The sequence below is a fragment of the Vulpes vulpes genome, chromosome 3 (genome assembly GCF_048418805.1).
Source record: "Vulpes vulpes isolate BD-2025 chromosome 3, VulVul3, whole genome shotgun sequence".
Taxonomy (NCBI): Eukaryota; Metazoa; Chordata; class Mammalia; order Carnivora; family Canidae; genus Vulpes; species Vulpes vulpes.
Window position 1 is genome coordinate 61,704,063 of NC_132782.1, and position 261,265 is coordinate 61,965,327.

General features: G+C 47.5%; 5 protein-coding genes and 1 pseudogene across 12 annotated transcripts; 4 read left to right on the forward strand and 2 right to left on the reverse strand.

The window, feature by feature from the left end:
• Positions 1-319: 319 nt before the first annotated feature.
• Positions 320-60,092, reverse strand: LOC140598057 (cytochrome c oxidase subunit 1-like; annotated as a pseudogene).
• Positions 60,093-96,555: 36,463 nt separating this feature from the next.
• PLEKHG4B (pleckstrin homology and RhoGEF domain containing G4B) lies at positions 96,556-177,265 on the forward strand. The gene is made up of 20 exons (XM_026019149.2): positions 96,556-96,672; positions 117,447-117,644; positions 134,587-135,760; positions 139,734-139,925; positions 140,485-140,608; positions 144,527-144,620; positions 149,757-149,843; positions 159,256-159,372; positions 159,639-159,737; positions 160,333-160,475; positions 160,965-161,103; positions 164,075-164,844; positions 166,957-167,209; positions 168,272-168,361; positions 168,436-168,666; positions 170,186-170,356; positions 170,933-171,113; positions 171,405-171,509; positions 171,740-172,000; positions 175,217-177,265. Exons 1-20 carry the CDS (start codon positions 96,631-96,633, stop codon positions 175,348-175,350), a joined length of 4,605 nt encoding a protein of 1,534 aa, XP_025874934.2. The 5' UTR covers positions 96,556-96,630; the 3' UTR covers positions 175,351-177,265.
• Positions 175,268-184,658, forward strand: LRRC14B (leucine rich repeat containing 14B). 2 transcript variants are annotated; one of them, XR_012000457.1, is made up of 4 exons: positions 175,268-175,352; positions 177,295-178,603; positions 180,009-180,809; positions 184,283-184,658. XR_012000457.1 is itself a non-coding variant. In XM_026019150.2 (2 exons), the coding sequence occupies exons 1-2, from the start codon at positions 177,717-177,719 to the stop codon at positions 180,652-180,654; spliced, it is 1,533 nt and encodes a 510-aa protein (XP_025874935.1). In that variant the 5' UTR covers positions 177,252-177,716; the 3' UTR covers positions 180,655-184,658. The 2 variants fall into 2 exon arrangements, 1 of the variants encoding a protein (XP_025874935.1); XM_026019150.2 differs by lacking the exon at positions 175,268-175,352 and having other exon boundaries at positions 177,252-178,603; positions 180,009-184,658.
• Positions 184,659-186,784: 2,126 nt separating this feature from the next.
• CCDC127 (coiled-coil domain containing 127) lies at positions 186,785-199,145 on the reverse strand. Of its 5 annotated transcripts, none has more exons than XR_012000458.1 (4): positions 197,756-197,875; positions 196,121-196,251; positions 187,111-187,995; positions 186,785-186,991 (listed from the first exon to the last, which is right to left on the reverse strand). XR_012000458.1 is itself a non-coding variant. In XM_072752649.1 (4 exons), exons 2-4 carry the CDS (start codon positions 197,148-197,150, stop codon positions 187,334-187,336), a joined length of 879 nt encoding a protein of 292 aa, XP_072608750.1. In that variant the 5' UTR covers positions 197,151-197,170; positions 197,756-197,866; the 3' UTR covers positions 186,785-187,333. The 5 variants fall into 5 exon arrangements, 4 of the variants coding, with proteins under 4 accessions (XP_072608750.1, XP_025874963.1, XP_072608751.1 ...); XM_072752649.1 differs by adding an exon at positions 197,065-197,170 and having other exon boundaries at positions 186,785-187,995; positions 197,756-197,866; XM_026019178.2 differs by adding an exon at positions 197,058-197,170 and having other exon boundaries at positions 186,785-187,995; positions 197,756-197,837.
• SDHA (succinate dehydrogenase complex flavoprotein subunit A) lies at positions 197,834-227,451 on the forward strand. Of its 2 annotated transcripts, none has more exons than XM_026019176.2 (15): positions 197,834-198,015; positions 204,602-204,691; positions 205,643-205,804; positions 207,931-208,074; positions 208,355-208,519; positions 209,358-209,506; positions 210,135-210,259; positions 211,969-212,137; positions 212,927-213,122; positions 213,890-214,061; positions 217,051-217,169; positions 222,698-222,809; positions 222,977-223,107; positions 225,704-225,817; positions 227,112-227,451. In XM_026019176.2, exons 1-15 carry the CDS (start codon positions 197,953-197,955, stop codon positions 227,196-227,198), a joined length of 1,998 nt encoding a protein of 665 aa, XP_025874961.1. In that variant the 5' UTR covers positions 197,834-197,952; the 3' UTR covers positions 227,199-227,451. The 2 variants fall into 2 exon arrangements, with proteins under 2 accessions (XP_025874961.1, XP_025874962.1); XM_026019177.2 differs by having other exon boundaries at positions 204,605-204,691.
• A 5,487-nt stretch (positions 227,452-232,938) lies between these two features.
• Positions 232,939-252,652, forward strand: PDCD6 (programmed cell death 6). Of its 2 annotated transcripts, none has more exons than XM_026019151.2 (6): positions 232,939-233,132; positions 234,244-234,305; positions 242,754-242,798; positions 243,955-244,113; positions 249,028-249,137; positions 252,096-252,652. In XM_026019151.2, the coding sequence occupies exons 1-6, from the start codon at positions 233,038-233,040 to the stop codon at positions 252,192-252,194; spliced, it is 570 nt and encodes a 189-aa protein (XP_025874936.1). In that variant the 5' UTR covers positions 232,939-233,037; the 3' UTR covers positions 252,195-252,652. The 2 variants fall into 2 exon arrangements, with proteins under 2 accessions (XP_025874936.1, XP_025874937.1); XM_026019152.2 differs by having other exon boundaries at positions 232,943-233,132; positions 243,955-244,107.
• Positions 252,653-261,265: the final 8,613 nt, after the last annotated feature.

Genomic DNA, 261,265 nt, shown 5'->3' on the forward strand with positions numbered 1-261,265 from the left:
TATTATATAGAGAATTTGTAGAAAGGGTAGTGCGATTAAGATTAAGATAATGGCTGGTAGAATGGTTCACACTGTTTCCACTTCTTGTGCGTCTATTGTGCTTGTGGGAGTTAATTTAGTAGTGAAATGATGTAGAGTACTAAAGAGCTGATTAGAAATACAATTACTAATGTGTGGTCATGGAAATGAAATAACTCCTCCATAACAGAGGAGGTTGCGTCCTGAAATCTGAGTTGAAAAGGGTACGCTATAGAGATATATAGGGGTTTCTCCTACAATTTGACTTTGACAAAGTCATGTAATGTTTTACTAACATCTCCTAATTGAGAAAGACATAATGGTTATGACAGTGGCTTGAAACCAGTTTTAGGGGGTTCGATTCCTTCCTTTCTTATTTTTGGATAACATATGTAGGTTCTTCAAATGTATGATATGGAGGGGGACATCCATGTAATCACTCGATATTAGTTGTGGTGAGTCCTACTATTGCCACTTCTTGTTTAGATGCAAAGGCCTCTCAAATCCTAAAGATTATAAGTATCACTGCTGTGAGTGAGATGAATGAGCCTATAGAGGAGACAGTATTTCAAATAGTATAAGCATCTGGATAATCGGAGTAATGATGAGGTATTCCAGATAGACCGAGGAAGTGTTGAGGAAAAAAGGTTATATAACTCCTACAAATATAATTGTAAAGTGGATTTTTGCTCAAGTGTCATTAAGAGTGTACCCTGAAAATAAGGGGAATCAGTGAGCAAATCCATCCATAATAGCAAATAGTGCTCCTATTGAGAGTACGTAGTGGAAGTGGGCTACAACATGATATGTGTCTGAAGAACAATGTCTAGGGATGAGTTAGCTAAAACAGTGACTGTTAACCCACCTACTGTGAACAGGAAAATAAATCCTAGAGCTCATAGTATGGCGGGAGATCATTTGATATTTCCTCCATGAAGTGTTGCTAATCAGCTAAATACTTTGACCCCTGTTGGGATGGCAGTAATTATAGTAGCAGATGTAAAGTATGCTCGTGTGTCTACGTCTATTCCCACAGTAAATATATGATGTGCTCATACAATAAAGCCTAGGAACCCAATGGATATCATTGCGCAAACCATACCCATGTAACCGAAGGGCTCTTCTTTTCCCTGAATAATATGTAACGATATGAGAAATTATTCCAAACCCAGGTAAAATTAGAATATAAACTTCAAGGTGTCCGAAAAATCAAAATAAGTGGTAAGTTGGTATAGAATGGGGTCTCCCCAGAACATAAAGACACCTAACTCTGGGAAATGAACTAGGGGTGGTGAAAGGGGAGGAGGGCGGGGGGCTGGGGGTGAATGGGTGATGGGCACTGAGGGGGACACTTGACGGGATGAGCACTGGGTGTTATTCTGTATGTTGGTAAATTGAACACCAATAAAAAATTGATTTATTAAAAAAAAAGAATGGGGTCTCCCCCTCCAGCAGGGTCAAAAAATGTTGTGTTTAGATTTCAGTCTGTCAGAAGTATTGTAATTCTGGCAGCTAATACAGGTAATGATAATAGCAATAGGACTGCTGTAATTAGTACGGATCATACAAACAAGGGAGTTTGATATTGGGACATGGCTAGGGGTTTTATATTAATAATAGTAGTGATAAAATTAATTGCCCCTAGAATGGAGGAGACCCCAGCTAAATGCAAGGAAAAAATTGTTAGGTCTACTGATGCCCCTGCGTGGGCTAGGTTGCCGGCTAGTGGGCGATATACAGTTCACCCAGTTCCTGCACCTGCTTCTACCATAGAAGATGCTAATAGGAGAAGAAAACATGGGGGGAGCAATCAGAAACTTATGCTCGAGGGAATGCCATGTCTGGGGTGCCAATTATTAGCGAAACTAGTCAGTTTCCAAAGCCCCCAATTATAATAGGTATAACTATAAAGAAAATTATTATGAATGCATGGGCAGTTACAGTTACATTGTAGATCTGGTCATCTCCTAATAGGGTACCGGGTTGACCTAGTTCGGCTCGAATTAGAAGGCTTAAAGCAGTGCCTACTCTACCGGCTCATGCTCCAAACAGTAAATATAAAGTACCAATGTCTTTGTGGTTAGTGGAAAATAATCATCGGTTAATGAACACAGGTAAAATGGCTGATAAAAGCACCAGACTGTAAATCTAAAGATAGGGGTTTAAGTCCTCTTTTTGCCAAGTCCTGTGGTGAATTACTCATTTTTTATAATAAATTTATTTTTTATTGGTGTTCAATTTACCGACATACAGTATAACACCCAGTGCTCATCCCGTCAAGTGCCCCTGAATTGCAAATTCAAAGAAGCAGTTTAGCCGCTGCCAGGGCTTCTCCGCCTTTTTTTTCTATGCAGCAGGAGAAGATAGATTGAAGCCAGTTGTTAGGGTATTTAGCTGTTAACTAAAATTTCGTGGGGTGGAAGCCCACCAAGTAAGGTGGTAAGTAAGTAAGTAAGTAAGGGCTTAGTTTAATTAAAGTGTTTGATTTGCATTCAATTGACGTAGGATAGATTTGCAGTCCTTAGTGTTGTTTATCAGGGGTTAAGTAGATAATACTTGCTTAGAGCTTTGAAGGCTCTTGGTCTGATTTAACCTAAACCCCTAGTGCAAGATAGATAGCATGGGTGTTAGTGGGAGTAGTATAGTGGAGATAATAATTAGTGGAGGTTAGAAGATTATCTTTTTTGTACTTTCAAATTGTCATTTTATTTTTATGTTGTTTGTGGATGGGAATGTGGTAAGTGCTGTGCTGTATGTGAGTCGTATGTAGAATTATAGGTTGAGAAGGCAGTGATAGCTATTAGTGTTGGGAGAATGATTATATTATTTTTGTTAGTTCTTGAATGATTATCCATTTAGGAATAAAGCCAGATAGTGGAGGAAGTCTTCCCAAAGATAGCATTAGAATTAGGATTATAGAGGTGATTAGGGGGAATTTGTTTCATGTGTGAGATAGAGATAGTGTTGTGGTGGGTGAGTTTAGTGTGAATAGTATGAATGTTGAGAGAGTTATTAGGATATATAGGGCTAGATTTAGAACTATTATTGTAGGGTTTTAAATGATATTTGCGGCTATCCACCCTATGTGGGCGATGGAGGAGTATGCCATAATTTTTCGCAGTTAAGTTTGGTTTAGTCCACCTCATGCTCCTACTAAAACGAATGTAAGGGCTATTAGTATTAAGAGGTCAGTGTTAATGGATGGTGAAATTTGATAGAGAACGTACAGGGGTGCAAATTTTTGTGTCTCCAAGCTGTTGGTGGAAATAAATTCCTTTTATTTAATATTATTATTATTTTTAATAATGAATTTATTTTTTATTGGTGTTCAATTTGCCAACATACAGAATAACACCCAGTGCTCATCCCCTCAAGTGCCCCCCTCAGTGCCCGTCACCCAGTCACTCCCATCCCCCGCTCTCCTCCCCTTCCACCACCCCTAGTTCGTTTCCCAGAGTTAGGAGTCTTTATGTTCTGTCTCCCTTTCTGATATTTCCTACCTATTTCTTCTCCCTTCCCTTCTATTCCCTTTCACTATTATTTATATTCCCCAAATGAATGAGACCATATAATGTCTGTCCTTCTCGGATTGACTTACTTCACTCAGCATAATACCCTCCAGTTCCATCCACGTCAAAGCAAATGGTGGGTATTTGTTGTTTCTAATGGCTGAGTAATATTCTATTGCATACATAAACCACATCTTCTTTATCCATTCATCTTTCGATGGACACCGAGGCTCCTTCCATAGTTTGGCTATTGTGGACATTGCTGCTGGAAACATTGGGGTGCAGGTGTCCCGGCGTTTCATTGCATCTGAATCTTTGGGTAAATCCAAAGTGCAATTGCTGGGTCGTAGGGCAGGTCTATTTTTAACTCTTTGAGGAACCTCCAAACAGTTTTCCAGAGTGGCTACACCAGTTCACATTCCCACCAACAGTGCAAGAGGGTTCCCTTTTCTCCGCATCCTCTCCAACATTTGTGGTTTCCTGCCTTGTTAATGTTCCCCATTCTCACTGATGTGAGGTGGTATCTCTTTGTGGTTCTGATTTGTATTTCCCTGATGGCAAGTGATGCAGAGTATTTTCTCATGTGCTTGTTGGCCATGTCTATGTCTTCCTCTGTGAGATTTCTCTTCATGTCTTTTGCCCATTTCATGATTGGATTGTTTGTTTCTTTGGTGTTGAGTTTAATAAGTTCTTTATAGATCTTGCATACTAGCCCTTTATGTGATACGTCATTTGCAATTATCTTCTCCCATTCTGTAGATTGTCTTTCAGTTTTGTTGACTGTATCCTTTGCTGTGCAAAAGCTTCTTATCTTGATGAAGTCCCAATAGTTAATTTTTGCTTTTGTTTCTTTTGCCTTTGTGGATGTATCTTGCAAGAAGATACTGTGGCCGAGTTCAAAAAGGGTGTTGCCTGTGTTCTTCTCTAGGATTTTGATGGAAACTTGTCTCACATTTAGATTTTTCATCCAATTTGAGTTTATCTCTGTGTATGGTGAAAGAGAGTGGTCTAGTTTCAGTCTTCTGCATGTGGGTGTCCAATTTTCCCAGCACCATTTATTGAAGAGACTGTATTTTTCCAGCGGATAGTCTTTCCTCCTTTGTCGAATATTAGTTCACCATAAAGTTGAGGCCTAGGACTGCTTGCTGCATCACAGAGGTTTGGACACATATGTTTTCATTTTCATTTATTTCCATATATTTTTTAAAATTTCTTCTTTAATTTCCTGGCTGCCTCATTCATTCTCTAGTAGGATATTCTTTAATCTCCCCATATTTGAGGTCTTTCCAAACTTTTTTCTTGTGGTTGACTTCAACTTTCATAGTGTGGTGATCTGAAAATGTTATTGGTATGATCTCAATCTTCCTGTACCTGTTGAGGCTGATTTGTGGCCCATGATGTAATCTGTTCTGGAGAATGTCCCATGTGCACTTGAAAGGAATGTGTATTCTGCTGGTGTAGGATGAAATATTCTGAATATATCTGTTGAGTCCACCTGGTCCAGTGTGTCAAAATCATTGTTCCCCTGTTGACTTTCTGCTTAGAATACCTGTCCATTGACATAAGTGGGTGTTAAAATCCCCTGTCAATTAAGAAGCTTTTGCACAGCAAAGGATACAGTCAACAAAACTAAAGGACAACCTACAGAATGGGAGAAGATATTTGCAAATGACCTAGCAGATAAAGGGCTAGTTTCCAAGATCTATAAAGAACTTATTAAACTCAACACCAAAGAAACAAACAATCCAATCATGAAATGGGCAAAAGACATGAAGAGAAATCTCACAGAGGAAGACATAGACATGGCCAACATGTACATGAGAAAATGCTCTGCATCACTTGCCATCAGGGAAATACAAATCAAAACCACAATGAGATCCCACCTCACACCAGTGAGAATGGGGAAAATTAACAAGGCAGGAAACAACAAATGTTGGAGAGGATGCGGAGAAAAGGGAACCCTCTTACACTGTTGGTGAGAATGTGAACTGGTGCAGCCACTCTAGAAAACTGTGTGGAGGTTCCTCAAAGAGTTAAAAATAGACCTGCCCTACGTCTCAGCAATTGCACTGTTGGGGATTTACCCCAAAGATTCAGATGCAATGAAACGCCGGGACACCTGCACCCCGATGTTTCTAGCAGCAATGTCCACAATAGCCAAGCTGTGGAAGGAGCCTCGGTGTCCATCGAAAGATGAATGGATAAAGAAGATGTGGTCTATGTATACAATGGAATATTCCTCAGCCATTAGAAACGACAAATACCCACCATTTGCTTCAACGTGGATGGAACTGGAAGGTATTATGCTGAGTGAAGTAAATCAATCGGAGAAGGACAAACATTGTATGTTCTCACTCATTTGAGGAATATAAATAATAGCGAAAGGGAATAGAAGGGAAGGGAGAAGAAATGTGTGGGAAAATCAGAAACGGAGACAGAACATAAAGACTCCTAACTCTGGGAAACGAACTAGGGGTGATGGAAGGGGAGAAGGGCGGGGGGTGGGGGTGAATGGGTGACGGGCACTGAGGGTGGCACTTGACGGGATGAGCACTGGGTGTTTTTCTGTATGTTGGTAAATTGAACACCAATAAAAAATAAATTTATTATTTAAAAAAATCCCCTGTCATTGCATTATTATTAGTGACTTTCTGTATGTTTGTTGTTCATGGGTTTATATGTTTAGGTTCTCCCATGTTGGAGGCATAAGCATTTACAGTTGTTGAATCTTCTTGATGGATAGTGTACTTAATTATGAATTAATGCTCTTCTGCTCTCTTGGTCCAGTATTTGTTTTCATTTTTTTTAAAGATTTTATTTCTTTTTTCATGAGAGACACACAGAGAGAGGCAGAGGCATACACGTAGGCAGATGGAGAAGCAGGCTCCCCAAGGGGATCCCAATGTAGGACTCAATCCTGGAACCCTGGGATCACACCCTGAGCCAATACTAGATGGTCAACCACTGAGCCACCAGGTACCCAACGTTTGGTTTAAAATCTAGTTTGATATAAATATGTGTCCTCCAGCTTTCTTTTGAAGTCCATTAGCATGATATATGATTTCCCATCCCCTGACTTTCAATCTGTTGGTGTCTGTAGGTCTAAAGTGAGCATGTAGAAGGCAGAATATAGATAGGTCTTGTCTTTGCATCACTCTGATACCCTCTATCTTTTGATTGTGGCCTTTAGTCCATGTAAATTCAGAGAGATAATTGAAAGATAAGAATTGAGTGCCTTGGTGTTACCAGTAGAGTCGGTGTTTCTGGTGATGTTCTCTGGTCCCTTTTAGTCTTTGTTGCTTTTGGTGTCTTTTTTTTCCCCCACTAGAAGAGTCCCCCTTAAAAATTGCTTGCCGGACTGGTTTAGTGGTCATGAACTCCTTTCTTTGTTGTCTCTCTGGGAAACTCTTCATGTCTCCTTCTATTCTGAATGACAGCCTTGTTGTATAAAGAATTCTCGGTTGCATACTTTTCCCGTTTAACATATTGAATATTTCCTTCCTCTGTTTCTGGCCTTTCATGTTTGTGTGGACAGATCTGCTGTGAACTGAATTAGTGTTCCCATGTAGGTTAAGGACTCTCACCGACCAACCGCTTTTAGGATACTAACCGTGATTGTGTATGTTGTGAATATGACTCCGATGTTCTTGGCGATTGTCAGCTTTTGTTGTATTTAGTGGGAGTTCTCTGTGCTCTTGGTTTCTGTGTGGGGGTCCTTCCATACATTAGAGACGTTTATATAATTTGTTCAAATAAAACTTGTGCCCCTTTATCTCTCTCTTCATGTTCTGAGTCTCCTATGATGTGGATGTTATTGTTTTAATAAGAGTCTGAGTTCCCTAAGTCTGTCTCTGTGGTCCATTTCGTTTCTTGGTTTTAGGCCTTCCGCCTTGGACTGCATCTCAGTTATAGCATTTTTAATGTCGGCCTGACTAGATGTTAGTTCTTTTATCTCTACAGTAAAGGATTGTGTATTGTCTTCTAAGCTCATTTTCCAACCCAGCTACTATCTTTATATTAGTTGTTTTAAATTCTAGTTCAGACATCTTACTCTGCATTGATTAAATCCCGGGCTGTGAGTACTACCTTGTGCTCTTTTTGAAGGTAATTTCTCCACCCCATTATTTTCCCCAGAAAAGAAGGAAGAGAGAAAAAGAAAAAACAGGGAAAACAACAATAACAACAAAAACGCCCCTAAACAAGATCCTGGGTGTGTTTTAGCCTGGTTGTTAATTATTAATTAATTATTAGAAGAATCTAGACCCAAATAAGAAAGTTAAAGTACAATGAAAGTAATCAAAAATAAGAAATATATAAGTATATACATAACAATTAAAATTAAGAAATTAATAAAAATAATTGATGATAATAAATGAAAAATTATAAATAATGAAAAGTACAAAGGAAGCCAGATCCTACTTTCTCCTTAGAGGTGAAGCTTTGCAGGCCTCTGTGATCAGTACTCTTGGTGGGAGCCAGTGGTCTGTGCGGGTCTTCTGGGGGAGGGGCCGTCCCACTATTGTCAGGTGCCCACTTGCCTCAGGGGAGATGCACCTGCAGGCCTGAGGCAGGGCTCGGTGTAAGCGTCTCTGGCCTCCACCAGGCGGCGCTGTGCTGCTCCCTGAGGACTCCGTGCTGTTGGGCAGGATGAGTGTGGAGGCCCTGGGTTCTCTAGACCTGGAGCTGAACATCCCGCCCCCAGTCTGCAGTGAGCCTTAACAGAAGAGCCATCAAGCCCTCTTGTCTCTGCAGTTTTTGTCAGAAAACTGTGTCTGAGCTTTTTTATTTATTTAAATTTCAGATGAGTGACTAAGTTTCAAAAATCCAAAATTTAGGGCCTCCCCTGGCGGAGAACTCTGCTCTCACTGCCCTGGAGGGACACCTGCTTCTTCAGTCCGAGTAAAGCAGTCCCATGACTGCACAGGGGTTTGCAGTTCTTTACCACACAATATAGAAAGCTGGCCACTAGACCCACTGCTCTCAGCCGGTTTCCACATTCCTGCTCCTGGGAACAGTTGGTGCCACTGTCCTTATGACCCCAGGGACACTAAACATACCCAATAGGTCTTGGGGCTGCCCCTCACTTCGCCACCTGAGCACCGTTAATGCTGGTGTGTCCCCTACACTAGCCGACTACTGAAAGTTCTGAATTTGTGCTCTGCTGCTTATGATCCTGTGTATAGACCTGTAAACTACCTCCCTGCCCCTGTAGGATCTGGAGCTGTGTCTCCCTAGATCAACTGATTGATTGATTTTTTTAAAGAGTTTCTTTTTCTGTAATCTCTACACTTAACATGGGGCTTGAAATCACTAACAGGAGATCAAGAATCACTGCTTCTTACCAAACACACTGAGCCAGCCAGGCCCCCTGTGATGGATTGATACCTATTAATTGAACCAGACATACAGCCTGTGTCAGGGCAGAAATTGAGCCCACACTCTCAGGTTTGGTGGAGTCCTTTGGATCTTGATAAATGTTAAAGAAAGCATAGCTTCCCTGGGATCCAGGGAGCAGGGCCAGCATCTTCAAAGTTGACAATTTCCTCACCAGTGGTCATTTTACTGAAGATTGATTTAAAATGCTATTCAAAGGCAAACATCATACTAGGATTTGGATAAAGCATGTGGTTCTGGGATTTGGAGGAAGCTAAAGCTCCCCCATTATGGACTCAATGTTCCAGTTGGATGCAGAGATAGGCAATCAAGCAAAGAATTATAAAACATGGCACGGGGTGCCTGGAAGCCTTGGTCAGTGGATCCTCATGTCAGGGTTCTGAGTGTGAATTCCATGTTGGATGTAGAGGTTACATAAAAATAAAATATTTTAAAAATAATAAATTGATGAAGATATAAAACATGATATCGAAGGCAAGTGCTTGCTTCAGGAAAATACTCGAACCAGACTATGACTAACCTACAACCTATTCTTACACATTCCCGCTTTCACTACTTTGCCCAGATGACGTTCCCCACAAGTGACAGTCCCACCCGAGTAGGAGTGGGCTTCTTTCATTGTAAGACCTGTGTTTCCTCTCCTTCTGCAAGGAGAGAAGAGCTGTGAAGGCACGAGTTAGGTGGATCAGCACAAACCTGGGCAATAATCATTTCTGAACCTGGTAGGGAAAGATGTGCCTCCTTGTGGGACCCAATGTCCTAAAAAAGACTGTATGGTCATTGGCTTGGACTGAAGGTCATTGGAGGCTGAAATAGAATTATGAAGAACCAAATAGTGGGAAAACCAAAAATAGAAAGAGAGAAGGACAGATTTCACCGTGTATCGTCTTCGAAGGGATCTGGTGTCCTTTGCTAAGAGGGAGCCCACCCTCTGTAAGATGTTTCCTACTGTTCCTTGCTCACTGTCAGAACCCAGCAGACATATCTCCATGCCTCCTACACCTCTGTGCAGTCATGATTTGTAGGATCTTCAATCTATTCTCCCGAGTGACCTGAGCATCGAGTATGTAACCATTCTGCTGCCCTTTGACAACATCAAGGGGGAATCCGATTTTTGTTCATTTTGGAGTGTGTGTGTGTATCTCTCACTGTGCAGCTATGTGACCTTGGGCTGTGTCTTCCTAACACCTAACTGGCTTGAATCCACAATCTTTATCACTGTAGGTGCTGGCATCAGGTGGATAGTTGGTATCTCCTGGTCAACCCTGGTCTTGTTCATGCAGTGAATTTTTGTTGGAGGGTCAGCTCAGTTTGAGGTCCCACTGGGCCACATTCATGTGTCTGACAGTGGGTCCCAGATGAGTGCCAGCTGCCTCTCCTTCCTCGATGCCTCTCAAGCAGGGAGCCACATGTAGGGGCGGCCCTGTCGGGGAGCTCCTGAGGAGGAAGCTGCCCAATGGAGGGAGCCCTGGGGATGCCTGTTTGTGGTGGTCAGCATGGGGAGGAGTCTGGGGTCCCCAGCACCAGGGGGCCGGGAGTATAGGCCACGGGGAGACTGATGGGTGGGCATGGCTATCTCTGGGGCTTTGGAGTCAAGATGGGGTCTCCCGGGAGCGGGGAGATGCTGCACCTGAGTTTGGTCGGCTGTGGGCTGGAGGGGGGCCTGGGGGCAAGAAGGCAACCAAAGACAGGGCTGAGGGAGCAGCGGGAGTGCAAGACTAGTCTGCAAGTGGTGGTGCAGGTGGCCGTTGCTCCAGGAAACCAAGGGCGACCTGGGGAAGCGGTGCCTTTGCCAGTGGGGAGGCAGGCTGAGTGGGGGTCCCCTCCTGCCCCATGGCTGGAGTGGCCCTGCAAGGAGGCTCTTCTGAGCTGTAGTCTGGACCAGCAGCCCATCCAGCCCCTAACTTCATGGCGTGCCTCCCATACATCATCAGCTGGGCCAGCGCCCAGAAGACATCCTCCTCAGTCAGGAATATCAGCAGGATGGCAATGATCTGGTTCATGCCCTGGCAGTAGCCCACTTCCTGCAAGAGCCATTGCCCGTTGGAGGGCGTCTAATCCTGAGGCCTCTTTGAGTCCTCCCCGCTTGGGCGTCAGGCTCCCACGGCTCCCTCACTGCCCAGGCTCCCATAGGATGCTCCCAGACGGCAAGGACAGCAGGGTGCAAGGCTACACAGATGAGCTATAGATAAATTCGACCCCAGATCTGGGGTTTGCTGTGACACACTTGCTGCTGGGGACCGGTGTGGTCAGTGCAGGACCCTGGCTGGAAAAGGGATGAAATTTGGGGGCTCATCATACTAGATATGTTTATAAGCAGTGCAAATTGTCTAAAATTCAATGCACAACATTCAGAAATACATAAAAACACTGAGGGCAGCTGTCACTTTCACCTGTCCGACCCTCATTGGGTCCATGTGTGTCCTGGTCCAGTTGTGGTGGTGCTGTCCGGCCCCCAGGTCCCCTTCCTGCCCCCTACTTGGCCCCTGCCCCGTGCCCTGCTCTTAACGGGGCATCTCCAGACCTGCTTGGGGTTTAGCTCACACAGTGACACCTGGAGGCCCCATGCTAGTGGCCTCCCTATCCCAGAGACCCAGGGGGGGACCACGTGGGTCATCCCGAGCACTTTACCACACGGCAGTGTTTTGTTTGCCAGCGCAGATCCCCCTGGCCACAGACACCTCGTGTTCCTTACCCAGAAGCCTTTGGGCCTCCCCTGGGGCCCCCAGAAGCCCGCCTGCCCAGCAGCCTCACCCGACCCCAAAGCGGTCCCAGAACATGACCGTGATGTGGTTTGGGAAGCTTCTGCTGATATCTAGATCTATCTGTTTGATGTCCTGGGAGGAGACCTGGGCCGCCTCCATCATTCCTGTGGCGAGAACCGGGGAGGAGGAGCCAGCATCAGGAACACAGAACACTAACTGTCACCAACTGCCATCTTAAGCAGGAGCACTGCTGGTCACCATGTGAGTGTGTCCTGCAGAAACCTCCTTCCTTCCCTGTGAGGCCAGGGACTGCACAGGTGCCCACCGTGCCTGTGGGGCCTACATGAGGGCTTGTGCTCAGCTGTTGTGGATGCAGACGGGACTGAGGGTCAGCCCTATGCCGGGAGGGACATGGCGGGTATCCCTGGGTGGGGAGGGGACACTGGGGGTGAACCCCATGCAGACAGAGGACATGGGGGTTCAGCCCTGGTGGTGAGAGGACTTTGGGGGTCAGCTGGGGCTGGGGTCCCTCGGTTCCCTGTGCTCCAGACACCCAGGCTGAGCCCCAATCTCCCTCATCCCCTACTCACTAGGGCGTGGAGGATCCTGCCACATGCTGGTGCAGGAGATGCGGTAGCACAAGGTGTGCAAGCTGAGCCCGTCTGGTGAGGGGGCCTGGGAGCATGAGCTGCAAGTGCCTGCTGTCCTGACGTCACTACCAGGGCCACGTTGCCCGCCCCGATGACTCTCTATGTCCCAGCATCAGAGGTTCAGGGCAAAGAAGGTTGGAAGCGCCCCCAGAGGCCAGCCAGTCCAGGCTCCCTGGACAGAGGCAGCGCAGATCTCCCAGGGCACTTTGCACAGACCGTCGTGAACTGAGGCCACCGGCCCCCGGCTGTCACTCTCTCTCAGCCCTGTCCTGACCTGTGGGGCACAGGCTGAGTCGCAGTAAGTCTGTGAATGTCCTGCCCCTGGCATCTGGCTGACCTTGGAAGACACGAGGGCAGATCAGCTTTGTGTTCCTGCCGGCCCCTGTGCAAGAGCTATTAGGGGCCTGGGCAGGGGCCCCTCCTCCTTTCTGGGGTTCTGTCCCCTCCTCTTGTACAGAGCTCTGGCAGATGCAGAAAGGAGCTGCCCGTGCATTTTAACACAACCACACTTTATTGAACTTTCGACAGCAAACGGGCTCCAGGCCGAGGGTGCGCACCTTCTCCTCGGGAGGGGGACCTTCCTTTCTTTTAGGAGAAAGACAAAGTCACATGGGGGTGTTGGTGCCAGAGTCCCCCAGCTTGAAAGCTGTGCCGACCCCGAATGGGGGCACGTGTCCTGAGGTTGGGGCCAGAGGCAGTTCTGAGGACAGCAGACCAGACCTGGACCTGCAACTTCAGGGTTCCTGTGCTGGGTCCCAGCAGGTCAGCTGGACCTTCAGTCTCTGGCTCACGTGCCAGGGGACTGACTGCTGGAGACCCAGCATGTGGAGGAGCCTGCCTCCTACTGTGGATGAGGGTATGGCCCAGCAGCCTGCCCCTCCTGCCCCTGCCCTGGGTGCCCTGTTATTCCCAGCGCCGTCCTAGGTCAGCGACCTGGATTTGTGGGGCACGACCAGGTCCCAGGAGGCCACATCCTGCTCTGAGAGGGTCACTGAGCCTTGCGGGAGAATCCAGAACTGGTCAGGGCCACAGGGGACTCAATCTCATCAGTGTTCATTCTGTCCCTTTTGGGGCTCATGCCAACTCTGTCTCCCAGAGCCTAGGGAGAGGCCAGCTCAGGTCTCTCTAGGTCGGGGACTCTTTTCCTGTTGAGGGGGCATCCTCCAGGAAGGACAATGAGATGAGGCAGGGCATGGTGTCAGCTGGCCATAGCCTCAGTGCCCCCACCCTCACCATTTCGCTATTCTCCAGAGGCCCAGGAGCATGGAGGCAGAGGTCAGATGGCCCCAGGACTCTGTGGGGCCTTGGGGTTGTGGGTTCAGCGCTGCCATGGCACGGGCTGGCCCTGCCTATCACTGCCCAGTGAGGGACTTGAGCTGCTGTGGCCACAGGACAGGAAGGGTATCTGGATCCCTATAGTGTCATCTTAGTGGGCTGGGTGGACCCCGTGACAGGCGTCCAAGGGTGATACTATTGTCTGGTTTGCTGTGTGGCCTGCGGTGTGGCCCAGGCAGGTGCCAAAGCAAATGGGAACCAGTGTTCTGGCGTCAGGTCCTTGTTTGGGTGCCACCTGCCTGCACTGTACTGGTTCTCTGGGAGCATGAGGAGGGGGTAATATCGCTATGGGGCCTCTGGGCCAGCAAGGTGTCCTGGGCTGGGGGCAGCTGAGACAGAAGCAGAGCACCTAGTGTTCCCAGACACAGGTGTCCTGCTGTGGGCTCTGGGGGGCTTCCCTCCTGCAGCAGCTCCTTGGCCGTGAGGATGGCCCTGCCAGGAGGGGGTCCAGACTGCTCAGGTTGTGTGGCTGGACCTGCGGAGGCCTGCTCGTCCACTCTGGGCAGCGTCTCGATAATAGAAGGGAGGAGAGGCTCAATTGCCGGGACACTCACTCCAGGCCCAGGGGCCTCCTGGGGTAACTCTCCAGGTCCCGTTGGAAAGAGGCAGGCTGGTTTTGCATCTCCAGCAGGCTGTATGTCCCCAGCTGGAGGGCCCCAGGGGTCCTCTCGGCTCCCGGGTGGTCCCCCTGGCCTGACGCTGTCCGCAGCCCTCCACACTGCTGGTACCCAGCCCCTGCAGTGAGTGCCTGCACACTCAGTCCTGGCCTGGTTTCCCTGAGGCTGGAGCAGAAGAGGAGAGGGCCAGAGATGAGGAGGAAAACCCGGGGGCTCTATCCACGTGAGCAGCCCCCGCAAGCGGAATCAGGAGGGGATGGGGCCCTAGGTACACCTGAGCGGGACAGGTCACACTTCATCTTTCGGAGCTGGGTCATGTAGGCCCAAAGTTGTCTGAGCACCACCTCATCCCCCAAGCCCAGGGCCAGACCAGCACGTCCTGCAGAAACTCCCAAGGACCTTCCAGGGGCAGCTTCAGGAGGCTCTCTGGGCAGTGGGTGTGAGTGAGACCCAGAAGCTCCCTGCTCTGTGGACTCTGGGTACCTCCCAGGGGCAGCAGCTGAAGGTCCAGCTGTGCAGGGTCACCGTGGGCAGTGCTATGGCCGAGGGAGGGCCCTGCCTGCTGCTCACTCAGGGAGTCCTGATCAACTTGACTGCTCAGCCGTCCCCCCGTCCCTAGGCCTGGGTGCTGCTCAGAGCAGGGGGTCAACACCCTGTCCCCTCACCCCCAGCCTCGGGCACACCTGGGCTCCCAGTGGCCCACTTACTCCTGTGTACTTTGAGGATCATGTAAGCCATGGCTATGAGCACACGCTCCATGTCCAGGATTTACGCGTCCCAGTGCTTCTGGGTAGGGATAAGGGGTTTTGTGGGAGCAGGGGTTGGGAGGAGCGGCCTGAGCAGAGCCCCTGAGCACAGACTCTGCCCCCATTTCTGCCAACATGCCACAAGGGGACCCCAGGCTGGCTGCAGAATGGGCCAAGGGCTCATCCACACCCCAGGCTGACCAGGCCTCCCTGGGGGAGCTGAGGCAGAGACACCCTGTTCCCTCGAAACTCCTCTAGGGACACGCTGGGCTGCTCTAGGTGGCTCTGGGCTTCGAGCCTCAGCCTTCGGGCCCAAGGTCTGGCCTGGCTCGTCTGTAGGGTGGGGTTGAACTCGGCCCTCCCTGGGGTCAGGGGACAGGATGAGGCAGCAGGGTTTCTCGGGTTCCCTTACCTAACTGATGAAACACTGAAGGAACCACTTGGGATGTAAATGCCAGTGCACGTCAGTTCCTGCCCTGGCAGAAGGGCAGGAGGTGCTCAGACCCCATGCTGTGGCCCCATGGAACCAGGTGGACCTACTTCCAGTGGCCCCGCAGAGCCATGAGGGTGCCCCAGGCTTCCCAGGAGGAGGAAACTGGGGCAGCTCAGAAGGGCTGTGCTGGCACCCCCTGCCCTGGGGCCAAGGGACGGAGCCACTGGGGAGCATCTACTCGCCATGTGCTTCTTCAGCTTGGGGTGAGCTCTGTCTAGAACGTGCTCGCCTAGGACCTCAGCAATTTGGTGAACCCTGGAATGACGAAGCCTGAGAAGGCCCCAGATCCCCAAAGAACAGGATCTCCTCCTGCGACAGGCAGGCAGGGGGGCCATCCTGGCAAGGGCCTCCTCCCCCATGCCCTGACCACCGACCCCTATGCAGGAGTCAGACACCTTGTGCTCCACAAAGCAGGCATGGAGGCCACTCCTCGGTGTGCTCAGGGGCCGTCCCCCAGGCCCAGATCCCTTCCTACCCACTTCCAGGGTTTTCCTCTTGGGTCTCTCAGTTCTAGCCCAGGGCAGACATGGCCCTCAGAGGGCCGAAGAGGAAGAGGTACTGATCTGGGGGGATGTGCCAGCCTCAAGAGAGGCGTTTTGCAATGCCTCCTGAGATGGATGAAGGGGTGTTCAGGGAACTCAATGCAGAAAACTCTGATTGTCCGTGACCTTCCACAGTGACTGGTCAGCATCATCCCAAGGGTCCTATGGAGACCATACCTGGCGTGCCTGAAACAGAGGGGATCGACCAGTGCCAGGGACATGGGGAGAGGAGGGAGCAGAATGGCTCCTCTCCCCTGAATCCTGAGGGAGATCAGGACCCTCTGAGATTGGCCGGGAATGAGGGGAAAGGCCTTTCTGCCCAATGGGAGCAGCCTGACAGCCTTACCTGCTTCTACCAGGGATGATCCCCACCTGGGCCTGACCTGACCTGGTGACTCGGGTCCCCACCTGAGCCTCACCTGGGCCTGGTGACTGTGGTCCCCATCTGGGCTCATTGACAACTGATGACTATGAGCCAAGATTGACTCTCACTTCTACTGTTGCCCGGGGTCCGTCCCCAGGATCTCATTTGTTCTTGGTGACTGTGGTCCTTTTCTGGGCTGAACTGACTCATGCTTGGCTCATGCTTGGCTCTGATCCCCTCCTGGGCCTCACCTGCTCTTGCAGATGTGGTCCCCACATCTAGTGGGTGCTCCAGTGTCTATGGTATTTGTCTGGGCTTCAGCTGCTGGTATTGGGCTATGATATCAGCCCTTTCCAAGGCCAGCAGGGTCCAGGGCCTCTTGCCTGGTGCTACAAACCACGCAAATCCAAGGATGACACCACATGAAAACCTTCAGAGGACACATGTGTCTGTGTGCTCCCTGTGGGCAGGTCCCCATCTGTCTGACTGGAGGGTGGAGACAACCCCATAGCTCTGAGGGGGACGTGCTGGACTGGAGGATCACTCAGGGGCACTCACTGTCTGTAGCTGGCCCACCTACAGCCCACCTTCCCAGCCACTGTCCCAGGACATGCCGTCATGCTGAGAGGACAGAGCTCTCCCACCCCCTTATCAGTAGCACAAGGGGGCCCAGGAGGTTGCGGGGAACTGCTGACCTGATGCTTGGGGTGACGTTTCCCAGCCCAGGGCTGGCCCCGAGATGGTGGTGGATGTGCCTGCCAGAGAGTGTTCCTGCGGGCTTGGGGCAGACCGAAGGTTTCTCTTAGATTCCATAAGTAGAAAGACCAAAGGGAAAAAGCAATGAACTGGACTTCATCAAAATTAAAAACTTATGCCAGCAAATGTGTGACCAAACTACCCACCTTGAATGCAATGATTTGTGAATAGCCTGAGGAGGTTTATGCGGGAGCACGAGGGACTCCATGTTCCAGTTTGTGAAGATCAAGCCTGCTCATGAGCCAGAAGGACCGAGGGAGCCCTGACCATCCACCCCGGACCACAGCGTGGGGGGATTGGTCATCACATGTTGGGGTCCATGCACCTAAGACGGACTGGAAAGGTCATGGCTTGACCTGTTGCCTCCTGCACAGAACAGGGCTTGAGGGGTGCAGGGGTCCAGGATGAGCCGCCCGAGACCTGAACACAGGCTCCTTCCCTGGCCTGGGGCAGCAGGGAGACAGCCCTCACCGTGTGGAGCTGTGGAAGGGCTCCAGGAGCTGCCTCATGGGCATCACATGGGGGTCGGTGTGTTCTCACCCCAGCCCAGGAGGCCAACACCTGCAGCAAGACCCACAGGACCTACAGTGGCCCGAGGGGGGCTGGGAGCAGCTCCCACTCACCTGTGAACTGTCACCTTGTGAGTGGCTACACTCTATACACTGGGGTACTGGGGAGAGTGGGATAGTTCAGGCACTGAGCCAGATCTGGAGCACGAGTGCCTCCAACAGCCGGCAGACACAGAGTAGCGCCAGGCAGCAGTGGAACCCTGGGGCACCACAGTTCCTCCCACAATGGAGCCCTGTGTCATCACTGTAGGTCTGGGGTCCAGTCAGCACTTAGCGTGGCACCCTGAAGGCCAAGGGTGTGAGGGGAGGTCCTGTCTCCACGCGAGGTGGGAAGGGGATGCAGGCACCCTCCCACATCCTTAGTTCCCACCTTCAGGCCCTCTAGGCCTCCCACCCTTCTAGGTAGACTGGGTGTCCCAGCTCTCCTCCCACCCCCAAGGGTTCACAGCATGGATTTTGCACTTAAGAACATTTGAGGGGCTCCTGGGTAGTTCAGTCAGATCGAGCCACCATAGGGCTCCCTGCTCTGGGGGAGCCTGTTTCTCTTTCCCTCTGCCTACCTCTACCCCTACTTGCTTGCTCACTCTCTGTCAAATAAGTAAAATTGAAAAAATAAGTCAATCGGAGGACAAACATTATATGGTCTCATTCATTTGGGGAATATAAAAAATAGTGAAAGGGAATAAAGGGGAAAGGAGAAAAAATGAGTGGGAAATATCAGAAAGGGAGACAGAACATGAAAGACTCCTAAATCTGGGAAACGAACTAGGGGTGGTGGAAGGGGAGGTGGTGGGGGCTGGGGGTGACTGGCTGATGGGCAGTGAGGGGGGCACTTGACGGGATGAGCACTGGGTGTTATTCTGTATTTTGGCAAATTGAACACCAGTAAAAAATAAATGTATAATAAAAAAGAAAAGATATAAAAGAATAAAAATAAAAAATATATATAGCATTTCTAAAAGGTGTGTAGCTCCATCTCACTGTTGTTCACATTGGGAACTTCCTAATGCTAGAGGATGTAGAGCGCACTTTTGTAGGTTTATTATCTGCGTATCATCTTTGTCCAGGTGTCTACTCAGATATTCACCCATTGTTAATTAAATTATCTGTGTTCTTACTGTTATGAAGTTCGTTTTGTGTAGATTGAATAAAAAGTAAAGAATTTGAATATGAGATGTGTGTTTTGAACAAATATTTTCAAATATTTGAACAAATATTCAGTTTGTGAGTGGTCCCTAGGTTCCCTGGGCAATGCCTTTCACAGAGTAGCAGTTTTAAATTTGTAAAGTTCACATTATGTTTTTTTCTTTTCTGGATCGTGTTTGGTGTTGTGTGTTAAAACGCACCACCACACTCAAGCTCATGTAGATTTTCTTTTATGCTGTCTTTTTGATGTTTTGATAGCTGTGTGTTTTAAGTTTACATACAATGTTGAGTGACTTTTGGTGGAAGTTGTAAAAGTTTTGCCCACATTTCACTTCATATCCTCTGGGTTCTAATTCGTTGTTCCTTAAGTATTTCTGGAGGAGCCGGGATATTGTAGCGCATGTCAGTGAGCCATTGCAAAGCTTCTAGGACTCAGCTGGAGCCAGGAAGGAGGCAGCTGGGGCCCTGGCAGTGAGGACCCTGCGTCCTGCAGGGCTCCTGCAGTGCCTGAACACCCTGCAGGGGGCGCCCGAGCGCAGGCGCTGCCCCAGGGGGCTGGCAGGTGCAGGGGCCCTTGTCCACCTGCAGGAACAGGAGCCCCCGCGCTGGGGAGGCTTGGGGAGCACGTGGGGCCGCGGCCACTCTGACAGCAGCCCTGGCATCCTCAGGACCCATGGTAGTGAGCTTGGGGCTGACGTAGTGCCCGACATGCCTACAGAAATTGGCCTTTCAGAACCCGCTTGGAGGCTTCTGGAGGCATTGGCCGTGTCCACGCAGACATCAGCAGGGACTCTTCAAAACCACAAGGTAAGGGATAAGTTAGAGTTAATGCTAGCGTTAGGGGTTAGGGGTAGGGTTAGGGGTTAGGATAAGGTTAGGGTAACGGTAGGGTTAAGGTGAGGGTTAGGGTTAGGGTTAGTGTTTAGGGTTAGGGGTTAGGGTTAGTATTACATTTGGGTTAGGGGTTAGGGTTACAGGTTTGGGTTAGGGGAGGGTTTGGTTTTAGGGATGGGGGTTATTGGTTAATCGTATGGTTAAGGGTTTTTGGTTAGGATTGTGGTCTGGGGTTAGTGTTAGGGACTATGGCTAGGGTTTGGGTTAGGCTCCAGATCTGGGGTGGGATTACAATAAAGGTCGGTTTAGGGTTAAACGGTTAGGGTTATCTTTCAGTGTTTAGGATTAGGGGTTAGGCGTTACGGTTGGGGTTAGGTTTATGGTTGGAGTCACGGTTAGGTGTATAGATTAGGGGCTAGTGATTCATATTTGGTTTTCAGCTAGTGATAGGTCCAGTGTGAGGCTAGATGAAAGTTAGGATTAAGATTAGGGTTAGGGTTATTGTCTGTGCACAGGTAGAGATTGGATCTGGGAATGTCTGGCATTGGGACTCCTAGTATCTTCAATGGGTTAGTTTTAACTGTTGTGTTTAGGTTTGGGGTTAGTGTTTGTGCTTGGCATCCAACCATTCAGAGGCCTCCCCAGAGAATCAAACTCCAGGCTTCTTCTGGGGTAGAATAGACATGGCAGGCATCTCCTGAGCTGAGCTAAGAAGGGGATATATGGCTCTAAATAAACTTTATTTGGATTTTCAATTTCCTTACTCATTTTATCTCTTGTGTGCCCCAGTGTCATCAATACTAACAATTGTTATTTTAAAGTTTTACTCGAATTCCTGTTTGTTAACACAGTATAATATTAGCTTCAGGTGTACAAGATAGTGATTCAACCCTTGGATTGAGGGCACCTGTGCCCTCCGTCGACCCAATCCCCCATTTACCCATCCCCTCATCACCTTCCTCTGGTATTTATTAGTATCTTCTCTATGGTTAACAATGTGTTTCTTGGTTTGCTTCTCTCATTCCCCACCCCCTTTGCCAGTTTGTTTTGTTTCTTATTTTTTTATAATAAAGTTATTTTTATTGGTGTTCCATTTGCCAACATACAGAATAACACCCAGTGCTCATCCCGTCAAGTGCCCCCCTCAGTGCCCATCACCCATTCACCCCACCCCCCCTCCTCCCCTTCCACCACCCCTAGTTCGTTTCCACATATGAATGCAGTCGTATGGTATTTGTCTTTCTCTGACTTCTTTCAGGTAGCATAATTTTAGTTGCTTTTTCTACATCATTGTAAATAGCTTCATTTCATCCTTTCTGATGACTGAGTGATACCGCAGTGTGTATATTTACCACATCTTTTCTGCCCTTTCATCTGTCGATGGACACCTGGGGTGTGTTCATAATTTAGCTATCTATTGTTGATAATGCTGCTGTAAACGTTGGGCTGCATGTCCCCCTCAAATCTGTACTTTTGATCTTCTAGTTGTGCAATTTCTGAATCGTAGGATAGTTCTATTTTGAACTTCTAGAGGAATCTCCATACTGTTTTCCACAGTATGCAACAGGCTGCACCTGTTTGATACCCACCATCAGTGTAAGAGGGTCCCCCTTTCTCCCCATCCTCAACAAAACCTGTTGTCTCCTGTGTTGTTAATTTTAGCCATTATGATGAGTGTCAGGTGATATCTTATTGTGGCTTTGATTTGCATTTCCCTGATGATCGGTGATGTTGTGTGTCTTTTCATGTGTGTGGTGGCCATCTGGATGTCTTGTTAGAGAAAATGTCCATTCGTGTCTTCTGCCCATATTCAATTAAATCATTTGTGTTTATGATGCTGAGATGTATATTTGCTTTATATATTTTGGATAGTAAGTCGTTACTGGATATGTGGTTTACAATTATCTTCTCTCATTTTGTTTGTTGCCTTTTAGCATTGGTTGTTTCCTTTAGTGTGCAGAACCTTTTCAACCTGATGAAGTCCCAATAGTTTATTTTTGCTTTTGTTTCCCTTGCCTCAGAGGCATATCTAGAAAGATCCAATGGCCAATGTTAAACACATTACTGCCTATCGTTTCTTGTCTTTAATGGTTTCAGGTCTCACATTTAGGTCTTTAATCCATTTGAATTTATTTTTGACATATGGTGTAAGAAAGTGATCCAATTTCATTCTTCTGCATGTGGCAGTCTAATCTTCCCAACACCGTTTGTTGAAGACACTTTTTGCCTTTGCTTATTCTTTCCTGCTTTGTTGAAGATTAATTAAGCATAAAGTTACTGGTTTGTATGGTGTTTCGGTTTTCCATTCTGTTCTATTGATCTGCGTGTCTTCTTCTTGTGCCTGCACCATACTTTTTTGATCACTAGAGCTCTGTAATATAACTTGAAGTCTGAAATTGTGATGGCCCACCTTTGGTTTTCTTTTCCAACATGCTTTGGCTATTTTAAACCTTTTGTGGGGATCCCTGGGTGGCTCAGCGGTTGAGTGTCTGCCTTTGGCCCAGGGTGTGATCCTGAAGTCCTGGGATCGAGTCCCGCATTGGGCTCCCTGCATGGAGCCTGCTTCTCCCTCTGCCTATGTCTCTGCCTCTCTCTCTGTGTGTGTCTCATGAATAAACAAAATCTTTTAAAAAAATAAAATAAAATAAAATAAACCTTTTGTGTTTCCGAACAAATTTTAGGATTATTTGTTCCAGCTTTGTGAAAAAAAAATGCTATTGCTACGTTGATAGGGATTGCATTAAAGATTTTATTTATTTATTCATGAGAGACACAGAGAGGGAGGCAGAGGTACAGGCAGAAGCAGGCTCCCTGCAGGGAGACTGATGTGGGATTTATCCAGCATCCTGAGATCATGACCTGAGCCAAAGGCAGATGCTCAACCACTAAGGCAACCAGGTGCCTTGTTGATTCAATGTCTTTGCCAGTTATGGATCTGTTCACATTTTCTATTTCTTCCTTCTTAAAAAAAAGAAGATTTTATATATTATTTACTCATGTGACAGAGAGAGAGAGAGAAACAGAGAGACAGAGGTATAGACACAGGCAGAAGGAGAAGGAGGCCCCATTCAGGGAACCCAACTTGGGACTCCATCCCGGGTCTCCAGGATCACTCTCTGGGCCAAAGATGGCACTAAACCGCTGAGCCGCTTGGCTGCCCTTCTATTTTCCTGTTGCAGTTTTGGTAGTTTGTACATTTCTAGGGATTTACACTTTTTTTTTCATGTCTCCCAACTTGTTGGCATATAGTTTTTCATAGTATTCTCTTATAATGGTTTTGTTTGTGGTGGAAATGTCTCCTCTCTAATTTGTGATTTTATTATTTAGGTCCTTACTCTTTTCTTGTTGATGAGTATGGCTAGGGTTTGATCCATTTTATTAATTAGTTTGAAGTGCCAGGTCTTAAATTCGTTATTCCATTCTACTGTTTCGTTGTTGTTTCTATTTTGCTTATTTGTGCTCTCATGTTTGTTATTTCCCTTCTTCTGCGGGCTTTACACTTTGTTTGCTTTTGCTTTTCTGACTCCTTTAGGTATAGGATTAGGTTGTGTATTTGAGACTTTTCTTGTGTCTTGGGGTAGGCCTGTATTGGTATGTACTACCCTCTTAGGACTGCTTGTACTGCATCCCAGAATTTTGGACAAATATGCTTTCATTTTCATTTGTTTCCATATGTTTTTAAAATTTCTTCTTTAATTTCCTGGTTGCCTCCTTCATTCACTAGTAGGATGTTCTTTAATCTCCACAGATTTGAGGGCTTTCCAAATTTTGTCTTGTGGTTGACTTCAAGTTTCATAGTGTTTTGGTCTGAAAATGTTATTGGTATGATCTCAATCTTCTTGTCCTGTTGAGGCTGATTTGTGGCCCATGATGTGATCTGTTCTGGAGAATGTCGCAAGTGCACTTGAAATGAATGTGTATTCTGCTGGTGTAGGATGAAATATTCTGAATATATCTGTTTAGTCCACCTGGTCCAGTGTGTCAAAACCATTGTTCCCCTGTTGATTTTCTGCTTAGATGATCTGTCCAATGCCATAAGTGGGTGTTAAAATCCCCTGTCATTGCATTATTATCAGTGAGTTTCTGTATGTTTGTTGTTCATTGGTTTATATATTTAGGTACTCCCATGTTGGAGGCATAAGCATTTACATTTGTTGGATATTCTTGATGGATAGTCTACTTAATTATGAATTAATGCCCTTCTGCTCTCTTGGTTCAGGATTTGTTTCTTCTTTCTGTTTTTTGTTAAAGATTTAATTATTTACCCATGAGAAACACACAGAGACAAGCAGAGGCAGAAACATTGGCAGAGGGACCAACAGGCTCCCCAAGGGGAACCCAGTGTGGGACTCGATCCTGGGACTCCGGGATCGCACCCTGAGCCACTACCAGATAGTCAACCACTGAGCCACCAGTGTTTCGTTTCAAATCTAGTTTGTCTTTTTTTTTAATTTTTATTTATTTATGATAGTCACAGAGAGAGAAAGAGAGAGAGGCAGAGACATAGGCAGAGGGAGAAGCAGGCTCCATGCACCAGGAGCCCGATGTGGGATTCGATCCCAGGTCTCCAGGATCACGCCCTGGGCCAAAAGCAGGCGCCAAACCGCTGCGCCACCCAGGGATCCCCTAGTTTGTCTGATATAAGTATGTGTCCTCCATCTTTCTCTTGATATCCATTAAGCAGATACATGATTTTCCATCCCCTGACTTTCAATCTGTTCCCATCTATAGGTCTTAATTGAGCATGTGGTAAGGAGCATATAGGTGGATCTTGTCTTTTCATCCATTCTGATACCCTATATCTTTTAGTTAGGGCCTTTAGTGCATGTACATTTTGAGTGATAATGAAAGATATGAACTGAGTGCCTCGGTGTTGCCAGTAGAGTTGGTGTTTCTGGTGATGTTCTTTGGTCCTTTCTATACTTTGTTGCTTTTGGTCCTTTTCCCCCCACTAGAAGTGTGCCCCTTAGAAATATCTTGCTGAAATGGTTTAGTGGCCAAGAACTCTTTTATTTTTTATCTATCTGGGAAACTCTTAATCTCTCCTTCTATCGTGAATGATAGCCTTGTTGTATAAAGAATTCTCAGCTGCATACTTTTCCCATTCAACATAGTGAATATTTCCTTCCACTGCTTTCTGGCCTTTCATGTTTGTGTGGACAGATCTGCTGCGAACTGGATTCATCTTCCTATGTAGGTTAAGGATTCTCGCCACCCCACCACTTCAGGATTTTTTCCTTGTGTGTGTAATTGGTGAATTTGACTCTGATGTGCCTTGGCAATGGTCGGCTTTTGTTGAAAGTGGGAGTTCTCAGTGCTCTTGGTTTCACTGTATGGGTCCTTCCTCTCATTAGAGAAGTTTACAGAATTTGTTCAAATATAACTATGGGCAGCCCGGGTGGCTCAGCAGCTTAGCACCGCCTTCAGCCCAGGGCGTGATCCTGGAGCCCCGGGATCCAGTCCCTAGTCGGGTTCCCTGCATGGAGCCTGCTTCTCCCTCTGCCTGTGTCTCTGCCTCGCTCTCTCTCTGTGTCTCTAATGAATAAATAAATAAAATCTTAAAAGTAAAATTAAATTAAATTTAAAAAAACAAATAAAACTTGTGCCTCTTTTTCTCTCTCTTCATCTTCTGAGTCTCCTATAATGTGAATGTTATTGTTTAATAAGAGGCCGAGTTCTCTAAGTCTGCCTCTGTGGTCCATTCTCTTTCTTGTTTTTAGGGCTTCCTCTTGGGACTGCATCTCAGTTATATCATTTTTAATGTTGGCCTGACTAGATGTTAGTTCTTTTATCTCTAGAGTAAGGGTTTGTGTAGTGTCTTCTAAGCACTTTTTCCAACCAAGGTACTATTTTTATAATCACTGTTTTAAATTCTAGTTCAGACATTTATTGTGCATTGATTAAATCCCTGTCTGTGAGTACTACCTCCTGTTCTTTTTGGAGGTGAATTTCTCCACCTCATTATTTTTTTCCGGGAAAGAAGGAAGAAAGAAAAAACAGGAAAAAACAACAATAACAGCAAAATCCCCCAAAACAGTAATTCCTGGGTGTGTTTCAGCCTGCTTGTTAATTATTGATTAACTGTTAGAAGACTCTAGACCCAAAATAAGGCAGCCCCGGTGGCGCAGTGGTTTGGTGCCACATGCAGCCTGGGGTGTGATCCTGGAGACCTGGGATCGAGTCCCACATCGGGCTCCCTGGATGGAGCCTGCTTCTCCCTCTGCCTGTGTCTCTGCCTCTCTCTCTCTATCTATGAATAAATAAATTTTAAAAATCTTTTTAAAAAGACCCAAAATAAGAAAGAAATTTAAAGTACATTGAAAGTAATCAAAATAAGAAATATATAAGTATGTACATAACAACTGAGTATAAGCACTTAATATAAAAGAAATGAGGAAAACAAATGAAAAATATTTAAAAAGAACAAAGTACAAAGGAAGCTAGATCGTACTTTCTCCATAGAGCTGAAGCCTTGCAGGCCTCTGTGATCAGTACTCCTGGTGGCAGCCAGTGCTCTGCGGGGGGTCTCCTGGGGAGAGGTCGGTTATTGATTGTCAGGTGCACATTTGCCTTAGTGGAGACGCACCTGCAGGGCTCAGAGGCAAGACTCCGTGTAAGCTCCCCTGGCTTCCACAAGGGGGCGCTGTGCTGCTCCCTGAGGACTCAAAGTGCTGATGGATGGGATGAGGGTGGGGGGGCCCTGGGTTCTCTGGCCCTGGAGCTGAACATCCCGCCCCAAGTCTGCAGTGAGCCTTCACAGAAGAGCCATCGAGGCCTCTTGTCTCTACAGTTTATGTCGGAACCCTGAGTTCACCCTGCCTGTGACTGAGTTGTTTTTTTTTTTTTTTTATCTCAAAGAAGCGACTGAGTTTCAAAACTCCAAATTTTAGGGCCTCCCGTGGTGGACACCTGTACTCTTCCTGGACCGGAGGTCAACTCCCACTTATGACCAAGTAAAGCGGACCCATGACTGCACAGTGGTTTGCAGCTTATGGCCACACAGGGAGGAATGCTGGACCCTAGTCCCAATGCTCTCAGGATTTCCCCACTCCTGTGCCTGGGAACAGTTGGCACCACCGTCCTTGCGACCCCGGGGACTCTAAGCACACACTTGGCTCCTGGGACTGCACCTCACCTCACCACCTGAGCATTGTTAATGATGGTGTGTCCCCCACGCTAGCCGACTTCTGAAAGTTCTGCATTTGTGCTCTGCTGCTTATGATCCTGTACGTAGACCTGTCAGCTGCCTGCCTGCCCCTGCGGGATCTGGAGCCATGTCTCCCCAATCAACTGATTGATTGGTTTTTTAAAGATTTTAATTTTCTGTAATCTACACCTAAATTGGGGCTTCAACTCACTATCCCAAGATCAAGAGTCACCTGTTCTTACCAACCACACTGAGCCTGCCAGGCTCCCTTTGATGAACTGATTCCTATTAATTGAACCAGACATACAGCATGTGTCAGGGCAGAAATTGAGCCCACACTCTAGGTTTGGAGGAGTCATTTGGACCCTGATAAATGTTAAGGAAAGCATAACTTCCCTAGGAGCCCAGGGCGGGGTGCACACACGTTAAACGTTGACAATTTCCTTTACCAGTAGTCATTTTACTGATGATTGATTTAAAGTGACATTCAATGGCAAATGTCGTTCTCAGATTGGGATATGCAGGCAATTCTGGGATTTAGAGGAGGCTAAAGCTCCCCAGTCACGGACTCAATGTTCCAGTTGGATGCAGAGATAGGCAAGCAAGCAAAGAGATATAAAACATGGCACGGGGTGCCTCACTGCCTTGGTTGAGGTATCTTCATGTCAGGATTGTGAGTGTGAACTCCATGTTGGATGTAGAGATTACATAAAATTAAAATATTTAAAAACTAAGAATGGATGACGATATAATACATGACATCGTAGGTATGTGCTTGGTTTAAGAAAATACTCGAACCAGACTATGTCTAACCTACAACATATTCGCTTATTCGCTCCTGTGGTCACTGCTTTGTCCAGATTCATTCCCCACAAGAGGGCATCCTGCACGAGTGGGAGTGGGCTTTCATTGTCAGGCCTGTGTTTCACCTTGTTCTGCAAGGCACAAAGAGCTGTGAAGGCATGAGTTAGGTGGATCAGCACAAACCTAGGTGCTAATCATTTCTGAACCTGGTAGGCAAAGCTCTGCCTCCTTGTAGGACCCAATATCATAAAAGCCTGTATGGTCATTGGCTTGGATGAAGGGTGGAGGCTGAAATAGAATTATGAAGAACAAAATGGGGGGGGGGGACCAGAAATAGACAGAAGGACAGATTTCACCATGTGTCGTCTTCTAAGGGATCTGGTGTCCTTTCCTAAGAGGGAGCCCACCCTCTGTAAGATGTTTACTACAGCTCCTTGCTCTTTGTCAGAACCCAGCAGGCACATCTCCATGCCTCAACACCTCTGTGCAGTTGTTGTTTTTAGGATCTTCATCTATTCTCCCATGTGACTAGAGATTTGTGTATATAACCATTCTGCTGCTATTTGACTACATCTAGGAGGATTTTGACTTTTCTTTATTTTGGGGGGTGTGTGTTTGCTGGGCATCTATGTGAACCTTGGGCTGTGTCATCCTAACACCTAACTGGCTGGAAACCACAATCTTTATCACTGCAGGTGCTGGCATTGGGTGGCTAGTTGGGTTCTACTGCTCATCCTGGGCTTTTTCGTGCAGTGACGTTCCCCTGGAGGCTCAGCTGAGTGTGAAGATCCAACTTGGCCACATTCACGGGTTAGGCAGTGGGTCCCAGCTGAACACCGGCTGCTGCATCTCCTCTGCTCAATGCCTTAAACACTGGAAGCCACTCGTCGTCGGGGCCACCCTGTCAGGGAACTCCTGAGGAGGAAGCTGCCTGATGGAGGGAGCCCTGGGGCTGCCTGTGTGTGGGAGTCGGGGTTGGGAGGGGCTAGGGTCTCTTGGTCCCCTGGGTTCCAGGCCCCAGGCTGAGCCCCATTCTCCCCAGCCCCTACTGGCTAGGGCGTGGGGGATCCTTCCACACGCTGCTGCAGGTGATATGGCAGCACAAGGTGTGCAAGCTGAGCCCTCCCAGTGAGGGGGCCTGGGAGTGGGAGCTGCAAGTGCCTGCTGTCCTGACGTCCCTTCCGGGGTCACGCTGCCCATCCCGCTGGCCCTCTGTCCTCCAGGAGAACAGGCTCTGGGCGAGGAAGGACAGAAGCATCCCCGGAGCCCAGCCAGTCCAGGCCCCCTGGACAGAGGGAGTACAGAACTCCCAGGGCGCTTTGCACAGACCTTCATGAATTGAGGCCACGGGCCCCCCCACTGTCACTCACTCCCAGCCCTGTCCTGGCCCGCGGGGCACAGACTGAGTTGCCATAAGTCTGTGATGGTCTTGCCCCTGGCAGCTGGCCGACCTTGGAAGGTTTATGGGAAGGTCAGCTTTGTGTTCCTGGCGGCACCTGTGCGGGAGCTGGTAGGGGCCTGGGCAGTGCCCCCTCCTCATTTCTGGGGGTCTGTGCCCACTACTTGCACAGAGCTCTGAGAGATGCAGTAGCGGGCTGGCCGTGCATTTTAACACAAGAACACTATTGAACTTTCAACAGAAAGCAGGGGCTTAGAGCCGAGGATGGGCACCTTCCCCTGGGGAAGAAGACCTTCCTGTCCTTTAGGAGAAAGCCAAAGTCACCTGGGGGTGCAGTTGCTAGAGTACCCCAGCTGGGAGCCTGTGCGGACTTCGAGTGAGGGTGCATGTCCTGAGGTTGGGGCCTGAGAGGCAGTTCTGAGGACAGCAGACCTGACCTAGACCTGCAGTTTATGTGTTTCTGTGCTGGGTCCCAGCACATCAGCTGAACTCTGGCCCCCTGGCGCCAGGTGACTGACTGCTGGAAACCCAGCATGTGGAGATCCTAGTGTGGATGGGGGTGTGGCCCAGTGGCCTGCCCCTGCTGCCCCTGCCCTGGGGTGTCCTGTTATTCCCAGCGCCTTCCTAGTTGAGTGACCTGGATCTGTGGGGCACGCCCACGTCCCAGATGGCCACATCTTGCTCTGAGAGGGTTGCTTAGCCTTGGGGCAGAATCCAGAACTGTTCAGGGCCATGGGGGACTCGATCACATCAGTCTTCAGCTGGCCTTGGGGGCTCATGTCGACCCTGCCTCCCCAGAGCTCAAGGAGAGGCCAGCCCAGGTCCCTCTGGGTCAGGTACTGTTTTGCTTTTAGGGGGGCAGCATCCAGGAAGGACAGTGAGACGAGGCAGGGCATGGTGTCAGCTGCCCAGAGCCTCAGGGCTCCCACCCTCACCATCACGCTCTGCTCCAGAGCCCCACAAGCATCAAGCTTTCCTGTGGACGCAGAGGTCAGAGGTTTTCTTGGATTTTAAGAAGCGGGACTCCATCCTGTAACTCCAGGATCCATGCTCTGAGCCAAAGGCAGAGACTCATCCGTTGAGCCACCTCAGCGGAGGTGGCTCTTCACTCTGGAGTCCCTCTTCACTAAATTTAAAAAGTAATTTCAACTAATACATTTAAGAAAATATCACTTCTCTGTTTATAGAATTGTTTGGTTTATCAGCATTCATAATGATAAACACCTTTAAGAATTATATTTAAATTTAATTATTTATTGAGTCTTTGCAGAAGAAATCCTATTTGCAACCTCTTTACATACCGCGAAGACTAATTAGAAGTAGAATGCCAACTTTACAAATATCATAACAAGAAAAATTCCAATATCTCTACTAGTAACTCAGTAATAAATCATCCCCCAATCCAGGTATGATAAAGACTATTTCAGTCTTTGAACAAAAGGAAGGAAAATTTAGAGACTAACGTAGGGTATCCAAACCACAGTTTGTTCTCACCAGTCAGACTTCCAAAATCACAGACTACACACACTGGATCAAGCTCACAGCCCTTTTAGTGTTGAGTCTATTTATGAGAGCTAAAAGCTGTTCTCCAAGGGATTGCTTTACATCATCACTCAATTCAATGCTTCGGTGTAAAACTTTTAAGACGTGTGCAAACTATGATTCCTATGAACAATATTTCTCTGGAAAACATGCCCCTAAAAATAATTTTCCTGAATTATATTCTGGCGGCCATACATATAAGAATACCTGATGATTTTGAATGTGCCACTCGTATATCATGTGCATCAGATATCTACCTGAACAGGCAGAAACAGTGTCTTCTAAAACTTAAAAGATGGTGGATTAATTAAAATCTTTGGGATACAGCAAAAGCGGTCCTAAGAGGGAAATACATTACACTACAAGCCTCCCTCAAAAAATTAGAAAAAACTTAAAAACACAAGCTACGCTTGCACCTAAGGGATTTGGAGAAAGAACAGCAAGTAAAGCCTAGAAATCTACACCAAGCAGAAGAAGAGACATAATTAAAGATTGGAGTAGAACTCAATGAAATAGAGACCAGAACTGTAGAATAGATCAACAAAACCAGGAGTTTGTTCATTGAAAGAATTAATAAGATAAACAGACCCCCAGTCAGCCTTATTAAAAAAAAAAGTGAAAAGACTCAAATTAAAAATCATGAATGAAATGGGAGAGATCAAAACCAATACAAACGATTTTAACAAATACAAATGATTTTTAAAACGTATTATGATCAGCTATATGCCAACAAATTAGGCAATCTAGAAGAAATGGATGCATTTCTGGAAAACCACCAATTACCAAAACTGGAACAGGAAGAAATAGAAAACCTGAACAGGACGATAACCTGAGAGAAAACTGAAGCAGTCACCAAATATCTCCCAAGATATTGGGAGAATTCAGGGCCAAATGGCTTCCCAGAGGAATCCTATCAAACGTTTAAAGAAGAAATAATACCTATTGTACCTAGGAATAAACCTAACCAAAGAGGTAAAGGATATATACCCTAAAAACTATAGAACACTTCTGAAAGAAATTGAGGAAGACACAAAGAGATGGAAAAATAGTCCATGCTCATGGATTGGCAGAATTAATATTGTCAAAATGTCAATGTTACCCAGGGCAATTTACACGTTTAATGCAGTCCCTATTAAAATACCATGGACTTTCTTCAGAGAGAACAAATTATTTTAAGATCTGTGGAATCAGAAAAGACCCCGAATAGCCAGGGGAATTTTAAAAAAGAAAACCATAGCTGGGGGCATCACAATGCCAGATTTCAGGTTGTACTACAAAGCTGTGGTCATCAAGACAGTGTGGTACTGGCACAAAAACAGACACATAGATCAATGGAACAGAATAGAGAATCCAGAAGTGGACCCTGAACTTTATGGTCAACTAATATTCGATAAAGGAGGAAAGACTATCCATTGGAAGAAAGACAGTCTCTTCAATAAATGGTGCTGGGAAAATTGGACATCCACATGCAGAAGAATGAAACTGGACCACTCTCTTTCACCATACACAAAGATAAACTCAAAATGGATGAGAGATCTAAATGTGAGACAAGATTCCATCAAAATCCTAGAGGAGAACACAGGCAACACCCTCTTTGAACTTGGCCACAGTAACTTCTTGCAAGATACATCCACAAAGGCAAAAGAAACAAAAGCAAAAATGAACTATTGGGACTTCATCAAGATAAGAAGCTTTTGCACAGCAAAGGATACAGTCAACAAAACTAAAATATAACCGACAGAATGGGAGAAGATATTTGCAAATGACATATCAGATAAAGGGCTAGTTTCCAAAATCTATAAAGAACTTATTAAACTCAACAGCAAAGAAACAAACAATCCAATCATGAAATGGGCAAAAGACATGAAGAGAAATCTCACAGAGGAAGACATGGACATGGCCAACAGGCACATGAGAAAATGCTCTGCATCACTTGCCATCAGGGAAATACAAATCAAAACCACAATGAGATACCACCTCACACCAGTGAGAATGGGGAAAATTAACAAGGCAGGAAACAACAAATGTTGGAGAGGATGCAGAGAAAAGGGAACCCTCTTACACTGTTGGTGGGAATGTGAACTGGTGCAGACACTCTGGAAAACTGTGTGGAGGTTCCTCAAAGAGTTAAAAATAGACCTGCCCTACGACCCAGCAATTGCAATGTTGGGGATTTACCCCAAAGATTCAGATGCAATGAAACGCCGGGACACCTGCACCCCGATGTTTCTAGCAGCAATGTCCACAATAGCCAAACTGTGGAAGGAGCCTCGGTGTCCATCGAAAGATGAATGGATAAAGAAGATGTGGTCTATGTATGCAATGGAATATTACTCAGCCATTAGAAACGACAAATACCCACCATTTGCTTTGATGTGGATGGAACTGGAGGGTATTATGCTGAGTGAAATAAGTCAATCGGAGAAGGACAAACAGTGTATGTTCTCATTCATTTGGGGAATATAAAAAATAGTGAAAGGGAATATAAGGGAAGGGAGAAGAAATGTGTGGGAAATATCAGGAAGGGAGACAGAACATAAAGACTCCTAACTCTGGGAAACGAACTAGGGGTGGTGGAAGGGGAGGAGGGCGGGGGGTGGGGGGGAATGGGTGGCGGGCACTGAAGGGGACACTTGATGGGATGAGCACTGGGTGTTTTTCTGTATGTTGGTAAATTGAACACCAATAAAAATTAATTTATTTAAAAAAATACCTATTGTACTGAAGCTGCTCCAAAGGATAGAAAGGGATGGAATACTTCCAAACTTGTTTTCTGAGGCCAGCATTACTTTGATTCCAAAACCAAAGACCCCACCAAACAGGAGAATTATAGACCCATATCCCTGATGCACTCAGATGCAAAAATTCTCAGCAAGGCGCTAGGAACAGGATCACACAGACATTAAGAAGATTATTCACGAGAGGCGGGGCAAGGTGGCGGGAGAGTAGGGTCCCAAGTCACCTGTCCCCATCAAATTACCTAGGTAACCTTTGAATCATCCTGAAAACCTTCGAATTAAGCCAGAGATTTAAGGAGAGACCAGCTGGAATGCTACAGTGAGAAGAGTTCGCGCTTCTATCAGGTAGGAAGACGGGGAAAAAGAAATAAAGAAACAAAAGGCCTCCAAGGGGGAGGGGCCCCGCGAGGAGCCGGGCTGAGGCCCGGGCGAGTGTCCCCAGGACAGGAGAGCCCCGTCCCAGAGAAGCAGGAGCTGCACCAACCTTCCCGGGCGGAAAGGGGCCCGCAGGGAGTTAGAGCAGGACCCAGAAGGGCGGGGATGCCCTCGGGCTCCCTGGGACACTAACAGGCACCTGCGCCCCGGGAGAGTGCGCCGAGCTCCTTAAGGGCTGCAGCGTGCACGGCGGGACCCGGAGCAGCTCGGAGGGGCTCGGGCGGCGGCTCCGCGGAGGGGGCTGCGGGGTGGGAGCGCGAATCCAACAGCGCAGGCCCCGGAGCACAGGGCGCTGGGACACAGCCCAGGATCCGGCCTCCCCCGGGACAGGCAGAGGCCGGAGGGCCCAGGACAGCAAGGACACTCCTGCCCCGAGCTGAGCAGATCAGTGGCCCCGCCCCCGAGCCTCCAGGCCCTGCAGACGGAGAGCCCCGGAGTTACTGCGGGGGCTGACTCCAGGGCTGCAGAGCTGGCCACTGCCACCATGGTCGTGCCTCCTGGGGCCTCACGGGGTAGACAACCCCCACTGAGCCCTGCGCCAGGCAGGGGGCAGAGCAGCTCCCCCAAGTGCTAACACCTGAAAATCAGCACAGCAGGCCCCTCCCCCAAAGACCACCTAGAGGGACAGGGGAAAAACAAATTATTGACCAAGCAGCACTGGAAAGTTCCAGGGAAAGTCGAGGGATTTACAGTATAAAGAATCAGAGGATACTCCCCCTTGTTTTTTGTTTTGTTTGCTTCCCCCCCCCCTTTTTTTCTTCTCTCTTTTTTTTTCTGTTTTCTTTTTCTTTTCTTCTTTCTCTTCTCTCTTTTTCTCCTTTTCCCAGTACAACTTGTTTTGGGCCACTCTGCACTGAGCAAAATGACTAGAAGGAAAACCTTACCTCAAAAAAAAGAATCAGAAACAGCCCTCTCTCCCACAGAGTTACAAAATCTGGATTACAATTCAATGTCAGAAGCCCAATTCAGAAGCACTATTATACAGCTACTGGTGGCTCTAGAAAAAACCATAAAGGACTCAAGAGACTTCATGACTGCAGAATTTAGATCTAATCAGGCAGAAATTAAAAACCAATTTAATGAGATGCAATCCAAACTAGAGGTCCTAAGGACCAGGGTTAAGGAGGTAGAAGAACGAGTGGGTGACATAGAAGACAAGTTGATGGCAAAGAGGGAAACTGAGGGAAAAAGACAAACAATTAAAAGATTATGAGGATAGATTAAGAGAATTAAATCACAACCTCAGAAGGAAAAATCTACGTTTAATTGGGGTTCCCGAGGGCACCGAAAGGGACAGAGGTCCAGAATAAGGTTCCTATCCTTTCTTTTATTAATGTAGTATATCATGTTGATTGATTTGTGAATATTGAACCACCCTTGCAACCAGGAATAAATCCCACTAGATTATAGTGAATATTTCTTTTAATATACTGCTGAATTTGATTTGCTAGTATTTTACTGAGAATTTTTGCTTTCATGTTTCATTAGGAGTATTGGTCTGTAAATCTCCTTTTCAGTGGTCTTTTTCTGGTTTTGGGATCAAGGTAATGCTGGCCCCATAGAACGAGTTTGGAAGTTTTCCTTCCATTTCTATGTTTTGGAAACCTTTGAGAAGAATAGGTATTAACTCTTCTTTAAATTTCCAGTAGAATTGCTCTGGGAAATCATCCAGTCCTGAACCTCTATTTGTTGGGAGAGGTGTTTCTTTTTTTTTTTTTTTAAGATTTTATTTACATATTCATGAGAGACACCAAGAGAGAGGCAGAGGCTGAGGGAGAGGCACACTCCATGTGGGAAGGTGGATCTGGGACTCAATCCTAGGACCCCTGGATCGAGACCTGAGCTGAATGCAGATGCTCAACTGCCTAGCCACCCAGGTGCCCTGTTGGAAGGTGGGTGATTGCTGATTGAACTTATTGGCTAGTTGTGGGTCTGTTCACATTTTCTATGTCTTCCTGTTTTAGTTTTGTAGTTTGTATGTTTCTTGAGATCTGTCCATTTCTTTCAGGTCTCCCAGGTTGTTGGCGTATGATTTTTCATAGTTCTCTTGTACTTGTTTTATTTTCGTAGCATTGTATATGATCTCTCCCCTTTCGATTGTGATTTTATTTATTTGGGTCCTTTGTCTTCTGTTAAGTCTGGGTAGAGGTTGATGAGTTTTATTAATTATATTTTAGAGGCAGCTCTGAGTTTCATTATTCGATTCTACTGTTTTCTTGTTGTTGTTGTTTCTGTATCATTTATCTCTGCTCTAATCTTTATTATTTCCCTTCTTCTGCAGACTTGACGCTTTGTTTGCTGTTCCTTTTGTAGCTCCTTTAAGTGTAAGCTTAGGCTGTGTATTTGAGGCTTCTCTTGTGTCTTGAGGTAGGCCTGTATTTCTATGTACTTCCCTCCTAGGGCTGCCTTTGTTACATGCCAGAGGTTTGGACAAACATGTTTTCATTTTAGTTTGCTTCTATATATTTTTATAATTTCTTTAATTTCCTGGTTGCATCCTTCATTCTCTAGTAGGGTGTTCTTTAATCTCCATGAATTTGTGGTGTTTTTTCTTGTGGTCGACTTCAAGTTTCATAGTGTCAGATGAGCACTGGGTGTTATTCTGTATGTTGGTCAATTGAACACCAATAAAAAATTAATTTATTAAAAAAAAAGTTTCATAGTGTCATTGTTTCAAAATCTACCTGGTAGGATCTCAGTGTTCTTATACCTGTTGAGGGCTGATTTGTGGCCTATTATGTGATCTGTTCTGGAGAATGTCCCATGTGCATGTGAAAGGAATGTGTATTCTGCCTGTGTAGGATGAAATATTCTAAATATGTCTGTTGAGTCCTTCCGGTCCAGAGTGTCCATCAAAGCCATTGTTGCCTGTTGATTTTCTGCTTAGACCATCTGTCCTTTTGTTGTCAGTGGGCATGAAAATCCCCTGTCATTGTATTAGTATCAGTGAGTTTCTGTATGTTTGTTGTTCATTGGTTTCTATATTTAGTTACTCCCACATTGGGTGCATAAATATTTACCATTGTTTGATCTTGATGGATAATCTCTAATTATGAAACAATGATTACTTCTTCGGTTTCTAATCTAGTTTGTCTAAGTATGGTTCTTCCAGTTATCTATTGATGTCCATTAACATGATAGATGATTGTCAATCCCCTGACTCTCGATCTACAGGTGTCTCTAGGTATAAAGTTAGGGTATGTAGGCATCATATCGATGGATTGGTGTTTTTTTAAAGGTTTATTTATTCATGAGAGAGAGAGAGACAGAGAGAAAGAGGCAGAGACATAGGCAGATGGAGAACCAGGCTCCACACAAGGAGCCCGATGTGGGACTCTGTCCCTGACATTGGCATCATGCCCTGAGCTGAAGGCAGACACTCAATCTCTGAACCACCCAGATCTTGTTTTTTAATCCAGTCTGATACCATATATCTTTAGATTGGGGCTTTTAGTCCATCTACATTCAGAGTGATTTTTGAAAGTTATGGATTGAGTGCCTTGGTGTTACCAGTAGAGTCGGTGTTTCTGTTGATGTTCTCTGGTCCTTTCTAGTCTTTCTTGCTTTTGGTGTCTTTTTTTTTTCCTCACTAGAGGATTCCCCCCTAAAACTTTCTTGCCAGACTGGTTTAGTGGTCATGAACTCCTTTATTTGTTGTCTGCCTGGGAAACTCTTAATCCCTCTTTGTATCCTGAATGACAGCCTTGTTGCATAAAGAATTCGTGGCTGCATACTTTTCCCATTCAGTATATTGAATATTTCCTTCCACTATTTTCTGGCCTGTGAAGTGTGTGTGGACAGATCTGTTTTCTGGATTTGTCTTCCCTTGTAGGTTAAGGACTGTCACCACCCCACCGATTTCAGGATTCTAATCTTGCATGTGTATTTTGTGAATTGGACTCTGATGTGCCTTGGCGATGGTCGGCTTTTGTTGAAATTAGTGGGAGTTCTCTGTGCTCCTGGTTTCAGTGTCTGGGTCCTTCCTCACATTAGAAAAGTTTATATAATTTGTTCAACAAAACTTGTGCCCCTTTTTCTCTCTTTTCATCTTCTGAGTCTCCTGGGATATGAGTGTTATGTTGTGCCCAAGACTGCGAACCCAAGAAACCACCAAGGAGCCGACACCGATGCAAACACACGAGGGTTATTTACAAGCTCGATCTTGGGTCCAAGTATACTTGACACAGAGCAGGGTCTTGGACCCCGAGGTGGGTTTCAGCTTAGTTTTAAGGACTGGTCTAGGGGACCTCCAGAAGGAGTGGAGCAATTCCTCAAGTTCTGTTTACATTTTGATATGGGGCCTTCAAGGGCATTGAGCTCTGTTCTTATTCTAATAGGGGCTTCCTGCCACTGGCTTGGGCTCTGTTTTTATTCTAATATGGGGCTTTCTAGGACCTTTAAGCTGTATGCTGTTTCTTCCTGCAACTGAAGTAAGGTAAAGTTCAGCTCTTATTCACAGGGGCCTGGGATGGCTGTACTTGTGCTAACGCTGAACTTAAAGTGGAATGGCCTTAATTTTCTCGTCCTCCACAGTTATTGTTTCAATAAGTGCCTGTGTTTCCTCAGTCTTCCTCTGTGGTCCATTACCTTTCTTGTTTTTAGGGTTTCTGCTTGGGAATCCATCTTAGTTACAGCATTTTGAATGTTGACCTGACTAGATGTTAGTTGTTTTATCTCTACAGTAAGGGATTGTGTAGTGTCTTCTATGCTCTTTTTCCAACCCAGCTACTATCTTTATAATCATTATTTTAAATTCTAGTTCAGACATCTTACTTATATCTGCACTGATTAAGTCCCTGGCTGTGAGTACCACCTCTGTTCTTTTTGGAGGCGAATTTTGTCATATCAGTATGTTTCCCAGAATAAACAGAAAAAAGAAAAAGAAAAACAGGAAAAAGAACAATAACCACAACCCCCCAAAAAAATCCTAGATCCTGGGTGTGTTTGGCCTGCTTCCTAATTATTAATTAATTATTAATAATATCTAGATCCCAAAATAATAAAGAAAATTTAAGTACAAAGAAAGTAATAAAAATAATGAATATATGTTTTTAATAAATAAAATTAACACTTAATAAAAAAGAATTGACCAAAATAAATGAAAAATAATAAAAAAAGAACAAAGTACAAAGGAAGCTGGATCCTACTTTCCCTATAGAGCTGAAGCCTTGCGGGCCTCTGTGATCGGTACTTTTGGTGGAAGCCAGTGGTCTGTGCGAGTCTTCTGGGGGAGGGCCCATGCTCTAATTGTCAGGTGCACACTTGCCTTAGTGGAGATACACCTGTGGTGGTCAGAGGCAGGGCTCGGTGTAAGCACCTCTGGTCTCCACCAGGAGGCAATGTGAGCAGCCGTAGGCCCTGGGTTCCCTGGTCCTGGATCTGAACATCCCACCCCCCAGTCTGCCGTGAGCCTTCACAGAAGAGCCATCAAGACTTCTTGTCTCCACAGTTTGTGTCAGGACCCTGGGTTCACCCTGCCTGTGTCTGAGCTTGCGTGGTGTGCCTCCCATAGCTCATCAGTTGGGCCAGCGCCCAGAAGACATCCTCCCCAGTCAGGAACATCAGCAGGATGGCCACGATCTGGCTCATGCCCTGGCAGTGGCCCACCTCCTGCAAGAGACAGAGCCTGACAGAGGCTGTCCATGGTCCAGGCCCCCCTGAGCCCTCCCTGATAGGACATCAGCCTCCCACAGCACCCTTACAGCCCAGGCTCCCAGAGGGTGCTCCCAGAGGGTGAGGAGAGCAGGGTTCTGGGCCACCCGGATGAGCTATAGATAAATTCGACCCCAGGTCTGAGGTTTGCTGTGACACACTTGCTACTGAGCCCGTGTGGTCAGGACAGGACCCTGGCTGGACAGGAGATGGCATCTGGGGGCTTTTCATCCAAGGTATGTTAATAAATAGTGCAAATTGTCTAAAATTAAATGCACAACATTCAGAAATACATAAAAACACTGAGGGTGGGTGTCACTTTGACCCATCTGACCCTCATTGGGGCCATGTATGTCCTGGTTTAGACCTGTGCTCCCCGGTCTCCAGATCCCCTTACTGCCCCCCATAGCCCCCACCCCTGCACCCTGCCCATCACTGGGTGGCTCCACACTCCTTGGGGTTCAGCTCACACAGTGACACCTGGAGGCCCCATCCTGGTGTCCTCCCCATCCCAGGGACCCCGGTGGCATCATGTGGGTCAACCCAAGCACTTTACCACACGAAAGTGTTTTGTTTGTTGCCACAGTTCCACCTGGCCTCAGACACCCGTGTTCCTTACAAGAAGCCCTCGTGCCTCCCTTGGTGCCCCCAGTCTCCGCTTGCCCAGCAGCCTCACTCAACCCCAAAGCAGTCCCAGAACATGACCATGATATGGCTGGGGAAGCTTCTGTTGATATCTCGATCTGTTTGATGTCCCAGGAGTAGATCTGGGCCTCCTCCTTCATTTCCTGTGGGGAGAACCGGGAAGGAGAAGCCAGCATCAGGGACACAGAACACTAACTGTCACCAACAACCATCCTAAGCAGGGAGCACTGCTGGTCACCCTGTGAGTGTGTCCTGCAGAAACCTCCTTCCTTCCCCTGTGAGCCCAGGGACGGCAGAGGTACCCACCGTGCCTGTGGGGCCTGCGTGATGGCTGGTGCTCAGCTGTCTTGGATAGGGAGAGGACTGAGGGTCAGTCCTAGGTCAGGAGGGACATGGCGGGTATCCCTGGGTGGGGAGGGTACGCAGGGGGTCAAACCTGTGCAGACAGAAGACATTGGCGTTCAGCTGTGGTGGTGAGAGGAACTTGGGGGTCAGCTGGGGCTGGGGTCCCTTGGTCCCCTGCGCTCCAGGCCCCCAGGCTGCGCCCCACTCTCCCCCAGCCCCTACCCACTAGCACATGGAGGATCCCTCCACATGCTGATGTGGGAGATGCGGCAGCGCAAGCTGAGCCCGCCCGGTAAGGGGGCCCGGGTGCATGAGCTGCAAGTGCCTGCTGTCCTGACGTCCCTTCCAGGGCCATGCTGACTGCCCCGCTGTCCCTCTGTGCCCCAGGAGTACAGCCAGGGGGCAAAGAAGGATGGAAGCGCCCCCGGAGCCCAGCCAGTCCAGGCTCCCTGGACAGAGGCAGCCGGAGATCTCCCAGGGCACTTGCACAGTCCATTGTGAACTGAGGCCACCAGCCCCCAGCTGTCACTGTCTCTCAGCCCTGTCCTGGCCCGCTGGGCATGGGCTGAGTCCCAATAAGTCTGTGATTGACCTTCCGCTGGCATTGCCCGACCTTGGAAGGCACAGGGGCAGGTCAGCTTTGTGTGTCTGGTGGCAACTGTGCAGAGGCTGATAGTGGCCTGTGTAAGGATCCCTCCTCCTTTCTGGGGTTCTGTCCCTGCTGCTTGCACAGAGCTCTGGGAGACAGAAATGGGCTGGCCATGAATTTTAACTCTCAACACTTTATTGAACTTTCATAACACCCAGGGGCTCTGACCTCAGGCTGTGCACTTCTCTGAGGTAGGGGGACCATACTGTCCTTTAGGGAAAACCCAAACTCACATGGGGGTGCAGGTGCTAGAGTCCCCCAGCTTGGAGCCTGGGCAGATTCCGAGTGTGGGCACATTTCCTGAAGTTGGGGCCTGAGAGGCAGTTCTGAGGACAGTAGACCTGACCTGGACCTGCAGCTTACGGGTTCGTGCGGTGGGTCCCTGCAGCTTAGGAGTCCCTGTGCTGGGTCCCTGCAGGTCAGCTGGATCCCAGCCTCTGGCCCACTGGTGCCAGGTGAATGACTGCTGGAGACCCAGCATGTGGAGGAGCCTGCCCCTGCTGCCCCTGCCCTGGGGTGTCCTATTATACCCCACGACTGTCCTAGGTCAGTGACTTGGATCTGTGGGGCACACCCAGGACCCAGGAGGCCACATCCTGCTCTGAGAGGGTCGCTCATCCTTAGGGAAGAATCCAGAACTGGTCAGGGCCACCGGGGGCTCAACCCATCAGCCTATATTCTGAGCCTGGGTGGGCTCATATCCACCCTGCCTCCCCAGAGCCCAGGGAGAGGCCAGCCTAGGTCCCTCGGGGTCAGGGACTCTTCCTGTTGGGGGGGCACCTTGTATGAAGGTATGTGAGACGAGGCAGGGCATGGTGTCTGCTGGCCAGAGCCTCAGGGCCCACATCCTCACCATCACACTCTGATCCAGAGGCCTAGGAGCAGGAGGCTTCCCTGTGGAGGCAGAGGTCAGATGGCCCCAGGACTCTGTGGGGCCTTGCGGTAGCGGGTTCAGTGCTGCCCTGCTCTTCCCGGGCCCTGCCTATCAAACCCCAGCGAGCGGCTTGAGCTGCTGTGGCCCCAGGGCATGAAGGGTATCTGGATCCCTACAGTGTCATCTTAGTGGGCTGTGTGGACCCTGTGACGGGCGTCCCAGGGGGATTCTATTGTCTGGTTGCTGTGTGGCCTGTAGTGTGGCCCAGGCTGGTGACAAAGGGAAGGGGACCCAGTGTTCTGACTTCAGATCCATGTTCGGGTGCCACCTGTCTGCATTCTCCTGGTTCCCTGGGAGCAGGAGGAGGGAGTTCCCAGTGGGGCTCCAGGCCAGCGAGGGGTTCTGAGATGTAGGCAGCTAGACAGAAGCAGAGCCCACAGTGTTCCAGGACACAGGTGTGAATCCGTCGGCTCTACGGAGCTTCCCTCTTGCAGCAGCTGACCAGGCCTCCCTGGGGGAGCTGAGGCAGAGACAACCTGTCCCTTCGAACCTCCTCCAGGGACCCTCTGGGCTTCTCCAGATGGGTCTGGGTTGTGAGCCTCAGCCTTAGGTCACCAGGGTTGGGCCTGGCTTGTCTGGAGGGTGGGGCTGAGCTCGGCTCCCACGGGATCAGGGGACAGGATGAGGGAGCAGGGGGTCCTGGGGTGGCCTTACCTGACTGATGAAAAACTGAAGGAACCGCTTTGGGGTGTAAATGCCAGGGAAAATCTGTTCCTCATCCTGGCAGAAGGGCAGGAGGTGCTCAGGCCCCAGGCTGCGTCCCCGTGGAGCCAGGTGGACACACTCCCCATGGCCCCGCCCAGCCTCCAGGGTGCCTCAGGCTCCCCAGGAGGAGGAACTTGACACCAAACTTGGGGCAGCTCAGAAGGGCTGTGCTGGCACCCCTTGCCCCGGGGCCAAGGAGATGGATCCTCTGGGGAGTATCTAATCACCATGAGCTTTTTCTGCTTGGGGTGAGCTCTGTCTAGAATGTGCTCGTGATGGGCCTAGAACCTCAGCGGTTTGCGGAACCCAGGAATGAAGAAGCCTGAGAAGGCCCCAGACCCCCAAAGATCAGGGTCTCTTCATGCACCAGGCGAATGAGGGGGGGCATCCTGGCAGGAGCCTCCTCCCCACGCCCTGACCCCTGTGTGCCCACAACCTTCCAAGCCCTGAATGGACCCGGTCTTTCCAGACAGCAGGACTGCCGTTCTGGCTAGGTATGGCAGGGTCCAGGGACCCTCGTTCTTAGAGACCCCGCAGGGTGGGAGCCCTGGGCTGAGGACCAGGCCCACCTGACTCAGCACCCTCTTTTCTGCAATGGCCACCGAGGGGGAAGGCGGGTCCTCAGCACCTAGGTACAGCAAGTGTTGGCCACGAGGAGGGTGATGGGTGTCCACAGCTGTTGCTGGGGTTTTGGAGTCAGGATGCGGGCACCCGGGAACGGGGAGATGCTGCACAGAGACTATTCAGCAGAGGCTCCCAGCCTGCGGACACAGAGTAGCTCCAGGCAACGGTGGAACCCTGGGGCGCCACAGTTCCACCCACAATGGGGTCCCGTGTCATCACTGTGGTCAACGGGGTCCAGTCAGCACTTAGCCCTGCACCCTGAAGGCCAAGGGTGTGAGGGGAGGTCCTGTCACCACGCCAGGTAGGGAGGTATGCAGGCACCCTCCCATGTCCTTAGTTCCCACCCTCAGGCCCTCCAGGCTCCCACGCTTCTCAATAGACTGGTGTCCCAGCTGTCCTTCCATCTCCAAGGGTTCACAGCATGGATTTTGCACTTAAGAACATTCAAGGAGCTCCTGGGTGGTTCAGTTGGTTAAATGTTGACTCGATTTTGGCTCAGGTCAGGATCTTGAGGTTGTGGTGTGGAGCCTCACGTGGGGTCCGGGCCCAGCTGGGTGGGGGGTGGTTGAGAATCTCCCTTTCCCTCTGCCATTCCCAAAGCAAGCTCTGTCAAATCTTTTAGTAATCAATACTGAAGATATTTGAGAAATCTTTATCATCTCTGCAGAGGTGCCTTCATATGTGTAACGGCTGTGCAAATGCCTTTCAGGGATCCACCGTGATTTCTAGCAGAAACCCCTATTAATATTTATTGAAGTATAGTCAACATGTAATGTTACACTAGTTTCAGGGCTACAACTTAGTGGCTCCATTCCGTACTTTACTCAGCTCTCCCCACGAGAAGTGTAGTCTCCATCTGTCCCTGTACAAAGTTACTACAATAGTACTGACTCCATTGCCTAGGCTGTACTTTCTAAATTTCTGTGGCTTATATATTTTAGAACCAGGTGTTTAAAGTTCTTAATATTCATCTCTTTTGCCCATCTTCAATTTACTTCCTTTCTGGCAAGTAGTCAATGTGATCCACCACATTAACGAGAGAAAGGACAAAAACCCTACGGTCATCTCAATAGTTGCAGAAAAAGCATTTGACAAAGTACAACCTAATCATAGTGGGTTAACGAACAAGGGGTGGTGGAATGGGAGGTGGGCAGGGGGTGGGGATGATTGGGTGACGGGTACTGAGGGGGGCACTTGATGGGATGAGCAATGGGTGTTATGCTATATGTTGGCAAATTGAACTCCAATTTTAAAAAAATGTAAAAAAAAAAAAGGGGAGGTGGGTGGGGGGATAGGGTAACTGGGTGATGGGCAGTGAGTGGTCACTTGATGGGATGAGCATTGGGGGTTATACTATGTGTTGGCAAATCGAACTTAAATAAAAACAAATGTAAAAAAAATCATAGTGGATTTTGAGGATATTTCCATCAACAGAATAAAGGCCGTGCAGGTAGGCCCGTAGCTGACATCATACTCTATGATGAAGAGCTGAAATCGTCTCCCCTAAGAGCAGGAACAAAACAAGGAAGTCCCCTCTTAGCCCTAGCAGTCCTACCATAGGAAACAGACAAGGGAAAGAAAAGGCATCCACACCTGTAAGGGGGAAGTCAAACTGTCCCTATTGGCAGAAGACACGGTACTAGAAACAGGAAACCCTAGAGGCTCCACCAAAACGGTTAGACCTAATGAGCGATTTCACTTGGGGGACACAAAATGAACATAGAAAAGTTGGTAGCCTTTCTGTACCAACAATGAACACTCAGAAAGGAAATTAAGAAAATAACTCCATTCTCAGTAGCAACAAAAAGAACAAAATATTAGAAGATAGTCACCAGGAACATGTGAGACCCTGGGGACAGACCCGGGTATCAGGAGTAAATGAAGTTCCATCCTGGATCCTAGACATTGGTTACTGATGAGCCCAGGTGGGGATCATAGTCACCAGGTCCCGATGAGGCCCAGGTGGTGAGAATACCCAGGTATGTAGGAGTGGGTATGGCCCAAGTCATATCATAAGCAGCCAGACCAATTATGTACTGTGTGAGGATCATACCAGGGTCCAGCCAGTGAGACCCAAGTGGGTGTTGTTGCCATTACGAGCAGGTATGGCCTGATGGCACGGATAGGTCCCCACTGCAGGGCCCCTCTGTTTCAGGCAGACCAAGTAGGGTCTCTGTGGTACCCTTGGGATGATGCTGACCTGTCACTGTGGAATGTCACGAACTGTCAGAGCTTTCTACAGTGAGTTCCACGGCACCCCAGCAACCATCTGAGGACGGAGTTGTATTTCCAGCAACGTCTATCTGGAGGCTGGCCCTTCCCCCCGGGTCAGGAGCAAGTGAAGGTCTATCCTGGATCCTAGTCATCAGTAGCCGATGAACCCACATGGGGATCATAGGCACCAGGTCCTGATGAGGCCCAGGTGGTGAGCATACTCAGGTATGTAGGAGCGGGTATGGCCCAAGTGGTATCATAAGCAGCACAGCAATTATGTCCCAGGTGAGGATCATAGCAGAGTCCAGCCATGAGACCCAAGTGGGTGTTGTTGCCAGTATGAGCAGGTAAGGCCAATGGGGATCATAGTCCTCAGGTGCACCAGATGTCCAGATGGTGTGTCAGCCAGCAGGTAGTGGTGAGACCCAATCAGGGATCCAAATCTAAGCTGAGCAGGGAGGGCCCAGAGAGATGAAAATCAGAGAAGAGCATGAGGAAAAGGCTGGAGTCATCAGAGCCAAGGATGAGCCAGGTTAGTGCAGTCAAGGACGATAGTCAGCAGGAACAAGTGAGACCCTGGGGACAGTCCCGGGCATCAGTAGAAGTGAGGTTCCATCTTGGCACCTAGTGATCAGTAGCCAATGAGCGCAGGTGGGGACCAAGGTCACCAGGTCCAGGTGAGGCTCAGGTGGGGACCAAAGTCACTAGGTCAGGCCAGGCCCAGCTTGGGATCATCACTGATAGAAGCAGGTAAGACTGTCAGGCTGCTCCCATTGGGCAGAGGGGCCCTTCCTCTCATGCCTGGGCCATCTCAGAGGGTCCTGATCTCCCTCAGGATTCAGGGGAATGGAGCCATTCTGCTCCCTCCTTTCCCCATGTCCCTGGTGTTGATCAGTCCCCACCACTGGCCCCTCTGTTTCAGGCATGCCAAGTATGGTCTCCACAGGACCTTGGGATGATCTGACCCACACTGTGGAACGTCACGGACAATCAGAGCTTTCTGCAGTGAGTTCCCCGGACACTGCTTCATCAATCTCAGGAGGTGGTTTGCATTTGTAGGAATTTGTCTCTGGAGGCTGGCCCATCCCCCTGGGTCAGTATCTCGTCCCCTGGTGCCCTTTGAGGGCCATGTCTGCCCTGGGCTAGAGCTGAGAGCCTCAGGAGGCAAACCCGGGAAGTGGGTAGGAAGGGAGCTGGACCTAGGGGCCGGCCCATGGCGCTCAGAGGAGTGGCCTCCACTCCTGCTTTGGGAAGGGCATTGTCTGCCTCCAGCATCGGGGTGGGGGATGTCCTGTCCTTCAGCAAGGGCTCCAGAGGTGAGGGGCTCTGGGAAAATGGCCTGCTTTCTATAGGAGGATGGTCTGGACTGGAGCAAATCAGAAAGGGGGGTGCTCCTCACTCACAACCCCAGGCCAGGGCCTCCACAGTCCTGAAGGCTTCTGCAGGGCTACAGATAGATGCTGGGGACAAAGGAAGGTCAGGGAGGGAGGGTGAGCAGCAGAGGAAGGGGCTGACCAGCATTGGTAGGAAGAGGGAAGAGGAGGATGAGGAGGCCACCCTGAGACAGGAACGAGGGAAGGGGGACAGTCCAGTGGCCTTGGTCGGAGGGGAGGAGGCTGCTGGGTCGTGGGCCCCACAGGAACCTGGGGGCCTCAGGGGAGCCCCAAGGGCTTCTGGGTAAGGAACACGGGGTGTCTGAGGCCAGGTGGAACTGCAGCAGCAAACAAAACACTGCCGTGTGATAAAGTGCTCAGGATGACCCACGTGCCCCACCCCCCCCCCGGGGTCCCTGGGATGGGGAGGCCACCAAGACGGGGCCTCAAGGTGTCACTGTGTGAGCTGAACCCCAAGAAGATGTGGAGCTGCCCCGTGAAGAGCAGGGTGCAAGGGTGGGGACCGTGGGGGGCAGTAAAAGGACCTGGGGGACATGCAGCACAGCCGACGCTAGACCAGGACACACATGGACCCAATGAGGGTCGGACAGATCAAAGTGACACCCACCCTCAGTGTTTTTCTGAATGTTGTGCACTTAATTTTCGAGTATATGCACTGCTTGTAAACATACATAGTATGATGAGCCCCCAGATGCCATCCCCTGTCCAGCCAGGGTCCTGTGCTGACAACAAGGGCACAGCAGCAAGTATGTCACAGCAAACCCCAGACCTAGGGTCGAATTTATCTATAGCTCTTCTGAGTAGCCCTCCACCCTGGCCTCCACACCCTCTGGGAGCACCCTCTGGGAGCCTGGGCTGTGAGGAAGCCATTGGAGCCTGACACCTAATCTGGGCGAGCTCAAAGGGGCATCAGGGGTGGACACCCTCCATCGGGCTCTGGCTTGGCAGGAGGTGGGCCACCTCCAGGGCACAAGCCAGATCGTGGCCATTTTGCTGATATTCCTGACTGAGGAGAATGCCTTCTGTGTGCTGGCCCATCTGGTGACCAAGGGGAGGCATGCCATGCACATTAGGGGCTGGATGGGCCGCTGGATAGGCCTGGAGCTCAGAAGAGTCTCCCTGCAGGGCCACTCCAGCTCTGGGGCAGGCGGGGACCCTCACCCAGCCTGCCTCCCCACTGACAAGGGCACTGCCTCCCCAGGTGGCCCTTGGGCTCCTGGAGCAACGGCCACCTGAACCACCATTTGCAAACTAGTCTTGTACTCCTGCTGCTCCTTCAGCCCTGTCTTTGGTTGCCTTCTTGCCCCTCAGGCCCCCCTCCAGCCCACAGCAGAAGCAGCCCTGGGGCAGCATCTCCCTGCTCCCGGGTGCCCCTATCCCCACTCCAAAGCCCCAGAGATGGCCAGGCACACCCATCGGTATCTGTGTGGCCTACACTCAAGGCCCCCTGGTGCTGGGGAGCCCAGGCCCCTCCCCACACCAACTACCACACACAGGCAGCCCCAGGGCTCCCTCCAATGGGCAGCTTCCTCCTCAGGAGCTTCCCAACCAGGCCGCCCCTACATGTGGCTCCCAGCTTGAGAGGCATCGAGGAAGGAGAATCAGCTGGTGCTCAGCTGGGACCCACTGCCAGACATGTGAATGTGGCCCAATTGGACCTTGAAATTCAGCTGAACTTCCAACTGTAAGTCACTGCACAAAAAGACCAGGGTTGACCAGGAGAACCCAACTATCCACCCAACGCCAGCACCTACAGTGATAAAGATTGTGGTTTCAAGCCAGGTAGGTGTTAGGATGACACAGCCCAGGTCACATACTTACACAGCGAGAGAGACCCACACACCCCAAAACAAACAAATGTCGGAATCCCCCTCAATGTTGTCAAAGGGCAGATTTATAAATCTCCAAAATATATATATATATACACATAATATAAGGACGTGGTTTTTTTTTAAAAAAGCGTGTATTTTGAGGTCCCCTTAGGTTTTGAACCCTTGGCCTGCCAATCTGGATCGGTCAGCCTCTCAGTCTGGTCTGGAGGCAGCCTCTGAATCTGGGGAAGCAGTTTCCAATGACACCTGGGCGGCTCCCGGGTAGCTCCTGTGAAGCCCCACTTGCCAGCCAGGCAGGAACTGGAAAGCAGACCCCTTAGATAGGAGGCCTGTGAAGGACATTGGGCGCCAGCTGTCGCCTTCCGTGTGGGGATGGGTGGAACCACGATGGATTGCCTGTGGGCATGAGGGAGCAACAGCCTTGAAGAAAAGAACGCAGAGCACCCGGATCATGGACAATTCGGGGCACGTGCGCGTCTTACCACGTCCTGGGGCCACGGAGGCAATGCCCTCCGCAGGCTCATAGGGATTCAGGCCTCCCCAGGAGAGAAGAGTGTGGGCTGCGTCAGAGCCCATCATGTTGTGGTCAGACAGGCTCCAGCTGCTCCTCCTCACTCTTGACCTCTGCTGGGCATGTCCGCAGGGACATAAGGTGTCCAAGGAGATCACGGCTTAAGGACCTGGGAGACCTGGGAAGACACGTCCAATCACCTGCAAAGCATATGAAGAAAATCAGATTCCTCTTCAAATCTGTACTTTTGTATCCTTCTGATAAATACCTAGTTGTGAATTTCTGTTCATAGGGTAGTTCTATTTTTAACCTGAGGAACCTCCATACTGCTTTCCACAGTGGCTGCACCTGTTTGCTTCCCCACCAGCAGTATAAGAGTCTTCCCCTTTCTCCCCATCCTCACCAATACCTGTTGTCTCCTGTGTTCTTAATTTTAGGCATTATGACAAGTGTCAGGTGATTTCTCATTGTGGTTTTGATTTGCATTTCCCTGATGATGGGTGATGTTGAGTGTCTTTCCTTGTGTCTGGCGGCCATCTGGATGTCTTGTTAGAGAAAATGTCCATTTGTGTCTTCTGCCCATTTTCAATTGGATGATTCATGTTTTGAATGTTGAGATTTATATTTTGGATATTATGTCTTTACTGGATCTGTCGCTTAGAAATATCTCCTCTCATTTTCTAAGTTGCCTTTTAGCTTTGGTTGTTTCCTTCACTGTGCAGAGCTTTTTATCTTGATGAAGTCCCAATAGTTTATTTTTGGTTTTGTTTCCCTTGTCTCAGAGGCATATGTAGAAAGAAGATCCTGTGGCCCAGTCAAAAAGGTTACTGCCTATCTTTTCTTCTTTTTATGGTTTCAGGTCTCACATTTAGGTCTTCAATCCCTTTTGAATTTTTATACATGGTGTAGGAAAGTGTTCCAATTCCATTCTTCTGCATGTGGCTGTCTAGTTTTCGCAACGTTATTTGCTGAAGAGAGTGTCTTTTATTTCTTTATTTTAAAGATTCTCTTTATTTATCATGAGAGACACAGAGAGAGAGAGAGAGAGAGAGAGAGAGAGAGAGAGGCAGAGACACAGGCAGAGGGAGAAGCAGGCTCCTTGAGGGGAGCCTGATGCGGGACTCCATCCCAGGTCTCCAGGATCACACCCCAGGCTGCAGAGGGTGCTAAACCGCTACGCCACCAGGGCTGCCTGAGAGTGTCTTTTAACCATTGGGTATTCTTTCCTGCTTTGTCGAGGATTAATTCAGCCTAGAGTTTCGGGTTTGTGTCTGGTTTCGGTATTCCATTCTGTTCTATTGATCTATGTGTCTTTTTGATGGGCCTGCACTATCCTCGTTGGATCACTAGAAATCTGTAATATAACTTGGAGTCTGAAATTGTGGTGCCCCCAGCTTGATTTTGTTTTTAATACAGCTTTGTCTATTTTCAATCTTTTGTGGTTCCATACAAATTTTAGGGTTATTTGTTCCAGCTCTGTGAAAAATGTTAGTGCTATGTTGATAGGGATTGCATTGAATGTACAGATAGCTTTGAGTAGTATAATCTTATTTGCAATATTTGTTCTTCCAGTCCTTGGGCATGAAATATTTTTGTATTTTGTATCATCTTCAATTTCTTTCATCAATATTTTATAGTATTTCCAGTACAGGGCATTCACCTCTTTGGTTAGCCTGAATCCTACATATCTTATCGGTTTTGTTGCAACTTATAAATGGGATTGAGTCCTCAATGTCTCTTTCTGCTGCCTTATTATTGTTGCATAGAAATACAACACATTTCCACATATTTATTTTATATCCTGCAACTATTTCCAATTCATGGTCGATTTGTAGCAATTTTTTATTTGTGACGACTTTTGGCTTTTCTACATAGAGCATCATGTTTCTGCAAATAATGAAAGGTGGACTTCATCCTTCACAATTTGGAACCATTTTATATTTTGTTGTTGTTGTTGTCTGATTACTGAGGCCCAGACATCCAGTACTATGTAAATAGGAATGATGAGGTTGGACATCCTTGTCTCATTTCTGAGTGTAGGGGAAAGACTCTCAGTTTTTCTCCCCTGAGCATGATATTAGCTGTGGTTCTTTGGTATATGGCCTTTATGATGCTGAGGTATGTCCCTTCTATCCCTACCTTCCTGAGAGTTTTTTTTTTTTTTTAAGAAAAAATGCTGTATTTTGTCGAGTGTTTTATCCACATTTATTGACAGATCAATAGGATAAGGTTCTTATCCTTTCTTTTATTAATGTAGTGTATCATGTTGATAAATTTATGAATATTGTACCACCCTTGCAACCCGGGAATAAATCCCACTAGACTGTGGTGAATAATTCTTTTAATATACTTCTGAATATGATTTGCTAGTATTTTACTGAGAATTTTTGCTTCCATGTTTCTTTAGGCGTATTGGTCGCTAAATCTCCTTTTTCAGTGGGTCTTTTTCTGGTTTTGGTATCAAGGTAATGCTGGCCTCATAGAAAGAGTTTGGAAGTTTTCCTTCTATTTCTATGTGTTGGAAACGTTTGAGAAGAATAGGTATTAACTCTTTTTTAAATGTCCAGTAGAGGAGGATCCCTGGGTGGCTCAGCAGTTTAGCGCCTGCCTTTGGCCCAGGGTGTAATCCTGGAGTCCTGGGATCAAGTCCCATGTCGGGCTCCCGGCATGGAGCCTGTTTCTCCCTCTTCCTGTGTCTCTGCCTCTCTCTCTCTCTCTCTCTCTGTCTGTGTGTCTATAATAAATAAATAAATAAATAAATAAATAAATAAATAAATAAATAAATAAAAAAATAATCTTAAAAAAAAATAAATATCTAGTAGAATTGCTCTGGGCAAACATCCAGTCCTGAACCTCCATTTAGGGAGGGTTTTTTTGTTAAAGACTTTATTTACTTATTCATGAGAGACACACAGAGAGAGGCAGAGACAGAGGGAGAGGCACACTCCATGTGGGGAGCCCGATGTGGGACTCAATCCTAGGTCCCAGGGATCACGACCTGTGCTGAATGCAGACGCTCAACTGCTGAGCCACCCTGGTGTCCTGTTGGGAGGGGGTGATTGCTGATTGAATTTATTGGCTAGTTCTGTGGTTGTTCTGTGTTAGTTTTGGTAGTTTGTATGTTTCTTGAGGTCTGTCCATTTCTTTCAGGTCTCCCAGGTTGTCGGCATAGAATTTTTCATAGTATTCTCTTGCACTTGTTTTATTTTTGTAGCGCTGTATGTGATCTCTCCCCTTTCGTTTGTGATTTTATTTGTTTGGGTCCTTTCTCTTTTTGATAAGTCTGGGGTAGAGGTTGATGAATTTTATTAATTATATTTTAGAACTAGCTCTGAGTTTCATTATTCGATTCTACTGTTTTCTTGTTGTTGTTTCTGTATCATTTATTTCTGCTCTAATCTTTATTATTTCCCTTCTTCTGCTTTACGCTTTGTTTCCTGTTCCTTTTGAAGCTCCTTTAGGTGGAAACTTAGGTTGTGTATTTGATGCTTCTCTTGCGTCTTGAGCGCATTTCTATGTACTTCCCTCCTAGGGCTGCCTTTGCTACATGCCAGAGGTTTGGACAAACATGTTTTCATTTTCATTTGCTTCTATATATTTTTATAATTTCTTTAATTTCCTGGTTGCCCCATTCATTCTCTAGTAGGGTGTTCTTTAATCTCCACATATGTGTGGTGTTTCCAAAGTTTTTTCTTGTAGTTGACTTCAAGTTTCAGTGTCATGGTCTGAAAACATACGTGGTAGGATCTCAGTGTACAAGAACACTGTTGAAGGCTGATTTGTGGCTCATCATGTAAGTTGTTCTGGAGAATGTCCCATGTGCATTTGAAAGGAATGTGTATTCTGCTGGTGTAGAATGAAATATTCTGAATATGTCCTTCTGGTCCAGAGTGTCAGTCAAAGCCATTGTTCCCTGTTGATCTTCTGCTTAGATGATCTGTCCTGTGTTGTGGGCATGAAAATCCCCTGTCATGGTATTAGTATCAGTGAGTTTCTGTATGTTTGTTGTTCATTTGTTTCTATATTTAGCTACACCGGGTTTGGGTGCATAAATATTTACCATTGTTTGATTTTCTTGATGGATAGCCTCTAATCATGAAATAATGTCCTTGTTCATCTCTTGTTACTGTCTTTGTTTTCAAATCTAGTTTGTCTAAGAATGGCTCTTCCAGCTTTTTCTTGATATCCATTAGCATGATAGATGATTGTGAATCCCCTTTCAATATGCAGGTGTCTGTAGGTCTAAAGTTAGGCACTATGAGAAATGACAAATACCCACCATTTGCTTCAATGTGGATGGAAATGGAGGGTATAATGCTGAGTGAAATAAGTCAATCAGAGAAGGACAAACAGTGTATGTTCTCATTCATTGGGGAATATAAATAATAGTGAAAAGGAATAGAGGGGAAGGGAGAAGAAATGGGTAGGAAATATCAGAAAGGGAGACAGAACATGAAGACTCCTAACTCTGGGAAACGAACTAAGGGTGGTGGGAGGGGAGGAGGGCGGGGGGTGGGTTGAATGGGTGATGGGCACTGAGGGGCGCACTTGACGGGATGAGCACTGGGTGTTATTCTTTATGTTGGTAAATTGAACACCAATAAAAATTAATTTATTATTAAGAAGAATAAAAATAAAGTTAGGCACTTGTAAGCAGCATATCGATGGACTTTTAAAATATTTATTTATTCATGGGAGGGAGAGAGAGAGAGAGAAAGGCAGAGACATAAGCAGACAGAGAAGCAGGCTCCACACAAGGAGCCCAATGTGGGACTAGGTCCCTGACACTGGCATCATGCCCTGAACTAAAGGCAGACACTCCATGTTCTGTCTCCCTTTCTGATATTTCATTCCCATTTCTTCTCCCTTCCCCTCTATTCCCTTTCACTGTTATTTATATTCCCCAAATGAATGAGACCATATAATGTTTGTCCTGCTCCGATTGACTTATTTCTCTCAGCATAATACCCTCCAGTATATGGAAGACTCCTAACTCTAGGAAACGAACTAGGGTTGGTGGAAGGGGAGAAGGGCGGGGGGTGGGGGTGACTGGGTGGCGGGCACTGAGGGGGGCACTTGACGGGATGAGCACTGGGTGTTATTCTGTATGTTGGCAAATTGAATACCAATAAAAAATAAATTTGTTATTAAAAAAATATAGGCAGACACTCAATCTCTGAACCACCCAGACATACCGTATTTGTTTTTTAATCCACTCTGATACCTTATATCATTTGATTGGGGCTTTTAGTCCATCAACATTCAGAGTGATATTTGAAAGTTATGAATTGAGTGCCTTGTTGTTACCAGTAGATCGGTGTTTCTGTTGATGTTCTCTGGTCCTTTCTAGTCTTTCTTGCTTTTGGTGTCTTTTTTTTTTTTTCCTCACTAGAGGATTCCCCCTTAAAACTTTCTTGCCAGACTGGTTTAGTGGTCATGAACTCCTTTATTTGTTGTCTGCCTGAGAAACTCTTTATCCCTCTTTCTATTCTGAATGACAGCCTTGTTGCATAAAGAATTCGTGGCTGCATACTTTTCCCATTCAGTATATCGAATATTTCCTTCCACTACTTTCTGGCCTGCGAAGTGTGTGGGCAGATCTGTTTTCTGGATTTGTCTTCCCTTGTAGGTTAAGGACTGTCACCACCCCATCGCTTTCAGGAATCTAACCTTGCGTGTGTATTTGTGAATTTGACTCTGATGTACCTTGGCGATGGTCGGCTTTTGTTGAATTTAGTGGGAGTTCTCCGTGCTCCTGGTTTCAGTGTCTGGGTCCTTCCTCACATTAGAAAAGTTTATATAATTTGTTCAAATAAAACTTGTGCCCCCTTTTATCTCTCTTCATCTTCTGAGTCTCCTATGATATGAATGTTATTGTTTTAATAAGTGACTGTGTTCCCTAAGTCTGCCTCTGTGGTCCATTCTCTTTTTTTTTAGGGTTTCTGCTTGGGACTGCATCTCAGTTATAGCATTTTTAATGTCGGCCTGACTAGATGTTACATCTTTTATCTCTACAGTAAGGGATTGTGTAGTGTCTTCTAAGCTCTTTTCCAACCCACCTACAATCTTTATCATCATTGTTTTAAATTCTAGTTCAGACATCTTACTTATATCTGAATTGATTAAGTCCCTGGATGTGATTACTACCTCCTCTGCTTTTTGGAGGCAAATTTCGCCATATCACTATGTTTCCCAGAATACGTGGAAGAAAGAAAAAGAAAAACAGGAAAAACAACAATAACCACTATCCCCCCAAAAATCTTATATCCTGTGTGTGTTTTAGGCTGCTTCTCAATTATTAATTAATTATTAAGAGAATCTAGATCGCAAAATAATAGAGAAAATTTAAGTACAAAGAAAGTAATAAAAATAATAAATATGTCTTTAACAAATAAAATTAACACTTAATAAAAAAAAATGACCAAAATCAATGAAACATAGTTATACAGAATAAAGTACAAAGGAAGTTAGATCCTACTTTCCCCATAGAGCTGAAGCCTTGCAGGCCTCTGTGATCAGTACTCTTGGTGGGAGCCAGTGGTCTGTGCAGGTCGTCTGGGGGAGGGCCCATTGCCCTGATTGTCAGGTGCCACTTGCCTTAGTGGGGATGCACCTGCAGGGCTCAGAGGCAGGGCTAGGTGAAAGCGCCTCTGGCCTCCATCAGGTGGCGCTATGCTGCTCCCTGAGCTCCCTAAGTGCTGATAGGCGGGAAGAGGGTGGGGGCCCTGGGTTCCCTGGCCCTGGAGCTGAACATCCCACCCCCCAGTCTGCAGTGAGCCTTCTCAGAAGAGCCATCAAGACTTCTTGACTCCGCAGTTTGTGTCAGGACCCTGCGTTCACCCTGTCTGTGTCCGAGCTTGCATGGAATGCCACCTAGAGGTCATCAGCTGGGCCAGCACCCAGAAGGCATCCTCCTCATTTTGGGACACCAACAGGATGGCCACCATCTGGCTCGTGCCCTGGCAATGGCTCACCTCCTGCAAGAGCCAGAGACCAACAGAGGGTGTCCACTGCCGATGCCCCCCTGTGCCCTCCCCGCTTGGACATCAGGCTCCCACGGCTCCCTCACAGCCGAGGTTCCCAGAGGGTGCTCCCAGAGGGCGAGGAGAGCAGGGTGGAGGGCCACCCGGATGAGCTATGGATCAATTCAACCCCAGGTCTGGGGTTTGCTGTGACACACTTGCTACTGAGCCCGTGTGGTTAGGGCAGGACCCTCGCTGGACAGGGGACGGCATATGGGGGCTCATCATACTAGGTATGTTAACAAGCAGTGAAAATTGTCTAAAATTAAATGCATGACATTCAGAAACACATAAAAACACTGAGGCTCGATGTCAGTTTGACCCATCTGACTCTCATTGGGTCCATGTGTGTCCTGGTCCAGCAATGGCAGTGCTGGCTGGCCCCCAGATCACTTTCCTGCTCCCCACAGCCCCCACCCCTGCGCCCTGCCCTTCATGGGGCAGCTCCACATCTTCTTGGGGTTCAGCTCACACAGTGACACCTGAAGGCCCAGTCCTGGTGGCCTCCCCATTCCAGGGACCCCGGGGGGAAAGGGGGACCCCGGGGGGGAAGTTATGTGGGTCATCCCAAGCACTTTACCATGCAACAGTGTTTTGTTTGCTGCCACTGTTTCACCTGGCCTCAGACACCCCATGTAACTTATCCAGGAGCCCCCGGGCCTCCCCTGGGGCCCCCAGTCCCCGCTTGCCCAGCAGCCTACCCAACCCCAAAGCAATCCCATAACATGAACATGATGTTGCAGAAGCTTCTGTTGATATCTAGATCTATCTGTTTGATGTCCCAGGAGGAGACCTGGGCCTCCTCCTTCATTTCCTGTGGGGAGACCGGGGAGAAGGAGCCAGCATCAGGGACACAGATCACTAACTGTCACCAACTCTTAAGCAGGAGCACTGCTGATCACCATGTGAGTGTGTCCAGCAGAAACCTCCTTCCTTCCCCTGTGAGGCCAGGGACAGCACAGATGCCCACCATGCCTGTCGGCCTGTGTGAGGGCTTGTGCTCAGCTGTCATGGATGGGGAGGGGACACCGGGGGTCAACCCTGCAGACAGAGGACATTGGCGTTCAGCCCTGGTGGTGAGAGGACATTGAGGTTCAGCATGGTCTGAGGTCCCTCGGTTCCCTGTGCTCCAGACACCCAGGCTGAGCCCCACTCTCCCCCAGGTCCTACCCGCTAGGGCGTGGAGGATCCTTCCACGTGCTGGTGCAGGAGATGTGGCAGCACAAAGTGTGCCAGCTGAGCCCGCCTGCTGAGGGGGCCCAGGTACATGAGCTGCAAGTGCCTGCTGTCCTGACATCCCTTCCAGGGCCACACTGACCGCCCTGCTGGCCCTCTATACCCCATGAGCACAGGTTCGGGGTGAAGAAGGTTGGAAGCGCCCCCAGAGCCCGGCCAGTCCAGGCTCCCTGGACAAAGGCAGCCCAGATCTCCCAGGGCACTTTGCACAGACCGTCGTGAACTGAGGCCACCAGTCCCTGGCTGTCACTCTCTCCCAGCCCCGTCCTAGCCCACGGGGAATGGGCTGAGTCCCAGTAAGTCTGTGAGGGTCCTGCCCTGGAATTGGCCGAACTTGGAAGTCACAGGGGCAGGTAAGCTTTGTGTGCCTGTGGCACCTGTGCAGGGGCTGGTAGGGGTCCCTCTTCCTTTCTAGGGGTCTGTCCCCACTGCTTGCACAGAGCTCTGAGAGATGCAGAAACGGGCGGGACGTGCATTTTAACTCTCAAGACTTTATTGAACTTTAAACAACAAACAGAGACTCTGACCTTAAGTTGCGCACCTTCCCCGGCGGAGTGGGACCATCCTGTCCTTTAGGGAAACCCGAAGTCACATGGGGGTGCGGGTGCTACAGTCCCCCAACTTGGGGCCTGGGCAGACTCGGAGTGTGGGCACATTTCCTGAAGTTGGAACCTGAGAGGAAGTTTTGTGGACAGCAGACCTGACCTGTACCTGCAGCTTAGGGGTCCCTGCCTTGGGCCCCTACAGCTTAGGGGTCCCTGCACTGGGTCCCTGCATGTCAGCTGGACCCTGGCTTCTGGGCCACTGTTTCCAGGGGACTGACTACCAGAGACTCAGCATGTTGGAGGAGCCTGCCTCCTAGTGTGGGTGAGGAAGTGGCCCAGCGGTCTGCCCCTGCTGCCCCTGCCCCGGGGTGTCCTGAAATTTCCAGCGTTGTCCTAGGTGAGCGACCTGGATCTGTGGGGCCCACCCAGGATGCCACATCCTGCTCTGAGAGGGTCGCTGAGCCTTAGGGCAGAATCCAGAACTGGTCAGGGCCACGGGGGGGGCGGGGGGGTGCGGGACTCAACCCATTAATCTGCATTCTGACCCTGGGGCAGCTCAGAGGCCAGCCCAGGTCCCTCTGGGTCAGGGACGCTTTTCCTGTTGTGGGGGCGCCCTTTATGAACGTATGTGAGACGAAGCAGGGCATGGTGTCTGCTGGCCAGAACCTCAGGGCCCACATCCTCACCATCACGCTCTGCTCCAGAGGCCCAGGTACATGGAGCTTCCCTGTGGAGGCAGAGGTCAGATGGTCCCAGGACTGTGAGGGGCCTTGGGGTAGCAGGTTCAGTGCTTCCCTCGCTCTGGCCTGGCCCTGCCTATCACTCCCCAGCAAGTGGCTTGAGCTCCTGTGGCCCCAGGGAAGGAAGGGTATCTGGATCCCTACAGTGTCATCTCAGTGGGCTGGGTGGACTCCGTAGCAGGAGTCCCAGGGGGAATCTATTGTCTGGTTTGCTCTGTGGCCCATGACGTGGCCCAGGCAGGTGCCAAAGGGAAAGGGACCCAATGTTCTGACTTCAGGTCCTTGTTTGGGGGCCATCCTGCCTGCACTCTCCTGGTTCCCTGGGAGCATGAGGAGGGAGTTCCCTGTGGGCCATCCGGGCCAGTGAGGGGTCCTGGGTTGTGGGCAGCTGGGCAGAAGCACATAACCCACTGATCCCGGACACAGGTGTGCAGCCATGGGCTCTGGGAGCTTCCCTCCTGCAGTAGCTGACCAAGCCACCCTGAGAGCTGAAGGAGAGACATCCCACCCCCCGGAACCTCCTCCAGGGACCTGCTGGACTTCTCCAAATGGGTATGGGCTGCAAGACTCAGACTTAGGGCCCCAGGTTTGGGCCTGGCTTGTCTGGAGGGTAGGGCTGAGCTCAGCCCTCCCCAGAGTCAGGGGGCAGGATGAGGGAACAGGGGTCCTGGGGTGGCCTTACCTGACTGAGGAAACACTGAAGGAACCACTTGGGGGTGTAGATACCAGTGAACATCTGTTCCTCCTCCTGGCAGATGGACAGGAGGTGCTCAGGCCCCAGGGTGAGTCCCTGGGGAGCCAGGTGGACACACTCCCCATGGCCCCGTCCAGCCTTGAGGGCGCCCCAGGCCCCCAGGAGGAGGAACTTGACACCAAACTTGGGGCAGCTCAGAAGGGCTGTGCTGGCACCCCTTGCCTGAGGGCCAAAGTTGGGCGGAGCCTCTGCGGAGCGTCTACTTACCATGTGCTTCTTAAGCTTGGGGTGAGCTCTGTCTAGAATGTGCTCATGATGGGCCTAGAACCTCAGCAGTTTGGGGAGCCCTGGAATGAAGAAGACTGAGATGGCCCCAGACCCCCAAAGACCAGGGTCTCCTCATGCACCAGGATGAGTGGGTCATCCTGGCAGGGGCCTCCTCCCCACGCCCTGACCCCAGTGTGCCAACAACCTTCTTTTTTTTTTTAATTTATTTTTTATTGGTGTTCAATTTGCCCACAAGCTTCTAAGCCCTGAATGGACCCGGTCTTTCCAGACAGCAGGACTGTCATTCTGGCTAGGTGTGGCAGGGTCCAGGTACCCTCATACTCGCAGAGACCCCGCAGGGTGGGAGCCCAGGGCTGAGGACCAGGTTCGCCTGACCCAGCACCCTTTTTCCTGCAATGGCCAACGAAGGGGAAGGCGGGTCCCCAGCACTGAGGGGCAGCGAGTATTGGCCACGAGGAGGGTGATGGGTGTGCATGGCCATTGCTGGGGTTTTGGAGTCCGGATGCGGGCACCCGGGAGTGGGGAGATGCTGCACAGGGACTGTTCAGCAAAGGCCCCCTGGCTTCCCAGGGCCTGACTGCCCGGCATCCAGACAGCCTCCCCCTGCACCCTGGGCATCCTCCCTGCTGTCCCCTGACTCCAACCCTCTTGCTGTCATGTCTGCTACTCTGGCACATTGTATCTCGTGTCAGAGCCCCTGAGCATGACCCAACCCTGACCCATTCAAGCAGCCACTGGGCAGTGAGCAGAGCTGAGGGGGCCGGGGGCAGCCCCATTGGCCCCTATGCAGTCTCCAGCCTCCGTGAGGTTCCTGTGGGTCCCACGACCCAGCAGCCTCCTCCCCTCTGTCCAAGGCCACTGGGCTGTCCCCCTTCCCTCGTTCCCATCCCAGGGTGGCCACCTCCTCCTCCTCTTCTCTCTTCCTGCCCAAGGTAGTCAGCCCCTTCCTCTGCTGCTCACCCTCCCTCCCTGAACTTGCTTTGTCCCCAGCATCTATCTGCAGCCCCACAGAAGCCTTCAGAACTGTGGAGGCCCTGGCCTGGGGGTGTGAGTGAAGAGCAATCCCCCTCATTTGCCCCAGACCACACAACCCTCCTATAGAAAGCAGGCCATTATCCCAGAGCCCCTTACCTCTCGAGCTCATGCTAAAGGACAGGACACCCCACATCCTGATGCTGGAGGCAGACACCTGGTCCTCCCCAAAGCAGGAGTGGAGGCCACTCCTCTGAGTGCCCATGGGCCAGCCCCCAGGCCCAAGTCACTTCCTACCCACTTCCCGGGTTTGCCTCTTGAGTCTCTCAGCTCCAGCCCAGGGCAGACATGGCCCTCAGAGGGCACAAGGGGACGAGGTCCTGTCCCGGGGGGATGGGCCAGCCTCCAGAGAGGTGCCTCCTGAGATGGATGAAGTGGTGTCCAGGGTACTCACTGCAGAAAGCTCTGACGGTCCGTGACCTTCCACAGTGATGAGTCAGCATCATCCCAGGTCCCGTGGACACCATACTTGGCATGCTGAAACAAGTGCCCCGTGGTGGGGACCGATCAGCGCCAGGGACATGGGGAAAGGAGGGAGCAGAATGGCTCCTCTCCCCTGAATCCTGAGACAGATCAGGACCCTCTGAGATTGGCCAGGCATGAGAGGAAGGGCCCCTCTGCTCAATGGGAACAGCCTGACAGCCTTACCTGCTCCTACCAGCGATGATCCCGACCTGGGCCTGACCTGACCTGGTGACTCTGGTCCAACCTGAGCCTCACCTGGACCTGGTGACTTGGTCCCCACCTGGGCTCATTGGCTACCGATCAAAACGAGCCAAGATGGACCCTCACTTCTACTAATGCCCGGGAATGTCCCCAGGGTCTCACTTGTTCCTGGTGACTATAGTCCTTGTCTGCATTGACCTGGCTCATCCTTGGCTCTGACCCCTCCTGGGCCTCACCTGGCTCTGATGCCTCCATCCTTTGACTCGTGCTCTGCTCCTCTGATTTTCATGTCTGCCTGGGCCCTCCCTGCTCAGCTTAGATTCAGATCCATGAATAGGTCTCCCCTCTACTTCCTGGCTAACACCTCAGGTGCAAATCTGTTGCACCTGAGGACTATGATCCCCGCCTGTCCTTACCTGCTTGTCCTGGCAACAACACCCACTTGGGTCTCATTAGCTGGAATCTGCTATGATCCTCACCCGGGACATAATTGTTCTTGCTGCTTATGATACCAAATGGGCCACACCCGTTCCTCCTTACCTGAGTATGCTCACCACCTGGGCCTCATCAGGACCTGGTGACTATGATCCCCTGCTGGTCTCATCGGCTACTGAGGACTAAGATCCCGGATCGACCCTCACTTGCTACTGATGCCCGTGTCCGTCCCGAGTCTCACTAGTTCTTGGTGACTATGGTCCTTGTCTGGACTGACCTGGCTCATGCTAGGCTCTGATTCATGCCTGGGCCTCACCTGGCTCTATGCCTCCAGCGTTTTCCTCATGCTCTGCTCCTCTGATTTTCATCTCTGCCTGGGCCATCCTTCTCAGCTTAGATTTAGATCCCTGATTAGGTCCCACCTCTACATGTTGGCTAACAAATCTGGACATCTGGTGCACTTGAGGACTATGATCCTCACCTGGCCTTACCTGCTCGTTCTGGCAACAACACCCATTTGGGTGTCATTGGCTGGACGCTCCTCTGATCCTCACCTGGTACATAATTGGTCTTGCTGCTTATCATACCACTTGGGCCATACCCACTCCTACATACTTGGGTATGGTCACCAACTGGGCTTCATCTGGACCTGGTGACTATGATTCCCTCCTGGGCTCATCGGCTACTGATAAGTAGGATCCAGGATAGACCCTCACTTGCTCCTGATGCCAGGGTCCGTCCCCAGGGTCTCACTTGTTTCTGCTGACTATGGTCCTTGTCTGGGCTGACCTGGCTCATGCTGGCTTTGAGCCCCTCCTGGGCTGCACCTGCTCTTGCAGATGTGGTCCCCACCTCTAGGGGGTGATCTAGTGCTATGGTACTTATCTTGGCCTCAGCTGATGGTATTTGGCTATGATATCAGCCCTTTCCAAGGCCAGCAGGGTCTCCAGGTCCTCTAGCCTCGTGCTGTAAAACAAACACATCCAAGGATGACACCGAATGAAAACCTTCAGAAGATACATGCGTCTGTGTGCTCCCTGTGGGCAGGCCCCCGTCTGTCTGACCGGAGTGTGGAGACAACACCATAGCTCCAAGGGGGACATGCTGGGTTGGAGGATCACTCACAGGAAGTCACTGTCTTTGGCTCGCCCACCTACAGTCCACCTTCCCAGCCACTGTCCCAGGACATGCTGTCATTAGAGGACAGAGCTCTCCACATGTTTATCAGGAACACAAGGGGGCCCAGGGGGTGGCGGGGAACTGCTGACTGATGCTTGGGGTGACGTCTCCCAGCCAAGGACTGGAGCCGGCATGGCGTTGGATGGGACTGACAGAGAGTGTTCCTGCAGGCTTGGGGCAGACAGGAGGTTCGGTTTCTCTTAGGTTCCACAAGCACAACAACCAAAGGGAAAAAGCAATGAACTGGACATCATCAAAATTAAAAACTTATGGCAGCAAAGTGTGACCAAACTCCCCATCCTGAATACAATGATTTGTGAATAGCCTGAATGGGGCTCTGGGGGAACACGAGGGCCTCTATAATCCAGTTCATGAAGAGCAAGCCTGCTCAAGGGCCAGGAGGACCCAGAAGCCCTGACCGTCCACCCCGGACCACAGTGTGGGTGGTTGGTCATCACCTGTCAGGGTCCATGCACCTAGGATGCTCTGGAATGTCATGGCTTGGGTCTGTCCTGTACAGAACAGGGCTTACAGGGGAACACGGGTCCCAGTTGAGCTGCCAGAGGCCTACCACAGCCTCCTTCCCTGGCTGGGGCAGGAGGGAGGCAGCCCTTACCCCGTGGAGCTGTGGAAGGGCTGCAGGAGCTGCCTCATGGGTATCACATGGGGGTTGGTGTGTGTTCACCCAACCCAGGAAGCCAGACCCCCCAACGGGCCCCAAAGAGCCCATTGTGGCAAGGAGCAGGGAGCAGCTCCCACTCACCTGTGACCTGTTGCTGTGTGAGCGCCTACACTTTATACACTGGGGTACTGGTGAGAGTCAGATAGTTCGAGCTCTGTGAGCCAGATCAGGAGCACGAGTGCCTCCAACTGCCTGTGGACGCAGACTAGCGCCAGGCAACGGTGGAAACCTGGGGCGCCACAGTTCCACCCACAATGGGGCCCCATGTCATCACTGTGGTCGGCGGGGTCGAGTCAGTCCTTAGCCCTTCAGCCTGAAGGCCAAGGGTGTGAGAGGGGTTCCTGTCACCACACTGGATGGGAAGGAATGCGGGCACTGTCCCATGTCCTTATTTCCCACCCTCAGGCTCTCCAGGCCACCCACCCTAATCAGTAGACTGGTGTCCCAGCTGTCCTCCCATCTCCAGGGGTTCACAGCATGGATTTTGCACTTAAGAACATTCGAGGGGCTCCTGGGTGGTTCAGTCAGTTAAATGTTGACAAGATTTTGGCTCAGGTCAGGATCTCGAGGTTGTGGTGTGGAGCCTCACGTGGGGTCCGGGCCCAGCTGGGTGGGGGGTGGTTGAGAGTCTCCCTTTCCCTCTGTCACTCCCAATGCAAGCTCTGTCAAATCTTTTAATAATCAATATTGAAGATATTTGAGAAATCTTTATCATCTCTGCAGAGGTGGCTTCATATGTGTAACGGCTGTGCAAATGCCTTTCAGGGATCCACCGTGATTTCTAGCAGAAACCCCTATTAATATTTATTGAAGTAGAGTCAACATGTAATGTTACACTAGTTTCAGGGCTACAACTTAGTGGCTCCATTCTGTAGATTACTCAGCTCTCCGCACGAGAAGTGTAGTCAGCATCAGTCCCTGTACAAAGTTAGTACAATATTCCTGACTCCATTGCCTAGGCTGTACTTTCTAAATTTCTGTGGCTTATATATTTTAGAACCAGATGTTTATACCTCTTAATATTCATCTATTTTGCGCATCTCCAACCTACTTCCTTTCCAGCAAGCAGTCAACGTGATCCACTACATTAATGAGAGAAAGGACAAAAACCCTATGGTCATCTCAATAGTTGCAGAAAAAGCATTTGACAAAGTACAACCTAATCATAGTGGGTTAAGGAACAAGGGGTGGTGGAAAGGGAGGTGGGCAGGGGTGGGGGTGACTGGGAGATGCGCACTGAGGGGGCACTTGATGGGAAGAGCACTGGGTGTTATGCTATATGTTGGCAAATTGAACTCCAATTATAAAAATATGTTAAAAAAAAAAGGGAGGTGGGTGGGGGAATAGGGTAACTGGGTGATGGGCAGCGAGTGGTCACTTGATGGGATGAGCTTTGGGGGTTATACTATGTGTTGGCAAATCTAACTTAAATAAAAACAAATGTAAAAAAAATCATAGTGGGTTTTGAGGATATTTCCATCAACAGAATAAAGGCCGTGCAGTTAGGCCCCTAGCTGACATCATACTCTATGATGAAGACCTGAAATCGTCTCCCCTAAGAGCAGGAACAAGACAAGGATGTCCCCTCTTAGCCCTAGCAGTCCTACCATAGGAAAGACACAAGGAGAAGAAAAGGCATCCACACCTGTAAGGGGAAGTCAAACTTCCCTATTGACAGAAGACACGGTACTAGAATCAGGAAACCCTAGAGGCTCTACCAGAACTGATAGTCCTAATGAGTGATTTCACTTGGGGGACACAAAATGAACATAGAAAAGTTGGTAGCCTTTCTGTGTACCAACAACGAACACTCAGAAAGGAAATTAAGAAAATGACTCCATTCTCAGTTGCAACAAAAAGAACAAAATATTAGATTGAACCAAGGAAGTGAAAGACTTCTACACTGAAACCTGGAAGGATTTGGGAAGACATCCTGGGCTCATGGGGTGGGAGCCTTCAACCTGTTAAAATGTCTATAGTACCTGGAGCGACCCTCAGTTTCAATAGAATTCCTATCAAAATCATGGTGACAGATTATAGAAGTAGGAAAAAGTACCCTAATTTTCGTCTGCCCCTACAAATGACCCTGGACAGGAAAAACAGTCCTGAGAAGCAAAACAGAGCTGGACGCAGCACTTTCCTATTTCAAACTATGTCACAGAGCAACAGAATTAAAACAGTGTGGCTCTAGGGTACCTGTCTGGCTCAGTCGGTAAAGCATAGGACTCTCCATCTCACCTGAGGTATTGATCTCAGGGTCATCATTTCAAGCCCTTATCTGGGCTATGAATGATGCATGGAGCCTACTTAAAAGCAATCACACCCACAATGGTGTGGTCCTGGAATAAGCTGATAAAGCAGAATAGAGAACAAGAAGGAAAAGCACTCTGATACGGTCACTCATGGGTTTTTTTTTTTTCCAGGTTTTATTTTTTTTATTTTTTATTTTTTTTAATAAATTTATTTTTCATTGGTGTTCAATTTACCAACATACAGAATAACACCCAGTGCTCATCCCATCAAGTGCCCCCCTCAGTGCCTGTCACCCATTCACCCCCACCCCCCGCCCTCCTCCCCTTCCACCACCCCTAGTTCGTTTCCCAGAGTTAGGAGTCTTTATGTTCTGTCTCCCTTTCTGATATTTCCTACCCATTTCTTCTCCCTTCCCTTATATTCCCTTTCACTATTATTTATATTCCCCAAATGAATGAGAACATACACTGTTTGTCCTTCTCCAATTGACTTACTTCACTCAGCATAATACCCTCCAGTTCCATCCACATTGAAGCTAATGGTGGGTATTTGTCATTTCTAATGGCTGAGTAATATTCCATTGTATACATAGACCACATCTTCTTTATCCATTCATCTTTTGATGGACACCGAGGCTCCTTCCATGGTTTGGCTATTGTGGACATTGCTGCTAGAAACATTGGGGTACAGGTGTCCCGGCGTTCCATTGCATCTGCATCTTTGGGGTAAATCTCCAGCAGTGCAATTGCTGGGTCATAGGGCAGGTCTATTTTTACCTCTTTGAGGAACCTCCACACAGTTTTCCAGAGTGGCTGCACCAATTCACATTCCCACCAACAGTGTAAGAGGGTTCCCTTTTCTCCGCATCCTCTCCAACATTTGTTGTTTCCTGCCTTGTTAATTTTCCCCATTCTCACTGGTGTGAGGTGGTATCTCATTGTGGTTGTGTTTTGTATTTCCCTGATGGCAAGTGATGCAGAGCATTTTCTCATGTGCATGTTGGCCATGTCTATGTCTTCCTCTGTGAGATTTCTGTTCATGTCTTTTGCCCATTTCATGATTGGATTGTTTCTTTGCTGTTGAGTATAATAAGTTCTTTATAGATCTTGGAAACTAGCCCTTTGTCTGATACGTCATTTGCAAATATCTTCTCCCATTCTGAAGGTTGTCTTTTAGTTTTGTTATTTCATTGAGTTCTACTCAAATCTTTATTATCTCTCTTCTGCTTGGTATAGGTTTGTAGGTTTTACTTGCTGTTCTTTCTCCAATTCCTTTAGGTGCGAGGTTAGCTTGTGTATTTGAGATTTTTCCCATTTTTTGAGGGAGGCTTGTATTGCGATGTTTTTCCCTCTTATGACCACTTTTGCTGTATTCCAAAGATTTTGAATGATTCTATCTTCATTTTCATTAGTTTCCATGAATCTTTTAAATTCTTCTCTAGTTTCCAGGTTGACTTATTCATCTTTTAGTAGGATGCTCTTTAACCTCCAAGTGTCTCAGTTTCTTCCAAATTTCTTCTTGGGATTGAGTTCTACTTTCAAAGCATTGTGGTCTGAAAATATGCAGGGGACAATCCTAATCTTTTGGTATTGGTTGAGACCTGATTTTTGACCAAGAATGTGGTCTATTCTGGAGAAAGTTCCATGTGCCCTTGTGAAGAATGTGTATTCAGTTGTGTTCAGATGGAAAGTTCTGTATATGTATCTGTGAAATCTACTTGGTCCAGTGTATCATTTAAGGCCCTTGTTTCTTTACTGATGTTCTGCTTAGAAAATCTGTCCTTTGCTGAGAGTGCTGTGTTGAAGTCTCCTACTAATAGTGTATTGGATAGCCCCTTTAAGTATGATATAGTGTCCCTATTTATCTCTTACTACAGTCTTTGATATAAACTCTAATTTATCTGATATGAGGATTGCTACCCCAGCTTTGTTTTGAGGATCATTTGAATGATAAATGTTTTTCTACCCTTTCATTTTGAGGCTGGAGGCGTCCTTAGGTCTAATATGAGTCTCTTGTATGGGATGCCTGGGTGGCTCAGTGGTTGAGTGTCTGCCTTCAGTTCAGGGCATGATTCTGGAATCCAGATCAAGTTCCACATCAGGCACCTTGCAGAGAGCCTGCTTCTCCTTCTGCCTGTGTCTCTCATAAATAAATAAATATTTTTTAAATTTAAAAAATAAAATGAGTCTCTTGTAGAGAGCATATACATGGGTTTGCTTTTTCATCTAGTTCAATACCCTGTGTCTTTTGATGGGATCATTTAGCCCATTCACGTTCAGAGTAACTATTGAATGATAGGAATTTAGTGTCATCCTATTACCTATTCAGTCCCTGTTCTTGTGGATTGTTTTTCTGGGTGTCCTCTTTCTTTACAAGGTCCCCCTTAATATTTCTTGCAGAGCTGGTTTGCTGGCCACATATTCTTTCAGTTTCTACCTATCCTGGAAGCTCTTTATCTCTCCTATTCTGAATGAAAGCCTTGCTGGATAAAGTATTCTTGGCTGCATGTTCTTCTCATTTAGCACCCTGAATATATCATGCCAGCTTTTTCTGGCCTGCCTGGTCTCTGAGGAGAGGTCTGCTGTTAATCTGATATTTCTCCCCAAATAAGTTAAGAATCTTTTGTCTCTTGCTGCTTTAAGGATTTTCTCTTTATCTTTAAAATTTGCAAGTTTTGGGATCCCTGGCTGGCTCAGCGGTTTAGTGCCTGCCTTCAACCCAGTGTGTGATCCCAGAGTCCCGGAATCGAGTCCCATGTCAGGCTCCTTGCATGGGGTCTGCTTCTCACTCTGCCTGTGTCTCTGCATCTCTTTCTGTGTCTCTCAGTCTCTCATTAATAAGTAAAATCTTAAAAAAAAAAAAGAATTTGCAAATTTCACTATTAAATGTCAAGATGTTGAACGGTTTTTATTGATTTTTGGGGTGTCCTCTCTATCTCCTGGATCTGAATGCCTGTTTCTTTCCCCAGATTAGGGAAGTTCTCACCTATGATCAAATATACTTTGTGGTCCCCTTTCCCACTCAGCCTCTTCTGGAATCCCAATTATATATAAATTCTTCCTCCTAAGGCTCTCATTTATTTCTCTAAGCCTTTCCTCATGGTCTCTTAATTGTTTTTCTCCTTTTTTCTCAGATTTCCTCTTTACCATCAACTTGTCTTCTATGTTACCCACTCTCTCTTCCACCTTATTAACCCTAGCAGTTAGAACACCCAGTTTGGATTGCATCTCATTTAATCTATTTTTAATTTTGTCCTGATTAGATCTCATTCTGTAGTAACGAAGCCTCTAGAATCCTTTATGTTTTTTTCCAGAGCTGCCAGTAGCTTTATAATTTGCTTCTGAATTGACTTTCTGACATCACATTGAAATCCATATTCTCTAACTCTATGGCAGAAAATTCTGTTTCCAGTTCTTTCTTTGGGGTGAATTCTTCCTTCTAGTCATTTTTTCTGGTGCAGAGTGGCTGTATGACCGGGCTGAGTCAAAAATATCAACCACGACCTAAGTAAAATACACCCTAGATGATTCCAAAGAGGTCAGAGACCAGAAAATTGAGAAGAAGAACAGAACAAAATAAAGCAAAAGGACCACTAAAGTGAAAAACACGTTTTAAAACAGTGTAGTAAAAATAAAAGGCCAAAAACCACAAAGAAGAAGAAAAAAGAAAAAGGAAAAAGAAAAAAGTAAAGAAAAGAGGAAGAAGAAACAGAAAAAAGCAGGGGTCCTGGGGGATGGCGGTGGTGAAGTCGTAGTGGAGAGAGAATGTAGTCTACCTGAGGGATCCTAGAGTGTGATTCTCTTGGTTCAGAATGTATTTTGTTCTGTATGTTAGAAGATGCTCAATCCCAAATTTATATAAACCAGCAATACTTATAGAAATGCCCATAACTGACCACCAAAACATAAATGAGATAAAAGACGGGGGCAGAATGGGAAGGAAGAGAGAATATAATATCACAGAATGAACCAGCACAGTATTCCACTTGCTTCTGGGTGTATATTGCTCATGTTTTAGAAGGTATTAACGTCCATCACTGTAAAACAAAACGAGGCAAAAAAAAAAAAAAAAGAAAGAAAACACACACACACACACAAAAACCCATATCTCATCTATCTACCAAAATTAAATTGAATACTTTGAAGGGAATCCAGAAGTGAAAAATATATCTAAGACATGTAATTGTAGAAATATGAACGTCAAAAAGGAAAAAAATTTTAAATGAAGAGCTGGTAAAATATTGCAGTTAAGGTGGGAAAGGAGAAAAAATATTGGAAATTTTTATCTGATATAAAAATGAGTTGTAATGGAAAAGGGAAGAAAAGGGACGGGACCCTCTAGTTCTATATACTATTTTCCCTTGGTCCTGGAGCTTTCCAGCGCTGCTCGTTCAGTAAACTTGCTCTTCTCTTGTTCTCCCAAGTGGTCTTCTGGGGGAGGAGCCTGCTGCCTTGATTCTCAGGTGTGTGTGCCTGGGCAGAGATGTCCTGCTCCCTGCCAAGTGCTGGGCTCAGTGTGTGCTGTCAATTCTGGGAGGCCTTTGTTCCCTAGAGGCCCTGCCTTAGCCAGGCACAAGTGAAATAAGGAGGAAATACAATGGTGGAGGCCAGATTTCAGTTCTGGGGTCCAGCTCCCTGTGAGTAACTAACCACAGGTCCCAGTCCACACTGGCCTAGATGCTCCTGGGCTCACGCGGGTGCACTGATCTGCACAGCTTGTGGGGCACCCAGTGGCAGGAGAGTTCTCGCTGTCCTGTGCCCTCCCCGCTTCCACCTGTCTCAGGGAGAATGCAGGATTGCTGGCTTTGTCCACTTAGGCACCCTGGGATCCAGGGACATGTGCCAGTGGACCCCAGCTCCCGGGGGCCGCCTCTCCTGAAGGGAATGGGGCAGAGCCACCTCATCCGGAGCAACCTGCCTAACCTACTGGCTTCTCCCAAATGCCCCAGAGAGCTGCAGTGCTCTAGCCCTTTATTGAGATAGGACCTCGGTTTGTGGTGAGGTTTCCCTCCGGCCACCCTTTCTCTTACAGTGACACAGGGAATCTTGAGGCTTCACTGACCCTCCTGTGATTCTGCTCAATTTCCCTGCTAAGCATTTTTCCATTCAGGAAAACTCTGGTGAGGATTTTTAAAGTTCCAGTTTCTCCCAGCTGGGCTTTCCTGCCCATAGGCTTTCACCACTCCACTTTAGCTGGATTCTCCCGGTTTCCCTCCCATACTTTATTCTATTTATTTATTTATTTATTTATTTATTGCCTTCCTACCTTGTTAGAAGTGAAAACTTTTCTCGCTATAGCATTCCAGTTGTTCTCTCTTTAAATCTCAGGTCAAATTTCTAGGTGTTCAGGATGTTTTGAACATTATCTAGTTAAGTTTCAGTTATTGTTGTGTTTTTTGGTTTTTGTTTTTCCTTCTTTCTTTTCTGAAGAAAAATAATGACATAGAGAAATTCACCTCCATAAAAGAACATGAGGTAATACTCACAGCTAGGAAGTTAATCAAAACAGATAAAAGTAAGAAGTCTAAACTAGAATTTAAAACAGTGATTATAAACAAGGTAGCTGGGCTGGAAGAGAGCACAAAAGAAAACAGAGAATCCCTTTCTGTAGAGATAAAAGAACTAAAATCTAGTCAGGCCAACATTCAAAATACTTCAGCTGAGATGCAGTCCTAAGCAGAAGCCCTAAAAGCAAGAAAGGTAATGGACCACAGAGGCCAACTTAGGGAACTCAGTCACTTATTAAAACAATAATATTTATATCATAGGAGACTCAGAAGATAGAGAGAAAAAGAGGCACAAGTTTTATTTGAACAAATTATGTAAACTTCTCTAATGTGAGGAAGGACACAGACACTGAAACCAAGAGCACAGAGAACTCCCACTAAATTCAACAAAAGCCAACCATCGCCAAGGCACATCAGATTCAAATTCACAAAATAGACAAGGAAAGAATCCTGAAAGTACCGGGGGGGAGGGGAAGGGGTTGAGTCCTTAAACTACAAGGGAAGACGAATCAAGTTCATAGCAGATCTGTCCACAAAAACTTGGCAGGCCAGAAAGCAGTGGAAGGAAATATTCAGTATACCGAATGGGAAAAGTATGCAGCCAAAAATTCTTTATTCAGCAAACCTGTCATTCAGGATAGAAGGAGAGATAAAGAGTTTCCCAGACAGATAAAAAATAATGGGGTTCATAACCACTATACCAGTAAGAAAATTTAAGGGAGATTCTTCTAGTGGGGGAAAAAGAGACCAAAAGCAACAAAGATTAGAAAGGACCAGTGGACATCACCAGAAACACCAACTCTACTGGTAACACCAAGGCAATCAATTCATATCTTTCAATAATCACTCTGAATGTAGATGGACTAAATGCTCCAATCAAAAGCTTTAGGGTATCGGAATAGATTAAAATATGAGATCCATCTATATGCTGCCTATAAGCTGCTCACTTTAGACCTGTAGACACCAGCAGATTGAAAGTCAGGGGATGGAAAATCATCTATAATGCTAATGGACAGCAAAAGAAAGCTGGGGGACCCATACGTCTATCAAACAAGCTACATATGTAACCAAACACTGGGGACACCTGGTGACTCAGTGGTTGAGCATCTGCCTTTGGCTGAGGGTGTGATCCTGAGGTCCTGATCGAGTTTCCACATCAGGAGTCCCCTGCTTCTCTGCTTCTCCCTCTACCTACATTTCTGCCTCTGCTTCTCTCTGTGTATCTCTCATGAATAAATAAGCAAAATCTTTAAATGAAAGGAAGAAAGAACAAATACTGTAAGAAGAGATGTAGAGGGGCATTATTTCATAATTAAGAAGACTATCCATCAAGAAGATCAAACAATTGTAAATACTTATGCCCCCACCGTGGGAGTACCTAAATATATAAACCAAGTAACAGCAAACATACAGAAACTCACTGATACTAATACAATGACAGGGGATTTTAACACCCACTTATGGCAATGGACAGATCATCTAAGCAGAAAATCAACAGGGAACAATGGCTTTGACACACTGGACCAGAGGAACTCAACAGATACATTCAGAACATTTCATCCTACACCAGCAGAATATACATTCCTTTCAAATGCACATGGGGCATTCTCCAGAACAGATCACATCATGGGCCACAAATCAGCCCTCAACAGGTACAAGAAGATTGAGATCAAACCAATAACATTTTCACACCACGACACTATGAAACTTGCAGTCAACCGCAAGAAAAGATTTTGGAAAGACCACAAATATGTGGAAATTAAAGAACATCCTACAGCAAAGGCAGTCCTAAGAGAGAAGTAAATAGCAAAACAGGCCTACCTCAAGACACAAGTCTCAAATACACAGCCTAAGTTTACACCTAAAGGAGCTAGAAAAGGAACAATAAAACAAGTGTAAATCCTGCAGAAGAAGGGAAATAATAATGATTAGAGCAGAAATAAATGATACAGAAACAACAACAACAAAAACAGTGGAATGGAATAATGAAACTAAGAGGTGGTTCTAAAAAATAATTAATAAAATTGATCAACCTCTATCCAGACTTATCAAAAAGAGAAAAGATGCAAATAAATAAAATCACAAAGGAAAGAGGAGAGATCACATACAATGCTACAAAAACAAAACAAGTATAAGAGAATACTATGAAAAATTATATGCCGACAACCTGGGAGACCTGAAAGAAATGGAGAAACCTCAAGAAACGTACAAACTACAACTGAAACAGGAAAAAATAGAAAATGTGAATGACCCATAACTAGCAAAGACATTGAATCAACAATCAAAATCCTCCCAAAAGGTATACCTGGGTGACTCAGTGGTTGAGCATCTGCCTTTGGCTAGGTTCATGGTCCTGGGGTCCTGGGATTGAGTCCCACATCAGGCTCCCTGAGGGAGGCTGCTTTTCCTTCTGCCTATATCTCTGCCTCTCTCTGTGCCTCTCATGAATAAATAAATAAAATCTCTAAAAAAAACCTCTCCCAACAAATCTAAGTCCAGGGCTGGATGGCTTCCCAAGGCAATTCTCCCAAACATTTGAAGAAGAGTTAGTACCTATTCTATTCAAACTTTTCCATAAAATGAAATGCAAGGAATACCAAACTAGCTCTATGAGGCCAGTTCTATGGATCTTCCTTGATGCCAAAACTAGACAAAGACCCCACTAAAAAGGAGAATTACAGACCAATACCCCTAAATGAAACATGGATATGAAAATTCTCAGTAAAATACTAGCAAATAAAATTCAGCAGTACATTAAAATATTATTCACCACAATTAAGTGGGATTTATTCCTGAGCTGCAAGGGTAGTTCAACATTCAGAAATCAATCAACATGATACAGCACATTAATAAAACAAAGGATAAGAACCATATGATCTGTCAATAGATGTAGAAAAAGCTTTTGGCAAAATACAGCAACCTTTCTTTATTAAAAACAAAACAAAACAAAAAAGAAAAACCTCTCAGGAAGGTAGGGATAGAAGGAACATATCTCAGCATCATAAAGGCCATATTCCACAGACCCACAGCTAATGTCATGCTCAATGAGGAAAAATTGAGAGTGTTTCCCATATAATCAGGAACAAGACAAGGATGTCCACTCTCACCATTCCTATTTAACATAGTACTGAAAGTCTCGGCCTCAGTAATCAGGCAACAAAAAGAAATAAAAGGCATCCAAATTGTCAAGAAAGACAGTGTCAAACTTTCATTATTTGAAAACATGATACTCTATGCAGAAAACCCAGAAGACTCCACCAAAAAAATTGCTAGAATTCAAACATGAATTTGGAAAAGTCGCAGGATATCAAATCAATGTGCAGAAATCTGTTGCATTTCTATACACCAATAACAAAGCGCCAGAAAAAGAAATAAATGATTCAATTCCATTTGCAATCACATCAAAAACTGGAAGATACTTAGAAATAATCCTAATTATAGAGATAAAAGATCTGTACTCTGAAAAGTACAGAGCACTTACAAAAGAATGTGAAGAGGACACAAAGAAATGGAAAAGAATTTAAAAAAAGAAAGAAATGGAAAAGAATTCCATGCTCATTGATTGGAAGAACAAACATTGTTAAAATATCTATACTATCTAAAACAATCTATACATTTAATAAAATACCTATCAAAATACCACTGGCATTTTTCAAAAAGCTGGAACAAATGATCCTAAAATTTATACAGAACGAAAAAAGACCCTAAATAGTCAAAGGAATGTTGAAAAGGAAAACCAAAGCTGGAGGCATAACAATTCTGGACTTCAGGTTATAGTACAAAGGTAGTCATCAAGACAGTATGGTATTGGCACAAAAACAGACACATAGATCAATGGTACAGAATAGAGAACCCAGAACTCAACTTAACTCAACAATAAACTAATCTTCAACAGAGCAGAAAACACATGCAATGGAAAAAATAGTCTCCGCAACAAATGATGTTGGGAAAATTGAACAGCCACATGCAGAAAAATGAAACTTTACCAGTCTCTTACACCATACACACAAACAAATTTAAAATGGATGAAAGACCTAAATGTGATACAAGAGGAGAACACAGGCTGAAACCCCTTGACTTTGGCCACAGCAACTTCTTATTAGACATGTCACTAGAGGCAAGAGAATCAAATGCAAAAATGAACTACTGGACTTCACCAAGGCAAAAATCTTCTGTATACTTTAGGAAACAATCACCAAAACTAAAAGGCAGCCTATGGAATCTGAGAAGATATTTGCAAATGAGTACCTGATAAAGGGTTAGTATCCAAAATCTATAAAGACCTTATCAAACCTAACACCCCCCGCAAAAAAACAATCCAGTTAAGAAATGGGAAGAAGACATGAATAGACACTTTCCCAAAGAACATAACCAGATGGCTAACTGACAAATGAATAGACCCATCATCAGGGAAATACAAATCAAAACCACAATGATATCCCACCTCACACCAGTCAGAATGGCTAAAATTAACAACACAAGAAACACTAGATGTTGGCGAGGATGTGGAGAAGGGGAAACCCTCTTATACTGCGGGTAGGAATGCAAACTGATGCAGCCACTCTAGAAAACAGTTTGGAGGTTCCTCAAAAAGTAAAAAATAAAGCTACCCTAGGACAGCAATTGCACAACTAGGTATTTAAAAGGATACAAAAATACAGATTCAAAGGGGTACATGCACCCCAATGCTTATAGCAGGATTATCAACAGTAGCCAAACTATGGGAGAGCCCAAATATCCATTGACTGATGAATGAATAAAGAAGATGCAGTGGTGTATTCAACAGAATATTACTCAGCCATTGAAAAGAATGAAATCTTGCCATTTGCAATGACATGGATGGGGCTAGAAGGTACTATGTAAAGTGAAATACATCAGTCAGAGAAAGACAAATACCATATGATTTCACTCATATATGGAATTTAAGAAAGGAAACAGATGAACACATGGGTAAGGGGAAATGAAAGAAAGGAGAGAGGGAAACTAGCCACAAGTGACTTAACAATAGAGAACAAACTGAGGGTTGATGAAGGGAGGTGGGTGAGGGATGGGTGAGATGGGTGACAAGTATTAAAGACACTCTTGTTATGATGAGCACTGGGTGTTGTATGTAAGTGATGAATCACTGAATTCTACTCCAGAAATCAATATTACACTGTATGTTAATTAACAAAATGTTTCTTTTTAAATAATCAATTCAGGGAACAGAGGGACTCTTCAAACACAATAATTCTTATTATAGGAGTTCCAGGAGAAGAAGAGAGAGAAAAGGGGGCAGCAAATTTATTTGAAAAATAATAGCTGAAAACTTCCCCAATCTGGAGAAGGAAATGTATATCCAGATCTTGGAGATACAGAGAACTCTCAACAAACTCAACAAAAATAGACCCAAAGCAAGACATATAGTATTTAATTTGGCAAAATACAGTGATTAAAAAGTTTTTTAAACCAGCAAGACAAAAAAAAAAAAAGTAACGTACAAGAGAAAAGCTGTAAGGCTAGCAGGAGATTTTTCAACAGATATTTGTAACACAAAAGGGAGCAGCATTTTTTTTTCAAAGTGCTGAATGGAAAAAATCTGCAGCCAAGAATATTCTATCTCCAGCAAGGGCATCATTCAGAATAGAAGGAAGATAGAGTTTCCCAGACAAACAAATCTAAAGCAGTTCACGACCACTAAACCAGGTGTAACTCACGTTACACTTAAAAAGATCTGTGGATGGAAAATGAGGGGATGGAGAAACAGTTATTACACAAAAGGATGTCGAAAGAAAGCCAGAGTGAGACACCTGGGGGGCTCAGTCAGTTAAGTGTCTGACTCTTGATTTTGGCTCTGGTCATGACCTCATGGTTGTGGGATCAAGCCCTGCATCAGGCTCTGTGCTCAACGAAGAGTCTGCTTGAGATCCTCTCTCCTCTCCCTTTGCTCCTCCCACTTCTCTAAAGTAAATCTTAAAAAAAAAAAAAAAAAAGCTGTAATACCAACACTTATATCAGACAGACTAGACCTTAAAACAAAGACTTCACAAGAGATAGAGAAGGACACTATATAATTATTAAGGGTACAATCCAACAAGAAAATCTAACAATTGTAAATAGTTATACCCTCAATATGGGAGCACACAAATATATAAAAAAACAATTAATAACAAATATAACAGAATTCATTAATAATAATACAATAATGCTAGGGGATTTTTAAAAGATTTTATTTATTTACTCATGAGAGACACACAGAGAGAGGCAGAGGGAGAAGCAGGCTTCCTGCAGGGAGCCTGATGCAGGACTCTACCCCAGGACCCCAGGATCACGACCTGAGCCATATGTAGATTATCAACCACTGAGTCACCCAGGTGCCCAGCATGGGACATTAACAGCCCACTTACAGTCAGATCATCTAAACAGAAAATCAAAAAGGAAACAGTGGCTTTGAATGACACACTGGACCAGATGGACATAACAGGTATATTCAGAACATTCCATCCTAAAGCAGCAGAATACACATTTTCTTCAAGGGCACATGGGACATTCTCCAGAATTATTCACATATTAGGTCACAAAACAGGCCGAATCAAATACAAAAGATTGAAGTCGTACCATGCACCTTTTCTGACCACAGTACTACGAAACTAGAAGTCAACAGCAAGAAAAAATTTAGGGCCACTAATACATGGAGGTTAAACAACATACGACTAAAAAATGAGTGGTTAACCCAGTAAACAAAGAAGAATAAAAAAATAGATATATATGGAAACAAATGAAACTAAAAACAAAACCGTCCAGAACCTTTGGGATGCAGCAAAAGTGATTCTAGGAGAGAAGTACATAGCAGTAGAGGCCTACCTCAGGAAGCAAGAAAATTTTCAAATAAATGTCCTAACCATACACCTAAAGGATCTAGAAAAAGAACAACAAAATGGAATCTATAGCCAGCAGAAGGAAGGAAATATTAAAGACTAGAGCAGAAACAAATTATGTAGAAACTAAAAAACAAAACAGTAGAACAAATCAATGAAACAAGGAGCTGGTTCTTTAAAAATTCATAAACCAATAGAAGCACTGACAATATATAGCATCCAGTCAGGATGAAAATCCTCAACAAAGTAAGTTTAGAAGGAACGTACCTCAACGTAATAAAAGCCTTAGATGAAAAACTCGGAATATCATCCTCAATAGGAAAAAACCAAGAACTTTTCCTCTACAGTCAGGACCAAGACAGGGATGTCTGCACTTACCAGTCTTATTCAAAATAGTCTGGAAGTCCTAGCCACAGCAATCAGACGACAAAAAAGAAATAAAAGGCATCCAAATCAGCTAAGAAGATGTCAAACCTTCACTATTTTGGGGGGTTTTCTATGCAGAAAGAGAAATTGAGGACTCAATTCCATTTATACTAGCACCAAAACCAGTAAGATGCGTAGGATTAAACCTAACAAAAGAGGTGAATGCCCTGTACTGTAAATACTATAAAACGCTGGTGAAAGATATTGAAGATGACACAAAATAGAAAGGCATTTCATGCTCATGGATTGAAAGAATAAATATTGTTAATAAGGTTATACTTCTCAAAGCAATCTGTACATTCAATGCAATCCCTATCAACATAGCAATAGCATTTTTCACAGAATTGGAACAAATAACCCTAAAATTTGTATGGAACCACAAAAGATTGAAAATAGCCAAAGCAGTGTTGAAAAAGAAAATCAAAGCTGGGGGCACCACAATTTCAGACTCCAAGTTATAGACAGATTTCTAGTGATCCAAAGAGTATAGTGCAGGCACAACAAGAAGACACATAGATCAATAGAACAGATGGAAAACTGAAATAAGATACAGACCTCTAACTCTATGCTCAATTAATCTTCAACAAAGCAGGAAAAAATATTCAATGCTTAAAAGACAGTCTTTTCAAGAGACTCTCAGCATGAAAGATGCTTGCCATGTCTATTCTCACCCCAGCAGAAGCCTGGAGTTTGATTCTCTGAGGAGGCCTCTGAATGGATGGATGCCAAGCACAGACCCTAACCCAAAACCTAAGTATAGTGCTTATAACGAGCCCATTGAGGATACTGGGAATCCCAGATGCCGGGCACATCCCCAGGACCAAGCTTTACACAAACAATAACCCTAAACCTAATCTTAACCCTAATCTTAACCTAGCCCAACACTAGACCTAACCAAAAACCAAACACTAACCCATAAAACCTAAACCTAACCCGAACGCTAACCCTAAGGAGGCAGGGCTCCTGTCAGTGTGGACACAGGCTCACCTCCTCCACGACAGGTCCTGAGGAGGACAGGTTCCTGTCAGTGTGGATGCAGACCCTACATCTTCCAAAGCCTCCAAAGCCAGTGGTGACGAGGTCTTCTGTTAGAAGCGACGTGCATGCCCACCTTGGGCGGGGAGGCTGGGCTGGGGCACCCCCGTGCAGGATGAGGTGCGCTCGATTCAGCCCAGGCACCTGTCCCCTCCCCAGGTCCAGCTGAATCCATTACATTTTGAAAACTCAAACTGAAATGGAGCCCAGTATCCCCCGATATCTCCAGAAAAAGGAACAATTAACATGGAGTTAAACGAAATGCAGATGGAGATGCAAACTTTACAACTTATAACAAAATTCATTAAAAATTGTGGATAAATTTAAAATGCAAAACTATCAAAATATCAAAAAGAAAATATAAAGAGAAACCTTCATGGCCTTGGGTTGGTTTGGTGAGGAGTTTTAACACACAACACCAAAAGCCGATCCACAAAAGAAAAAAAATGGTAACATGAACTTCCTATAATTAAAACTTGCACTTTGTGAAAGACCTTACTCAGAAAACGAAAAGACAAGCCACACAGTGGGAGACAATACTCGCAAAACACATATCTGATAAAGGATTTGTATTCAAAACATACAGAAAACTCTCCACTCAAAAAAAAAAGGAAATAACCTAATCGATAATGGGTAAATATCAGAATAGATGCCTGGACAAGGAAGATGTACAAATAATAAATAAGAATTCAAAATATGCTGAACACCCACTATTATTTGGAAATTACAAATTTAAACAACAGTGAGATAATGCTGCACTCCTATTAGAAATGCTAAACTACAAAAACAAAAGAATACCAATTGCTGGAAGGTGAGAAATGACAGCAACTGTCCTCCATGCTGGGGGAATGCATGTCCTGCCACTTTGGAAGACAATTTGGCAGGTTTTTGCATAGCTAATTATGTCTCACCTTAGTATCCAAGCTTCTGGTATTTAGACAACTGCTTTGGAAAGCTATTTCCAAACAAAAACTCTCATGCTGTTATGCACAGCAGCTCTATATCTAGTGGTTAAATTCTGGTGGAAATCAGGATTATTTCAATAAATAAATCTCTAAGCAAACTGGGGTGCATCCATGTGAAGGAAAAACAATTTGCTGCCCCAATTATCCCTCTTTGGTACAAGGATTATTTGGGACTGATTAATTTTAAGGAACAGCAGACACAGGAGAATCTCTGAAAACTGAGCAGAGGTCACCATTTGGTGAGTGAAATGTACACTTATAAAGGAAAGCTCCGTTTCTAAGCGTGTCTCCCTCTCTGTACCAGGAACAGAAGAATGAATCTCAGACACTCTTACCAAAAGAGAAGGCACAGACTTAAATCTACATAATAACCACACCCTCCTTTACTGTGCTTGGCCTGACAATGTCCTTCCCACCACTCCAAATCTTTTGGTCTTTAGCTGAAGATGGCATTTTATTAACCTTCTTTTTTTCTCTTATTTATTCAGCAATACAGAGGAATGAAGCACTACTCTATATATGGATGAATCTTACATACATTTGGCTAAGTGAAAGCATCCAGACTGAAGAGGTTAAATACTTCATGACCCCATTTACAGGACATTTTAGAAAAGACAAAACCACAGAGATGATAAAAGGATCAGGAGTTAGGTGTTTGAAGCATTCCACACGATACGTCAGTGCTGGGTACCTGCCACTGTGCATTTGTCAAAAATCCCAAACATTTTCACATTCGAAAGAGTAAATCATAATCTACTCAAGTTATTTAGAATGTCACAGGCAGGCTGCCCCAAATGTGCTACTTTGCCATACTGATCTTTTGGAATAAAAGTTACTTAAGAGAGTCTCTGCAATGAGGGCACTTAGACCCTCCTCGGTCCCCCTGCAAGGAGAAAAATCAATTCTCCTTGTGAAGATCTCTGTACCAGGAGGTAAAGAGAATTCATTATCACCACAAAAGAAAAATTTAGAGCAGAGAAGGCTGCATAAACAATCCTTCTTACTTCTTACTAATTTACCACCCCAGCCCAAATTCTGTTTAGAATTCCTTATAAACTGAAGCCCCCAAGATTGTTTTCTTTCTCCTGTGAATTCCTCACAGGTTTATCTTCTCTTTGTCCACAAAATAGAAAAATTGCCTGTCTTGAGTCATTTCTTTGGGTCTTGATTTCATGGCTCCATGGGCACATGATTAGACTTTGGTTTTTCTTCTCCTTTTAATCTTTCTCAGGTCTATCTAATTCTTAGTCCAGCTGTAAGAACCCTGGACTGAGGAAAATCTCTTTGTCCACTTCAGTGGAATACAGAGTGACCCATAATCTAACTGGATTAGAAATATATATAAAAAAAAAAACTCGCTGTAAGTTGTGTGGCAAAAGATGCTGACCCAAGTAAGTTTGGAAGTCAGTGGAATCTGTAGACTAAAGGAAAAATGTACTGTACATAAACAGTGGATTTTACAAAGTTCTTTCCCATCAGGGTGGTAGCTAGCAGTTCTAAAAACACCACATCTGTAATCTGGAATGGCGTAGTAAATTAAATCAATGACAGGTGGTGGGAACCAGATTTCTCACTGCTAGAGGGGGAGTTACAGATCAGCAAAGGGACAGGATCATAATATCCATGAGATGATGGGCCAGGTTAGAGACATCAGTGTACACTCATCTTTAGCTTAATATGGATACAGACAGTCCACATAGAAACCTTTACAATTAGGTGTGTTTACATAGGCTGGAATACATGCATGTATTTCCTTGTATTGTCTGCTGAGCACATTTACCTCCCCTGTAAGACTTTAATACTTTTCTCTAATAAAAGGAACCAGGGCTCTTTGAAGAAATTGCTGACACCAGGACTGAGACAGGAAATATAAGAGTCAGAACAATCTTGAAGTAACAGAAAGTAAGGAAGTTCCAAGAAAAAAACCCACAAAGATGGAATGATATCAAAGGGAAATGGAGGCCAATGGGAAGCAGGAACGAACCAGTGACCAAACACAGTAGAGCTGGCGTCTAACCAACAGCCTAAAGTGACCAACCTGGTGTCCACACTAGTCAAAGTATATGATTAGTTAAAAAGGAAATCACAGGCCCCAAAGTAGAGTCCCTTATGTTACGAGACCCAGGTCAGCAAACCAGGACTTAATACCTAACCTAACTGCAGTTTCACACACACACATACTCCATGTAACCTTATAACCACTCAACCTGGAAAATGCTTCCTCCTCGTCCCCTCAGGATGGTGACCGTGCCTAAAACCATGCATCCTTTGCTAATAATATCCTTTTTTTTTTTAATTCCCTCTCTGCCTTTAAAAATCTTTGCTTTCCAGGGTGCCTGGGTGGCTCAGTCAGTTAAGCATCCTGGTTTTGACTCAGGTCATGGTCTCAAGGTCATGAGATTGAGCTCCACGTTCAGTGCAGAGTCTGTTTAAGATTCTCTCTCTCCCTCTTCCTCTGTACCTCCCCGCTCTCACGAGCGCTCTCTCTCTCTAAAGATAAACAAATATTTAAAAACCTTCCCTTCCCTGTAGCTCAAAGTAGCTCCTTTCTGTTTGCTAGATGGGATACTGTCTGATTCATCAATTGTTCAGTGAGGCCAGTGGGATTAGGATCTTTTAAATTACTTCAGTTATTAACAGATTACATAGGTTTTAAAAAAAAAATTGTTTATTCATGAGAGTCACAGATAGGCAGAGGGAGAAGCAGGCTCCCTGTGGGGACCCCATCACAGGACTCGAACCCAGGACCCCATGGGACCTGCGGGGACCCCATGGTCATGCCCTGAGCCAAAGGCAGACACTCAACCACTGAGCTTGCCTTGGGGAACCACATCTCACCTGCCTCCCTTCCAAACAGTTCCAGAGGGCAGACCACCCACCTCAAAGATGAGCATATTAATGAATTTTGTTATAAGTTGTAAAGTTTGCATCTCCATCTGCATTTCGTTTAACTCCATGTTAATTGTTCCTTTTTCTGGAGATATCGGGGGATACTGGGCTCCATTTCAGTTTGAGTTTTCAAAATGTAATGGATTCAGCTGGACCTGGAGAGGGGACAGGTGCCTCGGCTGAATCGAGCGCACCTCATCCTGCACGGGGTGCTCAAGCCCAGCCTCCCCACCCAAGGTGGGCATGCACGTCGCTTCTAACAGAAGACCTCGTCACCACTGGCTTTGGAGGCTTCTTATCTTGATGAAGTCCCAATAGTTCATTTTTGCTTTTGTTTCTTTTGCCTTCGTGGATGTATCTTGCAAGAAGTTCCTGTGGCCGAGTTCAAAAAGGGTGTTGCCTGGGTTCTCCTCTAGGATTTTGATGGAATCTTGTCTCACATTTAGATCTTTCATCCATTTTGAGTTTACCTTTGTGTATGGTGCAAGAGAGTGGTCTAGTTTCATTCTTCTGCATGTGGATGTCCAATTTTCCCAGCACCATTTATTGAAGAGACTGTCTTTCTTCCAGTGGATAGTCTTTCCTCCTTTATCGAATATTAGTTGACCATAAAGTTGAGGGTCCACTTCTGGATTCTCTATTCTGTTCCATTGATCTATGTGTCTGTTTTTGTGCCAGTACCACAATGAGATACCACCTCACACCAGTGAGAATGGGGAAAATTAGCTTTTGCACAGCAAAGGATACAGTCAACAAAACTAAAAGACAACCTACAGAATGGGAGAAGATATTTGCAAATGACCTAGCAGATAAAGGGCTAGTTTCCAAGATCTATAAAGAACTTATTAAACTCAACACCAAAGAAACAAACAATCCAATCATGAAATGGGCAAAAGACATGAACAGAAATCTCACAGAGGAAGACATAGACATGGCCAACACGCACATGAGAAAATGCTCTGCATCACTTGCCATCAGGGAAATACAAATCAAAACCCCCACCGCTTCTTAATGAGTGTGCATTTCAAAGGTTGACATTACAATCGAGAAGCTAAAGGACCACAGGTCCAGGCTGTTATATGGCCTTTATGGCCAGGACCACATTCATGGGCTGTAGATTCATGGAATATAGATATATAGAAATACCCAATTTTAAGAATACAGGGTGAAAATTGAGGAGAAAATAAAAAGTCTAAGGAACTTATAGTACAGTAGGAAGAGGTCTAACACACGGACAATTAGATTTCTTGAGGGAGAAGAGAGAGAGAAAATGGGACAGGAAAAATGTTTGAATAGATAGTAGTCAAAAACTTCCCAAGTTTGGTAAAGAATTAAAAAAAAAGAGAGAGAGAGAGACTTAACTACCAATGTCTTAAGTATTTAGAAACAGGAGAATATTTTGAAAAACTTTATATCAATAATTTAAAACTTTTTTTATTTTTTTTAATTTTTATTTATTTATGATAGTCAGAGAGAGAGAGAGAGAGAGAGGCAGACAGAGGCACAGGCAGAGGGAGAAGCAGGCTCCATGCACCGGGAACCCGATGTGGGATTCGATCCCTGGTCTCCAGGATCGCGCCCTGGGTCAAAGGCTGGCGCCAAACCGCTGCGCCACCCAGGGATCCCAATAATTTAAAACTTTTAAATGAGGTAGACAAATTCCTAGAAAAATAAAACTAACTCAAACACAAGTAGCAAATCAAATAGTCTTAGAACCATAAAATACAAAACAACAGCTAAGTCAATCATCCAGTCATTTGCCTAGAAAGACTGCAGGTTCAGATGCTTCCCTGGGAAGTTCATCAAACCTTTCCAATGTTACATAATGTCTTCTAAAGAGTAGAAAATGGAAGAATATATCCTAACTTATTATATGACATAAGCATAACTTTTAATACTAAAAGTTGACAATGATAGAACAAGAAAAGAATACTATGGGCCAAGCATGAACATAGGCATAGAAATTCTCAAGTATTAGTAAACTGTAGCAGGGAGTGTGTAACAATGGCAACATATCACCATCAATAGGATTTTTCCCCGGAAAGCAGGGCTCATTTCACATTATAAAATCAGTTAATATAATCCAGTGTCAACAGTTTAAAGAAGAAAAGAAACCACAGAATCAGCTGCATGCCAACAGAGAAAACACATGGAAATTTGTCACATTTGGGAAGGGTTTGATCTTGCACTAAAGTGAGAGGCACACGACCATCTGTTCTGCTCCTGAGCACGTGCAGGAGAGACCAGGAAGTGCAGAGGCCCCAGGTGTGAGCCGCAGGACCATGGACACACAAAGTGTGCTGTTTCATGCCTCCGAAGTCTGCACAGAGGGACAAGAGGTGGGGCTGCAGCTCTACGTGTCTCCACAGCCGTGCACGAACCCAGAACCACATCCATCTGTGAATCTCACAAGCACGATGTAGGTCTCAACGCCAGGAGACCCAAACTGCAGTGCAGCTGCGCATGCAGGTGGCACGGGAACTTCCGCTGTCGGGACACAGGCGGTCTCAGAGTGGGGAAGGCACGAGCGACAAAAAAGGCCTATTAGACACTCGGTGCATTAACCTGAGTGAGGCCAACAGAGGAGCAATGCATTCATCTATATTTTCTTTGATGGTGTGACATGTCACAATAGAAGAGAAACAATAAGAGGAGCCAGAAGGGGGCCCTCCACATGGACCCAGGGAGCTGAGCCTGCAGAGCTGGGACCTGAGCTCTCACTGTGTTTCTGCTGCATAGGATCTGCTCTCTCTGAGGCAGAGGCCTCCTGTCCCCTGGTCCTGCTTCTGGAGAAGGCCAAGTCTGCAGTCAGAGATGAGGCCCAGGGACATGAAGGGTGGTGGCTCCCACCCAGTGCAGGGCCCAATCTAGGAGGCAGCTACCTGGACCTTGTTTCACCTGGTCAGGTCCCTCTGTCAGAGATGGTGTCCACTGACCTCCTTCCAAGCTGGGCTCAGCAGACCCTGTATATTGGTCACACTTAACTGAGGGAATGCCTGAATGCACGGCAAAGATTCCATTTCTGCCACACCTCCCTCACTGGGGGTGCCTGTAGGGAACAGAGAGTGGGGTGCAGTCCTCCTTGAGCCAGAGCCTCAGTAGGGACGACAGACGTTGTTGTGACAGCCACAGAAACAACATGCCCCATTGCACCAGACAAAGGCTGACCGAGGCTGCAGGGAGAGCCTTTGCAAGGGCCCCAGACTGGCTAGAGACGTGGGTGTGGGCCGCCTGTCCGAGCGGGTCTCAGCCGAGATCAGCAGAGGAGCAGGAGTGGGTGAGGGCTGGGCAGAAACAGTGGGAAGTGTCTGCGGACACAAAGTAGGACTGATCCGTGGCTCTAGGAGTCTTCCCCTATGATTCCTGCCCCCACAGCCCCCTCAAGGCAGCCAAACCTGGCTCAGACCTGACTTAAGGGCAGTAAACAACTTCTGTAGGAGGGGAAGACTGGTCATCCACAGTCCCTCCCGCTCTTCAGAGCCCTGACATAGTTCTTGAAGCCCAGACCTGGCTGACCTCCGGTCCCAAGGCCTAGGACTGTGGTGTGTCAGCTCACCCCAGGCTTTCTTTTACCAGGGCTCTGTATCCTCAGGGGACCCCCCACCCCCCCCAGGGTGCTGCAACACACAGGAGGCCCTGCTCTGAAATAACTCACATTCCAAGGCTGGCTGGATGTTTGCTTCTGTGGGAGGGGAGGGCCTGAGTCTCTTTGTCAGAGTAAAATCCTGAGTACAATGGAAGAAGTGTGAGCTCCCTGGAGGGAGCAAAGGGTTTGCAGGCTTAGAACAGGTGGATTCTCAATCCTCTCATTTTATTTGTTTTTCTGAACTGAAAACAATATTAATTCATGTGCTCCCATGATTGTCCTGCTGAGATAGGGAGGTAGAGGTCCTTTGTTTTTCAGAAGACCTAGCAAATTAACATAGTAGAAACTTTCTACATGTTAAAGATTTTTATCTCGATGGTATTTATGTAAATATGAAATGCTGATTGAGAAAAAAACATTTCAATATTACAGGCAAAACCTTCAACAGAAGTGGGTTCTTTAGTAAAACTTTATTTGCTTTGAACAGATATTTGCTGGTCATCTTTGTTTTCCTATTTTGTCCTCAACGAGCGAGCAAATGTTTGAGAATTATTCTAAAAGCGTACTGCGGGGCAGCCCGGGTGGCTCAGCGGTTTAGTGCCGCTTTCGGCCCAGGGCCTGATCCTGGAGACCCGGGATCGAGTCCTACTTTGGGCTCCCTCCATGGAGCCTGCTTCTCCCTCTGCCTGTGTCTCTGCCTCTCTCTCTCTGTGTCTCTCATTACTAAATAAATAAAATCATAAAATAAAATAAAATAAAATAAAATAAAATAAAATAAAATAAAAGCATACTGCGGAGGCCCAGGACAGAGGCTTCATGCTCTGGGTTCTGTGGGACTGGTGACAGGGGCTGTCTGGGACACCAGCCCTCTCACCTAACAGCCAGCACCCAGGGTGCCCCGTGACCTGTGATTGGGCTCTGCCAGCCAGCACCTGGAGAACAGGCACAACCTCAAAGCAGATGTCCTGCTTGGGGGGCAGGACACAACGTCCTTCTGCTGCCATGTTGTGAGGGTGCTCACAGCCATTCGCTCTGATGTTTCCCAACAGTGGAAACATTCGCTTGGAAAGTTAATATTTTCCATTACTATAGTCCTTTACTACAACTTATCAGACTAACGAGCAGTTGAAATAAAATGAAATGAACTAGCCAAATGTTGAATTTAAGCAGTGTCTATGAAATGTAAAATATGAAAAGTTAAAACGTTCTACAAAGAAGTAAATAAGGGGCAGAATTCATAATCTTGGTCTTAGAGTGTGCTCAAAATATCTCTTTATTTAAGGCTTCTAAATCTTCAAACAACAGAACCTAAATGCTCAAAAAGTAAAGGCAAGGGACGCCTTGGTGGATCAGTCAGTTAAGTGCCTGCCTTTGGCTCAGGTCATGGTGCCAGGATACTGGGATCCAGCCCAGCGTCGGTCTCCCCGCTCCTCAGGAAGCCTGCTTCTCCCTCTCCCTCTGCCTGCTCCTGCTGCTCCCCCTGTCCCACTCTCTCTATTTGTCAAATAAATAAGTAAAATCTTTAAAAAAAAAAAAAGGTAAAGGCCTCACTGTAGCTGTGTCCCAGAGCCCACCAAGGCCCTGACCTCAGTGGTGGAGTCTCATGGGCCCATCAGCAGGGGAGCCCCAGCCCACTCACCAGACATTTCCTGTTCCTGCCACAGAAAGCTAATGCATAGCCATGGGTCATCTCCTCGAGGACACCCGAAAACTGCACGGGCAATGTCCCCAGCCAACGCACTACCTCTTTGTAGTTCCAGAATGCACTATGCTCATCTTCCATCTGGGCTGCTATGCCTGCCAGTTCCCTCTATGGGGTGGGCCTGACCACTAACCTCTGGGCGGTGAGCCCCTCTCTTCCTTTAGCCTGACATGTCTGCAGCTCTGTCTTCTGTCTGGTTAGGGCCATCTCTGTCACGGGGACGGGAGGCCTCTGAGAGCAGGGCCCGCATCTGTGCATATCCAGCTTAGTGTCCAAAGCACAGCAGGTGCACAGAACAGGGTGCTTCTCTCATCTCTCTGCTGCTTCCCTGAGAGGCAGACCTCATGGCTGGCCTTGTTGAGGGTTAACGAATGAGCAGCATCCATACCCCCTCCCAAACACATCTCCCTCTACTTGCTGCTGTCTGCATTTCCTTTATCTTGGGAGATAATGGTTAAAAATTCAAAACACAGATGGGGCAAGCTGGCCCAGTGCACAGGATGTCTATGTTCAGGAAGGAAGGGAAGGCAGGAGGAAGGCCGGCAGTGTGAGAGAGCCTGCAGGAGAGGGGAGACCACAGGGAAGGAACGAAGGGCTGAGCCAGGGTGAGACTGGCCCGTTGGAGCTGTGCCCAGCACCCTCCCAGAGCCTGGCCCAGCCCCAGTGCACACAGAAGCCCCAGAAAGGGGCCTCAAGCTGGCCCCTGCACAGGATTCCCTTGGGCTCATACATGGAACTCCCATTGCAGAGAATTTCCACCATACCCTGTAGGTGTGCAGTGTTGTGCTGCGAGGGGCTCCCTGAGCCCAGTGCCTGCGTGGATGCAGGCCAGGGTGGGCCGCTACTTTATGGAATTCTCACTGGATACAGGCTCCATCCACCCTGCCTCACCAGAATGCCCACTCAGTGATTTCACATGCAGTTGTTGTCTGTGACCAACACATTTCCCAAGATAATCTCTCATTGAAACTTAAACTGAAAGCATGACAGGGGTTACGCACTCACAGGTAGATCTGACCAGACGTTAAACTGTGCATGACATCTCATGCACGATTTTAAACTTTAATGGGCATGTGCAGATAAACAATCCAGGGCATCTGGGATTTACCTAAATGACACTACACCGTTCTGACCTCTTTGTAACCTGCTGTACTTTTTATTCAACATGGTCTTTGAAGCTTGTCTGTGCTCATTCATTTTATCTGCTCTGTTCCTTTGATTCAGTGCACAACAGACTTCCTGGTCCCCCATTGTTGCACATTTAGGGTGCCTCTGACACGGGTGTAATCTGACACTGCTGTTACAGTGCTGTGGTGAGGGCTTGGTGAACCCCTTGAACATTGCAGGTATTGCTCTCAGGGCCACCTTCTGGGGATTTGCTGAACGTCAAATTTCTTTGTCATGTCCACTGACATCACCAACACTCTCAGGAAACACCACACACTGGAGGTTTTTAGCTCTCAATATTTAAAATATTAAATATTTTAGATTGATATTATGTTTTGTCAAAAATATTTTTAACTTTAAGTATTTCTAGGCCTTAACTACTTTAATGACAGGAGAGTTTGTCTACACTTACATTTTCCTACTTCCTGAAAAGAGTGAACATTTTTTTATTGATTGATCATTAGAGTTTAGTCTTTTGAAATGCCGGTTCTTAACCTTTGCCTAATTTCCTATTAGACTTTCTCTGTCTCACTTTCTTTTTTTTTTTTTTTTTGGTTTTAGGAACTCTTTCTGTGTTCTGGATGCTGATCGCTGGTTGACTACAATAGATTCAAACATCCCCCATTTTGTGGTTTATCTTTTAAATTCATCACCCAGCAAAATGAAATTTAAATTTAATTTTAATGTTGTCAAATATATCAATCATTCTATTCATAGTTCATGCTTTGTGCATTGCATTTATCAAATACTCCCCTATTCCAATTTCACCACAATCTGCTCTTTTTTTTAAGCTTTAAAATTTTGCTTTTCATATTCTATTTTTCTATTTGCAAATCATTTTCGGTGAACATAATAACATAGAATTCACCATTTCAGGCATTTTAAAGTGTACATTCAGTGGTCTTTAGTAAATTTACGTGTTATGCAACCATCAACCACCATCTGGCTCCAGAACACTGCCCTTCCCCCCAAAGGAAACTTTGTATCCCTGGAACCGTCACCACCCCCCAGCCCCTCTCCCTAGCAGGCCCCCACCAGCCTCTATGGATTTATCTACTCCAGTACCTCATACATAGAATCACACAGTATGTGGCCTTTGTGTCTGGCTTCTTTCAGTTAGCAAAGTGTTTTTAACACTCATACATGTTGTAGCATGAGTCAAAATTTCCTTTCTATGATTGAAGAATATTCCATTGTATGGATACACCATGGTTTCTTTATCACTCACAATGGTTTTTGCAGAAAGAGAAAAATATATCCCAAAATTCCTATGGAGAAATCTCAAAAGAGTCCAAGTGGCAGATTGTTTGTCTCTGTTGCTGAGTTTTAGGAATTCTTTATATACTCTGGATAGTAATCCCCTATTGAATATATGAATCCCAAATATCTTCTCCCATTCTGTGTGTTGTCTTCACTTTCTTGATAGTGTGTGCTTTGATGTACAAAAGTTTCAAAGTTTGATGAAATCCAATTCCTGTATTTTTTTCTTATGTAGCTTGTGTTTTTTGGTGTCATATCTAAGAAACCACTGCCAACTCCAGGTCATGACGATGTACCCCGTTTTCTCCTAAAAACTTCATAGCTGTAGCTCTTACATTCAGATCTGTGATCCATTTGTTAGTTTTTATATGGTGTGAGGTAAGGGTCCAACTTCATTCTTCTGTATGTGGATGTCCAGTTTCTCAGCACCATTTGTTGAAAACACTGTCCTTTCCCATTGAACTCTTGTCACTCTTGTTGAAAATCATTTAATCATATATGCAAGTGTTTATTTCTGGGCTTTCTATTCTGTTCCATTCTTCCACATGTCTTTATGCCAGGACCACACTACAGTTTTATTGACTGTAATGTGAGCTTTGCAGGTAATGTGAGTCCTCTAACTTTGTTTTTTTTTTTTTTTTCAAGATTTTTTGCTATTAGGGAACACTTGCAATTTCATATGAATTTAAGGATCAGCTTTTCCATTTTTGAAAAAAAGAAGCTGCTGATATATTGATAGGAATTATGTTGAATCTATATATAGATCACTTTGGGTAGCATTGATATCTTGACATAGTTCCTATCCATGAACAGGCAATGTTCTTTCATTGGTTAAGTCATCTCTAATTTCTTTCAGCAATGTATTGTAGTTTTCAGTATACAAGTCTTTCACTTCCTTGATTAGGTTTAGTCCTAAGTAATTCTTTTAGATGTTATCATAAATGGAATTATTGTCTTCAATGACTCATTGCTGATGTATAGAAACAGAACTGATTTGTGTGTATTGGTCTTGTACTCTGCAACTTTGCTGAATTCATTAGTTCTAGTAACTTTTTGGTGGATTCATTGGCATGTTCGCTATATGTAGGATCGTGTCACTGTGAATAGAGATAGTTTTACATCTTCTTTCCAATGTGAATGTCTTTTATTTCCTTTTGTTGTCTCTAACATCTCTGACTAGAACTTCCAGTGCAGTGTTGAATAGAAGTAACATAAGCATGCACTCTTGTCTTGTTCCTGATCTTTCACCATATTGAATGATGTCAACAGGTTTTCCATGAATAACTTTTTCATGTTGAGGAATTTTCTCTCTATTGTAGTTTTCCGAGAGCTTTTATCATGAAATGGTGTTGGATTTTTTGAAATACCTTTTGATCAAGATAAGCTTTTCCCCCCATTTTTCTGTGAAAGTGATGATATTTGTGGATTTTCTCATGTGGAGTCACCTTTGCATTACCTGGATCAATCGCACTTATTTATGGTGGGTAACTCTTCTAATATGCTATTGGATTCTATTGGTTAAAATGTTGTTGAAATTGTCGTATCTTTGGATATTCATCAGAGATACTGGCCCGTAGTTTTTTTTTTTTAAGATTTCATTTATTTATTTATTCATGAGAGACACAGACAGAGAGAGGCAGAGACACAGGCAGAGAGAGAAGCAGGCTCCATGCAGGGAGCCTGATGTGGGACTCGATCCAGGGACTCCGGGATCACACCCTGGGCCCAAGGCAGGCGCTAAACCGCTGAGCCTGTAGTTTTTTTGTGATATCTTTACCTGACTTTGGGATCAGGGTAATGCTGACCTCTGGATAGAATGAGTTAGAACATATTCCTCTGGATAGAATGAGTTAGAACATATTCCCTCCTCTTCAATTTTTTGGAAGTATTTGAGAAGGAGGCAGATCTACCCTTGCAACCTCTAAATATGGCACATTCCCCAGTTCAATCATGGCAACCTCTTCCCTTTTGTCTGCACATTCAGTCCCACATCTCTAAACACCTGTGTCTGGGTATTTCCAGCTCTGTGTTCCCAGCCTGACCTGTGCTCTCAGCCCAAGTTCAGGCACCAGTCAGCCCGTCCAAAACATCTAACAAATGTCTCGATGTCAACATGCTCTCCTCCCCAGCCTGCTTCTCCCTGAGTCTCTCCCACTTCAGCACATGGGGCCAGCCTCCCCACCTGCTGATCAGGCCCCCAAACATTGAATTGCTGTTTTGGCGCTGATTCTCAACTGCAGACACCAGAATCTACTGTAGCTTAGTTAAGCAGTAAGGGATGAACTAGAAGATATTAGGGAGATTATAGCATCTGTGTGAGGGTTATGTTCCTATAACAGGAACATGCAGGAATGTTGGATAAACACCCAATTGTACTGGAGAATTGTTTTAGGGAACCCCCCACAGCCCTGTTTCCTTCTGCTCAGCACCACAGCTGCCAGGGATGAGACCAAACTGCCTCAGATGAACCAAACACCTCCAATGCCAGTCTGCTGTGAGAGTCCCTACTCCCTGTGGTTCCTTCCACATTTCATGTGGTGCATGTATTAGCAAAACCAGGCACATCTCCCCTCAGATGCAAGGGATCTGAGACACATAGTTTCGCGGTTTCCGGCTTTTACATGCGGGAGAGTATGCTAGCGGGGGCCGTGGTCCTCCCCGGCTGTTCTTTCCCTGATTCTCCAGGGATCCAGCATCAGTGGGTTCTCTCAGCTTTCTCTACTATTACTGTGGACACTTCTCACAACCTCAGTGGCTCCCACCTCAATCCAGCCATCACTCTCATTGAGACTGTGGCAGTTGTTTCCTGATAGGTCTCCCTTCCAGCTGTGGTCTCCACACTGCAGCCAGGGTGACATGTTTGGAATGTAAATCAGATAACCTCATTTCCTTCCCAAACTCTCTCCACAGTGGTTTCTCACAACACTCAGAGTAAAACAAAGCTCATTACCATGACCTATTTATTCCTGCAGCATTTCCAATCTCAGTTGCTTTGCATCTGCTCTCCTTCACCATGCTCCCAGGTACAAAGCCTTCTCCAAGCACACCAGAACCATTCCCACCCCAGGGCCTTTGCACACATGGAAGTAACAACCAGATCCCACAGAACAGTCTTCTGTTCCTTGTATAGTCTTCTTTGCCTGGACCATCTGCTTTATTGAGTTCTATTCTCTGTTCATTGGTTTATTGTTTGGCTCCCTCCACTGGAATGTCAGCCCCCCAGGGGCCTGACTGGGCCATGCAGTGACAGGCCAAAAGTCAGTGATTCATGAGTACTTTTGGAATAAATCAAGCCATCTCAGTAGTCCAAATTTTGGGGAAAACTTAGAAAACACACTTGCCTCTATGGATACACAACAAAGAAGGACCCAGATTCTTAAAAACTGGCTGTTCCTGTGCAGGTACAAGAGGTGTGGCACACCTGCAGGCTCCGAAGTCTCCAGTGAGAGTGAGATTCCAGGGCTGCACCCTGACCAGGTATCCAGGACACTGTTGACTCCCTTCTGAGGTCAGCCTCTGGATCCTGGAGGAGCTGACCAGGAACAAAGCTTCCTGCTCTGGAGGCATGCCAACATTTCCAAGTTCTGTCCTGGCAGGTGCTTTGGGACCACGCGGTGGGCAGGACTCCTGCAGGGAGAGGAAGTGAGAGGAGGATGAGGCAGGGATGGGGGGGGGGGGGGGGGCTTCAGGGACTGAAGAACACCCAGGTGCCCAAGCACCGAGACAGGGCTGGAGGTTTCAGGAAGCAGAGTGGATGAGTGAGTCAAGGGATAATCAGAACAACTCAAAGAAGTCAGTGTGATGGTTAAGGGAGGGCAACCCATCCCAGCCTCCTTCAACTTGATTCATTCTGTGACCTGTGGCCAGGAGACTTTGTGCTCCAGAGCTGGTTATTTATCTGTGCACCTCAACTTTATCCCTAAATGAGCACATTTGATCTGCACTGGGTGGTATGGCAAAGTGCCCATATTTCTAGCCAGGACACAGTGCAAGGTGAGAGACCCTTGGGCGGGTCTCTCTGTTAGACATCCCCCGCCCCCCAGCGAGGTTCTCCTGGCTTCCCATCAGCCAATATGCTCACTTGGACGGGAAGAGAGAGCTAGTCCACTCACGCCAGTGTAAATCAGGTACAAGTCTCTTTACACTGGGGAACTCAACATCGGAAGGTCTTCCCGAGCAGAAATCAGGGTCCAGAAATTGGAATGAGAATCAGCCACTGGTCTGAGAATGCAATCCCAGGTCCCGAGGCTTCTTCGAGCCTTCCTGAGAACAAAAGTAAAAGCAAACGCCCCACTACCACGCCTCCCTGCCTCGTGGGGAGGAGCCCAGCGCTCCCGGCCCCCACTACCGCCCAGGTGAGGGCACCTGCGCGCTGGTGCGCCTGCGGGAGGTGAGAGCTGCGCCTCCGCCCCGCAGTCTTCCCAGCCCGTCCGCCCCACAATGAGGGTGGAGGGGGTCTGCCCCGCCGGGAGGGGGTCTGCAGAGCGAGGGGGTCTGCAGGGGGAGGGGCTCCCCCGGGCAGGGGGTCTGTGGGGGGGGTCCGCCCCACGGGGAGGAGGTCTGCAGGGGGAGGGGGTCCGCCCCACAGAGAGGGGGGCTGCAGGGGGAGGGGCTCCCCCGGCAGGGGATCTGCAGGGGGAGGGGGTCCGCCCCACGGGGAGGAGGTCTGCAAGGGGAGGGGCTCCCCCGGGGCAGGGGGCCTGCAGGGGGAGGGGGTCCGCCCCGCGGGGAGGAGGTCTGCAGGGGGAGGGGCTCCCCCGGGGCAGGGGGTCTGCAGGGGGAGGGGGTCCGCCCCGCGGGGAGGAGGTCTGCAGGGAGAGGCGCTCCCCCGGGGCAGGGGGTCTGCAGGGGGAGGGGGTCCGCCCCACGGGGAGGAGGTCTGCAGGGAGAGGCGCTCCCCCGGGGCAGGGGGTCTGCAGGGGGAGGGGGTCCGCCCCTCGGGGAGGAGGTCTGCAGGGGGAGGAGCTCCCCCGGGGCGGGGGGGTCTGCAGGGAGAGGCGCTCCCCCGGGGCAGGGGCTCTGCAGGGGGAGGGGGTCCGCCCTGCGGGGAGGAGGTCTGCAGGGGGAGGGGCTCCCCCGGGGCGGGGGGTCTGCAGGGGGAGGCGCTCCCCCGGGGCAGGGGTCCGCCCCGCGGGCGGGCGGGGCGCCGGGAGGGAGGCGCCGGCAGTGTCCTTCACGGGAACGTTTCCTCCGAGGTGGGACAAAGGCGGCGCCAGCATGGCTCTGAGCGCGGCGCACAAAGGCTCCGGCGGCGGCAAGGTAGGGGCGGCGGGGAGGGCTCCCGAGGCCGGCGCTGCGGGAGGGGAGTCGCTTAAAGACCAGTTTAGCGCCCCTGGGCCTCAGGCGGAGGAGCTCGGGTGAGGCGGCTCTGCGTTCGCGCGGCCGGGGGGTGCTGGGGCGGGTGCGGAGGGAGCGCACCTGCAGGGGGGCTGCTGCGCCCCGGGCTTCCTCGCCCGCCGCGGCCGCGGGCACCGGCCCAGGAACGGCGGCGCCGCTCACTCGGGCGGCTGGACGCGAGCGCACGGCCGGGTTGACTTTTATGTCGCAGCTGGGTCGGCGTCGGGGAGGACGGGGCCTGGGGGACAACCGCGTCCTTTCAGGGTGGGGGAGGTGGCTACACGCGGCTCTGGGTCTCTTCGTGGGAAATGCAGGAGTGTGTTGTCTGTCTCCTCTTCCTCCTGCGAAGCTGGATTACAGAGCTTTGGGTGTAATGACTACGCTCTGCTCCTGTTACCAGCAGCACTTTAACTTCAGGAGTTCAGTTGGTACTTTCAGGTGTCTTATTAAGAATGAAAACCTATAATTAAAAAATTAAGTTAAATGCAGTTGAAACTGTGCATAATGAATAGCTTACGACTCTGCTGCTCACCCTAACCCGAGCTGAGCTCTGGGCAGGGCTGTGAGCCCCTGGAGGAGGTTCTCCGCTTCAGGTGCAGATTTCAGTGCTCCTGCTGAGGTCTGGCTTCCTGGAACCCGCTTGGGAGGCCCCGGGATCTCTGGGGGCGGAAGGACCTCGAGATGTCACTCTTTGGTCTCAGTGAAAATACACTCAGACTCTGAGATCCTGTACAGCAACAGGTTTCCATCCACGGTGGGATGGTATCTGTGTTGGCTGCGCTGGGCGTCTGACACTGAGGTAATAAACCCAATTCTGATTCTGAGGCAGCACTACATTTTAACCTCACTGTGCTTTAGAGGACAAGTGGGTGGCCAGGTGGGCCCGGAGAGGACAGCCCTGAGCTTTCTAGTGGGCGGCTGGCCCTGGGTACCAGCCAACCTGTGATTATCAGGACAGCCTTCATCATTCTATGCCATTCGTGTGGGCCTGGTCTGAAATGGCCTTTGTGAACCATGGGCCTTTGTGTCTGTGGCAATCCTGGGTGGTCTCCAGTGAATGCTATATTACTTGTGAAGCATCCCAAAAATGCCTGTCTAAGGAAATAAAATGGGCCCTGAATTTGCCCCGAGGCTCTCTGAGATGTGTATGCACTGGTTGTATCATCCAACCAAACACAGGAAACCCCAGATTCCCAGATCTCAGCGTTTTTGGTGAGAATAATTCAAGCCCAGTTCACATGCCACCACTTCCCTCCTTCCTCAGAACCTGCTAGTTACCCATTTCACAGCCAAGAAGCAGCCCTGAAGCAGTGGTTTTCCTGTCCACACAGCTGTGCCCTGCAGCAGTGAAGCCCTACTCAGGATTAGTCAGTTCTGGCAGCCTCCTCTCCTCTATCTCTCCATCCCTCTATCCCAGGTGCTCACTGATCCAGCAGATAAGAGTGAGCCCAGGGAGATGGTGGGTCTGACCTAAGGGCCCAACTGACACTCCTGAGAGGGTGGGGGGCAGAGGCGTGGGCGGAGAGGTGGCATATCCTGTCCTGTATGTGTTGATCCTAAGGCACCTTGAGAATCTGCAGTCCTGTAATAAGAAGGCATCCTGCCACAGCCATCTACCCTACAAGGGCTGTGGATGGTAGGTGCCTGTGGCGTGAGAAGGAGGCTCTGGACCCTGACGTGGAGCCTGTGGGACAGACCTGGGATCTTGGAAATTTGATGTGCACCCACATTTACCCTCTATTAGCTGTGGCCCTTTGGCTTTGTAGTTCAGCCTCTCTGAGCTTCAGTCTGTTCATTTATGGGAATAAGACATGGCCTTCCTACCTCAGAGTACCATATGGGTTCACTTTAAAGACGGATGTGTAGACGCTTCTTGGAAGGTAACCTGGCTCATCATTCAGTGCCCCTAAATTGAAGACTTCTGTACTGAGAGCTAGAATGCCTTGCCAGGTGTTTCTAGGCTCCTCAGTTCACAGCTAGGCCCAAATTCTTAGAGAGCTTTCAGATACTGTCAGATGAGTGTCTGACCTTACAGAATTTTCCCCAACATTGAGAAAATCATACCATGCAAAAGATACTTTGTGGTAAATTTATTTTACATGACTTTAAGACATCTTATGTTTCTACGACCTGAAAACAGGGATTAAATCTAATGCCTACAGCAATCTGGGACATGAATTAATTTGAAGTTCTGCACCAGAGTTGTTCAGGTCACTGAGGTAGGAAGTATGTGCACTTCCCCCAAAGAAATACCACCTGTCTGCAGCTCCCCAACCGAGAGACCCCCAACCCTGCTATGCATCATCCTCAGAAAGCTCCCCTGGTAATCCTGCCTGGACCTCCTCTACAACCTCACATCCGCAACCCATTTCCTGCTTGGCTTTGCCATGAGAGGGCCTCCATGGGAGAGTCTGAGCCAATATCACCTCGTGCTTGATCTTTGCCGAATGCCTGTCTTCTCTAGTGCTTATAACTTAGTACATGGCATAACTCGGCAAATATTTGTCACATGATGGTTACCCTCCCCCTCTTTCAAAACTCATTTTCATTCCCCTGCCCAGCCCTGACCTTCTGTGGGCCACACAGATGCAGTGCCTGCCCTGTGGGATGCCAGTCTACTGCTTCCCACCCGATCCAAGCTGACACCACTGCCTGTGACTTTCAAGAACAAAAACAACATCCTCAGATGGGAGCAGTTGGATTGCAGTTGCATCTGGGAAATCTGGTTCATCTACGTGTGATACAGTTAAAGCAGGTCCAAGACAGTTATAGGGAAAGGCTTGACCAGATCCCGTGTGAGGTAGTGAAGGTGCTCTGTGTGTGTGTGTGTGTGTGTGTGTGTCTTGGGGTGGGGACAGTGGTGCACAGAGCAGAAGAGATGCCTGAATTAACTTTAAATGAATGGAAAGGACAGGCTGGGGAAGGATGACCCATCCCTTCACTGCCCAGTTGGGGAATCATAAGGTGCTTTCACCTGCAGAGTGAAGAATGCGGAGGGACTCTGGGATCTCTTTGGCTCTGTCTCTTGCTAGGATGAGACATAGGCACCACGGCTGAGGTTTCATTGGTTGGGGATGCATGCTCTGCAGCCAGAGTTCCAATCCTGGTTTCCCCACTAAGTGAGTGGGCAGACAAGCCCACAGAATAGGGATGATAATGCTATAATAATGTGCTTAAAACAGTGTCTGGTTAGGGGCGCCTGGGTGGCTCAGTCAGTGAAGCGTCTGCCTTCAACTCAGGTCATGATCCAGGTTCTGGGATCCAGCCCCGAGTCAGCCTACCCCCTCAGCAAGAAGCCTGCTTCTCCCTCTCCCTCCGTTCCTCCCTCACCCCTCACCCGCACTTGTGCTCGCTCATGCTCTCTCTCTTTCCCTCAAATAAAAGGCTTTTAAAAGGAAGCATCTGGGATATAGTAAGTGCTCAATAAATGTTAGCTATTACTTTGTGATTCTATGACAGAGAGGGAGAAAGGTTTTCCTGCAAGTAAGAGATAAAAAGGATTGAGGTTTTTTTGTTTTGTTTTGTTGGCTTTTTTCCCCAAATCACTTAAGGAAAAATATCCAGTGAAGTTATCTTCAGGGTATTTTGGCGCTCAAAGATACCACCAGGAAGAGGAATTACAATTATAATTATATACTGTTTTAACAATATAATTGGGTATTTTTTAAAGAAATTTTTGTAGAAGTGCCAAATCAATAGGCCACGGACTCCACTTGAGTTCAAGGGTTTGATAGCTTTCCTTATGGATTATTCAGAGAGACTAAAGAACACATCATTGGGATTCAGTCAGCCTAGAGCACTGCACTAGGTAACAGAGTGAGCATTTAGTTCTCAAACTGATATTTGTGTGTTCAGAGACTGTGACCTTCAGAGACCCAACCCAGAGGATCTTGATGACCAGCAATGGGGTCAGAATATAACCTCTCCTGAAACCACATGGGAGAACTGGGAGGGTAGGGCAAGAGTAGCAAATGAGGGAAACAGATACTAGCACAGTTTCTGAAAAGTTCTGGAACTTTTTTTATTTTTAAGATTTATTCCTTTTTTTGAGAGAGTGAGAAAGAGCATGAGAGCACAAGCAGAAGTGGAGAATTTCCAGCAGACTACTCGTGGGGCACAGAGCCTGAGGTGGGGCTCAATCCCACAACCTTGACACCATGGCCCAAGCTGAGACCATGACCCAAACCAAAACCAAGAGTCAGATACTTAGACTGAACCACCCAGGCACCCCTGGAACTAATTTTTTAAATAGTATTTTTAGATGAAATTCACATAGCATAAACAGTTTCTTTTTTTTTTCTTTTTTTTTAAAGTTTTTTTTTTTTAAAGATTTTATTTATATATTCATGAGAGACACAGAGAGAAGATAGATAAGAAGCAGACACCCCGTGGGGAGCCTGATGCAGGACTCGATCCCAGGACCCCAGGATCACGACCACAGCCGAAGGCAGATGCTCAACCACCGAGCCACCCAGGCACCCCTACAATAAACGGTTTCAAAGCAAACATTTCAGTGGCATTTAATACATTCCCAGTGTTATGCAGCCACTACCTCTGCCTAGTTCCAAAACATCTCTTTTACCCTGAAATAAAGCCCCACATTCATGTAACAGTTCCTCCCCATTCCACCTTCTGCCAGCCCCTGGAACCACTAGTCTGCCCTCTGTCTCAGTGGATTTACGGACTCTGAATATTCCACATAAATGGAACCATACTGTGTGTGACTTCCTTGTTGTATTGAAATATATATAGCATACACTTTATACATACAAACCAAACATCATCACAACCCCTTCTGTCCTGTGACTCTGAAACTCTGTCACTATTAAACAGTGACCCCTATTCTCCCCCTAACCCCCAGCCCCTAGCTGCCAACATTTTACATTCTGTCCTCATGGTTGTGACTGTGCTAAGGACCTCATATAGTTAGAATTGTGTAGTATTTGTCCTTTTGTGATTGGCTTATTTAACTTAACATAAAGTCCTTAAGACTTTATCTGTGTTGTAGCATATGTCAGAAATTTCTTCCTTTTTAAGGCCGAATATTATACCATTGTGTGGATATAGCACAATTTGTGTTTCCATTTATCTGTTGATGGACGTTTATACTGTTTCTGTCTTTTGGCTTTTGCAAATAGTGCTGCTGTGAGCATGTGTTTACAAGTTTTAATGTGTACAATATTTTCATTTCTTTGAGTACATACCTAGGGGAAGAATTTCATGTTCATGTGGTAAATCTATGTTTAATTTTTTGAAAAACCACCAAACTGTTTTGTTCCATCTGTTGGTTGTCCTTTTACTTTCTTGATAGTGTCCTTTGATGCGCAAGATTTTTATTTTTAATGAAGTTCAATTTATATATTTTTTCTTTTGTTGTTCATGCTTTTGCTATCATATCTGAGAAACCATTGCCATCTGCAAGATCATGAAGATTTCCCTTTATGTTTTCTTCTAAGAGTTTTATTATATTAGTTCTTTATTATATTATTCAGTTCGTTGATCCAATTTAGTTAAATTTTGTGTATGGTGTGAGACGGGGAGCCAATTTTATTTTTTGTATAGGGATATCCACTTTTTCCAGCACCATTGTTGAAGAAATTATTTTTCTTTATTGAATAGTCTTGGAACCCGAGTTGAAAGCCAATTGACTGTAGTTGTTTAGGTTTATTTCTGGATCTTTAATCCTTTCTTGTTGGTCTGTGTATCTGTCTTTATGACAGAATCACACTGCTTTGACTACTGTAGCTTTGTAGTGGGTTTTGAAATCAGGAACTTTGAGTCCTCCAATTTTGTTCTTTTCATTCAGGATTGTTTTGGCTGTTCAGGGCCCATCGGAATTCCATATGAATTTGAGGATTGTCTTTTCCATTTCTGGGAAAAAAAAAGCCATTGCAATTTTGAGAGAGCTTGCATTGAGTTTGTAGATTACTTTAGAATAATATTGACATCTTAATGTTAAGTTTTCCAAACTGTAAACCTAGGATTTTTTTTTTCATTTATTTAGGTGTCTGTAATTTCTCCCAGCAGTGTTTTGTAGTTTTCTGTGTTCATCTTTCATTTCCTTTGTTATATGTATCCTAGGTAACACTCACCACTGTTATTCAACATAGTACTTGAAGTTCTAGCCATAGCAGTCAGAGAACATAAAGAAATAAAAGGCATCCAAACTGGTAAGGACTATGTAAAACTCTCATTATTTGCAGAAGACCTGATACTATATATAGTAACCATAAAGACTCCACCAAAAAATGACTATTACTGATAAATGAATTCAGTAAGGTCGCAGGATACAAAATCAATGTATAGAAATGTGTTGCACTTTTATACACTAATAATGAAGCAGCAGAAAGGGTGGCTCAGTGGTTGAGCATTCTGCCTTCAGCTCAGGTCATGATCCTAGAGTCCTGGGATTAAGTCCTGCATCAGGCTCCCTGCAGGGAGCCTGCTTCTCCCTCTGCCTGTCTCTGCTTCTCTGTCTCATAAATTAAAAAAAAAAATCTTTAAAAAAGGTGAAATTAAGAAAATAATCCCATTTGCAATTGCATCAAAAATAAAATACCTAGGAATTCACTTAACCAAAGAGGTGAAAGACCTGTATTCTGAAAACTATCAAACACTGATGAAAGAAATTGAAGGTGACACAAAGAAATGGAAAGACATCCTTTGCTCATGGATTGGAAGAATAAATATTGTAAAATGTCTATACTACCCAAAGCGATCTACAGATTTAATGCAATCCTTATCAGAATACCAACAGCATTTTTCACAGAATTAGAATAAACAATCCTAAAATTTGAATGGAACCACAAAGAACTGAGTAGCCAAAGCAATGTTGAAAAAAAAAATTTCAGGGAAATCATAATTCTAGATTTCAAGTTATATTACAAAGCAGTAGTAATTAAAACTATGGTACTGGTGTAAAAATGGATACATAGGTCAGTGGAATAGAACAGAAAACCCAGAAATAAGCCCACAATAATATGGTCAATTAATCTTCAACAAAGAAGGAATGAATATCCAATGGGAAAAAGACCATCTCTTCAACAACTGGTGTTGAGAAAACTGGAGAGCAACATGCAAAAGAATGAAACTGGACCACTTTCTTACACCATACACAAAAATAAACTCAGAATGGATGAGAGACCTAGATGTGAGACCTGAAACCATAAAAATTCTAGAAAAGAGCACAGGCTGTAATTTCTCTAACATCTACCATAACAACCTGTTTCTAGATGTGTCTGCTGAGGCAAGGGAAATAAAACCAAAAATAAACTATTGGGACTCCATCAAAATAAGAAGTTTCTGTGCAGCAAAGGAAACAATCAGCAAAACTGAAAGGTAACCTGTAGAATGGGAGAAAATACTTGCAAATGTCATATGCAACAAAGGACTAGTACTCAAAATACATAAGGAAGTTATACAGCTCAACACCCAAAAAACAAATAATCTGATTACAATGGGCAGAAGACACGAACAGACGTGTCTACAAAGAAGATATCCAGATGGCCAACAGACACATGAAAAGATGCTCAACATCATTCATCATCAGAAAAATGCAGACCAGAACCACAATGAGATCCCACCTCACACTTGCCAGCAGGGCTGAGATCAATCACATAAGAAACAACAAGTGTTGGCAAGGATGTGAGAAAGGGGAGCCTTCATGCATTGATGGTGGGAGTGCAAACTGGTGCAGCTACTCTGAAAAACACTATGGAAGTTCCTCAAAAAACTAAAAATAGAACTACCCTACAATCCAGTAATTGCAATACTGGATATTTACCCACCAAAGTGAGAATGTTAATTCAAAGGGTGACAAGCACCGCTCTGTTTATTGCAGTATCATTTGCAATAGCCAAACTATGGAAGCAGCCCAAATGTCCATCATTTGAGGAATGGATAAAGTAGAGGTGACATATATATATATATATATATATATATATATATATATATATACAATGGAATATTATTCAACCATAGAAGAAAATGAAATCTTGCCATTTGCAATGACAAGGAGCCATGGAATGAGCAATGCAATGGAAGGAGATAGAGAGAATAACACTAGGCAAAATAAATCAGTCAGAGAAACACAAATACCATGTGATTTCACTCATATATGGAACTTAAGAAACAACAAATGAGCAAAGGGAAAAAAAAAAGAGAGCAAGACAAACCATCAACAAATTGATGGCTGCCAGAGAGGAAGTGGATGGGGAGTGCATGGGGAGATGGAGGAGGTAGAGAATAGGAATTAAAGGCTTTTCATTAAAAAAAAAAAAGACTTTTCATGATGAAAAATAAATAATAAAAAGAATGAATCTTAGGTATTTTATTCCTTCTGGATGCTGTTATATAATAGAATTATTAATTTCCTTTTTGGATTGTTCATTACTAATATATAGAAACACAACTGATTTTGCCTGTTACTCTTGTACCCTGCAATTTTGCTGAACTCATCTATTAGCTCTAGGTAGCTTTTTCTGGATTTGCTACATATAAGATCATGTCATTGACAAATAGAGATCGTTTTACTTCTTTATTTCTAATTTGCATTCCTTTAATTTCTTTTTCTTGACTAACTGCTCTGGCTAGAACTTCTAGGGCAGAATTGTATAGCAGTGGAGAAAGGGGGCAGCCTTGCCTTGATTTTGATCTTAAGGGAAAAGCTTTTAGTCTTTCACCATTAAGTATGAAGTTAGCTGTAGATTTTTATAAGTGCCATTTATCATGTTGAGAAAAGTCTTCTCTATTCCTAGTTTTCTAGATGCTTTGATCATGAAAGGATATTGGATGTTGTCATATGCTTTTTTGTGTTATTTGAGATGATCATGGGCTTTTTCCTTTGCTTTATTAATGTCATGTTTTACACTGATTAACTGCTGCATTCCTGGGATAAATTCCACTTGGTCGTGGTGAATAATCCTTTAAATAATGCTGTTAAATTTAGTTTTCTAGTATTTGTTTTGAGGATTAGGAATGAGTTTTATAACTCTGCTTTTATTTATCTTTTTAAAAGATTTATTTATTTATTTATTTATTTATTTATTTATTTATTTATTCATTCATTCATTCATTCATGAGAAACACAGAGAGAGAGAGGCAGAGACACAGGCAGAGGGAGAAGCAGGCTCCATGCAGAGAGTCTGACATGGGACTCGATCCCGGGTCTCCAGGATCAGGCCCTGGGCCGAAGGCAGCACTAAACTGCTGAGCCACCCGGGCTGCCCTATAACTTTGCTTTTAAATGTTATTATATTGTACAAGAATGTAACTTTTAAAAATGTAACTTAAGAATCTTAAGAAAGTTACACTTTTACAATTAGAAATGACCTTTTTAAGAAAAAAGTTTGTATTTAAGGTAAAAATACAAAATTGGTAGGAAATCGGCAGAAATTTAAATCTAAGTTTTAAGACTTCAAAACGTAGCTAACTAGCTGACTAGAGAAAAATAGTCAATAGGAGAAGGTCTGTGTGAGGTTAGTTCATATAAAACGTTTCAGTAGTGCCTGACACTAGAACCCATGTGTCAGTGTCCCTCATGTTGTCATTGTTGGATGTATAATTAAGCATATAAAAGGTGCTCTTTTCCCCTCCTGTAATATTATTCCCCCCACCAACCATTACCGTTTTCTTGTCTAACAGCCCCTGCTAGGCTGTGAACCCAAGACATTAATCTTCATATCTTTCATGGTGCTTAGCGCACAGTAGGTATTCAATGAATGCACTTTGGTGTGTAGTGTGTAGAGAACAGTGGATGCCTCTGTGAGCAGCTTCTTTTTTTTTTTTAATTTTTTTTTAATTATTATTTATTTATGATAGTCACAGAGAGAGAGAGAGAGGCAGAGACACAGGCAGAGGGAGAAGCAGGCTCCATGCACCGGGAGCCCGATGTGGGATTCGATCCCGGGTCTCCAGGATCGCGCCCTGGGCCAAAGGCAGGTGCCGAACCGCTGCGCCACCCAGGGATCCCTGTGAGCAGCTTCTAATAAGAAAGAGCACAGACAAGGAGGGAGGAGACAGGAGAAACAAAGGATTGATTCATTAGGACCAATGGCTGGCCATATCACTTATTGTCCAAATTGGAACACTTTGAGGGAGAAAAGAGAGGTAATGCCAGGACCACAGGTGAAAACTCCCATTGTCTGGGAAGCCCCGGATGGGGTCACCAGCCTAACTTAGGTGTCACTGCCTCCTGGAGACAGTGGTCTAAACAACAGGGGTAGGTCCCTGCTGTGGATGGAGGATGCTCGTTGACTGGGGATGGGGGTGGGGTGCTGTAAGTCCCACTGAGTACTTCCAAGCCAGACTGTGCAGACGTGCAGACTACACAGCCTCCAGTGAGCCATTAGCACTGTCGTGTGGAACCCACTGGTGCCTACAGAGCAGGCGTGGATACACCGTGTCCTCATGCACTAGCCCCCTGGTGAGGGCTTTGCCAGCTCCAGGCGGCTCCTGTGCACTGAGCCAGGCCACGGCCAACAGTCATGCCTCTTGTCAGTGTATTCCCGGAGCGCACCTCTGCCTCCTCCCCTCTGTCCTGTGTTTGTCCTTTGTGCTCCAAGGTCTCCCTCCATTCTGGATTCCCGAGAGTCAGTAAGCCACCCACTGGACCCATTCTAGGTGTGGTTGGGCTCCAGGCTCCAGCCTCATCCTTAGACCCAAGATCCACAACTGGCCCGTCCAGTGTGCCTTCCTCTGATGCTCTCTTGAGCCCACGTTTGAACCTCAGGGACCTGTTCACGTTGCATACAACCAGCTCAGCTGTGACTGTGAAAACGGCGACTGTGAAAAGCATGATTTAGCACTCCAAGCACATTTGTCATGAGTTTCTCATTAGAATAACATTTTGTTGTTCTCATGATGTACACAGAGTTTGCATTTTCCCCCAAAATACCTTAAATTGTGCTTAATGAAACTGCCGCATGCATCTGCCCTCCTGCATTCCAGCACAGCCTCATCAGATGTCCCTTGGAGCCTTCCGAGCCAGAACTTCTGCAAACTTGAAGGCTTCACCCCAGCCTCTTCTGGGAGAGACAAAGGTGCTTCCACCTAGACCCAGCACCTATTCCCAAACAATCTAAAGCAGTGTCGGCCATCAGCCCGTGTCCCGCTCAGTCTAAGATTGTCTAAATCACAAAGTCCTTTAGGAAAAGTACAGGAATCGTTTGTCGCTTAAAAGTGTGTGTGTGGTTTTCCATTAACACCACATTGGAGCCCTCTCACCTTAATGGCTAAAATGAGATGAAGATCTGGGCACCAGCGAGCTTCAAGCCACCTTCAGCCTGAGAAACACTGACGTCTGCGGGGGACTTTTCTAGCATGTCTGTGCCTCACTCAGGCTGATTCCTGACTCTGGTCACAGTTGAGGCTGAGCCCTCTCACAGGATGCTCCAGAGAGATGTTAGGGTAGCGTCTTTCACCTAGTGGTGCAGGTGCACAGCCTATCACTCCCACCTACCCGGTTTGCGCCTCTCCTCTGTTATCTGTGGTGGGATGTATCTGAAAGTATAGAGGACATGTGTTGTCGGTGACACAGGTGGAGGCTGCTGTCAGGTGTACAACTCAGAAAACTAGTTTCAGCCCTCCCTAAGAATAGTAGTTGTTTCTCTGCTAGACCTGTGTGGTAAAAGGTGGGGAAGGTCAGACAAAGGCTGGCAAAGCGGCTGGACTCAGACAACAGGGAACTCCATGCTCTTGTGAGTGGCTTGTTTGACTCAATTTCACAGTGAATAACATTAGACAACACAGACCTTAGAGGGAATAGATGAGGTTTCCTCTCTATACGTGAAGGGCCACGCATCTGGTTGAGCAGACACATTTCAAGAGCACTTTTTTTTCCTACCGAAGGATTTCCCAGGTACATTAGGTGGGGAGAAATGCCTATTGTCACTCATTCCCCTAAAGAACTACAAGTAGGAGTTAGGGTTGTGTGCCTGTGCCTCGTGGCTCACTCGTGCTCTGCAGCAGACCGGGGCTCCGTGCAGGACCCGGTGGTTCAGTTAGGTTTGGTGGCATTAGGACTTGGGCTGGACATTTTCAGGTTGGCACAACCTTTTCTGGTCTTGCCACACTGTGTGTGAGGAGTGAACAACACGCTTTTCCACCTGAAAGCACGTTTCAGCATGAAGAAACCAATCTGTGCTGATTGGTCAACGTCCCTCTGGCACACTGGTTATTAATCACCTTCAGAGAACTAAATTCAGCCAAAATGTCTCAAAAGCCAACATTTCACTGTCAGTTTCTATTAAAAAATAAGCTTTGAAGTTTTTCTAAGAACTTGTGGAATGGTGTTACCTTTATGGAATAATTGATGAATTACATTTCTGTTTTACAAATGAAGAAACCAGATGTACAGAAATACGGGTGCCCTTGGGCGGTGCCACAGCCAGCGTAGACCCCTGGGTGACATTTACAGAACCCCCCTGACCCTGTTCTCGCCTTGGGCCCAGGGACGCAGCTCACTGCCTCTTAGCTGGCCCCTGCACATAGGCCCCTCCAGCCCCTCCTGGGGGCTGTCTCATCCTGCCAGCCCTGCCTCCCTCCTGCCTGACCTCCCTTCTGCTGCTCTGGGAGGGTCTCTTCCCCTCTCTGCTGAGGGCAGGACTGCATCGCAGGGGAGCAGCAGAGTGGAGTCACTCCCTGGCCGCTGTGGCATGAGGGGCTCCGAGCCAGGGCGAGCCTTGGTGTGGGACCTTGTGTCTGCAGCTGCTTCTGCCCTGGTAACAGCCAAGTGAGCATGTGACCCCCAGCCTGTGCTGTGCTTGAGCTTCCCGGGTACATAACCACCTGACACGTGCTGGCACGAAAGGTGCATTCCAAGACCTCCAAAGCTCCCAAGGGAGGGAGTTCCCTCATTGTATGTGAGGCTATTAAATGCAAAAAAGGATAATGAGAACTTAAAATGATGGCTTTTAGACATTTTCCAAGCACTTGACCATGAGTAGAAGTTAATAACACTGGCTGCCCCCTCAGCTGCAGGCTGAGATCTTTGCCCACCTCAATGCACACGTAGAATAAAGCTGCACCTGAACAATTAATTAGTGGGAACTTGAGTGTTGAATCCAAAAATGGTGGTGTCACAAAAGCCCTCAGTCCTGTGGCACCTTCATCCAGAAGCGTCCCTGTGCTGGAGCTGAGATCCATCCCCAGCACACAGCAAAGGAGAGTGGAGGCTTCCCCTTTGTCCACCCACTCATGTCCCATGGCTTGCAGGACTTCCTTCCTTGAGGTAGGGTCAACAGAGTTTCTTGAAGGGCCAGATGGTACGCCCAGAGGCTTCGAAGGACTGTCCGGTCTCAATCCCATGCTCAGCCCTGTGTTTGTGGCACAGAAGCAGCCACAAGCAGTACGTAGAACAGGGCTGGCCGAGTTCCAATGCGACTTTATTTGTGGGCACCCAAAATGTGAGTGTCATATAATTTCCACAGTCTGAACTTGTATTCTTCTTTCGTTTTTTTTTTTAACCACTGGAGTCGTGCTTTGCTGACCCCTGAGTGTTACATAGAGACCAGAAGGTGGACAGAGGAGCTGGGCTGACCCCAGGATGCCCCCACACCTCCAGGTGAAATCCTGGGTGCTCCTACTGGTGCTTAGAGGCTAAAGAGGTAGCTTTTTCTAAGAATGCCAGGTGGAAGATTCTGAGTGTGTCTGGTAGACGGAGCATCTACCAGAAGAAAAAACCTCTTCGGGTTGCCCGGGTGGTGGCTCAGCCCTCAGTCCTCACAGCCACCTGACAGCTCTTGCCCCACGTCGGGCGAGGAATGTGTGGCCCCAAGTAGAGTGTGAGCGGGGAGCACGGGCGAGCACCCCTGTGTCCCAGGCAGGGACCTGGAGGCCCGCCCAGCGGCCCCTACTGATGACTCAAAGGGCAGAGGAGGGAGCTCTGGATCCTTCCTTCAGAACAGCCTTTCAGCAGCCGCACTGTTCAGCCCTGTGTCCCAAGCTCTTACACGGCTTGTCTGGGAAGCTGGGACGAGCGGGAGAACATAACAAGTTTTAAAAAGAACGTGGTGGAGCACAAGCTGCCTGGCAAGTCCTTGCCCCAGTGGATCGGACATCTGAGGGGGAGGAAAGGCAGGAGGTGGCACCACAGCCACAACCCACACAGAGGCTTGGGGGAGGCTGTGCTGGCAGGACCCCTGCACGCTTCTGAGCGCAGAATGACAAACGGGTGCTGTCTGGACACTCCGCAGCAGAGACTTGTCTTAAGGGTTTTCACTGGTTGGGACCCCTCGGCCCCCATAGTCCCCGGACTGCGAACACCCCTTTAGAACTTCTGAAGTCAAGCGACCGTGTGTTTTGCGTTGGGTCAGTCGTGTGTACATTCAGAGAAGACATTTTCCAGGCTGTGTTGGAACAGCTGTGTTCTGGGTGTCCCTCTTCGGCCGGGTGTGTGGGTGCAGCACCAAAGCCTGAGCCCTCAAATAGCTACTTTGCTTGGCATTCTCTGGATTTTCATTTCTCCCTGAAAACTGGAGAATGTTGGCACCCAGGCAAAGCAAAGACTATGGATGATGAAGCTCAGAGCTGAGATGCTTCTGGAACACTCTCAGCCTGGAACATTCCCGGAGATGCAGCGGAGACTGAGATAGGCCGAATGCACCACCCATCCCGGGGCCACCAAGCCGGCAGAGTGGAGATGGTTCTGCTCCATCCCCACCCCTTGGGGCCTGGTGTCCCCAGGAGGCCACTGAAGACCAGCTCCAGCTCAGGATGCACTACAGCTAAGTCTCTCCAGGTGTGTCACCAGACACTTGTCCAGGAGGGCCCCTGGATAGAGGCGGCCACCCCCACCGAAGTGTGCGCGGGGGCTGCCTGGAGAGGGGGCGGGGCCGGTCAGGATGTGCAGGTTATGCTGCGTAACCAACAACCCCCACATCTCAGTGGTCAGCACGGTGATGACCTGCTCATGCTACACGCCTACCATGCTCACCACGTCAGTTTTACCCTGTGGTCCAGCCTCATGGAACAGCGACTCTGGGATGGTCCCCAACTTGTGGCAGAGGGAAAGGTACCGTGTTGAAGCACGAGCTGGCTCGCAGAGCCTCCGTCAGAACCCGTATCTGCCACTGTCGCCATCTTGTTGTCACATGGCTGTGCCTGCCGCCAATGGACTGGGACTTGCCATCCCCCAGGGAGGCCGGGATTCCGTGAACGGCAGCCCCCCACAGAAGGGTAACTCTGTTTTATGTCAACCCGGTACTTTGCTGGGATGCAAACAGGTGTTTCCTCTGTCCAGCATCATGAAGAACAAGTGTCCCTCACAGGGATCTTTTCCCCATAAATGAAGTGTGATTTTAGAGCCCAAACGATTTGTGCCAAACATTCCCCGTCTCTCTCCTCTAAAGATCCTGCAGACACATTTCGTGATGTAGCACAGCTCCATGAATGCAGCGGGGCAGGCCACCTGACATACAGGCCAGAAGCAGACTCCAGTTTTGGAGACACAGAATCAGAGGACAGCCAAGTGCTGAGTGAGCGGTTTCAAGCTTCAAAAAAGGCTCATCAGGGTTAGGAAGGCCAAAGAGTGTCTGTAGAAGGGTGAGGTGAGCTGCAGTGGCCCAGGGGTCAGAGCCTGGGGAGCACTGGTCCAGGAGAGAAGCCCCAGCCCTCGGGTGGCAGACAGAGCTGCCTGGGCTCAGGCAGGGCCCAGAAGTGAGTGGAGAGTCAGCCACATGGAAATGCTGACCCACATGGAGGTATACACAGACCAGGTGTAGACGGGCTAGATGCAGACCGGCTGGCACATCAGCAGAGCAGAGGAGGCGAGGCTTTCTAGACAGGATTTCTTTGATTCAAAGGTGGTTCCTGGGTCTGTGTGCACAGGAAACCAGAGATAGCCATCAGCACCCTTCAGGAAGGAGGGCCCTTATTAGCAGGGCCTGAGTGGCTGTAAGCAGGTCGGCTGCTGAGAGCTAGCCTCCTGGGGAGTGTGGGTTTCACACCGGCCCACACAGGGCTGAGAAAGTGGCTATTGATGGAAAGTGGGACAGGGATAGGCCTGACGTGGGCCTCCAGCCCCGGGGCCCCTGTTTGGAGGGGCTGTAGGAACAACTCTGGAGTCCCGCAGGGGGTGCCTGCTGCCACTTGTACCTCCTGACTTAGTTTATGAAAGCTAGCCAGAGGCAACGCCACAGTGGTAGGTTTAAAGGCCATCCTGACTTTCTGGGTAGAAGTGCCTGGGTGAGGGGCCCCCCTGTGTCCCCCTCTGCAGAGTCCCGTCCCAGGCTGCAGTATCTGGGGTATCCCCGGGAGCTGGTCATGGGGCTTCAGGACGAGATGAGCTCTCAGACCAGATGAGGGGCCTGGGCGACCACCGCCCCACCCCAGCCACCCTCCCCAGCCTTGCCAAAGGTGGGCAGGGAGGATGGTGCTGCCTTAGTACAGCTGCTCAGTCATTTCCTGACCCCACCTGAGACCTCACGTGGAGTATCTTGTGTTCCTGTCCTTTTGCACCTGCCCCACTGTCCTCAGGGTGTAGGGGCCCAAACGTAGAGGGATCACCCACAAGGTTGGGCAGTGGGCCCCTGTATCATTGGGAGTGGCTCCAGGGAAGTTGTCTCTGCAGTGGCTGTGCTGGAGCCTTTGATGTTCTAGCACCTTCTATCCCATGAGGGGGTTGACCACCAGCTCATGACTATGCCGGGAGAGCAGGGTGAGAGTCTCGGAACCCCATTTGTGCGCTGCCTGCTTGGGGATCTGGCTACCTAGCAGGCTCTCGTCTTGGGGCGCCCTTCTCTAGGAGACAGGGGTGGTACCTGCAGGGTGCCTCTGCAGACGCTCCAGTCTTCCTGATATCCAGGTCCACCCAGCCTGCCGACAGCCCCTCCCACAACTCTGTGGCTCTGCCTTCAACCCTCTTTAGGGATGTTGTACTTGAGTGAAAGTGTAAGCCTCCATGATCAGTCTTTGCCAGGCCAGCCTTGGCCTGGTGCCTCCAGCCTGCTGGGCCCTGGACGGGGCGCCCCTGCTGTGTCCTTGCCCTGTTCATCAGCTGGCCTTGTCCTTTAGCTCAGCACCAGGTGAGAAGAAATCGCCTTTGTTTTGACATTTAGCATGTGACCTGTCTGTCCCCTGGGAGGAAGAAGCAGGCCGTTTGCAGCTGATGCACAGTTTAGAACCAAACATCCAAGCATTTTTCTGACGTCCCTGAGACTGGCCCCCCGCAGGATGGGCACCGAAAGGCCTGTGAACCCCTAGCCTCTGTCTTCTCATCTGCAGTACATGTGAGGCCTGGAGGGCCGCAGGGAGAGCCCGTGCGCTGCGGCTGGGTCATCTCCTGTGGGCTGGGTGCCAGGAGGGACATGCTTACTCATGGGGGTTGCTGGCAGTGTGAGAGACAAGGGTCTAGACTTTAAAATTCACCCAACACTCATAAAGTTTTACCTAAAGTTAATTGGGAAAATAAATCCTTCTTTGAAGAGTAGAGCCCTGAAGTGTTTCTCCAGACGTAAACATTTTCCGTTGTTAAAATGCAAAGGCAGTCCTGCAATTGGCCCAGTAACAACACACTGATTCACAGTGCAGCAAAGTGGTAATTAGGTGCTTTGTACGGGTTCTGTGTGCTCAGTCCACTAATGTACGTCGGCAAAGAATTGCACTTTAAGCCACAGTAAGACTCAGGATCACGTAAACAGGCGAAGGTCCTGGTTTTGAAGTCCGCCCAAATCTGTGTGTGTTCCTCTGGTCGAAGTGGGAATCCTGACGTGAGCGAAGAAACCAGTCCTTTACCATCAACAGCGTGATGGCACTTGCCTTTCTTTGTCTGCCTTCTTCCCTCCTACTTCTGCACACCCGATGGCGTGCCAGATTCGGTGAACGGGTCAGTTGCGCCCTACAGAGAACAGGCCCAGGCTGAATTGGCCAGAGGTGCCTACGCAGACATTCTCCCCGACCCTGTGGCTACTCCCTTCTCTTCCTGGGCAACCAAAGGCCCAGGAACTGTTTTAAGGATTTGCCCCTAATTTTCTCATGACTCACCACCAATCTGCCCCCAACACACAACTTCAGATGCCGTCACACACTGGCATTAACATATATTTTCCCTCACAGGCACTTATCCTCACACACGTTCTCTCTCCCAGTTTCCCTCCAACACACTTTCCCCTCTCATATGCTTTCTCTCACACATTTTCTTTCACACACTTTTCCTCACACACACTTTCTCACTCACACACACTTTCCCTCACACGCATTTTCTCACTCACATACTATTTCCCTCACACACACATTTTCCTTCACACACATTCTCTCTCTACACACACTTTCCCTCACACATACTTTCTCACTCACACACTTTCCCTCTCACACACTTTCCCACAAACACACATTCTCTCACACACACTTTCCCTCTGACACACTTTCTCACTCACACACATTTTCCCTCACACACATTTTCTCACACTTTCCCTCATACACACATTTTCCTTCGCACACACTTTTCTCTCACACACACTTTCCCTGACACTTTTCCTCACACACACTTTTCTCACACACACTTTCCCTGATGCACATTTTTCCTCTCACACTTTCTCACACACACACATTCTCACACACTTTCACACATAATTTTCCTCAACACATTTTCTTTCTCACACTTTCCTCATGCACACTTTCTCTCACACACACTGTCACTCACACACACTTTCCCTCACACACACCTTTTCCCTGACACCCACTTTCTGTCCCATACACTTTCCCTCACACACTTTCCCTCACACACACTCAGTCACGGTAGAAATCACTGGGCAGAGAAGGGGCCAGAGAAGCTCTGGGATCCCAGGGATCTCAGCAAGTATTGCCCATCTCTTCCTCAAACGGGGCAGTTTTCAGAAAGTGAACGGGTGAGGTGGAGGCTGGGGGACCCACTGAGAGGCTGCTGATGACAGCTGGACATGAGAACGAGGGCCCACCTATGAGTCTGGAGGAGGAGCCGGTCTGGACTTGGGTATCCGCACGGCAGGAGTACCTCTCTTCCTGGGAGGATCCACAGTTTGCCTTTCACTTCCTCTGACATAGGTCATTAAGGACCTGCCCTTCCACTTTGCCAGTTTCTTTTATCACAGTTAAGTGTTTGCTTCAGATCTCTGTGAGGAACATCCTATTTGGGGCATGATTCTTGCTCCTGGCTCAAGACCACCTCTATCCTTCCCATGGGTTGGATGTTCACCGGTGGCTAAGGTGTGACTTGAGTTTTTAGACATCCGACCATCTTGGCATTTTCTGGACAAAATGAGTAGTTAGACAATTCCTAATGAGTGAATGGCCCTGTCTGGTGGGGAAAGCCAAGCATGTGCAGGGAGTGGAGCAGACAGAGACAGACACAGGGAAGCCTGTGTGGGTGCCTCAGCCACCACAGTGCCCCGCTGTGCTGCACAGTGGTGGAAGCTTCCAAAGGTGAACTCACCGCAGTGCACACCTCCCTGGTTGCTGTGCATCCTGGCCCCTCAGCGGGACAGATGGTCTGAGTCCTTACCCACTTCAGGTCCAGGGGATTCGCTGTTTTATTTTCAATTTCTTTAGGAAATTATCTGTATCGTGAGCTGTTCAGAGGAATCTCAGATGGAACCATTGTCCCTTTAAAAATCGGTTTCTAAATAAATAAATAAATAAATAAATAAATAAATAAATAAATAAAATTGGTTTCACAATTTTAACCACTTTGACTTTTAACTGTTACTTGTAGCCTTGCATTTTTTTTCCCCAAATAAATGAACCCTGTGGTATTTCCTCAGGAAATGTTACATCTAAAAATAGCATTAAACCTCTTTTAAACTAAAAGCGTTCTATCTTTACATAAAATTCCATTGCATTGAAACATAAAGAGGAAATCAGGTATCAAGGATACTGTTTTCAGAATGACCGAATGGGTACAATTCTGTTTTTTTGATAAAGGGTGCCCTAATGGTTGTTGTTTAAATATTTTAAGAATTATCAGTACAATTAAAATGTATTTACTGTGGGTGAAGTTTTCTGAGTATTAAATTACATGTGGACCAGCTCTGTCCTCGGCACAGGAGCCTCCCTCTTTCCCTGCAGACCCAGGAGTGCCCGGGGTGCAAGGACCAGGGGAGGAGAAGGCCCTGAGAACCTACACATGCTCTACAAATAATCCTAAGTATACAGCATTTCAGGTGCACATTTCAGAATTCGATGGGGTCGAACTTGAGCGTGTTTTGTGTGACAGCAGCAAGAACCTCACTTAAAAAGTATTATTTGGGGGATCGCTGAGTGGCTCAGAGGTTTAGTGCCCGCCTTCGGCCCAGAGCGTGATCCTGGAGTCCCGGGATCGAGTCCCACATCGGGCTCCTTGCATGGAGCCTGCTTCTCCCTCTGCCTGTGTCTCTGCTTCTCTTTCTCTCTGTGTCTCTCATGAATAAATAAATAAAATCTTTTTTTAAAAAAGTATTATTTGGAGTGCCCCTCATGGGCACAGGGGTCTGCCCTACCTGATGCAGCAGGGGCACTTCCCTGGTATGCCTCTGCTGTGTGACAATGTGAAGGCCCAGGAGATGGCTCCGAGGGGAGTCCCCCACTGTGCTGAGGTCTTGCCTGTACCTTCCTATGCCACAAAGACAACTCACATGCCCAGACATAAGGCAGAGCCCAAAAAGCCGACTGTTAGCTAGTCTGTCAAAGTGTCCTTAGCGCCTGTCTTCTTCGTGTCTTAAACTACCTGGTCCTTTCTTGCATTTTAGGATCTGGAATCCCTTGACACCTGTATCCAGAACACGCTGTCTGCCCTTTATCCACCTTTTGAGGCCACGTCAGCCACGGTGCTCTGGCAGCTGTTCAGCGTGGCCGAGAGACTCCACGGTGGCGACGGGCTGCGCTGCCTCACTGACTTCCTCATCCCAGCCAAGAGGGCCCTACAGCACCTGCAGCAGGAAGCCTGTGTGAGTACCTACCCTGCAGGAGCCAGACCTGTATGGGACCCTCCTCTCAGGGGACAGAGCCTGTGGGATGCTTTTTCTTGCAGGAGGAAACCTGTGAGACCCTCCCCTGCAGGTAACGCCTTCCTGTGTTGACTGTAGAGAAGAAATAGGCAGGGTTTTACTGGGTCCCTGGAGAATATTGAAGCTGAGCACATGGAATACCCTCACTGGGGATGGAGACAAAGGGGAACATGACATTAAACCAGTAATTAAAGCAGACATAATTCAAGTGAGCACTTGTTTTCTCTCTGAAAAGAAGCTGTGAGATTATCCTCAGCTATTTCATCAAGTTTAATCACATGAATGGAGAGATCTAGTCCACTCCACTTTTGGGGTCCATAAGCATACCAACTTAGCAGTTTTCCTCTGGCTTCTGGCTCTTTTGCCCTAGTCCTAAATGACGGGTGAAATAAGGTTCTGTGTTCCAGAAACAGGCTTCTCAGGCCTCCCAGGTGTGCAACCCATTCCATCCAGAGGTATCCATCCTGGTTCCCCAGTAAACTTTCAGCAGAGTCTTTAAACCTAGCCTAATAGATTTCTCAGGTGCTTAGTTTATTTCTGGGGATTTTTTTTCCTGAGTGGTGTTCCATTATATGGAATATACCACAGTTTGTTTACTCGTTCATGGGTTGATAGATACTCAGGTTGCTTCTAGTTTTAGAATATCATATATAAAATTGCTGTGAACATTTACAGGCAAGAATATGTGAGGGCTTGCTTTCTTGGGTAAAGAGCTAGAAGAGCTAGAACTGTGATTGCTGGGCCACTTCCAACTTCTTCCCTGAGTGGCCGCACCATTGTGCATTCCCATCAGCTGCTTTGGAGAACTCCAGTGGCTTGGCATCCTCACCAAAACCTCCTATTCTCAGCCTATTTCATTCTGGCCATTCGAGAACAGGTGCGTGGTGTCACATGCAATGTCATGGCATTAGTGCACACCGCCCTAATAACTATAGATGTTAAGTGTCTTTTCCTGGACTTATTTGCCTTCCATGTGCCCTCTTTGTGATGTGTCAATTCTAACCTTTTATCCATTCTTAAAAATTGGATTGTCGTCTTCTCTTTTTTTTTCATTAAAGTAATTCTATTTATTTTTTAACTGTCCAGTCAGGTAATTCCAAATATATACAGTTACAAAAGCAGATTTTTGTCTGTAAGGACCAGGACCAGAGTAAGACAAGGCAAGTAAGGCACACGGCATAAAATTTAGAGGATGCACCCACTGACACATTTCTGCAATGTCTTCTTCTTGAGTTCTAAGAGTTCTTTATATATTTTGGATACAGGTTCTTTATTACATATATGGTTTGCAAATATTTTCTCCCAATCTGTGGCTTACCTTTTCATTTCAGAAATATTGGTTTTAGGAAGAGTCAAAGTGTTTAATTTTGATGAACTTTCCCTATTTTTTTATTTTGTTTTCTGTGTCCTAAGGACTGTACTTTTAGGCCTAAGATCCATTTTGAGTTAATTGTTGTATATGGTGTGAGGTAAGCATCAAATTTGTTTGTTTTTGCATATGTCTATCCACCTGTTCCAGCACCATTTGTTGAAAACACCTTCTTTTCTCCACTGATTGACTCTGGCAACTTTGTTGAAAATGAATTGTCAGTACAACTGGGAATTTGTTCCTAGACTCTGTTCTTTTCCATTGATCTCTCTTTCCTCCAGTACCATGGTTCTGATTAGTGAACCTTCATAGTGAGTCCTGAAGTCAGCCGGTATAAGGCCTCCAACTTTCTTCTTTTTCAAAATTGTTTAGCTATTCTAATGTCTTTGCATATCTACATAAAATTGAGAATCAGTTAATTTATACAAAGCATCTTGAGAGTTTTGATTGAAATTGCTTTAAAGTCATAGATCAATTTGAAAGAAAAATGTCTTGGGATATTTTTATTATAGGTTATTTTCAAGGAAATCTTAAAACTAATGACAGCCAAGTCATAGGTATGTTGCAGTGAGCTGCTGGAAAGATTCATGGCTCAATCTTAAAAAGTAAGCTCTTGAGCTGCACACCAGAGGGTGCAGTGCCAGCAGCTGCCTTAGCACACTGGGCACCCCACCAGCACCACCCTGCAGATGAGCACTGCCTTATAGTGCTCGCGGGAGCTTCTGGCATTGCAGTAAATGCACTGAGAAGACAATCTATGGAACTTAATCTTAACCATTTCCAAAGTGCTATGCCTCATACTACTTGTTCCAAAAAAGAGCTATGAAATGGATGGACATGAGTATCACTGTCAAAGGAAATATTTGAAATCCTCATGTAAGGTCACAGGATGCTCGATATGATGAGTACACAGCCACATGTGTGGCACCTGTATGGATGCTGTTCAAACAGTCCTTAAAGAAGGGAAGGTATGTGTCATGGACTCCGAGCCTTAGGGTGTTCAAGTACCTTGAAGCCACCAACTGAAGCCCCATGTCATATTTATAAAGCCATCCAACATGATTGTGTGAAGCATTCTGAGAAGAATGCCAAGATCATCACAGGCTACTTGGTGGACCTGAAGTTCAACGATGAAGATCTACAAGATGGAAGATTGAGCTCAAAATATGGAGACAGGGGCAGCCCTGGTGGCTTAGTGGTTTAGCACTGCCTTCAGCCCGGGGTGGGATCCTGGAGACCCGGGATCGAGTCCCATGTCAGGCTCCCTGCGTGGAGCCTGCTTCTCCCTCTGCCTGTGTCTTTGCCTCTCTCTCTGTCTCTGTCTCTGTCTCTCTATCTCTCTCTCTGTCTCTCATGAATAAATAAATAAAATCTTTAAAAAAATATGGAGACAGTTTGGCTAATTTTTTGATCATGTAATTGTGAATGACAGCTTGCAAGGTACATGTGCCCAGCTGTGTACAGTCAGCACGCTCAGGAGGAGCCTCAGTGGGTACTGGGACATGGGCTTCCTTGGGTATTGAGTCTTCAGGAGGCCTCCTGCTTACTGCTAGAGCTTTCATACATTCATCTGTTACAGAATTCTGCAACAACAGCAGCAATCCAGAACAGCAGTATTTGCCCTGTTATACCATGTGCAACTTTAAAAGTGGTGCAGTTTATTAACTAATCTTATTTGAAAAAATATTTGCTTCATACATATGTAGAGTTACCTCCTTGGCTTTCAGGGAAAAATGTTTTCCTTTATCTCATATTACCAATGGTAAGAATATAATGTGAAGCCACTGAGTATGAGAACCTAACACAGATTTTGTATGGTCTTTGTACAATTCAGATAAAAGAGCTTCCCTAAATAAAATAAGTAGCATTTAATTTAAAAAGTAAGACCTACATGATCTCAGGGTCATAGGATCAAGCCCCTTTTAGGGGTCTGCTTCTCCCTCTTCCCTCTCACTGCTTGTGCTTGTGCTCTCTCTCTAAATAAATCAATCTCTAAAAAAAATAAAGGATGAAAATAAATAAGTTTTTAAAGAAAAAAATAAAAAGTAAGACCTATATTAATCAGTGCCTTTTATTATTCCATTGATATTGAAGTAGAGCTTTTAAAAAAAAAAACTACCACTGGACTACTTTGATTTATTAAATTCTTTGGATGTTTTATAGCTAGAATGACCATGGTAGAGAAATGACCAAGGGTATCCTAGGATTGATTCTTTGTATGAAGTAGTCTACAGAGAGGATATTTTCCTTTATGATTATGTACCTTTTGCACATTTAAAGGGTGTTGGTTGATAAGAAACTGAGATAAACCACAGCACAGGGAACAAAAATGCCTGTCCCCATTCTTTTTTTTTTCCCAAAGATTTTATTTGTTTATTCATAAGAGACACAGAGAGAGGCAGAGACACAGGCAGAGGGAGACGTAGGCTCCATGTGGGGAGCCTGATGTGGGACTCGATCCCCAGACCCCAAGATCACGCCCTGAGCCAAAGGCAGATGTTCAACTGCTGAGCCACTCAGGTGCTCCCTGCCTGTCTCCATTCAAAGGTGTGTTTTGAAAAGCTATTTTGACCTAATGTTTTGTCTTCTTTCTTCTGTTAAGTTTCTTTCTCCTTTCATTTTAATAATAAGTTGTCCCCCTTTCCTACTTACAGAATTGCTTTATTTTCTGAAAAATCTATATGAATGATACTACTCTTTAATATCAATGCATATTTACAAGTACATAATTTAATAAGTACAAAGTGAAATTTAGGGATATCCTTATTATCTCATTTATATTGCTTTCTTACTGTTTAATAAAGAAAATAAAATTTGATCATCCTTATCACATAGGAGAAAATGAACTCATCTCAACAACTATGAATATAAACATATTTTCATTGATATAAATCAAGGCAGTTTTTATTTATTTACCTGCTATTGTCAAAGCATGTGGCTTGAAGAGCACCACTAATCATCATGTTAACCTAAGATTTCAACAACCACCATTCTTCCATCTCTTTGTAGATACAAGAAATGCTTAGAGTCACTCATCAGCTTATTTGTAATTTTCTTTCATCACAAGTTTGGTTCAAAAACTGTCTGGAGAGGTTAAAAGTAATCGGAAAGATATAGAAATAGAGTGTTTGCATGATGGGAGAAGCAGGGGCAGGAGATTACAATAAAGAAAATAAAATCAAATGGAAGCCGGAAGAGGGGGAACAAACAAAACAAAGGCATGAGAAGTAAAAAGCACAGCATATATAATAACAGGATGAAAGCAAAGTTAACTGGTAGCCCAGCAAAATTCTAACCAAACAAAGATAACTGGTATAGCTATATTCAGAAGAAGCTAAATATAGCAAAAGGGAAAATGCATCCTCAAGGCTAAGGTGGCTCATTGAGTAATAATGCTGGTAACAACCAGGACTACATAACAATCTGTAAACACCTAACAACATAACCTGAAATGTTTGGAACACAATCTGAGGGAATTACAAGGGGTAAACATAATCATAGTGGGAGATCTCACCTCTTCCAGAGCAAACAGATAAGCAGACCACACATTACTTACATGTCTGAATTCCTGATTTTTCTCTTCTACCCAAGGGCATGCATGGAGAGTACTGAAGCCACTAATCTTAGAATACACATCCTTCCCAAGCACACATGGAATATTTTCCAAATTTTGATAAAATTCTGATCAAATTTTATCATTAGAGTATATACATTTATTTCAAGAGTGTATACAACTTAGAAAATATTAGAGAACATACAATGTTCTTTAGTGTACTTTTAGTGTAGATTGCTTTTTTTTTTTTTGAAGAAACTGGATTTTATGAAAACAAACTTAAAAGCATGGAAATCTCTTAAAATCATATACTCTACATTGTTTTGTAACGCTGCATTGAGTTCCTGGAAGAGAGTAAAAGGAAATAAATGGACACACTGTATGGCTGCTTGCTCTGGCCGCTGCCAGTCTTGGGAGCTCCAACGATTATAGCAACGTGTTTCCAGCCACTATAGAAAGTACACCAACCCCCTGGTCAATTTACCAGAATTGACCATTAGTCATAAGGTGGCAATAAATACAGAGAATTGACATATAAAGACTGCAATACAATAAATACAAATCAATAACAACAACACTACCCTTACATTTGGAAAATTGTATGTGTACTCCTAAATAGACAAAGGGTCAGAGAATAACAAAGGAAATTGGCCAATGAACAGGTCAGCCCTATTTCTGGCTAGGGTGTAAAGTGTGTGAGAGACGCCTGGCCAAATAACCAGAAAACCCCACATAAATGAAAACAATTATATTTTCCTTTAAGGCCGTCCAACAGCTGTGGGTACACAAAGATCTAGGAACTAAATTATGGGGAGACAGTGACTTCCTAAGTGAGTGAGGACACCTGGGGTCAGTTGCCGAGGCCACAGGGAGGGTGGACAGAAAAGCAACCTGACAGGGAAGGACCATCTGTGCTCAGATGAGAAGTCGAAAGAAGAAACCTCAGGGCTGGTCTTACATTTAGGTCCTTAATCCATTTTGAGGTTTTTTTTTATGTGTATGGTGAACAAAAGTGATCCAGTTTTCTATCCTGTTCCATTGAACAGAATATGTGTCTATTTTTGTGCCAGTCCCATGCTGTTTTGATTATTACAACTTTGTAATATCACCTGAAATCTGGAATTACATTACCTGCAGTTTTGTTTTTCTTTTTCAAGGTTGCTTTGATATTCAGGGTCTTTCGTGATTCCATACAAAGTTTAGGGTTGTTTGTTCTAGTTCTGTGAAAAATGCTGAGGGTATTTTGATAGGGATTGCATTGACTGTGTAGATTGCTTTGGGTAGTATGCACATTTTACAATATTTGTTCTTCCAAACCATGAACATAGAATATCATTCCATTTCTTTGTGTCCTTTAATCAGTATTTTATAGTTTTCAGAGTATAGGTCTTTAACCTCTTTGGTTAAGTCTATTCCTAAATATTTTATTATTTTTGGTTCAATTGTAAATGGGGTTGTTTTCTTAATTTCACTTTCTGCTACTTCGTTATTCGTGCATATAAATGCAACAGATTTCTGTACATTGATTTCATATCCTGCAACTTACTGAATTTATTTATCACTTCTAGTTGTTTTGGTGGAGTCTTTAGGGTTTTCTATATATAGTGTAATATTGTCTGCAAATAGTGGAAGTTTTACTTCTTCCTCATGGATTTGAATGCCTTTTATTAGTTTTTGTAGTCTGACTACCGTGGCTAGGATGTCCAGAACTATGTTGAATAAAAGTGGTGAGAGTGGGCATCCCTATCGTGTTCCTGACCGTAGGGGTAAAGCTCTCAATTTGTCACCATTGATGTTAGCTGTGGGGTTTTTATATATGGTCTTTATTATGTTGAGCTATGTTCCCTCTAAACCTACTTTGTTAAGAGTTTTTTTTTTTATCATAAATAGATGTTTTTCTTTGTCAAATATTTTCTCTGCATCTACTGAAATGATCATATGGTTCTTTTCTTTTAAAGATTTTATTTTATTTTTTTAAGGATTTTTATTTATTTATTTGTGTGAGAGAGAGAGAGGCAGAGACAGCGGAGGGAGAAGCAGGCTCCATGCAGGGAGCCCGACGTGGGACTCGATCCCGGGTCTCCAGGACCATGCCCTTGGCTGAAGGCGGCACTAAACCGCTGAGCCACCTGGGCTGCCCTGATCATATGGTTCTTATCCTTTATCTTACTGATGTGATATATCATACTGATTTATTTGCAAATATTGAACCACCCTTACAACCCAGGAATAGATCCCACTAGATCATGGTGAAAGATTTTTTTTTAATGTATTGTCGTATTCAGTTTGCTAGTATTTTGTTGAGGATTTTTGCATCTATGTTCATCAAAGATACTGGTCTGTAGTTCTCTTTTTTGTTGTTGTGCCTTTATCTGGTTTTGGAATCAGGGTAATACCAGCCTCATAGAATGAATTTGGAAATTTTCTCTCTTCTAATTTTGGGACTAATTGGAGAAGAGTAGGTATTAACTCTTCTTTAAACATTTGGTAGAATTTGCCTGTGAAGCTATCTGATCCCAACCCTAAATGTGAGACCTGAAACCATAAAAATCCTAGAAGACAGCTCAGGCAGTAATCTCTCTGACATCATCTATAGCAACATTTTTCTAGATATGTCTCCTGAGGCAAGAGAAATAAAGGCAAAAATAAACTATTGAAATTACATCAAAATAAAAAGCATCTGCACAGCAAAGGAAACAATAAACAAAACTAAAAGACAACCTACTGAATGGGAGAAGATATTTAGAAATTACATATCCAACAAACGTTTAATATTCAATATAAATATATAGAACTTATATAACTCAACGCCCCCAAAACCCAAATAATCCAATTAAAAATGGGCAGAATTCATAAACAGACCTTTCTCAGAAGACATCCAGATGGCCAACAGACACATGAGAAGATACTCAACATCAGTCATCATCAAGGAAATGCAAATCAAAACCACAATGAAGATATCACCTCACACCTGTCAGAATGGCTAAAATCAACAACACAAGGACATGTATTGGCAAGGATGTGGAAAAAGGAGAACTCTTTGCACTGTGGTGAGAATGCAGACTGGCAGAGCCACTGTGGAAAACAGTATAGAGATTCCTCAAAAACTTAAAAATGGAACTACTCTATGTTCTAGTAATCACACTACCCAGTGTTTATCAAAAAAATATGAAAACATTAATTCAGAGGCATAGTGCACCCCTATATTTCTTGCAGCATTATTTACAATAGCCAAACTATGGAAGTAGCCCAAGTGTCTGTTGATAGATGAATGGATGAAGAAGATGTGGGATACACACACACAGACACAGACATACACACTGAAATATTACTCAACCATTAAAAGAATGAAATCTTACCATTTGCAATAACCTGGATGGAGCTAGAGAGTATTATGCTAAGCAAAGTAAGTCAGAGAAAGACAAATACCATATGATCTCACACATATGTGGAATTTAAGAAGCAAAACAAATGAGCAAAGGAAAAAAAAAGACCCACCTAGAAACAGATTCTTAACTAGAGAACGTACTGATGGTCACCAGAGGGGAGGTGGGTTGGAGATGGGTGAGATAGGTGATGGGGATGAATGAAGGCAGTTGTGATGAGCACTGGGTGTTGTATATAGTAAATTGTACACATGAAAATAATATTATACTGTATGTTAATTGGAATTAAAATAAAATTTTAAAAAATATGACAAAAGCGTAAAACATGGAAGGGAGTAAGTTGAATTATGCTACTGTAAGTTCTTACATTGTGTTTAAGTGACAAAATGTCACTTGAATAGTAGACCATGATGAGTTAGAGATGCATGTTGTGATCTTGACAGCATCTACTGAACACAACACAAGGATGTTGTAGCTAAATAATCAGTAGAGGAGATAAATGAGATCCAAAACACAGAAGAGGGAATAAAAGAAAAAGCAACTATCCTCTAGTGTCATAAAGGGGCAATAGGCAAACAGAGATTACATGCAAAGATGACAGATTTAATCTATCCATATTTGTAATTATGGTAAATGTAGTTAAGTGAAATAAAAATTCCAACTGAAAGGCAGATATTGTCAGACTCAGACTGGGAAAGAGGCAAGACCCCCTAACTGCTGGTTATAAGGAATACCCTTTATTTTTTTTAATAATAAATTTATTTTTTATTGGTGTTCAATTTGCCAACATACAGAATAACACCCAGTGCTCATCCCGTCAAGTGCCCCCCCCAGCGCCCGCCACCCACTCACCCCCCCCACCTCCTCCCCTTCCACCACCCCTAGTTCGTTTCCCAGAGTTAGGAGTCTTTATGTTCTGTCTCCCTTTCTGATATTTCCTACGCATTTCTTATCCCTTCCCTTCTATTCCCTTAGACATGCAAAAGGTGAAAGGAAAAGAACAAGATATTCCAGTACATATGAGGAAGTTTAGTGGTGATCTTACTGTCAGGTGAGGCAGACCTCCAACCATGAGAGTCACCAGACACGCATGGGGACAGACAGGGTGATAAAAGGCTCCATGTGTCAGCAGGTCATAACAGAACTTTCAAGTACATTAAGCCAAACAAATGACACTAAATGGAGATTTTCAGCTCTTCTGTCAGCAATTGATAAACCAATTAGTAAAAAATTTCACTAAGGATACGAAAGATCTGAACAACACCTGACCTATTTGACGTTTACGGAACATTACATCCAACAAATGCAGAATACACATCCTTTCCAAGTGCACACAAAATGCTGTTCAAGGTGAACAATATGCTGTAGGTCATTTAAATAAAGTTTTAAAATTTCAAAAAGCAGAAGTATAGTAATTTTTTTTCTAGCCACAGCATTATCATCAGAATACCAACAACTAACTAGGAACTCCTAAAATACTTGGAAATTCAGTAACACATTCCTGAAGAACCTGGGACTAAACAGTAATGAAAACACAACAAGTAGAAATGTTTACACACAGCTGAAGCAATCCTTAATGTATAATACAGTTTAAAGTGATACATAGCTTTGGGGAGGAAAGTCTAGCGTTAATTATCTAAATTTCCACCTTAAGTTAGGAAAAGAAGAACTAATTAAATCCAGTTTTACTGAAACCTAAATGGATTAGTTATGCGTGCAGAAATAAAAGAGGGCAGCTTCCTCTGTGAAAAGAAACTTGAATGCTCAACAGAGACTCACTAATGTCACTTATGAAAAAGTGCTGTCCTGTTAGATATGAACAAGACAAATGATAGACTGGGATAGTTGAGGGAAAATCCACAAGAATCCTACATGCATATTCTTTCCCTCCTGTCTTGATGTTCTTGCTCCCCTGCAGAGGTGCTGGGAGACACAGCGGCATGGCTGTGGCCAACCCAGGGGAGAAAGGAGAGAGCTCCTGGGTCAACGAAGATGTACCCATCTGAGCCCTGTGAAGACACCAACACACACACACCTAATCAGGAAGCTGAGTGTCAAGAACTATCCTCTAGTGTCATAAAGGGGCAACAAGGCAGAGCAGCAGGAGGAGCAGACCTCCAAGGGGTCCCTTCCCCACCAAGGTACTAGCACAGAAATGTACATTTTTGTATTTAAAGCAAAGATAAAGTGGTTTGGGTGTGTATGGTCATTCTTTGATAGTGATGACCTGCTTTAACACCCAGAGCTGGAGGGACCTTAGAACAGTGCAGTCAGCACGGGAAATCGCTGGGAGAGGGGGTGGGTCTCAGAAATGTGGAGAGCAGCCACCCGGCATTCTTCAGCCACTCAGAGAAACGTTTATGAGTTAGGGTTGAACACAGAGTGGAGGGGACCAACTTCTCAGACTTGAGCAGAGAAAGCCGTCACAAGAAGCAAATCGAAAGACCGATGGCAGAAACATCTAGAAAATCTGTGCTTCAGAAGCATCAGAAGCAGAATTAAAAGCCAAACAAAAGCTGTTTCTTAGATCATGTTTGCAGAGAACTCACAGACATAAGTAAAACACTAAGTCCAATATAAACATTGGCACAGCCTTGAAGAGAAAATGTGCAGAAGAGGCACCACTCTCCCTAGAAGACTGGGAAAGGCTGGGCTTTTGGTGGTCAGAGAGGCGCAAAGTAAGTGGACAAGCTTTTGTTCATTAACGAACAGGAAAGTGTAAAGATTAATACCCAGAGCAGGGAGATAATGAGGCTGACACGCTTCCTATTTGTGGAAATTGGGATGACCTCTTGGGAAAGCAGTGGTTTACTATGAATGGAGACTCTTTATAGTGTCATGCAGTTTTAATCAGAAATCTTAACCCACAGCATATGACCTAAAATACAGGACCAGAGATGCCTGGCTGGCTCAGTCAATAGAGCATGGGGCTCCTGATCTCAGGTCGTGAGTTCAAACCCCCATCTTGGTTGGGTGTGGAGTCTACTTATAAATAAATAAATAAATAAATAAATAAATAAATAAATAAATAACATGATTAATTAATTAAAGTAAAATACAGAGCTAGAATTATTCCTAAGAGTATGTATTGCAATAATATGTATAACAGTAAAAAATGGAAATAAATATTAGGGCAATGGTTAAATTAGTAATGTATAAATATGATAGATTATTATATGCAGGTTAAAATTGTTTTAAGAGGGGGATCCCTGGGTGGCTCAGCGGTTTAGGACTTGCCTTCGGCCCAGGGCATGATCCTGGAGTCCCGGGATCTAGTCCTGCGTCGGGCTCCTGCATGGAGCCTGCTTCTCTCTCCTCCTGTGTCTCTGCCTCTCTCTCTCTCTCTCTCTCTCTCTCTCTCTCTGTCTATCATGAATAAATAAATCTTTAAAAAAATTGTTTTAAGAGAAGTATTTTAAAAATACCTGAGGAAATTATTATGAGATAATATTAGGCCAAAAAGTGGTATAAGTTTGTCTCATACCAGTTGCTTGACAGGCACTTTTTAAACCATACAGTGATGTTAGTGTGCTTGTGCTATGGTAGGCCTGGGAGTATGGAAAAGGAGTGACTCTGCTTTTCCTACGTTAACTCTAAAAATATCCCCTACTTACTAAAATCAGAAATGAAACCTTAAAAACTGAGAGGGAAAAGAAAATGGATGGTCCAGTCTCTCGCGGCTTTCACAGTGCTAGGGTTCCTGAGGTTCAATGCCTAACCTCAGCTGAAATGAATATTAACAATATTAACATGTGCGGGGGTGCACATGGCAGCCAAACTGCATACAGAACTGGGGCTGAGGGTACCCTGAAGACCATCAAGTGGCCTGACCACTGCACATTCACCATTCAGGAAGCTGGTTGATCTGCAAATACGTTCAGCTGTCCCTGGTGCCTGGTGGTAGGTTGCTGGGTGGACACCCTGGGGTCAGCCCCAAGACCAGGGGTGCAGGACCTTGACAGTGAACAGTGAGGATGGGGTTCCATGGACACATGGTGGGGATGTGTATGGCAGCCGGCTGCAGGTTTTGTTGCCTAACAAGGATAGACAGGTATTTACATGGCCTTGTGCAGGGTGTCAGAGCCCAAAGACGGAGAGAAGGGCCCCCATGGTGACAGTGGTCTGGTGTGGGATGTTGGAGTCCAAGAAGAGCAGACACGGAAGCTTATCCCTCTGTGCCTAGTCAGGCCCAGGAAGGCTGTCTGTCCCCTCGCCCAAAACAAGTGGACAAGTTCTCCCTCTGACTTTTCCAAAGGACCGTAAAAGTTTTGTCTTGTTTTCAGTTTTCCAAGTAGGGGAGTGAAGCTGAGCTTTTCGGAGTATTACAATACTGCTGTGATACATCTATTATGATTGAAAGCCTGCTGCTGATCTTGAGAAATTCTTAATTTCCACTGCTGTGTGGAAGCCCACGTAAGGAAGGGCACTGCACTTGTTTCTGGCAGCTCAGCTGCAGCCCCTAAACAGTGAAGCCCGCCAACCTCTTTTTGAATAAATAAAACTTTGGCTCTGTCACTTCTTCCTTGAAACACTATAAATGTCTTGAGCACACTATTTAGGGAAGATGTTGAAATGAGATAAAGAATTACTCCTTGCAGGGGCGACAAAGTGGCTCAGTCAGTTAAATGTGTGACATTTCAGCTCAGGTCATGATCTCAGGGTCATGAGATAGAGCTCCTGCGTCAGCTCCACACTCAGCGTGGAATCTGCTGGAGATTCTCTCTCTCTCTCTCTCTCTCTCTCTCTCTGTCTCTGTCTCCGCCCCCCGTCCCCGCTCATGCATGTACACTCTATAAATAAATAAATAAATAAATAAATAAATAAATAAATAAATATCTTTAAAAAAATATAGGGTACCTAGGTGGCTCGGTTGGTTAAGCTTTGGTTTCAGCTCAGGTTGTGATCTCAAGGTCAGACAGTCAGTCTGTGCTCAGCGCAGTCTGCTTGTCCTTGTACCTCCCTGTGTGTACTCACACTCTCATAAACAAAATCTTTTAAAAATTTCACAGTAGCTTCCAAAGGAATAAAATATCTAGGTATAAATTTAAACAAAGAAGTAAACGGCTTGCATACTGAAAACTACAAAACATTGCTGAAAGAAAGAAAAGAAGAGCTAAGACCTGAAAAGACACTTGTGTTCATGGACTGGAAGATGTAATACTGTTAAGAAGGCAGTACTATCTAAAGTGATCTGAAGATTCAATGCAGTCTCTATCAAAATCACAGCAATGTTTTTTGCAGAAAGAAAAACCTATCCTAAAATTCCTATGGAATCTCAAGAGAGTCCAAGTAGCCAAAAGAATCTTGAAGAACAAAGTTGGAAGACTCACATTTCCTGATTTCAAAACTCATTACAAAGCTATAGTAATGAAAACATTGTGGCACTGCCATAGGATAAACATATAGGCCAATGAAATGGAATAGAGAGCCCAGAAATAAACCCTTACATATATGGCCAAATGATGTCTGACAGGAGTGCCAAGACCATTCAGTGGGTATGGATCATCATTTCAACAAATGGTGGTGGAAAACTCCACATGCAAAGGAATGAGGTTGGGTCTTACCTCACACCATACACAAAAATTAACTCAAAATGGATCAAAGACCTATGAGAAAGCACTAAAACTATAAAACTCTTAGAAGAAAACATAAGAAAAGCTTCATGACATTGGATTTGGCAGTGATTTCTTAGAAATGACTCAAAAGCACAGGCAGCAAAAATAATAAGAGTAAGTTGGATTTCATCAGAATTTAAAACTATGTTTTTTTTTTAAATTAATTTTTATTGGTGTTCAATTTACCAACATACAGAAAAACACCCAGTGCTCATCCCGTCAAGTGTCCGCCTCAGTGCCCGTCACCCATTCCCCTCCAACACCCGCCCTCCTCCCCTTCCACCACCCCTAGTTCGTTTCCCCGAGTTAGGAATCTTTATGTTCTGTCTCCCTTCCTGATATTTCCCAACATTTCTTTTCCCTTCCTTTATATTCCCTTTCACTATTATTTATATTCCCCAAATGAATGAGAACATACACTGTTTGTCCTTCTCCGATTGACTTATTTCACTCAGCATAATACCCTCCAGTTCCATCCACGTTGAAGCAAATGGTGGGTATTTGTCAAAACTATGTTCTTAAAAGGCACCATCAACAGGTAAAAAGAACCCTCTGTCAATGGACAGAGATTCTGCTCAGACCTGGTCGGGGGCGGGATTGGGGGAACTAGAGGAGAGCTGTGGTCATCGGGCCTTTGAAAGAGAAATGGCACGAAGAGGGTGAGCCCCAGGATGAATGAAAGTAGACGATGGGACAGTGCATGCTGGGTGGATTAATCAAGGCTCTTTGGGCTGTAAGATGAATTTGCCTTGTGTCACTGGGAAGCCTAGAGGAGAAGAGCTTCAGACCCACCCCCAATAGGGGCTCAAACGTGTCCCTGGGGCTCTGTGTCTCCCCCTTGCTCTACTTGGCTCCACTGTGCAGACAGGCTGGGTGAAGGTGCAAATCCTCCCAATACATAAAGCCAGTGGAGAGAGGATTTCCTGTCTTCAACATCTTTATACAAGCCCAGGAAAGACCCTGATTGGGTGCCTCCATCCATTCAATTTGCTACAACAAAAACACCATACACTGGGTAGCTTATAAACATAGGAAGTTATTTCTCATTCTCCTGGAACCTGAGGAGTCCAGGGTCAAGGTGTCAGCAGGTTTTTTGTCTGGTCAGGGCCAGCGTCCTGGTTCAGAGATGACCAGCTGCTTTTGTTGTTATGAGGCAAATTCCACATAATAAGCATTTCCCTAATGATTGGTGAAGTTGAGCATCTTTTCATTTGCTTACTGGCCATTTGTGTATCTGTGAGGAAGGCCATGGAAAAGATACAATGACCCATTGACCTGTGAGCTGGATCCAGGCTCTTGGAAGCTCCTCACCCCTGTCCCCCATCCTTGGACATGGGTTCTGCTTGCGCTTCCCACTCCCAAGGACACAGCCTTAGGACACGGTATTTAAAACTGCTGAATGGTATATGTGACTGAGCCCAGTTGAGGCCTTCAGGTAAACTTTCACAATTTCCAACTCAGATGTATGAAAACATTAAGTATTTTCTAGACCTTAGCTCTGAAGGAAACTAACATAAAATCTATGTGAAAGGCAACCTTCAGTAAGACCTCAAACTCTTAAGTTTCAAGGCAAGAAAATATACCACAAAAAAGTCAAGAAATTCAACTTGTATAAAATTTAAGCTTCCATAGAAAGGAAAGGAACATAACTAAGCTATACAGCAAGGAAACGAGGTCACATCTAAGCAGCTGGTAGAAACAAAACACAGACAAACATTTGCTAATGGTGATCAAAAAAAAAAAAAAGATTGTCAAATTTTTTAAAGACCTCACAGCCCTAAGAAGGCAGAAACAAGGCCACCATTCGTAAAAAGAATAAAAATAGAGAAATTGTACAGAAAAGAGACAAATGTAAAAAGGGGGTTGGCTTGGCTATCACAGAAGCGTGTCATAGAACAACACTCTTCCACAGTTGATGTGTTAGCTTAGAAAAACATTCCCCAGTGTAAAGCTTCTGGCTACTGAATCCTGGCCGAACTGTCACAGCGATGCATCGCTGCTGACATGCCCTCTGAGGCAGATCAGTCGTATTGCCAGGAATCAGGAAAAGACAGTCTATGACCTTTTATCCTTAACCCTAATCCCTGAATGTTTCCTTAATCAATAATTTAAAGGAGAAATTTACTATGTGTGATAGAAACAGACAGAAGACTATAGATTCTGACCACAGGGGACAGGCAGGTCCCCCCCAGACAGCAGCCAGGAGAGAGGAATAGGAAAGTGCCGACCCAATACCCAAGCTGTGTAGACATCGTTACTGCGGGTTCAAGAAGTTGCATCTTGCAGGGCTCAGGGGAGGAAAAGCCACCAATCTACAAATGTATCAGAAGAAGGTTCTTTCTTTTTTCATTTCCTCTGTCATTATAATAACATTTGTGCCATAAGTCATTGCTGGAGTGGGGAGAAGCAATGTGTGTGGTAACTGAAGCGCGACGGTAGGACGTGGTTCCACATGAGGTCCTGCAGCTGGGGCTTCGGAGGTGTCGGGGGCCGAGCACTTGTTCCCCAAACTGCTAGATACTCTGGAGCCTGTGGCCAACGCTGCCTGTGTGGTAGCTGTCCTGTGGTCTAATCCAGGTTCTTCTCAAAGATGCGGGGGCAGCTCACCCACATGATCACAGCCAAGTTACAAACTTCAAATAAGCAGAAGGACCCCGTGACATTGGGTGGGAGCCTGCAGCCGGCATCGTGGGTGTGCTGGCGGGTCCCAGCGTCCCCTTGGGGGGCGGCCTGTGGGCACCTGGCGAAGCCGGAAGTGCCATGGAGCTTCGACTGAGGGCTGGCATGCAAGTGCAAGGTGGGACAGCCCCCGGGAGACGTGCCGCCCGAGCTGGGACTGTCTGGGCAGCCCCCGTGTGGCTTCCTCCGCCCTGTCCCGTCGCTAGCGCCCAGCACCCCGCACTTTCCCCAAGGAGCGGCCGCAGACGTCTAACCCTCTTCCCTCCCTCTCTCGTCCCAGGCCAGGTACACAGGCCTCATCTTCATGCACGAAGGCTGGCCGTTATGCGTCCACGAGAAGGTGGTGGTACAGCTGGCGTCCCTGCGCGGAGTCAGGCTCAGGCCTGGCGACTTCTACCTGCAGGTCACGTCGGTGGGGAAGCAGTCGGCCAGACTGGTTTTAAAATGTCTCTCCCAGCTTGGACGTGGCTCAGAAGAGGTCGCTGTCCCTGAGGCCATGTACAGCTGTGTCTTCACGGGGCAGTTCCTGGAATGGCTGAACGGGGAGCGGAACAGTGTCCCCTTGCAGAACTGCTTACTGACCTCAGGCTCTGCCGTCTTCCGCACCCCGTGGAGCAGTGTCACAGACCCCGTCTTTGTTCCCACATTCACAACGGTCCTGCCCCACTGCCCCTATCCCAGGCCTGAGCAGTCATCCCTCAGAGGAGCCTCCAAAGCTCTGACTCCGGCAGCAGCTGTGGCCAACAACCGTCCCCAGGAGACCACCCCTCCCAGCCACACCCCGCCCCTGTCCCACTGCCACAGGCATCCGGGGGGTGGCCAGCCCAGTCACCAACCTGCCCCAGGCGGCACTGGCTGGGGAAGCCCTAGGAGCACGTTTAGGAGCTCTGACGGAGGCCATGTCGGGGTGGGGCCCTCAGAGCCGGTCCCATGGGAAGGACCAAGAGGGAGCCTGGACCCCACAAACGAAAGGGACGGCCCCCAGGCCCTCACTGTCTGTGAGGACACGGGCAGCCCAAGCTCCAGAAGGCAGTTGCCCAGGGACCCGGCCAGCACGGAGGCCAGACGTGGGTTCAGGAAGTCCTACATGGAGGCCCTGCGGAACCCCATGCCCCTGGGCTCTAGTTCTGAAGAGTCCCTTGGGGATGAGGCCTGCAGCACCCAGACCACGGGGGCCAGGGTAGTGGCCAGCCCAGCCCAGAAGGCAACGCCCAGTTCCTGGGGAGACTCCGTGGAGCTCCCAAGTCAGGAAAGACGTTCAGGAACCACAAGAAGCACCCTGCCCAGGAGGTCTCGGTCCTGGGACAGGTCCGTCAGGAGCTCACGAGGTGCCGCTCGGCGGGCCTCCCGCCACTCAGTCAGCGCCAGGCTGGGAGGTCTCCTAGGAGGACGAGTTGAGGGCACCAGCAGTGCAGGCTCCAGCTGTCCGCCTTGCAGCACAGCCGAGAGTACAGGTAACGCCCACCCCTGCCCCTTCCTGCCTCTTCCCCATCCTTCCCCTCAGTCTGTCTTCCTCGCTGCACTGTACCTTTCATCTGGTCGGTTGACCCAGGAGAAGCCTGTGTCCACATCCACATGGACAGGGCAGCCTGTCCCCTCCTGCTGACCATCCACAGCTGTGGAAATAATGTTCTCATGTGCTCTATTCTTGCGGCTGCCACAACCAAGTACTGCAGATGGGGTGGGTTAGGACATTTACCTGTTGGTTCTGGGCTGGAAGTATGATAGCAAGGCATTGGCAGGGCTGTGCTCCCTTCAGAGGCCCTAGGGGAGGGTCCTTCCAATTGCAAGGCTCTCCCCACGCCCATCCAAACATCTTCTCCCCATATCTCTCTGTACCTCAACCCTTCCCCTCCTTTCTCTTACAAGGACAGCAGTCTTTAGATTCAGGGCCCACCACACACAGTTCATCATTCACATCTGCAAAGGCCCTTCCGAGTAAGGCAATGCTCACAGGTTCTGGGAGGAGACACATCCTTTTGGGGTGAGCACTCACAGCCCATGTAGTAGTCATACTCCTTTCCTGTGGGTAAGTTAGATGCTATGTTCATGATCAATGACACTGGCTCCTGAGTCACACACCTCAAAGGCCTACAGAACGTGCTCAGCTGTCCCCGAACTATGAGATTCTCCCTATGTTGCTCTCAATGGACAACATTACTTGCAAGGAGAGTTTGTAGGGCATCAAGAATGAAAAGGAAGGAATGACAACCTACTCCTTACGTCCAATATTTTCCTTGTTTGAATAAAGAAATGTTCTGTGATGAAGAAAAGCAGTGACTTTGGAGGAAGTAAAGAACAGGAGCCTTCGGAAGGAAGGGTTACCCCAGGCATCTGGTGCAGAGAACGAGCTGTGGCTTCTTTGCAGAGGCACACCTGGCCTACCCACCCGCCCACTGATGGACTCGCTCACACTCCTGGATGGGCCTGCTGCTTGCAAAATGAGGGTGTCTGCTCCTGTCTGAAATTCTAATGGGATTTATACAGCATGGTGCACACGTGGATAGTCCTGCGTAAAGTTTCCCGATAAAATTATTGGCTTAAGGTCAGCACTTTGTTAAGAACACTGTACTGGCCCCTGTGATTCAGTTAAAATTAAAACAAAGCAATAACTCTCTGAACATTGTTTCCAGGACCTAAACTTTACTGTTTGTATTGGGCAGAAAACACGGTCCCACGCACCCTGGATAATGCAGTGAGAACTCATGTCTGCAGCTCATCTTGGCGAGGAGATGGCCTGTGTCTTCCAGCAGAACTCGCTCTGAAGTGTAACCAAGTCCATGTCTCTCCGCAGAGAAATGCCAGCTGCACAGATGCCGTCTGTGCACACTCAGGTGGTGGCAGCACAGGACACAGACGTTTGACCACAACCAGGACACCTGGAAGCAGTGGGTTTCGTTCATATAAACCAGATTTGGCAGCTCTGTGCATGTCGATTTCACCATCAGAGACTCAGTGTTCTCCATTAGTCGTTCCGTCGGGGCCCCGGTGGGCTTTGCTGCCTCAGCTCCAGAGACTATACATGAGTTAGCACTGCGGGCTGGTGCGGAGAGAAGTCTCGTCAACCCTCTCTGAAGTTGGGAGTTCCCTTCCTGAGAGTGCTCTTCCCTGTCCCCTCCTGCTGACTGTCCAGAGCCGTGGAAGAAGGAGGATCCTGTGGAGAAGAGGGTCGTGCTTACACCCACAAGAAGCTGGATGGTGTGTAAGCAGACCCCTGAGGTCTGAGCAGAAGGGCCTCAATGACTGTTCACCCAGTGAGTGGCCAGTGGCTTGGTGATACTGGCATTCCCCTCTATCCTTGCTGCCTGGACACACGCAGGCCCCTGGAGTGCAGTTTGTGCTGTGGCCCTGGACCTCATGTCTTCATCAACACAGGAAAATGCCTCAGCTGGGATCCTGCTGAAACCTAAGTAGAAAAGTAACAATTAGCGTACTTGCTCTTCCACAGCACAGACATTGTTTCTCTGTTCCAGCTGCTGCTCCTCTGGTCCAGCTTCTCCTCATCTGTTCCAGCTATTCCTCCTGTTCCAGCTGCTGCTTCTGTTACATCTGGTTCTCTGTTCCAGCTACTCCTCGATATGCTTCTCTGTTCCAGCTTCTCTTCCTCTGTTTCAGCTACTCCTCCTCTGTTCCATCTGCTGCTCCTCTGTTCTAGCTACTCTTCCTGTTCCAGCTGCTGCTCCTCTGTTCCAGCTGCTTCTTTTCTGTTCTGCCTTGTTTTCCTCTGTTCCCATTTGCTCCAGGTCCTGAGACTTTGCTTTGTCTCTTATTTAAATATAAAATCAACCTAATTTCAAAACACTAAATATAGCACTTCAGTTTATGTCAAGAATATCATATTCAGTCAACCAGTTGCAACAGACCAACTGTTTCTTGATTAGCCGCGTGAGTGTACTGCTTTTATTCCTGGCCATTTTAATACTGTAGCCCCCAGGACTTTGGGCCTCTCCTTTCATTGCTCCACAGTCTGCAAGCTGAATTTAGGAAAAGCTTACATGAATGACCTCAACTAGGAAGGCGTCTAATAAGAATAGTGCACGTGCACAGGTTATCTGCTCCCCCATCCATGTGAGAAAGCTTGGGGTCAGGGTAGAATTAACACATTAGAATATGTGGGAACCCAAAGATTTTACCAATGATGGTGATACATTCTAGAAAATATGGGAACATACATGAAAAATTCACTCTCAAGGATAGTGTACAGTTGTAACCAATCAGCTAGTGGTGGGACAGACAAAAGATGGTCCAGCACACAGTGGGATGAGACCCAGGGGAGGAAGGACTCTCTGACCCAGGGAACGTCAGGGATGAACCTCAAAACCAGTTGTGCTGTGTGAAAGTGGTCAGACACAGGAGACCCCATAATGACCCCATAATGTCTACTTGTATGAATGGTCCAGGACAGAAAGTACACGGGTGGTTGCCAGGGGTAGGAGTACGGATTCACAGTAAACGGGCATGAGATATCTTTCTGGAAGGATGGAAATGTTCTAAAACTGACCTATGGTGGTGGTTGCAGCACTTGGTAAAGTTGCTAAAATCCTCTTAATTATACACTTAAAATGAGTTTTATTATGCATAAAATATACCTAATAAAGTTGGGTTTTTTAAATTATTTTTTAAAGTAGGCTTCCACAAAGTGGAGCCCAGCGTAGGGCTTAAACTCATGACCTTGAGATCAAGACCTGAGCTAAGATCAAGAGTCAGATGCTTAGCTGACTGAGCCAGCTGGGTGCCTCAAACTTTCATACAAATATATAAAGAGTGCTGTGGGCTTCTCCAGTCCAGCTAGAATGAGAAAGCTGTTAACAGAGTTATAAGACATTAGCCCTGAAAGAAGTTCGGGAAGAGGCCAAGGGACAGGAAACCTAAGCCCAGATTGGTTTAGGGTGCCCCTCAGGGTCTTAGGTTCCAACTAGCTCTGGCCAAGGTCATCCCTTCCCTCCCTGGGGTGACACAGGGGAGCATGGTCCCCCCCTCTGTGGGGTGACCCAGGAGAGCCCGGTCCCTCCTCCCTGGGGTGACGCAGGAGGGGGAGGCACCCCAGCTACGATGCCGCCTGCCGTCAGGGTGCTCCCACCCCTTGTGGAAATATTTTTGTGACACTCTTTGGGAAATCTGTGTGAGAGAATAAATTAGGATAACTTATTCAGTATAAAAATCTCGTCCCCGAAGTGTGTTTAAGTAGTGAGCACTCTTGCTGCAACTGGAATGTTCCAATTTTATGTTTATTCATGCCCTACTGCTCAGGAACACGCCTGTCCTCTAAGGTGTGCCACACTGTTGTTCGCCACCAGAAATGAGACAAGTTCTCATGGGACCCCATATTTTGACACGATTTTCTGCTTGTGTTTGTGGCAAGCTGAGTAGCTGCCTTCAAACCAGAGAAACCCTTCATCTTTGACCAGGGGTCTTTCTGTCATCCAGCCGGGGTCGACGCAGACAGCAGCACCTTCCTCAAGCGTGATCCCAGCCAGATTTCAGATGTGCTTGTGGATCCTGTGTGCCGCGAAGGAGGAGGACAGCTGCCTAGTACAGGAGCCGTGCCCAGCCAGGTTCCCAGGCAACTGCTGGAAGTAAGCCAGGAGCTCCTGCAGTCCGGGGTCATCACTCTCCCAGGTGAGCATGGCTGTGTTACTCAGCGCAGGTACAGCAAAACACCGGGCACTGGACACCTCCAGGGTGTCAGCAGACACGTATCTGGGCAGACATGTATCTGTGTTCTGGAAGCTGGTATCCCAGACCAAGGCACCTGCACAGTCGGGTTTCCTTGGGGGCCCCTTCTTCGTTCATAGTTGAAACATCTTTACTGTGTCCTCACATGGTGGAAGGAGCAAGGGAGCTCTCTGGGGTCTTTTTTGTAAGAGGCATGTGTCCCATCCGTGGGGCTCCACTCCTGTAACATAAGTGCCACCCAAAGGCCCACCTGCTAGTATCATCCCACTGGAACTTAAGCTTCAACATAAGGATTCAGGGGGAACATGAACCTTCAGCCCAGAGCAGTGCCCATCGCCCTTTTATGTGAGCATAGCTGTCGCCTGCTTAGGTGAGTGGCAGGCCCTCCTCTCTTGGGAAATCTCACATCTCAGCCATTTGCAGACCTGAGCTCAGTGTCTCAAGCTTGAAGCCAGGTATGTCCTCACTAAGGCTGCCCTCTCACAATGCCCTCTTTCTTCAGGGACGCGAGATCACCAGGGGAGAGCAGTGGTGCAAGTCTGCACGAGGGGCCCGCTCTGGTCCAGCACACACCCCTCCAGCGTCGAGCTGACCCGCCTGTTGCAATATCTCCACGGCATCCCCAGGTGGGATGGAGCCAGGCCCCCACCTTTCAGAGCTTTGGGGGTAACCCTGCACAAGCTTGTGTCCTCATGCAAAGGTCTCTGTGGAGCCTTGGGAGCCCCCTGGGACAGGGGCACCAGGCTCCCACCTGCCCCTCAGGCTTCTGCTAGCTGGCCCCACGTCCCACCTCGCTACTCTTCTCCAGGTCCCCCACGAATTCCTCTCCTGTCACCCTGACCTCTCCCCTGAATCAGAGCTCTGACACACAGTCTAGCCTGAGTGTTGTGTTGCTCTGCATGGGTCAGTACTTGCTCCAAGCATTATGTGTGCACATGTCTTATACTCCATCTCTTTCTGGATAAAGACCTAGCAGATATAAACAGAAAATTTAGAATAAATGGGTCCAGAAATCTTACAAATGAGTATTATGGTACCCAGAAGCAGCAAAGACTGATTCATGCTAAGGGAGAGCCTCACGCTCAGCTAGGCAATGCCGTGTGGCAGGAGGAGAGCGTGCCAGCTCCTCAAGAGAGACTTGTCCTCCCTGGCATGGAATTCTAGGGAGCCATACCACCTGGATCCTGCATGATGACAATGGGTGACTTTCTCTGGGGCATGGCTTCAGATCTCTTCATGGACCAAGGACAGGGACAGGACAGTGGGAGTCAAGGATGGTTATAGTGTGTTATTTCATAACTACTTGATCCCATCAGATCCAGGCTTGCTTTAGTCAGCCTTATGGCCACCAGAACAAGAGTCCCTGAGGTGCTGGGTGGAGGCAGCCATAGGGGAGGGAGTGTTGCCCAGCTGGCGAGCTCAGTTCCAACATCAGACAGCCCGGCTGGAAATCCCAGCTGTGCTCCTCCTGGCCGGGTAGATGGCGCACCTCCATAGGCCTGTTTCTTCCCCATCGACCTGGGATGGTAGCTGCTGTCTCAAGGCTGTGTCAGAGAGATTAGAAGTAATCTGTGTAAAGTATGTGGACTGAAGCCCAGAGCATCATCTTCATGATACACCCCATGATGTGATCTGACTCCTTGACAGTGACAGGATGCGCATCGTGTGATGCGAGCCCGCGGGGGAACATGGTCCATGATGCCCATCACGTGACCTCAGGCTTGTTGTGGTGCATGAACTTTCTGCTGGAGTTTCTTCTGAAGTAGCAGAGGTAGATTCAGTGTGGGAACAACCCCTTTCCTAAAGGGAGGCTCCCAGTTATCTGAGGGCAGTGGTTTTACTGCCTTTGAGTGAGCCTGGGATTTCAAACTTATCTCCCAGCACAGATTTCAAAATATAAAGAAATATTCTGAAGAAAATACAGATTCATCCTCGCATTAGCTTATACTTTGTAAGCCTTAGAAAACACCAAAACGCTAAGATATTGGCTTTTTCTTTCTTTTACGGGAGCCTCCATAATTAACTCAGGGTGATAATGGAGAGCAATCCTGGTGGACGAGGACAATAGCCTACTCAGACTGGTTTAGCCATCAGGCTGAGCGCTGTTTTTCCATTCCGCAGCAGAACACCAACTGTAGGGGTTAGGGTACCCACGGGGCGGGGGTGGGGGGGAGGCAGGGCCATGATTTGACTCTGGATATGTAGCCCTCTGCCTTTTCCACAGAAAATTCAGACAGCCCCACTCCCCTCCCAGGGGAGGGGTCTTCACTAGCTCAGGAGGCTCCAGGGGGAAGCCTTTGGTGAGAACATCCCTAAAGCATTAGAGCAACTCATGGTGGAACCTCCTGGTTTGGCTGATTATTTCCCCACAAGCATCGTAATTTTGCTAGTCTCCTGATTGACTGTTGCCCCTTGAGGACCTGAAATCCACCCCTACCTTGTGGGGTGTGCCACGTGCCTTCAGCTGTGACAATGACATGCCCCAGGTGCCAGCATTCAGTACCAGGAATAGTGTCCAGCAGTGCCCGGTCGTTTTCTGCAGCTGTCTTACAGGGAGCCACGTGTTCCTTATAAATGGACTTCCATCAACTCTCAGACACACAGTCTTAAAATCAGAATGGATCTTGGCTGTCATCCACCCAATCTCCTCTGTAATCCACCATCCATCCATCCACCACATACACAGGAGAACAGGCTGTGGTTCTTCCCCTCAAAGGGACACACCTGTGAACCCCAATTGTTGCATCTCCTGGCATTGGACAAACCCACAGTGCCGGGAGGGAGCTGCAGCCTTGGCCAGGGGTGGGGACTCCCAGATGCGCTCCGTGTCCTTGAGGACGGTGAGTGTTTGCAGGCAAGAAGGGAAGGACATTGTGAGCAGAAGGAAGAGCACATACAAAGGCGCAGAGCAGCCAGTCACTTTCTGAGTCAGGCGGCAGGTGTGAGGACTAAAGACTCCATGTATACAGTGGGTGCCCGGGGCCTGAAGGCTACGCTGACCTCAGATGGAGAAGCCATGTGGTGCAGGAATGCCATGTGAGGCTTTTGCAGAAATGCAGGCCCAGGGTGTCTGGGGCAGGTCTGCACAGGGCCAGGGGCCCCAGGGGAGCCCAACTAGGGGAGCCAGCCAGCTCCACCCACCACAGAAGCAGGTAGAGAGAAGCAAGTTCGGTCTGGGTGGCCTGGGGGCATTACTTCCCATCTTCTGTCTAATCCTGTTCTAGGGTGAGTGAACTCTGAGTCAGTGGATCCACCTCAGCCAATCTAGGTGGAGGGTCCAGCAGGCCTCTGAGCCTGGGAAGCAGCTGTTTACTCTTCAGCCATCCCCTGCAGCAAAGCTGCCAAGTGGATGAGATTGGTGGAGGAGAACATGTGGGTCTGGAGCCCCAGGGGTTATTTCCCATGCTGCACAAGCCAGTGTGGCAATGAGACCCAGTCCTGCCTCTGAGGCCAGAAGTAGACCTTGAGACACAAATTCAGGGCCACGGCAGAGGAGATTGGGGTGAGGAGACACCAGGAGCGGGGGTGTTAGGAGAGACGCAGGACCTTCCGAGAAAGTGGAGTGTTGAGCCCAGCTCCTGAAGTACCACCCGGGACCACTCCCAGAGATGTGGACTCTGGCGCTTCAAGCCATGTGTGTCGCAAAGCGGCTTCCGTGGCAGAGGAGGTCTGGGCACAGAGCTGGCCAGCTGATGGAGGAAGTAAGATTTTCCCAGCCTCACCCTTCCTGTGTCCGGCTTTGACACCAGGACACCACTCCACCCTCAGTACCCTAGCTTCTCCAAGACACACACCCCTCAGAAGCATTCCTTAGCAGTCACACCCAAAACTGAACTCACCCCAACTGTGAAGCACACTTGCCCTGGGGCCAGGATATGGCTTTGATGCCACACGTGGTTCTACCTGCTTTGTGTGCACGGGCGGTCAGCATGCCGGTGTAAGGCCAGCATGCACAATGTGGCTGAGGTAGAGTGTTAGTTAACCTCGGGAGGTTGGGTCAGATACATCACCTGGCCCTAGCCTATTATTCTGTCCTATTTAGCACTAAAGCTTACAGTCACGATCATAGGAAGGAACAGAGCTTTCCAGCTTCCAAGGACGCTCAGCTGTCCCGCTGTAGCTCCAGAAGCGTAGTTGAGCCAGGTGATGGGTCCGGAGCTTGGGTCTTGAGAAGAGCCAACCGCGTTGTGTTCTCGTGTGCTCTGAGTTGAATTCCACATCAGATACAGCCCCAGCAAGCAGACTAGCACAAGGAGGCTCTGGGACCTCTGCCCGGTGACAGGGCCATGGGTAAGAGAAAGCAGCCCCGGCCAGCGCAGACAGGCAGCCAGCTCTGCTTGCCTGGAGAGGCCATCAGGCAGGACTGACCCACACAATGAGCCCAGCGGCCCTGTCTGCACCCAGTAGGCAGCTTGATTCCTCAGGAAGCAAAAGGTTGATGTGTGTCAGAAACTTGTAGACCCAAGGCCATCTGGGTGAGGATGTCTCACTAGAGATGAAAGAGATTGTGCCTGCAGTGTTTAACGCTGTATGTCTCTCCCCAGGAAGGAGGTGCGGGAGCTGGGGCTGGTCATCCTGGTGGACGCTCGCAAGGGTCCGGCTACTCCTGCACTCTCCCAGGCTCTGGCAGTGCTGCAGGTGAGTCAGGGTGACTCCTATAACTGGGGCGCCAAACATTCAGTTGGGGCCACGAGGGGCTCCCTCATGAGCCAGGAGCAGCTGGGGGCAGCCATGCCTGCACTTGCCCCCAGCAGGAATTTCAGGATGAGGTGAGGGTCCCAAGTGTGGACATGGAAAGTAGCAGAAGAGCCCTGCTCCTGCACCCCTCAACAATGTTCTTCCCCACAGTCAGCCACAGTGGCCTGGAAGGAGCTTCCTGCCCATCTCCTAGGTCACCACTGCAGACCTTCAAGGCAGGGCCAGCCAGGACCAGCCCATGTGGGCATGACTCCTGCCCCCCCAACAGCAGTCCCCATCTAGTGTCTGACCGAATCAGGGTGCAGGGTACACAGAGCACGTTCTCAGAACAGAGGCGTGCATGGTATGGGGAGGACGGCCCCGTACCTCTGGGCCAAGGTCAAGGGAGGTTGTTTGACAGGTGTGCGGTCACCTCAGGAAGACCTGATGGATTCTGGGTCATGAGTAACATCAAAAGGGAAATGGAGAGTCCTTGGAACAGGAGAAACGCCGCATCGGGATGTTCCAGGGACCCAGGGCCAGAGGGAGGCCAGAGAACACTGAGGCCTCCTCAGACGTGTGTCTGTGGGGGCCCGCATGTGCCAAGGGCTGTGATGGAGTCTGGGGTCCCACCTTGTCCCTCTGTTTGGTCTCTGCTGAAGGCACCAGGCACCATCACTCTTCTACCCAGATTCCTAGTTGAGGGATGCCAAATGGAAGTTCTTTGAAGGGAGGACTCAGAGGTGGAGGCTGGGGCACGTGGGGCTGCACTCAGTAACTGGACAGTAGAGTGTGAGGAAAGGACAGCAGAGCCCCCAGCAGGCCGGCTCTGCAAGGGGTGGCGGGGCACAATGGGAGGGCAGCCAAGGTCAAGGAGCCTGGGGAGGGAGGGTGGGGCTCCTGTCAGTGGCATCAGGGCTGTAGAGGGCTCTCAGCAGAACTTGCTGGGAGAAACAGGCCCTCAGCAGAAGGGATCCCGGTGCAGTGAGTTAGTGCCTCCAACAGGGACAGGCAGGTCTGACAGCCACAACTTGGTTTCCATGAAGCACTTCGGACACACACATGTCCCTTATTACATTTCCCCTGCTCTCGGCCACCAGCCGTTGAGCTCACAGGTCGGCAGCCAGGATGTCATCCAGTTCAATGCTCATATTCAGCTTCAGTTTTCAAATTCCTTTGAGATTCTGGTTTTTCTTAAGCATGTGCAGTTTTATCAACCAGCAAAGTCTGAGAAGTTGCTGGAAGTCTCCTGGGAAAGGAGGGGGATGGCTGTTTTTCAAACAAATTTGGAAGGAATTCTGTTCAAAGGAGGAACTGCAGGACGTCCTCTGAGTTCTGAGAATTTTCAGAAAGAAGATGTTCACTCCGAGGCCTGCTTGCAATGTGCACGTGGACGGGAGGATAAGGTGTGTTGGTGTTTCACACGCATGTTCCTCAGGAGCCAAGGTTTAACCTGCTCACCACACACCAGTCAGCACAGCGCTGGAAACTGCAACTCAGGAGAACGTACCTCCAGCCCCTGCAGAGCTCTGGGTCCCTGCCTCACACCACGGAGCCCAGGGAGCATCCCTCCCCTTTTGCAGCCCTCTCCTCCCTCCCCTCTCCCTCCCCCTCTCTCCTCCCCTCCCCCTCCCTCCCTCCTTCCCCCTCCCTTCCTCTCTCCTCCCCTCCCTCTCTCCCCTCCACCTTCCCTTTCTCCTCCTCTGCCTCTCCCTCCTCCCCTTTTTCCCTCCTTCCCAGCTTCCTCCCTCCTCCCGGGCCTCCTCCTATTCTTCGGCCTGCTCCTCCTCTTCCTCCTAGCCTTCTTCCTCCTCAGCCTCCCTCCTCCTCCTCGGCCTCCCAGCTGCTCTGGTCTCCATCCAGTTTCATCAATCTTCAGCCCGGGGTGGCCCGTGGGGGAGCTGTCCTGCTTCACAGGCCCTCTGCCAGACCCCAGGGTCCCCCTCCTCAGACCCCTTGGCAGCCACAGCAAATGGTGCTCGAGCTGGTCACTTTTGTCAGTGCTGCCCTGGGGAAGGTTGGGAGGAGGAGGGCGTGGAATCCGTTTTCAGGAGCAGCCGCCAAGCCAGGACTCGCTGCAGGCCCCTAACTACACAATCCCTAGCCAGGAGGTGAGGTGGGAGCCTCTCAGGCCTGGCGGGCCCTTCCCATCGGAAGCAGGTGGCCAGCTTTGGTGGTGCAGGCTGGACGGGGTGGACAGTGTGAGGGACTGTCATTCCCCCGCCGGACCGAGGGGCCTGTTACAGATCCCAGGCCGGGCTCCGTGAGGCCAGGGCCCAGGTGGTCACCGCGGGGAAGCCACGCCCATGGGCTCAGGCCCAGGTCCGGTGCGTGTGGCCACGGGCCCAGGAGCAGAGCAGGGTCACCCAGCCCAGAGGGTGCACCGTGTGAGTCCCCGAAGCCTGGTGGCCTCTACTCCCTCAGCATCTGAGAAAAACTTGACAATTCCATGTCCGGCCCCACGGAGGGAAGACCAAGCTCTCCTGGTTGGCGTGCACGCTTAGCAGGTGCTTGAGCCGCGGCGCCAGGGACCCAGGCCGGGCCCACAGGTGGCCCGAGAGCCCTTCAGCTGCCCAGCAGAACCACCGACCTTTCCTCGGTCTGAGAATACCCCTTCCCAGCATTCTGTATGAGGCTCCTCTGGAGTCCCGGTCCTCCCCACCAGCACTGCTCCCAAAGCAGAAGCTGGAGAAGTATCTACGCCATCCTTCCGATTTTATCTCAGGTGAATTGTGGAAGAAATTTTAGGAAATTTGAAATTCACCTCTCTTCTGAGGTCTGGATGCTGAGCTGGGGGCGGGGGTGGGGGTGGTGGTACTTCTCTTGGGTGATGGCCTCCTGCTGCCCCGGCTTTGGGTCAGGTAAAGCAGGATCTGTAATCCTAGTGACAGGACTGCAAATAAGCCAAATTTAAGGCTCGTGTTTCAGAGGAATATACAGAAGTAGTTCAATGTTTTCATAAAAGACAAAAAATAGAACTCCCTTTCCTAACGACCTCAAGTGACTATACTTCAAGTTTATTAAATTATTAAAGTTCAGATACCATAAGAAACTTTCCATTTCAAAAAGGAAATGATTTTTTTACTTCTTGTTGGAGGAAAATCCTAAGAATTATTCATTGCTACCCCACCCACAGCACATAACTTCTATACACTGATAAGGACACTAATCCTAAGGCACAAACTCTGTTCTCACTTCTCTGAAAATTAATATCCATCTTCTTTGTAATAACAACAGATCCTAATAGTAAAAGTTCACTCAAGTAGGAATATATGAGAAGTATAAAACACTTTGCAAAACTGTGTAGTTTTAATTCACGATAAATGAAAATTTTACCTAAACTGACTGAAAGAAATAGAAAATGACTCTAAAGGGACGCCTGGGTGGCTCAGTGGTTGAGCATCTGCCTTTGGCTCAAGTATGATCCTAAGGTCCTGGGATCAAGTCCTGTGGTGGGCTCCCCATAGGGAGCCTGCTTCTCCCTCTGCCTGTCTCTGCCTCTCTCTCTCTCTTTGGGTCTCTCACGAATAAATAAAATATTTAAGAAAGAAAGAGAGAGAGAGAGAAAGAAAGAAAAAGAAAGAAAGAAAGAAAGAAAGAAAGAAAGAAGAAAGAAAAAGAAAGAAAGAAAGAAAGAAAGAAAGAAAGAAAGAAAGAAAGAAAGAAAGAAAGAAAGAAAATGGCTCTGAAGTGAAAAGGCTATCACCATAAGAAACTATTAAGAAGTAAAGCTTCTGAAACTATGAGTGATGAAGCAAGCACTATATAAATAAAATAATTTTATTTCCAAATGACCTAGCCTTAATGTAATCTAACAAACAGAAGTCAAGGAAGTTTGTTTAAAGTCATAAACATGTAAAAAAGAACCCATAGGGAACATGTACCTCATACCATATACAAGAATTACAAGTGGGTCCCAGACCTACATGTATCCTCTAAAACTCAAAACCACCAGAAAGAAACAGGAGAAAATCTTCATGACCTTGGTTAGGTAGAGATTTCTTAACTACAACTCCAATACTATGATCTGTAAAAGAAAACCACAATCAGGTGGACCTTATCGAAATTGAAAACTTCTCTTCAAAAACCACTGTCATCAAAGTGAAAATACAAGCCAGTGGCTGGAGTAACTGTGCAAAACACGACCTGATGAAGGACTTGTATCTGGAATATACAAAAATCTCAAAACTCAAAAACAACCCAATGAAACATGGGCAAAGATTTGAACACACTTGACCAAAGAAAATACATAAATGGCAAAGAAGCACATAAACATATGTTCCTCATGAGTAGTCATTGGAAAAATGCAACCACAATGAGATGACACACGCCACAAAACTTGACAATATCAAGGGCTTGGTATTGCTCATGGAAATGCAAAATGGCACAACCACTCCAGCCAGTTTACTCAGAAGTTAGAATTCACTTAGCACATGACCCAGCAATCCTACTGCTAGATGTTCACCCAAGAGAAATGAAGACTTACATTCATGTAGACTTTATAGTGGCTTTACCTATGATTGCCACAAACTGGACACCCTGGATGTCCTCCAGCTGGTGAGTGCATGCATGAACTGTAGTACCTGCGAGCAGTGGAAATCTCAGCAACAGACAGGAATGAGCCTCCATAGCATGATGAACTGCAAATGCACTTGCTAAGTAAAAGGAGCCAGTACTGTATGAGTCCATGCATATGGCATCCGAAAAAGGCAAATTTACGAACACCGAAAAGAGATGAATAGTTCCAGAGGCTGGTGGACTGGACAAAGGGGTGTGACACAACCCGGGAGGTGCTAAACTGCTGTATATATCTTGACCCTGGTGGTTCCATAACTGTGAATTATGTCAAAATTTAGAAACTCTATATTTAAAAGGGCGAATTTTATTATATATAAATTATAACCAATAAACTTGATTACATTAAAATTTACAAGGGAAAATAATTTCCGTTTAGAGCAAAGACAATTACATTTTATGCATTCTAGGTGTTTGGGGAAAACAGCAGAGCAGAAGTAGCACCCCTCAAAGTTAGACAGTTCTATTAAGTCAATGAAGTTAAGAATTACAAAGCTAATTGGTATTTCTTTCTTATTTCAGAACACATCTCCTCCCATAATTCATAGTATTGTGCTGTTGGTGAATAAAGAATCAGCGTTTAGGCCTGACAAGGATGGAACAATTGAGGTAATGGTGTTAGACCCTCAGCATTAGATATGATTCTGAGTGATGCATAAAATTAAATATTAAGATACATATATAAGATAAAACATATAGAAAACTCTATGTGAACTCTGGCTGCATCCATATAAGATCCTGAAAACCCATCACCAAATCCTTAAATTTTTGCAGAAGCCCTATAGAGCATAATATCAGAAAACTTTTAAAAATCTGATTTTTCTTCTCCAGCTCGTTTGTTTTCTCTCCTCTTCTTGCTTCTGTTTTATCTAAAAACTCTTTATTTTGCCTTAATTCTTGAAGGATATTTTGCTAGATACAGATTTCTGGCTTACAGTAGATTTTTGTTTGTTTGCCCAGCACTTTAAAGGTGTTCTCTTGTCTTCTGGCTTCCATAGCTTCTAATGAAAAGTTTGTTTTGTATTTTAAATAATTGTTCATCTGTGGAAAATATCATTTTCCTTTGGTTACTTCCAAGATTTTCTCTTCTTTTCAGCAAATCGACTATAATGTGACTAGGCATGGCTTTCTTCATCTTTATCCTCTTAGGTTGGGCTAAACTTGAATTTTTACATTTACGTCTACCAGCAAATTCAGGAAATTTTTATTCGTCATTTTTTGAAATGTTTTTTTCTGCCTCATTCTCTCTTCTCATTCTACAATTACAGTTATACACACTGATATTGCTCCATAGGTCTTTTTTTTTTTGTTTTTCACTCTTTGTTGCATTTTTATTTTTTGGAATTTCAAGAAGTGACAGTCTAGAAGTTTTCTTTCTCTTTCTTTTCAAAAACAACTTTACTGACACATAATTCATATCCTATACAATTCATTTATCAAGCCAATTCAATGATTTTTAGTGTATGTGTGGAATTGTGCAACTGTCCCCACAGTCTAATTTTACTTATTTTTTTTTAAATTTCTGTTTAAATTCTAGTTAGTTAACATACAGTGCAATATTGGTTTCAGGAGTAGAATTTAGTGATTCATCACTTACACACAACACCCAGTGCTCATCATAACAAGTGCCCTCCTTCATGCCCATCCCCTATCTGGCCGCTCCCCCACCTACCTGCCTCCATCAACCCTCAGTGTGTTCTCTGTTGTTAAGAGTCTCTTATGGGGACAACTGGGTGGCTCAGAGGTTGAGCGTGTGCCTTTGGTTCAGAGTGTGGTCCCAGGGTTCTGGGATCAAGTCCTGCATTGGGCTCTCTGCATGGAGCCTGCTTCTCCCTCTGCCTATGTCTCTGCCTTCTCTCTGTCTCTCTCATGAATAAATTTAAAAAAACCTTTTTAAAAAAAAGAGCCTCGGGATGCCTGGGTGGCTCAGCGGTTTAGCGCCTGCCTTCTGCCCAGGGTGTGATCCTGGGGACTTGGGATCGAGTCCCACATCAGGCTCCCTGCATGGAGCCTGCTTCTCACTCTGCCTATGTCTCTGCCTCTCTCTCTCTCTCTCTCTCTCTCTCTCTCTCTGTGTGTGTCTCTCATGAATAAATAAATAAAATCTTTAAAAAATAATAAAAATTTAAAAAAGAGCCTCTTCTGGTTTGGCTCTCTCTTCTCTCTTTTTCCCTCTTCTCCTATGTTCATCATTTTGTTTCTTAAATTCCACATATAAGTGAAATCATGTGGTATTTGTCTTTCTCGGACTGATTTATTTTGCTGAGCATAATACTCTTTAGCCCCATCCACATAATTGCAAATGACAAGGTTTTGTCCTTTCTGATGGCTAAGTAGTATTCTATTGTGCATATAGACCACATCTTCCTAATCCATTCATCAGTTCTTGGATATTTGGGCTCTCTCCATAGTTTGACTACTGTAGGTATTGCTGCTATAAACACCAGGGTGTAGGCATCCCTTTGAATTAGTATTTTTTTATCCTTCGGGTAAATACCCAATTGTGCAATTACTGGGTCATAGGATAGCTCTATTTTTAACTTTTTGAGGAACCTCCATAGTATTTTCCAGAGTAGCTGCTCCAGCTGGCATTCCCACCCACAGTACACGAGGGCTCCCCTTTCTCATATCCTCACCAACACTTGTTTTTTCTTGTGTTACTGATCTTAGCCCTTCTGGCAGGTGTGAGGTGGGATCTCATTGTGGTTCTGGTCTGCATTTCCCTGATGATGAATGACGCTGAGCATCTTTTGTTCACATGTCTGTCTGTTGGCCATCTGGATATCTTCTTTGTAGATATGTCTGTTCATGTCTTCTGCCCATTGTAATCAGATTGTTTTTGGGGGCATTGAACTGTATAACTTCTTTATGTATTTTGAGTATTAGCCCTTTGTTGCATATGACATTTGCAAGTATCTTCTCCCATTCTTCAGGTTACCTTTCAGTTTTGCTGATTGTTTCCTTTGCTGCACAGAAACTTCTTATTTTGATGGAGTCCCCATAGTTTATTTTTGGTTTTATTTCCCTTGCCTCAGCAAACACATCTAGAAACAGGTTGTTATGGTAAATGTCAGAGAAATTATAGCCTGTGCTCTTTTCTAGAATTTTTATGGTTTCAGGTCTCACATCTAGGTCTCTCATCCATTCTGAGTTTATTTTTGTGTATGGTGTAAGAAAGTGGTCCAGTTTCATTCTTTTGCATGTTGCTCTCCAGTTTTCCCAACACCAGTTGTTGAAGAGATGGTCTTTTTTCCATTGGATATTCTCTCCCACTTTGTTGAAGATTAGTTGAACTGATAGTTGAGGGTCTATTTCTGAGTTCTCTATTCTGGGTTCTCTATTCATGTGTCCATTTTTGTGCCGATACCTATTTTGATCACTACAGCTTTGTAATATAACTTGAAGTCCAGAATTATGATGCCTCTACCTTTGCTTTTCTTTTTCAAGGTTGCTTTGGCCATTTGGGGTCTTTTGTGGTTCCATACAAATTTTACCATTGTTTGTTACAGCTCTGTGAAGAATACTTATGGTGTTTTGATAGGAATGCATTAAATCTGTAGATAGCTTTGGGTAGTATAGATGTTTTAATGGTATTTGTTCTTCCAATCCATGAGCATGGAATGTCTTTCTGTTTCTTTGGGTCCTCTTCAATTTTTTTTCACCAGTGTTTTATAGTTTTCAGAGTATAGGTCTTTCACCTCTTTGGTTAGGTTTCTTTCTTTTTTGAAAAAAGATTTATTTATTTATTTATTCTTGAGAGACAGAGAGAGAGAGAGAGAGGCAGAGACACAGGCAGAGGGAGAAGCAGGCTCCACGTAGGGAGCCTGATGTGGGACTCCATTCTGGGTCTCTGGGATCATGCCCTGGACTGACGGCGGCGCTAAATCACTGAGCCACCTGGGCTGCTGCCCAGTTAGGTTTATTTCTTTTTTTTTTTTACTTTCTTATTTCTTTTTTATTTTTATTTTTTTAATTAATTAATTAATTAATTAATTAATTAATTAATTATTTATGATAGTCACAGAGAGAGAGAGAGAGAGAGAGAGAGAGAGAGGCAGAGAGGCAGAGACACAGGCAGAGGGAGAAGCAGGCTCCATGCACCGGGAGCCTGACGTGGCATTCGATCCCGGGTCTCCAGGATCGCGCCCTGGGCCAAAGGCAGGCGCCAAACTGCTGCGCCACCCAGGGATCCCCCAGTTAGGTTTATTTCTAAGTGTCTTATTATTTTCCTTAATTTTTCTTCTGCTGCTTCGTTATTGGTGTATAGAAATGCAACAGGATTTCCGTACATTGATTTTGTATGCTTTGACTTCTGAATTTCTGTATCAGTTCTAGTAGTTTTTTGGTGGAGTCTTTTGGGTTTCCTATATAGAGTATCATGTTGTTTGCAAATAGTGAGAGTTTGACTCCTTGCTTGCTGATTTAGATGCTTTTTATTACTTTTTGTTGTCTGATTGCTGTGGCTAGGACTTCCAGTGCTATGTTAAACAACAGTGGTGAGACTGGACATCCCTGTCTTGATCCTGACTGTAGAGGAAAAGAGCTTATTTTTTCCCCATTGAGGATGATGTTTGCTGTGGATTTTTCATAAATGGCCTTTATTATGTTGAGGTATGTTTTCTCTAAACCCACTTTGTTGAGGGCTTTATTATGAATGGATGTTACTTCATCAAATGCTTTTTCTGTGTCTATTGAAAGGATCACATGGTTCTTATTCTTTCTCTCATTGATGTGCTATCCCATGCTGATTGGTTTGCAAATATTGAACCACCCCTTATACTGAATAAATAAATCCCACCTGATCATGGTAAATGATTTTTTTAATGTATTGTTGGATTCAGTTTGCTAACATTTTGTTGAGAATTTTTGCATTCATGTTCATCAGGAATTTTGGCCTATAGTTCTCTTTCTTAGTGATGTCTTTGATTTTGGTAATACTGACCTTCTAAGATGGATTTGGAAGTTTTCCTTCCTTTTTCATTTTTCAAAATAGTTTCAAAATAATAGGTATTAACTCTTCTTGAAGTGTTTGGTAGAATTTGCCTGTGTAGCCATTTGGTCCTGGAATTTTGTTTGTTGGGAGATTTTTGTTACTGATTAAATTTCTTTGCTTGTTATGAGTCTGTTCAAATTTTCTGTTTCTTCCTGTTTCAGTTTTGATAGGTTTGGTAGGTTTTTAGGAATTTATCCATTTCTTTTAGGTTGTTAATTTGCTGGCTTATAGTTTTTCATAATATTCTCTTATAATTGTTTGTATTTCTATGAGGTTGTTATTATTTATCCTCTCTCATTTGTGCTTTTATTTTTGAGTTCTTTCTCTTGCTCTCTCTTTTCTTTTTTTTTGTGATAAGTCTGGCTAGGGATTTATCAATTTAATTGATTTTCTTGAAGAATCAGCTCCTGATTTCATTGACCTGTTTTACTGTTTGGTTTATTTCTATATCATTTATTTTTGCTCTAATATTATTTATTATTTCCCTTCTCTGCTGACTTCAGGCTTTAGTTGTCATTCCTTTTCTAGCTCCTTCAGGTGTAAGGTTAGATTGTGCATTTGAGATTTTTCTTGCTTCTTGAGGAAGACCCTGTATTGCTATGTACTTCATTCTTAGAAGTGCTTTGGCTGCATCCCAAAGGTTTTGGGCCATCATGTTTTCATTCTCACTTGTTTCCATGTATGTTTTATTTCTTCTTTGATTTCCTGGTTTACCCATTCATTCTTTAGTAGCATGTTGTTTAACCTCCATGTATTTGTGGTCTTTCCAGATTTTTTCTTATGATTGACTTCAAGTTTCATAGTGTTGTGGTCTGAGAAAACACATGGTATGATCTTGATCTTTTTGTACCAGTTGATTCCTGATTTGTGACCCAGTATGTGATCTGTTCTGGAGAACGTTCCCTGCACACTCTAGAAGAATGTGTGTTCTGTTGCATTAGGATGGAATGTTCCTAATATATCCGTGAAGTCCATCTGGCTCAGCGTATCATTCAAAGCTCCTGTTTCCTTGTTGATCTTCTGCTGAGATGATCTGCCCATTGCTGTAGGTGGGTGGTAAAGTCCCCTACTGTTACTGGATTATTATCAATGAGTTCCTTTGTGTTTATTGTTAATTGTTGTATGTATTTGGGTGCTCCTAAGTTGGGAGTATAAATATTTACAATTGTAAATTGTAAATACAATATTTACAAGTATTCAACAATTCTTGTGAATTGTCCCCTTTATTATGATAGTACCCTTCTTCATCTCTTTTTACAGTTTTTGGTTTCAAATCTAATTTTATATAAATATGGCTCCTCTGGCTTTCTTTTGACATCCATCAGGTAAATGGTTCTCTCCCCCTCACTTTCAGTCTGCAGGTGTCTTTAGATCTAAAATGAGTCTCTTGTGGGCAACATATAGATGGGTCTTGTTTTGTTGTTGTTGTTTATCCATTCTAATACCCTACATCTTTTGATTGGAGCATTTAGTCCATTTACATTCAGAGTGATTATTGATAGATATGAATTTATTGCCACTGTATTACTTATAAAATCATTGTTTCTGGAGATTTTTCTCTTGCCCTTCTAGTTTTTGGTCCTTTCCACTCAAAGAATCCCCTTTTATATGTCTTGCAGGGCTGGCTTAGTAGTCATTAGCTCCTTTAGTTTTTGTTTGTCTGGGAAACACTTTATCTCTCTTTCTGTTCTGAATGATAGCCTTGGTATATAGAGTCTTCTTGGCTGCAGATTTTTCCCCTTAAGCCTGTTGAATATATCATGCCACTTTCCTCTGGCCTGCCAGGTTTATTTGGAGACATCTGATGCTAACCTGATTTGTCTTCCCTTATAGGTTGGGATTTCTTTTTTCTCGTTGCTTTCAGGATTTTTTCTTTTTCTTATCTCTTTAAGTTGCAAATTTTACTACAATATCTCTTGGTGTTGGCCAGTTTTTGTTGATTTTGATGGGAGTTTTTTGTACCTTCTGGATTTGGATGACTATTTCCTTCTCCAGATAAGGGAAATTTTCACTTATAATTTGTTCAAATAAACATTCTGCCCCCTTTTCCCTCCCTTCCTCTGGACTCCTATTATATGAATGTTATTATACTTTATGGAGTTCCTGACTTCCCTAAGTCCACATTTATGATCCAGTATCTTTCTTTCCCTCTTCTTTTCAGCTTCATTATTTTCCATAGTTTTATCTTCTGTGTCATTTATTCATTCCTCTGTTCTTCCATTCTTGTGGTCATTACATTTGGTTGGTTTTGCATCTAAGTTATATAATTTTTTATTTCAGCTGGAGTCATTTTTAGGTCTTTATCTTTGCAGTCAGGATTTGTCTGCTATATTCTATGCTTTTCAAGCCCAGCTAGCATCCTTATGATTGTTGTTTTAAATTCTGGTTCAGGCATATTACTTGTATCTATTTGGATTAGTTCCCTAGTGGTGACCTCTTCTCATTCTCTCTTAGGGATGAATTCCTCCATCTTGGCATTTTATCTAGGTCTCTGACTTTTGTGAGCTAGGAAAGCCTGTGCCTAATCCTATTTCCACTAGAGCTGAAGCTTTGCAGCAGTCTATGATCAGTAGACCTAGTGCATGCAAGGGATTTGTGCTGGTCTTCTGGGGGAGGGGCCCGCTGCTGCTCTGGCTCTCAATCACACTTGCTGTAGTTAAGAAGGCACCTGCAGAGCGCAGGGGGGCAGGGCTTAGTGTAAGCAGCTCAAGCCTTCATTATGTGTGCTGTGCAGCTTGCTGAAGTCTGTCCTTACTGATGGGAGAGGTGAAAAACAGTGTGGGCCTGCTCTCTTCCCCAGAGAGGAGAGTTCACATCCCCTGCTGTTCAGGAAGCCCTCACAGAAGAGCAAACAATCCCCCTCCTGTGTCCCAGTCTTCCATCAGATCCCTGCTTTCACCCTGTCTGTGTCAGAGCTGTCTGCCCACTCAGCAGTATGCTTCTCCTGTGTTTTATCTTAGATGTGCGGCTGGGCTTCAAAACCCTAAATTTTAGGGAGCTGACACAGTGCAGACCCAAGCTGGTACTCTGTAGGAGGGTCTCATCACGGTGTGGCTGGTGTCTTTGGTCCTAGAAAAGCAATTGCACAACTGCGCAGGAGCTTGGATTTTATGGTGAATTGTAGCAAAGAGCCGGCATCCAAGTTAGCTGCCCTCAGCAGGTGCTTCTGCTCTATGCTAATGACCAGGGCAGCTTTATGGCACCCACGGGCTTTTCTGTCCCTGGAGAGGTAAAGCACTCCCAACAAGCAGAACTATCTCTCTCAGCGCGACCCAGGGGCTCCTCAGATCATACTGTCTGCTCCTGGGCCTCTGCCTCTCTTCTCCACAGGAGCACCACTGTGTCTACCAGGGTTGACCCTGGCAAGTGCAGACTGCTACAACTTCAGACTTTCCGCGCTGCTGCTTATAAAAATATGGCCCTTTCATTTTCCCAGTCAGCACTTTTGGGCAAGTGTTTTTCTTATGCAATTCCCTGTGTGCTGCTTTCTCTCTCCCTGTCTCTATCCTCTATCCGTGATCAGGCCTCCCTTTCCTCTGCTGTGCTTACAGTTCTTTTCTCCCCCAAATCACATGTCTCTGTACCTCCTACTTTCACCATGGCCCTCAGGTAATGCAGTCTGTTCTCTCAGGCCTCAGAGGTTCTCTCATTCTGGGAGCTCAGAATGATGTATAATAATCTAGCTGTGTTGGAGCGATGAGGCAAGCATAGGGTCATCCTACTACTCCGCCATCTTATCTCCTCCTCCTCAAGCGATCTTGCCCCAAAGGTCTTTAGACTTATTTTTTTTCTACTTTTTTCTCTCTCATCTAGCTTCAATGTCACTAACTCCATGCTTTATTCATCTCCATTCAGCTATTATGCCCATCTATTGACATTTTTTAGTTCAGTTATTGTGTTTTTCAGCTGTGAAATTTCCAGTGGTTTTAAAAACATATTTTCTCTGTCTCTGCTAAGATTTCCTATTCTCTCAGTAATTGCAGGCGTTTTTCCTTTACATCGCTGAGCGTGGTTATGACCACAGCTTTAAAGTCCTTATCTAATAATTCCAACATACAAGTCTTTTCTGGGTTGGCTTCTGTTGGTTGTCATTTCCCTTGAAAATGAGCCACATTTTCCTGATTCTTCATCTGTCAAGTAATTTTGAATTATATTCCAGACATATGAATGTTCTGCTGAATATTGTTGAATATGCTAACTCTGGATTCTACTATAAACCTCCACAAAGGACTGTTTTGAAATGCATTTGACTTGGTTGGACTCAAACTGAAAAATGTCCCCCATGTAGGTCCAGTTCAGTTCTTTTGCCTTTAGCTACCTAGTGTATTCCCTGCTGCATACATGGTTCGGGGTCAGCCAGAGTCCTGGGCACAGTTTACACAGTATGGGAGCTCCCAATCCCTGGCTTTCTCCCTTGTGGTATTTGACGTCCACATTCCTCCCCAGCATTCTTTCCTGGCTCTTCAGGCCACAGAAATACCTGTTTGCTATCAGAGCCTCAGCCAATCCAGTCTCACCATGTTTGCATCCTGCCTTCAGGCCAGAGCCCCGCAGATGGGGAGCTCACCCCCTGCTGATGCCTCATCCATGTTTCAATTGCTCTCCTCAAGAAATATGGTTTAGTGTGCCCTCCAGAGCTTTCACTTGGTTGTTGTTATACTTCCCCTTGGGTTGTCTGGGAAGGGCCAACTCTGTATCTCAGAATAGCACATCCCTGTTTCATTTGTTTCCTCCCCTTCCTCCCCTATCATCTTGTCGTCTCTTCCTTTTCAATTTTTCCTTTTTTTTTTCTTAATTGGTACCTCTCTGTTCTTCCTCTTTGCTGCCTTTTCCTTTCATTTCTCCCCACCTTCATCCCTGTTCCCAAACACATTCAACCCATTAATGCCACCAGCAAGGCAGTGCCACTGGACCCTAAACCTGCCTCTCAACCCTCTCAGTGGTAGCTCTCCCAGGAGTGAACCATCACAGTGGTCTTTCTGATGGATGCATCTGTGGACGTAACCAGTGAATGCTTCTCCTTGGCAGTGTGAGGTGGTGGGCTCCCTGAAGGCCTTGCACAAGCTTGTCGACAGCTCACAGCTGACCGCAGACCTCGATGGCTCCTTTCCCTACAGCCATAGTGACTGGATCTGCTTCCGTAGGGTAAGGTATATCTCACAGCCACTGCACCTACCAGTCTCCTGGGACTTCTCCTTATGCAGATGTTTTTACTCACACCTGAACAGGCATCCCTACCCTGAGTGTCGTGCCCATCACAACTGCCATTCACAGGCTGCTGGAGAGCCACTGTGTGGCAGGCTTGGGAGTACCGCTAAAGTCCAGTTCTGGGCTGGGAGGGTGCTGCTCTCTGGCGCTCCTGTGGACACTAACGGTGTATCTGTCGTCTCATACCTCTCCCACCATGATAGAAGCTGGAGTCCTTCACCACAGATTGCGAGGATGCCATTGTATTCCTACAAAATTCAGTCCACTCCCTGAATATTCACAGAACTCTAAGCACAACACAGGTAGGTTCTCATGTATTTTACTTTATTTCACAAGTAGGTAGATGGGAAGAGGTTTATCCAAATCCACCATCCATAGCAGAGATTTTCAAACCCATTTTGATTTAAATCCCTTTCAATTAGCAAAGGACTTCCAAAAGACCACTTCCTCCCCCTGTGACCAAAAAAGAAAAAAAACTTCCACCATGCCCAGAAGAGAAACAACACCACTGCAACCAATACGTGTGTTGGTGTGCCACCAATGCCTGAGTAATTACTGTTGGGACACAGAAGTGGACTGGCTGGAGGAAAATCAGCAGCCTAGAGAGGCCTCAGAGACACCTCGGCAGAGTTTGCAGGGTGTGTGGGCAAGATCCATACATCCCTGTCCAAATGCCAACTCTCCTCCTGCTGCCAAGTTCCACACTTCCCCTCTTTTTCCTGTCCTTAGTCCCACCATCCCTTGGGCGAGAGCATCCGGGGCAGCATTACTTTCCTGCTGGGACAGGTGTCAAGTGTTAGTTGGACCCTGCTTTCAGCTTGATTGATGAGGACAAGAATATAGGTCCACTCCCCATGGAAGAGAGGGTTCTATGTATGCTTCTCCCACCCCATGCAGGAGGTCACAGACTTAATCAACAAGCATAAGGCAATGATGAAGTGTGTTCTGGAAGATGCACTACTGGTCGCCCTCCGGCTAGAAGGTGGCACCATGCTGGCACGGCTGAAGAGGGAGCAGCTTGGTAGCAGCCAAGACTACCAGTGAGTGTCGTGCTGGGGCAGCCCATCCCTGGGGAAGATGTCCAATTCTGTCACATGCAACAGCTCCCAGGGGTCCAAACCTCCATTCTTTCCCATGGGCACACATTGGACCAAAATCTATCTATGTTTGTATCCTCCAAAAAATGTAGCAGATTCCTTGGATGCTCAAGTGGAAGGCAAACCCACCATAATGGATTCAGCAGAGGTCCTGACTGAATGCTTCTCTGTCTAATTCTGTCCTGGGGAGCCCTGTCCACCCACCACATTTTCCTACCACCTCTCAGGCATGCACCCGTGGTTCCCAGGCATGTTCCTGTTCCTGCTCTGGTTGTGGACCTCCTTGGAGCATCCCCTTTTGTGTTAGATGTAAGGATGTAAAGAGTGCAGTTTTCCCTTTTTAACTAGGTTGTCACCAACAGCATATTCCTCGGGTGATTGCCATGAACAGCTAGTGGTCAGGACTTGGTTTTCTGACACTTTCTCTTCCAGGGATGCCATCAAGGTCGCCTCCAGGCTGTACAACCAAGTGGACGAAGAGGTCCATAGGCTGGTCCTCACCTCCAACAGATGTCTGCAGGAGCTGGAGAGGCTACGGGAAATAAGGATGCTCCAGGAGGGACGAGGCCAGGTAAGTACTCCAATCTGAGAAACCAAAAGAGAAAAACATTTTGAAACTCTGCTCCTGGGCAGCCCTGGTGGCTCAGCGGTTTAGCGCCGCCTACAGCCTACGGCGTGATCCTGGAGACCCAGGATCGAGTCCCACATCGGGCTCCCTGCGTGGAGCCTGTTTCTCCCTCTGCCTGTGTCTCTGCCTGTCTCTCTGTGTATGTCTCTCATGAATAAATAAATAAAATCTTAAAAAAAAAAAACTCTGCTCCTGAAATAACTGTTAACATGCAGTATATTATAAACCAGACTTTTCTCCATATACATATGCATATAGAAGCTTTCAAAAGTTTCCACATATTTTTATTTAAACCTTATGCTTTTATCAACCACTATTTCCATATAAGAGAATGTGAAGCAGGAGTGCATGCATGGCCAGCAGTCAGTGTAGGGCAAGGTCTAGAGGGGCTGGAGGCCTTCTCTGGAGGCCCGTGTGTCCCTTTGGGGCTGTCAGGGCAGGGGGATGGCCACTGTCAGGGCATCCTCAGGTGAGGTCCCCAGGATGGCCGGCATGCATGGTGGTGTGTGCAAGCCTCACCTTCCGTGTTCATCTAGCTCTGGCCCAAGTCCTGGGCTCTCCTATTTCTCACTCTTGTGCACATCACTGCACCTGTCGTTCATACTTTGTGATTATTTACTTAGGATAGGTTCGTAGGGACAGGGATGGTGGGGTTAGGGCTGCAATTTCTGAGGTTTTTACACATATGCCAGGTGGCCTGGCAAGCAGCCTGCCCAGTTTAGATTCTCAGCAGCAGCCTGGAGAGCATCTCTTCCTACTGACATGAAAATAAATACTTCTTCATCTGTCTGTGGGTTATTTGTATTTATTCTCTAAGAAATGGCTATTCCACACACTGGCAGGCTTGCACAGCTCAAATTTTCACTGTTATGCATGTAACTCACCTCTGGTCACATGGTGAGCGTCTTCCCTGGTTTGTGATTGTCCTTCAGCTTTGCCTAGGATTGAAATTTCTACCTTAGGGTCACAGAACGACTGATGCATTCCACCCTAAAACTTTTATGGTTTGAATTTTTCCATTTATATCTTCAAACCAACCAGAATTTCTTTCTGTGAGGCTAGAGGTGGGACTTCAGCCCTGAGGGGTCTCTGCTCCGTTGACCATTTCCTGCTCTTCTATCCAGAGGTTCTCAGGTCATGTTTGTAAAAACCCAGATTTGACATTTTTCTCTATTACTCTGTCTACGAAGCGTGTGTGCTCTGATGTCTCTCCTCTGCCTGTGCATCGGGTCACAGCAGAGTTCAGTGGCCGTAGATCCAACCCCATCACCTCTTCTGTGGTCCCTAACAACCCCTGGCGTTGCTGTCCAAGGAGAAAATGCATAAAAATGAAGTCTTAACCCGGGACGTGTTCACTGTGAATGAACGATGTTGCTACAGGAAGCTGTGGGGTGGGCAGGGCTGCCGTTGCCCCCCCTCCACGGCCCAGCTCTCCCAGACAGCCCCAGAGTTTCCTTGTGCCACCACCTAAAGAGCATCTCTGGGATACATTTTGCATAGTAACAAGTTGCAAGATGGAAAGTTCTGGATCCATGTTTCAATTATCTTATTTCCATTTCCTGCAAACAGCCTGCCCAGTTACACCCTTGAGCCATGAGACCTGTTGATTCCCATCCACAGACTGAAAGGGGCCTATAGGTAGAAACAGCGGTTACAAACTGAGAGGCAGTGATGCTGTGCAGCCACTGATGATACATCCGAGTGCGCGGCTGGTTTGCATCAGGATGGGTGCACAGCCGTGGGAACCAGCTCCTGAGTGTGTCTGATACTCCTTTCCCCCATGATCATGGAACCTTCACACATTTAAAAATACAAAATTCTTCTCCTGAATAGATCAAATTATGATTTGAAAGAGGAAAGGAATTCCTGGCCTCTTGGAGCTGCTCTGCCTGAAGAACAGGCAGCGGCGGCGGGGGTTCTAGACCTCCCACAGCCAGCTGATGGAGTGTCCACACCAGAAGACACACATAGAAACAGAGTGAGCACCAAGCTGGTGCTGGTAGTTTCTTCATGGGCTACAGCAGAGGAAGCGATCTGGGACTTCAGACGGTGCCTGAGCACCGGGCTAAGTGGATGCAGGGAGCGCTGGCCTGAGGGGCCCATCTGTCTGACATCCGCCGTGGAATCACCTCCAAGGGATCTGCATGTGCTATGGACATGGAGGGCACGCTGTCCCTGCAGGCCAGAGTGAGCTGCACCCTGGGACAAGTGGCCAGCACCCCACCCCCGACAGCATGCCCTGGGATCTCAGCCACTGTATGAGGAACTTATTGTTCCAAAGGGACAAGCAAAATGAACACGTGAACTTTTCTGTGCTTCTCAGCTCAGCTGTAAAAGTATACTTCTTGCCAGAGACCCTAGAACAGTTGCTGCAGCACAGCACATGCCATGCAAACTCACCAGTACCCTGGAACTGCCTGGCTGTCAGGCTGCTGGGGCCAGAATTCCCAGGAGCACAGCTCTTCCTGATGGGATCTAAGGCATCAGGGAAGGCCTGGGCAGGGCTAGGGACTCTCTGTCCCCGTCACGGCCTTCTACACCAGGCAGAGGTGTGGAATTACCGATTTCATAGTCTGTGTAGCCCTGGCATCCGACGTCCCTGGAACAACTCCTCCTGCTATTCTTAGGGGCTGTAGAGGATTCAGATCCCATTGGGCTCAGATGCAAACTCATCTTGCCTGCCTTTGGGGCGAGTCTGGCTACCAACTCCCTTGGTGGGTGGAGAGGTCTTCCTGTTGCTCTGGCCATCTGGTTACCACGGTCCTGGATTTGGGGCACCTGCAGAGCAAAAGGAGCATGAACCAGGTTTACCTGAGTTGCTCATTAGCTGCATGAGATTGGGTGGGATTGGCAAGGCCAAGGGGGCCATGACAGTCTTCCATTGTCCTGACCAGCATCCCCCTTTGCCATGCAGGTGGACAGGTGGATGCTGCAGTGTGGTGAGTGCCTGGGACACCTGGGCCCACAGCCCGTCGCTGAGTATCTGAATTGCTGGCACCAGGAGGCCACAGAGCTGACTACACAGAGCTTCCCTGGGGCAAGCATGGCAGTGGCAGGCCTGGGCAGCCCGCAGGCCCTACATCGGTGGCACCCCTTATGGCTGCAGAGCCAGCACACCCAACTCTGCTTCCAAGAGGCCCTGTCTGGGGCTACCCCAGATCCTGGCACCCCGCCTCTGGGCTGCAGACCCCTGAAGCATGAGCTGGGCCAGGAGGCTGAGAGGAGGCCCCATGAGCCATCCTGGATGCCCTCCACTGACCTAGAGTGTCCCGCTGGGGAGCGGGCCCCACTGCTGCCTGGCCCCCCTGGCCAAGCCTCTCTGCACAGGCAGGAGGATGAGCACCTGGCCCCAGGTGTGCATTCCCCACACGACAGCCCCACTTGCTCCCCTGAGCCTATCCAGACACCTGCCTCCCACCCCAGGAAACATTCTCTGAAGAAAACTATGAGAAAAACACAAAGCTTTGAGATTCCACAGCTTGACAGTGGCCTCAGAGACTCCCACTGGCCAGGCCACACTGGGGTCTTCATCAGGGGCCTGGAGGTGACCAGCACCGTGGCCTCCGAGAAGAAACCCCCATCAAGGCCACATGCTGAGAGCCCCCTGGTCACTCGGAACCAGAGTCTGTCCTCTCCCTCCAGGACCCACCCTTCCAAGGAGGACGGGAACAAGCAAGCAGGAAGGTGAGGCGGACACCCCTTCAGCCTGTGGGTGTAGTGGTCAGTGCAATCCACAAACATCCCTCCAGGTCCACCGTGTCCTGTCCAGGTAGCACACTTGCATTTGATTTTAGATAAGATGTTATTTACCTCCCTGTGTTCAGAATAGTCATTGAAAACTACTTCCTTTTTTCATGGCTCACGCGCTCTGACGGTTACACAACCAGCTCTCATCATTTGAGGCCAATTTATAGAAAATCACACCTGAAGTATGAAGACTTTACCTTAAAAATTACTTTTTAGGAAAAGTCTTTCAGCATGGAGGTGAGAAGTACGTGTGTTTGCCCGTTGCCCAAATGGAAATGTCCGTGAATCTGTTTAATCTTTAAGAAGATTTGTATTAAAAAATATATCTTTTATTGACCATAGGATGGAAACGTGGGCAGGAAGTGCACCCAGGCCTGATGACAGGTAGCAACACACCTGGTGCTACAGCCTGCCGCTTGCACTGCTAGCCTGTCAGTGTGTGGGGTGGATGCAGTGGGGCATCTTCCTCGTGTCCTTTGCTTGTTTGCTTGGTGGACATGCTTCCTCCTCAGGCAGAGAACATCTCTGAACTGAGATGGCCACCAAATACTGTCCTTTATGTTTCAGGTTCCTATGTACCCTATTTGGGGTGAAACTTGAGGTGGAACAGGAGGGTTTCGTTTGGGATCACCTGAGGGTTTTTCCGGAGGTTAGAACCACCCTCCAGCTCCACTGAGCACATCTTGAAAGTTCCAGAGGCACAGAGTGCAGGAATAGGGGCCCTCCAGTTGCCAAGAGCCCCCAGGCACCCACAGCGGACATCCTCAGTCTGCGGGGAGCAAGTTTGGGAAGCCATCCCCCTCTCACCTGTCACAGGCCCTGGGCCCACAGCACAGCGCACAGGGCATATCCTCCCGCACCAGCGCCCGTAGGACAAAGCGTTAAACTAACCCACTCTCGTGAAAACCCAGGCCTTGTGCCAGTTGCCCAGAGGGACTTCCTGTCACTAGGCCAGTAGTCAGTTTCCACCATTATGTCCTCATGTGTCAGTTTCCAAGTCATTTGTTCCAAATCCTCAGACCACGCTAGTGTTGTTTCTGAATATTTAATGGTGCCTGTTTTCAGCAAATATGGACAGGAACTGTGCTGTGGGGCTGGGGCTGGGGCCTCAGGTGTCTTATGGGCAGTGCCGTGAGGGTCAGGGCTCCTGACTAGCCAGGAGGTATTTGGGAGGTGTGGGGAGTGTGGGACAGGAAGGGACAGGCTCTCCAGCTACAGATGGACACATCCAGCAGCCATTCTGACTGCAGGTGTATCTCCTATCATCGGTTGCTTTTAGCTGCTTTCCAGTTTAAAAGAAAGCAAGTAAATCCACGTAATAGAAAAAAAAAAAGACTATGAAGTTTCATGAGTATCTGGGGATTAATTGGGGAAAGCTGCTGGCAGCCGGGAAGAAACTCTCTGGCGCCTCTGAAGGGCCTCATGCAACAGGGACGCATCCCCAGCTTGGACACAGCACAGCCCTCTGTCCACCTCCCGCTGCCCACCTCGGCCCCATCCCGGGCCCCGAGGCCTTGTGCTTCCCCTCCGGCCTCTGGGTCCCCTGTCTCCACCACACAGAGCTGAATTTTCAGAAGTCCCTTCTGGTAGGTTAGCAGTGCATGGGAACCTGGCTCCCGGGGTCTTGGAGCTCCCACCACAGTCCTCTTTGCAGTGTTCAAATCCTCCTCCTGCCAGAACCGTCCTGGCAGAGGACTCCAGGTTGAAAAGTTAGGGGCCCTGGCAGTCTCTCCTGTCCACCTTCTGGAAGGATCTTTTATCCTAAAAGGCTGTGACCAACAGTATAGAGGCACTTCATGCAAGCAGCTTCTAATAATGCACCTCCTGTGTCTCCAGTCTTACTCGTTTCCATCAAAGGAGCAGTGTCAGGTGACAGAGCACACGTGACAGGATTCATTGCTGCCCCGTACGATCGTGTTTATTCCTCTGGGTTTGCACAGCATTTTGTTTCTATGTGAAGCAGGAGGGACGCTGACCTAGGGTCTCCCGAGGCCTGGAGTGAGGCCGAGGCCTGCACCAGCCTGAGTGTCCACCGCCTCTGTCTTCCAGCAGCCGACTGCAGCACATCATGGCTGAGATGGTGTCCACGGAGAGAGAGTATGTTCGGTCCTTAGGGTATGTCATTGACCATTACTTTCCAGAAATGGAAAGAACGGACCTGCCCCAGGACCTCCGAGGGAAGCACAGCATCGTTTTTGGGAACCTGGAGAACCTCTATGATTTCCACCGCCAGCACTTCCTGGCAGAGCTGGAGCGCTGCCAGCACTGCCCCTTGGCGGCAGGCCGCGGGTTCCTGAGACACGTGAGTCCCTCCCTCCCAGGCACCGGGTCCACACGGCAGGCGCCCCTGTGGGAGGCGAAGGCGACATCAGCCCAGGGTGCCTTCTGAGAGGCTGGGTCTGGCAACGCCCATGTTTCGGGTGATTTGGATCCGTGCAGACCCAGCAATAAACAGACCCCAAAATAGACAAGAAGGCTGTGGCTCTGATCACATCGAGTGTTTTTGCTTGGTGCCACCTGAAGGCACCCTTGGCCCCCAGAGCCGCACGACGCTGGAGGCCTTGCCTGCATCGTCACCCACACACCCCTCTGCTCACTTCTCAAGGCTGTTGGCCCGAAGCAGTTCACGTCCTATACACGGGAGCCCACCTGGTCCCATCCTCAGTCCTCCCGCTGCAGCCGGCCAGCTCCCTCCCAGGTGGGGCCTGGGCCAGCCCGCCATCTGAGCAAGCCAGGTCAGGCTTTCCGCGGAGGCTCCCGGACTGTGCACGTGCCCCAGACGAGGGCTGCTCTCCCCGTGAGAGTCTTCCCAACTGTGTATATGAATATCTCCCTGTCTGGATCATTAATGAAACTCTGAATTCAGTTTGAAAAGAAATGCTTTCACCTAGCAGTCCCCACGCAGTGATCCAGGCAGTGGGGACGCAGTGGCACCTGTGCCGTGGGCAGGTGAGACGCGGCCTCCGCATTCCTAATGTAGACACCCACAACGGAAACGCCCGAGGGTGAAAGCAACTCCATGGTGCATCTTTTCAGCTGTTTCTAAGAAGGTGCTTTTAGCCAGAAGATGAACTCTGTGTTGCTTTATGTTGACAACAACGGCAAGAATTTCAAATGTCAACATAGCTTTGGTTCTGGGCTCCCCATGCCCTGTCCCAGGCCCGCCTCTGCCCTCTCCCCCACGCCCTGTAACGCCCAATTCTAGATCTCTGGCATCAATGTGCTGGTAAGCCCCGGTGATCCCAGGGCAGCGCTGAGCCTCCTTGTCTCCTGCCCATGGGAGGCACAGCACACAGAGGGTGGGGGCAGAGGCAGAGACTGGACCTGGCCCCCCTCAGGTGCCCCGTGTCCTCCCTTCTTGCAGGAGGAACAGTTCGGCATGTACGCGCTCTACAGCAAGAACAAGCCTCAGTCGGATGCCCTACTCTGCAGCCATGGCAACGCCTTCTTCAAGGTCACCCCCCCACCCCACGAGCCGCGCTGTCCCCCACCTGGCCCCGGCTGACCCTCTCGCCCCGGCCCTTGCAGGACAAGCAGCGGCAGCTGGGTGACAAGATGGACCTGGCCTCCTACCTGCTGAAGCCGGTGCAGCGCATGGGCAAGTACGCACTGCTGCTGCAGGACCTGGTCAGGGAGGCTGGCCGCTGCCCCGTCCCAGAGCAGGAGCTGAGCGAGCTTCGGGCCGCCCAGGGTGTGGTACGCTTCCAGCTGCGCCACGGCAACGACCTGCTGGCCATGGACGCTGTCCGAGGCTGTGACGTGAGTGCCCCGAGGCCCTGACGGGCTGTCCTGAGTTGAGGGAGGGTGTGGCCTGGGGCCAGAGTACATGAGCTTCCCTCTGGGGAAGTCCCCAGAAGCTTGAGACCTCTCTGGGGCCAGCGGGTCAGGGGAGCAGAGAGGGGCTTCATGTCCGGGCAGCCGCGGGGCATTATAGGAGGCAGGCCCTCAGTGGCTAACCATCCACCTAGGGGCTACTTGGCTGTCAGGCTTGGAGCAGAGCAACACTGGGAGCCTGGGCCCGGCATCCACATGGCCCACATGGTGGCAGGATGGGACCAGCTTAGAAGAGGAGTCCTGCCCCCAGCAGAATGCCTGGTGTCTGACAGCGGAGGGACAGCCACAGGGTTCCCAGGGAAAATGAAAATGTTCATGCCCTAAAAACTGCATCAAGAGTCTCACAAACCGTAATCTGAACGTGGGCTCTTCTGGCCGCCACCCTGCATGCATTGTCCTCCCACTGAGCAGCCCTGGGTGCCTTGCAAGGTGAAATGGCCTGTGTGCGCACAGCCATGGATGTGCCAATGCCCCGCCCTGCCCTTTGACCCCACCTGGGCTTGAAGGTGGGACCTCGGGCGTCAGCTGGAGAAGGCAGATTTGAGGCTGTGGCCAGCACCAGAGATGGAGTCCAGCATGGAGTATAGTTGTCCATGGAGAGCCATGGAGGACTCGGGGTACCCCGGCATGGTCACTCCAGAAGCCCCCATTCAGCAGACTTAGCCGAGTCATTTGGGATTGGACCAGCCATTCTCAGGAAGCCCCCAGGACAGGGCTATCCATGGGCTAGAAGGTTACAGGAGGGACTTAGCAGTGGTGTCCACAGTTTGGGATACACTCCATGCGGTCCCACCAGCCATCAGCCCAAACTGCAGCTTGGGGGTTACTTCTGGGGGTAGGGGTGGCTCAGGTACAGAATTTGTAACCTGACTCCCACATAGGCTATATCGGGTATTTTTATGCAGAAACAGGTGAGAGTTTAGCACCATGTCCACAAGGGTACTTCTGCTGCGAGCTCCATGCAGACCAGAGGAGCCCTGCCTGGCCCCAAGGGTTTTCCCCATACATCTGAGCAATTCTCAGGCACCAGCCGGGTGTCCTGTAATTCAACTCAACCCTGATGCCATCTGCATGGATGTGGGGTGAGATCCCACAGGTGACGGGTTCCATCCTACAAGACTGCCCCACCCCCCACGGCACCGATTGGTCACAACAATCAGAACCCAGAGAGACCGTTCACTATGACATCACCAGTTTATTGTGAGGGGCATAAGTCAGGAACAGCCAGACAGAAGAGGCTCAGGGCCAGGTATGTGGACAAAAGAGGCACGGGCCGCCACACATGCTCACCCACCCAGCCACCCTCCAGCCCCGTCCTTTGGGGTCTAGGAGGAGGCATCATCGAGTGAGCACTGACCATGGGTGATGATTCTACCTCCAGTCCCTCTCTCCCCAAGGATTGGGGCGGGATCAGGTCCCTGAGGGAAGCTTGCTCCATCTGCAGGTGAATCTGAAGGAGCAGGGGCAGTTGAGATGCCAGGATGAGTTTATCGTTTGCTGTGGAAGGAAAAAGTATCTGAGGCACGTGTTCCTCTTCGAAGACCTCATCCTGTTTAGCAAGACCAGAAAAGTGGACGGGGGTTATGACACCTACACGTACAAACAGTCCTTCAAGGTAACACGCCCGCCTCACACCTGACGCCCCTGGGTGGGAGCGGTGAAATAGGACATATGGGGCTGTGTCTGAAATCAGGAAGTCGCACGGACACACTGGTCCTTAATGGTGCTGCGGGCTGGTTCAGCGGCTGGGAAACTTCTCAGTCGGTAACTTCATTTCCGATTGTGGTGAAGGTGAACCTGGGCCAGTCTCCAAGGGTGGCCCTCACCCCACAGGGTTCTGAGCTCCTAGACCTCCTGCAGGGAGCCTATAGCCCTTACCTGCAGAGGAGCACATCAGAGGCGGTCCTGTGGCCCTGTCCAGCACAGCCACCGCGGGCCACTAGAGAGCCTTCCAGTCCAGCCTCCCTTTCTCCAGTGGGGAGACTGCAGCTCCAGGAGGGAGTCCGTGCACATGGGTGGGAATCTGGTTTGTCCTGGGGGTCCCCGTCCAGCCTCAGCCCCCCATTTGGTATTTGGGTGAAGAGCCTCTAGCACTGAGGTGCTGGGGTCAGATGGTGGCCAGAGAATGGTCAATTCCTCAAGTGAGGATCAAAGTTGCTGACGCTGCTGCCACTTGCGGCTTTTGGTATAGACGGCTGAGATTGGGATGACAGAGAACATCGGAGACAGCGGCTTGAGGTTTGAGATCTGGTTCCGCAGACGGCGGAAGTCCCAGGACACCTATGTTCTCCAGGCCAGCTCTGCAGAGGTCAAGATGGCCTGGACCCACGTGATAGGGCAGATCCTGTGGCGGCAGGCTCTGCGGAACAGAGGTGGGCAGAAGAGGGCCACCCAGGGTCAGCCCCTACCACTCCCCCAGTTCTGAGTCCCATGTCCCCCTTTTTGTTGTCAACTCCTTGAGCTCCCTGAGAGGCCAGACCAGGTGTAGGTGCCAGAACGGGAGCCCCAGCATCTCTGGGTCCCAGCAACACTTGGGGAGGGTGCTGGGCCAGGCCCTGACGTGCTCCTGGTCAGGATGAAGGGTGCTGGGTACACAGCATTGTCGGGAGAGTATTAAAGCCAAGCAGTTCCTTGGAAAGTTGCCCTATGTTATTCTGTTTTAGAACTCAGAATGCAAGAAATGGTGTCAATGGGGATTGGCAACAAGCCGTTCGTGGACATCCAGCCCAGTGACGCGGCCATTAATGACCGGGCCATCAAGGCAGCAGGTAACATGGCCTCAGCCCTCTCCCTCACCTTGTCCCACTGACTGGGGCCCTGGTGTTGACTGCGGGCCCGAGAGCCAGCACAGTGGCTGGGTGGGTGGTGGCCACATCATGCCCAAACTGACCTCAGCAGGAGGGACTTGGTTGGGTTCTCAGATGGCTGCTTCACTATCAAATCTGGGCAGCACGTGTGGAGCAAAAGCCAGATCAGCCTGCTTTCTGTCCCCTTCCAGAGTTGTGGACCCGAGCCCCTGTGGCTGTACCCTCCTGTGACCGTGCCACCCCCTTTAAGAGGCCACACTCCACCATCTCAGACAGCAGCACCTCCTCCTCCAGCAGCCAGTCCTCCTCTGTCCTGGGACCACTGAGCCCGCACACATCTGCCAGCCCAGCCCTGCTGAGCACTGCCTCCTGCCCCTGGCCCCACGACATGCGCACCTGCTTGGAGGAGGAGGAGGAGCTGGAGCTGGAGACGGGGAGCCCACCTTCCATGCGTGAGTGCACCCAGGCTCCAGAGCGGCAGGTGCTTCAGCCTCCAGCCACTCTGGGGGGGGTGGGGGAGGGGTGGGCTGTGCACCTATGCAATTAACTCACTTGCCTTTATAGACTTCCAAAAGTCTTTAAACACATTATAGTTTTTCTTTAATCAAAAAAACATCAAAAATTTTCACTTTCACCTAAAACATCACAGGAAACAGATATAAAACAACCAAGCAACAAAACCTAGATGAAACAAAATATAAATAGACAAAAGCATATGACACAAGATTTTAAGACCTAGGACATCTGCCACCACCAGTAGTGACCTGAGACGGGACTGTGATGTGAGCCCCATGGTCGTTCCCATCTCTGCCTGGAGGGCACCCGGGAGCCACGTGGGGAGCCTGCAGACCCCCAGGGGAGGGCAGCCCGGGGGAACCCCGTGTAGCAAGAAGTCTCCAAGGCCTGGGTCCAGCAGAAGGCTGGTCAGCACCGCACCTGAGGGGACTGCCCAGGCTGGAGCCTCTGGAGGACTAGAGAGTACCCCACACACCTGCTCCCAGCAGCACACGGGCAGCAGCTCCAGGGCAGTGGCAAGTCCTCTGAGGGCTTGCTCAGGACACCATGTTGGACTGAACACCCCTGCTGACCTGCACCAGGTCATGAATGCAGGGCATGTACAGGTGATCTAACTGCATCCGAGAGCAAAGGTTAAGGAGATTTATAGGATTACACACATGTTTGGCAGCCAATGGGGTAAATTTGCACTGTCTGATGTAAGGAAGTAGGAAGCGGAACATGACAAGGGCAAACAGGCGAAACCAGCTGGAACCGATGGGGTTGTTAGAATTGGCCTTCACACCATCATTCTGTGTCCTTCTGGCCTTCACACCATCATTCTGTGTCCCTGACATCTAGAACGTTACATCACAGCAGGGAAGGTGGGACGTACTAAACTTAGCACCATAACGGGCTGCAATCATTAAGGTGAGCACCTCCCTGGATAGAGTTAACAGTGCGACTTAACAGAAGAAAAGCTTAGTGGAGACGTATCAACACAACACAGAATCGCCAAGTCAAGGAAGAAGATCAGTGAGCTGTGGATGACTTTGAGTGGCTTAACAAACACATAACAGAGTCCCCAAAATGGAGAGATGGCAAAACTTTGAAGGAACTATGGCTTAATATTTCCCTGATTTAGTGACAGGTGTCAGCCTACAGGCCCAGAGGAGACCCATGAGCCCCAAGCACGCAGGCTGGAGACACAGTGACAGACAGAACATCTGGGAAGTGGCCAGCGAGAGCCGGCTGTCTAGCGCCGCGAGGAGGGTGGTGGCAGCATCGTTGTCACCACACACAGCTTGCGGGGGGCACGGTTTGCTGCTCTGAACAGAGATACCTTCAAACGAGTTCAACGTGACAAGGATGTCTTTCAGTAACAGTGACACAAGGACATTTTCGTGCAAAGGCTGAAACAGCTCAACCAGCAGACCTGAAAGGTCAAAGGACGTTGTGCAGGGAGGAGGACGGTGACCCTGGGGGGAGTAGGAGGCGGCGCCCAAGGCTCAGCCGCTTACCTATCTGTCAGGGGCAGTGGCCCTGGGGACAAGCACGGCATACGTGAGAACAGCATCGACGTGCTAAGGCGGACGGCGTGTGCACCTGGAAGGTATCCAGCCATGGCGGCCTCTGCCTGGCTCCAGGCCTCTGTGGCGTGGAGCGACACTGCGGGGCTGTGCCAGTGGGACACATCCTGGACGTAGGAAGACAGTGGGGAACAGAGGACTAACAGGGGAGTCCGTAGAGGCGAAAGCCAAGCAGACCTGTGGCCGCCGGGAGCAGGAATGCAGCGTGAGCAGCCTCCTGTGAGTGACACGCGGGCTGTGGGCTGTGTCCCTGCCGCTCGGCCAACCGCACACAGAGGAGCCAGAACTCAGCCCCACATGCAGGGGCTGAGGTGCTGGTGGGACCCGCAGGGGTTGGTTATCTCAGCTCCTGCGGTGGAGGATCACGGGAGTCTGCTTTCCCACACCCCACGGTACCCCACGGTACCCTGCAGTAGCCCCATGGTACCCCATAGTACCCCTATGGTACCCCCACAGTACCCACACACAGTACCCCCCAAAGTACCCACACAGTACCCCAGAGTGCACCCCACAGTACCCCACGGTACCCCACAGTACCCCCATGGTACCCCACACAGTACTCCCCAAAGTACCCACACAGTACCTCCCACAGTACCCCGTGGTATCCCCCACAATACCCCCACGGTACCCCCCACAGTACCCCACAAAGTACCTTGCAGTACCCCCCACAGTACACCCCACAGTAACACCACCCAGGTGAGGACCCTCCTCAGGGTGATGCTGCCTGGGACATGTGTCCTCCCAAGCCCCCAGTGTACCTGTGCCCCAGCGACCGCGTCTTTGAGGGCACCGGCTGACCACAGTCGTGTCTCTGCCGAGGTGGAGGCATTGCCCTGAGTCCTGGGGGTGGGCCAGGTGTGCGGGGGAGCTGCGCACCTACTCAGAACAGCAGCAGCCACCTGAGTCAGGCTTGTGTCCTGGACAGGCCCATGGGGAGCACAGCTGGGCACTCCACACTGCCATCCCAGAGCTGTGGCACCTCCCCGGCGGTGTCCTCCCCAGCCCCTGCAGGGCTGGCATGTCCCACAGGGAAGCCTGAGTCCGGAAGTGGGGCTCTCTTTCCCCCAAGGAGCCCCACTAGCCGTGATGGTCGGGGCCAGGGGTTGTGCTCAGCCACTGTGGCTCCTGCACAGACAGCACTGTGATCCCCGTCCCAAAGCCGGGGTGGAGCCAGAAGCCACTCAGGCAGGAGGTGGTGACTGCATGGCAGGGCCATGGCCACAGCTTCACATGCGGTGACAGTGGACAGGTTCCCGCAGCCCTTTGGGGCGGAGACCTGGTCCTGTCCTGCTCTGAGGTTCCTTTAAGCCACCTGGTCTTTCCTGGGCCTGGTGTTCTGTTTTCACCTCTGAGCCGCCTGGTGGAGGGGAGAGGCCACTGAGCACCTCCCTTGTCGGCTGATTTCATAGGAGCAGGGTCAGTGGACACTTGCTCACATGGTGTCTGCACTCCAGCCCCGGTCCGTCTGCCCTGACCCGGCCTCACAAACATCCTGTCGTCAGTCTGCTGGTGATGTCTGTTGACACACATCAGAGGGCCCCGAGTGCTGAGGGCAGCCAGCCCTGACCCTGCCTCTCTTTGCAGTGACTGAGTACATGTTATCGGGGGACAGTGGCCTCAGGCTCCCTGGGCCATTGCGTGAGGAGGGCCACCCGAGCGCCTCCCCTGCCATCCCAGGAGGGGCTCCCAGCTGCAGCAGCACAGCCAGGACTCCATGACTGTGAGTCCCCCCTTCCTGAGACCCCTGTGTCCAGGGCCCACGGCCAGCATGGGGGCCAGCCTGCCACTGAGGGCACAGATGAGCCCGGACACACCCTGAGGGGAGGCATGGGGGAGACCAGGGAGAGGGAGCCACCAGTGTCTTTCACAGAGATCTTCTGGACGACTGATGACAAGTGACATGGGCTCTGATCCGTGACGTCCTCTCCTTCTGCCAGACAAAGGCTTCTGGGCAGTGGTTTGACCATCGAGCAAAACACTCCCCAGGAGAGGGGGTGTCCTGGCTCCCCCTGAAGTGATGGGAGGGTTCACTCATCCTTGGTCACCCTAAGGTGCTGGGTGCCACAACCAGCCAGACTCCCTGGCCAGGTCTCCACCCTGTGCCAGATGCTCCAAGCACAGTACATGGCTGGATGTTAACGGCCCCCCAGGAGGGGCGCCCTGGCCAGCAGGGCTGCACCCCCAGGCCAACTTCCCCAGGACCCTGTGCCTATGCCCCCTGGAAACCACATACCCAAGAGGGTGGCATGGTTACTTGTGAGAGCTCGGGTATCCCTCCAAGAGGAGGGGGCCCTCAGCCTCTGTGGGAGCCAGTGGAGACCAGCTCTGCCTGCCCCAGCCTCCCTCTGTCGGGAGGGCACCCCTGTGTCGGGACTGTCCTGAGAACAGAGGCTTCCCCGCCTCCCACTTGTAGGCCAGGCCTGGAGCCCCTGCAGAGGCTGCGCCAAGCTCACATGCCCTTGTGTTCTCATGTTCTGGGATCAGAACAGCAAACACAGGACTCACACATTGTGGGACCAGAACCCTCTTACTCTAAGATGCATCACAATGCCAGCCAAGGTGGCCCCCCAGCAGGCTCTGTGTGGGCCCAGAGCCAGGGGCACCACCCATGAGGGACCCAGCCTCGCAGGAGACACCCTCCTGTCTGTTTCCCTGACCTTGTCCATCCAGGCAACTACTTCTGTAACAGGATGTGTGTCTGTGAGTCTGAGAGCACCCTAGGGGTGCAAGGGCTCCGCAGCACCTCCCAGACACAGACTCGATGCCACGCACAGCCTGGGCACCTGGTGGGAGGGAGGGAGAGGGCCGCGGCATCTGAGTCAGGATGTCCTTCCTTTCCCAGCCATGACTTACATGGAAGAGACTGAGCCCCTCCAGGACAATCCCGTCACAGGGAGCACAGGAGCCTCCACTGTGGCCTGAGGCTGTCTTGCTGGGGGCTCCCGGTGCACCCCCACCTCAGCCACTGGCCATGGGGTCAGCACAGCCCGGGCCCCGCCTGCCTTTGTGCATCCCGCCTGCATAGCCCTCCACCCAGTCTAGGGGCTCAGGTGGCCCTGCCATTGACTGCTGCACCAAGGTTGGGGTGGGAGCTGGCGATACCTCAGTTCCCATGGGGAGGTCCGGGCGGGCTTGGATGGTCTCAGGGCCCAACAAGCCCCCTGGGACCGGGGTTTCCCCAGTCTTCCAGGCAACACAGGCCCATGGGCAATGGTCCCCCGGAGCAGCCCCACTGAGTGGACACCAGGCACAGGGACATCTCTGAGTATATTTGGAATCTCGGTTTTCTTTCGTTTTTAATAAGGTAGTGACCTGTGGCCTGGGACCCAGGTTGGGGTAAGGGCACAACAGCTGGGCCTGAGGTCTGGGGTGTGTCCGGGGTGTGTCCGGGGCCCCAAGAGGACCACCCCACACCAGATGGAGGAGCCTGGGTGGATGCCAGGCCTTGAATAAGCTTCATGCTGCGAGGTGTCCTCAGAGCGGCAGCCACGTGGGGCAGGGGCTGGGGTCAGGCTGGGTGCTCACCATGGTGGCCTCGCCATTTCCAGCTACTGTAGGATGTTTTCTTCATTTTTTCAATGCTGATTCGATCCAAACTTGAGGAACATAAATAAATGAGACGTGTTTCTCTCACTTTGTTCTGTTGTATCCGGGTACGTCAGTGACATGCTTCACCCAGGGAGCCTGGCTCCTGTGACTTTGAGGGAACATGGCCCTGGGCAGCAGACCAGCCTTCATCTGGGGTCTCCCCGGTCTACAGCCAGGGCCACCCCTGCCCTGGGCGTGATCAGCACTTTTCGGGGGCCTGGTGGCCCTGAGCCACACGCTGGGACAGCTCTGCTTGCATAGCTGAGCACCACAAGGACAAGCTGGCCACTGCCAGACGCCTCCACGGCCAAAGCCAAACAAGCGCCCATGACCAAAATAGCTGTCAGATGACCAGAGAGCCTTCTCACTAGCTTCTGCCCAAAGGCAAGCTGCTCGCAGCAGCTGCAGCTAAAAATAAGCAAGAAGGGCATCCATCTTCGGGAGAATCTCAAGGGGAGAGCTCCGTCTTGCTTTTGGGCTGCTGCGTGCGGGCACGATGAGGTCGCTGCGCTCTATTTCTGCTGAGGCCCTGGTGTCTCACCCCCAGGTGGCCCAGCAGAGCCTGGACAGCGTCGCCCACAACCTCTACCCACTCCTGTTCAAAGCCAGCTACTTGCTGGAGCAGGCGGCGGTGATCCGAGCCCTGTTGGAGCGCTGGCCCCTGGAGGAGTTCCGGCTGAGCGTGCTGCTCGGGCCGCACTCCGAACCGCCGGTGGACCTGCGGGACCGCACCTGCAGGCCCTGCCTGGAGGCTTGCGTGCAGGGCCTCGCAGACCACGTGCTCCGGGCCGCAGGCCCGTGGCGGCTGCGTGTGGCTGACCTCACAGGTGTCCGAGACGTGCAGGTGCAGCAGTGCCCCTGTGGGAGGGCTCTGGGCAGGTGGGGCCGCACCGAGCTGCTGGCCAGGACCTGCTGCCAGCTGCAGGCGGCGTCCCTCGTGGTCCGGCCCCCCGTGCGGGTCCTCACTGATCTCTTTGTCACAGAGGGCAATTTCGAGCTGGTGCTGCGTGCCCTGGGACCTGGCCCTGCCCCGCTGCGCGTGCACTGCCTTTCTTTCCGAGCAGACAGTCTGGGCCCCAGCCAGCTAATGCAGGTGCTGCGTCTGGCAGGGCCAGGTGAACTGCACAGGCTAGAGGTTGTGCACAACGTGCGGCTGCATGCTGGCCATGTGCAGCAGCTGCTGGCCCAGGTGGGCTTCCCACAGCTGGCCTCACTCACGCTGCCTGCCAAGGCTTTCGACGCGCCCCCGAGCAGCACCCTGAGCCCTGACCGCGAGGACCGCCTCCTTACCTCCATCGCCTGGGAGCTCAGCCAGATGAGCCAGCTCAACGAGCTGAGTGTGGCCTTCTCCACGCTGACAGGAAAGATTCCGAAACTACTCGGGTGAGTCTGGGGTGACAACACAGAGGGCAGGCCAAGTGAGTGGGGTCTCTGCTCACAGCTCCTCGTGCAGGGCTGGTGATGGGGACGGGGGCCTGGTGGGGGGTGGCAGGCCCAAGATGCATGAGGGACCATGGGATGGGACCTGGCTGCTGACAAGTCAGGACGTTCCAGGCTCCCTCTGCCTTTACCCCAGAAGGCCTGGACAGGGTAGGGTGATTGTGCTCCTCACCTGTCTGATAACAAGTTACCCCAACAATGGGCAATATGGTGACAAAACCTTCAAGAACCAGCTCCACTGGGTCCACTGGGCTGTGGTCTCCTCCGAAGGCTTGGTGGGCTGGGAGGGTGGGGCCGTCCATGTCCACGTTCAGATGTGGCTGTTCAGGGTCTACCTCTGCACTGTGGCTGCTGGGAGGCCTCAGGACAGGGCGGCTGATCCGAGAATCAGAACACCAGGCGGGAGCTGCATATGCAGCTCACCGCTTCTGCAGACCGTGTTGGCTTGGAGTTGGTCAGCGGGTCCCCTGTGGGAGCACGAGGGCCGGGGGTCAGGGAAGGCCGACTCCCTGAGGTGGGCCTGAGCAGGGGTCTGGAGTACTGGGTTGCATAGAGTGGCAGGCTGGCGAGAGGCGCTGACGTGGATGGGTCAGGGGTCAGCAGAGAGAAGGTGGGGGTCAGACGGCAGGGCAGTGTGGGGAGGTGGAACATCACAGCCCCTGGAGGCGGTGAGCAGGAGGATGGCATGGTCACCTCCGTATTCATGAGGGCCACTCTGGCCCGCAGCACAGACCCGGAAGGAGGGGCTGGGGAAGGACAGTGTGGTGGGCAGACAGCCAGCTCTCAGCACGCAGCGGCACAGGTGTGGGGCCCCCCACAGGCTCTCCTGCACTGAGTACTCAGCCTGGTGGCATCAGACCCAAACCAAATATCCCCAGGGCGGGGTACATTGAGAAAGTGTGTTTTTCACAAGCCCCTTGAGACCTGCTGCTCAGAGCAGGGTCTCCCCATTGCTGTGCATCTGCTGATGCTGGCCTCAGCACGTGGGAGGGGCTGCAGGTACCAGGCCGTAGGAAAGCTGGGCTGGATGGCTGCGTGGCCCTTCCCCTCCTTGCTCCACAGTACACAACTGAGCAACCCTCATTCTAATTAATGCTTTACTTATGGAGACTAAAAATTGAGTTTTGTATTATTCCCACATGTCACAGAGTATCATTCTTCTTGTGATTTGTTCCATTGTTTAAAGATGTAAAAACCATTTTACAGTCCTGTTGAGTAAGACCAGGCCGCAGTGGACTCTGCCTTTGGGCCGTCGTCTGCTGACTCCTGAGCTAGAATTCATCTTAATTCCTCCCAGAGGTCCTCCTGGGACTGCCCCTCACCTGTGCTGTTTCTTGCCCTGCCCTAGCCCCCTACGGACGCCACTGAGGACTCTGGACCTGGCCAACTGCTCCCTGAACCACGAAGATATGGCCTTCTTGGCAGACTGCACCCATGCCGCGCACCTGGAGGTCCTCGACCTCAGTGGGCACAGCCTGTTTAGCCTGTTCCCCTCCACCTTCTTCCGGCTGCTGGGCCGGGCCGCCCAGACGCTGAGGGTCCTCACCGTGGAGGAATGCGACATCGAAGACAGCCACGTGAGCATGCTGATCCTGGCCCTGAGCCCCTGCCACGAGCTGTGCGAGCTCCGCTTCCTGGGGAACCCCCTGTCGGCCCGGGCCCTGAGGCGCCTCTTCGTGGCTCTCTGCGAGCTGCCCAAACTGCGGCGTGCAGAGTTCCCAGTGCCCAAGGACTGCTACCCTGAGGGTACTGCCTACCCCCAGGACGACTTGGCCATGTCCAAGTTCGACCAGCAGAAATATGACGCGATTGCCGAGGACCTCCGTGCAGTGCTGCTTCGGGCTGGTCGGGGCGACATCCAGGTGTGCACGCCCCTCTTCGGAAGTTTCGACCCAGATATCCAAGAAACAAGCAACGAACTTGGAGCTTTCCTGCTGCGAGCTTTCAAAGCTGCTCTAGAGAACTTCTCCAGAGCACTGGAACAAATGGAGTAGGCCCTTGAGCAGAACGGGGGGAGGGGTGGGGACTTGCAGCTAGGCTGTGCCGCAGCCTGGACAGCCCGCATGGGCAGTCTTGGCCACCTGCTCCCCGCTACCACCCGTTAAAGCATCTCTTGCTGAAGCTCGTATGTGGCATCGGCTAAGCCCAGGTGAGAGGAAACCCTGGTTCCAGCAGAGGCCACTCCAGGCACCTCCGCGCAGTGGAGCGGGGTTGTGCGGGCTGGGAGCAATGAGGGGGAGCTCAGACGTCCGGCCAGGGTGGAGAGGACATGAACAACCTGTCACACAACACAGGCCCTGTGCCACATCTGGGTTGTCCACAGGGCTGACTTGGGTTTGCCTATTCATGAGCTCCTGCCCGGCATGGAACAGGGGGTTGTTAATGGCTTGAGCCCAAGGACCAGGATGCAGAGTGGCTTCCTGGGCCTCTGCCACTGTGGAAAGCCCTGCCTGGGACAACCCCATCACCGCTCCGGTTTCTACCTCCCTTTGGACGCTGACGCCAGAGGAGCCTCTGCTTAGGCCGGGGCAGCTCCTCTGTGCCGCTGAGTCCAGGTGCAAACGTGCTTAACGACGTTTGCCCTTGGTTTCTTCCAAGAGCTGATTCCAGCAGAGGCTGAGTGTGGATGATTATGTACGAATACACAGCAGTGTGCCTTCCTCAGACCTGGCTTTAATTTCGGTGCAGTTAGGCATTTTAAAAAAATATCTACATGTATGAAAATGAACTAAGTTATCAAGATAGAGGCTAGCCTTCGATGGGCCTGACCTCAAACTAGAACCCCAAGTGCTCAGTGTGGGCTTAACTCATTCTGTGGGAGGGGCTGCCCTCCACCCAGCTCTGGGGCCCTCCCTGCCCCCTGGAGTCCTCACCCAGGTATCCATGCCCCCTTCAGGTATGTCTCTACCCTTCATGCCCCCCAGGTATGTCTGCATCCCCAGGCCCCCTCAGGTATGTCTATACCTCCCATGCTCCACCCACTCAGGTCTGTCCATGCGTTTCTCGCCACAACCTAGTGGGGCTGCCTCGGGTGTCCACCCCCAAAGTGACCGCTGTGTCAGGACTCTGCTTCCTGGGGAAGGCAATAATGTTCCTCCTGGGTCTTTCAGGAAAGAGGGACACCCAGAAAGTGGGCAGGAGGGAAAAGGTGGGTGACATGTGACCATCCTGCCCCTCAGATCTGCTCTCTGAGCCACTTCTCCCACTGCCCTGCCCACACTCTGCCATCCCGCAGACCCATCCTGCTGCCAAAGTCTCCGAACCCTATCTCAGGCATGGGAGTTTCCCTTGCAAGAAGCTCTGGAAAGAGAGTAGATTAGGTACAGGGAAAAATTTTGTGATGATCTGATTCTAACTCTAAAGAGTGGAGTGATTTCAGCTGTTTGTGGCCCACGGGAGAGGACTCCGGAGTGCACACAGCTGAGCCGGGCACCTGTGGTCACTGGGGCAGGAGGTGGGTGCGCAGGTGTCTGCGGGTCGTGAATGTTCCCAACAGCCCCACCCCTGGGAATGGCCCCCCATAAAAGCCAAGGAGGCTGTGGAGGCACATTTGGAGCAATTCTGCAGCCTCTGGAGCGGCCCCAGCAGAACCCATGCCTCCCGTGCCAACCTGCTACCTATCATTTCCCCGATCCTGTGGATCTGCTGGGCCCGAACCCTGAAGGACTGTTTCCGGCCATAATGGGTTTTGGCTGTGCCCACACAGCCTAGGATTCAGAGGTTCTGACAATGCCTCCCAGCGCCAGGGATCTGCCAGGACCCAGGCACGTCCTGTGCTTTCATGCTGCGAAGGCCTGGGTCTGACACAAACCGTAGGGACAGGGACACTCACGCGTAGGCAGAGATGGGCAGATGGCAGGTGCCGACAGGGTGGGAAGTCACCACAGGCAGCTCCGGGCCTAGCTGTCCCACTGGTCTCCCCAGAGCCCCGACAGCTGAATGGAATGGGGCAGGGTGCGGACCCGACAGACACTGGGCAACCACCTTCCAAAACACCGAGGGCATGGGCTCTGCGTCCCCCAAGTCCTGTGTGGTGGATTAATCATCACACCTCCTCCGGGAAGCCAGCACTCCTTCCTGCTGCCCATCCTGGCAAAGGGGGAGAACAGATTCAGGGGCTTATTACACAGTTTTATGTCCCAGACTAGGGGACCCTCTGTGCCATGGATGTGGCCTGAAGTCCTGGAGACGGGGGCCTGTGGCTCTTATGGTCACGGGTGCTCTCCTTTTCTTTGTCGTTACGTAGATTGAGCAGCACCCTGAGGAGCTGTCGCCCACTGGACCACAGGGTCCCAATTCTCTATCGCTGGGGCCCCTGGGCAGCTCCCTATGGCTGGAGATGCTGCAGCTCTCACCTGGGTCTCGATGCTCATCATAGTGATTCCACCCACCTGCTGCTGCCCGTCCTGAATCCCATCAGCCTGGGGCCCAAAACCGGGGCATCACCTATGACACTCAGCCCTGGCTGTGGAAAAAGCCCCTTTCATGTGGGGGCAGCAGCATCTGTCCTCATGTGATAAATGCCTTCGACAACCCTGTCCAGGCATCCCTGAGCTTCTGTGCCTCGGGTCCAGGCAGCCTGGCTCTCCTCTCCACTGACAGGCCACCCGCAAGGAGCCAGTGTCCCGCCAGGACATCACACACAGGGACACCCCCTCAGAACCACGCCCCACGAGGCCCAGGTCCTGGCAGCATGCAGTGTTGCAGCCACTGGCTGTGGCGCAGTGAAGGCGTGTGGGGCAGGGGGGCTCGAAACTCGCCACTTCCCTGCGGTCTGTCTGCACCGACGGGACCTTGACTTGCCAGAAGGTCCGCAGAGGCAGATTTCCGCAAGAGCTGCCCCAATGGCAGCCAGTGCTTGGCTCTTGAGGCCTCATTTTCTTTTTCAAGATTTCCTGCAGGGTTGACAAAAGCCACACACCTCATTTCCCTGCACCCTCTCTATCTGAATGTCACAGCAGCGTAGATGCCACTGGTTCCCAAACTGCCACACAGGGGAATGGAACAGGTAAGACGCAAGCTCAGAAGAGCCAGGAGGAGGAAGGTTAACGCAGATGTGCACACGTGAGGCAGAGACCCCTGCCCCAGGCTCCTGACACTTGTTGGCCATTTCTGGGTCCTGAGGAGGGAACCTGAGGAGCCACGAGGCCCCAAGTAAACCCCCCTCATCACTGTGTCGGGCAGCTCAAATCCATCTCTGTTGCCGTGGCCAGAGTCCCACTGCAGAGAAACGGAGCAGCTGAGCCTGTCACTGCTGGATGAGAGCAGCAGCTTGCGTCTGGCTCCTAGGGCTCGTGCGGCACCCAGGAGGTGGCTGTCTCTGTGGCCTCCCTGGCTCCAGCTTTCTGCCTGCAGGGCCCAGCATGGCCTCTGAGCTGGGTGGGGTCCCCTATGGTCCGTCACAAGACCCCCGAGCGAGCACATGAACCTTCCCCAGTTCCCGAGTCCTGACTGCAGACTGGCTCTCAGGAGGTGAGACGGAGACAGCAGACGCAGTGAGACAGCCCTTCCCTCCCTCTCCTTTCAGAGGATTGTGAACACTTCACACCTTTGAACAATCCCACACAGAAATACTGTTCTAGTTTAATTAGACATGACTTCTCTTTTCATTCTTTTTTTTAGAGGTTTTTTATTTGAAAGAGAGAGAAAGAGAGAGGACGCGATGGAGCGAAGGGAGAAGCAGACGCCCTGCTGAGCAGGGAGCCCGACACGGGACTCGATCCCAGGACCCGAGATCATGACCTGAGTCCCCCAGGGGCCCATAACTTCCCTTCCCAGACACACACAGGTTCTTTGGTGAAGTCCCTTCCCATCACAATGCCCCATCATCGGTGCGATGTTTGCAGGGTTACTTTGTCATCGTGAAATGTCGGTCCATATGCACATGATACACACACACACACAAGAAATATACACGACAGTTCCTTATCTGCATTTGTGAACTTTTACGAGGGGGAGAAAGCATATTTAACAAATAAACTGGGATTCGTTTACAGAATCACTGCCTGCTTATTTTATTTGTGGAACATCCTAGTCAATTCCCATGCCTTCCAACTTTATTCCAAGTAAAACCCTGAAACAGGTACTTTCACAGTAAGTACACTTAGAAAGCAGAGGCTGAACGCCTCAAAGCCCTTCCTGCGTAAGTCACCACAACCCCACCCACAGTGTCCCCAAATCCACGAAAACCTGCTGGGCCCTGCAGGCCAGGAGATGCCCTGTCCTCCTGACTCCAGCACGCACAGGACAGGCCTTGCCTCAGCCCTGGCCCTGCTGGCTCAAGGTTTTGCTGAGACCTTCCAGAAAGCAGCCTGTACAGATGTTGGACTCTCAAGTCCCCATAAATCCTACACACACTCCAAACGTCCCACTGTAGTGTTACTTAGTCCAGACATCTTTTGGTTCATCTGTGAAGTCGTCAGGCATGACATCATGTAAACATTTCCAACCCAACAAAATCACTGTTAAAAAGATGGATGGCATCAAACAAACCCTCAATTAAATTTGCCAGCAGAAGGCAGCTGTGCTGCACAAACAGACATGGTCCAACATAATCTTCTGTAGGTAATGTCTGATTTTGAGCATCGAACTGGCGTCTAAACTGACTTGGATAATCTGAACAGTTACCACGCTACTGAAGGCTGGCTCACAGCACGCTGGACATGAGAAAATATGGTGAAGATTAACAATTCACCTTGAAATAACCTACTAAATAGCTGAATTTTCCTCATTTTTTAGAAGATTTACTTATTTTTTAGAGAGACTAGGGAGGGGAGAGCAGACAGGGAGGGAGAGAGAATCCCCAAGGTGGGGCTTGATCCCACAACCCTGAGATCATGACCTGAGCTGAAACCAAGAGCCGGCCACTTAACCAACTGTACCACACAGGTGCCCCTGAATTTTCCTCTTAAAGTAAAAACAAAGAGAAAGCATTAAGCGGTTTATCCGAGGATACCTGGAGAGTCAGCGCAGTAGGAGGAACCGATGGACACAACTGGGCAACAAATAGCCAGGCAGACTTTTTAGTTCAGATTTACCGAAGTTATTTTTGTTTGGATCTGGGGCGGGGTGGGTGACAGCAGAGCACAAATGGGAGACTGGGAGCCGCTGGAGAAGAGAAGCATGAAGCTGGCGCAGCACACAGAGGCCAAGAGCAGAGCTGGAAAAGCTCAGCCCCACGGGGCTCTCACTGCAGCTCCAAGCCACTTTGTCTCTGCAAGTGTTCCCAAGTCTAAAATCCACACGTGAGCACAAACCCCGCAGACCCAGAAGTGTGCAGGAAGCCCTCACCAAATCCAGCTCTCCTGACAATCAGATAGGAAGAGTCTTGTCAGAGTGGAATTTCTGAGTTTGTGTTGCTGCCACAGACAGGCAGGTTGCAAAGCAAGTGCGTCAAAGTCACCAGCAGCTCTGGAGCTGTGTGGCCTCTCCCAACCCTGCTGCGAGCTGCCTCACCTTTGCGAGGAGGCTGCAGGCCCTCTGAAAGCCTGCTGCGAGGCTGGGCCCTGGCTGGGAAGCAGAACCTGGATTTGGGGAGGACGTCCCTACCACTGGGCAGTAAGCGCAGCCCACGTGTCTAAATTTTGTGCAGTTTGAGGGGTTACCGGCAACTTGGGTGCATGCCCAGCAGAAGATACCCATGCGTCCAGTCCTCACCACAGACACTGGGCTGTCTCTGGGGGTTCCAAATGGGGGACAATTCCTACTCCCCTCACTTGGCCCTATGTACCTTTCCCTCTGATTTTTTTTTTTTTTTTTAAGATTTTGAGAGAGAGAGAGAGAGAGAGAGAGAGCAAGTGAGCACACAGAGGTAGAGGGAGAAGCAGACTCCCGCTGAGCAGGGAGCCCGACATGGGGCTTAATCCTAGGACCCAAGGATCAGGACCGGAGCTGAAGGTGGAGCCACTCAGGCGCCCCACCCTCTGCTGATTTTCCTACACATCCTTCTCATGTACTGCTAAGATCACGGTTGGGATTACAAGGGTGATGTGTGAGACGCTGACTCATGTTAGTTTTGTGAAAAATGGGCCAGTGCCTCATTTTGATCAGTTTGTGGTAAAATGGAGATAATCTATGTAAAAACATTTTATGAAGAGTAAAGAATTACACACATAGGTGGCATTGTTGCTTTTAAATGGCAAGTATTTTTTATTATATATCATTGCTAATAAATAATATGTGCTTACTAAATACAGACACAAGCCAAATCCCAAAGACATACGAGGGATGCTCATGGCCGCAGGAAACCTCGATATGTTACTATTTTGTCTTCATTCGGCAGTTCTATCCATCACATCACATCTATCCATCTGACAACTTCTATTTATAATTCTAGGAGAGAAAACATTTGAGGAGAAAACAGAATTTATTTAGGGAGTAATAAAAACAGACAGAAAACAATGTACAGTGAGGATCAATACTGTATTCGACTTTCTTAAAAACAATCTTACCCTACAACAGAGATACGAGGTTATACAGTTCAGCCTAATAAAATATTACAGCTTAAAAAAATCCTCCTGAGAAACTGCATCCTTAGTAGCTGAAGAGGGCCAGGAAGAGACCCCGTGTCCCGCTCAGACGGGGGGTGAGAGTGGAAGAACACTTGGGGGTGCGTGTGGCAGAAGCAGCTGAGAACACGCCAATGCGTCACGGAAGACGTACTTCACTCCTACCCTACTTCTCCAGGATGGCTTTCTCGACTCTCTGACACTTCCTCAGCTCAACAGTTAGCTCCCAGTATTTGAGATACAGCCACATGAGTCTCCCGTTCCGGCGTTTGTTGGTATTCCAGACGTCGCCACAGTACGTGTCGTGCTTAAATATGTCAGTCAGGCCAGCTGCCATCTGCAGGTCCGTGGCAACTGGGTCAGTGGCTGCTCGGACCAGTAAGTTCTTCTCAATTTCCAGCCGCCTGCCCCGGGGCAGGAGCAGGCTGCAGTAGATGTTCTGTCTCTCCGTAAGCGCGTCTTCAAACTCTTTCAGCACAAGCCTGGCCCTCCTTTGCCAGTCATCTTCCTTTTCCAGAAAGCTCAGATACGCGCTTCTCAAGGGCTGCAACTGTCTCCTCTCTTGCATGACCTGAGCCCGCTCCTGTTCCAGAAGCTTCTTTTCTTCTACCAACTTGCGCCCCTGAGAGATGAGGGCTTCTCGGTAACTGGTCGTTCTATTTTGTTCCTTTTCAAGTTCCAAAGACAAGTGAGCGACCGCACGCCGGTTTTCTGAGATCACAGCATGGTACTTGGCTTCAAGATCCTGCTGGAAAGCAACTGTTCTCTGACGGTACGCTTCTCTCTCTTTTTCTATCTCTTTCTGGGACTCCCTGGACCATATCCAACCTGACACAAATAAATTGGGGAGGAAAAACACACTTAATAAGCAGTCTGAGCTCAGGTTCTATAATCTTTATTTTGAAAGTCTAAAGCACCTAAGGACAGCATTTCAATAAAATCTTAAGCCTTGAAAGCTACGGATAACATTTTGTATAAAGCCATATGATCATCAAAATTCTTATCTTAAAATTAAATACGGGCTCCCAAAAGACAAGAGTGATAAGGTTGCTGGCAGTTCCCCTTCCAGCCTCCTCTTCTATGGCTGAAAAAATCTCCCATAGCTTTCTTTCACTCTCAAGCCCACCACGGCTGTGTACTCTGGCCACAGCGCCCCCATGTCCTATTGGCAAAGTTTAAAGGTCAATACGGCTATGCTTCCTGTATTACTGGTGAGTGATTACAGAACTGAGTGATTGCAAAGTACATTCAGACTCGCCTGGTCATCTCCAGCAAGTAGCCCAAGTCCAAGATGCTTGCTTCTATTCTGACAAGGGTACATAAAAATAAGGTGGAGTAAAATGTTCAATTTCAACACATGGTCTGGCTCCCTTTCCCCAAACCAGGGAAACTTGACTCTCACAAGCATGGGACAGACTGAGGAGGCTGTCCTCTGCTGCATGGAGAAATCCAGTGCCAGGGAGGTTCCTTTTCCATCCCCAACATTCAAGGTGGTGTCGTTGCCATTTGGGTCTTCTTACCCTGTGTCCCTTGGGAATCTTCACTGGCCCGTGACACCAACCACCTCCAAGGCAGTATTTCCATACTCCTGAAAGTCATTTCCACTGGAAGTGCTGCTACCACTCCAACTCTCTAAGCATAAAACCGAACACATTCCTTCCTCAACTAAGTCCTATTGCCAACATATAGCATCTTTATCTCCTCCTTTCACCCAAGTTCACAGGCAAGAGAGATGACCAGTAGAGCAGCATTTACAAGATCATTTGATGAGCACGAACACTTTCCTTCCTCAACTAAGTCCTATTGCCAACATATAGCATCTTTATCTCCTCCTTTCACCCAAGTTCACAGGCAAGGGAGATGACCAGTAGAGCAGCAGTTACAAGATCATTGATGAGCACAGAGGGGTATGTGTGAAGTGGAGGAAAGAAGGACTAATTCAGACTGGGGTGCAGTTGGGAGGGGTTCCCAAAAGAGGTGAATGGGAACCAGTCTGGAAAAATGAGGAGCAGCTGGTAGGAAAGGTCCCTCTGGGGACACCTGGGTGCCTAGCGGTTGAGCATCTGTCTGCCTTCAGCTCAGGGCGTGATCCTGGGGTCCTGGGATAGAGTCCCACATTGGGCTCCCTGTGAGGAGTCTGCTTCTCCCTCTGCCTGTGTCTCTGCCTCTCTCTCTGTGTCTCTCAGAAATAAATAAGTAAGTCTTTAAAAAAAAAAAAAAAAAAAAGGTTCCTCTGGCAGAATGAACAGGGACCTGAGTGGGCATCACATGTTCTGAGCAGATCGCTTCCAGGAGTGATGGGCTCTGTCAAGGAGGAGCTAGAGCAGGCTCTGGAAGCCACCAGGTGCTGAACAATACAAGTCCTCAAAGACTCTGATAAGAACTGGAAGATGAGAGGCAGGAAGGCGCAGATGGTCACAGAGGGAACCAGAGCCAGGAGGCCACTGTTGCCATAATCCAGGGATGATCTAATGAAAGAACCACAACTGAAACACAGAACACACAGAACTGAGGTATGCCATAATTATCGGGGCATCTGGGGTAGGTAGCACTGAATCAGGAAGGCCTCCTGGAGGAGGTAGGACACATGCAGGGGAGAGGACAAGGGAGGTATGCAGAGGAAAGTGTGGAAGCAAAATGGAAAAACCCTACATCTGGGTCTGGTCCTGGAGAACCATACCTTATGACTCCAGGCAGACACAAGTGTGCAGAGTCCTAGTTTCCGAAGGCGGTGGGGGGGGGGGGGGAACCTCCTGCTTTCGAGGGAATGGAACAGAGTACTTTCCTAGTCTTCCTGCTTAGCAGGGTCGGAAGCCTGCTCAGCAGTTTGTTTCACTATAAGTACAACAAACACAATGGTGCTCTGAAAGGTGGAGAACCGTGGGTGGACTGGCCAGGGACCTTGGGACCCAAAGAACACTATGATTCTGAGTCCCCGGGGTTTTGTTCAGCCTCACACTCCCAGACTTGGAGCTGAAATGCCAACGGTGAAGACTTCCCTTCAAAAAGCCATAGTGCAAGCCTGCTCTCTCAGGCCAAAGGGCTAGAGAGGTGGCCTAGCAGGACAGAGCTTTGATAATAACCACTCTACTCCTGCTACAGAGGTACTGTGGCCCCATTCCACCCGCCAGGCAAAGGCTGATGGGAGCCCCTCCTGCTTCCCTGGGGTGGTGTCAGAGGTGGCCAACGGGGCAGCAGTAACAAGACCCTCCTGCCTCTCCCAGCCGCAAGACCCTGCAGGAGCTGCAGCTCCCACACCTGCTCACTGGGAATGAGGGGACCCTTCGTCTGGATGCCTGTGGACAGGAGGCTTTGTGGGGAGCCTGGACTTCCATCCCCACCTGGGAGTGAGGCAGCAGCACCACTCTTCCCCTGCCAGAGTCTTCTTGTCCAAGAAGCCGCTGAATGTCCAAATAAAAGGTCAGCCTCATGATATAATACCCAAAATACACAGGTTTCAATGGAAAATCACTCTTCATACCAAAAGCCAGAAAGATCTCAAATTGAATTTAAAAAGATAATCAGTAGATGCCAATACTGAGAGGACAGAGATGTTAGGGTTACCTGACAAAGAGTCTAAGGCAAGCATGATAATACAAAGTCTAAGCACAGAGATAGGAGATACAAAAATGAGCAAATGAATATTTTGAACCAAAAAATATAACTGACATAAAAAATATGATGCTGAAATGTGAGAAGAGAGAATCCTTCCAAAGAGTAAACAACCCATAACAAACCCCATATGAACAAAGACATAAAAACCCCTGAACAAGATACTGGTACATGGCCGACGTCCTGACTTTTTTGGACAGGAGGGTCGCGGACACCACTGAAGTGGAAGAGCAAGAAGTGACCTGTACAAATGAAGACTGACAGCGAGGATTAATATTTGGATTATTTCAAGATGAGCTTCCTGTTGCCCAAGCTAAATAGCAAAAAAGAAGTAGACCACACAATAAAAAGTACCTCAGAGAAGGGGTTGATCCCCAGGTTTGGATCCTGTCTGTCTGCACCTAGATGATATACTTTCTAAAACCTCTCCTGACCTGAATAAAATGGCTGCTATATATCTGGTGGATGTGGACCAAACTCCTGTTTTGACATCAGTTATATTCCATCTACTGTGTTTTTCTTCAATGGGCAGCATATGAAAGTGGATTATAGGTAAGTTAGATTGACTTGAAGTTATTATAACAGTGGGAGTTTCTTTTACCCAAGTAGTTCCAGTAACTCACCTCTCTGCCTGGGATGGTGGCTTCGTGAGCTTTTTATTGGTGCTGTTTCCTCCACTGACCTACACATTTATTATGTGAAACTTTGGGCAAAAAAGAGTTATTTCTAGTAGGAATGGCCAGTGTTAACCTCCTACTAATGGATGAAAGAACTGTGCAGTTTGCGGAGCACTAACCATCCTTCAGTGTAGAAAATACAGAACAGCTTTTTAAAAAGCTTCCCGGGAATTTCATTTAAAACCAGATATGTCACTGTACTTAAACTTTTGGGACTGGTTGACTGCATTTGTAAAAGAAGTGTTCCAAGAAACGAAGACATGCTTCTTTCTGGCCAACTGTCCGGTCTTCTGCCACTCAGAAAGTTTTAAAGTCATTCTTCAGACAATTCTGTCAAGAATAAGCACCGTGAAATCTGTAACACCTCCACTGCATCCAGTCAGCATCCTAATACTTAACACGTATTTTCCATGTGTCCATAGTACTTATCGTTTCTTACTGTGGGTGAGGTCCGATTGTCTAGATCTGTGTACATGTTTTGTTATTATCTTTTGAAAGTTAAATATTACCTGTTTTAAGTATTTTAAAGCTATTTATTTTCCTATGATATAGTTGATATAAGTATTATTTTGGTGCAGTCTTATTTATTTATTTATTTATTTATTTATTTATTTATTTATTTATTTTTTGGTGCAGTCTTTTTAAAAGGTGATTTATGACACTATTTACCATACGAAAAATAAGTAAAATTTTGGGGGCACCTGGGTGGCTCTTTTGATTGAGGCATCCAACCTTTGATTTTGGCTCAGGTCATGGTCTTGGGGTTGTGGGATTAAGCCCTGTGTCAGGCTCTGTGCTCAGCACCAAGTCTGGTTGACCCTTTCCCTCAGTCCCTCCCCCACTCTTGTACTCTCTTAAAAAAAATGAGGGCAGCTTGGGTGGCTTAGCAGTTCAGCGCCATCTTTGGCCCAGGGCAAGATCCTGGAGGCCAGGGATCGAGTCCTGCCTCGGGCTCCCTGCGTGGAGCCTGGTTCTCCCTCTGCCTGGTCTCTGTCTCTCATGAATAAATAAATAAAATTTTAAAAAAAATTAAAAAAAAAATACTGGCGCATAATTCTATAATATATAAGAAAGTTTATATGGCAAGACAAAGTGATTTGTTTTTTAAGGTTTATTTATTGGGGTGCCTGAGTGGTTCAGTTGGTTACGCATCTGCCTTGGTCTCAGGTCATGATCCCGAGGTCCTGGGATCGAGCCCCGTATCAGGCTCCCTGCTTAGAGGGGGAGCCTGCTTCTCCCTCTCCTCCCTGCTTGTGCTGTCACTATCTATCCCTCTTTCTCTCTAATAAATAAATACATCTTAAAACAAAAAAAGGCTTATTTATTTATTTGAGAGAGAGTGTGAGCAAGTGCACATGAGCGGAGGAAGGGCAGAGGGAGAGACTCTTCAAGCAGACTCCCTGCTGAGCACACAGCCTGACAAAGGGCTGGATCCCAAGCAAGACCCATGAGAACATGTATGACCTGAGCTGAAACCAAGAGTCAGACATTTAATCGACTGAGCCACCCAGGTGTCCCCCCACCCCAAAGTAGAGATTACTTATAAAATTTGAGACTGGTTCAATATTCAACAATCAATCAATGTAAACCAACATATGAATAGTATGAAAAAGAAAAATCACATGATCCCATCAACTGATACAGAAAAACATCTGACAAAAGTCAACACCTATAGGTGATAAAAACTCAAAAAGAAAATAAAAACTGGGACGCCTGGGTGGCTCAGTCAGTTAAGCATCTGCCTTTGGCTCAGGTTGTGGTCCCAGGGTCTTGGGATTGAGCCTCACATCAGGTTCTCTGCTCAGTGGAGCCAGCTTCTCCCTCTCCCTCTGTTTGACATTCCCTTTGCTTGTGCTCTCCCTACCAAATAAATAAATAAAATCTTAAAAAGAAAGAAAGAAAAAAAGAAAGAAAGAAAGAAAGAAAGAAAGAAAAGAAAAGAAAAGAAAAGAAAAGAAAGAAAAACTGAGAAGCTTCCTTGCCTTGATAAAGAACAGCTATGAAAACCCATAGCTAACATGGCCCTTAATGGTGAAGATTGAACGCTCTTCCTAGAAAATGGGAACTTCGGGATCCCTGGGTGGCGCAGCGGTTTGGCGCCTGCCTTTGGCCCAGGGCGTGATCCTGGAGACCCGGGATTGAATCCCACGTCGGGCTCCCGGTGCATGGAGCCTGCTTCTCCCTCTGCCTGTGTCTCTGCCTCTCTCTCTCTCTCTCTCTGTGTGACTATCATAAAAAAAGAAAAGAAAAGAAAAGAAAAGAAAATGGGAACTTCTCAGTGGAGGCCTAGAAGTGTTGGCTAGTGCAAGAAAGTAAGAAAAGGAAATAAAAGACAAACAGATTGGAAAAGAAGAAAGAAAACCTAAGTGTCATATGTTATACTAAAAAAAAAAAAAGATTAATTCAAAATGGATCATGGACTTACACATAAAATATAAAACTAAACTTTCAAGAAACAATGTGAGACAGAATCTTTGAGATCTAGGGCTAGGTGATGACCTCTCTGGAAGAAAAGCATGATCCATCAAAGAAAAAATCAAAAGACCAAATCTACCAAAATTAAAGTTTGCTCTGTAAAAGTCCCCATTTAGAGAACGGAAAAACAAGTTACTGAGTGGAAGAAGATATTGGCAAACCAGAAATCCAGCAAAATACTAGAATCCAGAATATAGTAAAAACTCTCAAAACTCAACACAAAACCATAGTTAGAAAATGGCCAAAAGACAGAGACATTTCGCAGAAGAGGCTATACCAATGGCAAATAAGAATGTGAAAGGATGCTCAACATTATTAGCCATCAGGGAAATGCAAATTAAACCCACAAGGGTGTAAAATAAAACAGTGACCTCAACAAATGCTGGTAAGGATGCCAAGAAACTGGATCACTCACATACTGCTGATAAGGATGCAAAATGGTATTGCCACCTGGGAAAACATTTTGGCACTTTCTTAAAAAACTAAACATTGACTCCCATGGAGGCTGACAGGAGCAGGTGGTTTTTGCGATTCAGTGATCTGCACAGTGCCTGCTCCTAGGCCAGGAACTGGGCAGATCCAAACCCAGCCCTAAGGGTGTTGCCACTTAGAAGCTCACCAGCCTGCCACCTTGCAAATTCTCCTAACCTTTGGAACCACTACCTGTTGCCTGTGGCTAGGGTGATGAATTCGATGAGTGACTTAGAAGGCTTAACATTAAATTACACTGACTAACAACGATTAATTAGTTTTGAGGCTGGGACAGGCCCTGGAGCGACTCTCATGTTCCCTTTGTTTTCCAGACTCTAGCTTTTATAGCCTGGCATAACAACCTTTACTATTTGAGGTTCTTGCCTTCTTGGACTTTTGAAATGTTGTTTCTGTCCCAGAAAAGGGTCCAGGAATAGTTTGTATTTTCTTCTTTATTGTCTTGCTTAGGTAGCATTACAAAAAACTTTTAACTTTTCATTCTTATAAAGATTCTCCAAAAACGTTTTACTACATAGTTCAGAAATTATACTGCCAAGGGGTGCCTGTGTGGCTCTTAGCTTTGGCTCCAGTCATGATCTTGGGGTCATGAGATCGAGCCCTGTGTGAGGCTCTGCCTCAGCAGGGACTTTGCTTGAGATGCTCTCTCTCCATTAAAAGTATCACTGCAGGGCAGCCTGGGTGGCCTCAGTGGTTTAGCGTCGCCTTCAGTCCAGGGCATGATCCTGGAGATCCAGGATCGAGTCCTGCGTCAGGCTCCCTGCATGGAGCCTGCTTCTCCCTCTGCCTGTGTCTGTGCCTCTCTCTCTGTATCTCATGAATGAATGAATGAATGAATGAATGAATGAATGAATAAATAAATAGAAGTATCACTGCAAATAGAGAGGAGCTCATGCTTTTCTTCCAATTAGTTGGTTTCTCATATTCTTAAGTGCCAACCCAGAACTGTGGGATATGATAAAACATAATACGAATTCCTAAATATCAGAAAACTATCATGTAGTAGAAAATAAAAGTTAAAGGCTAGAATAATTATAACTGACCAGTAACTGGTAATTTCCCCAAAGTGATATTCAAACTAGACTTCCCCAAAGTCAGTTCAAATTAGAGAATCTGGCCAGATTGAGCAGAGGTTTTCACACTGATTCCCTAAACATGAAACAGATGACCAAACTGGTTTTCTTTTTTCTTTATTTATTTATTCCTGAGAAACACAGAGAGAGAGAGGCAGAGACATAGGCAGAGGGAGAAGCAGGCTCCATGCAGGGAGCCTAATGTGGGATTAGATCCCAGGATCCCAGGATCACACCCTGAGCCAAAGGCAGACAGATGCTCAACTGGTGAGCCACCCAGGCGTCCCTTTTTTGTTGTTGTTGTTTTCTTTTACACCTATTTTATTATTCCCCGTCAGTCCTTATGAGGGCAACTGAACCAAGAGAGCCCCCTTCCAAGCAGTGAAGTCTGGAATGGGAGCTAACAGTGACGAAAACCCACTCCACACGGAGTCTCTTGTGTTATTTAGCCCTCACAATGATTCCATGGATAGGGAGACTGAGGCCCAGGGCATTAATTTGCCTCGGACTCATTGTATGGGATAATAGCAGGATGTACACTTGCACCTGCCAGGGTCCAAAGCCCAAGATCTTTAAGATTCACACTTCTAGCCCCAAGATGCAAATGTCAGGAAAACCATGACTTACGAAAAGCAGCCAATCCCAGCATTGGAACCAACAGGGCATAATTCCATCTGCTTCCATCACCCCCATCAGCCCTGGAATTAGGCCGGATATTCCAATTTGGGGGGTCATTTAAGTTATTCATGGAGATATACCTTGAAGTAAATAATAAAGCCATTAACCATATAAAAGGAATAAAATGCATCTGTCACAATTGTATCATCTACTCTGTTCAGTTCTACCTATAAGCTGCATAGTACTGCGCCTTAGGGGATTAAAAGGAGGAATAAAAAAAACAAGGCCTCACACAATTGCTACTCATGACACAGCTGGGGAGAGAAACAGGTCTCAAATACGTGAAATACAAGTAAAGTAAGTTAAAATGTCTAATATAAACAATCTTTGAAGTACAGTTGTATATAAAGATACGCAAATAGGAAGGCAGAAAGCACTGGCTGCTTCAGGCAGTGGTGCTGACTTGGAGAGGCCGAGGCACAGCGGTGTGTCAGGCAGATGTGGATGGTGCTAGGAAGGCTCTCATGCCTCCTGACCTTGGTGGCACGAACACAATTACAGATGCGCCTGCTTAAAGCTCCGGCTGTATCCTGGCAACCAGGCTAGGGTCACTGTTAACATGGATTTACCAATTTACTGAATACCTACACTAGGTTGGGCATTTTCACAAAACGGAGCGATGAGACTTTCAGCTTATTTCTGCGTGCGGGCCACAAATAATACACACTAATTAGAAAGGAAATAATCAAGGCTTACATAACAAAAAAGGAAACCAGTGCAATTTTGAAAAATGTTATGAGGTTTTGAAAAATTGAAATGGGGCTTTCAGTAAACCCTTAACATCTAAAAGTAGAAATTTTGAATTGGCAATAAATGCCAAAAATATTACGTTAAGCAGTTTGTGGTAACTAGACAATAAAAAATTAGTCATCTGAAAGTACTCAACTGCAAACCTCTCAACGTAAGTGTGCAAAGAAGAGTGTTCATCTCCTCCAAGCCAGTAAAGTCCACTTGGAGGACACTGGGCCTGAGGAAACATACAATTCCAAGAAAAGCAACCTAATCGTAAATAAAGACAAATTATACATGGTTAGAGTCTTCACAGGCTTCTTTAGTATTGGCAAAGATTTGGAAACCACCTAAACATCAATAAAATAGGAGTGGATGGATTGTCATAAACTAACGCAATAAAATAATTCTACGATTATATTGCACACAACTGTGCACCTACAAGCTGCACAGCACTGGATTAGGAGGATTAGGAGAAAGATCGTGATGATACAACACAGGAAAGTGAATACGGTACTTAAAACTATTGGTTTCTTTCCCATGCCACTCAGTCCCACAGAAGAATCCGGCACCTTACATAAACACGCCCCAAAGGAAAAACGCTCGGTGGACCAGAGGCGAGATCGCGCGCCTCAGGGAGGACAAGCCCCGGTCGCCGACCCTCACCGAGTCACCCGCCCGTCTCCACCGCCGCGGCCCCCGCAGGGTGGACCCGAGCGCGCGCCCGGACCCCCGAACCCCGCCCGGCGCCCTGACCTACTCCGACCCCTGACCCACCCCTAGTCCGCCCGACTTTGCCCTAGGCCCTGACCGACCCCTGGCCCCCCACCGAACACCGCCCGGCCCCCGACTCACCCCCGGGAGGGGAGCGCTCGGCCCCGGATGCCCTCAGCGGCACGGTCTGCGGACCCTGTGCGCAGGCGCGATGCCCCACCGCGGGGTCGCGGCGTGGTGCGCAGGCGCGGTGTCCCCGCGTCCTAGGCTGGGCGCGACTAGATGCGCAGGCGCAGTGTGGCGCGGGGGTTGGTGGGACTGCGCGGTGGAGGACAGACATGTCGGGGGTCCGGGCGGTGTCTCGGCTGCTGGGCGCCCGGCGCCTGGCGCTGACCAGAGCAGTGAGTCTTCGCCGCGGAGCGGGCAGGGTGCGGGGATCGAGGGGGGCGCAGGACGGTCTCCGCGGGCCCGAGCGGACGCGAGTGCCCCGCCCCGCCCGCAGGGCCCCGGCCTGGGGAGGGTCTGCGGGCGGGTGCGGGGAGGAGGTCGCCGGAGGGGTGGGGCGACCCGCAGGGCAGCGGGCAGTTTCCAGAAGCCCGCGGGTCTGCGTCCCTGTGAAGGTCATGACCCCGCGTGCCGCCCCGGGGACGCTTCCGCGGCCTGGGATCCAGGCCTGGGGGCCGGGGGCCTCGCGGGCTACGGTCGCTCGGACAGGTGGCGGCCGGGGGTGCCCCGGGGCCTCGGAATCCAGAAGCGCCCTGGGGCCTCAGGTAGCGGCGGCGGGCGGGGGAGGTGAGCTCGCCCGACACCCGCCCTGGGGCTTGGTTGGCCGCTGTTCGCTAACCGAGCCCCTCCGGGGAAAGCGTGGACTGGGCGGTACGCGTAGGGCCTCGGTCCTGGGCTCTCCGGGCTTCTAGGCAATCCGACGAGAAGGTCCGCCCTCGACCGGCGCTGCGGCGTGTGGGCACCGGGCAGTGGGTGCGGTGTCGGTGGAGGCGGCCGGGGGGTGCCGGGCGTGCGCGGACCCCGGGCAGCCGCGGTGGGCAGGCTGGTGACCGTCGGGGGCCTGCCGGCCCGAGCCGTGGAGGCCCCGAACACGGCCCACCTCCCCGACCAGTGATTACGGGGTGAGGGTCCCAGCGCGGACTCGCGCCTGTCCCTGCCCTGCAGTTCTGTCCGTCCTGAAATAGAGGTCTTACCAGTTCATGTGAGCAGGGTCAGCCATCCCGCCAGCGCCGGAGGACAGTGTACAGGCTTTCACGAGGTGCTGTGGCTGGAGGGTGCAGAGTCCGCGGTCGGTGGGGTCATCGCGGTCAGCTGTCCCTAAGCAGACTTGCAGGTGCTCCTACCTGTCAGGTGAAGAGACTGACGGGTGTGTTTGGGGACAAGCCGGATAGGTCTGTCCACAGTCATCCCCCGCCTCGTGCTTCCGTCCTCGTGCAGACTGCGACCCTCAGGCCGGTGGAGCTCCTTTTGTGAATTTATGAAAACCTTGTCCTTTAAGCTGGGCAGAAAGAATTCTGGCGATGAGCTGTTAGCACAGCAGGTCAGGGTGTGTAAACCTGTCCTGTGCTGGCCTGATTTCCCAGGGATCTTGGTCGACAAGGCTGTTAGCAGCCGGCACTTTCCCTCCGTTATCTCCTTGAATCTTCCCTGCAACCCTGTGTTCACACACCAGTGAACCTGATGGCCATGGACCAATAGCAAAATTGAGCCGCCACTTAGGCCTCCTAGAAGATGCCTTTGGCCTTAAAGTCTTTATATCTTGATGAAGATAGCTTTTGCAGTCCCAAGCAGTATATTTAGTGGAATTTAGGGTTGGCAAAAACATAAACGTTAAATTTGCAGAACAAAAAAAAGAAATGATCCCTGACTGAGAAATGCAGCATAGAGAGTACATGATGAGGATAATTTGGATAAAATCCACGGAGAATTTTTCTTTATCTTCTTTCGTTCAATTCTATGATGTTTCCAAGTCACTTTATACTTAAAGCTGCTTTCAAGTCGCAAAATTGTCAAACCTATTTTGCCTTTGTTTCATTTTTATTTACCCCAGTGCACTGACATAATTTGCAGACTGTTGTAAACTAGTTTACTGAAACGAAAAGTATATATAGTTGCTGGTTAACTGCTTCAGATGAGATTTTTCAAATTCTTTAAGGTGAATAGCCAAAGTACTGTTCTAGAATAAGTCAGTTTCTTTTCTTAAAATATATAATTTTGAATATGTTTTAATGGTGTATATTTAGAATTGCATTATTTAGGCCATTGTAGTAACTTCATTTTGTTTCTTGGGGTAATTATACTGCGGTGGCATTCAGTTCTGCATTCTGTGTGATGTCTTTCTGGTTCGCTTGTGGTTTAGTTTTGATAAGTAACTTAGATATGCATCTTATTTTGGAGTTGCAGAGATTTTTCCAGAGGCTCCTTACCTAGGGGGAATGTATAAAATCCGGTACAGCCAGGCTGACCTGAGTCCAGACCCAGGATAGTCTCCCTTTCTCTGTGTTGGGGTGCTTGCTCAAGCCATAGCCTACAGTTCCCAGGCTGTGCTTGGTAATCTTGTGAACTTTAAGGATCCCTATTTTAAAAACCTTTAAATTTTTAATGAAAATAATTACACAGAGTTTTTTAAAAAAGAAAAAAGTCTAGGAGTACAGAAGACTTTATAAATGAAAAGGAGTAAGACCCACTCCTTCCCCAGGTCTATTCCCCACTTGGCTCAGTTCTGAATTGTTTCTGTTATTTCCCCTGGTGTTTATCTGCATTTTTCTAGCTGATATGCAGGTGTATTTTTCTTCATTTCGGACATCAACTTGTGCTGCTAAATGAGGATTTAGTTCACGCAAACCATCTTCTCACATCCTTGGTCCTTCAGTGTAGTCATGCAACCACTTTTAGATCCTTTATTGGCTGCTTTTCTGATTGTGTAGATCAGTTTCCTTTTCATGATTCATAGATACCTGTTTCTAGATGAGGACTGTCCTCTTTGCTAGATTCCACCCTTCTCTTCACTTTTTTCTCCCTTTTACTGTCATTCACCTGTGCTTTCCTGCCATTAAAAGGTCTGTTTCCTTTAATTTTACCTCTTAGGTAGATTTCCTCATTCTTCTCTATGTTGTTCTGTTGGAAAATGCTTGAAGCTTTAATTTAAAAAATGTTAGTAAGTGGGGCGCCTGGATGGTTCAGTGGTTGAGCATCTGCCTTTGGCTCAGGTCGTGATCCCAGGGTCCTGGGATCGAGTCCCATGTCGGACTCCCTGCATGGAGCCTGCTTCTCCCTCTACCTATGTCTCTGCCTCTCTCTCTGTGTGTCTCTCATGAATGAATAAAAAAATCCTTTTTTAAAATGTTAATAAGTGACCCAAAAAGAGTTTTATCAAAGACAAATTGGGTTACTACTGGGCTCTCCAAATTCTAAAATTGCTCAAGTAAGATTTAGATGAAAAGCTAATACTCTGTTTTCTGCAGCGAGTGTGATAATTTGTTAAAGATTTCATGATAGGGATCCCTGGGTGGTGCAGTGGTTTAGTGCCTGCCTTTGGCCCAGGGTGCGATCCTGGAGACCCGGGATCGAATCCCACGTCCGGCTCCTGGTGCATGGAGCCTGCTTCTCCCTCTGCCTATGTCTCTGCCTCTCTCTCTCTCTCTCTCTCTCTCTCTCTCTCTCTCTGTGTAACTATCATAAATTAATAAAAATTAAAAAAAAATTTTTTTCATGATAATAGCTGCCACTGTTGAAGCTAGCCATGTGTGTGTATGTGTGTATATGTGTATATGTGTCCTTATTCAACATGAACATCCTAGAAAGAAGAAACAAATGCTTAGGCAGTCTCACTGTTTTTATTTTATTTTTTTGTAGTTCAACTGAAACAGGTAAGCTTAACGATCAGAACAAAATGGGCTCAATTAGGAAAACCGGTATATAAAAGATGCTTTGCAGTATAATAAATCTTTTTCAAGTTGATTATTTTCATAGGATTTAATATATATGATTATTCAGTTTTCCAAATTAAAATCGTTCAGGTGGCCATAAGTTTACTGATACTCCAACAATGTTCAACGAATGTGCTAGTCCTCACTAGCAATTCATAGTTGGACAAGCTTTGCAAAAAGTACACTGAACACAGTGCACTAAAGCAGTGTTTCCATACATCCACCTACAGTGCATCATCACCCAAAGTGATTTATATTTCATTAAATGAGCTTGTGCCCTTAGAATACAAAAGATGTAATCAAGGAAGAAGTGTATGTTGTTTGTGTCTCTGGACAGTGTAATCACCCATATGTATTTTTTTTTTATGTTTCACATACTTTAAGTCTTATAAACATCTTTGCCTTTCATATTATACCAGGAAAGAAATGAATACTGAAAATAAAAGAATGGAAAAACAAAAATTGATTTATTTTGCCTTTAAATTTCACATCACAACATTTTACTGAAAACGAAGTGATTTTTAATCTGTAGATAAAAGACTCTAAACAATAGGATGTTTTGCACGTTTGGTTCTAAAATAGATTTGAATTCACAACAGGTCTTACATACAATGATTTCAATCCATCAGGCACTCCAGATGATAATGTGGAGATATAATAGTTATGTGATGACTCTTTGATAGTCCAAGGGGATAAATGGGTGCCTGGGTGGCTCAGTTGGTCAAGCATCTAACTCTTGGTTTCAGCTCAGATCATGATCTCAGGGTCCTAAGATTAATCCCCACATGAGGCTCCCAACTCATGCACACTCTTTCTCTCTCAGATAAGTCTTTTTTTTTTTTTAAAGACCTTATCCAAAAATTAATCTTTCTATAGTATTAGCCCCTAAAAGGTATTTTTTCTGTGTAGATGACAATATTATTGTCAGTTTCATATACTTTTACTTTATGAAGAATGCCCAGAGGAAGAAATTTCTGGAGGTTTTCCTAGATGTATACAGCTACTTTTTGTGTTGTGCTTACATCTGCAAAGTATGGCCCATCCAGATTCTTATGATCAAAGGCCTTCATAATTGCCTCCTCCATATACTATTTGAGATCAAATTTGTAACCATTCCTGTTAACAGGACCAGTCTCCCCGTACTGTCACCACAACTTTATAATTGTGCCTATGGCCATTTGGATTGTTGCATTTTGCAAACAGTATCTAGTTTTCTTCATTACTCAGAGATTTGCTGTGGGGCCGGTGGGTCTCCTGAGGGAGATGAGGCGGGACAGGGTGCTCTGCACTCATGGCCTTGCCTCCCCTCTCTTTTGGCGGTATGGTGGGGACATGGGGATGGACTCATGGTTTCTATTTTAATTTCAGTTTGGTATTGCAAAATATACTGTTCTTTTTGAAGCTAATACCTTTATACTGTACTTTATAAAAATTTTCAAGAACATTTGTATTAAAATTCTCTGACTTGTTTAAGATATGATTTTACCAATTTTAAAATTATACTAAAACAGAAGAATATTCTTTTTAGTTTTTAGATTCATTTTCTGGGGAAAAATTGGCTTATGTCGATAAAAACAAATATATTTAAAGTTGAAATTGAAGAATTTAAGAATATTGCTTTTGTCAGTTAAGATCTACTTAGAAATCCAAGAAACTTCTTTGTAATTGGAGCTATCAGCATAAAGTCAACTATTTGTGACAGCCATCAATTCATCTCAGAGCTAGAAGAAACCTAGAGGTCGGAGCCACCTGTGACTTGCAAGTGGCCAAGCCGTTCAGCATTGGCCGGAGTCCATTAATCTTAGAAAGAAGTCCTTCAGTTCAAAACTGCACAGAATTCATTTTGTATTTTGCCATATTCTTCCTGTATTCCCTGCTTGTTTGTCCTACAGAATAATTTTTTATTTACCCAATAAATAATGTGTCTCCCGAATGCAGAATACTTGTAGTTATCTCTACAAGCTATCTCAATCTCTATCGTCTTTAGTCATTGTTAAATGTACTTCTTTGTGAGATTACTAAGATTTCATTTTATCCGTTCTCTAAAATGCAGTCAGCAGAATGGAAAGACATGCCTCATAAGTTGGTTCACATATGAAGAATGTGGCCTCATGCTGGACTGTGATTTCATTAATACCAGTTTTCTTGAATAAGTGTTTATAGAGTGGGACATTTAAGCCAAAACTTGGGAGAGTTGTAGAAGTTAGCCAGGGAAAGGCCAGAGGCAAGCGTCCAGACAGAGGGAACAGCACCGTGGAGTATGACAGATGAGAGAGGATGTGCCTAAAGCCCAGAACAGATGTGGAGAGTGGTAAAGCAGATCTGTGATCACCTCTGGGCCTGGAGTCCTCACATTAACAGTGGAGGGATGATCCCACTGGTGCCTAGGCGTCACAACACGCAATAGAGCCTCTTCTAGAAAACGGATCTCCCACTACACTGTCCAATGCTTTTCTAAGTGAAGCACAAAACCTTGCAGACATGTGGTGCTCTAGGGTGAAGAGGATGGATCCCGTAAAAGTGCTTCATTGTTTGCAAACTACCACTTTGGCAAAATGTAAATCTTCCCCATTCTCCACTAAGAATCATAAATTCAGGGTTGCGTGTGGGGGCTCAGGTCATGATCCTGGGGTCCTGGGATCAAGCTCTACATCGGGCTCCCTGCTCAATGGGGAGTCTGCTTCTCCTTTTACCTTTGCCCCTCCCTCTGATTGTGCGCTCTCTCTCTCTCTGTCAAACAAATAACATTTTTTTTTTTAATTCTAAGTTAAGAAATTAACGTGAAATTGTGCCTTCTCCTGTCTGAGTCTATGAGTGTCCTGTTTGGAAAGAGGCTTCATCCTGAAGGGATTTTCCTGGGGTGCCAAGTCTTTAGCCCTTCCCTAGCCTTCAGGGTTAAGTACCTCTACCTAACCCCAGCTGAGCTTTCTAGGTGAACGGGGAGCACCTGGGTACTTGAAGAGGTTGACAACCTCTTTTGGTTGAAATTTTGGGGAAATTTTGGTCACTAGTCCCTGTTTAAGACACTTAGTGCTCTCCATCTGTGTCTCAGCAGTGGCCGGCGGCATGGCAGACAGGCTCCCGCAGTTTTCACTTCACCGTTGATGGGAATAAGAGGTCCTCTGCTAAAGTTTCAGATTCAGTAAGTTCACAATTTTTTGTTCCCTTATAGGTGATATCATTGGCTTAGAGGAGTAACGATCTATACCAGTTTTCAGTATATTGGAATAATACACAGTTCTTATTTAAAGGAAAAAATTCTCATTCCAATGATGCTCAAATTATTTTTAGCATATAGTACTTAATTGTACAAATATAAGCATAGTTGTTAACACTTTTTGCTTGCAGTTTGTAGGTATCTAAAACCAGAGTAAACTTTCAATCAAAGCACAAAATAATAGAATGAAAATGATAGATGAACATTATTTACTGTGACGAGTGACATAGAACTGTGAAGCCACTCCAGTGTAGGCTCTCTGTGTTTACCAATCCCATCTTATTCTCTGCTGAAGACACTAAAATTTGTTCACAGGTTGTTTTCTCATAAGCTCACAGTAGTTACTGAATGCTGGTGGTACCTTCTCAGTCAAACTCAGGGTTCCATTCCTCTGTGCAGAGGTGGTCGCCCAGATGGACTGGAAATATGCTTACCTGAGTGAAACACCATATTAACATGGTCACAAGAAACTTGCTAATCATTGGTTAGGAGAATCACAATCTCTACCGTGTTATCTTAGATTCTCAGAAGCATATGTATGTATATATTTCTACAAATAAAAAAGATAAAGAGGATAATTGAATAGAAGAATCATATTTAGAACTAGTATTTTGATTCGTGTTGTTGCTTTCCCTTGCTTCTGCGGTTCCTTGCTTTGAGGTTGTACCTCTTCAGCATTTCAGCTCTTGGGGGGCTTCCCAGGTGGGATGAGTGTGGTCCCTTTGGCAGGCCTGTTGGGGTGGGCTGCCCTCACCACATATGCGGGGTGGAGGCCCCTGTTTGCCGCAGCTGCTCTTTTGTGCCTCTTTCCGTTGTGCCTGAACTCTGCCGCTGCACCCATAGTCCCTGGCTGACAGGTGAATTGTTCCTTTCCAGATCTCTACGCAGTACCCAGTGGTGGACCATGAATTTGATGCAGTGGTGGTAGGCGCTGGAGGGGCGGGCTTGCGAGCTGCATTTGGCCTTTCGGAGGCTGGGTTTAACACGGCCTGCGTCACAAAGCTCTTTCCCACCAGATCACACACCGTTGCTGCCCAGGTAAGAGAAAGGGGCGCTCCCTTAGTGGTTTGGCACCTGCACAGCAGGGCGCAGTCTCCTGCCACAAGCCTCCTTCCCACAACACTACAGCCACATTTGTCTCCTTTTGCTCCTTGCACCCTGTCAGCTCACTCACCTTGGGTGTCTGTGCGTGTACTGCCTCCAGTCCCATGCCAGAGCCGCTCTGGAGCCTCTCACCTCTTCTCTGCTCCAGTTACACTCAGGTCTTCTCTGAGCACCCACCCAGCCCCCTGCCCACATTGTGGTTTGTCTTCAGTGTACTTCCCCAATATGAAATGAGCTTGTCTCTGGACTTCCTGTTTTCCCTGAATCTCGTGTTTATTGCCGCATCCTTGGCATGGGCCTCATTAACCATGATGGTGATGAGCTTTGCTGATGGCACAATTGTGTAGGACAGAAGAATGCTGGTGTCTTCATGCTCAGAATTTAGGAAGAGGATAAAAGTATGGTGATTTTATAATTTAGTTTTCTCTCTTGGCACACTGTAGGTAGCACCCTAGTTGGGCATTCCAAAATCCTACTGGATTGTTTTTTTTCCAGGATTTGGAACACTTTTCCTAATAGAGATAGCAGAGTATGTAGTGACTTTCCAGGAACCAATAAATACCCTGATTACTGCTGTAGCCCTGTATCCAGTATCCAGCAGTGTTCTTCAGGCACTTAGTTGCCCAGTTATTTTGTTCTGAAACTGTTTTTGTAAACTAAAAAATAAATAATTTATACCTTTGGAGAATACATTGTCTAAAAGAAAAAGTAGATGTAAACATAATTATAAATAATGCAGAATAATACAAAGTTCAGATAATGCAATATTAATACAATAGAAAGAGTAAGAAATGGATAGCTTAACTTGAATGCTGGTTCTAGAGAAAATAAGTTTAGTTGGGGGAAGGATAAGACAGGTGGGGCCTGGGAGAGTCTAAAGTGTACTTCCAGGGGTGCCTGGCTGGTTCCATTGGTAGAGTGTGAACTCTTGAACTTGGAGTCGAGAGTTTGAGCCCCACATGGGGTGTAGAGATGACTTTAAAAAAATCAAAATTGTACTTGTAGAGATTCCAAGAAGACTGGCTGTCTGTGGTCTGATTCTTACTAATAATAATAGCAGTAAAATAACAGCATCTATGCATACACCAGGCCAAGTATTTTTGTGTCATTTTAAACAAGGTTTTCTCTATTCTGCTAGTATGCCGGTACTTCACATTTTTTTTTTATCAGGATTATGTTTGGGTTTACATTTGGAGGGGTTGGAGGAGAAAGAAGTAACTTGGTAATATTTGCTGCATGTCTTTCGTAGAGCCCCTGGCTCTGCTAGTGACTCTTCTCCTGGTAATTAAACATAACGGGAAATGGAGGCCCAGTAGCACCAAATGGGGAAAGAGTATAGTGTGTGGTTGCTTGGTGACTGAGGAACAATTGGAAAACAGAGGGGGATGTAAGATATGCCTTTACTTATGAAAGAGAGGAGTTCCTCGGTTTTAGCTGGAGAGGAAGAATGTGCGTTCCACTTGTCCCTGTACTGGCATTTTCTGTGACTGAATTCAGAGCACTTCTTGTCTATAACACATGCCTGTAGATACCACTGGCAACATTTTGTCATAAAATGATCCCAGACAGGGATCCCTGGGTGGCGCAGTGGTTTAGCGCCTGCCTTTGGCCCAGGGCGCGATCCTGGAGACCTGGGATCGAATCCCACATCCGGCTCCTGGTGCATGGAGCCTCCTTCTCCCTCTGTGTCTCTGCCTCTCTCTCTCTCTCTCTCTCTCTCTCTCTCTCTCTCTCTCTGTCTCTCTGTGACTATCATAAATAAATAAAAATTAAAAAAAAAAAATGATCCCAGACAGATTTGTTGAGTACCTGTTATGTGCCAGGTTGGGAAGTGATGAACATTGTGAACCCTCCAGATAGCTCTGGAGTTGGGCTTCGTGTTCCTTCTTAGGTGGGAGGACTGAGGCTGAGGGAGGTCCTGTACCCCTACTGCAGTCAGGTCCCTTACAGACAGTTAGGTTGAAAGCATTTGGTTTTTTCTGAACCCAGTTCTGGGATGAGCCTAGAAGATACCACTGGGGCCTCTCCTTGTAGCTTGTAAGGTTGCTGTCTCTTTGCAGGGAGGAATCAATGCTGCTCTGGGAAACATGGAGGAGGACAACTGGAGGTGGCACTTCTACGACACTGTGAAGGGCTCCGACTGGCTGGGGGACCAGGACGCCATCCACTACATGACAGAGCAGGCCCCTGCTTCTGTGGTAGAGGTAGTGTCCATGCATGGTCTGTTTCTGACACAAGAGAGGTTTTGAGGCAGATGTGGTCAGCCCAAAGAAGGGTATGAGTGGGTGGAACAGGGAGACCCTTTCTATTGTCAACCATTCAGTTCATTTAATGACAAAGTTTTTCTCTTTTCTGAAGTGTTGAGATTTTCATAGGACATATTGGTTTGGGGTTCACAGGCTTATGTTGAAATTGTTACTGTAAAGTCACCATGAATGTCTTGATTCCTTCCAGGTGCTAGGTGTTTGTTTTTGTATTTCACAGCTGGAGAATTATGGCATGCCGTTTAGCAGAACTGAAGATGGAAGGATCTATCAGCGTGCTTTTGGTGGACAGAGCCTCAAGTTTGGGAAAGGCGGGCAGGCCCATCGGTGCTGCTGTGTGGCTGACCGCACTGGCCACTCGCTGCTGCACACGTTGTATGGAAGGGTGAGGCCACCCTGGGTGCACAGGGTGACAGGACACAGTCTGGTTAGGACAGGCGCGTGGTGACAAGTTGGAAACAGGCCACCCTGGGGATAGGTCAAAATGTCAATGTGTCAGCCTCTGGGGTCACAGTAACTTGGTAAGATGTGTGTAGTCATTATGAATTTAGAAGTACCTATTTTAGGAAATTAAATTGATAATCGTTATACCGTGTTTGGACGGTGATCTGCCGCACTGCAAGTGTAAGAACAGAAAAAGTATTTTATGACTCAGTACCTCTGAGTTCCTGAGCTGATTGATTTGTTTTAATCCTTAACTGTTTAGACTGGACTAACACTTGGGGGACAGTACTTACTGGATACTCAGGGCCTACTTTGGCGTAGCCAAATAATCAGTATTCTGAACTCTTGATTTCCATTATTGATTGAATGTTAGGACAGGAGTCGCTTCTCTGGCTGCGTGCATCGACAGATATGTGACAGGATCTGCCCACCCTGTGGAATTGTATGTCACATGGGGAGCTGGCAGTTTCATGAGGGTCCTTTGTGTTCACTGAGCAGCTACATTGTGTTCTCTGGTGCATGTGACACACTTGTGTCCTCGTATTCTGATCATACAGCTGAGAGCAGGGTACCTTTTATATTGTTAGACATCAGGTTCAGCCCTGTGGTTGATATGAGCTGAAGTCTGTGACTCTTCTTGCAACCTAGGGTTTACACAGTCCATTTGTTACACACCAGATCAGGGCCTGTTCACATGAGCAGTATTGCTGAAATGTCAGTTTAACACCCTAAATGCAATTGAAACTGTGGGATCCCTGTTTTTCTTTCATGTTTTTTAGTCTCTGCGGTATGATACCAGCTATTTTGTAGAGTACTTTGCCTTGGATCTCTTGATGGAAAATGGAGAATGTCGTGGTGTTATTGCACTATGCATAGAAGATGGGTCCATCCATCGCATAAGAGCCAAGAACACTGTTGTGGCTACCGGGTAGGAGTGTAATTTCTATTTAATTTCTGTGTAGGGAAGTTGGATCTCAGTTTCCTTTTATAAAAATGGAAACACTACGGAATAGTGGTTCAGTCCCGGGTGGTGACCTAACCCAGGAGTATAATAAATTTTGTCAGCCTCAGTTCTCTATCTTAAAAGGAGACAATCATAGCACCTGCCTTACTTTGCACCTGGGAGGACCCTTGAAGAAACTGGGGTTGGAGAGTCACATGACATTTTCTGGACTAACCTCTCTTTTGCTTAGTGGGTACTGTGTTTATACCAATTTTCTGGAGTAGTTTGTTCACATGATGAAAATAAGTAACTTCCATTTGATACACTGTTAGTCTTTTATTTTAAGCCTTTAAAAGCATGAATCCATAAACATTACAGCCTTCAGTATTAAAGTAGCACGTGCTTATCAGGGAAGTCACTCAGCACTAAAGTACCAATGAGAGTGCCTTCTCTGTCCCTCAGGCTCCCACCCAGCTGCCCAGAGTAGTGTATACAAACAGCAGCTGTCAGAGTGCTTCTGGGCTGCTCTGTCCACTCTGGTGCCATTAGAAAGGCAGACCTGATGGTTCACTGTGTGTCATGTTCTCTCCATGCTGGCATGTCTGTTTTCCAGAGGTTATGGCCGCACCTACTTCAGCTGCACGTCTGCCCACACCAGCACCGGTGACGGCACCGCCATGGTCACCAGGGCAGGCCTTCCCTGCCAGGACTTGGAGTTTGTTCAGTTCCACCCCACAGGTAGGATGGGATTGCCTTCATGGGGTCAGGGATTTTCATGTCTTTTAAGCCCTCCACAGCTCTTAATGCTCCTCGGCAATTCCGTACACTGACATGTTCTCAGAGCCCACCTTGTCATTTGCTCAAGGAGCTCTTTCCCTGTCTCCCCCAAAGCAGCTTAGGGCACATCTTAACTCTACACCTGTCATAGAGCCATGACTGTTCAGTATTCCTCTCCCTGACTCAGTGGTCTGCTCCCAGAGGTGGGGGCCAGTACTGCTGTGTTCACAGTGCCTGGCGCACAGTAGGACCTGGGCAGTATTTATGAGTGAATGTCCTCACAGCTATGGGGGATGCTGTTGACCAGATGTGGCATGGGCACAGTCGCTGTAGGGAGGACATCAAGCTGTCCCAGTAGTAGAGTATAAAGCTGAGATGAGCTGTGGCAGACATGACCCCCCCAAGATGTTGGTAACTGCCCAGTCATGGGCAGATTGAGCTCCTCTTGGGTCCTCAGACAGTTGAGTGTGCAAATGTGGGGTTCAGAAGGGAGGTCTGGGCTGAGGGTGCAGGGCTGGTTTTGTTATCCAGAAGTGAATCAGAGAAGGAGAGATGAGTCTCATTCTGGACTTACTTTCTGATTGCTTTTCTGATCTATCAACTGAGGGACACCACACTTTATGGCAGTACCACCCACCTTGCTACAGAACCAGATCTGTTTTTTCTCTTTGCTCTGTCAGTATAATTTTTCTGATCCCTGGCAGAGATGAAAAATAAAAATGTTTAAGTAGTTTTGCTTCTTTAAGGATTTATTTATTTTTAAAAAATATTTTATTTAGGGACATCTGGGTGGCTCGGTGGTTAAACACCTGCCTTCAGCTCAGGGCATGATCCTGGAGTCCTGGGATCAAGTCCCACATTAGGTTCCCTGCATAGAGCCTGCTTCTTCCTCTGCCTGTGTCTCTGCCTGTGTGTCTCTCATGAATAAATAAACAAACAAACAAGCAAACAAAAAATATTTTATTTATTTGAGAGAGAAAAAAAAGCATGAGTGGAGGGGAGAGGCAGAGGCATAGGAGTAGCAGACTCCCTGCAGGGCAGAGAGCCTGATGCCCGGCTCAGTCCCACGACCCTGGGATCACGACCCGAGCTGAAGGCAGACGCCTAACCAATAGATCCACCCAGGTATCCCAGATTTATATTTATTTATTTGAGAGAGAGAGCGTGCGCGCTTAAGCATAGGGAGAAGCAGACTCCCTGCTGAGCAGGGAGCCCAACATGGGGCTTGACCCCAGGACCCTGAGATCATGACCTGAACTGAAGTCAGACACTTAACTCATTTGCCCCATTACTGACGACTTTAGATACAAACTTTCCAAACTGGTTTTTCCTACCTCATCACAATTTCTTGGTACAAAACAACACTCTAAAATTAAAACGAAGCCTGAGATATTTAACATGTACTTGATTGTGTTGAAAATTCACACATGGTTGTCATCGAAATATTTAGCCGAGCTATGTCATCTCCCCTCCTGCTGCTTTGTCAGTACTTTTTGTTTTCAAAACTTCACTCTTCCTTAACCTTTGCTTTGTCTAACTCTTTTAGGAGCACAATGCCCTTTCCATATCTTTTTCCTTTCCCCAAAAATGTCTTGAAAAAAATTTGCATTTGAAATACAGACCTAGCAATTGTTAGGTTATAAACATCTAATTAAATGGGTTCTTTGCAGGTATATATGGTGCTGGTTGTCTCATTACGGAAGGATGCCGTGGAGAGGGAGGCATTCTCATTAACAGTCAAGGCGAAAGGTTCATGGAGCGATATGCCCCAGTTGCAAAGGACCTGGCATCCAGAGACGTTGTATCTCGGTCCATGACTCTGGAAATCCGTGAAGGCAGGTGTGTGTGATTCTCTCCAGGGGTGTCAGAGCGCACATGCATGCATGCCCCCCTTCTTTCTCTTTGGTGGCTGTTGTTGGTGTCTGTATTTTAACATGGGCTGATGTGGCTTTTGTGTGTTTCAGCACCCACCCATCATCCCACCCAGCTCTTTGTAGCCTGTGTGCAGTTACCTTTGCTGCCCTGGGACTATCTTTCCATTTTTGATATTGCTCTAAAAACCTGTATTTTGGGAAGTTTGGGTGGTTTGATGTGAATCTCAAATCTGGAGATCAGATTTATTGTGGAGCATCTTTTGCACATGAGTGTTGTGAGAGAGACGGATATGCTTACAACCTGACGTTAGGATGTGGGTCTTTGATGCTGATTTGGGATCCTGTATGTGGGCTCTTGTTTGCTGAAGCGTTAGGCTCTTCAGTGCCAACACTGTCTCACTGTGGTGATGCTTGTCAGATATTTGGTGTTACAGCCTCTAGATACTTTCTATTTGCAGTTAAAGGACTTTTTAATGCATTTATCAAGGAAAACACATTGTAACTTTCCAATACTAGAGTATGAGCCCGGCGACGGCTGGATGTCTGTCCCAGTCCTAGGTGTGTCCCAGCACATACTCCACCCTGGCACATGGTAGGTGCTCAGAAATGAGGTGAGAAATGGATGGCCACAAGTGAGAAGAGATTCTGTACAGCATAAGAACAGGGGAACTTGATATGCTTCAGTGACTTCGTAATCTCATATTTTCTGTAATTATCATTCTTTGCCTCACACCATGATGTCCTTTTCCACCAGAGGCTGTGGCCCCGAAAAAGACCATGTGTACCTGCAGTTGCACCACCTACCCCCTGAGCAGTTGGCCATACGTCTGCCTGGCATTTCAGAGACGGCCATGATCTTTGCCGGTGTGGATGTTACCAAGGAGCCAATCCCCGTCCTTCCCACTGTGCATTATAACATGGGTGGCATTCCCACCAACTACAAGGGGCAGGTGACCAAGCCCAGACCCTTCCATGGTGGGGAAGAGGGCAGGAATGATGAGCCCATCTCACAGTTGTCCCTTGCGAGCTCAGTTAGAGAAGACAGATGGTTTCCTCAGAAAGCACTGTGTTGTTGTGTTGGCAACTCCCTTGAGTTGCTGCTGGAGGGCAAAGCGGGGCTCGGGTATATCCCAGGGTTCACATTCACTCTAATAGCGAGCAGTCTCTGGTCACTTACTGATCCCTCCATGGTACATAGTCGTAGATGCAATGTCATTTGCAGCTTTTCCCTGTTTAGGATTTATTTTCCTTTATGATCTCTTGTTACTTTTACTGTGACCTTATAAATTGTGTGCTCTTTATAACAAATACTTTGGAGTGGTTTGCAGTCCACCCAGGGCCTTTTGGTTCTTGACTTTTTTGGCCTTTCCTCAGGCAAGTGGCTGGGGATCTACTCCTCCCTTTATAGATGAATACTATGCTATATGCCCTTCCCTTTGTCTGAATCCAGAGTCCAAGTGTGGAAGTGAGAGGGTCAGTCAGGGATGGTGATTGAGGTTTCTAATGAGCAATAGGTGTGGGATTGAAATCACAGGTACTGCCATGTGGGATCCTTTGAGTATCCGGGCACAGATTCAGTTAGAGGGCTCCCTATAGACAGAGTGGATCCAGTCCTTACCTGCCCTCCATCCTCTCTGCCCCTGTATGCAGACATCCCCTGCTGGGAAGCAGACAGGTGCAAACTGTGCTCCTAAAGTCTTCACTCTTCCTCCTACAGGTTCTGAGGCACGTGAATGGCCAGGATCAGATCGTGCCTGGCCTGTATGCATGCGGGGAGGCCGCCTGCGCCTCGGTGCACGGTGCCAACCGCCTCGGAGCCAACTCGCTCTTGGACTTGGTCGTCTTTGGCCGGGCATGTGCCCTGAGTATCGCAGAGTCCTGCAGACCTGGTATGTGTTTTCTTCAAGTAGCCAGGCTATTTCAGGAGGTGAGAGGTTACCATGTCTTGATTTGTAATTGGAAATTGCCTTAGTGATCCACCTATAAGTAAAGAAACAGTGGGGATCCCTGGGTGGTTCAGTGGTTTAGCGCCTGCCTTCGGCCCAGGGCGTGATCCTGCAGTCCCGGGATCAAGTCCCGCATCGGGCTCCCTGCATGGAGCCTGCTTCTCCCTCTGCCTGTGTCTCTCATGAATAAATAAATAAAATCTTTAAAAAAAGAGAGAGAAAAGAAAAGAAAGATTTCTACGGCAATAGACTTGGGACTCGACACAGGGTAGGTGTGGGTCCTAACAGTTTATGTAGAGGGTAACCTAGTTTTGGTCAGGTATTGTTTTGCAGTCATTATGTTCTCCTTAGAAAAGTCACTATGGGAATTGTTTTGAGGAGAAGTTTATCACACAGTGCTTGCTCAGTATACATTATTTACTTGCAATGAAATATTTTAAAGAGTAGGTGTGGGGGCAGCCCGGGTGGCTCAGCGGTTTAGCTGACTTCAGCCCAGGGTGTGATCCTGAAGACCAGGGATTGAGTCCCATGTCAGGCTTCCTGCATGGAGCCTGCTTCTCTCTCTGCCTGTCTCTGCCTGTGTGTGTGTGTGTGTGTGTGTGTGTGTGTGTGTGTGTGTGTGTCTCATGAATAAATAAATAAAATCTTAAAAAAAAAAAGTAGGTGTGAATATATATAAGTTCTCAGTACTTATGGAAAAGTAATTTAGGTTCTTAAAAAATATAAACTGTTAAAGGAGAACATAATGCACACAAAACAGAGCATTGGGTTCTAGCCCTCCCTTCCGTGATACAGTGGATTTCAGTCTGTGATTCTGTTCTTCTGGCAACTTAAAATAATTTGCTGAGGGAAAAATACTCTTTGCTGGAAGTGTGAGTCCTTCTGTAAATGGGACACTTACTGTTGCTATGAGCTTCCAGAGGGTCTTCATGTGGGTTACGTTGGCCCATTCGTTCACGACGACATGTTAGGTGAAGACACTGTTCCCCAGGGGAGGGTTGTGGTATCCCTGGGCCCCTCTCTTCCCGTTATGCTTCACTGGTGGTAACTGTTTAGTCTCAGTTGTTCTGTTTTTATCAAACAAAGGTTTTTTTATGGATTTTAACTCTTACTGTCCTACTAGTTATACTAGCCCTCAGTATAACAAGCTGCAGTTTATATCTGCAGTTAGCAGATAATATAACGAAATGGACAGTTATGTTTTCAAACACCTTCTCTCTTGCTCTGACTGCAAGTCCAGGCTAAAAAGCAGAGGTAGGGCCCTGTGCCCATTTTTGCTGCAAAGGCAGGAGTCAAAACCACCTGGTCTGACTCCCAATCTAGTGCTTGTCTCACTGTAATGGTGAAGCCTGAAATCAAATCCCAGGGCAAAGCAGAAAATTCAAAGTTCCCCTTTTTTGGAAATGAGAAAAAGCAAGTTTTATAAGAATATCTTATAATTTAATATCTGAAAGATCAATGCATACTTTAAAAAAACTTTTTTTGACTCAAAAATAAAAGGAGCAAATTGCTTGTTTGTGCAACAGCACAAATGGATCTCAGATGTATTAAGTTGTATTAAAATTTTTTTTTTAATTTAATTTTATTTATTTATGATAGGCACACAGTGAGAGAGAGAGAGAGGCAGAGACACAGGCAGAGGGAGAAGCAGGCTCCATGCACTGGGAGCCCGACGTGGGACTCGATCCCGAGTCTCCAGGATCGCGCCCTGGGCCAAAGGCAGGCGCCAAACCGCTGCGCCACCCAGGGATCCCTATTAAGTTGTATTAATCAGGCTCAAAAGGTTTCATATATCTGACTATTTATATAACATTATGGAAGAGACAAAACTGAGGAATAAGCTGGCTCAGTGGTTGCCATCCAATCCTGGTGGGCCTTGTGTAACTCTGATATCGTATCTTAATTATACTTTTAAAAACAAAGGGAAGGAAAAGCACTATTACTTTTAAAATGTGAATATTTTGGGATCCCTGGGTGGCGCAGCGGTTTGGCGCCTGCCTTTGGCCCAGGGCGCGATCCTGGAGACCCGGGATCGAATCCCACGTCGGGCTCCCGGTGCATGGAGCCTGCTTCTCCCTCTGCCTGTGTCTCTGCCTCTCTCTCTCTCTCTGTGACTATCATAAATAAATAAAAATTAAAAAAAAAAAAAACTTTAAAAAAAAAATAAAATAAAATAAAATAAAATAAAATAAAATAAAATGTGAATATTTTAAACATTCTGTACCCTAATTATGTACCCTAAATAGGTACCCCAAGTAATCACTTTTCTAATACATTACAAACAAAAGCAGAAGAAACCACAGCTGGCCTGGAAGAGCTGGGGTGGTTTGCATGAGAGACCAGTGCCCTCACTCCTTGTAGAGAGCGACTGTGAGCAACCCTACTTTGCCTGCAAATCCTTGTTTCCTCATTTCATACCTTGTGCCCATATTACCTATGGAAGAAAATTCATTTCAAACCATGTCATTAAAAAAACATCTTTAAAAATTTTCAAAACATTTATCTTTTTAGAAGTCATAAAAGCATATCTTGAGGTTTAGTCAAGCCAGGTGCAAGGGCCCGAATCAGCAGGAGACTTTTAAACATGCCTGGCCAGGCCCTCCCTCTCCCTTGAATGAGAACCACCATTGGTGGGGTGAGGTGTTTTGGCAGAATTGTTGGAAACTGCTCACTATTCTGAAGGTGTCAGTTTTCCCTTCAATAGAATAATAATGCCAGGTTTCTTTGCATAAATCTAATTTTTTAACTTAGGAATGGATTCTGATTTGTTCATAGATTTCATATTGGATACCTACTCTTTGCCAGAAATTTTGTTTTTATGTTTGCTCTTTGGCCCCAAGTCAGTATGTGGTTCTTTAGGGTTAGGGCAGTCCAGATTATGTGTATGTTTTCCAAACTCCAATAAATTCTCACTTTTTGTCTGCTTTTTAAGGAGATAAAATTCCCCCGATTAAACCAAATGCCGGGGAAGAGTCTGTCATGAATCTTGACAAACTGAGATTTGCCAACGGAAGTGTAAGAACATCTGAACTACGACTCAACATGCAGAAGGTAAGCCCTGCACACGCTCTGGAGTGTGCAGGCTGTGTGTCCATAGCCTTGTGCTGAGCTCAGGGCGAACAGCAAAAGGACATGTTCCACCCAGCAAGCTGGAGGTAGCAGCCCAGGGCAGACACTGCAGTTGTCTCTGTCCCAGGTTGTTTGCATGTGCTTCCCTTCTCAGACCCTTTCTGCTGTCAAGTGTCCATCAAAGTCTAGAGTGGGAGGGATAGTGGAAGATCTGAGAAGTTCCGTGCCCAGCTGGGAGCTTCCTTGCAGTTAATCCTACCACCACAGCCAGCTTCTAGCAACTCTAGGTGATGTCTTTGAGCTGGTGCATTGAAGCCCCTAAATAAAATCGGGAGAAAAGGGGAGCATAGGTGGTGGGTTGACCTTGTAACCTGTGCACTGGTTATTGTCAGAATATTTACTTTCTAGATCAGCACATCTGATGGGTGTTCTCTGAGGATGGGAACATGTGTCTTTGACCACATGTAAAGAACTAAATCTTCATTTTATTCAGCTTCGATGTAATATAAAGCACTACATGTGGCTACTGCATTGGATAATGCAGGGTTAGAGCAATAAAAATAGTATGTAAGACAGCTAGGGATCACCAGATTCTTCTAATACAGGGATTCTTGGTCCACAAATGAGATCTCTGTCCAGTTGAAGTCATTTGCAAGATTTCTGTGGAGACGTTTTCCAAAAAGAGGAAGTCCCCTTTAGTTCTATCCTGAAGCGTCCAGTGGCACAAACTCTAATGATCAAAAGAAAAAAGTTGCATACTGCATACTTCTGTAGGAACTTCAGAGAAGTTCTGGGCTTTAGGGAAACTTCCTGGAAAGGTCAGGCGAATAGCGTGAGTGAAAGACAGAGGTTTGTTTTAGGAAACCAGCCAAGAGGAACTGTGCAGAACTTTTGTAGGGTATTGATACCGGGGAATGGCCACCAGCTACGACAGATATAATCCTTGTACTATATAGTAGGAAATTCTATTTGGGTGTGGAAATATGATGAACCCATGATATTTTGAAATGGGAAGTCCTAGAAACATTTCCACCAAGTAAGGCACATACAGATCTTTGACTTCTGATGGGGTTGTGTCCCAATGAAAGTTAAAAATGGTATAAGTCAGAAATGTATTTAATACACCTTTAACTTACTGAATATTCATTTAGCTGACCTTAAATGTGCCCAGAACACTTGTTAGCCTGCAGTAGGGAAAATTCATCTAACATAAAGCCTGTTTTATAATGGAGTGTTGACTGTCTCATGTAATTTATCGAATGCTGTACTCAAAGTGAAAAACAATGATTGTATGAGTGCAGATGGTTGTTTACCCTCGGGATCTAGTGGGAGTTACAGCTGCTGCCACTGCCTGGAGTCATAGGAGAGTGTATGTTGCTGCACATTACTAGCCTGGGAGAAGATGAAAATTCACAATGCAGTGTCTCTGAATTGCAGATCACTTTTGCACCATCGTAAAGCTCAAAAATCGTAAGTCAAACTCTTCTAGATTAGGGACCATCTAAACTGTTACCTGCTGTGTGCCAGGCAGTCTTCTAGATGCCCCAGTCATCTGAAGAGAATAAAAAACACTGCCCTCCTGGAATGTGCACTTGAGTTGGAGGACTAGTTTTTCTGATTTCCAGGTGATACAGTGAGTGATAGAAAAGAAATCAGTTACGTATTGAAAAGGAGTGGACAAGTATCATTACTTAACAGATATAATTAAAAATCTCAAGACAATAAGTGAGAAACTCATAAAAACAAGAATGGAGATATCTGTATAAAAGATTCAAAAGTAGCTTTCGAACATGCCTGCAATAATCCATTAGAAAATCATCTCATTCACAGTGCAGCCCAAAAGTTTAAAATGCCTTGAATAAACCTAACCCTAAAGAGTATGAAAAGATGAGCACTGAAGAATATAAAAGAATGTTTTAACTAACATTTACTAGATTCTAAGATAGTTTTTTCCATTTCCTTATCCTGAAAGGCCAGAACATTTGATAGTGTGCATTACAATTTTAAACTTATGTATCATTGTGGGGCACCTGGGTGGCTGTTAAGTATCTGCCTTTGGCTCAGGTCATGATCTCAAGGTCCTGGGATTGAGCCCCATGGAAGGCTCTCTGCTCAGCAGGGAGCCTCCCTCTCTCTCTCTCTCTGCCCCTCCTCTCTTTCTTCCTTTCAAATAAATAAAATCTTTAAAAATAAAATTATGTATCATTCTAAAGAAATAGATGAGATGTCTGTTAAATAGAACTAAATCAGTGAGCTATGTTAGTCTATGGTAGAGATGAGTGGCAAAAAGTGGAGTCTAGGAGTAGGCCCAGGCACTCGCTGTGATTGAGCATGAGATAAAAGGGTTTTTTAAGAGCCATGAAAAGTTATTCAGTAAGTGATAGGAAATAAAGGTAGATCCTAAAATAAATATCAGTTTATTTAATATCCATTTCTTAAGTGCATAAACAATACAACCATATAGGAATTTGACATATGAGAGGTATTGACAAGATTAACCAGAAGCCCTCTTTTTCCTCTTCTTCATGACCGTCCACCCATGCTCACTGCTGACCACCTACTTCATTATCTCAACACTTTTTAGTTTGTGTCACCAAGGGGCCATCTGCTGGCTCTTAGAACATTTACCACTGGATCTCAAGAGTGGGGCAAGACCATAGGAGCTGCTGTCTCCTTGGGAATTTGAAGATGGAGCCCTTATGCTCTTTTTGCCCACCATTCAGTATGCTAACCCTCAAGAGTGAGTCCGCTTGGAATCACAGATCCTGGCTGAGTTCCACAAACCGCCTTCCCTAATTGCAAAATATTCCACTTTAACTAATACATATGGATCTAAAATGTGTACTTAATGGCAACATAGAAGCATTTTTTAAAAGCTTTGATCAAAACTTCATTTTAACTTCAATTTATGGTAAAATTCTCAAGGAAGTAGGTATAGAGGGGATGTACCTCAATGTAATAAAGGCCTTATATGACAAGCCCGCAGCTAGGGTCATACTCAGTGTTGAAAAGATGAAAGCTTTCTCATCACAGGAACAAGACAAGAGTGTTCAGTCTCACCACTTTATTCAACACAGCACTGGAAGTCCTGGCTAGAGCAGTCAGGCAGGAAAGAGAAATAAAGCCATCCAAAATGGGAAGGAAGAAGTAAACGTCACTATTTACAGATGTATCAGATCACATATGACACTGACACAGACCCCACAAAAAAACTTAATACTAATTAGTGAATTCAGTAAAGTTGAAAGGTGCAAAGTCAATACATAAAAACTGTTTCTGAATGCTCTGAAAGAGAAATTAAGAAAGCAATCCCATTTCCAATTGCATCAAAAAGAATAAAATACGTAGGAATAAATTTAATCAGGGAGGGGAAAAATATGTACACCGAAAATTCTAAAACATTAATGAATAATGTTGAAGATACAAGTAAGTGGGAAGATATTCCGTGCTTGTAGGTTGGAAGAGTGAATATTATTAAAATTTCCATATTTCCTGAAGGAATCCACAGACTCCGTGCAACCTTTATTAAAATTCCAATGGCATTTTTTACAGAAATAGAACAAAGAATCCTATATTTGTATGGAACCACAAAAGACCCCGAATAGCCAGAGCAATCCTGAGAGAAAGACAAAGCTGGAGGCATTTCTCTCTCCCTGATTTGAAACTCTATTACAAAGATATAGTAATCAAAACAATAAAGTATTGACCTAAAAGCAGACCTGGAGATCAATGAAATGGAATCGAGCCCATAAATAAACCTATGTAAATATGGTTAATTAATTTACAACAAAAGAAGAATATATGATGGGAGGAAAACCATCTCTTTAATGGTGCTGGGAAAACTGAACAAGCAACACGCAAACGAACACATCTAGATCACCGTCTTGCACCATACATGGAAACTAATTCAGTGGGTTCAAGACTTGAATCCCATAAAACTCCTAGAAAACATGGGTGGTAAGCACCTCATCGTGGTCTTGGCGCTGAGTTTTCGATTTGACACCAAGAGCAAGGGCAGCAAAAGTAAAGATAAACTATTGACCACATCATAGTAAAAAGCTTCTGCAGCAAAGGAAACCAACAAAATGAAAAGGCAGCGTACAGAATGGGAAGAAATACCTGCAGATCATGTATCTGATAAGGGACTAAAATTCCAAAATATGTAAAGAACTCTTATAACTCAATAGCATAAAAACAATATAATAAATGGACAGAGGATATAAACAGACATTTCTCCAAAGAAGGCATACACACATGGCCAACAAATACATGAAAAGATCCTCAACATCACTGATCATCTGGGAAATGCTGATCAGAACCACATGAAGTATCATTTCACCCCTATCAGAGATGGTTAGTATCAAAAAGACAAGAAACACAAATGTTACATTGGCAAGGATATGGAGAAAGGGGAACCCTCCTGCACAGTTCGAGGGAATGCAGATTCATGTAGCCATTATGGAAAACAGTATGGAGGTTCCCCCAAAAAATTAAAAATAGAACTACTATATGATCCAACAAATCCACTTCTGTGTATTTATCCAAAGTAACTGAAAACACTAGTTCCAAAAGATACCTGTACTTCCAATCTGTTGTAGCCACGATATTAAAATAGCCTAGATGCCTATTGGTGGATGAATGGGTAATGAGGATGTGTGTGTATGTTACATATACTTTATATATGGCATATGTTTTATATATAAATAATTAATTATTGAGGCATAAAAATGAACTCTTGCCATTTGTGACACCATGGGTGGGCATAGAGGGCATTATGCTCAGTGAAATAAGTCAAAAACAATACCTTATGATCCTACTTATATGTAGAATCTTAAAAAACAAAACAAGAAATTGAGCTCATAGAACAGATTGATGGTTGCCAGAGATGGGGAGTGGGTGAAAGGAGACAAAAGGTACAAGCCTCCAATTAAAATTAAGTCCTGGGGCTTGTAGTGTATAGCATGGCAATTATAGTTAATAACACTTAATTACATCTTTGAAGGTTGCTAAGAAAGTATATTTTAAAAGTTCTCATGGAAGAAAGAACAAACTTTGTTATAAAATTCAGAGTAATGGATGCCTGGCTGGCCCAGCCAGTAGAATGCATGACTCTTGATCTTAGGGTTGTGAATCCAAGGCCCACATTGGGCCAAGAGCTGGCTTGCTTACATACTTACTTACATACTTACATACATACATACATACATACATACATAAAATTGAGAGTCATAGATTCATTCTGAATTTCATAGGTTTTAAATTTAATTTACATAAATATTTTATAAAAAGTGAAATGCAGGGGTACCTGGCTGGCTCAGTCAGTGCAGCATGCGACTCTTGATCTTAGAGTTGTGAGTTTGAGCCTCCCATTGGGTGTAGAGATTACTTAAAAATAAAATCTTAAAAAAATAAAAGTGAAATGCGTAAGAAAAAAGCTAAAGGGTTTACCAGTTTTAGTCCTAGCTGCTTCATGTGAATTAAAGATTGACAAATGGTATTTTATGTTCCAGTCGATGCAGAATCATGCTGCTGTGTTCCGTGTGGGAAGTGTGTTACAGGAAGGCTGTGAGAAAATCAGCCAGCTCTATGGAGACCTAAAGCATCTGAAGACATTTGACCGAGGTGAGCATTCCATGGGGCCCTGCACACAGTTGGGGTGCTGGATATTTGCAAGACAGGCTGCCTCAGAGCCCTGTCTGTCCCAGTGTGGAATTCACTCTGCCCACAGCTACAGCCTGGAGGACCCAGTTAACTGGATCCTATCTCATGAGTACCCGGTGTGTCCCTAGGAATGGTCTGGAACACCGACCTGGTAGAGACCCTGGAGCTGCAGAACCTGATGCTCTGTGCACTTCAGACCATTTATGGAGCAGAGGCCCGGAAGGAGTCACGTGGCGCTCACGCCAGGGAAGATTACAAGGTGTGCCCTCACCACGTACCCCTGTGCACATCATGCCTTCTGTCCACTGGCATTGCTCAGCCCCTATCCCTGCATTTTCTCTACATTTCACTTCATTTTCCCACAAGTAAATTGAAAAAAAAGCCTTTTTTTTTTTTTTTTTTTTGCCTGATAACTTTCATGCTTTGGTATCACTGTGTTTAGTATCAGCATGACCTTTTTCTTGCCTCAGATCGGCATTTGCTGCTGCCAGTAGCAGCATCTCTAAGCAAAACACACCTGACTTTTACCAGGTCAAAGATTAGTATGCAGTCTAAGTACTAAATAGCCAGAAAATAGTAAAATGAGAGATAAATCATTATTTGAGACCTGACTTCATTTTGGGTCACTTTTTAAAAATGATCTGTTTTGTTGTTGATGTTGTTTTTAAGATTTTATTTCTTTTTGAGAGAGAAAGAACACAAGCTGGGGGTGAGGAGGAAGAGCAGAGGGAGAGGGAGAAGCAGCCACCCAAGTGCCCCATAAATTACATGATTTTTATGCAGAGTACAGTTCAGATTCTTCCAGAACAGAGACTCAGCATATGACAGGAAAATGGGAAGGAAATAGGCACTTGAGGCCAAATACAACTTCAGGATGCAACATCAGCAGGGCCTGAGCCGCTTTCCAGACACACAAGGCTCTGGCCCAGGACAAGGTGATGTTGCTGGTAGCAGCCTCGTCCATCAGCAGGACAGAAGCACATGGGGAAATTGGCTACAGGAAGAGGATTAGGTTCTGATTTACTGTGAAATTCTGTTAATTTGCCCTCCACCGACTGGAGCTGGATTAGAGTAAGATTGACTAAGTGCATTCGTCATGAGTACTGAGGACCAGAAGCTTCTCCAGGCTGCAGGTGGGTTGGGTGTTTCTATGGCAAGAAACGGCCAACTCGTTTCATTGAGTCACAGCAGAGATGCAGGTGGAAGCTGCTCCCCCTGGGAGAGCTTACCCCTACGGATATGTTTCCAGATAAGGGAAGGTGCCCCACTTGCTCCCAGGTGAGAGGTCTTGCCTCTGTGCACCTCCACACTTGCCTCTCTCAGCAGAAACAGCCAAGTGTTTGAATCTTTCGTTTGTTTTTTTTTTAATTTATTCATTTATTTTTATAGAAAGCATCTTTTTTTATACTTTCATGGGTTTTTAAAATTATTTTAATTAATTATTTATTTATTTTTAAGATTTTATTTATTCATGAGAGACACAGAGAGATAGGCAGAGACAGAGGCAGAGGGAGAAGCAGGCTCCATTCAGGGAGCCCAATATGGGACTTGATTCTGGAACTCCAGAATCACGCTCTGGGCCGAAGGCAGGCACTCAACCACTAAGCCACCCAAGGCATCCCATATTGTTCCTTTTAATTTAAATTTTAGGTAGTTGACATACAGTGCAATATTAGTTTCTGGAGTAGAATTTGGTGATTCATCACTTACATACAACATTCAATGCTCATCACAAGTGTCCTCCTTAATGCCTGTCCTCCACCCACCTCCCTCAATCAACCCTCAGTTTGTTATTATTTTTAAATTTTATTATTTTTTTCTTTTTTTTAAATTTTATTTTTAAGTAATCTCTATACCCAACATGAGACTGAAGCTCAACCCTGAGATTAAGAGTCTCATGCTCTACTCTCTGAGTCAGCCAGGCGCCCCTGGTTTTTAATTTAAGTGGCTCTTGTATGTCTTACTCATTACCATGTGTAGTATTCAGCTTCTTTTTAAGTGTTTATTAACAAAATTTTAACATAATTGCTAGAACTGACATATTTGAATGAAAAAAACTGAAAGAGAAATTGAAGTCACCCAGAATACAAAGAGACAAAATATTTGTTGAACTTTTAAGTGCATGAAAGATGAGGCTAATTTCTGTAGCCACCCCCCCAGTAGTAAAAATGGAGCTCTGGGCTCACAGTGATGCTGAAGACCCACTGCCTAGCTCTGTGGCCTCAGCGGGTCCTTCCCTGGTCAGGACTCATGCTATGGAGACACTGGAACGGGAGCCCAGGGTGGACGGGCACTCGGAGGATGTATCACAGGTCTCATCTCTCCATCCCACCTGTGTCTGGAACTTAATTGCACTGTGTTTCTTACTATGTGTTCTCTTAGGTCAGATATACACAAAATGGTTTTTCATTAGGGATTGTACACAAGAAGGGACATGGGTTGAAAAGTGGACTAGGAGCACCTGGGTGGCTCAGTCAGTAAACCATCTGCCTTCAGCTCAGATCATGATCTTAGGATCGAGCCCTGCGTCTTTCTGCCCAGCAAGGAGTCTGCTTCTACCTGCAGCTCCCCCTGCTTGTGTTCTCTTGCTCACCCTCTCTGTTGAATAAATAAAATCTTAAAAAGAAAAATGGACTAGGAATGTCTCAGCTCTCTGTGAACAAGTTCTGCTTGGGACACTGGATACCTCTGTGTTGAGTGGGATCCAAGGGGATTCACATCAGACTAGTCTCTCATGTATCATTTTAATGAGTTTGCCATGTTTTCCAGTTATATTGCCCTGTTAGAGAAATAAGAAATTTGAAGTGTATTTGTTGATGGTATTTTCTGAAATAAACTAATTTCCCTGGCCTCAGGTGCGGATTGACGAGTATGATTACTCTAAGCCCATCCAGGGGCAGCAGAAGAAGCCGTTTGAGGAGCACTGGAGAAAGCACACCCTTTCCTACGTCGATATCAAGACTGGGAAGGTATGTGGGGAACGTGTCCTGCTCACGGATGCACTAATGACTCTGCCGTCCCATATATTCTGGAGTACAACTTATGATGGGCTGGGAGAAGCAACATGGATTTAAGTCCCTGTTGGGAGACCTGAGACACTACTTAAAAGGACTCTAAGTCGGGCTTCTCTTGGAAACAGAATCCAGTGTGGTTGGGTGGTTTAGAAGTGCTGGCCTTCCACAGTTGTAGCACCTGGCAGGGAGTGAGTGCCCAAGGCTTGGTGGCAGGGGAGAGGATGATTCTGGAGCCCAATGAGAGCAGGTCGTGGGGTGGGGGCAGATGGGGGGGGCCATAGGCTGGACCATCTGGAGGCAGCCTCAGGGAACACGGAGTATGCTGTGTAGCCCACAGCATGGGCCCAGCACAGAGCAAGCAGAGGAGGGGGTGCAGTGGGCAGAGTCCTGGGACAGCCAGCTTAGGTTGCAGTAGAGCCTCACAGTCTTATTCCACCAAAGCATAACTCACCCATTTGCCATTTCTGCTGGACATTAAGAATCAGAACTAAGATATAAAGTATTACTTGAGCTTTTCAGACTTGTAAGGGAGAGTCTTAATCATTTATGTGAGTCTACAGAAATAATGTGCTCTGCTGCCATCACTTAATACAGAGAGCCTAGTGTGTCTGTTATTTCAAGTAGGCGGTAACTTTCATAATTTTGCGTGAAGGCTATTTTCTGACAGTGTATAGAAAGAAATGAGACTTTCTCTCGGTACAGTCCTGTTTTTAGTAATGTTCAAGGGTTTTTGAAAGTATTAAAGAAACTTTTAGAAAGTAGAAATATAAAGAAAGACCATGTTTGTAAGCTCACCAGTCAGAGATATTCTTCATTATCATTCTGAAATATTTCCTTCAGGTTTTGCATGTATACATACACTTTTCCTGATACGTAAGTATATAAATACAAATAGAAAAACTTTTGGTAAATACAGTGTTTAAGCATAATTAAAGAATGATAATATATGCAAGGTTTCACTTCTTGAGCATTTGTGTAAAGCATCAAGAATTTTATACATTGTTATTTTAGTTGCTGTATTTCATTACATGGACTTACCATAATTTACATACCTGGTCCCCTGTTGTACGTTTAGGTCATTTTTGAGTTTGTTACTGAAAAATACTCCACAATGAGTATATGTGATTTTAAGTTCCTGAAATTTGTCTACAAATAACTTTTATAGTGAATTTTTCAAAAAATATACAAGCGAATACTGTTTTTATGTTTTTCCACAAATTTTAACTTACTGTAGATTCTTCTTTTTAAGGTCTCATTGGAATATAGACCTGTGATCGACAGAACTTTAAATGAGGCTGACTGTGCCACGGTCCCTCCAGCCATTCGCTCCTACTGATGAGACCAGAGTTGACCAGCTTTTGTAATTATGTATAATAGCTCATGCGTGTGTTCATATCCTAATTACCTTTTTAAAATCCTGTACTCAAGTGAATAAGGAGTGTCATTGGAATAGAGATCATCTACCCGGTAGCCAGAAGATTGCTAGTAATCAACAGCCAGGAAGTGTGAATGAAGCTTACCTTTTGCTTCATCATCCTTGTGAAATAATAAAACTGGGCATGATTCTTAAATAAAGCATAAATTACAAACTTCTGTTTCCAAGTCCATTTAAGAACTTGTACTATTTGACTTGAGGCATGTTATTGACCTGAAAGATCAATATCCAGAAATTTTGTTGTGTAGTTAAGTAAAAATGACTTTTGGTGCTGACAGCACATGAAGAAAACAAGCATCTCCTCCTTGTTCTTAGTAAGCAAATGGTTTAATATGTGAACATGCATCCTAAGGTATTGAAGTCGCCAGATACTAAAGGAAATAGATGAGGTGTACAAGGATTTCTTCCTTCTCTGCTTGCTTTCCAGTGCTGCTCAGAGGTCCCTTTCCTACACAGTGCTCATCATCTCTGGGCTGGCTTCTGTAGAATCCAGTCCACTTGCACATAGAGGCATTGGTTTTACTGGCTGTTTCTCCGCTTTAGGAACTGTCTTGTAAATATGTAAAACATTCACGTTTTTTCAGAGTCTGTCATATTTAGAGCTAACCTTGTCTCTGCATCCCCTCCCCCATAGCACTCACTTTAGTTATCTTCCTAACGGGTGTTTTAAGAGAAAAAAAAGCAAATCTGTATTTGCATTATGATGTATTGACTATTGTGCACACCATGTCTGCCTATCTTATCATCAGTAAGTCTTCTTCCTTTAGCTGCATGAATGTACCTTACCATCCAGTGGTGGACATTTGTGTTCTTTCCAGTATTACAGACACCACAATGAGTAATTTTGTGGGTGAAGTCTTTTCTTTGAGGTGGAGTCTTGAATTGCTATGCAATGCACATGTCATTCTGTTAGATGTTCCCAAATTCTGTTTCCCAAATTCTCTTGTGTTGGAGAAGAGTCCCTATTTCCCATGGCTTTGCAAAGAAAGTATGATGGCAAGTGTTTGGATGTCTGCCAATCACATAATGAGAAATTTTATCTTAGTATAGCTTTTCTCTTTTCTTTTTCTTTCTTTCCTTGGTGGGGGTTAGCATTTTTCACAGTTCTTTTGAGGTATGATTGGCAGAGGTAATAAATGCATTCACTAGCCTGAGTTTCTGGCCCCTTTGTAATCTCCTTCCTTTATCCACAGCAGTGCACAGTCCATCATTAGAGATGAGCTCGCGTGCTCCAAAGTACATATAAATGGAACCATACAGCATGTACTCTTTGATGTTGATTTTGTTGGTTCATTCACATTGCTGCACAAGCAAGAGGATATGTGTGTTCGTGGCTTGAGGGCTGCATCCAGGTGTCAGCTCCTGGCTCTACTCTCTACCACCACCACCAGAGAGAGACCCTGAGCAGAATCACAGGTGCTTGGGGCAAGAAGGTACAGGTCTGGTGAGTGCTGGGGAGTTCCAGGCCAAGCAGCATCGAGTGTCTGCAACCCAGCTGCAGATCAAATGGTGACTGTCACAAGAGGAAAGTGTCATTTCAAGTGGCATTAGAACATAGAACTTCTGAGTTTACAGTTTCAGTAAACTTTAAGGATAAATGAAACCACTAAGAAACCCTATGCTTCATCAGCAGTCTTACTGTTACTAGGAATATTGGTGTTCATACTTTGAAATTGTGTAGTATAAGTTAAAGCTAGTAATAAGTATAAACTCTTCTTTGTTCCTTTATTTTTTTTTTTTTTTGTTATTTTTAAAAGATTTTATTTGAGATTGAGAAATCACTAGTTGGAGGGACAGAGGGAGAGGGAGAGGGAGAAGCAGACTCTCCACCAAGCAGGGAACCCAACGCAGGGCTCAATCCCAGGACCTCTATATCATGACCTGAGCCAAGGCAGACACTCAACCAACTAAGCCACCCAGACACCCCTTCTCTGTTCTTTTTTTTAAAAAAGAAAAAACACACACTGCCCAGCTCTGCCCCAGTAGCAGTGGGCTTACTAAGCACCCCAATTGTGGGGTCTGCTTACCACTGCCCTCTCCCCCATAGCCACAGATTGACTATATTAAAAACATTAGTATGTTCATTTATAATGATAGTTTAAAAACTCAGCCAACACTGAGCAAACAGTCACTTTTGGAAGTAACTAGGGCACTAACTACTAATACTGAAAATGGACAATTAGAGGAAAATAGTGAAATGGTTATCCTGCCTTTAATCCACAAATTGCCATTCAGGATAACCTAGTTGATTAGGAAAAGTATTTTATGGATAATAAAATAGTCAGATAAAGGAGTAAGGAATGATAGCATCTAAAGACCCCGTTTCTGCTATCCCCAGTGTGGTTCTGGAAATTGCATGTGGATCAGAGTTGCCTGGAAGGATTGTTGAATAATTCCTGACCCCATCCCAGGACTTCTGGTTCAGCAGGTCCTGGGGTTGGGCCTGAGAATCTGCATGTGTAGTATGTTCAGGGACCACCCTTTGAAAACCACCTGTTTGGGGTGATGTGGTCAACAAACATGGAGATGATTTTCAGAAGATAACAGGTGGAGAGATGACTGACAACTTCAGACCTCCATGCTAACCAGTAGATGAAACAGCGTGCTAAAGAATTTTGCAGAAGTGGTAGTATAAATATGGGCATCTAAACATCATTTAAGTGTCAGGACAATAAATGAAAAGCTGGCAAAGGCAGGTACCTGAAGCATAATTAGATGACAGAAGGGCTGATTGGTTTCAAAGAAGTAACTGAGGCCCTGGCTTCCTTATGTCTGCTACTTTTCAACCAAAAGTCAACCTGTGGACCATTTTTATGAACATTCTGAAACCAAGAAAATCACGGGAGTGGGTCTGGAAATACAAGTTTCTATGGGACAGAATATTTCATACTGGAAATATGGTTTTTTTGGGGTGTTTTGTTTTGTTTTGTTTTATTATGACAGACAGGCAGAGATGTTGGCAGAGTGAGAAGCAGGCTCCATGCAGGGACCCCAATGTGGGACTCTATACCGGGATTGCGGGATCATGCCCTGAGTTGAAGGCAGAAGCTCAACTGCTGAGCCACCCAGGCATCTCTGTACTGGAAATATTTTGTACAATGTATATTCAAGGTTCTAAGAGAACCCACATGTTAGGGGAATTTACAGACCAGAGAAATTTTTTTTTTTAATGTGCATCAAGGTAAAAAACTAGAATACTGTCCAGAGAGATGTGGTTAATTTCTAATATAGATCAAAAGCAAAAAATTAAGATACAGTACAGTACTTTTCAACTGTCCATAGCATTAGCCATAGCCACATAGCTATTTAAGCTCACCAAAATTACGTAAAACTTAAAATTACATTCCAGTCACCTTGATCCATTTCAAGTGGTCAGTAGCTACATGTGGCAAGTGGCTGCCACACTGGACAGCAGAGCAGTCGGATTGTTGCAGAAAGTTCTGTTTGCCAACAGCAGTATACACAGTCACTAGTGTATTAAACAGCACCTATGATAAATTGGCCACTACCTAATATAAAACCTGAGTTAAATAAAAAGTGGTCATTCTCTTTCATACTGAATTCTGACAATATTGGTTGGAAAGGAGGCGGAGGCCTGGGCACAGCTGGCTCCATCCCCTAGAATTCTGCACCAGAGTCTGTAAAAAGGAAGTGACAGAGAAGGTCTCTAGCATGTAAATGTCACAGTACAAGTCATTGGTGGTCTTGATGAGAAAATGAGGCACAAATGACAACTCAATGTGCCTTCAGAGGGAAAGCTGTTAGGGTGGATACATACAAAGTGTGTGTGTGTGTGTGTGTGTGTGTGCGTGCGCGCGCGCCCATGCACACATTCACACACACAAAAGAATGGACATATAACTTACTTGGTCATCCATTTGTTTAACATTTGAGAGTTCGCTATATGCCAAAGACATACGATGAACAAGAGGGTAGACTATGAAGTGTTAGGAATGCTAGCACCCAGAAATAGCCAATGTTTAAAAAGTGCTAAGGGTAATAAAAGGCATTTTCCAACTGGCCCAACATTAGATACATTATGTGCTAACGTTAATGGGAGGAAGAGAGCAGTGTTGTCTTTCAGTTTATTTCTCTCCTCTCCCATCCAGGAGCACCATCTACTTGGAAAGCTTAGAACAGACCTGGTTAAGAGGGAACTGAATCCCAAGATAGGTGAGGGGATAGTGGCAAGTACATTAATACTTTAAGTGATTGAGTCTGTAGAACTAGGCAGGGGCTAGGCTGCATCTTTCTGCTGGCGAGGAGACGGTCTCCCCTGTGGCTGCGCATCTCTGCCATGAGGCCACAGGATTCCAGGCAACACCGTCCCCACCAATGGCAGCAATTCACTGAGAGGGCCCCAAGGCTTAGTCCTGCCCTAGCAGTATGGCCCAGGTGCTGTGCCCCACCCGACCTGTTCCATGCAGACAGTTGGAGCCAGTGGCTCATTAGAAATGAGGGCTGAGGTGAAGGGAGGGACTGCACCAGCTAGTGTCTCTGAAGAAGCCTTCTAGAATCATCTGTACCTTAGTGAGTTACATTGTTGGGGGGCAGGGCAGGATTGTCTTTAAGCCTTCGTTTCCTACTACTTAATCTCCCTTTAAAGAGTCTGCCTTGCCCCACAGGATGACTCCGGGAAGCACACGGAGGCCTGGGCTACAGCTCCTTGCCTGTTGACCAGGCCCACCATGGTTTTCTGGTCAGGAACATGTGTACTTTGCAGCTGATGTTCGTGAGGTGCTGGCCTGAGGACCCCACGAAGTCCCTGAGTCACGAGGGTGCGGTGTGACCCTGTGGGCCCCGCTGGCCACCGGAAAGAAGTGTGGCTGTGGCCTTCCAGGGCAGACGGCACACGGCGACACCGTGACCCGGCCCCGCCCGCCGGGTTGTGTCTTGGAAGTTTCCCCGCGAACTGCGCGGCAGAATCCTAGCTATCAATTTTGTGGAGTTAGGGGCCCGAGATGGGACACAGACCACAGACGGACTTCAGAGGCTGTGGAAAATTCCAGAAAACATTGCTCAGTGAGTACTTTGTGAGGAGAAACTTAGAAACCATGTGAATTTGCTAAAGCGTGGGAAAACTTCCTGTGGAGGTGGCGGGGGGCACTTCAGGCGAGGCCAGCGTCACGGGCGATCGCGGGAGGTCGCGGAAGGCCATGGTACATCAGGGGAGATCCCAGGTCACCGGAGATCCTAGGAGGTCATGGAAGATCACGGGAGCCCACAGGAGATCCCGGAAGGTCACGGGAGATCCCCGTTCCCTCGAGGAATCTGGCGGAGAGAGCCAGGAAGCCGCGGAGCCCGTCGTGGGGCCTCCGCGGGGGCGGGCCCGCCCTGAGGACCAGCAGGGCCCACCCCCGACGCCGGCAGGGGCGAGACGCGGGTGACACCGCCCGCCGACGCACGGGGACGCAGAAACACTCCGGAAAAGTGTCTCGTCCCCCTCGGTCACACTCGGTCCCGGGACGTCGTGTGCAAGAATGAAACACGGTCGAGGGGAGCCCCTTCCGCGCGTCCTGTCGGTCCCCCTGCCGGCCGAGCGGCCTCCGCACCGGGGTCCGCGGCCCCGGGCGTCGCCTAGCAACCGGGCCGCTAGGGGCTCGGCGGCGCGGGCGACGCCGCCTTCCGGCGTCCCCGGAAGTGGCGTCAGCGCCAGGCCCCGCCCCAGCAGAGACGGAAGTGGAGCCGCCCGGGTCTCCAGCGTTCCCGGGAGCCCAGCCCAGCGTTGCCGCCTGGGCCCATGGCCGCCTACTCCTACCGCCCGGGGCCTGGGGCTGGCCCGGCCGGAGGCGCGGCGCTGCCGGACCAGAGCTTCTTGTGGAACGTTTTCCAGAGGTGAGCCCCGGCGCCACCCGGGCGCTTACCAGGTTCACCGGCCTCCTCCGGCCTCCCTCCTGGCCTCCCTCCTGGCCTCCTTCCTGGCCTACCCCCGGTCTCCCCTGGGCCTCCTCCCTGGCTTCCCTCCGGCCTCCCTCCTGGCCTCCTTCCTGGCCTCCCACCAGCCTTCCCTGGCTTCCCACTGGCTTCCCTCCGGCCTCCCCTGGGCCTCCTGGGCTTCCTTCCTGGCTTCCCTCTGGCCTCCTCCCCCGCCCAGCTTCCTTCCAGTTGCCCTCTGGCTTCCCCTCCCTCCTCTTTCCTGATTCCCTCCAGTCTGTCTGCTCTGGCCTCCTTCCTGGCTCCATTGGGCCTCCCCACTGCCTCCTTCCTCTTTCACTTAGTCTTCCCATCACCCTGGCCTCCTGCCTGGCTCCCTTAGGCCTCTCCCGGGCCTTCAGCACCCCCCCACCCTGCTGCCGCCCAGGGGCTCACCCCTCGCTCTGGGGGGGGGGGGGGCGTCCAGGTGCAGAGCCCCGCCCCCAGATGCCCTGAGGTGCCGCCTACACACACGTTCCCAACAGCCAAGAGCCTGAGGAGCTTGCTGCTCCTGGAGGTCTCCCGGATGCTTGTTTAGGGTAAACAGAAACAGGCTGCTTCAGTGCTGTTAGGCTGCCTCGGCTGCGAAGGAAGCTGGTACTTGTATCCCGGGTCGTCCTTCCAAGTGAATGAGTGACCGGGACCTGAATGGCCCACAGCCAGGAAAGGACTTGTCTGAAGCAGTGTTTCTGCGGTTTGTGGAAAGGAGAGGAATTGGTGCAGGTGGAATTCAGGCTGGCCAAAGGGAAGCAAAGCAGAAAGGCTTGAGAAGGTGTAAGAGAGAAGAAATGGTTCAGTGTCTCTGGGGAGAACCAACTTGGACTTTGGTTGGTGGAGCACTTAGGATGAGAGCAGGCGCTCATGCATCTCCTTATTCCCAGCAGAATTCGGGAGACACCCTGGCTGAGTGCAGTGGAAGGGCCATGGGAAGGAGGCCACCAGAGTGAATATAGAATTGACGCAAGAGGTCCACGTGTGTGCTTGCTGTGTTTTGCTTGTCCTGCACTTTTAATCACCGGTCTTGATTTTGTAGGGTTGATAAAGACAGGAGCGGGGTGATATCGGACAACGAGCTTCAGCAAGCACTCTCCAACGGTGAGTAGGACCTGAACTTTGAACCTGACCCATCTTGTTGTAAACAATTTCTTTTTCCAAGTACAGAGGACTTACTAAGGCCTAACTCTTCTTGCTGGCACGTGGTGGAGGTGCTTCTGATTTATTTTGCCAAGTGACGTCCTGCTCCAAGTGTCTTGCTGAGTTCTTGAGAAATGGGGGATGCAGGGAGGCTTTAGGGAAGGATAGGAAGTGTAGATGCACTTTGAGGTACATTGAAGATCGCTGAGTTTCTCAGGTAGCTGCATCTCTCCAACCTCTCTGGAGAGGATCACAAGGTGCCAGGGCAGCACGGGGAAGTGACTGGGATGTTGGAGGGCTGGCGCTGGCAGCTGGATTGTGGGAAGGTGGTTTTATCGGTGGGGGAATACTAGGCACTCAGACCGGGTTACAGTGTCCTGGCTCTTGTGGTGGTGTGTTGGAGGCTCTCCATGGAGTCCGGTTCTTGCCGCTTCCAGCATGATTAATCCGCGGAAGTACTGTTTGAGACCCTTCAGTAAATACCTGGCTATTTATTCTTGTAAAAATCCTTCAGATGCCACTGTCTTCTCTGATTCTTAGATTTGTAGCTTGTCTTTCCAGAGGTGTGCCATTGAAGGTTTTAAAGGGATTGATTCTAAGACGTTGAGAGATCCACCGTTATTAGTGGGAGGCAGTTTAAAGAATGGTAGATACCACTGACTTTTTCCAGCATTTAACGCGTGGGCCGCAGACATGTATGTATGTTGCCGTGTTCAGGAAACCAAGAAAACTCTTTATTTCAGCTTTGATGACTATGCCTTCTTGTTTCTTCTCTTACTATCATCTTTTCATTTTTTGTGTTTCCAAGGGCTTGAGTTTCACTTGGAGGAGTAGAAGACTGGGTTACTAGAAAGATGTCAAAACAAGCTGGAATCCAGCAGGCTACGTTAGCAGATCTGGCTTAAAACTTTCTAAGTGTTGGGGTGCCTGGGTGGCTGAATCAGTTAAATGTCCGAATTCTGATTTCGGCTGAGGTCACAATCTCAAGCTCGTGAGATCAAGCCCGGTGTCTGACTCCATGCTGGGGTGGAACCTGTCTGGGATTCCCCTGCCCCCTTGCACTGGCCCACTCTCACCCTCTCTCACTCTCTCAAAAAAACAAAATAAAAAAACCCCTTTCTGATTATTGACCAAAACAGATGTCTTCACAGTCATTTGTGAAAGAGTCTAGCCTCTACAGTGAGAGTGCTCTCAGGGGTCATTCCTTTTGCGTTATTTTCCAGTAAGTGAGGACTGACCCAGGACCCATTTGGACATCTTTTTGTCTGTTTGCTTGAAGTTTCGAGAGTGCCACCCAGGTTTGGATTTGTGTGAAACCCCTCAGGGAATGATGGTCACACTCTGACCTCATTAGCATGATGGTGTCCCTGCAGAGGGCTCCTCCTTAGATTCAAATCCTGGCCCCAGAAGTTCTAGGAATGTGACCTTGGGTAAGGACTTGACCTTTCTGGGTGTGTAGATGGAGGAAATGCGTGCAGAACGCTTGGTACAGTGCCAGGCACGCAGCAGGGTTCAGTGTTGCCGGCTGAGGGTACAGTAGTAGTATTGTTCCTGGCCAGGGAGCCAGCTCAGGGGATGGTGATGATGATGACAGTTGCCACTGACTGAGCATCCAGTGCATATAGGCACTGTGCTGAGCACTTAACAAACCAAATCACCCGTCGGCATTGTCCTATGAGCCCTGGGGGATGTGGTGGCGGAACCTCTTCTGACCTGTAGGTTTAGGCTTCTGTGTTTTCACTACATGGTGTCACTGCTGCTATCTATTTCGGCTGCTTATTAAAGAAGATGGGTCTTTACTCTGTCAGAACTTGATCTTGAACCTGTTTAAAAGAGAGTGTTTATTAACAATTGCCTAGAGGATGTTTGGTTCACCATTGCTAAGATCCTTTGAAATCGGTTAAATCTGGTTAAACTCGACTCATAAGTGTGGTCGGGACTGTCTCAGTGGCCCTTGTGGAGGTACTTTCATTGAGTTGCCCAGTGGGACTCCCTCAGCTTTTGTTGGAGGCGTGAACTGGCCTCAGAAGCAGGTGGTCACTGTTAACCCAAGAGCAGGCACAGCAGCCTCCACACTGTCTATGGGGCAGGTGCCAGAGAGACAGCCACCCCACTTCTCCCAGGAGCACGGTGCCTCCGGTGTTCCAAGCACCTGTGCTGGTTCTTCTGTCTTGTTTGTGTGTATCTTAGTAACCCTGAATCTTTTTAACCAATTTTTTTCTTCAAATTAGCTGCTAAAAAAATGAAAGTTAAATTGGTGGCTTGCCACTAGGTGAATTTAGAATTTTGAGAGGTCAATTTTTCTGACCTAGTCTTAGACTCCTTACTTTATTATCCTACTTTTCTCTTCCCATCCAATACACTTAAAATTTATCTCATTTTTCTCTATTGTGGCTACCTTTATAAATTTAAATCCTTTCTGCCATAAAGCATTAGGTTATTAATGATCCAGGTTCACAGAGTAGATGATAGTACTGCTTGCTGAGGTCATCCTTACCACGCTCAAGCTGTAGAGCCAGGATCTAAATACAGATGCGTGTTGCTGGTACCCTTCAATGCTTCTGCTCATGTTGTACTGTGGGTTTAGTCCTCACAGTTAGGCTCTCAAAGCACGCTGAGCCCTGGTGTCTTCCCAGCTCTCCATGTTGGTGTCCACTCCTTGGGAGGGTTCTGTGTACTTTCTGAGTTTCACGTTTTCTGCATGAAGGAATGTGTCTGCTCCTGCTTTTGAGCCACTGTGGCATCGCTGCTTTGTCCTTGACGCTCTCCATTCTAGCTCCGTGTGATCATTGTTATAGGTGTCTCTGGCCATTAGACTACTTCTTGAAGGAAGGCCAGGCTGGGCTCCTGTGCACAGCTGTAGTGTGTGAGCAGAAACTGGCTCCTGAGTAGGCCCATCTTTGCCCTCTTCACTCCCCTTGACTTCCCATAGCTGATGCAATTGAAACTATTTTGACTTCTAATTTTTTTTTCCCCCACGAATAGGCTTCTGTTTTCATATTAGAACTGCAATATTAGGCTATTTCAGGATATTGGTTTACTTAGTCTATTATTAGTGGGAAAACTGAAGTTTCAAACTTGCAGGGTTTCTCACTTTAATTAAATCTGTGCATGTGTGCTGTCTGCTAAAATCTAGTTGAAACCATCCTGAAAGAGTACTTGTGCGTCCCATACACTGAGTCTTTTATAAGATTTTTTTCCATAGGAAAACTTCTAAAATTGACTGCTCTCAGGGAGGTGTATGGTTAATAGGTATGAAGAAAGACAGAAGAAGACTGTTCTCTTGCCTTCTTCGGTTTTTTTGTTTTTGTTTTTGTTTGTTTGTTTGTTTGTTTTTTTAAGATTTTTTTTATTTGAGAGAGAGACACAGACAGCACAAGCTGGGGGAGCCACAGAAGGAGAAGCCAACTCTCCACTGATGCTGGGCTCAATCCCAAGACTCCAGGATCATGACCTGAGACAAAGGCAGATGCTTCACCTACTGTGCCCCACAGGCACCCCTCTTGCCTTCTTTTTGAAATGACATGTTATAGACTATCTTCAATTTGGTGCCTCTTCTTTTTTTTTTTTAACTTGTACAATATTCTTGGAATTATGGGAATTTAGTTTTGGTCAAGCCTCTTTTCTGTGCTTTTGTAAATTTGCCTTCACAAAACCTATGTAGATATTTTTTAGCTGTACTTTAAAAAATAATAAGTCATATACTCTTTTTAAGGTGTTTTTTATCAAAATAGAGTTCCAGTTCTCTTGGGGATCATAGTAAGAAAAAAAATGAAAGAAATCAGACCACAGAAGCAGACAGCCCCCGCAGACTGTGCTCCTGCTCCCATCGCTGCTTCTGCCCCCACAGGCCCCGTTCCATGGGTAGGAGTGTTTGCTGCTGAGGATGCAGCTGGGGCTGTTAGAGATTCACCCTCCGCATCCTTCTGCCTGTGTATGGGGGAGGACTGGCTCCGCAGGCCTGGGATGCTCAGAGCCTGCTCCTTCCCAGGAGGGGTTTTGATGGCTGGCTGCCTCCTGGGAGGTTCTGACTGAGAAGAGTGTTTTGTCCACCACGGACCTTGAGTTCTGTGGTGCCTATTTGCCTGGATAGTTGGTACTAACAGTCTGATTTATGGCAGACACCTGCTTTCTCTCTGGGTATCTGGAGCTTCCATGATGGACCCCAAGAGAAACCCTGGACTCTAGACATGGAAGCTTCTCTACTTGATAGCCCTTTGCCTGTGTTCTCACAGCTCATAGCTGGAGGCGTGAACGTGTCCTGGGCTGCACAGTCTCCACTGGGCTTCTCCTAGTGCCTTTTCCCCTTGTTGATTTTATTGTCCTTTCATTGTAACAAACTGAGTGTTGGAGTCCGAGGGTGTCCTTGCGGACCCGTAGCCTGACCTGTGTGCTCTTTCCAGAACTTTTCCAGAAATGTGCCCAGCCAGAGTTTCAGATACAAATAAAAGAAAGGGTGGACCTGGCTTTACCGACAAATTACTCCGTGGGCTTGGGTGCATCACATCTCTGGCCCCAGTTTCTTTGGATATAAAAATAGGAAGACTGGAAGTTTAGATCCTTTACCCCCTTGAGCCAAGCCCCAATGGGCCAGATCCTGCATCTGCCTGGTACGGAATTGAGACAGTGTATCTACAGTGATGGAATTCAAAGTGTTTCACTATTAGTTATTTACGTTGTTTCTAATTTTCATTCATGTAAGTACTGTAGTAATTTGACCCAAAATTTCATAGAATCAATTTCTAGAAGTGAGATTTATCAGATCAAGGGGTATAGCATCATTAATGCTGTTAATCAGTATTCAGATTGCTTTTCAGTAAGGCCGTATTTCTGGTTCTGTTTGAAGCTGTAACTGAAGAAAACTGGTGAAGTGTAGAATTTTGCTGAACACAAAGAGGCACCAAAATCTTGCAGATTCTGTGCATTGAATGCCAGTGCTGGGTATCCACCTCTGCAGGATTTGCTACACCTTCTCTTTGGCAGAAGTCTCTTTGGGAGTTCCCAGTCTGATGAAGTAAAGTGGAAACAGATCAATGATGATGTTTTTATTTTTATTTTATTTTATTTTTTTAAAGATTATGTTTATTCATTCATGAGAAACACAGAGAGAGAGGCAGAGACACAGGCAGAGGGAGAAGCAGGCTCCATGCAGGGAGCCTGATTTGGGACTCAATCCTGGGTCTCCAGGATCACGCCCTGGGCTGAAGGCAGCGCTAAACCACTGAGCCACCCAGGCTGCCCAATGATGTCTTTAAAAGTCTGATTTTTTCCCCCCAAAAGATTCAAAATAGTTAGATATTTCAATTGTACGAATGCTAGGTGTTATGAAGTCTTAACCCTCAACCATTCACTGAAGCCAAAATTTAAGTTTGTGGTTAACAGGACATAATTTTAAGAAAGAAAACTCTTTGGAGAGTAGAGACAATAAATATATTATCATAGAGCAGAATGGATTTTTTTTTCCCCTTTGAAAATGGAAATTCCTGCAATCATTTGTGTGCTTGAGGGTTGAATGGGAAAATAATAGAGGATCCTGATGGGGATTGTCTCTGCCTCTATAACTACAGATGGTTCCTTAGGCTGTCATCATTTGCTTAAGGTTGCTTCTTAAAGCTTTAGCTCCACTCTCAAATTATAGGTAAAAAAAGTATACTAAATTTACATGGAAAAACCTGATTTTCCATGTAAATGTTTTCTTTAGTTCTTTGAGATGAAATTAAAGCATGACTTCTGGGTACAGTGATTTTATATAATTTATTTATTCATGAGAATACACAGGAGAGAGAGAGGCAGAGATACAGGCAGAGGGAGAAGCAGGCTCCATGCAGGGAGCCCGACATGGGACTCGATCCCAGGTCTCCAGGATCCCACCCTGGGCTGAAGGTGGTGCTAAACCACCTGAGCCACCCAGGCTGCCCTGATCATCTATTTCTAATTAAAAATCTGACAGGAAGTCTTTCTCAAGATGAGTGGTTCTGATATCCAAACATGTTAGTGTCTGGGAAAAGCAGATGGGAATGTTTGAAATTCGGGATGGCACAGAAAACCTGGGATAGAGTTTTATACTGGGGGTATAGGGCTTGTGAAAAATGCATGTTGTTGTCATGAGCTCTGTAAATAGTAGTTATTTGCACGGTGCTTTGTTTTCTTACAGAAAACTGTTTTCTAAAGTAGTTAGATTTTCAGGCTGACACTCAAATGCATTTAATGCTTCATGTATCTAAATGTCTGCATGTGGCAGTGTTTCAGCCTCCCTGTGGGTTGTTGAGCTTTGATGTTTAGTCTGAGAAGCGGCCTGGCTGTTATCCCTTGGTTTCTTTGGAGAGTCAGGCCCCATTTGGGTGATAGAAGGATGAGCGAGGCACTGACAGCCTGCCTCCACCTTCGCCCTTGCACAGTAGCAGACCTGTGGGCCTTTGCTTGAGGGCAGCCTCTCTCCATCCTTGCCTCAGCTCCAGGTGACCTCTTGCTCTCTCCTGAGCCTGGAATCCTCCAGCATGGCTGCTGGTTCCGCTGGGTCGCCTCAGGGATGCACCCTCTCTGGGCGGTCCATGCATGCCTATCCCGGTGGCACCTGGCCCTCACCACAAGTGCTCGTGTTGCACATTACTTAACTGTTACACTTGTGTTGCTTTTGTTTCACACTTCTTTGGACAAGTCATTGGCAGAGATGGCCCCATGATGCTTCTGCTCACAGTGAGGAGGGTCTGTAGGCTTCACTTCTACATATTGAGGGCTCATTATCAGCCTATATCAGAGGTGGAGGGAAGACTCCAACAGGTGCATTGGGTTCCTGGGTTCCTGGGTTCCTGGGTTCCTGGGGCTTCTGGTCAGTGCTGGGCCATCTCCTGTGGAATAGCAGTTCAGTGCTTGCAGCAGCCTGGGGTGAGGGAGGGAAAACAGCAAAGAAGTGACATTGTGTGTTTAGAATTCTCCTTTCTGTTGGGTTCTTTGTAACATAGTGTTCTTACTATATTGGTTTTCAAATAATACTTTTCCCAATAGCTTTATATACAGGGTGCCACTCACCCTTCCCCTCAACATTTTAAAGCCTGTAGAAGATGCTTATGTAGCCCTGTAGTGTGCCCTTTAGGGGAAGAACAACCTTCACTGAGTAATTATGGTTGCAGATATTCCAAACAGGAAGCTCAAATGTGCACTGGTAGAGGAGATGGATTTCATTTAGGGACTGAGGGAAGGTGGGGTGCTCAGGGAAAGCTCTCCTGGGGATGCTTTCTCCTGCAGCTTACAGTAGGAGAGGGGAGGGGTGAAGGGTGCGCGTGTGTTTGGGAGGTGGAGACAAGAAGCATGTGCATGAGCCCTGGGTCGAGTGGGCGTGGTCCTCGAGAGCTGCAGTGAGAAGGCTAATGTGGTAGCGTGTGAAGGGTGGTACCCTTCAGACTCTCCTGCCACCACCCATATCCAAGAAGGCCTCAAACTTGAGCAAAAAGGTCCCTTTATGTAAGGTCAGGGGATGGGTCTCTGTGTGGAGATAAAAAATGGAAACAGATTTATATATAGAAGAAAATAGGAGGTGTTTTTATACAAGTGGGATGTGGGGAGAGACACTGCTTTCTCTCCATAAGAAAAATATTTTTTAACTTTGTTTTTAGTAAGTATAAAAGTTGATAATGGTATAAATCGCTCAGGGGCATAGAAGTATCTAGTGAACATTTTTTTTATCAGTTGATAAAGAGTTCTATGAGAATCAGCAGTGCCCTTTATAACAAATATCCTGTAATATCCTCATTATAATTCTGAAGTGAATCATAGAATACTGTAATTACCTTTTCATGTGCTCACTTCGGCAGCACGTATACTATAATTATAATTACCTTTTCACACTGTCAAGGAAAATAATAAAAACACGCAGACTGTAATTTCAGGAGAAAATGTTTAAGGCATGGTTTTATGGTATGCTTTTCAGTACTTCTCAACTTACCTGGTAACTGCATTCCTTGAAAATTGAATGTATATTAAAATGCTCTGAAACCAGGGGCATCTTGGTGGCTCCATTGGTTGTGTGTCTGACTCTTGATCTTAGCTTGGGTCTTGATCTCAGGGTCGTGAGTTCAGGACTTGTGTGGGGATACATGCTGAGCGTGGAGCATATGTAAAGATAGGGTTTTATCTTGTTTATGTGGTAAATAAGAGCGAGCCCCCAGCTTCACCTCATCATAAACAGCTTTGAACGGATGTCTTTTGCGAGATAGGACCCCAACAACAACATACATACAACCACCAGAAATGTTCCCCCAGGGTGACACCCCCCAGGGACATTTCTGGTGGCTGAGGTCTTCCCGTGTGCAGTGGGTTACTTTCTTTAGCTTCTGGTGTTACAGGTTAGAGTCTTAGAGCTTGCTGTTGAAGCGATTTTCTCTGACTCTATTTCTTATCATTTATCTTCAGGCACATGGACTCCATTTAATCCAGTGACTGTCCGCTCCATCATATGTAAGTAACGGTGCCACGTCCCACCTGCACAGGCATACTCCTGGCGCTTGGATGCAGGTTGTGCTTGTGGCCTGTGGCCTTCAACCTGCGCTCCCAGCCCTGGAGAGTCCGTGTCCAGACAGGCCCAACATGCTTCACACACTGTCCACACCTTGCACGGTTGCTGACTGGCAGAAACACTGATGCTCAGCTCTGACCTGGTGTTTCCTTACGGGAGCTCTCCGTGAATTATGGTGTACGTCTGAGCAACCAAGAGCTCTTGCCTTTCAGTCTTCTCTTGGCCTCTTTACGTGAAAAGAGACCAAATGATCTGTCGTTTCTGCATACAGTCTTTCAGGCTGAGTTTTTATATGTATTTTCAACCACTTTGCCTCTATATGTAATTATAGTCAGAGGTTCTTTCGTATCTGGACCTGGAATGGGGCTGTTTTCTTCTTTTTCAGAGAAGTATTTGAGGGGGAGGTGGGGAGACGGAGAGAGCAGACTCCCTGCTGAGCTCAGAGGAGCTGGCTCCATCCCACGACCCTGAGGTCACCACCTGAGCCAAAATCAGGATTTGGAAGCTTAACTGACTGAGCTACCCAGGGGCCCCTAGGCTGATTTTTTTTAATGAAAAACAGGTCTTACTGACAAAACAATCTAAAGCCCGAAGAGGGGATCCCTGGGTGGCGCAGTGGTTTGGCGCCTGCCTTTGGCCCAGGGCATGATCCTGGTGACCCGGGATCGAATCCCATATCAGGCTCCCGGTGCATGGAGCCTGCTTCTCCCTCCGCCTATGTCTCTGCCTCTCTGTGACTATCATAAATAAATAAAAAAAAAAAAAAAAAAAAAGGCTCCTTTAAAAAAAAAAAAAAAAAAAAAAAAAAGCCCGAAGAGTCTTTTTCTCACTGGAGTGGGCCTGCAGGGGTGGTTCTCGGTCCTCTTGCAGAGAGGAGGAACTGCCCGCAGAGCTGGACCGTGGAGGTGGCTGCCTCACTCGGGGCCTCCATTTCTTCCTGACAGAGCGGGGGCGCCCAGCGGGCCTTATGTTCCCGGGCAGCTGAGCAGGCAGCGGGCCCCAGGGGGGTGTGGGAGCTACTGTGCTGGGATGGAGCTGCTTATGCGGTGACGTTGACGTGCCACCACTGCATACCACTCATGTTCCTTTCTGTCTCAGCTATGTTTGACCGAGAGAACAAAGCTGGCGTGAACTTTAGCGAGTTCACTGGCGTCTGGAAGTACATCACAGATTGGCAGAATGTCTTCCGCACCTACGACAGGGACAACTCTGGGATGATCGACAAGAACGAGCTCAAGCAAGCACTCTCAGGTTTTGGTAATTCACTTATGGTGATTGTGTAGCATGTTTCATTTTGGAGACGAGGTGCCATTAATGTTTTTACTTTGTTCGGTTTACTGATTCTTTTTAAGAGAGTGGGGGAGGGGCAGAGGGGGAGAGAATCTTAGGTAGGCCTGGATCTCATGACCCTGAGATCATGACCTGAGCTGAAATCAAGAGTCGGATGCTTAACCGACTCAGCCGCCCAGGCGTCCCTCAGTTTACTGATTTTTTTAATTATGAAATTTTTGTTGACATCATACAGATCTATATTTTGATATTATTTATATCCTGAAGGCTTATATTTGACATGGAGGCTTTATGTGTTTTTTTCCATCCAAAATGAGATAAGGGCTATGCAATCGTTTATCTTTGTGAAATGGAGTGATGTCACACGCACACTGAGAATATGGTAGCTTTGCAAACAGTTGCATGGGAATAAGTGAAAATAAAATGTCAGGCGGCTTGTGATGTGAGATATATCACAACACATAGCAAGATGATTGGGTATTTGTAAGAGATTCTGTAAGTGGCCGTGCCAGTCGCATGCCTCAGGTACAACGTTGGTAGTTGTGCGAGCTCCCATTCTCATGTGCGTGTCAGCCCAAGTATGCCGTGCCACCAGGAGTGTGTACACAGCCTTTCCAGAGTGGGCCAGTGGGCCTCTGATGCTGGTGTGTGGGTCTTCAAGGAAGTTGGGATTTTTCGTATATCAAGGAATCATGGACACGGACTACTTGTCCAAGGCTTGTGGGAGCTCCACCCAGATTCTGGTATGTTTGGGATGATCTGACTTAGCCCTCTGTTCACTGGGCCCCATCATAAAACCCCTTCTGCATTTGCTTAAAAGGCTACTTGTGAATGCCTTCTAGAAGCAAATCAGGTACTTTATTTTCTGTAACGTATTATTATAATGTACTAATGAACTTCTAGGTATTTTGAGTTTCAATAATACAAAGTACATCTTAATTCTCTTGTTAATGTGTTGCCAACTTCTACTCTTCTCCCATTTTCCCTTTGGGTGTGCACTCTATGACCATCTTCTCTTTCTCTTTCCTTATGAATTCCTGTGCTGTTCAGTTAAAGACTCTGGGACTCCATGGGAAGTTTGTGTTCTCGGCTCGCTAGGTGTGGGTCAGGATTAGGGAGGACTTGGCCTCAGGTTCTCTGTGTTGGGACTGGAACACAGCTGACTTTGCTCTGCCCTTTGGTTGGGGGATGGGGAGGGTCATACGGAAGGGCTGGGAGGGACAGTGGGAGCCATCTACAGAGAGTGGTCCTGGGGCTGGAAGGAACAGGAGGCCGAGGACAGCTTGAGAGGAGCTGGGTCCTGTGAACTGTGTGCAGACAAGTGACCTCAGGTGTCGGAACACAGCACTTCCTAGTGTCATCAGGCCTATAGCCCTCTTTCCTTTGTGCCAGGGACCCACTGGGTCCTTAGAGCTCACAGTGGGAGCACTGAGGTGGGCAGTATCCTGTCCTCCAGCCTCAGTCATGGAGGTCATGTGGCAGCCCCTCACAGTTGGGGTGGGCGAGGCCGGGCTCCTACCTGGCTTATAGACATTTTCTAGAGAAAGTAAATACTCTGCTATAGCATTTCTTCAGTGTTCTAACGAGTCTATTCCTGCAATTGGTTCTTGATTTCTGAGGCCTTCTCCAGAAAGGGACATTGTTACCCTTTCCACATAATTTTGGAAGATTTTCGGTAGTAATTGAAGCAAAGATTCCTGTCCAGTTTCAGCTTCTAAGAACAGATGTGTGGCCGTGGTCAAGCAGGGGGGCTGCATTCCAGCTCTGCACACGCATGAGGGAATCGGGGGGGGGGGGGGGGGGGGGGAGTTGAGCCTGAAAGTGTCCTCTGACGTCTGTCCACTCCATGTCTTGGGCCAACCCTGGGTGTGTTGGGTTACCCTCTCAGGCCCACATGCTGGGTATGATAGCTCACGGATTCCTTTTTAAAACTCAGGTCTGGTATGTGCTGTGCACCAGATACAGAGACCTGAAAGTAAGGGAGTGTGTGAGGCACACCCTCACCCCGCTAATAGCGGGCCCTGACAGCTTGATGAGTAGGAGTCCCCCCACATGGTGCGGTCCTCCCATGTGGGGAAGGCAGTCAGGTGTGGACAGCTCACCCTCCCTCCCCGCCCAGCCAGCTCACTGCTTTCTGACGAAGAGCTTATCAGAGCACAGGGCCCTCCATTCAGTGTCACTCACCTCAGCTAGTATCAACTTGGTGCTGCATCTGCTTTGTCTCTGTTTTATGCACCAAGGCCTGCAAGGCTTGTGCCGTGTTACCCCAGAACACTTTATTCTGCGTCCCTGGAACATGTGGACATTTGCTCACAAAATTGGTGCTGTGGACCCACCTTAGAAATTAACAGCCCATTCACATGAGTTGGGGTCCTAGCAGGTCCACGAGCAGCCCCCACCCCTTTTTTATGCCACAGGCTGGTTATACACATGAGTGGATGCCCTGTCCCAGGTCTGTCCCTTGCCGCAGTTTCTGTACCCTGGAGAGTAGTTACTGATAAGCAGCCAGGATTTTGGAGGTATGTGGTGCTGAGAATAGGCAGTTGGTGACTTGTGGGGTCATCAGGACAGCTGTGATGTCTCACCCCTCCTGTGCTTGTTCTCAGTAGAGAACCTCACTCTCCTACATTCAGGGTGCGGCCCTGTGGCCAGCACATCAGGTCTGACCAGGGCCACAGGCTGGGGGAGCTGCACACAGAGGGCACCACCTTTGTTTGTTTTGTTTTGTTGTTTTTCATTTAATTTAGTTGAAGTAGAGCTGACATAATGTTACATGAGTGTCAGGTACGCAACATAGAGATTGGAGGATGCTGTAAGGCACTCCGTGCTCACCAGGGTCATAGTCGCCATCTGTCACCCCATGGCGGTATGATCAACTGTCTTCCCTATGCTGGACATCTTGTCTCCTGACTGACTGATTTTATAACTTCAGGTTTGTTCTCCTTAATCCTCTTCACTTCTTTCTTCCAATACCACCCGTTACTTAGTCTGTTTCTGTGTTGTTTGTTCTATAATTATCTGTTATTTGTCTTTCTCTTTGACTTATTTAGCATAACACACCCTAGGTCCCATCCATACTGTCGCCAGAGGCATCATCTTTTTCTATGGCTGCCTGATACTCCTGTGTGTGCACACCTCTTCTGTGTCTGTCCCCCCGGTCCGTCACTTGGGCTGCTTCCATATCCTGGGTGCTGTAAATAATGCTGCAGTGAATGTGAGAGTGCAGATGTCTTTTCGAATCAGTGTGTTCATTTTCTTTGGGTAAATACCCAAAAGCGAAATTATTGGATCATATGGGAGCTCTATTTTTAACTTTTTGAGAAACCTCCATACTGTTTGCAGCAGAGGCTGCACCAGTTTGCTTCCCACCAACAGTGCACATCCTCGCCAACATGTGGGGTTTCTGGTCTCTGATACCAGTCACAGTGACCGGTGTGAGCCACCTTGTTCTGATCTGCATTTCCAGAGGATACCCCATACTTAATTTATGAGGATAGGGTTATCGTGATGTGGTTTTTCAATGGAGGAAGTTCTCAGAAGAGTCTGCTCCCAGATTTTGCCTCTTACATAAACGTCTCTTTTGTACTCTGTTTGTTCATCACTCATTTTCCTAGTCTGGTTTTCATTCGTTTTGTTCTCTCTACATTAGTATTGAAGGCCAGGGATACTGGAAGCTAATCACAGGGATGATAGAAGTTGTTTCTGTGGTCTGTACCACTGCTGAGTATGCATCCTGTGTGTTCTGTGTGGGCAGGAGACCCGCACAGCGATGGCTGTCGTCTGCTCTCCACACCCTGGTGAGCTCAGCCCTTACCAACCTGGGCCTTTCTTACCTAAGTCAGGGATCCTGTCTTGCCTTCAGATGGCAGGGAAGGGAGCCCTGGATTTAAGTCACAGATGCATAGAGTATGCTGACCACTCTGGAAGGTACTGTCATGTGTGTGCATGTTTGAATCTTTTTTTAGTGAAGTAATTAAGCGTTTATGCAGGTAATTAACTATGAAATTCACTCAGATAATAGGTGTACATATATCCTCGCAAAGATTCCAGCAGGACCGAAAACCAGTAAATATATTTGGCCCCTGGATCTTGTCTCCTGAATAAGTAAGGACTCCACAGTCACACAGGTAGTGGGATTAGGAGGGAAGGAAGTAGGTGTGCTTGTCTATGTCTAGAGTGGCCCTGAGAGGTATCCTCGTGTCTTCAGGACCGCCTCCCTGTTGGAGACCTTTTCAAGACCTTCAGTAAGTTGAAGGTGGAATTGGTGGCTCTTTGTCATAAGATTTGATGACCCTTGAGGGTTGTGAATTTTATGGGGCTGCCTTATTCCTTGTAACCTTGCATTTCCTAGTGTCAGTGTGCTATTTATGTAGGGGAGTACCCATCAATTGCTCTGCTATTCCCTGAGTTTACATTCTGATTATTTGGAAGCCTTCAGTGATATGGTCTTTCAAATGTACAATGAGGCTTACCATTTGTGAGATGAAAACTTGATAATGAAGCCTGGCTGCCCTGCGGGGTGATCTTGGGGTGCAGCACTATAGAGTGAGTCTACTGGATGTGAACAAGTGAGCTCACCTGAATGACCTGCTGTACCCGATGGTGCTGGCCACCTATGACACTCACCCTTGCAGAAGAAGGTGGTGGTCTGCGAGTCAGCTGTTGGCAAGACTGCACATGGGGAGTACTGCAGAGTGAGGGCTTTGTTCCCAGAGTGCATGTGAGCGAATTTGCGCCTTGTGTTTCCCACCCCAGCCTCGGTCGTTTGTCATTTGTTATCAGCAGAGGTAAGAGGCTGCAGGGCCTTATGGGAAGAGGATGGGGGTGTTGACGGGATGTCCACTCTCCTGGCCTGTGTTCATTCTCACACTTCTCTTCCAGGGTACCGGCTCTCTGACCAGTTTCATGACATCCTCATTCGCAAGTTTGACAGACAAGGACGGGGGCAGATTGCATTTGATGACTTCATCCAGGGCTGCATTGTCTTGCAGGTAATTGGGGCTCCCTGGGGGCTGACAGAGCTGAGCTCTGGTGCAGGGGGCAAGGGAAGGAGGGAAGTGCCATCCTGCAATGAGTGATTTCAGTAGAATCAGTTCTGCAGCTTATAAGAGTTAGTCTTGTCTGTGGAGTTCTGTTGAACGGAGGGAGGTGTGACCAGTAGAGCCTGTTCTCCCCGTGGGAGTACAGCTGGCCCTCAAACAACATGCGACCAAATATGTAGGTCCATTCTTAGGCAGATTTTTTTTTGATAAATACAGTATAGGGCTGAAAATGTATTTTCCTTATTTTCTTAATAACATTTTTTCTTTTTTTAAGATTTTATTTAAAAATCTTTATTCATGAGAGACAGAGGCAGAGACATAGGCAGAAGGAAAAGCAGGCTCCATGTAGGGAGTCCAATCTGGGACTCGATCCCAGGACCCCAGGATCACAACCTGAGCCAGAGGCAGATGCTCAACCACTGAGCCACCCAGGCGTCCCTATTTTCTTTTTTTCTAGCTTACTTTATTGTAAGAATACACACGTAATACAGAAAACGTACAAAACATATGTACCATTATTGGTAAGGCTTTTGATCAGCAGTTGGCTGTTACTCATTATGTTTTGGGGCATCAGAGTTATGCGTGGATTTCGACCACTCCAGGGTTCGTTGCCCCTGACCCCTGCATTCAAGGGTCAGCTGTGGTACAGAGCAGTCCTTTCAGATGAGTTCACGTATTCTAAGCCAAGTGGATTATTTTCCTGGATACTCTGCTCTTTCTGTTGTATTTTCATTCTGAGGAAATGGGTACATTTTCTTTTGTGATCTTGGCTGTGTTCTGCCATTTTGTGTGAGGTAAGCTACGGGAACAGGAGCTGGCTTCTGAGCTCACAGCGCCTCATTCAGGTGTCAGAGCCATTGCCAGGCAGCATCTGGTGGAGCTCATGAATCCCGCTGACCCCTACATTTCACATTCCCTCCAGGGCCTTGTTCCTTTGCCTATGAGGGAAGCAGGTGCAGACCCTTCCCAGAGCCCTGCTCCTGTCTCTATGTAGGGATCCAGGTCACATAGATTGAAGCTTAGAAATGCCCTGAACTGATAAACTCAGATAGCTTTCAAAGTTTTTATTTTGACAAATTTAAAAAAAGAGACAAAGGTATGATGAACCTATGTGCCCGTCACTCAGATTCAACAGTTATCAGCTGGTGGACAGTTTGATGTTGTTCCTCCGTGACCATAACACTCCTAGCCCTCACTCTGACACAAATTCCATCCGTGGAAAGTAAATGTTTTTCCATAAATACTTTAGTAGAACTTGTCTTTGAAAGATAAGTCCTTGTAGTTTGAATCCAGGTTGGGGTTACATCTTGTCAGCTTTAGAGTCCCCTGAGACATGTGAACGGCATGAGGTTTTTTAATTTAATTTGGTGTTTTGGAAAACATTCCCAAATTTTCCCCACTAAAATACTAGGTCAGTAAAAGTATAGTTTCTGTGGCCTAATTTCCTTGCCGATGAGTCTGGGGAAAAGCCCAGTCCCTGTTGCTCAAGGCCCGGTTGGAGAGCCCGTGTGCTAACATTTGAGCCTTGGTTCTCTGAAATGGGGAGAGCCTTACCCCATCTCGGCCTCAGTCTGGGGACCCTGGGTTATGTTTTTGCAGTGTTATCTGAATATTGTAGGAAAAGGTGTAGTGTAAAAAATCTCATGACTGTCTGCATCTCATTTGCTCTAGGGTTAGAGTTTTCATTTGAGGTTATGTCCCAAGAGTAAACATCTGATCCTTATATTTCTTAAGCAAAGGTCATCAAGTGTAGGCTTTCAGTAGCTAGGGTAACGCGATCAGAGTCCCATGAGAAGCTTACCTGGACACTGCCTCCCGGCTCCATGTCAGGTCCTGTTCCCACCCACCCTTCCTTCGCGACCCTGAACACAGCACAGGTGCAAGATCTATAAAAGAAAAGCTGCTGACCACAAGTAAAATATCCTCAAAAATGTTTTCCTTCATCTGCCTTTTTTACAGGAAGAAGAAGGCTTTTTGAAAATGATTTTTACAAAAGAGCATGAAAATTTGTAGAAATCTTGGGAAAATACAAAGAAAGTATAGAGAAGACTTGCCTGTTGTTCTTGAAGGCAGAGCTAGCTGCTGCTGGGGTTCCAGTAGTTGGTTTGGCATTAGCATCTCAACGCATGCTTGGACGCCCCCGCTGATGCCCAAGCAGATGGTCAGCTGTGTCAGACCCCATCTGACCTGCTGCCACGGGCCCGGGCTCCAGCCTGCTCTTGTGATGGACCTGGACACTGTTTCCTTCTCTTGTCCTGGGGAATTGCTTTTTGCCTGCTTCCTTTTGGCACATATGATTTCTCAGGTCTACTAAGGTTGTCCAGTGCCCAGCAGTTGGGGAGATGCCTGGGGCCACTCTCCCCTCTGCTCTTGACCTATTGAGGGGGATCAGGCTTGTGAACAGACTAAGCCCTCTGGGTGGGGTGGGCAGGAGGGACCCTGAGGCTGTACAGGGAGACCTACCTCCTTTCCTTTCTCTGTGTCTAGGCCTTCACCTATTGGGTGTAAGGGGCGGGGGGCCGAGTCAGGGCTGGTTGCTCTGTGTCCTGAGTGGCAAGTGACCAGACCAAAGGTGAGCATTTGAGGAAGGGCCCCCACGAGGTTGGTCCTACATAAGGAAGGGAGGATCCAGGCTCACCACTGGACCATTTGGGAAACCAGGGCCTAGGGCTGGAGTGTATTGTGGAGTTGTGCCTACAGCCCACCCCCACCCCTGACTTCTCTACCCTCACTGTCCCAACTGACCATAGTCACAGATATCCACCCATGCATCCCTGCCCTGGCTTATCAGAGATGGGGGTGTCTGGAGACCTGGGTGAATTTGGTTCCTAAATGTCCTTATGAAACCCATTTTCTTTCTCCTGTTTAATAAATATCAAGATCTAAATGCCTATGTTTCGTTCCCAGAGGTTGACAGATATATTCAGGCGTTACGATACGGATCAAGACGGCTGGATTCAGGTGTCATATGAACAGTATCTGTCCATGGTCTTCAGCATCGTATAACCCTGGCCTTTGCACACGGCAAGGTGACTTATGCAAGGACGGCTCAAAGATGCCAAATCTCCCTTTAAAGAAGTGGAACACAGATGCAGCCAGCTCTTCCTTTAGATTTCATATCACTAACGTTTGGGACCGACTGTATATATGTGGATAAGCTGATAAGGTTTTTGCAAATATAATAATACTTATAATCATTATTTACACACAGACCTTTGATTTGAGACTATCCAGTTGTGCCATGAGGTTAGATATGATAATGTTTCAGGGTATCCTGCATGCAAAAAATCCATCATGTGCATTTCTAGAGAACTCCAGTTCTATAGTGGAAGTACTTTTATTAGCCAATAGGAATTTAAAAATAATACGGAACTTGCACAGAGGCTTTTACGTGCCTTACATTTTTAAAATGCGGTTTATTGTATTTGAATATGCAACATAAGCAATAAAGCACATGCGCCCTCTGTCGCTGTCCGCCTCAGCTGTACTCACATGGGAGCTCTCAGGGGTCTGGGACACCTTCTGGGGTGTCCCTCTGACTCAGCTTATGGAAATCCAAGGCTGCCTCTGTCCTCTGTGACAGAAGCTGGTTTAAATTTCATCAGACTTCTCTGAACCTCTAAACCCAGATTTGGTTTAGAAAATTGTGGGTTTCTGTCATTTATGATTCAGTCCTGCCCTGTGATGATTTGTTGGTTGTGGTTTTCAAACATGAAAATGGGCTGCAGGCAGCTGGAGGGCAGTCTGCGTCACCTTCTGTTGACACACAGCCAGTCCTGGGGGGCCCTCCACCGTGTCCCCCCACGGAATCACTGAGGCTGTTTTCTACTTCTTTTCTCTTTTGTGTGCTTCCCCAAACCAGAATTTGGGGCAGGGGTTGCAAGGACATTCGGGGCGGTGTTGATTTGTAAATGGATCTCGGACATCAGAAATTGGTGTCCCACAGGGGTCTTGTTGACATCTCCGGTCAGAACACCCCTGATTACAATAGTGGGGTAGGGGTAAAGAATCTCTCTGGGATGCATAGGCTGACCCCATGAGTTCAGTGGGGGACGGCCTGTGAGGAGTCTTCAGGGATTCCTACCACTTTCCGTGTTGGGTGCGTCTCCAGACGTCAACATGCTCACAGCGACCCTGGGTTCTAGTTCAGTGAGCTCAGTCTGACCCCATACCTTGAATTCTGACTCCAAGAGGCTTTCAGAACCAAGGCCCACATATCCAGCGGCTCAAGTGGTTTCTCTCTGGGTTCTCACAGGCATCTTGGACTCAGCATCTCCAGCTAATAAACCCCATGCCATCACTCACCCCCAAGCCATGTACCCCCTCTGCTGCCTGCCTGCCCCCCTGCCCCACACCGTGGCTACAACAGGTGGCTTTGGAAGATGCTGCTCTCGTTCAGCCCACTGTGCTCTGTCCTGTGCATATGGGAGCCCCGCCCCCTTCCTGCACCTGGACGCCCCCCCCCCCCAACTGGCCGCAGAGCAGCTCGTGATCTTGGTGAGGCACCTGCCCCCAGTACATACTTGGTGTTTACACTCCATGGAGACCACACAGTGGACGCAGACCTGTTCTCTCATGCTGTGTCAGCCACAGAGAGGAAACTAAGAAGATGATGAGCCCTGCACCCCTGATTCAGGGAAGGGATGGAAAAGTATGCGGGATTTTATTTTATTTTTTTTAAAATTTTTATTTATGATAGTCACACAGAGAGAGAGAGAGAAAGAGAGAGGCAGAGACATAGGCAGAGGGAGAAGCAGGCCCCATGCACTGGGAGCCTGACGTGGGATTCGATTCTGGGTCTCCAGGATCGCGCCCTGGGCCAAAGGCAGGCGCCAAACCGCTGCGCCACCCAGGGATCCCAAGTATGCGGGATTTTAACAAAGAAATGGTCCGGTTGGGGATGAGTGAGGGTTAGGTCATCTTCCCCGGTTAGGAAGGAAGGGCCATTCCTCTAATCAAAGTGGGTTTCTCAGTATCTCACTAGGTGCATGGTACAGATGCCCTCAGGTGTGTGATATACTCAGATGGTCCAGATGTTCGTGTGTTTGGTACAGATGTACTCAGGCATGGTACAAATAGACTCAAGTGTGTAGAGTACAGATAGGCATAGGTTAGTACAGATGCACACATGTGTAGCACAGTTATTCTCAGGTGTGTGACAGATAAACTCAGGTGTATGGTGCACAGGTGTTCAGTACAGATAAACACACTGATAAAGATAGTCTCAGGTGGGCCCTACATGTAGTTGTGTAGACAGACCGGTACAGTACAGATAATTCGGGTGTGTGGTATAGATGCTCTCAGGCATGTGGCATAGACACTCAGCTATGGTACAGATATTCTTAAGTGTGGTAAAGGTACTCAGATGTGTGGCACCAACCATCCCAGTAGGAAACGGGTTTGGTCAATGGGGGTGCAGTGAGGAGTGGGCGTCTGGGAGATGGTGGTCAGTGGGAGACAGGCGGCCAGTCAGGTCTGTGGTGTCTTGCGGGGGCGAGTATGTGGCTTTGCTTCTGGAAGGCCCCAGAGGCAGGTGGGCCTAAGAGGTTAGGGGGTACACCGGGGAGCCAGGCTGCCTAAGGAGAACATGCAGGAACGTCGTAAGGACGAGCACCCTTGGACGGCTGACGCACGTGAACACCTGCGCTGGGAGCCAAGCACAGCCCCAGGAGCCACACGGCCACACGGGGGCAGTGCAGCCACGCCAGGGAGGGACGCCTGCCCGGGGCCGCTCATCTGTGGCCTCCAGGACGCACGGGTTTGGAATTAACAAGCAGCAGCCGAGAAAGCAGAGCGTGTGGGGCTTAAATCCTGAGGGCCGCAAGCACTGCTGTAAAGCCGTGAGCCGGGACGGCCTGTGGCAGCTTTTCATGTATCACTTTGCTCAAGCTGTGCCCCAGGTCCCGTTAGACATGGGTGTTGGGGGGCGGGCAGAGCACCTCTGGGGAAGCTGGCCTCGTTGGGGGGGCCAGGCCAGCTGACAACCACCCACGGGTCCCCGGGCCCCCGGCCACCTGCCCCTAACACTCCCTTCCTGGCTGTTTGAATGGCGTGTTGACGACACAGCTCTTCATTTGACTTACCGGGACCCGGCTTTAAACCTTGGGTTCTTGTGAAACAGCGGTCCCGGGGCAGACGGGAAGGCCTGACCTGGGGTCATGCCCAAGGTCACCACTGAAGTCAACCTAGCGAGCTAGAAGGGCCCCCTGTCCAGATGAGCCTGACCGAGGACGCGGGCAGGTGGGGGTCTGGGTGGCCGGAGGTGGAGGCTGTTAGTCCTCGCGGGGCGCGTTGGGCTGCACGCGGAGCAGGTGTCGGGTGCGCTCTCCCTGCCGGGCCCTCCTCCCGTCCCTGAATGCCCAGGTCACTAGGCGGAGGGGCAGCCCCTCTGCCCTCCCCCGCACAGCCCCCCCTGGCGGGCCCGGGAGTGGCCGGCAATTCCCAGCACTAGGCCATAGCATTTAAGGGCAGTGCATGCATGAGCCCCGAGACTCCAGGCTGGGAACCTGGCCCAAGTCTGCCTCTAGAGCAGGGCCATACACACCTAGTGAAGCAATGAGCAAAGGTGGGGTTCTTTCCTCCCATGTTAGAATACATATAGCATAAAATTTACCTTTTCACCAGATTTATGAATGCAGCTCCGTGGCATTAGGTACATTCACGGCGCTGCATGCCATCATCACCCACACTAACCCCTGGCGCCCACCATCCGGCCACCTCCGTGGGTCTGACTCCTGGGAGCCTCATACCAGCGGAAAGACAGGCTTTCTACGATTGTTGTCCAGGGTCACCTGTGCTGAGAAAGTGTCAGGATTTCCTTCCTTTCTAGGCTGAAGGATGACTCCAGCGTGTGGATACGCCATGTCTTGCTCACCCATTCATCTCAGGCACACTGGTTGACTTCCACCGTTTGGTGGTTGAATAATGCTGCAGTGACACGGGTGCGCGACACTCAGGTCCATGCTCAGTCCTTTGTCTGAGGCCGCTTCTGTGTTCAGGTCACAGCAGCTGTGCCATTTTATGTTCCCACCAACAGGGCACAAAGGCACTGACTTCTCCACATCCTCGCCAGTAGCCGATGTGTTTTGGGAAGAGTCATCCTCTTGGTGAGGTCTCACTGTGTTCTTGGCTGGCATCATGACGAGTGATGTGCAGCATTGTTTCGTGTGCTGTGGGCTGTTTATGTCGTCTTTGGAGGAATGTCAATGTCACGAGGCTTTCCCCTGTGTTTTCTTCTCAGGATTTTCTCATTCATTTCAGATCTTTGGCCTATTTTGAAATAGTTTTTGTGCATGGTGTTAGGTCAGGTTTCATGTTATTCTCTTGTGTGCGCATATCCGTTTTTCCCACCACCATTTGCTGGGGACAGTTCTTTCCCCTACTGAATGGTCTTTGCACCCTCATCAAATGTCATTTGGGACCCTTTTTAAAGGGTTAAACGATCATCCCATCATTTGGCCAAAGTCACGTGATAAGTGGTGGTAGACTTTAGTTTGGAGGAGGACACCCAGGACCTCGCCCTGTTCACGCAGGGACATAAGGGAGCCCAGAGGGCACATCTGACCTGTCCTCCCCTCCCACCAGATGACACTCCAGGCCAACCAGACTGGGCCTCACCTTATTTTAAAAAGGGTCCCAGTAGCTGCTCACAGTGAAGAGAGCTTTAAGACAGCAAAGTCCCTGGAGAAGGAAACAGCTTCAGGGTCTGATGGCGCAGGTGAAGCCAGGTCCCAAGGTCCAGGGGGGAAGCTGCCAGTTCCTGCAGAGCTGGTACAAGAAGGCCAGGGAGGCCTCCACCCCAGGCAGGAAGTCAGAGAAACCTACTGCCTGAGAGCAGGTCCATGGAGGGCAATGCCTCACTCTTGTGCCAAGTGCAGCAAAGTTCACCTGACGTTTGTAAAATAAGCAACTCAGAAACAGAAAGAAACATCTTAGAACCCGGACAGCTTATAGCCAGTGTCTCACAGATGACCAACGATACTTCATCTATTTAAAAAAGCACCCCCCCCCCCAAAAAAAGACCCAATTCTATAAGAAAGAAAGAATGCAGAATGAGAAATGATTCCTAGAAATTAAAAATAGAATATCTGGAAGGGAAAAATCTAAAGAATAGAGAAAACTCTAGGGAAGAAATATTCAGAAAAAGAAGGGGGCCTGTTCCAGAACTCGCGGAGGTGACTTAGGTGGACAGGCTGTGCTGAGGGGCGTCCCAGCCCAGGGACAGGGACCGGCCCCCCGCCGAGCGCACAGGCAGTACTGAGAGGCAGCAGCAGGCGGCGCACACCCGGCCGCGCCGGGCGAGCGAGGGGGTTTCCACCTGGAAAGCCGTCACTAGCTGAAGGCAGACAAGGATTTCACGAAGTTTTCCTCCCAGTTCCTTTAACCACGTGCCAGGAAACCGAGCGAGAAACCCGAGAGGCCGGGTCGTGATGCGGGAAACGGGGGACACTCGAGGCCGGGGAGGAAAGCGGGATGAGCGGCCGCGGCGGGTCCCATGGGGCTGAGACCTCCCTTCCAGAAGTCCCTTCTGGAGCCTCTGCAAGGCTCCCTTCCAGAGCTGCTGCAGGATGTGGGGGGCACGGGAGATGAGTCATGTTTAGTTGGGGCTGGCGGGCTGGGCTGTGCTGGGAGAGACTTTAGAAGAAAGGAAATAAGTGACAGGAAGTATGTCAGGAAATAAACGAGTAAATGGGCCCTCTTCGTGCCTCCTCGTTTCTGCCCCCATAGTGGGGGGTTCTCACTGTGGGGCTGTCACCAGGTACAGGCAGGTGACAGCTCCTGGCCACTGGCAGAGCTGGGATGGTCTCTGCTGTCCACACTTCACAGTCCTGACTGCTTGGGCGGCTTAGGAGGAAGGAAGGAAGTGGACCTTGGTGCTCACAGGTGGCCTCACACCTGTGGCCTTGCGCACTGCCTGTACCCCACCTACCCCTGTCATTCCTGATGGGCGGGTGCGACAGGTGCCCGACTTGAGGGGGCACTCACCCCCCGGGGAGTGAGGTGGGGCTTCCATGCACAGGCAGTGCTAGCTCTTAATACAGAGCTTCCCCTGGAATCATGCGCCGGCCTACTCAATGTACGTAACAACAACCAAAGGAATTACCAAAAAAGTAAAAGTACTATATGCTTTTTGAAAAAATGTGCAGGAATTATAGAAGCTGTAAAAAGAAATTGAAGGGGCACCTGAGTGGCTCAGTCCCTTAAGCATCTGACTTTGGCTCAGGTTATGATCCCAGGGTCCTCAGTCAGGCTGCTGGGTGTCTGCTGCTCCCTCTGTCCCTGCTGCTCCCTCTGCCTCTGCTGCTCCCATGGCCCCTGCTGCTCCCTCTGCCCCTGTTCCTCCCTCTTCCCCTGCTGCTCCCTCTCCCCCTGCTGCTCCCTCTGCCCCTGCTGCTCCCTCTGCCCCTGCTGCTCCCTCTCCCCCTGCTGGTCCCTCTGCCCCTGTTGGTCCCTCTACCTCTGCTGCTCCCTCTGCCCCTGTGGCTCCTTCTGCTTCTGCTGCTCCCTCTTCCCTTGCTGCTCCCTCTCCCTCTGCTGCTCCCTCTTTCCTTGCTGCTCCCTCTCCCTCTGCTGCTCCCTCTCCCTCTGCTGCTCCGTGTGTCCCTGCTGCTCCCTCTGCCTCTGCTGCTCCCATGGCCCCTGCTGCTCCCTCTGCCCCTGCTGCTCCCTCTGCCTCTGCTGCTCCCTCTTCCCCTGCTGTTCCCTCTGCCTCTGCTGCTCCCTCTGCCCCTGCTGCTCCCTCTGCCTCTGCTGCTCCCTCTGCCCCTGCTGCTCCCTCTGCCCCTGCTGGTCCTTCTGCTTCTGCTGCTCCCTCTGCCCCTGCTGCTCCCTCTTCCCCGGCTGTTCCCTCTGCCCCTGCTGCTCCCTCTGCCCCTGCTGCTCCCTCTGCCTCTGCTGCTCCCTCTGCCCCTGTGGCTCCATCTGCTTCTGCTGCTCCCTCTTCCCTTGCTGCTCCCTCTCCCTCTGCTGCTCCCTCTTCCCTTGCTTCTCCCTCTCCCTCTGCTGCTCCCTCTGCCTCTGCTGCTCCCTCTCCCTCTGCTGCTCCCTCTGCCTCTGCTGCTCCCTCTGCCCCTGTGGCTCCATCTGCTTCTGCTGCTCCCTCTTCCCTTGCTGCTCCCTCTCCCTCTGCTGCTCCCTCTTCCCTTGCTGCTCCCTCTCCCTCTGCTGCTCCCTCTGCCTCTGCTGCTCCCTCTCCCTCTGCTGCTCTCTCTTCCCTTGCTGCTCCCTCTCCCTCTGCTGCTCCCTCTGCCTCTGCTGCTCCCTCTTCCCCTGCTGCTCCCTCTGCCCCTGCTGGTCCCTCTGCCTCTGCTGCTCCCTCTGCCCCTGTGGCTCCATCTGCTTCTGCTGCTCCCTCTTCCCTTGCTGCTCCCTCTTCCCTTGCTGCTCCCTCTCCCTCTGCTACTCCTTCTCCCTCTGCTGTTCCCTCTCCCTCTGCTGCTCCCTCTCCCTCTGCTGCTCCGTCTGTCCCTGCTGCTCCCTCTGCCTCTGCTGCTCCCTTTTCCCCTGCTGCTCCCTCTGCCCCTGCTGGTCCCTCTGCCCCTGCTGCTCCCTTTCCCTCTGCCTCTCCCTCTCCCTCTGCTGCTCCCTCTTCCCTTGCTGCTCCCTCTCCCTCTGCTGCTCCCTCTTCCCCTGCTGCTCCCTCTCCCTCTGCTGCTCCCTCTTCCCTTGCTGCTCCCTCTCCCTCTGCTGCTCCCTCTTCCCTTGCTGCTCCCTCTCCCTCTGCTGCTCCCTCTTCCCCTGCTGCTCCCTCTGTCCCTGCTGCTCCCTCTTCCCTTGCTGCTCCCTCTCCCTCTGCTGCTCCCCTTTCCCTTGCTGCTCCCTCTCCCTCTGCTGCTCCCTCTGCCTCTGCTGCTCCCTCTTCCCCTGCTGCTCCCTCTGCCCCTGCTGGTCCCTCTGCCTCTGCTGCTCCCTCTGCCCCTGTGGCTCCATCTGTTTCTGCTGCTCCCTCTTCCCTTGCTGCTCCCTCTTCCCTTGCTGCTCCCTCTCCCTCTGCTGCTCCCTCTCCCTCTGCTGCTCCCCTTTCCCTTGCTGCTCCCTCTTCCCCTGCTGCTCCCTCTTCCCCTGCTGCTCCCTCTGCCCCTGCTGCTCCCTCTGCCCCTGTGGCTCCATCTGTTTCTGCTGCTCCCTCTTCCCTTGCTGCTCCCTCTTCCCTTGCTGCTCCCTCTCCCTCTGCTACTCCCTCTCCCTCTGCTGTTCCCTCTCCCTCTGTTGCTCCCTCTCCCTCTGCTGCTCCGTCTGTCCCTGCTGCTCCCTCTGCCTCTGCTGCTCCCTTTTCCCCTGCTGCTCCCTCTGCCCCTGCTGGTCCCTCTCCCTCTGCTACTCCCTCTCCCTCTGCTGTTCCCTCTCCCTCTGCTGCTCCCTCTCCCCTGCTGCTCCCTCTGCCCCTGCTGCTCCCTCTCTCTGATGCTCCCTCCCATCCATCCCCCTGCTCATTTCACTATCAAGTAAATAAAATCCTTAAAAAAATAAAGTTAAATAATAAAGAAATCGAAGTTCACCTATAACCTGTTATTCACCCAAACCTTTTCTGTGCATAATGCAAGTTAGAAAAGTGGATCAGGATGCAAATGCTGATTTTATTTATACTCAATATCTACTGTACACTGCAGTATAGGCACAAGTTGCTACAAGTAAAAAGAATATGAAACCATTTACTCAGCCTACATTTCTGAACCTCTGCTCTGCACTGGGCGAGTGTTCCTCCTGGATAGAGGTGCAGGAAGTGGGGAGTCGACCTGCTCCCCTGCTGTAATTTCAGGGGCAATGTGCACCAGGAAAGATGAGCAGGAAGGGGAGACCCACAGCAGTGGCCTTGGCTTGGTGGGTCTCCTCTCTGAGGACACGGGTACTGGTTGCTCCCCTGTGAGTGTCTGGAGAAGAGCATTTCCCTGAGGGCACAGCGAGTGCAAAGGTCCTGAGGCACACAAGCCTGCTCCTTCAGGGCCCATGAGTGCGTCCAGGAAGGCAAGGATATGGGGGGCTTCTGAGGATCTGGCTCGAGCCCGGCGGGGGTCTGGAGCAGTACTTTAGTCTGTGACTGCGGGGCGGGCGCTGGAGCCCCTACAGGACTGGCTGCG

What these genes read in the sequence shown, in the direction of transcription:
- PLEKHG4B (XM_026019149.2), top strand. Translation starts at nt 96,631, where the DNA reads ATGGCTCTGAGCGCGGCGCACAAAGGCTCCGGCGGCGGCAAG. An exon ending in AGGCTCTGGCAGTGCTGCAG is followed by an intron (nt 144,621 to 149,756) that starts GTGAGTCAGGGT and finishes TTCTTATTTCAG; the next exon opens with AACACATCTCCTCCCATAAT. An exon ending in ACAAGGATGGAACAATTGAG is followed by an intron (nt 149,844 to 159,255) that starts GTAATGGTGTTA and finishes TCTCCTTGGCAG; the next exon opens with TGTGAGGTGGTGGGCTCCCT.
- LRRC14B (XM_026019150.2), top strand. Translation starts at nt 177,717, where the DNA reads ATGAGGTCGCTGCGCTCTATTTCTGCTGAGGCCCTGGTGTCTCACCCC. An exon ending in AAGATTCCGAAACTACTCGG is followed by an intron (nt 178,604 to 180,008) that starts GTGAGTCTGGGG and finishes GCCCTGCCCTAG; the next exon opens with CCCCCTACGGACGCCACTGA.
- CCDC127 (XM_072752649.1), bottom strand. Translation starts at nt 197,150, where the DNA reads ATGTTTCCTCAGGCCCAGTGTCCTCCAAGTGGACTTTACTGGCTTGGA. An exon ending in TTGCACACTTACGTTGAGAG is followed by an intron (nt 196,252 to 197,064) that starts GTTTGCAGTTGA and finishes ATTTACTTCAAG; the next exon opens with GTATATCTCCATGAATAACT. An exon ending in GCTGGGATTGGCTGCTTTTC is followed by an intron (nt 187,996 to 196,120) that starts GTAAGTCATGGT and finishes TATTTGTGTCAG; the next exon opens with GTTGGATATGGTCCAGGGAG.
- SDHA (XM_026019176.2), top strand. Translation starts at nt 197,953, where the DNA reads ATGTCGGGGGTCCGGGCGGTGTCTCGGCTGCTGGGCGCCCGGCGCCTG. An exon ending in TGCACACGTTGTATGGAAGG is followed by an intron (nt 208,520 to 209,357) that starts GTGAGGCCACCC and finishes CATGTTTTTTAG; the next exon opens with TCTCTGCGGTATGATACCAG. An exon ending in AACACTGTTGTGGCTACCGG is followed by an intron (nt 209,507 to 210,134) that starts GTAGGAGTGTAA and finishes TCTGTTTTCCAG; the next exon opens with AGGTTATGGCCGCACCTACT.
- PDCD6 (XM_026019151.2), top strand. Translation starts at nt 233,038, where the DNA reads ATGGCCGCCTACTCCTACCGCCCGGGGCCTGGGGCTGGCCCGGCCGGA. An exon ending in GACTGTCCGCTCCATCATAT is followed by an intron (nt 242,799 to 243,954) that starts GTAAGTAACGGT and finishes TTTCTGTCTCAG; the next exon opens with CTATGTTTGACCGAGAGAAC. An exon ending in AGGGCTGCATTGTCTTGCAG is followed by an intron (nt 249,138 to 252,095) that starts GTAATTGGGGCT and finishes TTTCGTTCCCAG; the next exon opens with AGGTTGACAGATATATTCAG.